At 44.1% G+C, this 288,358-nt stretch overlaps 1 protein-coding gene across 1 annotated transcript; it reads right to left on the bottom strand.

Moving 5' to 3' along the window:
• Nucleotides 1-60,900: 60,900 nt before the first annotated feature.
• On the bottom strand, nucleotides 60,901-281,609 carry ACTR3 (actin related protein 3). Its single transcript, XM_069224689.1, has 12 exons — nucleotides 281,370-281,609; nucleotides 238,354-238,409; nucleotides 203,519-203,643; nucleotides 197,362-197,472; nucleotides 196,656-196,751; nucleotides 156,336-156,443; nucleotides 135,409-135,552; nucleotides 103,853-104,026; nucleotides 103,459-103,551; nucleotides 91,581-91,706; nucleotides 85,092-85,175; nucleotides 60,901-61,817 (listed from the first exon to the last, which is right to left on the bottom strand). Exons 1-12 carry the CDS (start codon nucleotides 281,411-281,413, stop codon nucleotides 61,722-61,724), a joined length of 1,257 nt encoding a protein of 418 aa, XP_069080790.1. The 5' UTR covers nucleotides 281,414-281,609; the 3' UTR covers nucleotides 60,901-61,721.
• Between the last annotated feature and the right edge of the window lie 6,749 nt (nucleotides 281,610-288,358).

The following is a 288,358-nucleotide window of genomic DNA, read 5'->3' as shown; positions in this document are numbered from 1 at the left end:
GAACAGCGCATACAACACTTGCAGGAAACAACATCTAATCCAATCAATGCATGTGCGTGCCCAGTCACATAGAGCCAAAGCCCTCACAATTCAATGATGCGAGTCCAAAAAGGAGCGAAAGGGTGCCCAGATATCTCTAGGGCTAGAGCCCTCGGGGGCCTGCTCCCAGAAGATTGACAACTGCTCCTGACAAAACGCAGCATCACGCAGCCAGTCAGACCTTCACGATGCCCTGCCCCGCCCCCAACACATCGCCACTCTTCTCTTTGCCAGTAAAAGCAGCATACCCACCAGACGCCTCCACACCGGTGGCACCCCATCCAGCAGCCCAAGCAATGCCAGCACAGGAGAAAAAGGCAGATCCAAGCCAGTCATTCCAGCAAGTGCATGCATCACCTCTTCTCACAAAGTGCGCACCTCAGCATAGTTCCACAGCAGGTGCAGAAAACCGGCGTCCGGCGCATGGCAACATTCACAGCGTGCATCAGCACGCAGGCCCATATCACACAAGCCACGAGGGGTATAATATAACCGGTGTAGGAATTTAAAGTGTAAGAGCTGCAGTCTGTAATTAGGCAACAGCATTCTCATGTGCGCACAGCAGCTTCTCCACATAGTCTCAGTAATCGCCTCCCCAACATCCTTCTCCCATTTAGCCTTAGCAGCCACTACCACCACCTTCCGCTGCTCCTGCATGCACCCATACAATCTGGTGATGAGCCTGCGCGGTGAATGCGCCCGCCACAGCAACTCAAGCGCCTGACAGGTCTTAGGCATGGCTGGGAGACAAGGAAAACGCGCACAAAGCGTCGCATTTACATGCAGCAAATAAAGCCTGTGCAGCCCATTATCAGCTCCAGACCGCAACGCCTCCTCCGGGGAAAGCAAGCATTCGTTCACAAACCAGTCCCCCAGCAATGACAACTCAAAGGCAGCAAGAAACTCTCGCAATCGAGCGTCACAAGACATCCTCTCATCTGCAACGTCCAACACAGGCATCGCAGGGGCAAAGGGCGCACCCATCCCCGACCGGCGCACCAAAGCAGCCCAAGCCCCAGAAGTGCACGCCACTGTATCCACCCCCCTAGTGCGAGTCCGAGACATACATCCAAGAACTCTCGTCAATCGAACCGGCCACACCTCGTCGCTCTCAGGCGCAAGATGAGGCAAATACCTTATAAGACAAATCCAAAAATATGCGAAATGGGCCTGCGCACAATAATAATAGAGCTCCAGGTCTGGGGCAGCGAGGCCCCCCATTTCAAACTGCAGCGTCAGCTTCTCCCAGGCAATCCTAGGCTGCCCACACTAACCCCACCAAAGCAGATCTAAGCCTCCTAAAGAAACTCACGGTGAGCACCAACGGAAGATTAACAAAAAGATACAGGAACTTTGGCAGCACAAACAATCTTAGCAATGCCGATGTGCCCAATAAGCGAAAGCGGCAACGAACGCCACACCTCGAGCCTATCTTCCAACCAAGCCACTAACCTGCCATAATTGGCAAGCCACAGAGTCTCTACATCATGGCTTAGCCAAACTCCCAGATAACGGACCGGGCCATCCGCCCATTCAACGGGGTAATGCGACAAGAAACGCGCAGTGCCACTAGTAAGGGGAACCACCACCGATTTAGACCAGTTCACCATGATGCCAGAGAAGCCACCAAAACGAACGACCTCGGTCAGCAGGACATCTAGGTTCACACCTGGCTCCCGCACATACAACGCGATACCATCCGCGTACATCGAAATTAAAATTGGTTGTTGCCGAAACTGCAGCCCTCTGTGGTTGTGATGCTGCCGTAAATAGGCCGCCAACGGTTCCTTGGTGATAGCAAAAAGCAGTGGGGACAAAGGGCATCCCTGACGAGTCCCCCGGGCCCATGGAAAGGGGCCCGAGATGCAGCCATTCAGGCTCAACCTCTCAACTGGATCCGTATACAGCAAACGGACCAATTTTATAAATCGGACACTCATGCCCACCCTGCCCAACAGCGCAAATAAATATGGCCAGGCCAAGGAATCAAATGCCTTTGTTGCGCCCAAAAACACAGCAGCAGCCTCATCGTCTGCCGAAAAGCCACCCAGCACCCCAAAAAATTTCCACAAATTATGCATCGCCGACCGCTCTGGCACGAAACCAGACTGGTCCGGAAGCACCAGACGCAACATCAAGGGCTGCAAGCGTAGCGCCAGCAACTTGGCCAGAATTTTACTGTCCACATTAATCATAGATAGTGGGCGATACGAATCACAACTATAAGGATCCTTCCCCAGCTTAAGGATCGTAACAATCAACGCCTCCCGCAGGGATGCAGGAAGAGACCCAGCCTCCAATGCTTCGGCGTATACCTCCAGCAGGTAAGGAGCCAGAATGTCGGCGTACTCTTTATAAAAGGCAGGGGTTAAGCCGTCCAATCCCGAGGCCTTATCACCCGGCAGCCCACCAATAACTGCCTTAATCTCTTCCACCGAGAAGGGCTCATCAAAGTAAGCTCTATGAGCATCATCGAACCAAAGCAGACTGATCTCTGAAAAATAGGCCTGCACCGCATCCAGATTTTGCACAGTGGGGGCAGAGTATAAATCCGCGAAATATTTCGTAAAGACCTTCATGACACCCTCCGTGCCTATCACCCGCTCACCCCCCTGCCCATCTATTCCAGTAACGTAACTGCTCGCCCAAGGCTTGCGCAGCATATTCGCCAGTGTCCGACCCGCTCTGTCACCCTCACTATAGCTCCGGGCCTTGGCATATTTACCCAAAAAACAGACTTCCCGGTGGGCAGCCTCCTCATATTGAGAGATCGCCGCACGAAAAGCCGCCACTGTCTCGCCAGCCCAGTCGGCCACCAATTTCACCTCCAGCTCCGATACCTGCGACTCCAGCTCGGCTAACTCTCGACACAACGCGCAAAGCACCCCATGCTGCTTGGAAAGAGACACTCCTCGAATGACCACCTTGAAGGCCTCCCAAAGCGTTCCAGCCGAATTAACTGACCCGCGATTCTCAGCGAAGAAATGCAAGATGGCCTCACGAATCTCTTTGCGAAACACCTCATCTCGAAGAGCCCCCTGCGGCAAACGCAGTACTCGGGACCCCAGGTATGGAAAGCTGCAACTTCACATCTTGAGTGCCCAGCCATCGGTTTAAGCGAGACCCACTATTATGTACATAGTTGACACACTTCCCCTCTCTCTGCTTAACCCTCCATAAGTCAACTAGGGCTCCATCGCTCATGACAGTCATTAACGCTGCAGCAGCAGCAGACTGTCGAGGCCTACTTGCACTCTCCCGGTCTTGCTCCGGATCCAAAACCACGTTGAAGTCTCCCCCCCAAATCACAGTCCCACTCCCCATTGAGTCAACCAGGTACCACACTTCACAGAAAAACCCAGGATCATCGACATTCGGGCCATACACCGACACCAGCCGACAGGGCCAATCTAATAGGGTACCACTCAACAAAACATAGAGTCCATCTGGATCTACTATCGCACAGTGAGTTTGCAACTGCAGCCCCTTACGCAACAAAATCGCCACTCCTCTGCCGTATCGCGAGAACCCCGCTCCATGACACTCACCAATCCACCCAGCCTTCAGCCGATGCAACGTGGAAGCGTCCAGATGCGTCTCCTGAAGCATACACACATCTATATGATGACTCTGAATATATGCAGACATGAGCCGCACTTTACGCTGATCATTCAAGCCACGCACATTCCACGTAAGGCAACTAACCACCGCCATCATCTCCAGCCACGTCCCAGCAATGCTTCCATACGTCCCGCAACCGGGCCACTCGTCGCCGCCTGCCATATCTATTCGCCACAAATAGACAATATCAATATCGCCAACCAGCAAAAAAACAACCAACCAGGAAACACACCCACCCCCACCCACCCACGCAGACCCCCCAAACGGGTCAAAGCAGATACCCCCCTCAACCCCCAACGAAGACAATCAGGGGCCCACAACATAGTTAAGGGACTCATCCAGGGGTTGTGAGCTAGCCATCCAACCCATCCGCAGAGCAGACAGGCCAGAGGGGAAAAAGGGCAAAAAATGCAAAGATACTGACATAGAACCTCCTAAATAGGAAATCAAAAACAGTGCAACAGCAGCCTAGGGCAGGAGTCAAGGTCCAGCGGCAACTCGGCGCCAAAGGCAGTCAATCAGTGTCACTAAGGTTCGCCCGCTCCAAGCCAGGATCTCCAGCCCCCTCAGCCGCAAAGCGCCGTGGAAGCATCTTAACAAACTTGGCCGCCAGCTTTGGGTCCGTAAGGAAGTGCAGAGTACCGCCATGCTGTATCCGAAGTTTCGCCAGATAAATAAGCGAAAAACGAGCTGCAGTCAGACTCAAAGAAAGCTTGATCGGCAAAAACGCCTTGCGCGCTGCCTGCACATTCGGAGTATAGTCAGGAAAAAAATGCAACTCTGTGTTCCCATAGAGCACCGGGCGTCGTTCCCGGGCCAGCCGCAGCACACTGTCACAGTAATTTAACAGGCGGAAAATGACAGGGTGCCGCGGGGTCCCGGGGGGGCCGAGGTCCCAGCGATCGAGGAGCCCTTTCCACCACCAGCATTCGAGAAAGCTCACCAGGGAACAAGTCAACAAGCAATTTCTCCATGAAGTCTTCCATTCTGCCCATGTCCGTGGACTCAGGGAGGCCAAGCATCCTGACGTTGTTGCACGAGGACCGCACCTCCAAATCTTCATTCTTATTCCTGATTACCTCCAGCATCCGCTCCATCTGAAGCAAACGTTCTCTCTCACCATGTCTCTGGTCCTCCATCTCAGAGGTGCGAGTCTCAAGTTGCTCAAAGTGGGCATCATGTTTATCCACCCGGGCCCGGATGCGATCCATCTGCTCCGTCAAATGGTCCAGCTTGGCATCAATACCCGCCAAACTGCTCTCAAGGTCCAAAAACATGGACCGAACGGAAGCGTCTGAGGCCCCTTCATCCATCCGCACCTCTCCAGATGACGGCACGGGGTGCCCCCCCTCCGCCTACCGCCATCAAAGAGAGCTTGGCCTGCCGCTGCTCCGCCTTGCCCATAGCACCTTTCACTAGGAGCCCAGCCGCAGACGCACCACCCAACGCCAATTAACAGGCAATTTGTCCAGACAGTGCAGAGCCCAGTCAGGGACCCCCAGAAGAGTTCCCAATAGACAGGCGGCACTCACCAGCTGGGAACTGCGCTCTTCCAAAAGTAGGTAAGTGCCAGAGATCCCCAGTGTAGGAAGTTGGCTCTGTATGTACTATTTCAAAGTAAGAAATAGCATGCACAGAGTCCAAGGGTTCCCGTTAGAGGTAAGATAGTGGCAAAAAGAGATAATTCTAATGCTCTATTTTGTGGTAGTGTGGTCGAGCAGTAGGCTTATCAGAGGGTAGTGTTAAGCATTTGTTGTACACACACAGGCAATAAATGAGGAACACACACTCAAAGACAATTCCAGGCCAATAGGTTTTTATATTGAAAAATATATTTTCTTAGTTTATTTTAAGAACCACAGGTTCAAGATTTACAAACAATACTTTAAATGAAAGGTATTTCACTCAGGTATCTTAGGAACTTTGAATTATCACAATGGCATGTACAGTTCTGGCAAAAATGGCAATAAGCTATTATAAAAGTGGACACAGTGCAAAAATCAACAGTTCCTGGGGGAGGTAAGTAATTGTTAAGTTCACAGGTAAGTAAAACACTTACAGGGTTCAACGTTGGGTCCAAGGTAGCCCACTGTTGGGGGTTCAAGGCAACCCCAAAGTTACCACACCAGCAGCTCAGGGCCGGTCAGGTGCAGAGGTCAAAGTGGTGCCCAAAACACATAGGCTTCAATGGAAATAGGTGTGCCCCGGTTCCAGTCTGCCAGCAGGTAAGTACCTGCGACTTCAGAGGGCAGACCAGGGGGGTTTTGTAGGGCACCGGGGGGGACACAAGCAGGCACAGAAAGTACACCCTCAGCGGCACAGGGGCCTCCGGGTGCAGAGTGCAAACAGGCATCGGGTTTTCAATAGGAATCAATGGGAAGACCCGGGGGTCTCTTCAACGATGCAGGCAGGAACGGGGGGCTCCTCGGGGTAGCCACCAACTGGGCTAGGCAGAGGGTCGCCTGGGGGTCGCTCCTGCACTGGAGTTCGGTTCCTTGGGCTGCAGGTGCAGTGTGTTTCCCAGGTGTCGGGTTCCTTGAAGCAGGCAGTCGCGGTCAGGGTGAGCCTCTGGATTTCCTCTGCAGGCGTCGCTGTGGGGGCTCAGGGGGGTCAACTCTGGCTACTCACAGGCTTGCAGTCGCCGGGGAGTCCTCTCTGTAGAGTTAGTTTTCCGCAGGTCGAGCCAGGGGCGTCGGGTGCAGAGTGGAAAGTCTCACGCTTCCGGCGGGAAATGTGTGGTCTTTAAAAGTTGCTTCTTTGTTGCAAAGTTGCAGGTTTGTTTAACAGGGCCGCTATTCTCGGGAGCTTCTTGGTCCTTTTAGATGCAGGGTAGTCCTCTGAGCCTTCAGAGGTCGCTGGCCCTGTGGGATGCGTTGCAGTTGCAGTTTTTCTTGAAGTGGGGAGACAGGCCGATAGGGCTGGGGCCAAAGTAGTTGGTGTCTCTGTCTTCTTTGCAGGGCTTCAGGTCAGCATTCCTCCTTCGTCTTCAGGTTACAGGAATCTATCTTCCTTGGTTCTGGGGGCCCCGAAATACTCAATTTAGGGGTGTGTTTAGGTCTGGGAGGATAGTAGCCAATGGCTACTAGCTCTGAGGGAGGCTATAACCTCTCTGTGCCTCCTCCCTGTGGGGAGGGGGGCACATCCCTAATCCTATTGGGGTAATCCTCCATCTGCAAGATGGAGGATTTCTAAAAGTCAGAGTCACCTCAGCTCAGGACACCTTAGGGGCTGTCCTGACTGGTGAGTGACTCCTCCTTGTTTTTCTCATTATCTCCTCCAGCCTTGCCGCCAAAAGTGGGGGCAGTGGCCGGAGGGGCGGGCATCTCCACTAGCTGGGATGCCCTGTGGCGCTGTAACAAAAGGGGGGAGCCTTTGAGGCTCACCGCCAGGTTTTACAGTTCCTGCATGGGGGGGTGAGAGGCTTTGTTACTGGCCACAGAGTGACAAAGGCACTCTCCCCATGTGGCCAGCAACATGTCTGGAGTGTGGCAGGATGGCAAAACTAGTCAGCCCACACTGGAAGTCGGGTATGTTTTCAGGGGGCATCTCTAAGATGCCCCCTGTGTGTATTTTTACAATAAAGTGCATACTGGCATCAGTGTGCATTTATTGTGCTGAGAAGTTTGATACCAAACTTCACAGTTTTCAGTGTAGCCATTATGGTGCTGTGGAGTTCGTGTTTGACAGACTCCCAGACTATATACTCTTATGGCTACCCTGCACTTACAATGTCTAAGGTTTTGCTTAGACACTGTAGGGGCATAGTGCTCATGCACCTATGCCCTCACCTGTGATATATGGCACCCTGCCTTAGGGCTGTAAGGCCTGCTAGAGGGGTGACGTACCTATGCCACAGGCAGTGTGAGGTTGGCATGGCACCCTGAGGGGACTGCCATGTCGACGTAGCCATTTTCTCCCCACCAGCACACACAAGCTGGCAAGCAGTGTGTCTGTGCTGAGTGAGGGGTCCCTAGGTGGCATAAGACATGCTGCAGCCCTTAGAGACCTTCCCTGTCATCAGTGCCCTTGGTACCAGAGGTACCAGTTACAAGTGACTTACCTGGATGCCAGGGTTGTGCCAATTGTGGAGACAAAGGTACAGTTTAGGGAAAGAACACTGGTGCTGGGGCCTGGTTAGCAGGCCTCAGCACACTTTCAAATCATAACTTGGCATCAGCAAAGGCAAAACGTCAGGGGGTAACCATGCCAAGGAGGCATTTCCTTACACAACCTCCCCCCCAAACAAAAGAGGATGAAACTAACCTTTCCCAAGAGAGTCTTCATTTTCTAAGTGGAAGAACCTGGAAAGGCCATCTGCATTGGCATGGGCAGTCCTAGGTCTGTGTTCCACTATAAAGTCTATTCCCTGTAGGGAGATGGACCACCTCAACAGTTTTGGATTTTCACCTTTCATTTGCATTAGCCATCTGAGAGGTCTGTGGTCAGTTTGAACTACAAAGAGAGTACCAAAGAGGTATGGTCTCAGCTTCTTCAGGGACCAAACCACAGCAAAGGCCTCCCTCTCAATGGCACTCCAACGCTGCTCCCTGGGAAGTAACCTCCTGCTAATGAAAGCAACAGGCTGGTCAAGGCCATCATCATTTGTTTGGGACAAAACTGCCCCTATCCCATGTTCAGAGGCATCCGTCTGCACAATGAACTGCTTGGAGTGATCTGGAGCTTTGAGAACTGGTGCTGTGCACATAGCTTGTTTCAGGGTGTCAAAGGCCTGTTGGCAGTCTATAGTCCAGTTTACCTTCTTGGGCATTTTCTTAGAGGTAAGTTCTATGAGGGGTGTCACTATGGATCCATATCCCTTCACAAACCTCCTGTAGTAACCAATCAAGCCAAGGAATGCCCTGACTTGAGTCTGGGTTTTTGGAGCTACCCAGTCCAGAATAGTCTGGATCTTGGGTTGGAGTGGCTGAACTTGGCCTCCACCTACAAGGTGTCCCAAGTAAACCACAGTTCCCTGCCCTATCTGACATTTGGATGCCTTGATGGAGAGGCCTGCTGCTTGCAGGGCCTGCAAAACATTCTTCAGGTGGACCAGGTGATCCTGCCAGCTGGAGCTATAGACAGCAATATCGTCAAGATAAGCTGCACTAAAGGACTCTAAGCCAGCAAGGACTTGATTCGCTAACCTTTGGAAGGTGGCAGGGGCATTCTTTAAGCCAAAGGGCATCACAGTGAAGTGATAGTGCCCATCAGGTGTGGAGAATGCTGTCTTTTCTTTTGCTCCTGGTGCCATTTTTATTTGCCAGTACCCTGCTGTCAAGTCAAAGGTACTTAAGTATTTGGCAGCACCTAGTTTGTCAATTAACTCATCTGCCCTTGGAATGGGATGGGCATCTGTCTTGGTGACAGAATTAAGTCCTCTGTAGTCCACACAAAACCTCATCTCTCTCTTGCCATCTTTGGTGTGAGGTTTGGGGACTAAGACCACTGGGCTAGCCCAGGGGCTGTCAGAGTGCTCAATGACTCCCAATTCCAGCATCTTGTGGACTTCCACTTTGATGCTTTCCTTACCTTGGTCAGACTGTCTGAAAATTGTGTTTTTAACAGGCATGCTGTCTCCTGTGTCCACATCATGGGTACACAGGTGTGTCTGACCAGAGGTTAGGGAAAAGAGCTCAGCAAACTGTTGCAGGACTTTCCTACAGTCAGATTGCTGTTGGCCAGAGAGGGTGTCTGAATAGATCACTCCATCTACTGAACCATCTTTAGGGTCAGTGGAGAGGAGATCAGGGAGAGGTTCACTCTCAGCTTCCTGGTCCTCATCTGTAACCATTAACAGGTTTACACCTGCCCTGTCATGAAAGAGTTTGAGGAGGTTCACATGGATCACCCTTTTGGGGGTCCTTCTAGTGCCTAGGTCTACCAGGTAGGTGACCTGACTCTTTCTCTCTAGTACTGGGTAAGGGCCACTCCATCTGTCCTGAAGTGACCTGGGAGTCACAGGCTCCAGAACCCAGACTTTCTGCCCTGGCTGAAACTCAACCATAGCAGCCTTTTGGTCATACCACATCTTCTGGAGTTGTTGGCCGGCCTCAAGGTTTTTACTTGCCTTTTCCATGTACTCTGCCATCCTGGAACGTAGCCCTAGTACATAGTCCACTATATCTTGCTTAGGCTCATGGAGAGGTCTCTCCCAGCCTTCTTTAACAAGAGCTAGTGGTCCCCTTACAGGATGGCCAAACAAAAGTTCAAAGGGGGAAAACCCTACTCCCTTCTGAGGCACTCTGTATGGCAAGAGGAATTTTTTTCAGGGAGCCCCATGATCATGCCCTTCAATGTCGTGTTAAATCTTTCCACAAGACCATTGGTTTGTGGATGGCATGGTGTGGTGAATTTGTAAGTCACCCCACACTCATTCCACATGTGTTTCAGGTATGCTGACATGAAGTTGGTACCTCTGTCAGACACCACCTCCTGAGGAAATCCCATTCTGGTAAAGATACCAATGAGTGCTTTGGCTGCTGCAGGAGCAGTAGTGGACCTAAGGGGAATTGCTTCAGGGTACCTAGTAGTATGATCCACTACTACTAGGATATACTGGTTCCCTGAGGCTGTGGGAGGTTCAAGTGGACCCACTATGTCCACTCTCACTCTTTCAAAGGGGACCCCCACCACTGGAAGTGGAATGAGGGGGGGCTTTGGATGGCCACCTGTCTTACCACTGACTTGACAGGTGGCACAGGAGGCACAAACCTCCTTTACTTTCTGGGACATGTTGGGCCAATAGAAATGGTTGACTAACATCTTCCAAGTCTTGGTTTGTCCCAAATGCCCAGCAAGTGGAATATCATGGGCTAAGGTCAGGATGAACTCTCTAAACTCCTGAGGCACTACTATTCTCCTAGTGGCACCAGGTTTGGGATCTCTCGCCTCAGTGTAAAGGAGTCCATCTTCCCAATAGACCCTATGTGTTCCACTGATTTTTCATTAGGTCTCTTCAGCAGCTTGCTGCCTAAGGCATTCAAGAGAGGGACAGGTTTCTTGCCCCTTACACAGCTGTTCCCTTGTGGGTCCCCCTGGGCTTAAGAGTTCAACCTGATAAGGTATCAACTCCATGGGCTCAGTTCCCTCCGAGGGCAGAACTTCTTCCTGGGAAGAGAGGTTTTTTTTCTTTTGCTGTGTTCAAGTTGGTTCCCCAGTCTTCTTTCCTTTTCTCTTGGAGGGTAGGGCCATTATTCCAGGCTCCAACACCACTTTTTCACCCTGAGCCTTTTACTGTGCCCTTGTCTGGACACACACCAGTTCAGGGATACCCAGCATGGCTGCATGGGTTTTGACAGCCCATGCTGAGGACTCCAGGTCATTTCCAAGCAAACAGTCTACTGGGATATTAGAGGAGACTACCACCTGTTTCAGGCCAGTGACCCCTCCCCATTCTAAAGTTACCATAGCCATGGGATGTACTTTAGTCTGATTGTCAGCGATGGTGACTGGATAAGTTTGTCCAGTCAGGTATTGTCCTGGGGAAACCAGTTTGTCTGTCACCATTGTGACACTGGCACCTGTATCCCTCAGGCCTTCTACACTAGTCCCATTAATCAAGAGTTGCTGCCTTTATTTTTGCATATTAGGGGGCCAGGCAGCAAGTGTGGCTAAGTCCACCCCACCCTCAGAAACTAATGTAGCTTCAGTGTGAACCCCTGATTTGCTCTGGGAACACTGTTGATCCCACTAGGAGACTGGCTATTCCAGTGCTAACTGGAGTAGTAGTAGAAGTGGAACCTTTCTTGGGACAGGCCTTGTCTCCAGTTTGGTGTCCCTGCTGATTACAGCTTCGACAACAGGCCTTTTTGGGATCAACGTTTTTACCCTTGTACCCAAAATTGGATTGTGAAGAGGCTTTGGACCCTCCCTCCTGAACAGGTTTTTGGGTCCCTGTAGAATACTCTTTACTTTTACCCTTGGCTGTCTCAACACTCTTCCCCTGGGGAGTCTTTGTGACCCCTTTCTTTTGGTCACCCCCTGTGGAAGTCTTGGTCACCCTAGTCTTGACCCAATGATCTGCCTTCTTTCCCAATTCTTGGGGAGAAATTGGACCTAGGTCTACCAGATGCTGATGCAGTTTATCATTGAAACAATTACTTAAAAGGTGTTCTTTCATAAACAGATTGTATAGCCCATCAATCATTTACACCACTGCCATTAATCCAACCATCCAGTGTTTTGACTGAGAAGTCAACAAAATCAACCCAGGTCTGGCTTGAGGATTTTTGAGCCCCCCTGAACCTAATCCTGTACTCCTCAGTTGAGAATCCAAAGCCCTCAATCAGGGTAGCCTTCATGAGGTCATAAAATTCTGCATCTTTTCCAGAGAGTGTAAGGAGTCTATACCTACACTTTCCAGTGAACATTTCCCGAAGGAGAGCACCCCAGTGAGATTTGTTTACTTTTCTGGTTGCACAAGCCCTCTCAAAAGCTGTGAACCATTTGGTGATGTCATCACCATCTTCATATTTAGTTACAATCCCTTTGGGGATTTTTAGGATGTCAGGAGTATCTCTGACCCTATTTAAATTACTGCCACCATTGATGGGAGCTAAGCCCATCTCTTGTCTTTGCCTTTCTATGGCTAGGAGCTGTCTCTCCAAAGCCAATCTTTTGGCCATCCTGGCTAACAGGAGGTCAACTTCATTGAGGCTTCCCTCAATGCTTCCAGAGCTGTTGGACTCTCCTGTGTCAGAAGCAGCATCTCTGACTATCACTTGTGGAGTCAGGGTTGGAGAAACCCTGGTCTCCTTAACTAGGACTGGAGGTGGGAAATTTTCCTCCCAATCACTAGTTTCCCCCTCTGTAAGGGTATCTTCAGAGGGGTTGTTGTGGCATTCTGTATATAGAACCTGCTTACGGAACCTAGCAACTGTTACTAAGAGATCCTAGTGATGGTAACCAAGGGATCTGACAGTTGGTGAGGAAGCAGAGAGAGAGAAGGCTTGTGTTGGATGGGGTGTTTCATTTGACTCTTAACTTAAATAAATGACAAAGGATTTCATCATAAATGGTGTCACCCCTCATCATTTCATTGGCGACGAGGTAGAGGAACCAACCTTGTGAAGTGTCAACACCCCAACACCACTGGATTTGTAAGTTGTATGAAACCTTCGATGAACTCTGGTAAAAACATTGTGATGAACCGACTTGTTTGTGTGGCAGAGACTTAATTCTCATTCCAGGGCTGACCAGGCATCGTTTGAATCGGTATAGCACAACTTCTCCAACTTACCTTCAGTGCTGCTGATCTCCATGAAGCTGTGTGGTGGCGCCTAGTTTTTGCCTGGCTGCATCCGGAGGTGTGAATCCGGCTTCGTGGGCCGTTCAGGATACTGTCGACTGCTTTCGGTTGCTCTCGGCGGCTTCTGCTGAGCGCGACCTATGGTGTCTGGACTTTACTTGGTCTGCGGGGCTGCCCGGTCCCACAGCTAAGCGGCATATGCTGCCGTAGCGACTGGAAGCCTAGGTTTGCGAGTCACACTCTCTCCAGCTCGCGCTCATTGCGCCAGTACGGCGGCAGCGTAAAGAAGACTGAGACGTCTACAGGGGAACAGTGACAGCAAATCTTTCCAAAAGAAACGTAACCACGTAATCTGCTCAAGCAGTCCACGCGCCACCATCCAATCGGGCGCGGCACTGCTCATGTTACGGAGCTGCGCAGAGCTGATTTATAAAAGGTTCTTGACAGTTTTTAATGACGTACACTTAGACGCTCGGAGTGTCAGTAGGTGGCGCTATTGCACTGAAGAAGAGATAGAGGCGTGGGAAAGTATCTTCTAGAGCTGGCATTGTAACTTTTATGGATGTGCTCATTTATGTTCTACGTTCTACTTTGAAATCTATATATATATTCTTAAAATTTCTGGTTTTAAATTCATAGAGTGGTATAACATTTTAAAGTTGTATTGAAATATTATTTAATAGTATCATTCACCATGCAGAATGTAACTTGCCCTCCATTCTTCTTATCTTCTCCTGGTGAACCACAGATTCCGTGTAAGAAATGGAAAGGCGTATTTGCACATTATGCAAGAGTTTGTGGCACTTCTTTGAGTGCTGAACGCAAGATGTCACTCTTGTTACACTGTCTAGGGGCGGAGGGCCAGGAGGTTTTTGAAAATCTTCCTGAACTTTCTGTGGATGATGCGAGTGAGCTCAATGACTTTGAGATTTGTATCAAAAAACTAGATTTGCATTATTTACCTAAAGTTTCAACAGTTTTAGAAAGGTATCACTTTGGGAAAATAACTCAACAACCAGGTGAATCTGTAGAGGAATACATGACAGTTCTCAGGAAACTAGCCTCGTCATGTAGTTTTGGGAGTAATAATGAGGAAAGGTTAAGAGACCAGTTTATGTTGGGTTGTAGTATTGAGAAAGCAAGAGAATCTTTATGGAACAAAGATAATCCTTCTCTGAGTGAAGTGATTGTTATTGCTAAAATGCATGAACATAGTTCAGCTTGTGTTGAAGAGATTAGGAGGACTAATCTATTTGAAAAAGAGAGTGATGTACATATTGTCAGTCATAAGAAGAACTCACAAGAGAGGATGAAATCTCAGAGGTTGGTCAAAGAAAGTTCAAAAGTTAATAAGGAGAAAGAAAATTTCCAGGGAAGGTGTTATAGGTGTGGAGAACTTGGTCATTATGCCAACTTTAAAGGCTGTGTTGGGTGGAAAGCTTCTTGCAAAAAATGTGGTAAGAAAGGACATGTTACTTCGTGTTGTAGGAGTGTAGACATAAAGAAAAAGAGGGTTCAAGAAATAAGTTTAGAAGATGATGATTTTCATGAAGAATTTGTTTTACAGGTCAAAAAAAGTAACAGTGGTCCAATAGAGTCTGTACAAATTGAGGGAGTAAATATTCCCATGATATTTGATTCAGGAGCAAAAATTACACTTATTCCAAGAGTTCTATTTGAAAAACATCTCAGAGCTTCGGTGATTCTTTTCAAGCCTGATATTTCACCTAAAGGGTATGGTGGAAAACCTATTAGGTTATTAGGTTACTTTATTGGCTCAATCCAATTCAAAGATAGGGTTACGGTTGGTAAGATCAATGTTTCCATGAGAGGTGATTCTCTTATTAGTTGGTTTCACCAGAAAGATCTAAAGGTGTATCTTGACCCCAATGAATCTCCATCTGTAAGATTGAAAAATGATGTATGCATTGATTCGGTGGGACATAATGGGTGTTCCAATGTTAACAGTCCGAGACCATCATTTGAACAGGAATTTCCAAATCTGTTTCAAAACAATCTTGGATGTATGAGAGGTTATGAACATAAAATTAAGATGAAGAAAGGTGCCATACCTGTGGTCAGCAAAGTAAGAAGTGTACCTTTAATGGTCAAAGAGAAAATGAAAACAGAATTAGATAAGCTTATGCTGAATGGCATTATCAAAGAAGTGGAAGCCACTGAGTGGTTGGCTCCAGTGGTCATGGCTGTTAAGGCCAATGGCGAACCAAGACTTTGCATTGATTTGAGAGAATTGAATAAGTGTATAGTGGTGGATCATTATCCTTTGCCTAACATTAATGAAATGTTATCTTTATTAGGAAGTGCAAATTGTTTCTCTTCTATAGATTTAACATCTGCCTACCACCAGATCACTTTACATGAAGACTCTCAGGATTTGACGGCGTTCATCACCCCTTTTGGCAGTTATAAGTTTATTCGTATGCCAATTGGCCTGGCTTCGGCTGCAGCTGTTTTTCAACGTGCCATGGAAAGAATGCTAGGAGGACTGCAAGGTATCAAAGTATACCAAGATGACATTCTTATATATGGTAGAGATGAGAAAGAACATAATGAAAGAGTACGCTGAGTTCTCCAGAGACTTGAAAAGAGCGGTTTGACCTTAAAGGCGGGAAAATGCAAATTTAATCTTCATGAAATTGATTATCTTGGTCCCAAAATTTCTTCCAAGGGTACTGAACCCAAAAAAGAATTGGTTGATACCATTATTAATTTTTCCAGCCCTTCCTCAAAAGATGAGGTAGTGAGATTTCTTGGCATGGCTGAGTTCTACAGTAAATTTGTGGATCATTTTGCTGATAAGACTGCTTGTATGAGAGAGTTAGTGAGGAAAGGTATCACTTTTGACTTGAGTGAGGAATGTGAAAAGGAGTTTGTCTCATCAAAGCATAGTTTGAAATCTGCTGCTAGCTTAAATAGTTTTGAACCGGGACAGCATACAGTAATAATGTCAGATGCTAGCGTCAAAGGTCTTGGGGCTGTCTTGATACAAATACATGGTGGTGTTGAAAGAACAATACTTTTTTTATCAAGGTCCTTGAAAGGGGCAGAGTTAAACTATTCTCTTATTGAAAAGGAGGCATTGGCTGTATTTTGGGCGGTGAATAAAGTTAGGAAATTTGTTTGGGGTAGCAATTTCATGGTAAGAACGGACCATAAACCATTAAAAGAAATCTTTGAAAAAAAAGGGTTGGATGCTGTTTCTGGTAGAATCAGAAAATGGGTAGTGGCCTTGCAGGAATTTACGTTTGGTGTTTAGTACATACCTGGGATTGAAAACAACTTGGCAGACTGTTGTTCGAGGTTGGTAAATGACGATATGGAGTCTGAAGATACCTCCTTGGATTGTGGAGATGACTTTGATGTGTGCATGATCAGGGATGGTATAATTAAGGAAAGTGACTGGATATTGGAGTTATTAGGTGATGAAGTTGTACAGAAAGTTATTAACAAAGTCAGAGGTGGTTGGGATGGTACTGAGAAGAATGATCAACAGTTATGCGGCTTTTGGAGAGTCAGAGATGAATTATCAACTCATGGTGATTTCTTATTGAGAGGAACGAGGCTTGTTCCTCCAAAGAAGTTGAGAGATGAATTAATTTCCATGGCTCATGAGAGTCATCCTGGTATTTCCAAAACAAAAGAGAGGTTAAGACTCATGTATTGGTGGCCAGGTATGGACTTGTCAATTGAAAGATGTGTTAGGGAGGGTGCGGAGTGTTCCAATGCGGACAAGACTTTAACTTGTAGAACTCAACCCATGAAAGTGAGGGAGCTACCAAAAGAACCTTGGCAAGAAATTTCGTTGGACATTTTGGGTCTGATTAGATATTCGGGCTCTGATAAATATATTATTGTATTAATGGATATGTATTCAAGATGGCCCGAATTCAAAATCACTAACTCTGTTGAGACACGCAATGTAATAAGTTTTCTTAATGATATTTTCGATAGAGAAGGGTTTCCTTCTTTTATTCTGACTGATAATGGTGTACAATTGGTCTCACAAGACATGGAACGCTTCTTGAGTGAAAGAGGCATTAAACATAAGAAAACTTCTCTTTATCATCCTGAAACCAATGGAATGGTAGAGAGGTTAAATAGAGTATTAAAAGAAACTATTCAATTGGCTTTGGCGAATAATAAATGTAGGAAAGAGGAAGTGTCATGTAAAATCAGGATTTATCGGTTGACCCCTCATTCTGTTACAGGCATTTCACCTTTTGAGTTGTTCAGAAGGAGAAAACCAAACACATTGGTGTGTCCTTCATGGGTTAATGAAAAGGTGGTTTCGAAATCTGAAACTGTATGTAATGATAAGTTGAAATGTTTAAAAGAATCAAAAAAAATTGCTGACAGAAAGATTAGATTTGATAAGCGCAGGGCAGTCAAGAAAGTGGTGATTCGAGTAGGTGATCTTGTCAAGGTAAAGAATCCTCGTTTTTGTCTTTCTAAGGAACATTCAAAATTCTCTAGACCACTTGTAGTTAAGAAAGTTCTGGGTAATGCTGTAAGAACTGAGGATCACAAAGTATGGAATGTTGGAAGAGTGGTCAAAGTGAAGTCTGCTTGTGGGGAAGGTAAATCTGTGAGTGATGATGTAGAGGGAAAACATGGTTTTGTTGATGATCATTTTTCACCAAGGAAGTTTTCAAGAATTATCAAGCGACCTAAAATTTTAGATGACTTTGTTTAGTGCTTATGTTTCCTTATTGTAGGTGTTTCCATGTAAAAGTTCTCATTTCTAATCGGATACTCTTCATTTGTTGTTATATTTCATGTCTTCTTTTGTTAATGAAAGGAGGGAGATGTGTGGCATTCTGTATATAGAACCTGCTTACGGAACCTAGCAACTGTTACTAAGAGATCCTAGTGATGGTAACCAAGGGATCTGACAGTTGGTGAGGAAGCAGAGAGAGAGAAGGCTTGTGTTGGATGGGGTGTTTCATTTGACTCTTAACTTAAATAAATGACAAAGGATTTCATAATAAATGGTGTCACCCCTCATCATTTCAGTTGTCTCTAGCAAACTCTGCCAAGAGCTCCTGGAGCTGTACTTTGGTAGGGTTTAATCCAGTTTTTATCATTTTGATTTTGCAGAGTCCCCTTAACTCTGACATCCTAAGATGCAGGCAAGGGGTGAGGTTGAGCTCCACCACCATCTCTTCTGCAGTAGACATTATTTCTCTAAAAGTTGGGATACTTTTTAAGAATCTAAAACTATCTCTAGAACTAAGGGCCATATTTATACTTTTTGACACAAAACTGCGCTAACGCAGTTTTGTGTCAAAAAAATTAGCGCCGGCTAACGCCATTCTGAAGCGCCATGCGGGCGCCGTATTTAATCAATGACGTTAGCCGGCGTTAGCCGCCGGCGCTGCCTGGTGTGCATGGAAAAAAACGACGTACACCAGGCAGCGCCGGCGTAGGGGGATATGGAGCTTGGGCGCCAAAAAATGGGGCAAGTCAGGCTGAGGCAAATTTTTCGCCTCAACCCGATTTGCGCCATTTTTTCTGACTCCCAACCCCCATAGAAATGACTCCTGTCTTAGCAAAGACAGGAGTCATGCCCCCTTGCCCAATGGCCATGCCCAGGGGACTTATGTCCCCTGGGCATGGTCATTGGGCATAGTGGCATGTAGGGGGGCACAAATCAGGCCCCCCTATGCCACAAAAAAAATAAAATTAATACTTACCTGAACTTACCTTATGTTCCCTGGGATGGGTCCCTCCATCCTTGGGTGTCCTCCTGGGGTGGGCAAGGGTGGCAGGGGGTGTCCCTGGGGGCATGGGAGGGCACCTCTGGGCTCCTTCCGAGCCCACAGGTCCCTTAACGCCTGCCTTGTCCAGGCTCTAAAAAACGGCGCAAAAGCGGCTGGACGTCATTTTTTTTGACCCGCCCACTCCCGGATGTGAATTTTGCCCGGGAGTGTAAATACGGCGCACATGCCTCGGAGTCACTTTTTTAGACGGGAACGCCTACCTTGCATATCATTAACGCAAAGTAGGTGTCCACGCTAAAAAATGACGCAAACTTCATGGACTTTGGCGCTAGACGCGTCGAACGCCAAAGTATAAATATGGAGTTAGTTTTGCGTCGGAATTGCGTCAAAAAAACCGACGCAATTCCGGCGCAAACAGAGTATAAATATGCCCCAAAGTACCTTTATTTTTCATATATCTGTGTATTGTGTTTTCTTATGATATTGTGCATATGACACTAGTGGTACTGTAGGAGCGTCACTCGTCTCCTAGTTCAGCCTAAGCTGCTCTGCTAAGCTACCTTTTCTATCAGCCTAAGCTGCTAGACACCCCTCTACACTAATAAGGGATACCTGGGCCTGGTGCAAGGTGTAAGTACCCCTTGGTACCCACTACAAGCCAGTCCAGCCTCCTGCAGCAGCCCATTTTGAGGAAATTGTAAAAGAATGGGACATGGGGGCCAGTATTAGTTCATGGCTGTCCTGTCTCTCTTCCCAATTGTTCCCTCATCCTATTCAGAAAATTGGTTATGGTTCTCAGGTTTCATAGTTTCTGCCATTAGTTCTCCTATATCCGGGCAGTCAATGAACATTTTCCTTAGGGCTGTCCATATTTGGTGCCTGTACAAATTGAACGTGTGCTCATCATGCTCGGTGTTTGCCCAAGCTCGCATCCCAGCAATCATGCTGACAAACACCGTCTCAGTCTGCTCTCCGACAAGAGTACTTAGCAGACTTTTGACATCGCCTATAACTAGGTTTATTCCAGCGGTCTTCTCAAAACATGAGATTAATTTTGTCACCCCATCCAACAATGGGTGGCAATTGTCCTTCTTTATCCATCTTAGCCCATGGGGCATAGATGGTCCCTGAAATGCCCTTCTGCAGTAGTGGGTACATTTTGTCTGTGGGTAACTCCACTGGTTTCTCCCTAACATAGCATTTCCATCTCACTAGACAATCTTGCCTGTAGGGGAAGTTCTACTTGGGACCTCCCCCTCCTTGCAGGATGCAGTTTTCCGCAATGGCCATTCCTTCTGGTTTCAAAGGATCCTTCCTCCGGCCAGGGCCTATTGTACTGGTCTCTTACTCCAGCCCAGCGACCTAGCAGGTCACAAAAGGGTCCAGCCAAGATCACACCTTCCTCTCGGGCCACTATCTCTCGGGGTTAGTTTGCCTGTCCTGCATGTTCAGGAGGAGCAGCAGATGTCTTTGTTGCTGCTCTCCCTCATGCGCATGCAAAGGTGCTATCTTGTCAGCCCCTCTCCAACATTGACGGTCCAGTGAGGCTCAGATCCCAGTCAGAAGCCTCTCCTCTAGGTCTGCCTCACAGTCTTCGGCGAACGGGGCTCCGTACCTACCCCTGCTCTCAGGTGGAGGGTGTGCTTCCTGGTTGCCTCCTTCATTCTGAGCTATGTGCTGGTCTCTTTGGTCAGGAATTGCTCTCAAACTCGCTTTCTGTTGTTTCTTTGGCTACCTAAGGAAACCCTGTAGCTCCCCCTCATCATCAGATTCCAGGGGACTGAGAATCCTTTCCTCACCCCGGCTAGTTGTGTCACTGTCCAAAACCGCTATGAATCTCCCTGTCACTTCAATGTGTTCACTGGAACCAGTGGGAGTGCATGTTCTCTGTGCTGCTGAGGCTCAGTGGGCAGAACGCGACGGACAGGGGTTGAACTTTAGGCAGCTCTAGCACTGGATTGGGGTGGTGCTGGGATTGTCTGGGTCTGCAGGCCTGTTAGACGGTCATGCCTGGACCTAACAGTTTATTACGGTAGGGGACCTGCCAACTTAGTCAACTGGCAGATTATCATCACCTAATGCAGGGATAGCAGGCATCCGGGAACTCTCATGACTACCACTGACATCCACTTTCTCACTCTGAATGTCCACGGCCTCCACATCACCAGTAAACAATATGCTGTCTATTCATATATCAAGTGCCAACGGGCTCAAATCATCTTCCTACAAGAGATCACATCACAACGGGTGAACTCGAACGCCTATGTAGGCGCTGGCAGGGCCTCTTTGGCGCCACCACATATTCAGCATACACACGGGGCACGCTAATCAGGATGCGCCCCGGTGTACCTTTCCGGGAAACCACAGGACCATAGACAGGGAGAGCAGGTATTCACTTCTGAGGGTAACCTGCAATGCCAGCCACTTCTCCTCAGCAGCATTTATACACCCAACACTGACCAAGAGGCTTTCTGGGACACCAGACCCACCAAGCTAGCCCACAAGCCTACTATGCCATGGGTGCTTGGTGGTGACTATAATTGCGTGCTCGATCCATCACTGGATAGATCCAACCCCCACCCGTTCCCCCTACATGCACAGGTAAACCGTTTCAGGAACTGGTTACATCACTAGTCACTCACTGACATGTGTTGATATCAGCATCCAGGGGTCAGACTCTACTCCTTTAACTCCATCCCACAAAACATAATAGTGCGACTAGATCACTGCCTCTGTTCCACATTACTCGTACCCTTACTTCAACACTCAGGACGAATGATATCCGTTCACGATGCACACATTATTTACCTTAAGTGGATCCTCCCCTTCCGCCCACTACCCCCCCTGGAAACTTCCTTGTGACTGCTTGGAATACCCATTATTCCAAGAGCAACAAGCGGAATATATACATCAATACTTCAACATTAACAAGCCTTCTCCCAAAACCTGAAATAGGACACCTTTACAATGGTTACTCGCAGAAAGTGCATCCAGCAGATAGCAGGAGTCCCCAGAACCCATGAGAGGGATATGGCCTGAACTGAACGCTCATTAGTTAAGCTATCCAAAGCGGCGGTCACGAACCTCACACTTACCCTTGCTTAGTAGATGTGAAAACGGCTTACGCTGCTCTCTTGGAACACTTACGACAGTGTAACTTAACAGTTCATGCCGCAAGAGTCCACTGTGAGGGTGACAAAACTGGCAGAGTTGTGGCCTGGCTTTGCTGGCGAGAGGCTGAAACCCAACCCATCACTAAAACAGTCACCCCGACAGATGACACTGCCCACTCACAACCTGAAATTATGTTTCCCTTATTACTACTCCTCCATTTACAGAGCTCTCCCCCAAAGCAGCACCCAACTGCGTTTCAGCATTCCTTCCAGGGATAAACCTCCCACACATCTCGTCCTCCTTGAGGCGTCCCTTGGAGGCAGAGATCATGCCACTTGACGTGAAACAGGCAATTCCCAACTTAGCTCACAACAAGACACCATGGGGCATATTTATACTCTGTTTGCGCCGGAATTGCGTCGTTTTTTTTTACGCAATTCCGACGCAAAACTAACTCCATATTTATACTTTGGCGTTAGATGCGTCTAGCGCCAAAGTCCATGGAGTTTGCGTAATTTTTTAACGTGGACACCTACTTTGCGTTAATGATATGCAAGATAGGCGTTCCCGTCCAAAAAATTGACTCCGAGGCATGTGCGCCGTATTTACACTCCCGGGCAAAAATCACGCCCGGGAGTGGGCGGGTCAAAAAAAATGACATCCAGCCGATTTTGCGTGGTTTTTTAGCGCCTGGTCAGGGCAGGCGTTAAGGGACCTGTGGGCTCGGAAGGAGCCCAGAGGTGCCCTCCCATGCCCCCAGGGACCCCCCCTGTCACCCTTGCCCACCCCAGGAGGACGCCTAAGGATGGAGGGACCCATCCCAGGGAACATAAGGTAAGTTCAGGTAAGTAATTTTTTATTATTTTTTTTGTGGCATAGGGGGGCCTGATTTGTGCCCCCCTACATGCCACTATGCCCAATGACCATGCCCAGGGGACATAAGTCCCCTGGGCATGGCCATTGGGCAAGGGGGCATGACTCCTGTCTTTCCTAAGACAGGAGTCATTTCAATGGGGGTTGGGAGTCGGAAAAAATGGCGCAAATCGGGTTGAGGCAATAATTTTGACTCAGCCTGACTTGCCCCATTTTTTGGCGCCCAAGCTCCATATTCCCCTACGCCGGCGCTGCCTGGTGTACGTCATTTTTTTTGACGCACACCAGGCAGCGCCGCCGGCTAACGCCAGCTAACGTCATTGAATAAATACGGCGCCCGCATGGCGCTTCAGAATGGCGTTAGCCGGCGTTAGATTTTTTGACGCACAACTGCGTTGGCGCAGTTGTGCATCGAAAAGTATAAATATGGCCCTTAATCTCTGGGCATGGGGGTGTGGGGGACTTCCTCCTCTGGGGAAGAACTCGGGAATGCCTGTGAAATTGCTGGACTTCAACAGCTTGTCCTTAGTCCCACCCACCGGGGGAGCATACTCTAGACCTTATCTTTGCTATTACTGCTAAACTGTTCATGCGCTTAGTGCATTTGATTTATTTTTGCAGAATTCACCTTTTTTTACAAGGGCAGTAAATACGGGTACCCTGTCCAGAGCCTGGCATAGACTTGTTAAACCTTCCCTGGGTTCAAACTCATGTGATCTTAATAACTCTGATGACACGAATTGTACCTTCTCAACAAAGAAATCACTGCTATTGCTAGATAAAATTATTCCTCTTTCCTATTAGAGACCACAGCTCCACACCTCTGCCCATGGTATAATGATGCTTTAAGAACAGCTAAACTAACATGCAGGCAACTAGAAAGGAAATGGTATTGTCATTATGCTAGTGAGGATAAGCAAGTGCTGAAAGCTGCCCTCAACTATAAAGAAAAAAAAAGGAGATTAAGAAAGCAAAAGTTGATCCCTTCACAAATTCCATTTTAGGTGCATCAAACAGAACTAAAACAGTGTCTGAAATTGTTCGAGATATGTTGTATCCTCATTGTCTGAAACATGATATAGTCACCTTACAGGAATTATGTGACAATTAGCAATCTTTTTTTAAAATAAGGTATCAAAAATTGTAGAAGATATTGAAGTCTCATCCAATAAGGAGGGATTACCTCTATTTCAAGGTAGAACCTTCTCGTCCGAGGCCTCCCATTTTGACCTAGACAGGCTACATCAGTCACAAAATCCAGAAGTGAGAGGCTTTGACCCAACCTCGGAGGAGAATTTCCTCAGGATTTCTAAGACTACCATGTCTAGTTACAAGTTAGACCCACTTCCAGTTAGAAAATAGAAAAAATGGGCGGACAAGCTCTTTCTGCTATTGAGGTCTCTTTGTAACCAATCATTGACCTCAGGGGTAGTACTCCAAGTCTAGAAAAAGGCCATTGTGCCACCTCTTCTGAATAAAAACATCATCTGAGTAAGTTAGGCCCATTTCTCCCATCCCTTATCCGGTAAGGATTTTGGAACAATACGTTAGTAAAATCATGGCCTATTATTTAGAAGATCATTCCTTGCTTGAGGAAAAACTATTTGGATTCAGGCCTAGCTATGGCACTGTGACAGGTCTAGAGTGCACATTGGATGAACAACGCAGGAGAGTGGATGATGAGCAGACTGTGGTCTTAGTCCTCCTTGATTTGTCTGCGGCATTTGACACAGTTAACCACAACACACTGCTAACCAGGTCATATTTTTTGGGTGTTGGAGGCACCGCATTAAACTGGATACAATCATCTTCGTTGGCAGTGGTGCTACCCCCTTTTCAGTCAGAGTTCAGATGTATTCAACATGGGGTACCACAAGGGTCGGGATTTAGCCCGATTTTTATTTAATTTGTATTTGAAGCCATTGATTTCTCTAATTAAAAAAAAGCATAATATTTCTGTGGTAAATTACGCCAATAACACCCAACTGAGTCTGTCTCTTAATCATCACAATGCGATCACTACTTTACAGAATTGTATGACTAATATTGTAAACAGGATGAAAACGAACTCTCTAAAACTAAATGGGGACAAAACAGAATTTCTTTGTTGCTCCCCAGCTAAGATTCAGCGTTCATTACCCTCTAACTTCTGGCCACTTCCTCATGAAGCTGAACTGTGTGCGTTTGAGGTAGTTCACAACCTTGGTGTAACATTTGATGTCCATCTTACACTTGAGAAACATGTAAGCAAAGTTGCTGGCACCTGTTTTACTCTCCTTGCGTACCCTAAGAAAACTGCTCTATGTTCTACCTACATCCATCAGACCATTATTTGCACAAAGTATTCTACTCAGTAGGCTCAACTGTTGCAATGCCATCCTTCTTGGAGTGCCTGACTTTTTAATTAAGAGACTGCAGAGTACAATGGGCAGCGGCAAAGTTGTTGCTGAATAGGCCTCGAAGATCATGCACCTCCAATGCTCTCAGAGAATTGCACTGGCTCCCAGTAAAACAGATTCATTTTTAAATCAATGTGCATAGCTTTCAAAGCTCTGCAGGGGAAAGGTCCATTACTGCTGGAGCACAGATTGCGATATGTTCCAAGGAAAGCTCTGCGTCTGCTAATCTTCTACAGATACCCAGATTTCGTAGAGCCCGCCTAGGTGGTCACTTCTTCTCCATTACAGCTGCTCAGGTGTGAAATGCACTCCCAATGATTATGAGAGCACATACTGAGCTGCTAAGTTTCAGGAAAGCCCTGAAAACATGGCTCTTCTCAAAACAGTAATCTGTGCTCCTAGGTTGTTTTGCTCCTCTACATAATACAATTGTCACAGTGCCAGGATACCAGTTTATGGTTGCAGTTGCACATTATAAATGTTTATACAATACAAAACAATAAAATTTTAGCTTTGAAAAGCAGATTTTCAGCCTTGGCATTCTAAAAATGTTACAGAAAATCAAAGGTTTCCTGCCGGTAGCTGTCAGGAAAACTGGTTCAGGCTCTGATCACTTCAAGGCTGGATTACTATAATATGCTCTTCATAGGACCACCAGGGGCAGACTTTAAAAGCTCCCAACGGTGCAGAATGCTGCTGCTCACCTGCTACTTAACTCACCAGAATGTTATTTGATGGGCCAGGCCCTTGCCACTCTCCATTGGCTTCCAATAAGGAAAAGAGTGGCGTTTAAGGCTTTGGGCATCTACCATAAAGTTGTGCTAAGAAAGAGTCCCCTGCACTTGCATCCCCGTAACCGCTCACTATTCCCCGAATAGAAGCCTTAGCTCTACAACTGCAGCACTAACATCAATCACAAGAGTGAAGAAAGTATTCATGGGTAGCTGTTCTTTCTGGTTCTTGGACTATGGAATTCTCTGCCACTTGATCTCAGGTAAGAAAACTGTATTTTGTAAAACACTAACGACCTGGCTCTTCCAAAGCATTTTAAATTAGAACTGGAGTTTGTTTATTTTTAGTAAGTGAACCTGAGCACGGGGACACTCCAGATCGGAGTAACCATGCACTCTATAAATTCCTTTAACATAACATATACTTATGACATATTCTTTGCTGCTAAATTTCTTAATTATATATTTTTTAACATGCCTAAAATTATTCTATATAAAGCTTTGAACTAACAACCTTGGTCTGTCATTCTTATTCAAATGTTTAGCATATGCTACTGAATCTAAGAGTAACAGCCCCAGTAGGGGAGCACTAAAGTCCATACTGGGACTACACCACTTCCCGGTCCTAGTTGTTGGCACACAATCTATGAAGGGTATTTAAGGTAGAGACAGTGCTACAGATATGGTAGCAGAGGTGATGCTTCCGATTAGAGCTGACCTGAATTACCTGGTGTAAAGAAATGGCTCCCTGTTGCAGTTACCCCCCACGTTTTGCCTGATACTGATGCTGACTTGACTGAGAAGTGTGCTGGGACCCTGCTAACCAGGCCCCAGCACCAGTGTTCTTTCACCTAAAATGTACCATTGTCTCCACAATTGGCAAACCCTGGCACCCAGGTAAGTCCCTTGTAACTGGTACCCCTGGTACCAAGGGCCCTGGTGCCAGGGAAGGTCTCTAAGGGCTGCAGCATGTCTTATGCCACCTTAGGGACCCCTCACTCAGCACAGACACACTGCTTGCCAGCTTGTGTGTGCTGGTGGGGGGAAAATAACTAAGTCGACATGGCACTCCCCTCAGGGTGCCATGCCAACCTCACACTGCCTGTGGCAGAGGTGAGTCACCACTCTAGCAGGCCTTACAGCCCTAAGGCAGGGTGCACTATACCACAGGTGAGGGCATATGTGCATGAGCACTATGCCCCTACAGTGTCTAAGCAAAACCTTAGACATTGTAAGTGCAGGGTAGCCATAAGAGTATATGGTCTGGGAATCTGTCAAAAACGAACTCCACGGCTCCATAATGGCTACACTGAATACTGGGAAGTTTAGTATCAAACTTCTCAGAATAATAAACCCACACTGATGCCAGTATTGGATTTATTAAAAAATGCACACAGAGGGCATCTTAGAGATGCCCCCTGTATTTTACCCAATTGTTCAGTGCAGGACTGACTGGTCTGTGCCAGCCTGCTGCTGAGAGACGAGTTTCTGACCCCATGTGGTGAGGGCCTTTGTGCTCTCTGAGGACAGAAACAAAAGCCTGCTCTGGGTGGAGATGCTTATCACCTCCCCCTTCAGGAACTGTAACACCTGGCGGTAAACCTCAAAGGCTCTCCCCCTTTGTTACAGCACCCCAGGGCACTCCAGCTAGTGGAGTTGCCCGGCCCCACTTTTGGCGGCAAGGCCGGAGGAGATAATGAGAAAAACAAGGAGGAGTCACTGGCCAGTCAGGACAGCCCCTAAGGTGTCCTGAGCTGAGGTGACTCTGACTTTTAGAAATCCTCCATCTTGCAGATGGAGGATTCCCCCAATAGGGATAGGAATGTGCCCCCCTCCCCTTGGGAGGAGGCACAAAGAGGGTGTACCCACCCTCAGGGCTAGTAGCCATTGGCTACTAACCCCCCAGACCTAAACACGCCCTTAAATTTAGTATTTAAGGGCTCCCCAGAACCTAGGAACTCAGATTCCTGCAACCTAAGAAGAAGAGGACTGCTAAGCTGAAAAACCCTGCAGAGAAGACGGAGACACCAACTGCTTTGGCCCCAGCTCTACCGACCTGTCTCCCCCCCTTCTAAAGACACTGCTCCAGCGACGCTTTCCACAGGGACCAGCGACCTCTGAAGCCTCAGAGGACTGCCCTGCATCTAGAAGGACCAAGAACTCCCGAGGACAGCGGCCCTGTTCACCAAAGACTGCAACTTTGAAACAAAGAAGCAACTTTGAAACAACTTGCGTTTCCCGCCGGAAGCGTGAGACTTGACACTCTGCACCAGACGCCCCCGGCTCGACTTGTGGAGAACAATCACTTCAGGGAGGACTCCCCGGCGACTGCAAGACCGTGAGTAGCCAGAGTTGCCCCCCCCCATGAGCCCCCACAGCGACGCCTGCAGAGGGAATCCCGAGGCTCCCCCTGACCGCGACTGCCTGCTCCTCAGATCCCGACGCCTGATAAAGACTCTGCACCCGCAGCCCCCAGGACCTGAAGGATCCGAACTCCAGTGCAGGAGTGACCCCCAGGAGGCCCTCTCCCTTGCCCAGGTGGCGACTACCCCGAGGAGCCCCCCCCCCCTTGCCTGCATCGCTGAAGAGACCCCTTGGTCTCCCATTGATTCCTATTACAAACCTGACGCTTGTTTGCACACTGCACCCGGCCGCCCCCGTGACGCTGAGGGTGTACTTTCTGTGTGGACTTGTGTCCCCCCCGGTGCCCTACAAAACCCCCCTGGTCTGCCCTCCGAAGACGCAAGTACTTACCTGCTGGCAGACTGGAACCGGGGCACCCCCTTCTCCATTGAAGCCTATGCGTTTTGGGCACCACTTTGACCTCTGCACCTGACCGGCCCTGAGCTGCTGGTGTAGTAACTTTGTGGTTGCTCTGAACCCCCAACGGTGGGCTACCTTGGACCCAAACTTGAACCCCGTAGGTGGTTTACTTACCTGCAAAAACTAACAAACTCTTACTCCCCCTAGGAACTGTGAAAATTGCACTGTCTAGTTTTAAAATAGCTATATGTGATTTATGTGAAAACTGTATATGCTATTTTGCTAATTCAAAGTTCCTAAAGTACCTACCTGCAATACCTTTCATTTGAAGTATTACATGTAAATCTTGAACCTGTGGTTCTTAAAATAAACTAAGCAAAAATCGTTTCGAGCTTCTGTCTGAGGGAAGCGCTGTGATTGAGGTCCACGACCCTCTTACAGCGGCTAGGGCTATTGAAGCTGCCTCTTCCCTGCCTATTACTACTGACATGTGCTCTGATGTGTCTGACAATGCAGCTAAATTGCCCTTAATTCTCCAGAGAGTAGACGAAATTAAGAATCTAGTCTTGCAGCTAACTAAACTGCTACAAGGGAATATGGCCAAACTATCGGGATGCATTTGCCAGAAGACAGAGGCAGAAGGGGCAGGTGGGACTTTGGCAGCTGATTCTGCTACATTTAATACTAAAGCACGTGAGGGGCTAATTAATCACGCCCAGAGAGCTGGATCCCATAGGAGGGTCGCTGAAGGTAGTATACCTTCCTATATTTTGAACCCTAGAAATATACTCACTGGGTGCAATAGTATCCCCCTCGGCGGAGACAAGACAAGGAACAGGGAAGATCCTACTGGAAGCCTCTTTGCCCCATTGAACCGTCAGTCTGCTACAAGGCAAAATCCTACTTCCAATTTTCCGATAAATAGGGATAGCCCTCTGTCAACCAATAGGAAGTTATCTGACAACCATCAAACTAAGGACCCAGCTTGCATTTTTCCTTCTCGAAGAACAAATAGTGCTTTAGGCGGGACTCCTAATAGCATTGGTCCCAGACACAGAGCCAACACTCTTTTCCTAAGCAATGTCCCAAAGTTGCCACCCAGGTCTGTTGAGGACCAAGAGTCTAGACTTAATAAGGTCATTTACTGGATACGCAATCGACAGGGTTGCCTTTCAATTATACGTTCGGACATTCAAAAAACAGAAAGATGGAGTCCCCCTGGGTCAAACCTCGATGTAATCATGATTGTGTTCCACGATAAATTCTTGGCAGACCAACTTATTGACTCTGTTGAACGCAAGGGACAACACAAAGAGCTAAAAGGAGGAGGCATCAGGCTGGCCGCTAATTTAATTGACCCAAAACAGACTCCTGTGTTTGTCCCAATTGCTAATACCAATGAGAGAGGCTCTAGGGAAGAAGGCGTCTTTCTGCATCCGGGGCATGTATGACTGTCTGCCCAGGAAGCCGCCTATCAGGATAATCTAGTGGCACCTTCAATAGACAAATTAGAGAAGTACCTTGCTATCGAGTCGAACTATAAGGATGTTCCATCCCCTAAACATGGGGCTGCATTGGGAACTAATGGGTTATCCATTATGACTTGGAATCTTGCGGGCCTTGCTAGGAAATTGGATGATGTGGACTGGGTTGCCTATATAAAGTCACAAGATGTGTGTCTCTTTCAAGAAACTTGGGCCGAGGGCCAACCAAGCATGGATGGGTTTCTTTCATTTAATATCCCTGCACTGCCTTCAGAGAAAGCAACTGGTCGCGCAAAAGGGGGTCTTTTAATCCTTTTAAATTCAAAGCTCCAATGCGACTATAAGGTTTTAGAATTTGATTGTCCCGACTTGATGGGATTACAAATTTCTTTTAATCAAAATTTTAACATAATCTTAATTAATGTTTACGCCCGTTCTGTTGCACGTGGTACAGAATCACACATTTTAACTTTACTCTTTGACTTTTTAGACACGCTACAAACTAATTCCTATTTAATTATTGCAGGGGATGTAAATTGCACTTTCGAACCCTCAGCGTTTCTTAGTGATTTAACTGCGGATGAGGACGAATTATGGGGTATTGCACAATTGGATGGTGATAGTTATCCTCCACGCTCTCGTGTAGCAACTCAGCTTGCTACACTATGCTTAAAGTTTGGCCTAAGGGCCTGTAATGGTCGAACTCCTTCTGATTTAAACTTGGCACCGACATTCCTACGAGGTTCTGTGGCCAGCGTAATTGATTATTTTCTGGTGGATGTGCGTCTTTGGCCATTGCTGCTAGATATGAGGGTAGATTCAAGATGCGAGAGTGATCACTTTCCATTGTTGCTCACCCTTGCTGGGAATATCTTTGGTAGAACCTTGAATATGCAAACATCAATGGCCCCTCCCCCTATTTTAAACAATGCTTATACAAAGGTGAGGTGGCCAAAAGTCATGTCAAACCCCTATTTGCTATGTAAGATCTACCAAGTGTTCTTAGATAATCTGTCAGCCTATGAAGACTTCGAACCAGAAGCCATTCCACTTCTTGATATTCACGAAGATATGATGGTTAAACTTCAAAGTGTCTTTTATAAAAAGGTAGCCACGGCAAACCGGCAATATGGGGGTTCACCTAAAAGCAGTTGGTTTAATGATGCATGCATGAGGGCTAAGACTGAGTTAAGGAAGGCTATACTGGCCGGGTATACGGGGGCAATCAAACAAGCAAGATTCACGTATAAAAAGATAATCCTACAATCAAAGAAAGCTTGGGAAGATGCTATTTGGCAGGACTTGCTAGATGCTACTAAAACAAACAACAATACGCTTTTTTGGGAACTGCTGACTAAGCACGAGAGAGGGGGTAGGTTTATACAAAGGAACCATATTCAACCTGGTACCTGGGTGGATCATTTCTCTCTCTTGTACGAAGGAACTGCCTCCACTGGGACTGTCGATTGTGAGAAAGTGGGATTATACCCCCCAATTTCACCCAATGCTAACCTTGCCACTTCTCCGTCCAGTGGGAATTTATTTAACTCTGAAAGCTATATTTGCTTTTCTCTAGAAGAAACTGCAGACGCCATTAAATCTCTAAAGATAGGTAAAGCCCCAGGCCCTGATAAAATTCCAGGTGACCTTTTTAAATCAGAGTTACCCATCTGGACCTGGTATATTAATATGCTGTCAAACAAAATCGCAAAAGGAGGACAGATCCCTGAGACGTGGAAGGGTGCTGAAATTATTCCAATATATAAAAAGGGCAACGTAAATCTTCCAATTAACTACAGACCGGTCAGTTTAATTGACAACCTACAAAAAATTTTTGCAAAACAATTGTTAGTTAGACTGTCGAGTTGGGTGACGGAGCAGCAGATCCTATCACCACTTCAGGCAGGGTTCCGCTCTAGAGTTAGCACGGTTGACCAGGCATTTAGGTTGACCGTGCTACACTGGAAATATGTAGTCTTGGCAAAGCAAACACTATATGTCACTTTTGTAGACCTGCGCTCTGCCTTTGACCTGGTACCTAGAGACAAGCTTTGGGGAGTGCTACACAAAAGAGGGGCACCATCTGATATCATTCATTTATTAACACGTATGCATGAAGGCACATACGCTCAAGTAAGATGGGGTAACCAAGGCGAACTAACTAACAAGTTTCCCATTAAAAGAGGTGTTCGTCAGGGATGTGTCCTAGCGCCACTTTTGTTTTCTTTATTCATTAACGAGGTGGTCCAAGAACTCATGACATGCCAGAATGATGCTCCCAGCTTAGGCAATCAGAAAATCCCAATTCTTCTTTTTGCGGATGACTCTCTATTGATCTCAAAGACCCCTATGGGGCTGCAAATTCTTGTGGATAGATTTAAATCATTCTGCTGGAATTTTGGTTTAGAGCTGAACTCGAAGAAAACAAAATTGATGGTGCTTCGCTCTGGCTCTCGTAAGAAGTGTACGATCAGGTTAGATGGAGCTATTTTGGACCAGGTTAGCTCTATCGACTACTTGGGTGTGAGGCTTACAGACTCACTCCTCTGGGACGAACAAGTCGGTAAGAGTGGCGGGCTTTTGCAACATCGGGCAGCATCCATATTACGCCTTTACAGGAATACGATCGCTAAAGTTGTGTCTCCAGCAGTAAAGATCTATGTGGCCAAGGCACAGGGTGCTGCTGTTTATGGTGCAGAGATTTGGGGCATGACAGATAGCAGTAGGATAACTAAAATTGAGAATAGCTTTGCACGGGCTCTATGTGCTTGTCCCACTAGCACCCCATTAACCCCCCTTTTTTTAGATCTAGGGCTTAAACGTATAGCCGATTTGATTATCTTACGGCCCCTACTATATTGGGTGAGGCTTTGGGTAGTTCCTGAACTGGCTATATATAAGTATTCCCTATTAGAATTGTTAAAAACCTCTAACTCCATGTCCATACCATGGATCAAACACGTATCTAGTTGGTTTTGCATGCTAGGACTGAGGAACTTCTGGGAGAATCCCCAGCAACTTGTGAAGCCCCATGTAAAAGTATTGAAGAGAGCTTACTGGTCCCACATATGTAATAATTACATTTCTCAGAAATCAAATGGTCATTTAACTAACTCGTTTATTGATTTTAAATGGTACCCTGAGTTTGAACCATACTTAGATACAATACCTGATTTGTTAGGCAAAAGTTTGTATGCCAGATTTCGATTTGGAACATTACCCCTGAAGGCCTTAACGAGCAGATGGGGACCTAAGTCAAGCTCTGATACCTGTCCTGTATGTGGCATTCCTTCCGAAACAGTAGAACATTTTATGTTTTTTTGTCCCGCCTATTCAATCCCAAGGTATAAATGGATATATAAAATCTGTAGGGAATTGAATTTAAGGAAATGTTTTTTAGCTTTGCGGATCTTAAAAAGCCACAATTCAAATGTGACAATTTACGCAGTAAGTAAGTTCTTAGCAACAGCATGGCGCATACGCACTTTTTATTTACAATGAGTTGAAATTGTTTTAAGACGGGCAAACATGGATCATTCTTTTTTTTAAATTTTTCTATGACATTATGGTTTATATTATTATATTATATTGTATTGTATTGTATTGCTTTGATGGTCTGTTGGCCGAATAAAGCTTATGTGAAACACAAACTAAGAAAATATATTTTTCTATCCAAAAACCTATTGGCCTGGAATTGTCTCTGAGTGTGTGTTCCTCATTTATTGCTTGTGTATGTACAACAAATGCTTAACACTACTCCTTTGATAAGCCTACTGCTCGACCACACTACCACAAAATAGAGCATTAGAATGATCTCTTTTTGCCACTATCTTACCTCTAAGGGGAACCCTTGGACTCTGTGCATACTATTCCTTACTTTGAAATAGTGCATACAGAGCCAACCTCCTACATTGGTGGATCAGCGGTGGGGTACAAGACTTTGCATTTGCTGGACTACTCAGCCAATACCTGATCACATGACTAAATTCCAAAAATTGTCATTAGAAACTGATTTTTTAAATTTGAGCTATTTTTCTAAATTATTAAAAGTCCTGCTAGGGCCTTGTGTTAGTCCCTGTTAGCATTTCTTTTAGAGTTTAAAAGTTTTGTAAAAATTTGAATTAAGTTCTAGAGATAGTTTTAGATTCTTAAAAAGTATTCCAACTTTTAGAAACAATGTCTAATGCAGAAGAGTGTGTGATGGAACTCGACCTCACACCTTACCTCCATCTTAGGATGAGAGAGTTAAGGTCTCTCTACAAATTAAAAAATATAAAAGCTGGCATAAATCCTACCAAATTACAGCTCCAGGAGCTGTTGGCAGAGTTTGCCAAAGCCAACCCCTCTGAGGATGACCTCCCAGAGGAGGAAGCTAGTGATATGGAGGAGAATTCCCCCCCTCCAGTCCTAGTTAGGGAGAACAGGGCCCCTCAAGCCCTGTCTCCAACTGTGATAGTCAGAGATGCTGTTTCCCTCACAGGAGGGTCCAGCACCTCTGGAGTCACTGAGGATAGCCTCAGTGAAGATGACCTCCTGCTAGCCAGGATGGCTAAAAGATTGGCTTCAGAGAGACAGCTCCTAGCCATAGAAAGGGAAAGACAAGAGATGGGTTTTGGTCCCATCCATGTGTCGTAGTTTGGACTCTTGCTCTGAGCAAGACTGCTGGTCTCAGGATGACAGTACTTTCGTTTGTAGGTGACTAAGTCTTTTCCTACAACTAGTTGTAACTGTTGTCCAAACCTTACCGGCTCACTAGCAGTACCTCACCAGAAACACAATAGTAAAAGGTGATTTGTAGCAATCGCTTACGCATGGACTCAAAGTACGATATCTCAGGGTTGTCGTGGTTAAACGGAAATTACCCTTTTCTCACAGATTTATTATGTCTCATACAAACAAAGGCAATAACACAGATGCAGTGAAGTTATAATAGTTTTTATTCAACATAACTGCAATTTGTGATAAGTTGCATGAACTGCAATGATTAGGATAATGAATATACCAAGCAACAGTATTGTGAAGAAGAGAGTGATTGTTATAAAGACCCCCACCATTGTGCAATATATGAAAGAAATATATGTATAAGATGGAAAATGCCCTAATACCCTAATAATAATAGGCCTAACCTCCTACCTAAAGGAGAGCTGGGTTTGCTAAACCTAATCTGCCAAAGCTGTGTCCATGAGAGGAGCTCCCAACCCTCGTTACCTTGGAATGAGGTCTCTATCTCAGACTCCGTAGGGACACGAAGACTGGGTCAGCGTCAAGACGACTGCAGCATCGATATCAGCGATGGTGGCAATGCCCTCTGGTTGGAATCCCTCTGATTATCTGTCTAAAGTGTGATGTATTTATACAAATCTACAAGGTCCCCTGACATAGGTGTAATTCAAAACAATAGATAAGAGGCATGCTTGGGACGGCAATTAATATCAACAATCCCTCGAAAGTATAGAGAGGGAAAATCCCTAAGTGTGAACACCTACTGTTTGTTTGTCTTTCGTGCTTGATCTTGACGCCTTGGTGCAGTGACACTGATAATAAGACTCATAACAAGTGGCCTAACTATAAACAAGGCTGCCATCTTAAAGGAAATAAATAATTAAATGGACTAAGACAGAGCAAGCTAAGTAGGTTAAAAGTCACTAGGTGACGGGGGCACGAGTTTACAAGCCTACGGCTAAGCTAAGTCCTGTTATCCCGTTAAAACAAACTAGGATTCACTACACATGGTGGTAGCAACATAAATAGGGTCAGAGATTCTCCTGACATGTTGAAAATCCCTAAAGGGATTGTAACTAAATATGAAGATGGTGATGACATCACCAAATGGTTCACAGCTTTTGAGAGGGCTTGTGCAACCAGAAAAGTAAACAGATCTCATTGGGGTGCTCTCCTTTGGGAAATGTTCACTGGAAAGTGTAGGGATAGACTCCTCACACACTCTGGAAAAGATGCAGAATCCTATGACCTCATGAAGGCTACCCTGATTGAGGGCTTTGGATTCTCCACTGAGGAGTATAGAATTAGGTTCAGGGGGGCTCAAAAATCCTCGAGCCAGACCTGGGTTGATTTTGTAGACTACTCAGTGAAAACACTGGATGGTTGGGTAACTGGAAATGAAGTGCATGACTATGTTGGGCTTTATAATTTGTTTATGAAAGACCACATTTTATGTAACTGCTTCAATGAAAAGTTGCATCAGTATCTGGTAGACCTAGGTCCAATTTCTCCCCAAGAATTGGGAAAGAAGGCAGACCACTGGGTCACGACTAGGGTAACCAAAACTTCCACTGGGGGTGACCAAAAGAAAGGGGTTACAAAGCCTCCCCAGGAGAAAGTGGGTGACACTAGAAATAAAGAAAAAGAGTCCTCTGTAGGCCCCCAAACACCAGACCAGGTGGGTGGGCCCCGAGACACAACCCAAAACAAAGGTGGGGTAGCAGGGTAAGAACTGGGATGCCACTAAGGCATGGTGCCAAAACTGTAGACAGACAGGGCACCACACCAAGGACACTTCTTGTCCCAAAAACAAACCCCCTAGCAAATTCCCAGGGGTGACCAGTGTAGCCATTGGGGGTGACTCCTCAGATGAGGTCTTCATAGCCTTCAACTGGAAAAAGGGCCCAACAGGTAAGTTGGAGATTCCAGAGGGAAGTAGACACTTCCACCACCTACTGGTGAATGGAATCCCAGCCACTGCCCTGAGAGACACTTGTGCCAGTCACACTATTGTGCATGACAGGCTGGTGTTCTCAAACCAGTACATCCCAGGTGAGATGGCCAGAGTAGGAGTTAGCCCAGACATGGTCACTGATAGGCCTGTGGCTTTTGTGGCCATAGAAGTGGGTGGGACTTTTAGCTGGAGAAGGGTGGTAGTCAGTACAGACCTCCCCTTGATTGTCTCCTTGGAAATGACTACCCAGAGGTTAGTCAGAGCCCAAGTGAGGAACTGGTCCAGTGCCAGTCCTCTCCCAAGGATTCTGGAGGTCCTGCCCCTGCAGTAACTGCACGCAGGCCCCAGAAGAAAAAGAAAAGAAAACAGTGTAGGAAGGGTGGACAACCTTTAGCCAAGGTCCCAGCAAGCCAAGGAGACTCTGCTCCAGTAGGGGAGAACTCCAAAAGTGGCACTGGTAAAGTCCAACCTGACCCACAAGAAGTCCTGGCTAGTCAGGCAACTGTTAAGCCTGAGTGGGTGGCTCCTCAGCTAACAGAAGAAAGAGTGGAAGAAGGGTGTTTACTACAAGGCACCCTGAACCCAAAGAAACCTGTAACGTAGCCCCTTCCCTTGTAGGTGAAGAGCTAAAGGTGTGGTTCTGGGCACTGACAGCTGTCAGTGGCCTCTGCTGGGTGTTGGCCTTTATGGCTGCACTATCCTTGGCATGGTGGTCTGACCCCATGCCAAATAGCAAGTTAGGCACCCTGACCCTGTTGGTCATGGTGGGGTTACTCCAGCTCCGGGTAACCTCTTTGGGTAAGCTAGGGGTGACCCTGGCTAAAATAAGATTAGCAGAGGTGGATACCTCTAACCCCAAAATAGAGAGAATGGGTGGAGACATTAAAGAGACAGACAAGAGGGAATTCAGACTAGGCTCTATCACTGTGGAAGTGGGTCAGTTCCCCAGAGGGAATGACCTGAACAGGAGGATGTAAGGCAGAGTAGGCCCTGCAACAAACCAGCCTATTTCCTCTACTCTTCCTCGCCTGACAGACTAGGAAGACTCTCCCAGCTTTGGCTGAGTCTCCTGGCCTGTGGGCTGGGGGGGCTTGTATAAAGAAATGGCTCCCTGTTGCAGTTACCCCCCAGTTTTTGCCTGATACTGATGCTGACTTGACTGAGAAGTGTGCTGGGACCCTGCTAACCAAGCCCCACCACCAGTGTTCTTTCACCTAAAATGTACCATTGTCTCCACAATTGGCACAACCCTGGCACCCAGGTAAGACCCTTGTAACTGGTACCCCTGGTAACAAGGGCCCTGGTGCCAGGGAAGGTCTCTAAGGGCTGCAGCATGTCTTATGCCACCCTAGGGACCCCTCACTTAGCACAGACACACTGCTTGCCAGCTTGTGTGTGCTGGTGGGGAGAAAATGACTAAGTCGACATGGCACTCCCCTCAGGGTGCCATGCCAACCTCACACTGCCTGTGGCATAGGTGAGTCACCCCTCTAGCAGGCCTTACAGCCCTAAGGCAGGGTGCACTATACCACAGATGAGGGCATATGTGCATGAGCACTATGCCCCTACAGTGTCTAAGCAAAACCTTAGACATTGTAAGTGCAGGGTGGCCATAAGAGTATATGGTCTGGGAGTCTGTCAAAAATGAACTCCACAGCTCCATAATGGCTACACTGAATACTGGGAAGTTTAGTATCAAACTTCTCAGAATAATAAACCCACACTGATGCCAGTGTTGGATTTATTAAAAAATGCACACAGAGGGCATCTTAGAGATGCCCCCTGTATTTTACCCAATTGTTCAGTGCAGGACTGACTGGTCTGTGCCAGCCTGCTGCTAAGAGACGAGTTTCTGACCCCATGTGGTGAGGGCCTTTGTGCTCTCTGAGGACAGAAACAAAAGTCTGCTCTGGGTGGAGATGCTTATCACCTCCCCCTGCAGGAACTGTAACACCTGGCGGTGAGCCTCAAAGGCTCTCCCCCTTTGTTACAGCACACCAGGGCACTCCAGCTAGTGGAGTTGCCCGGCCCTACTTTTGGCGGCAAGGCCGGAGGAGATAGTGAGAAAAACAAGGAGGAGTCACTGGCCAGACAGGACAGCCCCTAAGGTGCCCTGAGCTGAGGTGACTCTGACTTTTAGAAATCCTCCATCTTGCAGATGGAGGATTCCCCCAATAGGGATAGGAATGTGCCCCCCTCCCCTTGGGAGGAGGCACAAAGAGGGTGTACACACCATCAGGGCTAGTAGCCATTGGCTACTAACTCCCCAGACCTAAACACGCCCTTACATTTAGTATTTAAGGGCTCCCCAGAACCTGGGAACTCAGATTCCTGCAACCTAAGAAGAAGAGGACTGCTAAGCTGAACAACCCTGCAGAGAAGACTGACACACCAACTGCTTTGGCCCCAGCTCTACCGGCCTGTCGCCCCCCTTCTAAAGACACTGCTCCAGCAACGCTTTCCACAGGGACCAGCGACCTCTGAAGCCTCAGAGGACTGCCCTGCATCTAGAAGGACCAAGAACTCCCGAGGACAGCGGCCCTGTTCACCAAAGACTGCAACTTTGAAACAAAGAAGCAACTTTAAAACAACTTGCGTTTCCCGCCGGAAGCGTGAGACTTGACACACTGCACCCGACGCCCCCGGCTCGACTTGTGGAGAACAATCACTTCAGGGAGGACTCCCCGGCGACTGCGATACCGTGAGTAGCCAGAGTTGCCCCCCCCTGAGACCCCCACAGCGACGCCTGCAGAGGGAATCCCGAGGCTTCTCCTGACCGCGACTGCCTGCTCCTCAGATCCCGACGCCTGGTAAAGACTCTGCACCCGCAGCCCCCAGGACCTGAAGGATCCGAACTCCAGTGCGGTAGTGACCCCCAGGAGGCCCTCTCCCTTGCCCAGGTGGTGGCTACCCCGAGGAGCCCCCCCCCCCCCCCATCGCTGAAGAGTCCCCTTGGTCTCCCATTGACTCCTATTACAAACCTGACGCTTGTTTGCACACTCCACCCGGCCGCCCCCGTGCCGCTGAGGGTGTACTTTCTTTGTGGACTTGTGTCCCCCCCGGTGCCCTACAAAACACCCCTGGTCTGCCCTCCGAAGACACAGGTACTTACCTGCTGGCAGACTGGAACCGGGGCACCCCCTTCTCCATTGAAGCCTATGCGTTTTAGGCACCACTTTGACCTCTGCACCTGACCGGCCCTGAGCTGCTGGTGTGGTAACTTTGGGGTTGCTCTGAACCCCCAATGGTGGGCTACCTTGGACCCAAACTTGAACCCCGTAGGTGGTTTACTTACCTGCAAAAAACTAACAAACTCTTACTCCCCCTAGGAACTGTGAAAATTGCACTGTCTAGTTTTAAAATAGCTATATGTGATTTATGTGAAAACTGTATATGCTATTTTGCTAATTCAAAGTTCCTAAAGTACCTACCCGCAATACCTTTCATTTGAAGTATTACATGTAAATCTTGAACCTGTGGTTCTTAAAATAAACTAAGAAAATATATTTTTCTATACAAAAACCTATTGGCCTGGAATTGTCTCAGTGTGTGTTCCTCATTTATTGCTTGTGTATGTACAACAAATGCTTAACACTACTCCTTTTATAAGCCTACTTCTCGACCACACTACCACAAAATAGAGCATTAGAATTATCTCTTTTTGCCACTATCTTACCTCTAAGGAGAACCCTTGGACTCTGTGCATACTATTCCTTACTTTGAAATAGTGCATACAGAGCCAACCTCCTACACCTGGCTATAGAACCCAGTACTGTACCTTCATGGTCCAGAAAGTTTGCCCTGAGATCTAAACTGACCCAGCCCCAAACCGATTATGGTTCCAAAGAGACGAGGTGACTGAAGGAGAGCAACATGAGTATCAATCGGGATTGCATGCAAAAATTAAATGGCTGTGGGACAGTGCATGCTGGGGAGTTGTAGTAAATGCATAGAGATGGATTGTAGTGGACGGAATTTGAGAGCAATTATTATGTAGCCTTAATTGTTGGATTTGTCTGAGCAATAGTTATTGTGCTCCTGATTATATTTTTGGGCATTTGAAAGAGGTACCTCAGGTCAGAATACTGAACTGTTGAAGCTGCAGTCTAGGTGAGGTGTACTGTGAGGCACTACCAGTCACATGACACTAGAGATCTTTTTTTGCATGGTTGTTCTACAAATCTCGGTGCGGGTTTGCTTCTTAGAGCATAGGGAGTGGATGCGCAGAGTATAGTGACTTTCGCAGGTCGGGGCCTTACTAGTGTACAAATGTATTTTTGCTGTTGTAGAAACATTTGCATAGCAAGAGCAGGCACATGATGAAAAGATGTAAAACGGGGTTTCAGAACTGGCCAGAGCATTGAATCACTAAGGACCTGTACAGTGTTTGGCTAGTGTATGCTATAGCCACACTGCAATAGGGTGACCTTTGACAGAGACACACTGGACAGACCTTGATCTTGTTGGTGTGCAACGGCCGAGAGATTGAACAAAGGAATGAGCGAGCAATTGTTTGAATGGGGAACAGCTTCTTAAAAAAGGAAAAGGACTTAAATAGAAAGGAAGTTTCCTCCTAAAGGCATTTCAGCCAGGGAAATGGCATCAAAGAATTGTTAACAGGTGCAGGCTGCTTAACCAATGGAATGAATATACATCCAAAGATGGGGAACTCTGATTCCTGTTGAGTGGTACCTTCCATATCTCTTGTATAGAGAACCTGAGGAGAAGGTACAACTTGAAACTACAACCTAGGCCCATGCAATTTGAGGCTTAAAACCTGTGGGACCAAATGGCAAGTAAAAAGAAAACAAATTGAGCTCAAAATATGAAGAAGGGTTGAAGCCCACAGGATAAGGAAAGGCAGAAGAAGTGGAGAGATGACGTTAGAGACTGTTGCCGGCTATCTCCTGTTAGAAAGCACATAGAAAGAAAGGAAAAAACAAAGAAGGAAATTGAATCAGAGAGCAAGGAGTAAGGCACTTTTATAGATGAGCTCCTAAGCCTCAAGCCACCCCAATATAATGTGGCAACTAACACACAGAGTAGGATAATAGGGAGAGAATCAGCTCCTTGACATGAGCAAGGAGGCTGTGAGAGTGGTGCATGTATGGATGGAGAAAGTGGAGGATGAATGTGGAGTTGACATAACAGACAAAAAAGTTGCAGAAGAATACTAGGTGGCGATGTCTGAAAATTGAGGGGGTTGAGGAGCCATTAGAGGGAAATGATTGAAAACTAAAGGGAATGAAGAGAGAACCCTGATAAATGGTACACTCAGATGGAACAAATCGTGCCTATTTCCAAGGTTTTGTGGGATACTTTATACATGTTTGAGGTGGCAGTCCCAAAGTGTCTACGGGAAGAGTGTAACGGGCAATCGATAGGCCTATGCAAGAACCACCTCAAGTGGCAGGGACAAATGCCTCTTCACCATTGTTAAAACAAGTACGATGAGGCAATAAAACACTCAAAAACAAAGGATCCCCAAAGGAGATGAATTGGCTTAAGTTTTTCCGAATCTCACAAGAGCCTAAAGAATCAGTGCATGCTTACTTTGAGAAACTGATGCAGGTACCTCTGGAGCACAGTGGGATGAATGAGCTTCCTGGGAGAAAACATTGGAGGGTTTCTAGTATCCTTTGTGTATGGTCTAAGGCCAGAGATTAGTAACTATATAACCCAGGGGGACCTTTGCTGGCGGAGCGAGCCAGTTAATGAGTTCTCATAGTATGTGAAATACTGAAGTGACAGATTAGAAGCAAAGGGCTTTAAAGGAAGTTTATGATACCCCAAACACAGTTGGGGCAGGATGGAGGAGTTAAGAGATTTAAGGTTCAATTCCAAGGACCGGAGTTAGACTAGTTTAGGAACAGTGATGCAAGGAGTTTGTTTGAATTATAATGGGAATGTCCTAGGAATGAGAAGAGGTAGGAGGAATACGGAAGGAACAAGAATAAGTGCCCTAAAGAAGGTAATGCAGCATCACGTCTACAACAAGGTGGGGCATTTGAAGTGGGAGTGTTGCTACAATGCAGACCAATTGGGCCAGATTCCCAGGGGATGATTCCTGCAGGAAAGGGAAAGCTTCCCCATATACCTTGATCACACATGGCAGCTCCAAAGGTCCCAGAATCCAGAATTTTCCCAAATTCCTTTAATCCAATGTAGATGCAAGGAGGTATTCACCATCCCTTACCAAACCACAAGGTACCCCACAACCCGATAACGACCCAAGATGTTCAAGACTTTCTTAGATTTCAATCAGGGCCAATGACGGTGCCTGGGGGGGTGGGGGAAGAGTGCCTACTTGACAGTTCTGGAAGAAGATCAGAGTGGACCATATATGGATGGAGAGGTAATGGGCACCCTATATGTTTCCTGATAGACACCAGAGACACTTGTTCATCAAATAGAACAGATGAGGTCAATAGCCTACCTGTCTCAGGAAAAGAAATCCAAGTTGTAGCCATCACAAATTAGCAGTGCACAAATCAAATCACCACCCCATACCAGTGAGAACAAGAGATATTAGAGAACAGCATTAGTTTGTAATTTGTGATTTTAGTCCTGTAAACCTGCCAGGATGAGATACTACTCAATTGAGTCATCTATTGCACCCAGGATGGGGTAGGAATTGTAACACAGGCAGCTACCGTGTAGTTTGTTTAGCAGTCTCCACAGCCTGTTGTCAGGTTGTACCCAGTTGTTACAGAGGATTTGCCACTAGATCTGAGAGGCAGGGTTATGGAGGAAGTATGGGACTTTACGGGAATAGAGATCGGGCTGATTAAAGATGCCAAGCACCTTAAGATCACTCTCTGAGCTAACACGGTCTTCCCTCAGACTCGCCCTCACAAAATTTCCCCAGAAGCTATTGCAGGGTTCATCGAAAGCATGATAGAACAGGGAAACTTGAAAAAAGTCATTAGGAGTCCATGTAACTCTCCAATCATGGCATTACAGAAGTCCATCAAGACGTGGGGGATCTTACAAGACCTCTGAAAGATTAACCCAATTGTTCCATGCTATCCTGTGGTACCGAATCGCGCTGTAATCTTAATCCAAATTCTTCCAGAGGCTCAGTTGTTTACAGTCACTGATCTTTGTTAAACTTCCTTCTCTTTAGTCCTGTTACACAAAGAGAGCCAGTTTCTTTTTGTGTTCTGGATCCAAGAGAAGACCCGCATATGCTGTTGCACCCCACAATAGTATACTGAAACTCCCTCTTTTTTATCTGATATTTAAAAAGAATTTAAGAGTCTCTTCAGTGTATTGGACTAGTGTTGAACTGCAAAGTAGCGGATGATCTCTTGATCACCTCAATGACTAAGGAAGCTTGCAAACAAGACAATTGCTTTGCGGAACCATTTGGCAAAAAGGGGGCATAAGGTCTCACTTGAGAAATGACAAAACTGACAGAGCGAGGTCATGTAATTGGGACATCAGATAGAGCAAGGAGTGTCCTAGGAGCGCATAGGCACTGTTCTTAAGATGAAGTTTTCAACCATGCAAAGGAGAGGTGAGGAAGTTTTTGGACATGGTTGGCTACTGTCAGCAATTGATCTGAAACTTCTCCATTGTGGTGAAGCCTTTCATAAGGCGGACACATTGATATCAATAACCTGGTACCAAAAGAGGATGAAGCATGGAACTCTTCCAGGAGCGCAAAAATCTGCTTTGTAGCGCACCCGCTCTAGGAATCTCAGACTGCATGGAAGAATTTGTGCTCATTTGTCACAACAGGGTTGGGTGTGTTTTCTCAGCACTAACACAAAGCCATTGGGAGATTAAATGCCCCATTGGTTATTTCTCAGCTTCTCTTGATCCGGTTGTTGCAGCATAACTTGTTTCAATGCAGCTGCAGTATACAGCCCCAATACACAGCAGACAGAAGGAATTGTGATGGGCTACCCTTTAATTGTATTGGTGCCCCACTCCATTGAAATTCCTATGACCCGCACTACAACTCAGCATTTGACAAATAGCCACCTAACAGGCTATGAGAGAATCATTTTGGCAGTGAAAAATGTTTCCATCCATATTTGCAACACACTAAACCCTGCTTCTCTGTTATCCATCCTAGAGGGGTTGATGAGGGTGAGTTTGACTACAATTGCATCAGTGTCACTGAATTGTGCACAAAGCCAAAACCCACCATACTGGATGTTCCCTCACTGAATCTTACCACTTTCTTTTTGTTGCTGGGTCTTGCCAGCGAGATTGATGCAGCATTCTAAGGCCTGCTTATGTCATGTGTACCTAGAGCGATTGTAGAAGTATCTTACTTGTGCCACGTAGCATCTGCTCAAGTGGCAGAATTAATTGCTCTTATTAGAGCCGCCGTACCTCAGACAGCTTGTGAGTCACAACTTACACACCCATCGAGAATGAGAAGTACATTTGAAATCTGCTAAATGCTCTGTAACTGCCAAGAAAGATCCCTGTGGTGAACGGTGCTGCACCCAAGAGCAGTAATGATTTTGTTACCAGAGGCAACCGTTGTGTAGACGAGATTGCTCAAAACTGCACTCTTGAAATCAGCACCTTCCATTTGGATGAACCACGTAATGCAGAAGGAGAAACTGTATTCAACGTGTTGCCGAATATTGTACACATACTGCCTTAGAGTTGGAAAACGCTAAATGGGAAAGGATGGGTTGTGAAAGAGACGCAAGTGAAATTTAAGTATCCAGAAAAGGAAAACCTGTTCTCCCGACTCCCTCGTTCTTTCATTGGTATGGTATACGGATGGTTCGAATCATGAAGGTAGAGCTGAAATGGTGTCCACCTTTCACACATACTGGCATAAACCCTATTTCTGATCAATGGCAGAGAGTTTTGCTAGAAATACATCATATGCCAGAAGTAGAATGAGGGAAAGAGAGCCACATTGGTAAGTCCGATGGTCCCTTCAACCATCTACAAATTGATTTTGTGGAAATGCCCAGATGTAACCAAGTGATAAATATCCTCATCATTGTGTGTCTGTTCTCTCGATGGGTCAAGGCATATCCCACCAGGAGCTGTGACAGCCTAACAGTCACCAACCTATTGCTGCGGGAGTTGATACAGTGATTCAGGATGCCACTCATCTTGAATCAGATCAAGGAGCCATTTCAAGAGTGAGCTAATGCAGTTACTATGTACAGCTTTTGGGACTGAACAGAGAATCCTTTGTAGCTACAGACCTGAGGCATCAGGTGTTGTTGAAAGCCTGAATGGGATGATCAAAGCTAAAATGGCCAAAGTGTGTGCCTCCACACCACTGAAGTGGGCTGATGCTCTTCTTTTGGTGCTCAGTATCCAAAGCATCCCCTGTAAGAGAGCCAGTTTATCACACCACGAGGTGTTGACAGGGAAAGCCATTGAAGGAATGTAGGCCACTAGTGTTAGGGTTATGCCCACTTCTTAGTGGAAGTGGTCATAAAAAGGGAGTAGTCACCCTGAAGAGGAGTAGCCCATTGGCTACCACCTGGTACTCCCTGTAACACCCCTAAATTCAGTATTTAGGTGGCACCCCTGAACTCTAGAACTCAGATTCCTGATGACCTAAGAAGAGCCAGATACCACAGAATTACATCAGCAGAGAAGAATGCAGACACCAACTGACGGACCCAGCCCTACTGGCCTATCTGCAGCCCTTGAAGATCTGGTGTCAGAAGACCACCCGTCCTGCACCCCAGTGACCTCCAAAGCTCTGGGAGGACTGCCTGCTTTCGATAAAGATCAAGGTCTCCCGAGAACAGCAGATCTGTTCAGGAAGAAACCAACTTTAAAAAGAACTCTGCCCTGAGGAACCGCAAAACCACCTCTGAAACTCACCTCTGCACCTGACGCCCACAGCCAGTGTCCAAGTAGCCGGCTGGTCCTGTGCTAGAGTCCACCATAGGCTGACCCCTGCCAAACTCTGCCTCGAAGCCTGCAGCCTCAAACTGAAGACTCCCCCTGACCTGCCTGGTAAGCTGTTCCCGACACCAAGGGACACCCCTGCACTTGAAGCCCCTGGGCCTTGGGGAGCTGGCCAGACAGTGCCCCAAAGTCCCCTAGCATCAGAACTTACCTAGGCATCAGTGGGTTTTCTTCATTCTGCCTCCTGGCTCAAGCATGCAGCCTTGCTCCAAAACTGATCTCCCCCAATGATTAACACTGGGTGCTCGATGCTGTGCTGGCACTCTGCACCCGGCTGCCGCAGTATCAGTGAGTTCAGTGCTGCCTTGGGCTTACCTTAACTCCAGGAGATCGACCCCTGACACCGCTTTACTCACCTGTGAGCAGTGCATCTTCATTCACCCCCAGTCTCCATTGTTTAACATTGGGCACCCAACGCTGTGCTGGCACTCTGCACCCAGCCAACTACCCATGCCCCTGAGGGTGTAAGTTTGGTGCTGCCTTGTGAGCCCCTTGTGCTTACCTCAACCCCAGGAGATCGGACCCTGACCCCACTTTACACACCTTTGAGCAGCACAGCTTCACTCACCCCCAGTCTCCATTGGTTAACTTAAGGAACCCAACCCCACATTTGACCTCTGCACCTGGCTGCCCTGTGCCACTGTGGGTGCACTATTGGTACTGATTTGAACCTTGCCTGGGGTTGACCTGAAACTCAGAAGACTGGATTTGTAAGACATGCATTAACCTACAGAACTGCATTCTTGTTTTCCTCACATAGGCTAAAATTGAGAGGACTTTGAAAATTGCACTGTCTATTTTTGAAACTGCTAAGTATTTACGCTTGAAAGTCTACTTACCCCATTACAAAGTTCTTGAGTTCGAAACATATATAAAACAAAATGTTATTTTTCTAAATTGGTTTTGGATTTATTCTTTGAAGGTGTGTCTCATTTATTGCCTCTGTGAGTATAAGAATGTGTAGCACTACCCTCTGATAAGCCTAATTGCTCTCCCACACTACCACATAATAGAGCATTAAGTCTATCTACTTTTGCCTCTGCAATACCAACTGTGGTCCCACTGGACTCTCTGCACAGTGGTCTTCATTTCAGTACACTATAGTAAGCCAGGTTCCTACACTGATGCAACCTACGATCCAAAGTTTTGGCATCTCTTCAAAATTTTGATAAAATAAAGATTTTGTAGTCTTACTTCTTTTCCAAACTTCAAAACGAACTCCATTTGGTTGAAGAAAAAATAAATACTTCCAAAATCCAAAACCCGAACATCTGATAATCTTCTGAATGATATCAAACACAGTAAAGTCGCCAATTTCCATGACAACTCCCTCAGGGTTGAAAACCTATTTGCTGGACAACTATCAATTTCAAAACCATTTTCACATCCCAGTTTGTCACGGTCTTGCGTTGGGTGGTCTTTTCAAATGAATACACTTAACTCTATAACTCAAAGGACCCTTCCTATAGATAAGCCGTCCAAAATTCAATGACCCGCTATAATAGCCGATTTATAGCAATTCACTGTCCAGTACGCTAAACCCTGACTGAACAAATCTGCCAAGAAAGTGGCTACCTCAATCTCATCTGCTTCCACAGGACCCTAACCCCATCCCATGCACCAATGTATCCAAACACTCCATGCTCCTTGGTACCTCTTCTTTGTACCATGTGCCTAAGACTCGTTGTGAAGTTCTGGAGCCTTCCTCAAAAGTCTTATGAATCTCCCTGAACTCCTGATATACTCCAAACTAGAAGGTTGAGCATACACGCTTCTACTAGAGGATGTTCTTCTCTGTCTACTCCTTTCAACTTTCCCTTGCAACATTGTTAGTAAATTAATTTCCACTGCCATCTCCAAACCCAATGGGAACCAAATCCGAGTGTTCCAGAAAGGTGTTACTAAAATCAGTTGACAACTCTGCCTCTTTACTTGCAGCAACACACTCTGATTCATAGTGAAAGGTGGGAATGCATACCCCTCATCAGACCTTTCCAACTCCGAGTAAAAGCATCCTCTTCTATTGCATTCGGATCCATACACCAACTGAAATAATCCTCCTTTTGGGCAGTCAACCATGATGCAAAGAGGTCTGCCTCTATCAGACCTAGACTGTAATCTATTTCCATGAAAATCTCCTTCGTCAACATTCATTCGCTGTAATCCTTATTATATTGGGAATTCCAATCTGCTATCACATTTGTTTTCCCTGGTAAATACTTAGCTGTCAAACCTATCTCTAACACCTGAAAGAATTCCCACAATTATTTACAATCCGGCAATTTTTATACCTGCTTCCTCCTAACCTGTTTATGTCGCTGCAGACACGTTGTCCATCTTCAGTTGGACTGAAACCCTATTAAATCTCTTTGGACCTACGAAGGGCAGAGAACATCGCTTTCATTTCCAAAAAAAAAGGTACATGTTCCTGTTTTTCTGATATATTCCATTTCCCTCCTGTTTTTCGACCTAGACACATTGGCCCCATTTTAAAGTGCTTGTATCTGAATCCAAAACAAAATCTGAGTGTTCCAAAAACAGCTTGTCTATTCCATGCTTCCAAATTTTCCAACCATCAGGTTAACTCCTCTCTCAACTCTTGCTGCTTTACTGCATCTTTCAGTGAGATCTCTGCTGCAGGATAGGGTGTTTACGATTGATGTGTTGTACTGTCTTAATGAGTTCCACAGACTTACGACACACGGTTGACGCATCGAACGCTGCAGAGAAGGGCAGAATTCTCTCAAATGATTAAGGCCATAGTGGATTATTGAAGTTCAAAATTGCACCAGTTGAGTACAGCTGTGATCCAATCCAGCCCCCGATTCTCAGCACTGTATTATATACAATTCGCCATTATCACATTTGTTGCACTACCCTGTCAGCACTTATAATGCGCCTTTCTCGCCCTCAAAAGTAAGTACATATTTATGTGAAATTGCATATTTATTCAATCTAAAAAACAAACATTTTTAGGTCTGTAACATTTCTGGATTATCACTCACCAGTATATACAAACTAGCACAAATGACAATTGAATTAACTGTTGCTTTTTATCAATAGTTATCAATATTTCACACTGCTTTATGGATCTTCTAACCTACACTACGTCCTATTAAATCGTTTTGTGTTTGGTGATAGGCATTGGCTTCACATTAGGAATTCGAGTGTGCCCCGTGTCCTTACACAACTTGTTAGTACGAACGGATGCAAATTAGCAGGATTTACATGTTTCCCTTATGTCGATTATTAAACAGCCTATTGGGCATCAAGGTACATTTTACAGATGACAATGTCAGATGTTGGCCAAAAATATAAAACGTTACCACTGCATGTGTTTGTGGTGTAAAAAGGTTGTTAGTAAGACCTTTTGTTATGTCTTTAATCCAACAAGTGGGTGATATAAAATAATGCTGAATCCCACTATGTATTTTACCGTTACTTGACTTGCGCTGTCTTTGACATTATTATATAGTATTATTTACATAACAAATGACAATTAGTGTTTGCTATTCAGCGCTATGTCATAAAAGTTGAGGACATGAAGTGAGAGCTGTCCAGCATTCTGACTTCCAAGAGATCTAAAAGTGCCAGGTATTCAGTCAAACAAACGGGGGAACCAGACAGTTTTCAAACAATCTCCCAAAGTGAGTTACTTCGTACTTGTTGAGCTGAAACTTGATTGTGATTTCATGTTGTTGAACTGCTCCTCAACCATAACCTGTTCTCGTTGTGTCATTTTGTAATTTGAGCTCATTTTAGGCACTACCCCCAGCAAAACTGTCGAGCCAAAAAAGAGCGTTCAGCATGACTTGATCAAACTGGGCATCTGTTACGGATGTCGCACTTCCAATGCTAGCAGCAATAAGAAAAGCCCATCTGGCTGCTTTACATAACACATCCGGAGTAGCTCGTCAATAGTGCTGACCTGGTCCTATAGCACATACCATCCAGAAGAGATGGGCTCTGAAGAGCCTCAAAAAGCGTGACACTCGCACACTTAATGAAGGCCTTGAAAGCCTGATTGCTGAGATATGGTCATTGTAAAAAACAAGCGTGTTAATTCACTTAAAAAACCTTGCCTAATTAACACAGAGCCTGAGAAACCACTCCGTATCCCAGGATGAATTTGTACCATCTATCGACAGAATGTTTTCAGAGAACAACCTTGTATGTGCCACAGAGAATGCAACTAGCTCATCCCACTCGGTAATGTAACCACGAGGAACGTGATTCTCCATGTCACCAGTTTGTGACAGATTTCCAGAGGCTCGGATGGTTTATGAGCAAATCCAACAAGCATTGGCGAAGCCAATAGGTTTCACCCATATTAGCGTTATTGGCTAGGCAATTTTTGTCATGTTAAATACCAGAATGGCTACTGTTCAGCATGGCTACAAGTTAGGGGCATTGAGCGTCATTATGGAGTGTGGGGGGGTGGGGGGATGAGAGTATTGTTGCAGATTGGATTTGCTGGAGTAGAGTGTCAGAGTGGAGTATGGGGAGTAAAGTTTTGTAGTGCAAAGTAGAGTTCAGTGGCAGAGTGTCGTGGTGTAGAGTGGGGTGAGACATGGTGGAGTGGGTTATAGAGGGTTGATGTAGTCTGGTGGATTGGAGTTGGGTGGATTTAAATGGGGTGCGGTAGACTTTATTAACGTGGATTAGAGTGGGGTGGACTGCAGCGGGATTGATTGGATTAGGGTGGGTGGATTGAATTGGAGTGATAGGACGGGTGGGGTGGATTGAACTGATTTAGGGTGGGATGATTTGGACTGGAATGGGGTGGATTTGATTAATCAACTGGAAAGGGGTGGACTGCACTAGAGCGGGGTGGAGTGGACTGAGGTGGGGTAGATTAGACTGGGGTTGGTTGCAGTAGATTAGACTGGAGATGAGTGGGTTGGATTGGAGTGCGTTGGACTGGATGGGGTGGATTGGAGTGGGTTGAATTGGATTGTGGTGGGGTGGTTTAGATTGGAGTTGGGTGGATTGGTGTGGACTGGAGTGGGGTAGGGAGGAATGGATAGGAGTGCGGTAAGATGGAATGGATAGGAGTGGGCTGGATCAGATGGGGCAGGGTGGAGTGGGGTAGATTGGTTTGGATTGCAGTCGGGTGGCTTGGACTGGAATGGGTGGATTTGAGTGGGTGGACTGCGTTGGACTGGAGCTGGGTGGATTGTGGTCGATTAAAGTCAGAAGGATTTGGGTGAAGTGGGGAGGATTGATTTGGTGTGAGGTGGACTAGGGAGGGTGCATTGGAGTGGAGTGGGTGGATTGGATCGGAGTGAGTGCACTGGGCTGTATTGGATTGGTGTGGAGTGGGGTGAGGAGGGATAGATTAGAGTGTGGCAGAATGTTTTGGATTGGAGTGGGGCAAAATGTTTTAGATTGGAGTGGGGCAAAATGTTTTAGATTGGAGTGGGGCAAAATGTTTTAGATTGGAGTGGGGCAAAATGTTTTAGATTGGAGTGGGGCAGAATGTTTTGGATTGGAGTGGGGCAGAATGTTTTGGATTGGAGTGGGGCAGAATGTTTTGGATTGGAGTGGGGCAGAATGTTTTGGATTGGGGCGGGGCAGAATGTTTTGGATTGGGGCGGGGCAGAATGTTTTGGATTGGGGTGGGGCAGAATGTTTTGGATTGGGGCGGGGTAGTTTTGAGTGGGGTAGATTGTATTGAAGTTGGGCAGACTGGTGTGGGGCAGATTTTCAGAAAGGAGTGGGGCATACTGTTTGGGATTAGAGTGCAGCAGATTGTAGCGGGACAAATTGTTTTGCGCTGGAGTGGGGCAGATTGTTTTGGATTGAGATGCTTTGGTTAGGAGTGGGGCAGATTGTTTTGGACCCGAGCGGGGCAGATTGTTTTGGACCCGAGTGGGGCAGATTGTTTTGGACCCGAGTGGGGCAGATTGTTTTGGACCCGAGTGGGGCAGATTGTTTTGGACCCGAGTGGGGCAGACAGATTGGAGTGGGGCAGAATGTTTTGGATTGGGTTGGGGCAGATTGCTTTGGACAAGAGTGGGGCAGATTATTTTGGATAAAAGAGGAGCACGTTGTTCTGGTTAAGAGGGGTAAACTATTTTGGATAAAAGAGGAGCAAGTTGTTCTGGTTAAGAGTGGGGCAGATTGTTTGGGACTGGCGTGGGGCAGATTGCTTTGGATTGGCGTGGGGCAGATTGCTTTGGATTGGCGTGGGGCAGATTGCTTTGGATTGGCGTGGGGCAGATTGCTTTGGATTGGCGTGGGGCAGATTGCTTTGGATTGGCGTGGGGCAGATTGCTTTGGATTGGCGTGGGGCAGATTGCTTTGGATTGGCGTGGGGCAGATTGCTTTGGATTGGCGTGGGGCAGATTGCTTTGGATTGGCGTGGGGCAGATTGCTTTGGATTGGCGTGGGGCAGATTGCTTTGGATTGGCGTGGGGCAGAATAGAGTGGGGAAGATTGTTTTGGACTGGAATGGGGCAGATTGTTTCGGGTTGGAGTGGGACATTGTTTTGGATTAGAGTGGGGCAGATTGTTTCGGGTTGGAGTGGGACATATTGTTTTGGATTAGAGTGGGGCGCAGTCTTTTTGGATTGAGTGGGGAAGATTGTTTTGGATTGAGTGGGGAAGATTGTTTTGGATTGAGTGGGGCAGATTGTTTTAGATTGGACTGCGGCAGTTTGGACTGGGGCAGTTTGGAGTGGACTGGCATGGGGCAGTTTGTTTTGAATTATAGTGGGGCTGACTGTTTTGGATAGGGATGGGGAAGATTGAGGATTGTTTTGGATAGAAGTGGGGCGGATTGGAGAGGTGCCGATTGTTTTGGATTGGAGTGGGGCATATTATTGTGGATTGGAGTGGGACAGACTAGGGTGGGGCACATTGTTTTAGATTGGCATGAGGCACAATGGACTGGGGCACAATGGATTGGGGCAGATTGTTTTGGACTGGAATGGAATGGGGCAATTGTTTTGGATTGGTGTGGGGAATATTGTATTGGGGCCAATTGGGACTGGAGCAGATTGGGATTGGAGTGGGGCAGATAGGGATTGGATTGAAGTGGAGCAGTGTTTTGGATTGAAGTGGGGCAGATTGTTTTGGATTGGCATGGGGCACATTGGATTGGGGCAGATTGTTTTGGACTGGAATAGGGCAGATAGTTTTGGACTGAAATGGGACATTCTTTTAGACTGGAGTGGGACAGGTCCTTTGGGACTGGAATGGGGCAGATTGTTTTGGATTGGTGTGGGGCAGATTGGAGTGGCGAAGATTGTTTCGAATTGGGGCAGACTGTTTTGGTTTGGAGTGGGGAAGAATGTTTTAGACTGGAGCAGACTGTTTTAGATTGTAGAGGGACAGATTGTTCTAGATTGGATTGGGGCCAATGATTTGGATTGGTGTAAGCCATATTGTATTGGGGCCAATTGGGCCTGGAACAGATAGGGATTGGAGTGGGGCAGATTGCTTTCAACTGGAGTGGGGCAAATGGTTTTTGAATTGAGTGGGGAAGATTGTTTTGGATTGAAGTGGGGGAGATTGCTTTGGAGTGAGAGATTGTTTGACACTGGAGTGGGGCAGATTGGGATTGCAGTAGGCCAGAGTGGGGTGAGGGGGGTGAGGGGGGTGGACTGGAGTGGATTGGGGCGAGCTGTTCAGTTTGGAATGGGGTGGATTGGAATGGTCTGGGGTCAACTGGACTGAGTGAAGAGAACTGGGGTGGGGTGGATCGGGTTGTACTGCCCAACTGTGTGTTAAAGCATCATTTCAGAAATTACACATACAAAAGAACCAATGTCGCTTTGCAATATTTAGAACAAGATAGTAATCATCTTTTGAGAACAGCGCCCACGAACAAAAACAAAACAATAGTGTGATGTGAGAAAAGAAGACTCGGCAAAATAAAATAAAAGTTTTAACTATAGAAAATAAAACTTTGCAATTTTGTTTGTCTGGCTGGGCACATTTTTGCCAGTCAAATGCCTTCTGTTTGCAGGGTCCTAGAAGTTAAACAAACTGTAAAAACTTCACACTTGTATAGCGCACTACTCACCCGTTAGGGTCTCAAGGTGCTGTACGCATACTGCTGTGGAACCCCTCCTGACTTTTCCCTGTGAGGCGCCCACTCCTGCACAGCCCCAGGGTGAAGCCAGGCATCCAAGCGCTGTGAGGGCCGTTGTGGAGATTAAGCAAGCTATTGCCCAGAGTTACAGAGTGGGACCCATCAATTAGATTAGGCACCGAGGCGAGAATTATCTGGTCCAAGGGAATTGAGCCCAAGACCCAACGAGGTGGGAAATGAACCCTGGCCCCGGGCCAGATCTCTGCATCATGGTCTGCCGCTCTAACCATTGTGCGACACTTCTCCACTACAAACATAAGTACCTCAATCACGCTGGGAGCAGTGGATGGGCACTGATTAAGTTCAGTTGATAAGTGCTTGGCTCTGATCCACAGGTGGGAACGGAAATTATGTTAGGCCTACCTTGACAAATTTCGAGGCTGTAAATAAGAGTGCCAAGCAAGCCAACAAATGGTAAGCGACAGGTGGGCTCAAACCCCTTGTTAGTTAACAACAGTCTCACGCAAGGGAGACACATATGCTAGCACATGCTTTCACAGGCTCTACCCTCATAACAACATTCTTGCAAGAGAGATGCAGGCGCTAGCACATGCTCTTGCAGGCTCGACCCTAAAAAAAACATTAAGTAATTCCTGAAATATGCTAAAACTCACAGCTTTTTCCAGTTGTCAGGAATTATTTGTAGGAATGTACATAGATAAACACCAACATGGAAACGAGCCCTCTGCACTGGAGTGTGTTTGAATGCTGGGTTGGAAGTGGCGCTCTATGTCATGTTGATTTAACAGTATAAGGAGATAATGTACGCCGAAGGCCTTTGTTACATCCATGTTACATTAATGTGTAAATGTTGCCTTTGCTTATGTTCAATATAGAATTTTCACTGGATGTTGAATTTCTGGGCTAGAATGCGGGAGGGCATTTGAAATGTTAAACTGGATCTGGGAGCATGGAGCCAGCGAGGTGGTCGTTTTTCTCTGGCTCGGCGTTTGTATCCTGTACAAAAAAATATCAACTTTAAGATTAACTTGCCTGCTGTGTGCTAATCTAACAGCCGGTCACCAGTGTGGTTGCCGACTGTATTTAAATTGTGCCGGCAATGGGTAGGAACAGCACAGTGGAGGGGATTACGTTTCCCAGTAAACCACCGACTTTTATGTCTAGAGAGATGGCAGCCATCTTCGCTCTTCAGGTAAAACATCTCTTGTGGTACTTGGCATCGCGGTCAGGCAATCTGTGGTACCCCATTGCAGCAGCTTGATCTCACTACATGGATTTTGGTTTTTAAGTGTCAGTGAGTCTATATCTTTAAGGTTTGGTTCACAGATATTTAGAGAAGTATCCTGAAGTCATCTGCGACTAGGAAACGCATTTTGAAGTACTTTTGTTCAGTTGTCCACTGAAGAATGGGGGTATTATGTTCTGCTGTAGTTCTTTTGACGGAACAGGACCGAGTTAAAAGGACATTTTCAGACATATACAGTTATGACACATGTTGTATAAGGTAGTAAAACTACAGCTTATGGAATCACGGGTTAATATTGGTCCATGTTTTCAGTTTACAGCAATCACATAGAAACTACATTCATCTTCACATCTTCCACAAGAAAGTGCAGTGTAAAGCCTTTATCAAAACAAATATAAAGTCAAAGTTAACTTAGATAAAAGCAAAATCTTTAATCAAAATGTCAAAAATAATACATGCATTGAAGTATTCCAAAGAAATATGAGGAGCGTCTCAATCATCAAGACGATAAATTTGATAATTTTATTAATGAACTTTGCCAACAATTAAATGAAGGAATTGGTAAGAGGCTCTCCAAGAGTGAACACAAAGGTAAAAATGGAAAAACGACTGCGCCACCTGGTATTTAAGGGTGCAAAAAGCTAGAGAAAATGGGTACTCGTGGTTACTCAGCCTCAGCAGCTGTCTAGTAAGTCGCTACTATTTAAATAGCACATCTAAACAAGGGAGCACTGTCGGGCGTGGCAGCCCTGAAATAAATCAATAGGACAGGTAAACTCCCCTATCCCGAAATAAAAATTCAGTATTCACCGGAATGCTAAAACTCTAGTCAGAACAGGTACAAGGTTTGTGATTGGATGGCTTAACATATACTTAACTAATCAAACCCTCAACACTGTGCCATTTGTTAGTTTATGCGCTTTCCTTCTTACAGGAAGCATAAAAGGTTTCTTGCAACACCGACTATTGTTCTTGTCCTCTAGTCCTCATGAAACTGCCGCAAACTTCATGGGCAGTGAAAATCGCTGTCTCAGTTTAGTAGTCAAAGTAGATATTTCACTACACAAGTTATACAACTTCCTTTTATATGAAATTACCAGCGTGGAGCTGCACATGCATGTGTAACCCCCAGGTAGTGTTTTCACTGTCATCAAATTCATTACACACTTAGACAATCTCATGCAAAGGAAGAGCACAGGCACACAGAAATGACATTCTGGATTTTACCAGGAGTACCAGAAGTCCACCCAAAAGTGTAGCCTGTGTCACTTAAGATTACTCTCAACTATCAACAAGTGCTAGTCTTGCCATAACGAGGTAATGGTATTGGTGGTAATGTAAGTTTATAAAGTGGATATAGTTGGTGTGACATCTATCTCCAGCACAGATACTTATTTTGCTTGGAGCGACATGCAAAATAAGTATGAAGGACGTCTAAGGGAACTTGTGACAGTAGCCTCTAACAGGAAAGCATGGCAGAGCCATCAAAAAATAGGATCTGGGAGACATTTCACTGGGGACGGGACATGTAACCCTGCACAACACACATTAGCTATAGCCAGCTGAAGTGTGGTGCAAAGCCTGGAGACAAGGTAGTATGGCCTGATTTGGAGGCTCAGGAGATGTACATTTTCGAGATTGACAAGTCCGCAAAAAATATTCAGAAAACTATAACAGACAGAAGAAAACTGGAAGTCATGTAGGAAATGACCAGAAGTGGTGAAAACCTACGCCTCAAGTATAAATTAAATTTGAATTTGTAGGACAACATTGAAACCGAGTAGAAAGCTTCACAGAAGCCAGTATATTTATGTGCTGTGACCGGAATCTTTTTGGGTACCCAGATTCATAGCAGCAGCCTATTTTAGAGAGGAATAAAATATTGCATACATGTTTAAAAAAAAAAAAAAAAAAAAAAAAAACCTTTAAGATAGTTCAGAGTTCGAACGGTAGACAGTCAAGTCCTTAAAAAGCAGAAACGGCCATCATAGATATGTGGAGGAGACTAACAGGGATCCAGACTTATCTGGGTCTACATAAACAACGCCCAACTTCTTGTGAAAAAATAGGGAACCAAATGGTTTGTAAAGCAGGTCACTGAATCTTAAAAGAATACTTATGAGTTGATCCCAGGAAATGAGCGACCCATGTCATCTCCAGAAGAACCTACCAGTACCACTGTGATGGAGCTCAAATAGCTTTTTTTTCCACTGCCCTTCTCATAACTCAAATGCTCCAGGCAAGCTGCAGTTGGCAGTGCAGCATTAACAATGTCAATCCAGGGCATCGGCTCCATGCTACGGCCTGAAGATTCTAGACCTTCTGTGAAGGAGAGCAGAGTGAGAACACAATTTGATAACTGGGAGCAATGCAGAGCAGATTGCGTTTGGGTTGCCTGAACAGAAAACCAGTGCTGAGGAGATTAGGATACAGCGAGTAACTCAGGGGAACCTCCATTATTCTGCCAGGCTGGTATCTTGATGTATAAAGCGAAAGCTCATTAAGGGGATCCCCAGGTTAAGGTGGGCCCTTGTACTAGATCTGGTCTGAGTAGCAGAGCCACCTCCATTGGAGTGTTCTCCGAATTAATCACACAAACCAAAATGGGGTGGTGAGTCTCCATGTAAGACATGGATTGGTCAGTCCCACATTTCTAAAATTCAGCTGTAATACAAGAACCTAGGCCATGCAAGAAAGAAATATGTAGCCAAGAGCAATTAGTCGGGGTTTATCCATTCTTGAGGGAAAATGTTGGACATCGATAATCTAAGATATTATCTCAAGTAGCATGTATGCTGAACCTTGAACGCTCCTAAGCCCCCCCCCCCCCCCTTTTTTTTTTTAGGTCTGTGGACCCATAGTGAATTATTACTGTAATCCAGCCCCCCCCCCTCCCCCACACAAAATGAGCCATTATAATTCAGGACCTCCTGGCCTAAGCAATTTCTATGATTTAAACCTCAAAAGAATACACAAAAGTATAAACTGAAATATACAACATGCATACACATTGAAAGATTCTTTATATGTGAATACTTCTATAATGTTTCATTTATTTTAATATAATTTAATTTTGTAAAACAGTTGCAGACCCCCGAGTAGGCTTTCAACTCCCATGGGTCCTTCGGACCACAAGGTAATAGCCATGGATCTAAACAACCCAAATTCCTAAAATGCCAGGACTGTATCTAGAGCAAATGAGACTGTGGGAAAAAACACAACCACCACAAATCAGAATAAAAAAATAAAATAAAAAAAATTGAGATAAATACAATAGGTAAAAAGGAAAGGGACAGATGTCAGTGCGCAGGGTTGCGCATATATATGGCTTCACTCTGTCATTCTGGTGGCAGTATGGGGTCACTGTCAATCTCAAGTAATAATGCACTTTCCTACAGTTGTCAAGTGGTTTAAGGAGCTATAATGCACTTGCACTTCAGACCAACGTTCTGGACATTTTTAGAGATGGAAAAGTGTTAAAGCTGTAGATTAGTGTATGTTTAATGGAAATGCAATATTTTCCAAAATAAATATTTACTGATGATTACATCTGTAAAAGACAACATATTATGAGCATAGGGAAACCTAATAAGTCTCGAATTTTTGCCCAATGTTGTATATGTGTGCATGCACACATACGTCATGTCACTATGGTGACCTCCCCATGATAACCTATGCTTGAATGCATCATTATACGTCAGCATGTCATGATGTGGTGGCCAGTTTTTTTTTTTTAATTTGCAGTTCCCTGAAGACAAAATCCCATCTTGGAACGGTAAATGTAAGAAACTAAATGTTATGCAAAAGCACGTTTAGGAAAGGAGCAACCCAATAGCAAATTGCAGGTGACAGGCCTCCTAAAAATAGGCCTCCTGAAATAAAAAAAATAAAAAAAATGAAAAAATAGGACTCCAGTATAGTGCGTGGTAGAGAGCAATGGATGAGCTGTGGTGTCAAATCATCATGAAGTGGTGGTGAGCAAGGACAGGCATGGGAAGCAACAGGCAAGGATTGAGGGTGTTGGAGCAACATGTACAACACAGTGACAAGTTTGAGAGGGGGGTGAAGAAGCACAGGAAGAGGGTGAGAGATCAAGAAAACACTCCAAAGTTGTGTTGAAAGCAAATGAAAAAGTAGTTCTCCTATTGTAAGCAGTGGACAGATGCCAGTCGTCCAAACAAAAGGATCGTTAAGAAGCTATGCTCAAGGGGAGTGACAAACAAAGGAAAAGGAAGGGCGGTAAATGAATTAGAAGTAAGCAAATGAAATTGACAAGAAAGCCAACAAATGGATAGACAAAGGGCAGATAGCAGGTCCACTGTTTGTATTGGTATTTTACACAATTCATCTTTGAAAAGAGTTAGAGCAGTCTCTAGGTAAGACCTACAAAAGTGGAAAACTGATGAAAATATTTTCTCTTTAGAAGTTCTTCATAATCACATACATGTAGTGTATCTAATCCACAGAGAGGTGCGGACAACAAGCAACTTGAGTGAGTGAATATCTGCCTTACTTCAAGAGGTTAGCTCCCTATTTACAGCACACACAGCAGAGTTAAGTAGAATGTTTATAAATATCTTCCACGAGAAAGGAGAAAAATAAATTACTCAAATACTTGTAGAGTTTAAAACTAATTGTAGACAACCTTGACGGATTACTTAGGGTTCCACAAAGACATTACCAGGCTCATGAGGTTGACGGATAAAGGAGTATTTTCTCCACAGAAGCCACAAATACAAAATCACTGCAGCAACAGAGCCGAATACTTTGATGACGTGGGGTCCTGCTGCAAAACCAGGCAGCCAGCGCAGATGAGACAAAATCAGGAAGCATAAGGAATGGTGACCAACCTTTTGCTTCCTCCTTCGTGTCCCAAGTTACCATGACCCTGGGTGTAACCATAAGTAAACACAAGTCCTTTACAATATCTTAAAACATTCCACAAATTGCGCAAATAATCAGTGTTTAAGCAATATTGAAACAAAATTCACACAGATATAAAAAGGTTGTGTCTTTATTGATAAGGTGCTAGGCTTTAAATACACCAATCTTAATAACTGGGTTTGGATTTCATCATAAATGACACAATAAAGTTCTGAATACTGGTCCAACAGTCTTGTCTTTACTCTTTTTTTTCCAGCATCTAATAGAATGAGAATGCGCGAAGTAATCAGAAAGCACTAGCAGGCAGAGGATAAATCAGAATATTTCCTTGATTCACACAGCAAGTGTTAAATTACAATGTGTGAAACTAGGATACTTATATTGGTTGCAATTTGTAATAAACTAGTCACATGAGAAAGAAAGCAGTTATGTGGCAGTTTGAGTTTTATTGTAATTATTAAATATTATAATTGCTATTGGTTGTTTTCTCAAAGGGTCAGTATTTGCTTTCTCGTTGACATTTTTTTCCTCACTGTATATAAAAAAAAGTATGAAATATAAACAAGCTCTTGCATTGTACACCCAAGGATACAATTCAAGATTTATAGAACTGACCATCTACACAAAGTCAACTCCCATCAAATGTTGGATAATCCATTAATATACAAAATATCAGGGCACGGAAATAACTAAAACCCACTTCTTTGTTTTGTTAAACACAGGATCAAATATTCAATCAGAAGGAAAAAAACAACACTTAAATCATTTTGGCTTTCTACTACGTCCTCATGTCGAAACATTAAAATATTCCTGTTGAGTTTCGTTTGGTCTTCAACTTGTGGTCATTCATTTTTTTTTAATGCATCAGCCATCTTCACTAAGATTGCGGCGAACTTATGCTCCCAAACGGTGATTACGCAGGATGCCAGATAGATTTATGACATAACTCCAAACACAGGGTTGTGGCGACAGATACTAGGACCAATCTCTTCATAATCTTTTTTGGTGTGGCATACCTGGTAGAACTCGGGCTAAAAGAGAGAAAAAAAAAACAAGGAAACTGAAACATGTGTTGTTTTTCGTGTATGCTCGCAATTTGAATTTCCAGTTTGTCACTTCCATCAAACTTGATCAAAATGTAAGTATTAGAAGGCATTATTCTTGGCATATCACCACTTAATTTCTCTCTGATAGTTCTTGAAACACCACCAAATTTTGTGGCCACCTCCTGCCACACACTACTGAAGAGCAGTGCACAGTGAGGGGGGGCGGGAGGGGGTTTAGTGGGTTGGTTGGGTGAACATATAGTAATGAAAATTACTTTACGTAAAAAATAAAAATAAAAAAAACTTCACTGAAAAAACAAAAGTTACAGGGATATTATAGTTCTGAAATAGAGTTAAAAAAACAAAGGTTACAGGGGCGCTACAGATAGGCTACCATTTTAAACGTACCAAACCATAGAAATGAACCAAATATAGTTATCTTGAGTAACTATAACTCATGTCCTAAGATAACTATAAATTGCTCCCTCGCCATACTCTGCTAATTACCGCACAAATTCCAGCACTCATGACATCTTTGACAACAGCATCGATAATTTAGCTGTGATATCTGCAGTAAAATTATTGATCACAATATTAATGATGGCATGGGCACAAGTTATAGTTACTTCAGATAACTAACTATAACTGGTACATTTTTATGGTTTGGTATGTTTAAAATGTGAGCCTAGGAGAGGACAAGACCATTCATTTAAAACTTGCAGAGCCTTGCATCTGGAGGCAGTCTCTCCCTCGGCCCCTACCTGCCAGCCCTAAACATCCACACACTGGCCATAGGTTATCCCCTTCACAGGGGCCATAAATTGTCAGGCTGCTTGTTTGCTTCGCTCTAACTTCCTAGTATGCTGCATTCACTTTGATTATAACTTCCTAGCCTACATTTTTTTTTTAAATTAAGCTTAAAGCATATGTGCTGAATTTGTCAAAATTTAGAATGTGTGTGGATGTTTATCTTTATTTTCTAGATTGGGCAGTAGTTACATGTGCTTTATACTTCATCTGCACCGCGTTCACTTCCAATTGTCCTCATTTTTGGAGGGGTTTAATTTCTCTTGCACGCCAGGCCTTTCCTGGACATATTATTTGCAGATCTGCTGCCTGTACTGTATCTGTGTGTGAGGGGAGCTTGCGTGCTACATTCTCTGTGAGGGAAGCTCAAATTGTATCTTGTGTGAGAGAACCTTGCACTTGACCTTCCCTGTGAGGGAAGCTTGCATTGTACCTCAGTGGAAGGGAAGCTTGCTTGGTACCTTCTCTGTGAGGGATGCTTGCATGGTACCTTCTCTGTGAGGGATGCTTGCATGGTACCTTCTCTGTGAGGGAAGCTTGCATTATAATTTCTGTGTGAGGGACGCCTGCATTGTACCTTCTGTGTGAGGGACGCTTGCCTTGTACCTTCTCTGTGAGGGAAGCATGCACTGCTGCTGTGCTGTACCTGCTGTGTGTGAGGGAAACTTGCACTGCTGCTGCCTTTGGCATATCTGCTCTGTGTATGAGGGATGTTTGCACTGCTGCCTGTACTTTATCTGCGGTGTGTGAGGGAAGATTGCACTGTACCTTCTCTCTGAGGGAGCATGCACTGCTGCCGGTGCTGCATCTGTTCCTTGTGTAAGGGAAGATTGCATTGTACATTCTCAGAGGGAAACTTGCACTGCTGCTGTGCTATATCTGCTGTGTGTGAGGGAAGCTTGCATGGTACATTCTCTGGGAGGGAAGCTTGCATTGTACCTTCTGTGTGAGAGAAGCTTGCATTGTATCTTCCATGGGCGGGAAGCTTGCATTGCACCTTCTCTATGATGGAAGCTTGCATTGTACCTTCTCTGTGAGGGAAGCTTGCATTGTACCTTCTGTGCAAGGAAGCTTCTACTAGTTCCTAAATAAACAACCTCTCTATCTTGCTTTCTATATATCCTATGCAGCTCTCACCCACATATATTTACCATGCCACATAATTCCACTACACAAATACTCCACACCACACAATTCTGCGCTGCACAATTCTCCAAGTAAGAAATACAAACCACAAATTTTCACTCCATACCACATCACTCCAAATCAAAACACATAAATAAAAGACAGTGTCATTTACAATGCCAAGAGCTCTAACTCTCACAAAGGCAAGACCTATTGCATTTCAAATGCTTGTTATTTGGTGTAAATCTGTTCTTAGTTTTGAAGATACAGGGAGTGCAGAATTATTAGGCAAATGAGTATTTTGACCACATCATCCTCTTTATGCATGTTGTCTTACTCCAAGCTGTATAGGCTCGAAAGCCTACTACCAATTAAGCATATTAGGTGATGTGCATCTCTGTAATGAGAAGGGGTGTGGTCTAATGACATCAACACCCTATATCAGGTGTGCATAATTATTAGGCAACTTCCTTTCCTTTGGCAAAATGGGTCAAAAGAAGGACTTGACAGGCTCAGAAAAGTCAAAAATAGTGAGATATCTTGCAGAGGGATGCAGCACTCTTAAAATTGCAAAGCTTCTGAAGCGTGATCATCGAACAATCAAGCGTTTCATTCAAAATAGTCAACAGGGTCGCAAGAAGCGTGTGGAAAAACCAAGGCGCAAAATAACTGCCCATGAACTGAGAAAAGTCAAGCGTGCAGCTGCCACGATGCCACTTGCCACCAGTTTGGCCATATTTCAGAGCTGCAACATCACTGGAGTGCCCAAAAGCACAAGGTGTGCAATACTCAGAGACATGGCCAAGGTAAGAAAGGCTGAAAGACGACCACCACTGAACAAGACACACAAGCTGAAACGTCAAGACTGGGCCAAGAAATATCTCAAGACTGATTTTTATAAGGTTTTATGGACTGATGAAATGAGAGTGAGTCTTGATGGGCCAGATGGATGGGCCCGTGGCTGGATTGGTAAAGGGCAGAGAGCTCCAGTCCGACTCAGACGCCAGCAAGGTGGAGGTGGAGTACTGGTTTGGGCTGGTATCATCAAAGATGAGCTTGTGGGGCCTTTTCGGGTTGAGGATGGAGTCAAGCTCAACTCCCAGTCCTACTGCCAGTTCCTGGAAGACACCTTCTTCAAGCAGTGGTACAGGAAGAAGCCTGCATCCTTCAAGAAAAACATGATTTTCATGCAGGACAATGCTCCATCACACGCGTCCAAGTACTCCACAGCGTGGCTGGCAAGAAAGGGTATAAAAGAAGGAAATCTAATGACATGGCCTCCTTGTTCACCTGATCTGAACCCCATTGAGAACATGTGGTCCATCATCAAATGTGAGATTTACAAGGAGGGAAAACAGTACACCTCTCTGAACAGTGTCTGGGAGGCTGTGGTTGCTGCTGCACGCAATGTTGATGGTGAACAGATCAAAACACTGACAGAATCCATGGATGGCAGGCTTTTGAGTGTCCTTGCAAAGAAAGGTGGCTATATTGGTCACTGATTTGTTTTTGTTTTGTTTTTGAATGTCAGAAATGTATATTTGTGAATGTTGAGATGTTATATTGGTTTCACTGGTAATAATAAATAATTGAAATGGGTATATATTTCTTTTTGTTAAGTTGCCTAATAATTATGCACAGTGATAGTCACCTGCACACACAGATATCCCCCTAACATAGCTAAAACTAAAAACAAACTAAAAACTACTTCCAAAAATATTCAGCTTTGATATTAATGAGTTTTTTGGGTTCATTGAGAACATGGTTGTTGTTCAATAATAAAATTAATCCTCAAAAATACAACTTGCCTAATAATTCTGCACTCCCTGTAGTTAAAGAAAACCAAATTTGTATATCTGGTGGAGCCTAAGCACAGATCTCATGGTGAAATCTCACTGCCTCTCAGGACTTCAAACAGAAAGTGTTGGCAGCCGTCTTGGTACCAATGTACATTATAGCACCCACTGAAATGCACTGCATTGAATGGCAATTTTGAGGGTCACAAAAAAGCAGAACATATAAAGGGTGATAACAGATTTTAGTTACAATATAAATCATTTGTTGGCGGTACCATATCATTTGTAAGAATTGTGGTGTTTTCTAAGGTGATTTTACCCTGTGAAAAAGCCTTTATGCTAGGATTTTATGAATGTCTGAGAGAAAACTATTTTCTCATGATTTTCCCAATGGAGGTTTGGGAAGAGGATTCAGAAGCTAAAATGAGAACATATTTTCTGTAAATTCATACTATCTTTCTCAGCCATACAAGAATAAAGTGACATTCTCAGTAAAACATGTATTGCCAATAGAAACAGCCTGACAGTTGATTCCTTTATCTTCTATTGCAGCCTCCCAGAGTGTTCTAAAGAACAACTAGAGTGTTGACTTACTTATGCGTGACACACCTGAAGCCATCTTGATTTAATCAAACTGGTAAAACTTAAAACATTTAATTTAGAAGCTAACAAAATGAGGCGGTTTATTTTGTCACATAAATTATAGTTAGTGTTGTAGAAAGAAAAAAATAGGACATGCTTTAAGTAAGTTCTCAAATAGATTTCTCCTCAATTTCATTAAAACATTCAGAAATGTGGATTGAAACATGCACTTTGAACACTAGCAGCAGACTGCCAGTTAACTCCCTAGTGATCAGCAGCTTACAGTGTTCTAATTAGCAACTAGAGTGCTAACATTCTGACTCTGTGCCAAATGTGTGGCACATATGAAACCCATCTTGATGGGCTCGAATTGGAAAACACAGCATTTTCAACTACAGTAAATAAGGAAAATAAGGAGCTTCATAACAAATAAGTCTCCCAAGATGGCCACCAGACGAGAAAAAGCCCAAATATCACCCAAATGTAGCCCAATGACAGAATTGTGCAAAACACGTATTTCTTTGCTTATTTGCAGTTTTATATAGTGCATACTTGACCCGAAGTTATTGGAGTGCATTACATGAGCATCAGTTACATTAAACAAGGACGTGCTTATTTTGGTTTTAGGCATGGGGAGATTAAGTGATTTGACGAGACTCACAGGATATTGAGCTGATGCCAACTCAAACCTGAATCTCCAGTTGCCAAGTCTGCAGCTCTGACCTTAATACCAGATCTTCTCCCCTAAGAGTACCAAATGTACCAAATAACTAAGTGATCAATTGGATTAAAAAAAAAAAAAAAGACAGCAAATAATTTAAAAGTGCTTTATCGCTGTTTGAGAAATGAGAAAATATGTCCTCATTTTAGTTTTTTAGAGCACTAACGATAATTTCTATGGGATAAGACCCTCATTTAAAAAAATTTTTTTAAAAAGAAATGCTTTAGGTATTACAGTTTTGATTACATAAAAATGACCTTAGGCATGCCACGCTTTTAATAAATATAACATTTTAGCAATCTAGTAGTTCATTAGGATAATGTGGGAAGGCAGAGGTCAGGGGCACAGACTTAGATAATTGAGGACAAGGAGAAGGGTACAGAGGCAACAGGTTGACCATGCTGGGCAGGCAGGTGGCGAAGTGGTAGTACAATGCACCATGAAGGGGAGGGTAAAGGGGTGCAGGGGCAACAAACCAACCATTCAGGACAGGCAAGAGAGGCTGTGACAATTTTAAAGACTGAGGGCAGAAGGAACAGGCAGTGGCAGAACAACCATATATGCCAACAGAACAGATTTAGGCATTAGAATCCCAGTGTTTTTAAGCCCAAAAGGGCTTTAATTTACCTGCCTCCTGCCTAAAATCTCCTCTTTTTCAATGTAAGTCAATTGGAAAAATCAATTCCCCAGGCTTTTTCCCCCCCCAATATCTCCCTCTTACCAAGTTCAAAATGTTGGCAAGAATGGTACAATTGATCACAGAATGGCAGGAGGAATAGGGAAGGGGCATGGACTCAGATAACGGAGCACAGGACAGAGATGAGCAGGGGTACCAAACTGACCTTACAGGGAAAGCATCAGCACAATACACTACACAGGATAAGCAGGATGGCAGCGCAGCACACTGGAACACGGAAAGCAATGAGGAGGTGACAGGGCCATGTGCATGGACAACAGAGAGCAGAGGGGAAGAGGCAAGGGCAGCAAGCTGACTATACAGGACAGACGGGAGGGACAGCTGCAGCATAATGGACCATGACGGTCAGAAGGAAGGGGGCAGTGGCAGCACATCAGACTATGCAGGGCAGAGGGAGAGGGCTGGTGCATGGACTCTGACCAAGGGTAGGTAGGATGTGGATGGGGCAGCAAGCTAACTGTTCAGGGCAAGTGGGAAGGGCAGTGGCAGAACAACGGCATCACAGGGCTGTAATAATGGAACAGGGGCAAGGCCCTGGACAATGGATGGCAAAACCTATCATGCATTGCGATGAGCATCTTACTTAACGGTAAAAAAAAGGCTAGACATTCACTGGGGGGAAGGGGGGGAGGGAGAAGAAAAAGAAAAATCAAGGTTACAGGGTCGTTATAGTTCGAAAATACAATAAAACAAAATCCTGGAAATTCACTAAAAAAACAGGGGTTACAGGGACTATAACTTGCGCCCTCACCATGCACTGCTAATTACCCCAGATATCACATCCCTCATGACATCTTCTTTCACATCATTAATAAGATGACTACTATTTGCAGTAAGATTATGCAACTATGCATGGCGAGGGTCCAGTTAGTTACCTTAGGGCCAGAGTTATAGTTACTTGAAATAACTAACTAAAACTGCAGTATTTCTATGATTTTGTGTGTGTAAAACCTGAACCCAACCATAACTTCCCTGTAGCCTTTGTTTGTTTTTTTGTTGGTGAATTTCCAATTTTTTGTAAAAAAAATTCTATTTCCTAACTAAAACGTCCATTTAACCTTTGTTTTTTTCAGTGTAAATACATGTGTAGGTATAGATACAAACCCACAGATATCAAATACACACACATTTCTCAGTGAGAAAACACTGTTCAGCAAAAACAAATCCGAAATAGTTGTGAAAGTCAGAATTTGTGAAATGCATATGCATTCAATAACTTGCTCCTATACAATGTGTTGCTCTTGGTTGACACCTTTTATTTACTTGGGCCATTGGCCAAGTGATGTAAACAGTACGATGGGTGGTGTGAGTTATTGTATTCATGCCATAGTATAACCGGTGAATTTAAGGGTCTTTCAGGTTTGTATTTGTCGAACCATAAATAAACTTTTCATTTTTTCAGTCAATTTCTGAAGGTTTTTTCTTTTTTTTTTAATGTTCTGTATTCAACTGCAATGTTCCCATTTTGTTCTGTACAAGGCCTTTTGGTCTTGGGCAGCAACAGTGACTGGTGTCACAACATTGCACCCTACCAAAGCTTACGCCCAACCATAATCTTACTCTTTTTAAAAAATATTTATTTGTGAAATTCATAAAAATCACGATTATTATTTCCATGATTTTTCTGAAAATAGTGTCCACTTACAAATACAAAAATGGCAGTTTTGTGATCATCAGTATGCAGCTTTTATTGTGGAAAGTTTATTTTTTCAGTTTTTAACACTATTTTCCACACCTCTGAGTGTCCCCTGGAACTTGCCTGCAGTTGGCTACCTCTCATTTGCCACCCAAATGCTGCAAATTGTTTTTTAACTGTGCCAAAATTGCGATTTTTCAAGATGGCAGGATAAATTATTTTTGACCTCGATCATGATTCAATCTCTCAACAATGTAACTGCTAGAGATCACAAACTTCATAATTCTTGAATTTAGGCAACAATATATGCAACCATATTACCTCCTAAACCCCCTTAGTACATTTGTGTAACCTTAATATCTCAACTTCTGGACGGCTTTACACCAATGCAACAAAAAATGTTTTCTGAGTAAAGTTCTACCATTCAAGTTAACTTTGGCATGAATCCTTTCATCGCATGTTGGAGCGGTGAGCAACACTTCTCAAGGAAGCTAAAATGAAAACACACATTTTAACACCCTCTAGATTTCCACCCCCTTTAAAAGGAACTGCATGAAAATTGGCATGCCAGTCCTTACCAGCATAACCTAAGCTAGTGCCAAATGTTGGTCAGATCCATTCATAAAAACTACACAAAATAAAAATGTCCTTTTAATGGAAACAGTGGCTGAACCATAACTACACAGTATAATATTATACAAACAGATTATACATCTCAAATATACACACAGATATATATGGAAAATGTTACTTACCCAGTGTACATCTGTTCGGGGCATGTAGTGCTGCAGATTCACATGCTATGCATGGCTCTTCCGACATTTACTGTTGGGCTCTGAGTGTTACAAGTTGTTTTTCTACTAAGAAGTGTTTTTGGAGTCACAGGATCGAATGACTCCTCCTCTCAGTTCCATTGCGCATGAGCATCGACTCCATTGTTAGATTGTTTTCCCGCAGAGGGTGAAGAAAGGAGTATAGAAATACAAAGCCATGTCCATGCAAATGTAAATGTATATGCATATGTACAAATGTTAGTAACTTAAACGACTACAGGCTTTCGGGGAGGAGGGAGGATGCGTGTGAATCTGCAGCACTACATGCCATGAACAGATGTAAGTGACATTTTCCGTTCAATGGCATGTGAAGCTGCAGATACACATGCTATGCATAGACTACAAAGCAGTTTGTCCTCCCAAAAAGCGGTTGTAAGGAAATGCCTCCTTGGCATGGTTACCCCCTGACTTTTTGCCTTTGCTGATGCTATGTTTTGAATTGAAAGTGTGCTGAGGCCTGCTAACCAGGCCCCAGCACCAGTGTTCTTTCCCTAACCTGTACTTTTGTATCCACAATTGGCACACCCTGGCATCCAGATAAGTCCCTTGTAAATGGTACCCCTGGTACCAAGGGCCCTGATGCCAAGGAAGGTCTCTAAGGGCTGCAGCATGTCTTATGCCACCCTGGAGACCCCTCACTCAGCACAGACACACTGCTTAATAGCTTGTGTGTGCTGGTGAGAACAAAATGAGTAAGTCGACATGGCACTCCCCTCAGGGTGCCATGCCAGCCTCTCACTGCCTATGCAAGTATAGATAAGTCACCCCTCTAGCAGGCCTTACAGCCATAAGGCAGGGTGCACTATACCATAGGTGAGGGCACCAGTGCATGAGCACTGTGCCCCTACAGTGTCTAAACAAAACCTTAGACATTGTAAGTGCAGGGTAGCCATAAGAGTATATGGTCTGGGAGTCTGTTTTACACGAACTCCACAGCACCATAATGGCTACACTGAAAACTGGGAAGTTTGGTATCAAACTTCTCAGCACAATAAATGCACACTGATGCCAGTGTACATTTTATTGTAAAATACACCCCAGAGGGCACCTTAGAGGTGCCCCCTGAAACCTTAACCGACTATCTGTGTAGGCTGACTGGTTCCAGCAGCCTGCCACAACCAAGACATGTTGCTGGCCCCATGGGGAGAGTGCCTTTGTCACTCTGAGGCCAGTAAAGCCAGCACTGGGTGGAGATGCTAACACCTCCCCCAGGCAGGAGCTGTAACACCAGGCGGTGAGCCTCAAAGGCTCACCCCCTTTGTTCCAGCACCACAGGGCACTCCAGCTAGTGGAGTTGCCCGCACCCTCCGGCCACCACCCCACTTTTGGCGGCAAAGCCAGGGGAAATAATGAGAATAACAAGGAGGAGTCACTGGCCAGTCAGGACAGCCCCTAAGGTGTCCTGAGCTGAAGTGACTAACTTTTAGAAATCCTCCATCTTGCAGATGGAGGATTCCCCAATAGGATTAGGGATGTGACCCCCTCCCCTTGGGAGGAGGCACAAAGAGGGTGTACCCACCCTCAGGGCTAGTAGCCATTGGCTACTAACCCCCCAGACCTAAACACGCCCTTAAATTGAGTATTTAAGGGCTCCCCTGAACCTAAGAATTTAGATTCCTGAAACTACAAGAAGAAGAGGACTGCTGAGCTGAAAAACCCCTGCAGAAGAAGAACAGAAGACACCAACTGCTTTGGCCCCAGTCTTACCGGCCTCTCTCCTGCCTTCCAAAGAAACCTGCTCCAGCGACGCTTTCCAAAGGACCAGCGACCTCTGAATCCTCAGAGGACTGCCCTGCTTCAAGAAAGACAAGAAACTCCCGAGGACAGCGGCACTGCTCCAAAAGAACTGCAACTTTGTTACAGAGGAGCAGATTTAAAGACCCCTGCAAATCCCCGCCAGAAGCGTGAGACTTGCAACACTGCACCCAGCGACCCCGACTCAACTGGTGGAGAACCAACACCTCAGGGATTACCCTCCGGCGACTCCGAGACCGTGAGTAACCAAAGTTGTCCCCCCCCGAGCCCCCACAGCGACGCCTGCATAGGGAATCCCGAGGCTCCCCCTGACCGCGACTGCCTGAACCTAAAGTCCCGACGGCTGGAAAAGACCCTGCACCCGCAGCCCCCAGCACCTGAAGGAACGGACCTTCTGTGCAGGAGTGACCCCCAGGAGGCCCTCTCCCTTGCCCAGGTGGTGGCTACCCCGAGGAGCCCCCGCCTTGCCTGCCTGCACCGCTGAAGAGACCCCTTGGTCTCTCATAGAAAACCATTGGAAACCCGACGCGTGTTTACACACTGCACCCGGCCGCCCCCGCGCTGCTGAGGGTGTACTTTTTGTGCTGACTCGTGTTCCCCCCCCGGTGCCCTACAAAACCCCCCCTGGTCTGCCCTCCGAAGACGCGGGTACTTACCTGCAGGCAGACTGGAACCGGGGCACACCCTTCTCTCCATTGAAGCCTATGTGTTTTGGGCACCTCTTTGACCTCTGCACCTGACCGGCCCTGAGCTGCTGGTGTGGTAACTTTGGGGTTGCTCTGAACCCCCAACGGTGGGCTACCTTGGACCCAAAACTGAGACCTGTAAGTGATTTACTTACCTGCTAAAAATAACAATACTTTACCTCCCCCAGGAACTGTGAAAATTGCACTGTGTCCACTTTTAAAACAGCTTATTGTGTTTTATATAAAAAGTATATATGCTACTGTGATTATTCAAAGTTCCTAAAGTACTTACCTGCAATACCTTTCAAATGAGATATTACATGTAGAATTTGAACCTGTGGTTCTTAAAATAAACTAAGAAAATATATTTTTCTATAACAAAACCTATTGGCTGGATTTGTCTCGGAGTGTGTGTTCCTCATTTATTGCCTGTGTGTATGTACAACAAATGCTTAACACTACTCCTTGGATAAGCCTACTGCTCGACCACACTACCACAAAATAGAGCATTAGTATTATCTCTTTTGGCCACTATCTTACCTCTAAGGGGAACCCTTGGACTCTGTGCATGCTATTCCTTACTTTGAAATAGCACATACAGAGCCTACTTCCTACAGCGGTGCCTAGCCTGTAGGAGTTTAAGTTGTTTGAAATAATGTCTTTAAGACAGCCTGGCCTACAGTGGCTTGTTGTTGTGAGAAAATATCAACACAGTAGTGTTTTGTAAATGTATGGGGAGTTGACCATGTATCTGCTTTACATATATCAACCGTCGGTATATTGCCTAAAAATGCCTTAGGCGCACCTTTCTTTCTTGTAGAATGTGCTTTAGGAGTGATTCAAAGTTGTCTTTTTGCTTTGATATAGCATGTATGTATTCACCTAACAATCCATCTTGCTAAACCTTGTTTTGATATAGGATTTCCTGTATGTGGCTGTTGGAAAGCTACGAAAAGTTGCTTTGTTTTTCTAAAATCTTTAGTTCTGTCTATATAGTACATAAGAGCTCTTAAGATCTAGGGTATGACGAGCTCTTTCAGCCACAGAGTCTGGCTGTGGAAAGAAGACTGGCAATTACACTGTTTGGTTGATGTGAAATAGAGATCCAACTTTAGGTAGAAATTTTGAATTTGTTCTAAGTACAACTTTATGTATGTGTACTTGGAAAAAAAGGTTATTCAATATTGAATGCTTGTATTTCACTAACTCTCCTTAAAGAAGTAACAGCTACAAGGAAGGCGACCTTCCATGTTAAAAATTGATTTTGACAAGCGTGCATGGGCTCAAAAGGTGGTCCCATGAGTCTGGTAAGCACGATATTTAAATTTCATGGTGGAACAGGTGGTGTTCTAGGGGGAATGATGCATTTTAATCCATACATGAAGGCTTTAATAACAGGAACTCTGAATAGAGAAGTATGCTGAATAGTTTGTAAGTATGCAGATATTGCCATAAGATGTATCTTGATGGATGAGAAAGTCAAATTTGATTTCTGCACATGAAGTAAACAGCATACAATATCCTGTATAGATGCTGTAAGTGGATCAGTGTTTTTAGATGGACAGTAGTAGACAAATCTTTTCCACTTGGTTTGCGTGGCATTGCCTAGTAGTAGGTTTACATGCTTGTTTGATTACTTTCATACATTCTGGAGGAAGTTTTAGGTAACCAAATTATATGACTTCGGGAGCCAAATCGCTAGATTGAGAGCACTGGGGTTTGGATGCCTGATTTGACCTTTGTTTTGTGTTACCAAATCTGGTCTGTTTGGTAGTTTGGAATGAGGTACTACAGACAGATCTAGGAGTGTTGTGTGCCAATGCTGGTGTGCCCATGTTGGCGCTTTTGAGTATCATGGTGAGTGACGTTTGACGTAGTTAGCTGACCAGTAAGGGAAGGAGTGGGAGCAGGGTAAAAGTGTAAGCAAATATCCCTGACCAATTGATCCATAGAGCATTGCCCTTGGGTAGGGGATTTGGGTGTCTGGATGCAAAGTTTTGTCATTTCACATTTTCACTGGTTGCGAAAAGATCTATGTCTGGTGTTCCCCACTTTTGAAAGTACTTTTCAAGTACTTGGGAGTGAATCTGCCATTCGTGTGTTTGTTTGTGGTTTCTGCAGAGGAGATTTGCCAACTGATTGTCTATCCCTAGAATATATTGCGCTAGTAAATTAATTTGATTGTGAATTGCCCATTTCCAAATTGTTTGGGCTAGAAGGGACAGCTGAGATGAATGTGTCCCGGCCCGTTTGTTGAGGTAATACACGGTTGTCATGTCTGTTTTTATGACAACATTCTTCTGTTTGAGAAGAGGTTGAAAAACGTTTAGGGCAAGAAACACAGCTAATAATTCTAAGTGGTTGATGTGTAGCTGTTTCTGTTTGACATACCATTGCCCTTGAATGGTCTGATTGGTTAAGTGAGCTCCCCAACCAATCATTGATGCATCTGTTGTAATTATGGTCTGAGGCATAGGGTCTTGAAATGACCACCCCTTCATTAGATTACTGAGATTCCACCATTGAAGGGACATGTGTTTGGCGGTCTATCAACAGTAGATATTGAAGTTGACCGTGTGCTTGTGACCATTGTTGTGAAAGGCACTGCTGTAAGGGCCTGATATTTAGTCTTGCATGTAGGACTATCACTATGCAAGATGCCATAATTTCTAGAATCTTTATGATAAATCTTACAGTGTATTGTTGATTTGGCTTTATGAGTGGTATTACATTTTGGAAAGCTTGTATCCTTTGTATATTTGGATAAGCTAGGGCTAGTTGATTATTTAGGATAGCACCTACTTATGGTTGTACTTGTACTGGTTGAAGGTGTGACTTTTGGTAGTTTAGTGAGAAACCTACGGTGTGCAGTGTTTCTATCACATAACAAGTGTTTTTGGCATTGTGTAAGATTGCTTGATTTTATTAGCCAATAGTCTAGATATGGAAAGACATGGATGTGTTGTCTTCTTATGTAGGCCGCTACTATAGCTAGACACTTTGTGAACACTCTTGGAGCTGTTATGCCAAATGGCAACACCTTGAACTGGTAGTGTTTTCCTTCTATGGCAAACATGAGGTATTTTCTGTGAGCTGGATGGATCGGTATGTAGAAAAACACATCTTTGAGATCTAGAGCAGTCATGTAATCTTGTTTTTGCAGTGGAATAACATCTTGCAGAGTTATCATGTGAAAATGCTCTGACAGGATTAATAGATTGAGAGGCCTGAGGTCTAATATGGGCCTGAGGGTGCAGTCTTTTTTTGGAATTAGGAAGTATAGTGAGTATACTCCTATTCCTTGTTGAGAATGTGGAAGTAGTTCTATTTCTTGTTTTAATAGTAGAGATTGTACCTCTTGTTCTAACAGAACTGTATGTTTGGGGGACAATATGTGATATCGTGGTGGGATGTTTGGAGGGGTGGAGATTAATTCTAGGCAATAGCCATTGCGAATAATTGATATTACCCAATTGTCTGTGCTAATGTTTTGCCAATGAGAGTGGAATTGCTGTAGTCTTGCCCCCCACAGGAGATGTGTGGAGTGGAAGGGAGTCACTGTTTAGGTTGTGTTGTTGTCTGTTTAGAGGTTTGGAATTTACCTCGATTTCTGATACTTGGTTTGTTGTCCTGGTTTTGTTTGGGAGGTGAAAGCCTAGGAGGATTGGGGCTTAAAACCTCCTCGAAACTGTGGTCTGCAAAAGCAACCTCTATATGGGGTGGTGTATAGAGCGCCCATCGCTTTCACAGTATCTGAGTCCTTCGTCAGTTTTTCAATATTTGTGTCTACCTATGGGTCAAAGAGGTGCTTTTTAATCGAAAGGCATATTAAGAACTGCCTGTTGAATTTCTGGTTTAAACCCAGAAGAGCGCAGACATGCATGTCTTCTTATTGTGATGGCAGTGTTTACATTCCTTGCAGCTGTATCAGCAGCATCGAGGGCAGTCGCTTGTCCCTCTTTTACTACCTGCTGTTCCTTTTTCTGGTGCTCCTTTGGGAGATGCTGTATAATATCTTGCATTTCATTCCAATGGGCCCTATCATACTTGGCTAGAAGTGCCTAAGTATTTGCAATTCTCCACTGATTTGCTGCCTGAGTAGCAACTCTTTTTCCTGCTGTGTCAAATTGTATACTCTCCTTATCAGGAGGCGGTGCGTCTCCTGAAGACTGGCTATTTGCCCTCTTTCTTGTTGCACTGACTACCACTGAGCCTGGCTGGACCTGGTGAGTGATGTACAGAAGGTGCAGGCTTATACTTCTTATTAATTCCAGGGGTGATAATCCTAGCTTTTACAGCCTCGCTAAAGATTTGGTCTGCGTGTTTAACCATTCCTTGTAACATTGGGAGACACTGGTACCTGGAATGTGTAGAAGATAGTGTATTCAATAAAAAAGCTTCTTCTAAAGGCTCAGAGTGCATGGGTACACCATGATAAGCTGCTGCCCTAGATATTACTTGGGTGCATGTAGTGGTGTCTTCTGGAGAAGGTTTTGATGGGTAAATGTCTGGGTCATTGTCCGGGATGGGATCAGGGTCATATAGATCCCATGGGTCTGCCGTACCTCCCTGTGAATATAAAGAATGTGTTGGAGAAGGCAGTGGTGGTGGGCTATTCTGAAGTAAAAAAGAGCTGTGGAGATTAAGGAGGAGAAGTATGGAGAGGTAGTGGCTTCTCCTTATGTTTTTGCACCTTTGCTGGTGGCTGTACAGAGTCTAGTTCCGCTTGGAAAAATAGCTTACTTTTGGTTTTTAGAGGGGGTGCAGTGATGATTCTTCCTGTCTCCTTATAAATATGTATTCTGGACTGTCTCCCATCCATAACCTGTAAAATTGGTTCAATCTCAGGCTCTTCCTCAGAAGTCTTATGGGATTCCATTATTGGTCTTAATTTTTTGTAAAGTCTTTGTTCCTCTGTATAGGAGGATCTTTTCGGCTCCGAAGTGTGTAGTTTTTTCGGTCACGAAAAAGTAGTCGAAGGTCTCGGCTCTGAAGCCGTTTGCCTTGTTTTCGACTCAGATGAATGGGCTTTTTTTTTTTTTTTTTTACTGGGGTCCGAAACAGTGCCTTTAACTGATTTGCCTGACTCTGAAGTGGATGGAGGAGTGGCCTTTTTCGGCACCCACCCCAAAAGACAGTCGGCAACAGTCTTTTTTTCAGGCCGAACCATGGCATTCTGGCAGTGGTGTACCCAAGGACCTGAAATATTTTTTGTGCAGAGGTGTAGGGGCAGACGTACTCACATGCTGGCCAGCTATGATGGGTCTGTCATCTTCCGATTCCTGTTCGGAGTCTGTCTCAGATGGAGACTGCTGTCTGCGCCTGCTCTTCTTCCATGACGTCGATATGTTCGCTGCTTTTCAATGCCATTTTGAGTCTTCAGGCGCTGCGATCTCGGAGGGTCTTCTCTGATCAAAAACATCGACAGGCCTCACAATCTTTCTCCTGATGGTCTGGAGAAAGGCACAAGTTACAAACCAAGTGTTGGTCTTTATAGGGGTACTTCGCATGGCACCGAGGGCAGAATCGGAATGGAGTCCGATCCATCAGGCTTTCCACGCGGTAGGCCCGAACAGGCCCGAGTCGGGCGCATGTGCCCCGAAGGACGGAAAGTAAAGGTTCCGACGGTACTACCGGTTCGATGCTAGATGGGAAACGTGATCAAAACAATACAGACAAATACGTTTTTCTGTGGTTTTCCAAACTGAAATCTCAGAGCGAGAGGAAACACGTCCGAAACCGACCGCAGAAATAAAACAAACAATGGAGTCGATGCCCATGCGCAATGGAACCGAGGCAGAGGAGTCACTCGATCTCGTGATTTGAAAACACTTCTTCGAAGAAAAACAACTTGTAACACTTTGAGCCCAACACTAGATGTCGTAAGAGCCATGCATAGCATGTGAATCTGCAGCTACACATGCCATTGAACATATATATATATATATATATATGGAAAATGTCACTTACCCAGTGTACATATGTTCGTGGCATTAGTCACTGCAGATTCACATGCTGTGCACATCCCGCCATCTGGTGTTGGGCTCGGAGTGTTACAAGTTGTTTTTCTTCGAAGAAGTCTTTTCGACTCACGAGACCGAGGGACTTCTCCCATTTCGACTCCATTGCACATGGGCGTCGACTCCATCTTAGATTGTTTTCCGCAGAGGGTGAGGTAGGAGTTGTGTATGCTAGTAATAGTGCCCCATGCAATGGAGTGAATACGTATGTACATAATGAAGTTTAAAGTAATATATTTACAAATTTACAAATGTTAAAGATCAACTTCTAAACGGCTACAGGCTCCCGGGGAGGCGGGTGTGCGCATTTGAATCTGCAGCGACTAATGCAACGAACAGATGTAAAATGGGTAAGTGACATTTTCCGTTCGATGGCATGTGTAGCTGCAGATACACATGCTGTGCATAGACTAGTAAGCAGTTATCTCCCCAAAAGCGGTGGTTCAGCCTGTAGGAGTTGAAGTTGTTTGAAACAATGTTCGTAGTACAGCTTGACCTACTGTGGCTTGTTGTGAAGTTAACACATCTACACAGTAGTGTTTGGTAAATGTATGAGGCGTAGACCATGTTGCTGCTTTACATATTTCGTTCATTGGAATATTTCCTAGAAAGGCCATGGTAGCACCTTTCTTTCTGGTTGAGTGTGCCTTTGGTGTAATAGGCAGCTCTCTCTTTGCTTTAAGATAGCAGGTTTGAATACACTTAACTATCCATCTAGCAATGCCTTGTTTTGAAATTGGATTTCCTGTATGAGGTTTTTGAAAGGCAATAAATAGTTGTTTTGTTTTTCGAATTAGTTTTGTTCTGTCAATGTAGTACATTAGCGCTCTTTTGATGTCTAATGTATCGAGTGCTCTTTCAGCTACAGAATCTGGCTGTGGGAAGAACACTGGTAATTCTACCGTTTGATTCAAGTGGAACTGTGAGATAACTTTTGGTAAAAACTTTGGATTTGTCCGTAGAACTACTTTATTCTTGTGTATTTGAATAAATGGTTCTTGTACGGTAAATGCTTGAATTTCACTCACCCTTCTTAGAGATGTGATGGCAATCAAAAATGCAACTTTCCACGTTAAGTATTGCATTTCACAAGAGTGCATGGGCTCAAAAGGCGGACCCATGAGTCGTGTTAAGACAATGTTGAGGTTCCATGAAGGAACTGGTGGTGTTCTTGGTGGTATAATTCTCTTTAGGCCTTCCATAAACGCTTTTATGACTGGTATCCTAAATAATGAAGTTGAGTGCGTAATTTGCAGGTAAGCTGAAATTGCAGTAAGATGTATCTTTATGGAAGAGAAAGCTAGTTTTGACTTTTGCAAATGTAGTAAGTATCCTACTATATCTTTTGCAGATGCGTGTAAGGGTTGAATTTGATTATTATGGCAGTAATAAACCAACCTTTTCCACTTATTTGCATAGCAGTGTCTAGTGGTAGGCTTCCTAGCTTGTCTTATGACCTCCATACATTCTTGTGTGAGGTCTAAGTGTCCGAATTCTAGGATTTCAGGAGCCAAATTGCTAGATTCAGCGATGCTGGATTTGGATGTCTGATCTGTTGTTTGTGTTGTGTTAACAGATCTGGTCTGTTTGGTAGTTTGACATGAGGTACTACTGAAAGTTCTAGTAGTGTTGTGTACCAAGGTTGTCTTGCCCATGTCGGTGCTATTAGTATGAGTTTGAGTTTGTTTTGACTCAACTTGTTTACTAGATATGGAAGGAGTGGGAGTGGGGGAAAAGCGTATGCAAATATCCCTGACCAGTTCATCCATAGCGCATTGCCCTGAGACTGATGTTGTGGGTACCGGGATGCGAAGTTTTGGCATTTTGAGTTTTCCTTTGTTGCAAATAGATCTATTTGTGGTGTTCCCCAAATTTGGAAGGAAGTGTTTAGTATTTGGGGGTGAATCTCCCATTCGTGGATCTGTTGGTGATCCCGAGAGAGATTGTCTGCTAACTGATTCTGAATTCCTGGAATAAATTGTGCTATTAGGCGAATGTGGTTGTGAATCGTCCAATGCCATATTTTCTGTGTCAGGAGACACAACTGTGTCGAGTGTGTCCCTCCGTGTTTGTTTAGGTAATACATTGTTGTCATGTTGTCTGTTTTGACAAGAATGTATTTGTGGGTTATTATGGGTTGAAATGCTTTCAGCGCTAGAAATACTGCTAACAGTTCTAAGTGATTTATGTGAAACTGTCTTTGCTGTATGTCCCATAGTCCTTGGATGCTGTGTTGATTGAGGTGTGCTCCCCACCCTGTCATGGAAGCATCTGTCGTTATCACGTATTGTGGCACTGGGTCTTGGAAAGGCCGCCCTCGGTTTAAATTTACACTGTTCCACCATTGAAGCGAGATGTATGTTTGGCGGTCTATCAACACCAGATCTAGAAGCTGACCCTGTGCTTGTGACCATTGTGATGCTAGGCACTGTTGTAAGGGCCGCATGTGCAACCTTGCATTTGGGACAATGGCTATGCATGAAGACATCATGCTTAGGAGTTTCATTACCATTTTGACTTGTATTCTTTGTTTTGGATACATGGCCTGTATTACATTGTGAAATGTTTGAACTCTTTGTGGACTTGGAGTGGCAATCCCTTTTGCTGTGTTGATTGTCGCTCCTAAGTATTGCTGTGCTTGACATGGCAGAAGGTGTGACTTTGCGTAGTTGATTGAGAAACCTAGTTTGTGTAGGATTTCTATGACATATTTTGTGTGTTGTGAGCACTGTCTTAGCGTGTTGGTTTTGATTAACCAATCGTCCAGGTACGGGAACACATGTATTTGCTGCCTTCTGATATGTGCAGCTACTACTGCCAGGCATTTTGTAAAAACTCTTGGCGCAGTTGTTATTCCGAATGGCAACACTTTGAATTGGTAATGTATCCCTTGGAATACAAACCTTAGGTACTTTCTGTGTGAAGGATGTATTGGTATATGGAAATATGCATCCTTTAGGTCTAGTGTTGTCATGTAGTCTTGTTGTTTGAGCAGTGGGATTACGTCTTGTAAAGTAACCGTGTGAAAGTGGTCTGATTTGATGTAGGTATTTAATGTTCTGAGATCTAGTATAGGTCTCAGACTTTTGTCTTTTTTGGGTATCAGAAAGTACAGGGAGTAAACTCCTGTGTTTAATTGTGGTCTTGGTACTAATTCTATTGCTTCTTTCTGTAGCAATGCCTGAACTTCTAGTCCTAGAAGATCTATATGTTGTTTTGACATACTGTGTGTTTTCGGTGGGACGTTTGGAGGGATTTGAGATATTCTATGCAATAACCATGCTGGATAATTGCTAAGACCCAAGTGTCTGTTGTTATTTCCTCCCAATGTGTGTAAAACTTGGTTAGTCTCCCCCCCACAGGAGTTATGTGTTGGGGATTTGTGACCTTGAAGTCACTGTTTGTTTGGAGGAGTTTTGGGACTTTGGAACTTTCCTCTATTTCTTTGAAATTGTCCTCCTCTATATTGTCCCCGAAAACCTCCCCTCTGATACTGGCTCTGGTAAGTGGGCTTTGTGTGTGAGGTTGTGGCTTCTGTGGTCTGCCCTCGAAACCCCCATCGAAATTGTGTCTTTCGAAATGTGCCTCTGCTCTGCGGGGAGTAGAGTGCGCCCATGGCTTTGGCTGTGTCAGTCTTACGTTTTTCTATTGCAGTGTCCACCTCCGGCCCAAACAACTGCTGTCCGTTGAATGGCATATTCAGCACAGCTTGCTGTATCTCTGGTTTAAATCCTGATGTACGCAGCCATGCATGTCTCCTTATTGTTACTGCTGTGTTGACAGTTCTAGCAGCTGTGTCTGCAGCATCCATTGCTGACCGTATATGATTATTGGAGATACTCTGTCCCTCTTCTACCACTTGCTGCGCTCTTTTTTGGAACTCTTTTGGTAAATGTTCATTAAAGTGTTGCATCTCATCCCAATGGGACCTATCATATCTGGCTAACAAAGCTTGCGAATTTGCAATACGCCACTGGTTTGCTGCCTGTGCCGCCACCCTTTTGCCTGCAGCATCAAATTTTCTACTTTCATTATCTGGAGGTGGTGCATCTCCTGAAGTATGAGAGTTGGCTCTTTTGCGCGCTGCTCCCACTACAACAGAGTCTGGTGTTAGCTGTTGTGTGATGTACACTGGGTCTGTTGGTGGCGGTTTATATTTTTTTATCTACTCTTGGAGTAATGGCTCTCCCTTTGACAGGCTCCTCAAACACTTGTTTGGAGTGTTTTAGCATTCCGGGTTACATCGGAAGACTTTGATATTGACTGTGTGTAGATGACAGTGTATTAAAAAGAAAGTCGTCTTCAATGGGTTCTGAATGAAGGCTGACATTGTGAAATGCCGCTGCTCTCAATACCACTTGAGCGTAGCCTGTACTATCCTCTGGTGGCGATGGTCTCGCTGGATAGCATTCAGGACTATTATCTGACACTGGTGCGTCATAAAGGTCCCATGCGTCAGGGTCATTTTGACTCATTTGCGTATGAGTTGGGGATTGCATCATTGGTGGAGTGGCTACCGGTGATGGTTGCCGAGAGTGATGTGGGGATGGTGGTGGTGTTACTTGTTTAGCCACCTTTGCGTGTGGCTGTTTGTCCTTGTCTTGGAAGGCAAGTTTACGTTTCATTTTGATTGGAGGAAAAGTGCTGATTTTCCCCGTATCTTTTTGAATAAAGAGCCGCCTTTGTGTGTGATCTGGCTCTATTGTCTCTAATTCTTGTCCAAATCTGTGTGTCTTCATTTGTGAGGACAGTCCTTGTTCCTCTGAATAGGAACTTTTTTTCGGTTCCGAGGCCAGATGTTTCGGTACCGAAACCTTTTCGGCTGCTTTTTTTGGCTCGGACGAAACCTTTACTTTCGGCGTCGTGCCCTCTCGGTGCCGACCCATTTCAGTGCCGCTGTCCCGATGCCGAATCTTCTCGGAGCCACTCTCTCGGGCCCGAGATTGCTGTGTGCCGGTATCTCGACCGGAGTCGGATGACTTCGACACCAGCTCGCCCTTTTTCGGTGCCGATGGACGGTCACCTATTTTTCGGGTTAAGCCATGGCCTGTTGGCGGTGGCGTCCCCTGGGCTTTAGCGGTCTTCTCGTGAGTTCTTTGTTTCGACGTCTTACTCACGGTTTTCGGCGTTTCTTCGGGATCGATCTCCTCAGAGTCCGAATCCTGGGTGGAGAATGTTTCTTGCTCCTCCTCGAAACGCCCTTGTCCTGTCGGCGCCGACGCCATTTGCAGTCTTCTTGCTCTTCGGTCCCTGAGTGTCTTCCTGGACTGAAACGCTCAACAGGCTTCACAAGTATCCTCCTTGTGTTCTGGTGACAAACACAAGTTACAGACCAGGTGTTGATCTGTATATGGATACTTGTTATGGCATTTTGGACAGAAGCGGAATGGGGTCCGTTCCATCAGCCTTGAAGAGACACGTGGCCGGGCCGACCAGGCCCCGACGGGGATCGGAAAAAAAAACGAAGGGCCACCGGAGCTCTTCTTAATTCGGTGTCGATCTGTTGTAACTAACCCGATACAGAACGCAAACAATACCGCCGATTTTTCAGAGATTCTGACTAACTTTCCGACCCGAAACACGGAGCGAAAAGGAACACGTCCGAACCCGATGGCGGAAAAAAACCAATCTAAGATGGATTCGACGCCCATGCGCAATGGAGTCGAAATGGGAGGAGTCCCTCGGTCTTGTGACTCGAAAAGACTTCTTCGAAGAAAAACAACTTGTAACACTCCGAGCCCAACACCAGATGGCGGGATGTGCACAGCATGTGTATCTGTAGCTACACATGCCATCGAACATATATATATATACACATACATACATACACACACACACGCGCCACACACGCACACAGTACATATTTGGGGGGGGGGGGGGGGGGGGGAGGGGGACTTTTCTTACACAACATACAGATGTTAAAAAATACATATTTCTGAAAGAACCGTGAAATATGGTTAATATTTCACTGTTGGATGTTATATATGGGTTTAATTGTCATAGTGACAGGCCAAAAACCCTCTGCCAATCCCCATCATCAGGACCACTCAAATTATACAGACACATTAACTAAAGTAAGCATCTAAAAACATAATGCAGCAGTTCCTCTGGAAGTCTTATTCTCTCTTCCATTTGATCTAGAAATAATTTTAGTCAAATCTGCAAACCATGCTGCAAATGACATATCTGTCATTATGTGGTAAAAGCTGCAGCTGTAAAGCAAATAAATCCACAGGCCCTCCGTACAGTGCGTTGTTTTATCAGTCCTCTATTCGTGAAAGTTAAACCTAAAACCTAAACATATATTTTACATTCAGAGTCTTTCTCTCAGCTGCTCCTCGAAGTAAATATCTGGTTCAAGTAAACCATCCCAATATAAAAATGCAATATAAAAATACATAACTGGCAACATGTAATATGATCCTATCTTGAAATCTTAGTTCTGGTGACATTTAAAAACCAATCCCCCATCGGCCACGTGGCTTATGATGTAGACCATATTACGTGGTCAAGAGTTATGTGCGATATATGATATTAAGTAATCAGGGTGTATTTGGACCATTTGTGTGCCCAATGTGGCAATAGATTAGCATGAACTTACGGTGGAAGCCAGCATTGATCCGCCAAACCAGACTGCATATCTCTGCATATGGTGTGTAATTACTTGCACATCAATAGGTTTAGGCTGAAAAATATGAATGAAAGCTTACAAAAACATATCACAAAACACAAGCGTTTCAAACTGTTATACAAATATTGGTTATCAAAGCATTTTTCCATCAAAGCATCTACTTTCAAAATCGTTATGAAATGTCATCAAGATTAAATCAAATGAAAAATATTTTACTATGTCTTCAAAAGTGCTTCTGTACACAGTGATATTCTTCATCTCTTCCGTTTCTTGTGGTTTCTGAAATGTGGGTGTTGTGCACCTGTGTTTTTCTTTACGCTCCTTTCTAAAAGTCTTAATAGTTAACCCTTGTATTAAGTTCCCTAGCAACAGTCAACCCAAGATATCTAGTCTACGTTTTTAAATGCATCCTTAAATCTAGAGATCCAGCCAACCAACACGGGCAGCTTCCTCCCTGATACGAGATACAGAAGCAATAGCCACCGTCAGTGGGGGCAGTGAAATTGTAGACAGAACTATTAAATCCATTGAGTGTGAGAAGGATGGACCATTTCACTGTTTTTATCTGTCACAGAAAGTCTGGGCCATGCAAGGGTTTTCTAGAGTCTTATCGAGTCCAGCGCCTGGATACCCTCACAAATGACAAGCAGCACTGTACAAATGCACTTTACATTACGACACTGGACATTTATTTGTGGCCATAGCTAAGAAACAAAGAACTGAAACTATTCAAGTACTGCCACCTTCCTGCTAATCAGAAACAGAACAGGTATTCCTGCGATCTATATCTGGAAGGACTGCAACACCACTTTCACCCAGCGAAGTAGCAACCAACTTGCCATTTTGGTGCACTCGTATGTCAGAGTTGCACAAAATAATACCTTTTTCTGTATGGGTCATGCACAACTTAAATCAATTTACCACCGCAAGAAGGCAGATGTCACAAAAGATGTCGCAGTGCTCTAACCGTCGAGGTTATGTTACAATAAATGCCCATAGCGTGTGGGAACCCGAAAACATAAACCACTTACAAATTTTCAAATCAGGTGTAAAGAAAATCAGCATAACCAGTGCTAGAGAGCACCTTCCTTTTCCCAGTATAATAAATATTTCTAAAGTAAACCCTCACACAAAACTACACAGCAACGCCTCAAAACTAAAATCTGATGCCTAACCTTTTTAACGATGAAGGAAAAGGGGAAGGCACGACAGGCTTGGTAATGGAAGAGTTAAAAAAAAAAACACTCTGTGCCTTTAAGAGAATTTGAGACTTCCAATCGCATGGTTCTTTCTTATGGTAGTTGTCTCTCAGGATCCGTTTTTGAACAGAGAAGCAGAATGTTTTTTTAACACACCCTCCTGACCCTTATCCCTCACAGCCATGACAACAGCTAGGGAAAGAAGAAGGGTTTTTAACAACTTAAAAAATGTCACTGCAACGCAGAATAATGGATATAAGTTGAGTACCCATTTCATATGCATCACACCCTTGTGTCAAAGTCACGATCAAGATGTATGAACAGTTTTACAAATGGCCACCCTACAAATTTCCCCCAATGGAGTATTTGGCAACCGGATGTAGTAACTGCTTCCCCGTCCCACAACCCCCCGGCTGAAAAAGCCAAAACCTTCAAAGGGAGAACCTTATTTGACAACGGGTAACAAAGATGATCGCAATTATTCCCTGATAAATTGACTATTTCAAGGTAGCATAGCTTGTATGAACTGGAGCAACACTTAACAAAAACCTCATTCAACGTCAAAACTGATTTAATTTGTGTGTAGTTTATCAAAGTGTTGGACACACCTTCCGGTTGAGTAGGTGGTTTACTAATAAGACTGGCGCAGTAATAGTTTAATTAAAGTGGAAATCTGAAGCCACCTTGGGTTAAAAAAAAAAAAAAAGGGATTTCTTATTAGTACCCTCCTGAGGGGAAATGTATGTAGGTTTTGACAGCAGAAAAATACACTAACTAACTTTGGGCAGAAGTTATAAGAAAGCATTTTTCCAGGTTAGATGCCGCAATGAAGCTTGGTGGATGGCTTGAAAGAGATGACCCATTAATTTGGAAGATACTATATTGAGCTGCTGTGGTGGGGAGGGGTCATTATTGGAGAAATTATCTTTATTTAGGCCTTCAAGAAAGTCTTTACTGTACGTCTGAAGTCAAGCGGATACGGGATTCTTCTGTTAGGCAGTTATACTCGCCAAATGGACTTCACTACCGCTTAAACTTCTTTCTGACATAAGATCGTATCAAATTTATTTTGTTTGCACCACAAATAAAACCTCATCTTGAAAGCACAAGAACACCTGTTGCAGATCTCATGGTGTCCTTCAAAATGTCCATGCAAGAGGGGAGTAAATTTAGGTTTCCATATCATCTGAATTCAGGAACCCTGGTGACAAATGAAACTAAGTCTGGTATGGATGAAACAACTGTTTGGCTATTGAGAAGTTTCGGAGAGTGTTCTCTAGCAATGGTTATGCTGATATTTGCACTCAGTTTATTATCAAGTGTATACTACAAAAGCTCATGGTCCCCACAAGCAGAACAAAGTTATTCTGTTTATGACTATCAATGAAGATGAAAATGGATACTTGCCACACACCTACTGAAGGCCTGTTTTAATCTATGCTCAAAGCAGGATAGAAATTCCTTACAATAAAGCTAGCTTTTCTAAGTACCATCACCTCAAAATGTATAGTAAGAAATTGCTCATGGTACAGGAGCCATAACTTCAAAATATATCAATACTGCCAGCCTTTTTAAAGAAGCTTATGGTGCAGGCAGAAAAAGCACTCCACATACAAAATGGAAGGAGCCTAGTGCTGTATTGCATTTAGGAAGCATTGAGACAAATGTTTAATAAATGCTTTCAAGAAAGAAAATCATTACAACTGTGTGACAGAACACAAGCAGAGACTTTAGTATAAGATTGCCTAGGTATCATCCTAATTTTTTTTTGTTGGAATAATTGTTTAAAAGGAAAAGTGTGAAATCAATCACAGCCTCATTATGCTTTTCAAAATAATTTAATACCAAATATTTTTTAGGGCAGCTGGTTCATGATCTCATTCCCCTTTGCCCTTTGAGGTAAAACACTGCAGTCATTTTATCTTACCTGAACTACACTCCTTTTGATGTGTATGTGAAAGGCTTTCAACACTAGGAAAATAAGTCTAGCAATCTAGCTTATTTATGAGCTGCAGCACCTTTGAACACTGATCTTTAATATCCGCATGTGTGTACCTCAACTCAGGGGAAGGACATCTTTTGAATTAGTCCTCGAGGGGAGACTGCTGCTTAAAGGGCTTGCCTACAGTAAATTTTCCACTTTACACCATTTCATCTCCCTCTGAACGTCTTCATAACAAGCAACAGATCCTCACAGTTCTCCTTGATAGTGAGCAGTGGCTCTACAGACATCCTTGGATTGGACTTAAGTGAAATCAGGTGAAGAGGATTAACGGAAAGCATAAGCCATCATAGTTATCATTTTCATCACTGTTCTCGATGTCCGAGACTGTCGCTTCTGGTAGAGGCAAATTTGCTCAGTCAGTTCTAGAAGTCTCTTTTAAACCTGGAACGATTATGCCTTCACTAAGTTCCCCCGCCCACCGAATACCGTTTCTCCCACTGGAATCGGGGATGATAATTCCAAGATCAAGGAATAACCCTAGTTGTGGAATGCTTGCAGTGCTATATGTAAACTGCCCTGTCATTTGCTTCCCTTCCCTTGCCTTCTCAAGTGAGCTGCTACCACTGCAATAAATTCTGTACACACCCTCAGTGCTCACTTTATCCCAAATGGAAGGACTCTGAACTAGTAATACAAATTGTTTACTCCAAACCAGGAGGCATTTCCTTGCTTGCAGCTAGACCGAATATGAATGTGAGCTTTTGCTCTCTTTTTGTACTGATCTGGGAGTTCAATCAAGTTCTATATCTTCTCTCACTGATCCACTGATGCCAGATCAGAAGGGCATTGGAGCGTGCTATGCATCGGTTTTGGCTGCGGAGGGCTCCATTTCCTTCGACATGTCTATCTTTTTACTTTCTTTTTCTGGTGGTGAATCCATGGATGTCAGGCACTGGCCCTTTTTCTGGACGCAGCTACAAAGATAGATATATACAGGATCCTGTGTGGAGTTTGTATATTTTTCTCAACTCTGGGAATGACTGCTGTAGAATAAATTGGCTCTTTACAGGCCTCCTTTCCCTGATGTGCAATGCTAGATAGCATCAATACTGTTTCCAACTATTCCTCTTAGAATTGTACACCATATGTGTCAGCTGCCCTCTTTATCACAGCATTGTATGCAGATACCCTTTGAGACTATTACCCCAAAATGCTTAGAATCAAGGCCTTTCTTCAGGTGAAGCTGTGTTCTTTTCTTGCCCAGATGTGTTTAGCTTTGTTTACTCATATTATTCTGCCTCCTTATAGAGGTGCTATTGCTTCTACTCTTCTGAGTTTCAGGGTGTGTTGGTGGTTCTGCAGTCCTATTCTTCTCTTTCCTAGCTGGGACTTTTGAAGGTTTTGTTGGACTCCTTTTTTGCATTATGGATGCCATTTCAGGCAACAATTGACCCTTTCTTCCACAAGCTGTTCAGCATTGTGTATCCAGTGAGTCTTTTTCGGGTTCAAACTCTTTCCCTTTGAACTCCTTTTCCTTCCACCGATCTTGAACCCCTTTCAGAGACGAGTCAGAGTTTAAAAACTTGTGCCTACAACTGCTTTTATCTTGCCTTCGACTGACAGTCTTTGGTGTTGTAGGCTGTGAGTTAAACAATTATCAGCTCATTCTAAGGAAAGGACAACATATGCACTCACCAGAAACTGATGTGATTAGAATTATTAACTCAAAACAGGAGACCATGAGAGGGGCCCTAGTGGTCCCAGTGTGGGACCTTTAGCCTTTGAGTTTGCACCACAATGTTCCCTACAGGTCAGCAAGCCATTTGACACCCTCTGTTACCGAAGCTGGTCTTCTGACCAGCTTCATAGCCTAACTCCCTTCCATCCCCAAAGGGAGAGGCAATTATAAAGTTGCTATGACTCCAAGGTCTCAAGATATACATGCTATAAGAAACTGTCAAACAATAATTCACTTCAAACCAGAGCAGTAAAACATCTTCCTGATGTTCTCCTACAGAAGGCTACTACTTCACTCGTTTGCAGGTTAGCAGTGTGTATCTTTGCTAGATCAGCAGGACTGAGGCCAGTAAAGGTTTGTGCCTTCAGAAAAAGGGTGATATGTGGATTGTGAGATTGCATTTTACATAATAGAGCTCACGGTCTGTTATCACTATGGGCACTTATGTGAAACATTATACGTATCTTACTATCTCCCAACTATCCAAACTAGAACTATATAGTGTGTCTGTTTCATTGTTTTCGGTTAATCCCATTTTTATGAAACTCATAGCTGTGGTTGAACATTGAAAACTTGACTGAAATAGTAATAACTCTGCACTGTATTCAGACTCAAACTCACACTACCTCCTTTTAGCTAAATGTCTTGGTTAGCAGGGACCACCTACAGTCTCACCTCTAATAATGCAAGAAAATATGAGACTATAAATAATGGAAGAAAGAGCTCAACAGTCTCCAAATGGCAATTTAGAGAAGACCTCCTAAGCCAGAGGTGCTCGACCTACTGATGCATGTGCAAACAATTTTCTTTTTCTTGCTATCAAACTAGAAGAGGAATGAAGACTAAGCTACAAGCTGCCTGGGGTCGTTGTGGTCTTAAATGACTACACTTTTTAAGAGGTACCAGAGCACAGTAATGCCTTCTATCTCCTAAATTGCAATTTCCTCATCAAAGCAAAGAGGTAGAAAAACACAGTGTCATTATGGTCAAAAGTGCAAAATCATCCACCACCAAACCATCATTTAGGCATAAACTGGAAATGTAATCATGACAACACCACCACCAAACTTTAGGGATGCAGTGGAAGTAAACTACACCGGAGGAATACATATGACATAGAACACACATGGTGGCTATTAACAGTCTGTACAGTGGAAAATTAAACTATAATTATTTTAGGTATACCTTAAATCTGTTTTTGAGAGTTCTCAATACCACATAGATCTGTTGAAGAGCAGCTGTAATAAATGTTCTATCACATGCACAATTACACTTTGTCAATGGCAAAGATTTCAACGAAAGCCAGAAACAAACATTTTGGTCATAAATTACAATATGTTATTTAGGGATACCTAGCTATTCCTACGTAAATATACAGCAACATACATTTATATTTAATATGTACTAGATTTTAAGAAAGTCTTCAAGTGCCACATGTTTGAATTGCATATTTACAAGGTGTGTTTTGCAAGATAGCTAGACCAACTAAAAAATGTACATCAACAAATGACTAAGCTGTTATTTTTCTTGGTTAGGGTTTTAATATAAAACAGTGTTCCTGAAGATAAAAACGCTACCTTAAGTTTGCCTCCGCTGAGCTCCTCACTCAGTTTCAATCTGGCATCTACTGTCCTTTTCAAATCTCGTTGCAAACGACGACCAAAGTCCCTGAACATGGTTGAACCTCCAGAAAGAACAATGTTCTGTATAACAAATGAAAACACAGTATTTGCTCATATTTATTAAAGTACTTGCATAATTTACAACTGAAGTAAACAGACCATTGTTTTATGTAAATATTAAAAGATTTAAAAGAGAAATTACATAAAATACATACTATTATACATATAAAGAACTTACATCAACCCCCCCCAATACAAAGAGAAATTAAATAAAAATGGGCAAGGCTATCAAGTTTAAATTACAGCGGCAATTATAAGGAGCAGATGCAGGGGTTCTATGAGGTCGACTGCGCTTTAGTGCAAATACAAGTTTAATTTGAAACAGTGAAGATTTGAGCCAGTGTAAATTTTAATAAATCAGAAATACTCTGGAAAAATTACTTTCCTACAACAATCACTTTGCAGTTTTCACCACTAAAGATTTACATGCTCTGAACACTCCTGCCATCTGGTGCTGTATTCAAAAGGCTGGGATTTGCTTTTTTTCCAAAGTTCTTTTCGATTCCAGGTGACTCCTGATACCTTATCTAAACTCACAAGCACCAGGATACAGACTGCATTTTAGAGTGTGGTCCCCTCCAAACCTTGAAGGTATATAGTGCCCGTGAACTGGGGTAACGTATAAAGAACATTTAAAAACATAGAATGTCGCAAGTGCTACACAAACTTGTGTCCAGTAGTTTTTGGAAGGGGGGGGGTGGTAAGAGATAGGGTCTACATAAATCTAGAGCAGCGCTTCGTAAACGTTTTAGAAGTGTGGCCCAATTTTTAGAACAAACTTTCATGACCCAGCTAGCTTTAACGGACATGAAGCAGGCTATATTTTTTGATGTAGCCAAACTACTGTGTGGTAGCATACAGTCATTTACAGGTAGCACATTTTCCATTGAACTAGCCACTTCATTTGAACATACATGCAGTTTTGTTGATAAAACTACATTGCCTACCAATGTGTGTAAATCTGGTTTCAGTGAATATTTATCATTTGTGCATCACCACGTAAACTGTATTGATTTGTTTTGCTCCTTTTAAATTATTTGTTCCAAAGACACTTCATAATTACAAACAAATGTGATACGGTTCATTTTTGCTTTCCTGTATGCTGAACGTGCACAGTTCATTTAGAGGTATTTACATTTTGTTGTTGTTACCAAAAAAAAAAAAATGCCTTTTCTTTCACACTCTTTGTACCGAACCAAGATTGTCACATAATGAAAATGTCACTTACCCAGTGTACATCTGTTCGTGGCATCAGTCGCTGTAGATTCGCATGTTTTGCATAGCTCGCCATCTGGTGTTGGGCCGGAGTGTTACAAGTTGTTTTTCTTCGAAGAAGTCTTTCGAGTCACGGGACCGAGTGACTCCTCCTTTTGTCTCCATTGCGCATGGGCGTCGACTCCATCTTCGATTGTTTTTCCCCGCAGAGGGTGAGGTAGGAGTTGAATTGTAGTAATAGTGCCCATGCAATGGAGTGACTAAGTATGTACCTATTTAAGGTTGAGATGATACATATACAAATAGTTGAAGGTAACTTCCAAACTGCTACAGGCTCCCGGGGAGGCGGGTGTGCACATGCGAATCTACAGCGACTGATGCCACGAACAGATGTACACTGGGTAAGTGACATTTTCAGTTCGATGGCATCTGTCGCTGTAGATACGCATGTTTTGCATAGACTAGTAAGCAGTTATCTCCCCAAAAGCGGTGGCTCAGCCTGTAGGAGTGGAAGTAGTTTGAAATAATGTTCTTAATACGGCTTGACCTACTGTGGCTTGTTGTGCGGATAACACGTCTACACAGTAGTGCTTGGTGAATGTGTGAGGCGTAGACCATGTGGCTGCCTTACATATTTCTTGCATTGGGATGTTTCCTAGAAAGGCCATGGTAGCACCTTTCTTTCTGGTTGAGTGTGCCCTTGGTGTAATGGGCAGCTGTCGTTTAGCTTTAAGGTAGCTGATTTGGATGCATTTAACTATCCATCTGGCTATACCTTGTTTTGATATTGGGTTTCCTGCATGAGGTTTTTGAAATGCAATAAATAGTTGTTTAGTCTTTCTGATGTTCTTTGTTCTGTCAATGTAATACATTAATGCTCTTTTGACATCTAATGTATGTAGTGCCCTTTCAGCTACGGTATCTGGTTGTGGAAAGAACACTGGAAGTTCCACTGTTTGATTTAGATGGAACGGTGAAATAACCTTTGGCAAAAATTTAGGATTAGTCCTTAGGACGACTTTATTCTTGTGTAGTTGTATAAAAGGTTCTTGTATTGTAAACGCCTGAATCTCGCTTACTCTTCTTAGGGAAGTAATGGCGATGAGAAATGCAACCTTCCAGGTTAGGAACTGTATTTCGCAAGAGTGCATGGGTTCAAAAGGTGGACCCATAAGTCTAGTTAGGACAACATTTAGGTTCCATGAAGGAACAGGTGGTGTTCTTGGTGGTATAATTCTCCTAAGGCCCTCCATGAATGCTTTAATGACTGGTATCTTATATAGGGAAGTTGAATAGGTAGTCTGCAGGTATGCAGATATTGCTGCAAGGTGTATTTTAATGGAAGAGAAAGCCAGGTTAGATTTTTGTAAGTGAAGCAAGTAACCCACTACATGTTCTGGAGTTGTGTGTAATGGTTGTATTTGATTAATATGGCAGTAGCAAACAAACCTCTTCCATTTACTTGCATAGCAGTGCCTGGTGGATGGCCTTCTGGCTTGCTTTATGACTTCCATACATTCTTGGGTAAGTTGTAAGTGCCCGAATTCTAGGATTTCAGGAGCCAGATTGCTAGATTCAGCGATGCTGGATCTGGGTGTCTGATCTTTTGGTTGTGTTGTGTCAACAGATCTGGCCTGTTGGGCAATTTGATGTAGGGTACTACTGATAGGTCTAGCAGCGTTGTGTACCAGGGTTGCCTTGCCCAAGTTGGTGCTATTAATATGAGTTTGAGTTTGTTTTGACTGAGTTTGTTTACCAGGCAAGGAAGGAGAGGGAGAGGAGGAAAAGCGTAAGCAAATATCCCTGACCAGTTCATCCATAGGGCATTGCCTTGGGACTGTTTGTGTGGGTATCTGGATGCGAAGTTTTGGCATTTTGCGTTCTCCTTCGTCGCAAACAAGTCTATTTGAGGTGTTCCCCAGAGTTTGAAATAGGTGTTCAGAATTTGGGGGTGAATTTCCCATTCGTGGACCTGTTGGTGATCTCGAGAGAGATTGTCTGCGAGTTGATTTTGGATCCCTGGAATAAATTGTGCTATTAGGCGAATTTGGTTGTGAATTGCCCAACGCCAAATTTTTTGTGCTAGCAGGCTTAACTGCGTGGAGTGCGTCCCCCCTTGCTTGTTTAGATAATACATTGTTGTCATGTTGTCTGTCTTGACGAGAATGTATTTGTGAACTATTATTGGTTGGAAAGCTTTTAGTGCTTGAAAAACTGCTAGAAGTTCTAGGTGATTTATATGCAGTTTTGTTTGATGTACGTTCTATTGTCCTTGTATGCTGTGTTGATCGAGGTGTGCTCCCCACCCTGTCATGGAAGCATCTGTTATTACGTATTGTGGCACTGGGTCTTGGAAAGGCCGCCCTTTGTTTAAATTTATGTTGTTCCACCACAGAAGCGAGAGGTAAGTTTGGCGGTCTATTAACACCAGATCTAGAAGATGACCCTGTGCTTGAGACCACTGTGATGTTAGGCACTGTTGTAAGGGCCTCATGTGCAGTCTTGCGTTTGGGACAATGGCTATGCATGAAGACATCATGCCTAGGAGTTGTAATATCATCTTTGCTTGTATCTTTTGTGTTGGATACATGCGTTGTATGATGGTGTTGAAATTTTGAATTCTTTGGGGACTTGGAGTGGCTACTCCTTTTGTTGTGTCTATTATGGCTCCTAGGTATTGTTGTACCTTGCACGGCAGAATGTTGGATTTCGTGAAGTTGACGGTGAACCCTAGTTTGAAGAGGGTTTGTATGATCGGATTTGTGTGATTTGAGCACTCTATTAACGAATGGGCCTTGATTAGCCAGTCGTCTAGATATGGGAACACATGTATTTGCTGCCTTCTGATGTGTGCAGCGACTACTGCTAGACATTTGGTAAAGACTCTTGGTGCGGTTGTTAATCCGAAAGGCAGTACCTTGAATTGGTAATGCATTCCTTTGAATACAAACCTTAGGTATTTCCTGTGCGATGGGTGTATTGCTATATGGAAATACGCGTCCTTGAGGTCTAAAGTTGTCATGTAGTCGTGTAGTTTTAGCAATGGTAATACTTCTTGTAGTGTGACCATGTGAAAGTGGTCTGATTTGATGAATGTGTTCACTATTCTGAGGTCTAGGATTGGTCTCAGCGTTTTGTCCTTCTTTGGTATCAGAAAGTACAGTGAGTAAACTCCTGTGTTTATTTGTGTGTTTGGCACTAATTCGATTGCATTCTTTTGCAATAGTGCCTGCACTTCTATCTCCAGGAGATTGGAATGATGTTTTGTCACATTTTGTGCTTTTGGTGGTATGTTTGGAGGGAATTGTAGAAATTCTATGCAATAACCATGTTGGATAATTGCTAGAACCCAAGTGTCTGTAGTGATTTTCTCCCATGCTTTGTAATAATGACTTATTCTTCCCCCCACTGGTGTTGTGTGGAGGGGGTGAGTGACATGTGAGTCACTGCTTAGTAGTAGGGGTTTTGGGGCTTTGAAATTTTCCTCTATTCCTAGGGAATTGCCCTCCTCTATATTGTCCCCGAAAACCTCCTCTGTACTGTCCCTGGTAACTGGACGGTGTTGCCTGTGAGGTGCTGGCTTGTGTGCTCTGACCCCGAAACCCCCCTCTAAAGGGTGTTTTACGGAATGTGCTGTAATTCCCTCTGCTCTGCGGGGAGTAGAGTGCGCCCATGGCTTTAGCAGTGTCCGTGTCTTTTTTGAGTTTCTCAATCGCTGTGTCCACTTCTGGACCGAACAGTTCTTTTTCGTTAAAAGGCATATTGAGAACTGCTTGCTGAATCTCTGGTTTAAATCCAGACGTTCGGAGCCATGCATGCCTTCTGATAGTTACAGATGTATTAATTGTCCGTGCAGCTGTATCTGCAGCGTCCATGGAGGAGCGGATTTGGTTGTTGGAAATGGTCTGTCCCTCCTCAACCACTTGTTTTGCCCTATTTTGTAGGTCCTTGGGCAGATGGTCAATGAGATGTTGCATCTCATCCCAATGGGCTCTGTCATAGCGCGCAAGTAGTGCCTGGGAGTTAGTGATGCGCCACTGGTTTGCAGCTTGTGCTGCGACTCTCTTACCAGCTGCATCGAACTTGCGGCTTTCTTTATCTGGGGGTGGTGCATCTCCAGATGTGTGGGAGTTGGCCCTTTTCCTAGCTGCTCCTACAACGACAGAGTCTGGTGGCAGCTGTGTAGTGATGAAAGCCGGGTCTGTAGGAGGCACCTTATACTTTTTTTCCCACTCTTGGTGTGATTGCCCTACTTTTGACCGGCTCCTTAAAGATTTCTTTTGCTTGCCGGAGCATACCAGGGAGCATAGGCAGGCTTTGGTAGGAGCTGTGGGTGGAGGAGAGTGTGTTGAATAAAAAGTCATCCTCGACCTGTTCTGAGTGGAGGCTTACATTGTGAAATTGTGCTGCTCTAGCCACCACTTGAGAATACGCAGTGCTGTCCTCTGGTGGAGATGGCTTCGTAGGGTATGCCTCCGGACTGTTATCTGACACTGGGGCGTCGTATAAGTCCCATGCGTCTTGATCTTGGTCACCCTGGCTCATGGTGGTGTGAGCTGGGGAATGTGATGGAGTTTGTGCTGGTGAGACGTTAATCATAGGTGGAGGAGAGGGTGGTGGGGTAACTTTTTTCACCACTTTTGTTTGTGGTGTTTGTTCAGTTTGGAACTCCAATCTTCTCTTTCTTCTAATAGGGGGAAGGGTGCTTATTTTTCCTGTCCCCTGCTGTATGAAAATACGCTTTTGCGTATGGTCTACATCAGTTGAGTGTAGCTCTTCCTCAAACCTATGCTTTTGCATTTGGGAGGTTAGCGAGTGCTCTTCTGTATAAGAGCCTGAAACTGGGTCGGTTGCAGTTTGTTTTGCCACCGAAACCCTGTCTGCATCTTTTTTCGGCTCCGAGGTGACTTTTTTCTTTTTCGGGGCCGAAACCTCTCGGCGTCGATCTTCTTCGGTGCCGTTGTCTCTGCGTCGAGCCGTGTCTACACCGGTATCTCGGTGTCGATGCTTGTCTCCAGCACTTTCTCGGTCCCGAGAAGGCTGCGTGCCGGTGTCTCGACCGGAGTCGGACGATCTCGGCACTGTTTGGGCCTTTTTCGGTGCTGACGGTCGGTCACCGAATTTATGGGTCGAGCCATGGCCTGGTGGCAGTGGCGTCCCCTGGGCCTTGTAAATCTTCTTCTGAGTGGTTTTCGACGTCTTACTCACGGTTTGTGTATCGTCGAATCCTTCGGAGTCCGATTCTTGGATCGAAAAGGTTTCCTCCTCTTCTTGTTCCCCGAACTCCCGGTGGGCTGTCGGCGTGGACGCCATCTGAAGTCTTCTGGCTCGACGGTCTCGGAGTGTTTTTCGGGACCGGAACGCACGACAGGCCTCGCAGGTGTCTTCACTGTGCTCAGGTGACAGGCACAGGTTGCAGACCAAGTGTTGGTCTGTATAGGGGTATTTATTGTGGCATTTGGGACAGAAACGGAACGGGGTCCGTTCCATTGGCGTTCTTCTGCACGCGGTCGGGCCGACCAGGCCCCGACGGGGGATCGAAAAAATTACCCCAAAGGGCACCGGAGCTCTTCGATCTTAGACGCGGTGTTGAATCGAACTACGCCGATCCCGAACGCAACAATACCGACGAAAATCTTCCGAAATTAGCTATCTTTCCGTTCCGAAACTCGGAGCGACAGGAACACGTCCGAACCCGATGGCGGAAAAAAAACAATCGAAGATGGAGTCGACGCCCATGCGCAATGGAGACAAAAGGAGGAGTCACTCGGTCCCGTGACTCGAAAGACTTCTTCGAAGAAAAACAACTTGTAACACACCGGCCCAACACCAGATGGCGAGCTATGCAAAACATGCGTATCTACAGCGACAGATGCCATCGAACTTCACTTTACTTTTCCTTCTCTAGCTGCAAAGTTAGAGGAGTTTGTAAACCCTAATCCCCCATTTAAAAAAATAAGCAGCAATTTATCAAAAGATATAGCCTGACATTTGACCCTCTGCTTTTAAAAGGCAGCAAACGATACAAGATAATTGCATGATTTAAAGGCATCTTTAATTACTGATTGTAATTTTGCGACCTAAGGTTTAGGGAACGTTGATCTATAGTACAGCAAGCTACAAACTGATTGTTAGAGGTAAGAAACTTTATCCGTTTACAGCAGGTGCAGCTGTAAATCGAATGCTATGCACAAACTGAAAAAAGGACCCATTTCCTGAAACAGTGGCATTAGAACAGGAGTGGGAGACGTGTTAAACAAGGTTTTAAGAACAGTTGTACCAACTTGTGGCTCTGGTGATGATTGAAAGCTCATCTGGTAATGTTTAGTGAATAAGTGGATAGTTGACCAAGTAGTGGCTTTGCAAATGTATGCAAAAGAAATGTTTACTAGGGCAGCCAAGGTGGCTCCCATTTTATGTGTGGAGTGAGCCCTGGGTACGGCCAGCCTGAACACAGCAGGTTTGAATGGATTTTACAATCCTACCTGGCCATCCCAGTCTTGACTAGGTTTCAAAGGAATGACAGTGTGAAAGCAACAAACAATTATTTTGTCTTCCTAAGGGACTTGGAACGACCTAAAGTGGAAATCAGAGCTTTTGCAACATTTTAAGCATGAAAACCCCTCTATGCTGCAGACTTGGCTTCAGAAAGAGTGACAGCAGGTCAATAGGCTGGTTAACATGGGACAGAGAGACTACTTTATGAGAAAGAGTGCTTTGGTTCTGAGAAAAAACAATAAGATACTTGTGAACTTGAATAAAGGGTTCTTTCACAGACAATGGTTGTGAACCAGTGACTGTGCTAGGAAGTGATGGCAACGAGGACAGCACAATTACAAGACAAATACTCTACTGGACACAAATGCGAGAAGCTCAGAGTGGGCCCATAAGTCTAGTTAGGGTAATATAAAGGTTCCATGAAGGCACAGGTGATAACTTAGGGGGAATTACCCTTTTTAACCCTTCCATAAATGCTGGTATTTTGCAAGTAGATTTGGCAACGCTTGTTTTGTAGTTGTGCTGCAACTGTTGTTAAATGCACCTGGAAAGAAGAGTAGAAAAAGCCTGTCTTTTGAGCTTGTAACAAATGATGTTTGTGAGGCGGATGTATGTTCAAACTATTACAATGAACGAATTCCCTCCATTTAGTAGTGTCACATGCTTGTTTTGCATGTTTCCTACCTTCCTTCAAAACGTGCATGCACTCATCTGGGGGGTGGGGGGGGGGGGGGGATGGTGGGGGAGCAACTATCCTACTTCAAACAACTCAGGTGCCAAATCAAAAGATTCAGCCAATTTGCATTTGAAGGCACCAGATGCCCCCTGTACTGCAGGAGTAGAGCTAAACGTGGCAGCAGCTTCTGAAGGGGGTGAATGTACATAGAAGAAACTAAAAAAAACATGCAGGTCTTACACAGGTTGGTGGAACGAGAATGAGTCATATGAAGTCTCCTGATTTCACAACGAATCAGCAGTAGTGCTGGCAAATATCCCTAACCACAGAGTACTATCCACGGACAGAGGGTAAGGATACCTGAAAGTGAAGTTTGGCATTTGGTGTTTTTGACTGTTGGTGTGCCCAGTTAGAAGTAGTTACTCAGCACCTTTGGATTGCTCTTACCCCCATGTGTTTACTGATGATATCCCCAAAGCTGCTCTCAAAACCTCAAAGACATTCTGACAGCAAATGTAATGGGCTGAAAATGTCCTAATATCAAGTTTTGTGCAATGCAGAACAGTAGTTGTGACTGCGCCCCTCACTGTTTCTCCGTGTAATACATTACTGTCATGTTGTCTTTTCGAATTTGAAAGACCTTCAGGAGGCAGATAAACATGAAGACTAGCTGAATGACCTCGAGGTTCAAGGAGAGTTTAACAGGAGACGTTCCTACACAGTCCACTGACCTTGAATGTTGAGGTTTAGCAGGTGAGCACCCCCAACTCATCAGGGAAGTATCGGTTACTGCTCACTGGTAGCTGTGGGTTGAGAAATGATGTGCCAAGTAATGAGCTCTTTGGACTCCACCTCTGCAGTTTGTTTCAAACACAGGCCTTAACAAACACTAGATTCTCCTGGTGCAGTCACTTTTGACTACTGCTTGGACAGACAACTCGTAAGAAGGTGGTTTCTTGCATTGGGTACTAAGGTGGTTCAAAAGAACCATTCCTTGCATCATCATCACCACTCTTACTGTCAAATATAGTAATGATAATAGGGAGCAGCCTTTGGAAAGCCATTCCTATCCGAACTTGGGTAGGCTTAGTCCATCAATGTTCATTGTGAATCCTAAATAATGGAGAAACAATAGAGTCTGTGGAGTGCAAGGAAGGGATTATGCTTGGCTGCTTCAATTTAACAGCCAGTCAACCAAGTATTGTAAGACACATGTGAGTGCACAAGATATACTCCCACAACACAATTGGTAAACACTCTTGGAGCTGTTATATGCTGCCTCGACATTTAAATTCACTTACCACAAAGCTTATGTACTTGCAGTGAGTCAGATGAATGGGAATGTGTAAATGAGCCCTTGAGATTGAAGGCCTCCGTGTAGTTTTCTAGTTGAAAAAGAGGGATGACATCCTGAAAAGTGGTCACCCTAATTGATTGTATGTGGCCTAGCGATTAAATGCTCTGTGATTGAGAATGGGCCGCGGAGTCTGGTCTTTCTTTGGAATGGGAATATAAAGCTAGTGCCCCCCCCCCCCTTGACCTCTTCCAGCAGATGAAGGCAATCCCCACTTTCAAGGATGCCCTTATTAGTTGCAGTAAAACTAATTTTTGCCTGTGGTGTTGCACCAGTGTTTAATCAGCTTTTGTTATTCTATTCACTACTATATCTGGCTAGTAATGCCACAGATTTTGAGATATACCAATCTGTAGCAAGTCCCAAGACGAACCTTCATGCTGCACCAATTATTACTTTATGAGTCTAGAGGACGTGGTCTCCCGTGCTCTACACGAGAGCTTTGAGTGCTCTGTGCACTACCAGGTAAGTCCCATGAGGCATGTCTATTACTCAAAAGGGTGTCTTGTGGTGCAGGTGTAAATCTTTTGCACACTAGAGAGATAACTAACCTAGTTTCCACATGGTACGTAAAACATTTTGCAGAACATTTCTGTCTAGCTTTTAGCACGGGAACTGAGTAGATCGCTCACTTTTGAACTGGGGCTCAGTCGTTCTGATCCTGCCCAGCCTCTTTCTGAGAAGAATCTGGGTGCCAAGGCTGTACTAGACATCTGTGCAGTCTCAGCATGGAATGGTTTTCAGCCACCTACGGAACTCTAACTTTGGTGCTGAATTGCCATTTGCATAAAGTAAGATGTTTAAGTGTTCCTGTTTAGCTTTAGGAGGGGAAAAACGTTTTTTTTTCCCACAGCTGATGAAAGATCTGACAGAAATAGCTGAAATAACAGCAGTGCCTGTATGCAGTTTCTCAGTAAGAACAGCTTCTGTCTTATTTTACTCACACCAAATTGCCTGGATGAAGCATCTTTACAAAGTAGAAAAGTCCACTCAGGATCACCCTATGTAAATGTTTATGCCAGAGGGTGGCCTGAACTATCAGACTAAATGCTGCACTGAAGTCGACAAAACAGGTTTAAAATGCACCTCATCATCATCATCGACCCCATAGCCAAGAATCATAGGGCAAATAAGCGATGGATCACAGCCAGCCCTAGACAAAATCTAACTTGTTTTTGAGGAGCAAATGCATTTTCTGAGATCATGTTTCCAAAAAAACTAAGGATGAGAGTACAGACTTTACAACGCAACCCAATCAATAGACTAATTAATCCGTTAGAGGCAAGGGGATTACAGTTACCCTTTTGCAGCATTTTACTTTTACTTTCTAACCAATAAGGTGTTTCCCAGGACCTCACAACAATTCAAACAATGGGAGTAGTAACATAGCCCACGATTCAGGAAATCTCTTCAGTAAAGTACTGAGCACACAGAGCCAGGTGCGCAACTGGATTTTACTGACACGGTTAAGGTTCAGTTATAAACCACAAAACTGCACTATGGAATTGTTCAACACAAATTCATTTAACAAGAAACAGTTCAGTTTTGTGTCTCAGATTGTGGCTTACCTTAACCAGCTTTTTTTATCTGTAAATCAGGGATGGAGTTAAAATGTTTACCTGTAGGCCAAATTCCCTGAAACTACATATCAATAACTTTCTTTTCAGCATAGTTTTCATGCGTGTTTGACATCGATTTTTCCACAATTTAGAACAGCAGAAAACTTTTAATTATCTGTTTTTTTCTTTGTAGTTCACTTCCCCTTGTTTCTACTCTGAACTCCCAATAAAAGTTAAACGAGGAAGAAAGGACATCTGAAGACCATGATACTAATTTTGTATTTGCACTTTATAAAAGGCCCAGCTGCAAATAATTGTCTTTGAAAGACTACTTATTTTATTACATTTTCTTATTCGACTTTTTTTGGGGGGAAAGCCACATTTTTTTCTATTTTCATTATCCACTAAAAGCTTTCTTTCAGTCACAGGTTTTTAAAACATCATTACAAGTTAATTGCTCACGAATTTTACCTTATAAAGAGGACGTCGTACATCAATTGGGCAGTTCTGGATAACCTCATCTACGACTTCTGAAATGGGTTGTGTAAAATCAGGATTGGCAAACTAAAAATAAAAAATAAAAATTAAAGACAATGGAGTCATTTTGGAGGACAATTTGATTACATAGTTACATTATGAATTTAAACAGGATTTTACTGTTAATCCCTTTTCAAAATGAAAAAATATGGTAAAAAATAAAATAACTTTACAAGGAAAAACGTTTGATGAATTACTCTGAAGGGGCGACTAAACTTTTTACATATTGATCGAAAACAGGTCAAGTATTATCTATTTGTTTGATGCATCTGTCTTATCCTTAGGGTAACTTTGCTCAAACAGAAACTATAAATTACTGCACATTTACCTCAGGATGAAAGAAAATCTCTGGTCCCAGAAATCGCTCATAGCCAACATCAATACTGAACTCTTTCTTCGAAATGGCGTTTACTCCAGTAAACTGCTTTATCCACTTGGTGCCATCAGTATCATATTTGCTAAATTCTTTGACTAAATCGGGACACACATAACTAAAACGTTCCTAAAAATAAAAAATAAAAGATAATGGCTGTTATACCAACAAAGAACGATTTAACATTTAATACAGTATACTTTGTATCCTCCACCAGTCAGTTACCTTTGATTGATTGATTGATTATGGGTGATAGCAAACCTCATTTAAATATTGTGTACACATTTATTCAATCATCTATTTGGCCCATGAAGAACAATTTTATTTACTTTCCTTCCCCCCCCCCCCGACCTACTAACGCTACTGCAGCATTCAAGTTAGATCATATTCATCACAACATGAGCGTCCCTAATCCATCCAAAAGGGCATCCAGATGAAAGTGGCCTAATGGAAGCCTTTGATGCCACTAAAGGAGCAGCTCTTTGGACTGCCATCTTGGAAAACAGAAGGGCTGTTCGCAGCCTTTGCACACACATATTGGCAATCTCCTTCATATATAAACTCCTTCATAAATATAAACACCTGAATTTGTAGCAAACAGCACAAGACCATACGGTGCATCGTCCCTCACCGTCACATTGGTCAACAGAGAAAGGTTAGCGTGCGTCAAGCCATGTAAAGCAGGCTGCAGGGGAATGGATGTACGGGTGGAGGTATGGGGTCAAGCAATTATTGGGCCCAATGCCTCCAGAAGCCATGCTCTCGGCCCCACAGCCAAGCTCAGTCGTCAGAGGAGCCTGGTTTCTTTTTTAAAGTCACTTCACTGGGATCTGTCAGCCTCTGTGAGGTTTGGCCCTTTGGGTGAGTGCACCCCATCTTTCCAGGCCAACAGAGGTGTACACCAAGGTGGCATACTCGCTCCCATTTTATTTTTACATCAATCACCTTGAAAGGATGTTGATATCTGTTGGCGCAGATGTACAGACTGTGAGGAGAAATGCTTTCCCTGCTTTACTTTATACAGATGACGCCGTTCTCCATGCTAGGACAGCAAATGGCCTAAAAACCTTAGCCTCTTGCTTTGTGTCATTTATAAAGGTGCTTGGTCTGGAGACCACTTTCACAAAAACATTCACTATGATGTGTGGTCCCAGAAAAACGAAAAACCGGCACGTTATGAATTGGTGTAAAGAAGCTAGATAGGATAAATGAATTTCCATATTTGGGCTTGGATTCTGATACTACCTGCACATGGTCTTCCTGTTTAGGAACAGGGTGGCTCACTTTTCCCAGACCACTTGTCTCTGGTACCGAAAAAAAAAAAAAAAAAAAAAAGAAGAAAACGGTCGTCCAATGGTGGGAATTTATATGAGGAAATGCCGTCCAACCTTATCTTACGGTATGGGGATATGGGGCTTCTGTGATACTGGGGCTGTTCAAGTTCCCCCCTCCCACCTTCAACCCCACAATTTTCCCTGCACCAAGAACATGGTATGGAGTACTGTAAGGATCCTATTAATGTAGGCCCCTTGGTCCTTTGGTGCTTAGCATGGGAAAATGCGGAAGATAAGTTTAATCAGGCAGTCATTAGAGACTGCCTTTCTTGCTACCATGGTTTGAATATTCCTTGCCTAAAGTACATTAGAGATACCTCAGTGGCTTTGGGTTGTAAATATTTGCGTGGCCTGATGTCATTATCAAAATAGAACAAATCCAGGCCCAGAACAGCTTCTTGTAAGCATAGGCAGGCAGCTAGCGAGAGTACAGTGGTGGTGAAACCAGCCGTGAGCGGTTACTGCATAATTCAGATGACTGCTGGTATCATGCCTTGCTTTTTGTTCAAGATGTGTATGAGTGAACATTGACTTGTTTCGTTTAGGTACGAATCGGTGGTTATGTTTCCCTTAATGGCAATACTCATCCGCTAAAGTCCACATCTGCCCATGTGACAATCACCTCAATCGTTATTGCACTTTGTGTTTTATGTAAGTATTACGCTCCTTTTACTAGGTGTTATCCTTTGCCCTTGTTGCCAAGTATACGATCTCAAGATGTAGAGTTCCGTTGTTATTTCTACAGCAACTCAATGATTATGATACCTGCCACTCCGTGGGCTGCTTTTTAAAATGTTTTGTAGCCCAGAGGAAAAGGATGTTATTTAAATCTATGGATAATTGTTTGCTAATGCATTTTATGATCTGGTAATGTATTACATTTGTTTTTAGAGATTACCCGAATGAAGTGTCCCTGATGTGAAAATTGTTTCTAAGTCAAGGCAATATTGATGTATGTGTCTTTTTTACCATATTTATTCACTGTGTAATTTATTGTGCTTTGTATACTTTGCTATGCTCTTTTCTTTTATGATCTTCATGGAAGGATAGAATAAAGATTATTGACTTGACAATATGAATAAGAAGTAGGATTACCTTACTGATAACATTGTGTGGTACTTCTTAGGTTTATATTACACTGTTCCGCTTCAAAATAAAATTGGTTCAATCAATCAATCACTGCATTTGTAAAGCGCGCTACATACCCGCGAGGGTCTCAAGGCGCTGGGGAGGGGGGACAGGGGGGTTTTCTACTGGTCGAAGAGCCAGGTCTTGAGGAGTCTTCTGAAGGCCAGCAGGTCTTGGGTCTGTCGTAGGATGGTGGGGAGAGTGTTCCAGGTCTTGGCGGCGAGGTAGGAGAAGGATCTGCTGCCAGCAGTGGTTTTTCAGATGCGGGGGGACTGTGGCGAGGGCGAAGTTGGCTGAGCGGAGGCTTCGGGTAGGGGTGTGGAAGCGGAGTCTGTTGTTGAGGTAGGTGGGTCCGGTGTTGTGCAGTGCTTTGTGTGTGTGCCGGTGTTGTGCAGTGCTTTGTGTGTGTGGATCAGGAGCTTGAAGGTGATCCTTTTGTTGACGGGGAGCCAGTGCAGGCCTCTCAGGTGGAGTGTGATGTGGCTGCGTCGGGGGACATAGAGGATGAGTCGGGCCGAGGCGTTCTGGATGAGTTGGAGTCGTCTCAGGAGCTTGTTTGTAGTTCCTGTGTAGGGGGCGTTCCCGTAGTCGAGTCTGTTGGTGATGAGGGCCTGGGTAACAGTTTTTCTCGTGTCGAGGGGGATCCATTTGAAGATCCTGCAGAGCATACGGAGGGTGTTGAAGCAGGACGCGGAGACGGTGTTGACTTGCCTGGTCATGGAGAGAGTGGAGTCTAGGATGACCCCCAGGTTGCGAGCGTGGTCCGTGGGTTCCAGGGCTGTGCCTAGTGACGTGGGCCACCAAGAGTCATCCCAGGCTGATGGGGTGGGTCCGAGAATGAGGACCTCCGTCTTGTCTGAGTTCAGCTTCAGTCTGCTGTCCTTCATCCAGTCGGCTACGGCCTTCATTCCTCGGTGGAGGTTAGCTTTGGTGGTGTGGCGATCTTCGGTGAGGGATATGATCAGCTGGGTGGTGTAGGAGATGATGTTGAGGTTGTGTTGTCGTGCGACGTGGGCGAGGGGGGCCATGTAGATATTGAACAGTGTCGGGCTGAGGAAGGATCCCTGTGGGACGCCGCAGATGATCTCGGTGGTTTTGGAGCGAAAGGGTGGGAGGCGGATGCTCTGGGTTCTGCCGGAGAGGAAGGATGTGGTCCAGGCCAGGGCCTTCTCTTGGATACCGGCGTCATGGAGGCATGCTGATAGGGTGCAGTGGCAGACCGTGTCAAAGCCTGCTGATAGGTCCAGGAGGATGAGGGCAGCTGTTTCTCCTTTGTCCAATAGGGTCCGTATGTCATCAGTGGCGGCGATGAGGGAGGTCTCGGTGCTGTGGTTAAGCGAAAACCAGATTGGGAAGGGTCCAGGATGTTGTTGACTTCGAGGTAGCGGGTCAGCTGTTTGTTGACAATCTTCTCGGTCACTTTTGCCGGGAAAGGGAGCAGGGAGATGAGCTGGAAGTTCTTGAGGTCCTTGGGGTCCGCCTTGGGCTTCTTCAGAAGGGCGTTGATCTCGGCGTGCTTCCAGCTTTCTGGAAAGGTTGCTGTCTCGAAGGAACAGTTGATTGTTTTTCCGGCGGTGGGGCGCGATGGCTGCGCTGGCTTTGTTGAAGACGTGGTGAGGGAAGGTGTCCGATGGGGATCCGGAGTGGATGGAGTTCATGGTTTTGATGGTGTCTTCGTCGCTGACGCTGGACCAGACGGTCAGGCGACTGGTGCGAGTGGTAGTCGCAGGGGTGGTGGACTGTGGTGGGTGCGGGGGGGAGGGGGGGCGGGGGGGTCGGGGTTGAAGCTGTCATGGATGTCGGTGATCTTGCAGTGGAAGAAGGTGGCCAGGGAGTTGCACAGGTCTTGAGATGGCGGAATGTCGTTGGTGATGGAGCTGGGGTAGGAGGGTTCTTTCACGATGCTGAAGAGCTCTTTGGTGTTGTGTGCGTTGTTGTCTAGGCGGTCCTTGAAGGCGGTCTTCTGGGTGGTCCTGATGAGTTGGTGATGTATGTGGGTGGCGCTCTTGAGGGCTGTGTGGTTGTCTGGTGTTCGGTCGTGGAGCCATTCCTTCTCCAGCTTCCGACAGGTGTGCTTGGAGATCCGGAGGTCCTCGGTGAACCAGGCGGCTTTCTTGTTGGTGTGGTTGGTTGTAGAGGTCTTGAGAGGGGCGAGGGTGTTGACGCAGTCGTTGATCCACTGTGTGAGGTTGGTTGCGGCGGTGTCTGGGTCAGTGGGTGGTCTCAGGGCGAGGGCGGTAGTCAGTTGGTCCTTGGTGACCTTGCCCCAGCAGCGGCGTGGTAGCTGTTGGGTGCGGTGGGTTTTCTGAAGGTGACGTGGAAGCATCTGTGGTCGGTCCAGTGTAGTTCGGTGGTGTGGTTGAAGGAGACATGGGGGCATGCCGAGAAGATGGGGTTGAGTGTGTGTTCAGTGGCGTGAGTAGATGAGCTGTTTGAGTCCGAGGTTGTCGATCAGGGCGGTGGAGTCGGCGTTGTTGTTGTTCTCGAGGTGGAAGTTCAGGTCCCCGAGGAGGATGTAGTCCGTGGAAGCGAGGGCGTGGGTGCTGATGAGATCGGCAATGGTGTCACTGAACTGTGGGCGGGAGGTCTGTAGATGAGAGTTCCTCTGAGGGTGGTGTTGGGGTCGGTGTGGATCTGGAGGTGCATGTGCTCGGCGGTGGTGAGGGTGTCATCGTTGTTCGTTGAGATTTTGATGGAGTCTTTGTGGATGATGGCGATTCCTCCTCCCACTCCGTTGGTGCGGTCTCTGCGGGAGATCTTGTAGCCCTGTGGGATGGCTATGGCGATGTCTGGTGCTGAGGTGGCGTTCAGCCAGGTGTCCGTCAGGAAGGCGACGTCGGGGCGGTGGAGTCTAGGAGGTCCCAAAGTTCGATGGCGTGCTTGCGAGCGGAGCGGGTGTTGAGGAGGATGCAGCGGAGGTGGTTGGGTTCTCTGGCTGGTGGTGTGGAGGGTTGGATGCTGGTGAATCTGCAGTTTCGGCAGGTGAAAGGCCCCTGGGTGCGCTTCGGGGTGGCCTGGTAGCAGGGGTGGTCTCGTCTGGTGTTGAGTGCGTGGAGGGTGCTTGCGTCGTAGTGCAGTCTGGCGTTGCGGGGAGTGCGGGTTCCAGGGGTTCTGGTGCTGGGTGCGGTCCAGACGCGGACGGGCTTGCCTTAGGCGCACCTTCGGTGCGCCAGCGGCGCGTCTGCTGCGCGCCCGCTTCGCGGACTCCATTTGAGGGCAGAGGGAGGGAGGAGAAGCTGGGAGGTGGGAGCGGGGCAGCCAATGGGAGTGAAGGGGGCGGGGCAGCAGGGGCTCAGCGGCGAGGGAAAAACCCGGGGAAAAACCCAGGGGAAGAACGGCGGGAAAAGACGGCGGGAGAGGGACAACAGAGCACAGTGGTACAGAAAGCAAAACACAGGGGCACAGAAAAAAGGGAGCAAGTAGTCAGGCGGCAAAAGCGGCAACGGAGGTTCAACCCACAGGGGGCTGCGTGGCAGATGGGGGGGGAGCGACCTGCCTGGTGACAGGGTCAAAGGTCGGTTAACTTTAGAGTCCAGAGCTCTATTCCCAGGAGGGCGCAAATGCCTATGCAAGTACTTGAAAATGAAGAATGCCTGTGTATAAGCGGAGCCTCACACCAACAGGCAAGTATAAAAGAGGCTTGATTTACTCAGGTGCATCGCCCAAGACGTTTCCCGTCCCCACAGCAACTGCTGGTTGCTGCTGGACTCCTCGCACATCGTTCCGCATACGTAGGAGTCAATGCTTAAACATAACTTAACAGTGTACTCTAACATCACAATGTATTTACTTCTGTCGCATTACAATAACCTCCCCTTTCTGAGCCAAATAAAACTAAGAAAACTGTCCTTGCAATAAATTCCTTACAAAATCACGACATTACTTAGGCCATCTACTAACACGAGATCCCGCAGGTCTCCTGACATCACTCATGAACTTGACCATCTGATGCTGTTAAATATGGACACTGATCAACCGAATCACTGACACCAGCATCAAAACTTTGCCAGTCTGTATTTCATCCATAGGAATGGCAATGGAACGGCTTCTCTTACGTGTGTTGGCTTGTTGCTGTGTAAACTTTATAAATGGTCTTTTATTCCACTACCCTTTACCTACGATTAATGCAGCACTCTTACTGGCTGTACATACCTGCACAGGCAAAGAAAATTTGGACAGATCAGATAGTGTCTTATCGAAATAATTTTTCATTTCAGCTTGCATCAAAACCACATTTGAAGCTACATCCCTGTTTAACATCACATAGCTGTTCTTATTCACTAGTTCTTACAGGTTGGAAATACAGTTGTGAGCACTTCTCTCTCTCCCCCTTAGCAAATAAATGGGAGTGTCCACAGTTGTACAATTTGGAGACGTATTATATATAATTCGATACTTTTGTTGGATGAAATAACATACATCCAAACCTGATGCCAAGGCAGTCTACCTTAAAGTGTTTAATGTTATGACATGACAAACTCATATACATTCTGAAACAAAACTAATACCATTGTCAGTAACAATAACTTTCAGTGATCCCTCTAGTAAAAAAATATTTGTTCGATAAATTTTATGGCTGCATCAGTACTGGGTGATTCAACAAATGAATAGTACATCCACTTACAAAAGTAAGCTTCTTTGGTGGCCAGGGGAAAATTTAGGCTGTATACCAGATGTAGATATGGTGTAACCTAAGTACTCAAGCTCGTTGGTGGCAAATCTGCGCTTGTCTCGCCTGATTGTCATACCCCTGTGTAATAAAACAGACAGCACTTTCTTCTGAATTTGACTGTGCTCCTGTTGACTCAGCGAAGACTAAAATGCCATCCTGATATGCCTGTATTCCACTGTTTTCCCCAAACGGACTGCCCATTAGCTTCTGAAAGACACTGGCAGCTGATGTGAAACCAAATGGTAGCAGACAATATTTAAAGACACCCTACAGCGTGACTAAAGACGTCAGCTCCTGAGAGTCCGTGGTCAACGCAACCTGGTGGTAGGCAGATCTGAAGTCTATGATGAAAAACCACTTTGCCCCTCCAAGGATGGCTAAGTACTCATGTGTCTTAGCAAAGGGTGGCAGTCTGACAATTTTCATACTGAGTACATAGGACGACACACAATCTGATTTTCCTAGTTTTTTCCCCCCCAGAGTTACTACTACAGGTGCTACTCACTATTGTTTTAATGTGAGGTGCAAAAAGATGCCCATTAAAAATGGATCAGAGGCATTTGAAGTTCCCAGGGTTTTAGTGTGGTCTTAACCTTGCTTCCTTCACTCTTCAATAATAGTATCCATGGCTCAACTGCTGAACATGATATTCCCTATAGCTTTCCACCTGTCTAGAAACGTCACTTTCTAGTCCGATTTGGATATTGGTAAAATACATCTAGAAACACATTTGCATTCTTCCAACATCTGTACTAATGGGCGCAAATGGTCATTCAATAAACATCAAGCAAAGTAAGAGCTGCTGTGACACTGTGCAGAACACTTAAATAGAACAGAAAATCTAAAGACCCATCATCACATGTATAAAGCAACATGCAGTCATCTGACAGCTAAAGAATACAAGTGAGACGGAATCCAATGTTTTTTTCTGCTACATAAAGGAAGGCAGAACAGATCCAGTCTAGGGTATGGCTGATGTCCCTGACAACTCTTTCAATTTTGAGAAGGTATTGTGATCTACTGTGCCATGTTCTACAGGTCAAACAGTATCAAGGAAGCTAGTTATACATTGTAATTCTTGCTAATTTGAATTCTGTTCCATTCCATGGCCTTAACCACACTGGTAATTTGAATGTTGTAGTTTTGTTACATGTATTCTTACAGCTGTTATGTAAGTGGGATCTAATGATTTGGTGGGATGTTGTGGGGAAACAGACAGAATGGTTGTTTGCACTAAAATATGATGCTGTTAGGTTTTCCAAAGAGGTGACTGCATGCTCCAGGTGGGCAGGACTAGAACCCCTTCATGATGGACAAGTTAATGAAATTAGTCACAGAAGCTCAAAGCCATGGAAAGAATGGATTTGTACACTGGCAGGGCATAGTTCCAAGGGCAAACTTGAGAATCAGAGCATTCAAGCTCATTTTATAATCCATTTATCCATCAGTTGAAGGCAGTAAAGTAACAACGCAACTGAAAAAAGTGATGCGTTTATTGTAATTTATGATTCAAGAAAACAGATGCAGTTCTTTCGTATGTTCTAGGATGGCACAGGGTTTATTACTTAGTTTTTAAGTATTGAACACTTCTTAGAAGATATTCAGGATTGCCTTAATTCACTTTTAGGACTTGCTGATGCTTTTGGGCTAGGAAGGCTATTTAAACTCTCTGTAAAACATTATGGTACCCCCCCCCTCCTGGATTTCCTTAAAGGATTCACATTCCCAGTTTCCGTATTGTATTGTCAACTCTGCCAATTCCTTGTTAAGCCATTCACTGCTGCCTTTAGACACCACTTTGTTTTCTTAAATCTGAGGAAGACCAGCAAGTCCACTGTTAAGGTGATGCTACAATGTTTATTTTTTTGTTTTTTTACGATGGACTTCAGTCATGACAAGGTTGGGGTGTGTGTGTGTGTGTGTGGGGGGGGGGGGGGGGGGGTGGGGGGAGGACTTAACACTCCCAGAGGTATGGGCAGCCATACAACATCTATCGAGAGAGAAAACACCAGTAACGGACGGGCTCACGGTAGAGTTCTACGCAAAATTCATAGAGCAAGTAGCGCCTAAATAGATTGCCATATACAATGAGGCCAGACAGCTACAAACCCTTCCGTCAAGAACCAGGGAGGCTGTAATGGCCCCCTTGTTAAAACCGGGAAAAATCTCACACGACATGAAGGCCTACCACCTACTGTCCATTCTCAACACGGATTATAAAATTCTAAGTAGAATATTAGCCTCCCGGCTGCTAACCTATATTCCACAATTGATCCACAGAGACCAAACTGGCTTTATCCCGCATTGTAACAGAGCCCAAAATATCCGTCTGTTATTGCTGATACTAGAGAAATCCCAGGCCATAGCACCACAGTATTAACTATTGACATCGAAAAAGCACTTGCCAGCTTAGAATGGAACTTCCTGGAGTAGGTGCCAGTAAGGTTTGGTCTGGGCAATGGATCCTTACGCTGGGTCAAACTATTATACGCAGAGGCACAAGCAAGAGTTAAAACGGGTACATACAATTCGCTGAGTTTTGTAATAGAGCGTGGCACGCGGCCGGGTTGGCTATTGTCACCGCTACTGTTTGTTCTGGCAGTCGAGCCCTTGGGAATCCGAGCTCGCCTGGGAAATGATCATAGGGGCCCAAAGATAGTGGCAGAGCTGCAACAAATTGCATTGTATGCGAATGACATTCTGATATTCTTACGGAATAGGGAGAGGGACCTGGTGGGAACGCAATTATTACTGCGCTCCTTTGGAGAGATGTCAGGCCTTCAGGTCGACTGGGAGAAGACATGCTTATCTCTGGCCCTCCCAGACACCCCCCTTCCAGCGGTCCAGGACAACATCCCCTGGGAACCTCGTCAGATTACATATCTAGCAGTAAGAGTATACCATGATCACTCTGAAATGCTGCCAAGGTAATATCGGCAGAGCACTGGGTTCCCTAAAACAGGCTACGGATTTTTGGAAAATGCTGCCACTATCTGTCATGGGAAGAGTGGCCCTGCTAAAGATGGTAGCACTGCTGCAACTACTCTATTACTTTGGTACCCTGCTCAGTTTCCACAAATTGCAGGTGGAATTTGACTTTAGACTGCAATTCTTCTTGGCACATGGGGCCATTCTAACCGCAATAAGGCAACAATGGGGACCGGGGGGGAGCTGAACTTCCTTCACAACCGGGTTGCACATATATGGCGACAGCAGCAGGCACACGGAAAACAGTCACTTGTCTCCATCGTAGGATACACTGTAACCAGCTACCGCCCCTAACACGCTTACAACAGAAATGGGAAGCAGATATTGACAGACCCTTTACAAATGCAGGTTGGTAAGTCTTAATGGAAAGGGTGCCCAAAATCTCACGCAGTGCCAGGTTTAAATTAATACACTTCTACGTCTAACAGGACATACCTCACTCCATGCAGGCTGAATAAGATGTTCAGAACATCATAAGTCAAATGTCCTAGATGCCAGGAGGAAGGGGCTAGATTCCTATATATGTTCTGGAATTGTCCGCTACTCACTAGATATTGGCAAGATGTAATAGACACCCTTTCCAAATTAGCAGAAAAGGAGATCCCCAGGGACCCCACTTACTGCCTCTTGAGTGACTTCCCACATACGATCAAGAATAAGGTTACAAGCAGTTTTCTCGACTTGGGGTTCGTACTAGCCAAAAGGGAAATAACCCATAACTGTAAAGCCACACAGAGCCCACAAGCACTAGCATGGCGTAAAGAACTCCCAAAGTGGGCAGATTATGAACTAGCAGTACTGGCTCTAGATGCGCAGAAGCGAGGTTGCCCCACGGAGAGGGCCAGGGGGTGGTCAATCTTAGTGGAAGAACTCAGGCACTTGATGACACCATCGACTATCTCGCCTTCGGGTACCCCCCTGATTGGAGGCAATGAGGAAAGGAGAAGGAAAAACTGGGTGTAGGGAGTTGCCTCTGTATGCACTATTTCAAAGTAAGGAATAGTATGCACAGAGTCCAAGGGTTCCCCTTAGAGGTAAGATAGTGGCAAAAAGAGATAATACTAATGCTCTATTTTGTGGTAGTGTGGTCGAGCAGTAGGCTTATCACAGGAGTAGTGTTAAGCATCTGTTGTACACACACAAGCAATAAATGAGGAACACACACTCAAAGACAATTCCAGGCCAATAGGTTTTTGTATAGAAAAATAAATTTTCTTAGTTTATTTTAAGAACTACAGGTTAAAATTTTACATGTAATACTTCAAATGAAAGGTATTGCAGGTAGATACTTTAGGAACATTGAATAATAAAAATAGCATATACAGTTTTCACATAAATGACATATAGCTATTTTAAAACTAGACAGTGCAATTTTCACAGTTCCTAGGGGGAGTAAGAGTTTGTTAGTTTTTGCAGGTAAGTAAACCGGGGTTCAAGTTTGGGTCCAAGGTAGTCCACCGTTGGGGGTTCAGAGCAACCCCAAAGTTACCACACCAGCAGCTCAGGGCCGGTCAGGTGCAGAGGCGGTCAGGTGCAGAGGTCAAAGTGGTGCCCAAAACGCATAGGCTTCAATGGAGAAGGGGGTGCCCCGGTTCCAGTCTGCCAGCAGGTAAGTACCCGTGTCTTCGGAGGGCAGACAAGGGGGGTTTTGTAGGGCACCGGGGGGGGACACAAGTTAGCACAGAAAAGTACACCCTCAGCAGCACGGGGTGGCCGGGTGCAGTGTGCAAACACGCGTCGGGTTTCCAATAGAAATCAATGGGAGACCAAGGGGTCTCTTCAGTGAAGCAGGCAGGCAAGGGGGGGGCTCCTCGGGGTAGCCACCACCTGGGCAAGGGAGAGGGCCTCCTGGGGGTCACTCCTGCACTGGAGTTCGGATCCTTCAGGTCCTGGGGGCTGCGGGTGCAGAGTCTTTACCAGGCGTCGGGATCTGGGAAGCAGGCAGTCGCGGTCAGGGGGAGCCTCGGGATTCCCTCTGCAAGCGTCGCTGTGAGGGCTCAGGGGGGACAACTCTGGCTACTCACTGTCTCGCAGTCGCCGGGGAGTCCTCCCTGAAGTGTCGTTTCTCCACAAGTCGAGCCAGGGGCATCGGGTGCAGAGTAGAAAGTCTCACGCTTTGGCGGGAAACGCAGTTGTTTTAAAGTTGCTCCTTTGAAACAAAGTTGCAGTCTTGGATGAACAGAGCAGCTGTCCTCTGGAGTTTCTTGGTCCTTCTAGAGCAGGGCAGTCCTCTGAGGATTCGGAGGTCGCTGGTCCCTGGGGAAAGCGTCGCTGGAGCAGTGTCTTTAGAAGTGGGGAGACAGGCCGGTAGAGCTGGGGCCAAAGCAGTTGGTGTCTCCATCTTCTCTGCAGGGTTTTTCAGCTCAGCAGTCCTCTTCTTCTTAGGTTTAAGGAATCTGAGTTCCTAGGTTCTGGGGAGCCCCTAAATACTGAATTTAGGGGTGTGTTTAGGTCTGGGAGGGCAGTAGCCAATGGCTACTGTCCTTGAGGGTGGCTACACCCTCTTTGTGCCTCCTCCCTGAGGGGAGGGGGGCACATCCCTATTCCTATTGGGGGAATCCTCCATCTGCAAGATGGAGGATTTCTAAAAGTCAGAGTCACCTCCGCTCAGGACACCTTAGGGGCTGTCCTGACTGGCCAGTGACGACTCCTTGTTTTTCTCATTATCTCTCCTGGACTTGCCGCCAAAAGTGGGGGCTGTGTCCAGGGGGCGGGCATCTCCACTAGCTGGAGTGCCCTGGTGCATTGTAACACGAAGCTTGAGCCTTTGAAGCTCACTGCTAGGTGTTAGAGTTCCTGCAGGGGGGAGGTGTGAAGCACCTCCACCCAGAGCAGGCTTTGTTTCTGTCCTCAGAGAGCACAAAGGCTCTCACCGCATGGGGTCAGAAACTCGTCTCTCAGCAGCAGGCTGGCATAGACCAGTCAGTCCTGCACTGAACAATTGGGTAAAATACATGGGGCATCTCTAAGATGCACTCTGTGTGCATTTTTTAATAAATCCACCACTGGCATCAGTGTGGGTTTATTATTCTGAGAAGTTTGATACTAAACTTCTCAGTATTCGGTGTAGCCATTATGGAGCTGTGGAGTTCGTTTTTGACAGACTCCCAGACCATATACTCTTATGGCTACCCTGCACTTACAATGTCTAAGGTTTTGCTTAGACACTGTAGGGGCATAGTGCTCATGCACATATGCCCTCACCTGTGGTATAGTGCACCCTGCCTTAGGGCTGTAAGGCCTGCTAGAGGGGTGACTTACCTATGCCACAGGCAGTGTGAGGTTGGCATGGCACCCTGAGGGGAGTGCCATGTCGACTTAGTAATTTTCGTCCCACCAGCACACACAAGCTGGCAAGCAGTGTGTCTGGGCTGAGTGAGGGGTCCCTAGGGTGGCATAAGTTATGCTGCAGCCTTTAGAGACCTTCCCTGGCATCAGGGCCCTTGGTACCAGGGGTACCAGTTACAAGGGACTTACCTGGGTGCCAGGGTCGTGCCAATTGTGGAGACAACAGTACATTTTAGGTGAAAGAACACTGGTGCTGGGGCCTGGTTAGCAGAGTCCCAGCACACTTCTCAGTCAAGTCAGCATCAGTATCATGCAAAAAGTGGGGGGGAACTGCAACAGGGAGCCATTTCTTTACACTGGGGTGTAGCAGAATAAGCATGAGGAGCAAGTAGAGGGCAAGGCTTGGGGCTGGATGCGTGGCCGTGTACTGTCAAAGGTTACACTGCACAGTTAAGAGGGGGTGGGTGGGTATAAGACATGGGAGAAGGTATAAGGATCAGGGAACTTAGGGCGGGAAATACAATGAGATGTACACTGTGAATTTAACGCTGAATGCTAACCATGTTGATAAATGTGAGTATCCAATGTTTAGTAAAAGCAATAAAAATATGTTTAAAAAAAAAAAAAAAAAAAGACCTGCCTACACAACTAATGTTACTGGTGGGAGTCTCGGAAATCTCAATCTCCGGAAACATTTCAACTATATTTGTGTCAACTCTCACCATTATAAATCAACTTGAAAAATCTAAGGTGTATTACTAGGCTGGTTTGGAAAAAACTAAAGCCCCTCTATATGTTTAGAATTAAAAAATATATATTCTTTGAAACTGCTTCTGCACAGGCTGTTTGTGATGTTTTTCAGTGAACATTATCTACTGATGAAGCCTATTTAAAAACATGGATACTAGGACACTTTCAAACCACACTCTGATCCAGCCATACTACTACTACTAGGCATTTGACCTACACCCTTGAAGGCTCTGACTGGACGATCTTGAACTAGGACAGGCACATCAAAATAACTTTCCGCTTTATAGTGGAAGAAACCGGAGGCCCATGCAATAACATTTTGGTTTAATTGACTCTGGCACATACCGGAGCACATCTCTCATACATTAATGCTAACCGAAAGAAACTTTCCAGAAATATGGCTCCCTCTGACTATGTGTCTAGGTTAGAATTACTGTGCATTGTACCACCTCGATTGCAAGCTTTGCAGCTTTAAGACTGAAGGCATGGGTCAGAAGATGAGGATCTCCTCCCCCGACGACCACCGTTGCAATTTCTGACATCCCTCACCGCCTCAAGGTAACCTTCCCCTGACATGAGAATAGCATACAGGATACTGTACAACGGGAAATGGAAACTAGTGCTGTAACATGAACTCAGGGCTACTTACTTCAAGCGTCATCTGCCTTGTTATATGTACTCCAGGCACTATTCTACTTCCCAGTGGAGACATCTTTTGTTACATTATGCTACCTGCAGTACTTTATGCGGTTTGAACATTTCAGTAAAAAGAACTACGTTTTAAAAAAAACAAAAAACACGTGGATCAGACTGTTTCAGTGTGCACTTTCAGGCTAATTGAAAGGAAAACTGCAGTTTTACTTTATGCACATTTCTAAATGACTATGTAATGGGGACACAAGCAATTCTTTAATAGCTACAGAACTTTCTAAATCAAGAAGCAATAAAATTATATCCCAAAAGAATACCCCCCTCATCATTAAAAGTATACTCATCTTAAAGAAAGAAAAAAGAACGTTTGTAGTTTCACTTTTAATCTACGCCTTTTCAGATAATCACTTCTCCAAAAGGAGGCATGCTCACAAAAATCCACATAACTAATCTTTGGTTAGACTGAACATGTTTCAACATATTTTGCAAGTGGTATTACAATACAAAAAAAATGCCCAATGGTAGATTTCTGGTAATAAGAACACTACTGGTGAATTCGAATTATCCAGTCTCATGCTTGTTCGAAATGATGAACAAACTCCTACAAGTGATTCACTTTGTGAGCTAGCTATGTTTAATTTTAAAAAGATTTTTATTAACATTTTGTTGCCTTGTTCAACTACCCATTGTACAATGCAAATGGCTACAGCTAGCTCTCAAGTGAACAGCCCAGCCCCAAAGAACCCTTCCTCCCACCCTTAGCCATTGTAATACCCCTCTAACCCGCATCAACATACCCAGATCAAATGAACATTTGAGTTATCATAATGTCCAAGGGCTCGTTGCCTGCTGTGACCATGGCTGAACTACATAAGTCTTTGTGCCAACTTCAGACTGCTGCTTAACAGTCATCCATCTTAAAAGGCTCTAGTAGTTTCATGGCTCGCAGTCTCTTTGGGCAAAATAGGCCCTTGAAGTCTCTACTGAAGAGTCCAGCAGACTGACCCATTGTTTAATAAAAGCTTTCCCTTCACCTTGTGCCACTCTTGACAGTTTCTCCATGCGAAGGACCCACCAGAGACTTTCGATCCATTTGTACTCAGAAGGCAAAACCTGCTGTTCCCCAAAGACTTAGGATGGTTTGTTTACCCACAAGGTTGAGGTGGGAAACTAGTTTTCCTGGCGTGAGACAGAGTGGATAATTATCTGCGATGGGGCGCGCTGTAGGAAGCTGGCTCTTTTAATAGTATACCAAAATGAGGTATACTGTGCAGAGAGTCCAGGTATTCCCTTATGAGCGGACAGGGGCTTGCTCTAGCAATTCAAAAGTGCTCTTTTAGAAGATAGTGTGGTTGAGCAGCCTTAGGTTTATCAGAGAGGAGTGTTAGACATTCACCATAGGCACACAGTCAGTAAATGATACACACGACTCAATAAGGAGATCCACACCAATTTATAAAAATAACAGGTATCTTTCAGAATCAATATGATCAGGTAGGAAAATGTCACTTACCCAGTGTACATCTGTTCGTGGCATTAGTCGCTGCAGATTCACATGCTGTGCATAGTCCGCCGTCTGGTGTTGGGTCGGAGTGTTACAAGTTGTTTTTCTTCGAAGAAGTCTCTTCGAGTCACGAGACCGAGGGACTCCTCCCACTTCGGTTCCATTGCGCATGGGCGTCGACTCCATCTTAGATTGTTTTCCCCGCAGAGGGTGAGGTAGGAGTTGTGTACGCTAATAATAGTGCCCATGCAATGAAATAAATACGTATGTACAAAATGAATGTTTAATGTAATATATTTACAAATGTACAAATGTTCAAGATCTACTTCTAAACGGCTACAGGCTCCCGGGGAGGAGGGTGGGTGCATGTGAATCTGCAGCGACTAATGCCACGAACAGATGTACACTGGTTAAGTGACATTTTCCGTTCGGTGGCATGTGTAGCTGCAGATACACATGCTGTGCATAGACTAGTAAGCATTTATCTCCCCAAAAGCGGTGGTTCAGCCTGTAGGAGTGGAAGTAGTTTGAAATAAAGTTCTTAGTACGGTTTGACCTACTGTGGCCTGTTGTGCAGATAACACATCTACACAGTAGTGTTTAGTAAATGTATGAGGCGTAGACCATGTTGCTGCCTTACATATTTCGGTCATTGGAATATTTCCTAGAAAGGCCATAGTAGCACCTTCCTTTCTGGTTGAGTGTGCCTTTGGTGTAATAGGCAGTTCTCTCTTTGCTTTAAGATAGCAGGTTTGGATGCACTTTACTATCCATCTGGCGATACCTTGTTTTGAAATTGGATTTCCTTTATGAGGTTTTTGGAAGGCAATAAATAGTTGTTTTGTCTTCCTAATTTGTTTTGTCCTGTCAATGTAGTACATTAGCGCTCTCTTGATGTCTAATGTATGTAGTGCTCTTTCAGCTATTGAATCTGGCTGTGGGAAGAACACTGGTAATTCCACTGTTTGGTTTAAGTGGAACGGTGAGATAACCTTTGGTAAGAATTTTGGATTTGTTCTTAGAACAACCTTATTTTTGTGTATTTGAATAAATGGTTCTTGTATGGTAAACGCCTGTATTTCACTTACTCTTCTTAGAGATGTGATGGCAATGAGAAATGCAACTTTCCACGTTAAGTATTGCATTTCACAAGAATGCATGGGTTCGAAAGGTGGACCCATGAGCCTTGTTAAGACAATGTTGAGGTTCCATGAAGGAAAAGGTGGTGTCCTTGGTGGTATAATTCTCTTTAGGCCCTCCATAAACGCTTTAATGACAGGTATTCTAAATAGGGAAGTTGAATGAGTAATCTGCAGGTAAGCAGATATTGCTGCGAGATGTATTTTTATGGAAGAGAAAGCTAGATTTGATTTTTGTAAATGTAGTAAATATCCTACTACATCTTTTGGAGATGCATGCAATGGTTGGACTTCATTATTATGGCAGTAACAAACAAATCTTTTCAATTTACTTGCATAGCAGTGTCTAGTGGATGGTCTTCTAGCTTGTTTTATGACCTCCATACACTCTTGTGTGAGGTTTAAGTGTCCAAATTCTAGGATTTCAGGAGCCAAATTGCTAGATTCAGCGATGCTGGGTTTGGATGCCTGATCTGTTGTTTGTGTTGTGTTAACAGATCTGGCCTGTTGGGTAGTTTGACATGAGGTACTACTGACAGATCTAGTAGTGTGGTATACCAAGGTTGTCTTGCCCATGTTGGTGCTATTAGTATGAGTTTGAGTTTGTTTTGACTCAATCTGTTTACTAGATATGGAAGGAGAGGGAGAGGGGGAAAAGCGTACGCAAATATGCCTGACCAATTCCTCCATAGAGCATTGCCTTGAGATTGCCGGTGTGGGTACCTGGATGCGAAGTTTTGGCATTTTGAGTTCTCTTTTGTTGCAAATAGATCTATTTGAGGTGTTCCCCAAATTTGGAAGTAAGTGTTCAGGATTTGGGGGTGAATTTCCCATTCGTGGACCTGTTGGTGATCCCGAAAGAGATTGTCTGCTAGCTGGTTCTGGATCCCTGGAATAAGCTGTGCTATTAGGCGAATGTGGTTGTGAATTGCCCAATGCCATATTTTTTGTGTTAGGAGACACAACTGTGTCGAGTGTGTTCCCCCCGTTTGTTTAAATAATACATTGTCGTCATGTTGTCTGTTTTGACAAGAATGTATTTGTGGGTTATCATTGGTTGGAATGCTTTCAACGCTAGAAATACTGCTAACAATTCTAGGTGATTTATATGAAACTTTCTTTGATGTACGTCCCATTGTCCTTGGATGCTGTGTTGATTGAGGTGTGCTCCCCACCCTGTCATGGAAGCATCTGTTATCACGTATTGTGGCACTGGGTCTTGGAAAGGACGCCCTTTGTTTAAATTTGTACTGTTCCACCATAGAAGCGAGATGTATGTTTGGCGGTCTATCAACACCAGATCCAGAAGTTGACCCTGTGCATGTGACCATTGTGATGCTAGGCACTGTTGTAAGGGCCGCATGTGCAATCTTGCGTTTGGGACAATGGCTATGCATGAGGACATCATGCCTAGGAGTTTTAATACCATCTTTGCGTGTATCTTTTGTGTTGGATACATAGCTTGTATCACCTTGTGAAAATTTTGAACCCTTTGTGGACTTGGAGTGGCCTATCCCTTTTGTTGTGTTGATTGTCGCTCCTAAGTATTGCTGTGTTTGACACGGCAAAAGGTGTGACTTTGCATAGTTGATGGAGAAACCCAGTTTGTAAAGGGTTTGTATAACATAATCTGTGTGGTGTGAATACTTTGTTAGCGAGGTGGTTTTGATTAACCAATCATCTAGATACGGGAACACGTGTATTTGCTGCCTCCTGATATGTGCAGCTACTACTGCTAGACATTTTGTAAAGACTCTTGGTGCTGTTGTTATTCCAAATGGCAACACTTTGAATTGGTAATGTATTCCTTTGAATACGAACCTTAGGTATTTCCTGTGCGAGGGATGTATCGGTATATGGAAATACGCGTCTTTTAGATCTAACGTTGTCATCTAGTCTTGCTGTTTTAGTAGTGGTATTACGTCTTGTAACGTGACCATGTGAAAGTGGTCTGATTTGATGTAGGTGTTTAGTGTTCTGAGATCTAATATTGGTCTCAGACTTTTGTCCTTTTTCGGTATTAGAAAGTACAGTGAGTAAACTCCTGTGTTCTTTTGTGTTTTTGGTACTAATTCTATTGCGTCTTTTTGCAGTAATGCTTGAACTTCTAGTCCTAGAAGGTCTATATGCTGTTTTGACATATTGTGTGTTTTCGGTGAGACGTTTGGAGGGAGTTAGAGAAATTCTATGCAATAACCATGTTGGATAATTGCTAAGACCCAAGTGTCTGTTGTTATTTCCTCCCATGATTTGTGGAACTGGCTTAGTCTTCCCCCCACTGGTGTTGTGTGAAGGGGTTGTGTGACCTGTGAGTCACTGCTTATTTTGAGGGGTTTTGGGACCTTGAAACTTTCCCCGGTTTCTTGGGAATTGGCCCCCTCTGTATTGGCCTCGAAAGCCACCCCTTTGATATTGTCCCTGGTAGGTAGGTGGTCTTGTTTGTGAGGTGTGGCTTCTGTGGCTTGACCTCGAAACCCTCCTCTGAAAGTTGTTTTGCGAAATGTGCCAAATGTGCCTCTGCCCTGCGGGGAATAGAGTGCGCCCATGGCTTTGGCTGTGTCAGTGTCCTTCTTTAATTTTTCAATTGCAGTGTCCACTTCTGGGCCAAACAATTGCTGTTCATTGAACGGCATATTGAGCACTGCCTGTTGTATCTCAGGTTTGAAGCCAGATGTGCGCAGCCATGCGTGCCTCCTTATTGTCACAGCAGTATTTATTGTTCTTGCAGCTGTATCTGCTGCATCCATAGAAGAACGTATTTGGTTGTTGGAGATATTTTGCCCCTCTTCAACCACTTGTTTCGCTCGTTTCTGGAATTCTTTGGGGAGGTGCTCGATGAGATGCTGCATCTCGTCCCAATGGGCCCTGTCGTATCGCGCTAGGAGTGCTTGAGAGTTGGCGATGCGCCACTGATTTGCAGCTTGTGCTCCAACCCTTTTCCCAGCTGCATCAAACCTGCGGCTCTCCTTGACCGGAGGTGGTGCGTCGACTGATGTATGCGAGTTGGCTCTTTTACGAGCTGCTCCTACGACTACTGAATCTGGTGTGAGTTGTGATGTAATAAAAGCAGGGTCTGTGGGCGGTGCCTTGTATTTTTTCTCCACCCTTGGAGTTATTGCTCTGCTTTTAACAGGCTCCTTGAAAATCTGTTTAGCGTACCTTAGCATTCCCGGGAGCATGGGAAGGCTTTGATAATGGCTGTGGGTGGAGGACAGGGTGTTAAAGAGGAAGTCATCCTCAATAGGCTCCGAATGTAGAGATACATTATGAAATTCGGCTGCCCTAGCTACCACCTGTGCATATGCTGTACTGTCCTCAGGTGGTGAGGGTTTAGTTGGGTACGACTCTGGACTATTGTCCGATACTGGAGCATCATAGAGGTCCCATGCTTCCTGATCATCCTGGCTCATGGTGGTATGAGCTGGTGATTGTGGTGGAGTCTGTGCCGGTGATACATGAGTTGACTGTGGTGGAGAGGGTGGTGGAGTTACCCTCTTTACCACCTTTGCTTGTGGTGGCTTGTCTTGTTGCTGGAAGTCAAGTTTCCTTTTCCTTCTGATTGGGGGAAGAGTGCTGATTTTCCCTGTACCCCTTTGGATAAAGATCCGCTTTTGCGTGTGATCTACCTTTGTAGTTTGTAATTCCTCCTCAAATCTGTGTCTTTTTAGTTGGGAGGACAGTGATTGTTCCTCTGAGTAGGAACTGGTTTTTGGTTCGGTTGCCGGGTGTTTTGGCACCGAAACCGTGTCTTTAGTTGTTTTCAGCTCCGACGAGATCTTTCTCTTTTTCGGTGTCTTGGCCTCTCGGTGCCGACCATCTTCGGTGCCGCTATCTGTGCCGAGCAGCTTCGGTGCCGCTCTCTCTGTGTCGAGTAGCTTCGGTGCCGCTATCTCGGTGTCGAGCCTTTTCTGCACCACTCTCGGTCCCGAGAGTGTTGCGTGCCTGTGTCTCGACCTGAGTCGGACGACTTCGGCACCAGCTCGCCCTTTTTCGGTGCCGATGGACGGTCACCTACTTTATGTTTTGGCACCGAAACCGTGTCTTTAGTTGTTTTCGGCTCCGACGAGATCTTTCTCTTTTTCAGTGTCTTGGCCTCTCGGTGCCGACCATCTTCGGTGCCGCTATCTCTGTGCCGAGCAGCTTCGGTGCCGCTGTGTCGAGTAGCTTCGGTGCCGCTGTCTCTGTGTCGAGCCTTTTCTGCACCACTCTCTCGGTCCCGAGAGTGTTGCATGCCTGTGTCTCGACCTGAGTCGGACGACTTCGGCACCAGCTCGCCCTTTTTCGGTGCCGATGGACGGTCACCTACTTTATGGGTTATGCCATGGCCTGTTGGCAGTGGCGTCCCCTGGGCTTTGTCTGTTTTTTCGTGTGATCTTTCTTTCGATGTCTTACTCACGGTTGGTTGCTCGTCGACGTCGAATTCTTCGGAATCCGATTCGCGGATGGAGAAAGTTTCTTCTTCTTCCTCCTCCTCCTCGAACCCTTGTTGTCCTGTCGGCGTGGAAGCCATCTGCAACCTCCTGGCTCTTCGGTCCCTGAGCGTTTTTCTCGACCGAAACGCGCGACAGGCCTCACACGACTCTTCCTTGTGCTCGGGGGACAGGCACAAGTTACAGACCAAATGTTGGTCTGTATAAGGATATTTACTGTGGCATTTAGGACAGAATCGGAACGGGGTCCGTTCCATCAGTCTCGATGTTGCACGCGGTTGGGCCGACCAGGCCCCGACTGGGGATCGAAAATACCCCGAACGGTTACCGGAGCTCTTTAAGGCTCGGTGTCGATTTGCCCTAACTATCCCGATACCGAACGAAACAATACCGACAAATTTTCCGTTGATTCTGACTAACTTTCCGACCCGAAATACGGAGCGAAAAGGAACACGTCCGAACCCGATGGCGGAAAAAAAACAATCTAAGATGGAGTCGACGCCCATGCGCAATGGAACCGAAGTGGGAGGAGTCCCTCGGTCTCGTGACTCGAAGAGACTTCTTCGAAGAAAAACAACTTGTAACACTCCGACCCAACACCAGACGGCGGACTATGCACAGCATGTGTATCTGCAGCTACACATGCCACCGAACTGTATGTTTCGTAATAGAAATTATCACAATTTGGACACGTCGACAGTTAGTGCAATATTCTGAAGCTGCAATGTTACCCTATGGGAGAGAAAACATTTACGGCAAACAAGTACTCCACAGCAACTTACAGGACCAACTTCCAACATTAGGGGAGTAAAGGGCAGGGTTGAGTATAGGGAGTGTCCTGTCCAGTCAAAAAGATGCTGCTGGTAGGGACTGGGGGACCAGTCCTGGTAAACCAACAAGGGCGTTCAGTTCTTGCAATGTTTGGTCCTATTCTCCTTGGTCTGGGGCGGCCTGGTGCAGAAGTGTCTTGGACTCCCGTGTTTCGTCTCTGGAGGCACTCGCGGTAGAGGGTGCCTGCATGAAAAGTCTGCAGGTGAGGACTGGGGGTCCAGTCCAATTGAACCAACAAGTGGGCTCTGGGACGTAGGTACACCTTTGGGCTTCTTCTTCTTCTCCCACGTGCAGAGGCGTGGTACAGGGCGGGCCTGCAGAATGAGGCTGCATGCATCGCAGAGAAGTCCAAAGTGGGTTAACTCACGGTGAGCGAACTCAAGGCGGGCTATGTCCTTGGAAGGCCTGGAAACCACGCGGAAACCGCCGGCCCACTTCAGCTCTGGCTAGGAGGCATGACTGCAGTCCGCTGTTTGGGTTTGGTGGTCCGGAGTCCTCTCTGTTTCTTGGTGTGCCTGCAAGATGCACAAGAGTTCCTGGTTCTGGGTCAAAGGCTGGCAGTCCTCCCCAACTTTTGGAGGCAGAAACAGAAAATCACTGTCCTTGTCACCAAGGTCGAAGTCAGCAGCAGGATTGGCGCGCAGTTCGTCACTGGCCTTCCGTTCTTGTGTCTTTCAGGTCGGCAGGATCTGATTTTCTGGAGCCTGGAGCTCCCCTAAACATTGAATCTAGGCTTGTTAGGGGAGTGTATGGTAGTAGCCAATGGGAAACTTATCATTGGGGTCACTATGCCTTCTATATCACCACATCCTGTGGAAGTGGACATAACCCTGTCCCAGAGTTTCTAGTTCTGCCATCACCAAGATGGCAGATTTCAATTTCGTGCCAACATCAGGCAGCTCAGCTTAGGGGTGGAACTGACCTGAGGGTGGACAAGCCTCTGACTACTAATTTTCCTGCCTGTCCAGGTGCCAAATGGGCCCTGGGTCAGGGGTCGGAATCTCCTCTGATGGAAGCCGATCTGCATACCAAGAGCGGTGCTCTCTAAAGCCCCATGCCTTGGAATGCATATATGCAGCTCACCCTTTTGGAAGGGTTGCGTTAACACCCCTGCCAGAGCAGGCTTTGTTCCTGAATGCCCGAGAGCGTAGGCTCTCAACCCTTGAGGGTCAAAAACATGTCTGTTGGTGGCAGGCTGGTTTAGACTAGTCGGTCACACCAGCAGTTGGTAGTTTTTTTAGGGGTCACCTCTAGGGGGGACCTCTGGGTGCACGTATTAATAAACCCATCAATGGAATCAGTGAGGGTTTATTAATATGAGATGTTTGATACCAAACATCCCTAGTTTCAGTGAAGCCCTCATGTAGCTAGGGAACTTGTGCTGACCAGTGTCCAGCACATGTACTTAAAACGGCTTCCCTGATCACCTGCTATGTCTAAGTATCAACCAAGACATAGCAGGGTCATATCTGCTCTTGCCGATATGTAGACGTGTAATAGAATGCCCCCTGCCTGAGGACTTGAAGACCTGCTGTTGGGGTGTCTTACATATATTGCAAGCAGTGCTAGTGGGCATGGCACACAGGCTGTGTGCCACGTCTGGCTTTCACTTTTAGCTGCACCAAGACATGCAGCCTGCAATGGCAGTCTGCATGAGTTATGGGAGGCTTCCCTAAGGGTGCCACAATACATGCTGCAACCCTTGGACACCCTCTTTTGTACTCATGCCCTAGGTACCTGGGGTACCTCCTACTAGGAGGTTACAGGGGTGCCAAAGGTATTACCAATTGGGGAACAATTGCACAGTTTTAGGGAAAGTGATCTGGTACTAGAGACCTGGTTAGCAGGAACCCAGTGCAGTCTGTCGAAATTGCCTTAATACCAGGCAAAAAGTGATGGTGGCACTTTCCTACACACCCCAAAAGAATGACCTCTGGACATCTAGTCAGATCAGACCTAGTGATTTGTCCTATCATTGTCAACAGCAAGTTCTAAAAGGGTTGTATTTTGGAGTAAGACCATAATATGTGGGTGAGGGACCCCTCAGCTGCACACCCCCTCCAACAGAGAGGGCTGCCTTCCTTCATCATTTTATCTAAAAAATGTTGGGGTATAATACAACCAATAGGGTCTCTCCCTCCATCCGGAGTGTGACGCACAATTATTAGCTTGGTTTAGGATTTCCAGCAAATGGTCTTTGTCTAGGGTGATGCCCAAGTCCTTGTCCAGGCCCGCTGAAAGGCCAGTTTGGAAAGGATGTCATGCAGTGTTAGGCATATTCTACATAACAGAAATGGCATGTTTGTCATCTGTGCATGTGAGAGATATTTTTCAAAGGGAGTGAGGGATCTCAATGTCTTGCACCCCTCTTCTGGCCAGTTGCTATATAAGGATCTATCTAGGGCAGGAGAAAAATCACAATTACAGCAGAGAGGCGCAAATGGGTAAGTTTAAGTAGTGAGACCACATCTGATCCCCACCTTATTCGAAACCTCCAGCTTTGCTCTCATGACTGGTGAGAGAGATAGCTGAATTGGATCCCGGGGGTTAGCCATTATGCGCTATGCCAGTGGTTCCAATCTTAGGGCAGAATGGATGGGGAAGAGAGGGCATCACTGCCAAATACCTCGGCTGAGGCCCACCCAGTTGAAGAGTAAACCATTAACTGGAATTTTGACCAGTGAGGTCTGATAGCCCACCAGGAGCCAAACTGGTCTCCCATCCCTACTTCTCTGAGGACATCATTCATGAAGTGATCGTACCCAATGCTTTTGCCGCATCTAGGTTGACAATAAGATTGCCTAGCTCCAATATCGAGAAGGGTAAAGGCCAAATTCTCATTCTCGCCAGATTGGCGCACTTGGATGTAGCCCAAATGATTCAGGTGCATCAACATCTACATCAAAGACTGGAGTCACAGGGTGCCTATTTTGGTAAGTATTTTAGCGTCTGTGCTGAAGAGGGAGATGGGGCGATACAATCCAAATTCATTTGGGTTTTGGCTAGGCTTATGGTGGACTCACTGTTGAGGTGACTCCGCCTTCCTCAATTATCTCACTAAATACTTTGGGGAGCATGGGAGTTCTATGGGACCAAAGCACTTGTAGAAAACCACTGCTAGCTCTCAGGGTCAGGCACTTTTGGAGGGTCGTAATTTAGATATGGCTGTACAGATTTCCTCCTTCTCTATGATCCATGGGCGGCTGTGGGGCTTGTGTGGGCCCCGGGTGCAAGTAAGGGCATGGACAGGCCCTGTGGTGACTGGACCGCTGAACAAGTGAAAGAACGCGGGGACCGGCTGCGCTGAAGGCAAGATGGCAGTGCACTACAAAATCAGTGAGCTGCCCTTGAGAACACATTAGCTCAGAAGTGGCCCAGAACCCCTGAAACATTGTCTCATGGCTACATGCTGAGAGGCTACAGTGTGCCCGAAAGCATCTATAAATTGGGGAAGTGCCTTGTTGGACAGCAGCCTACACCTGTGCCAGAGGCACTATGGTGACACGCTAGGTTAATGCAATGCGCCACCCTCAAGGAAAGACCGCAAGCTAACCTAGCGCGTAAGTGGCCCGCACTGCGACATTTAGCCTCACAGCCATCTGGCAGCGAGCAACAAAGACACATTCCGCACACCAACAGCCAATAGCCATGGAGGGCAGGTGAGCCTGCTGGGCGGCAGCCACCTACATCTTGCTAGAAAGGAGCTCTACTCCACAGACAAGGTTGGCTTGAGGTGGCAGTTGGAGGGAGCGGGATGGCCAAGGAGATCTGGTCGCAGTTAGCTTACGAGCTAAAGTGCCACACCAGCCGCATGGGGATGTAGTAGGGAAACTTCCAGATGGATGCCAGCCTTTTCCCTTCTTTGGCACCTCAGAGCAAGCAGTGAGGCCAATCTGGGAGAGTCTACTACATACAGAGTGGAATGCTGCGACTGAAGACTTCTGCCCACACAGCTGGGGAGGAAGAGAAAGGAGGCATCTCGCCCGCCAAGCAGAGAGCAAACATTGCCTCCAGTCAGATGGGGTATCCTACCCAATGCCTGCGGGGGGAAACTATCCTATATCAGGGAGGGACCAGAGTGTAACACTAAGATCCTACGAACGCTGAACTAATGCTACTGCTTCGCCTGAAGACCTGCTTGGCCCCATGACTCTGCTAATGTCTGATGCATCACTATTAGAAACACACAATGGATTAGTATATGGGCAGAACTCTTCTACAATCCACCTGGTGTGCATGTGACTCTGCCTCTCTGCCAGTAAAACAAGAGGGGATCCTAGACCGAGCCCTCTTGGGCATAAATGAATGGCTTGGAGGGAAACATGTTGCAAACCTCCGAGAAATCTCGTCACAACAGGTCACTTAAATAAGGAAGGTTGGTCAGGTAAACGCAAAGAGATGGCTGAAAGATAGCCCTTACAGCGCCCAGGTCTGAGCCCCACTGAGCCAAAGACGGAATAAATAATAAGACTTGGGAAAGAGAAACCTAGAGTGGAATCAATACTTCTGGATACACACTATGCCACAGATCTGCCCCTGTGGCAGGCATATATCATCTTAGTGGAGGGACGCCTGGCTGCCAGAATAACATCACAGACTTTGCGAGTAAGGTCGAACATTGTAAGATGAGACTCAATCTCCAAGAATGGAGGTGGAGGGTGTGCAGGTTCCGGTGCCAGGCCCTAGCCTGTTGCTGTGACAGAAGATCTTTCGAAGAGACAGCTTGACCAGAGGACCGAAACTCTGGGCCAGTGGCTCGGGTCACCACTCCTAGTGCCCAATACCTAGCCACAAGAATAATCTGTGCTTGGTCATTCCTGATCATCTTGAGAACCCTGGGAAGAAGAGGTGCTGGCAGATAGGCAGTACAGGAGGCCAGAGCTCCACTCGAGATGAGGTGTTATTGAGTGAGAGGTACCTTGGAAACTCCAGCGAGCTCAATTGTTGACATTGCGCATTAAAAGCAGTGGGTAAAAGATCTAACTAAGGCTCTCCCCACTCTTGAAAGAGAACTTGCACCAGCTCTGGAACGAGATGCCATTTGTGATCCTCTAGGCATCTAGTGTGGCGTTTGCTCGCCCTGGCATTCAGAGAGCATACTAGGTGATGAACCACCACAGATATGCCCTGGTATTACAGCCATGTCCAGGGATGTTGAGCATCCTGACAAAGGGTCCACAACCCAAACCCGCACGGCTTGCTGTAGTACTACATGGTGGTGGTGTCCTCCGTGAACACATGGCTAGCCTTCCCTTGATGGAGGGTAGAAATGCCTTTAGTGCCGAGCAAATTGCCCGAAGCACCAACAAGTTTATGCGGGGCCCAACTCCCCTGATCTCCACCTTCCTCAGCTGGCCATCCCAGCCCAAGAGAAACACATCTGTCACTAAAGTCAGTTCTGGCTGGGGAAGGGAGAGGGGTCTAGCGTTGACCCAACTGCCATTGCAAATTTGTTGCAGTTCCCTCCAAAATCTTGACTGTTGGAAATATTGTCCCGATGAAGCGCCAATGGGTCTTCAAGTCCCACTGCAGAGACTGAAAATGCTGGTGGGCATGCTTCACTAGCAGGATGAAGGAGGCTAGGAGGCTCAACAGTCTCAGTCTCGTCTAAACCCAGGATAAAGGCTTAAACAAATCATCGAGTTGGGGGAAAACTGGAACCCCAGACTTCTGCAGGTGTGCTGCAAACCCTGCCATCACTTTGGTGAGTACCCGAGGGGCGCTGGTGAGGCCAAAGGGCAACATGGTGAACTGAAAGGGCTTCTGGCAGACTGTGACCCACAGGTAAAGTCTGTGGCAAGGCATGTACAAAACCACCACCCAGTCTCCCAGATCCAGGGCAGACAGAACTTGAGCGAGCGTGAGCATTTCAAATTTCTCATGTTAGATAAGGCGCAGGTCGAGTACAGGACAAAGGCCTCTGTCTTTCTCGGGCACCAGAAAGTAATGGGAATAGTAATCATGACTTACTTCTGATGCGGACACCATCTCTATAGCTCCATTGCCAAGAGATCAGATATTTCCTGGATGAGTTAGAAAAGGCGGTCCTTTATCAACAGGTCTTAAGTGGGTCGCATGGGCGGAAGAGTACCACAAAAGGTATGGAGTAGTTCCTTTGTACAATTTGTCGAACCCAACGGTCTGAGGTTATTGACCCCCTGTGGAGAAGGTGATGGCGTATTCTTCCCCTAATGGATGCTTGTGCTGGTAGGAGGGTAAAGTAAAGAGGATTGTAGGATATAGCTGCCAGAAGTGGTGGACTAGCTCAACCTCCGGCTACCTGTCCCATGTGATGTTTGGGAACTGCACCCTCAGCCACGAAAAGGCATTTAAGCTTGCTAGCCGTGGCAGGTGGGAGGGTACTTGAGGCGGTTGGAAACCCCTTCCTCAGCTACGAAAGTGGCAAAAGGCAGACTGGCGGTGATGAGGGACCAAAGAGAAGCCAAAGGACCTTGCCGCAGCCCTGGAGTCCTTAAAGTGCTCTAGCACCGTGTCTGCCTTCTCTCCAAAGAGAAAGGAGCCACAAGTGATGCTTGGATGGACATCACCAGAAAAAACTGTTGTCCTCAGCTAGGCGTGGCGCAGAAGGTCCACTGACAAAGATATCGCTCTGCCCAAGGAGTCAGTCATTTCCAGACCACCATGAATGACTAACTTTGCCACATCTCTTTCAGTGACAATAAATAACCTGAGAGAATATGGCTCGGGCCTCCTGAAGACCACATGCAGCACTTGCGCAAACGAGTCCGTTAGTATGAGAGTAATGACTCAAAAGGCATGTTGTGTTTACCGCCCACAGTGCTCGGCGGGAATAGAACATTCTGTTTCCAAAGGTTTCCAAGCTTCTTGGATTCCCTATCCTGTGGAGTGGAAGGGAACACGTCAGGGTTGATTCTGGAAGTGGGGGCTTGGACCACTAAGCTTGCTGGGGTGCTGAGTTGGGAAATTGGGGTCCCCTAGAACAGTAGCAGCAGGCCACAGGAGCCCCTGTGATAGGGGGTGGCACTGTCAATGGACTCCGGCTCATGCGCGGGTGCCAGAGGTGGTCTCTGTCCCATTGGCCACGCCACTCTGGATCCAGTACTGGATCCAAAGGGCCCGAATGGTACCAAGAGCATACCTGGTGGCTGGAATCTAGTAGGGCTCCCTCCAGAACCCATGGGGCCTTAAGATGCTTCAGAGAGGTCGGGCTGCCCAAAAACTAGGTGCATCTCCTCACCGAATTCTCAAAGTTGGGCGGAGGTTGCTCAGGCTCCCGGAAAATAAGGGAAGCGCAGTTGGGGCTCCGCAGAGCCATGGAGCCTAGAGTGCCAATGCTCCCTTGAGGATTTGGACGGACGCAGAGAAGACAAATATCTTTTCCACTTCTAGATTTCTTTTTATGTGACTTATCTAACGTGTTTTGTCCCAGGATCTTCCACACGACTGGTATCTCGACGGTCATGGGGTCGTTGGGCAGCAAGGAGCCTGAGGGAGCACTCCCTCCGCATCATGGGGTGCATGGCAATACCCCCATGCCTCCAAGTAATGGCTTGCTCGAGGCACCATAGACATACCAAGTGGGAGTCTGTCACAACCAAAAGATAGAGCCAGAGACAAGGTTTCAGTGAATCAGAACATAACTGGATGGATACAAAATGCTAGCATAATTTCTGCCATCTTTGTTCATATCTACTACCCACTGGTATTAAATTATACCTCAAACGCAATCTTTGTTAGTACGGCCCACAGAAATTTTTTGTTTCAGGACCTATGAGTAGCAACAGCCGCCACAGAGGGCATAAGAAAGAGTCAACATATTCCATTCAAATTGGAAACGCTATACAGCCATAAATTGATGATACAAGGAGATGGGACATAACTAATCAAAATAAGTTGCTTTTCAGGACCAGTTAAAAGCTATGTGCAAATGAAGGCCTCAGACTGGGCTCTGAAATAGATTGTTCGGGCCACTTTGCTTCACCCATCCATTCCAATTCTCAGAAGAGCAGCAACAATGTGCAAGGCTGCTGGTATGAGGGAAAACCCCATTTCTACAAGCAGGCTGAGGAATAGAAAAGTACATTTTGGGTGACTGCTTCAACCTCATCAGATAAAGGATAATGAAGCATGTCATGCTAAGAGGAAAACATATAGTATAACGCAAGCTAAATAAAGAAGCCTGGTTATTGATTTACCCCGATTATGACCCACATGCCACTATATTACGCGTACAGCAACGGAGGCGACACCTACATTGAATTAACACATAGATAAGTCTGAAGAATAAGATAGAGTAGAATTAGTGTTAAATCTAGTGACTGAATAAGGTTTGGGGTGAATGAGGGAATACGGGTTGTCCAGGGTGAGATTTATGGTAAAGAATCAGTTTAGGAATCGGACTAGGCTTATGGCAAGGCTTAAGGCCAGAGGTACTGTAAGGAGGTTGTTACTTTGTGAGCATCTATTTCTATTGTAGAGTGCTGCAGTGTCACGTGCTATGTACACTCCTGCCATCTAGTGTTGGGCTCCGACTCATCAATTATGTAGTTAAGTCAATGTAGTGATAGGGTAAGGTAGTGTACCACAATGTAGTAAAGTCAACCATAAGGTTTACAGGAAGGAAAAACATTCAGTCAACTAGTCCAAATCTGATGTCAGAAAGGAGCCAAGACACTTCTCTTAATATTTCACTTAACAAACGTGGTATATTTGCATTCTCACCAATGTATTCTGCATTATTTTATCAACAGCCAGTACAACTGCATGACGTTACTATGGTGCTTTCGTTTCAACTATTAACAAGCTGCGCTTTACCTTTACAGCTTTAGCGGTTTCCAATGATTGTTCTGGAGGGATCCCCACTTCTCGGTCTCGTAGTAGTTGTTGAATGAAGTATGTAATATCTCGACCAGCAATTGGAATGTGTTTGATGCAGCTTCCTATCACGTAACCTTCAGCCTAGAAATACATGTCAGGTTGTCATTAGAATTCCTTTATCCAAGAATACAAAGAAAGGTAACGTACTAATAATTCTTTATTATTGTACTACTATACAGATCAGAATTTAGCATTCCCAATGGTACTAACCTTTTCAGGTTTCACATACAGACAGCTTCAACTGTCTTATCTAAGATATACTATGTACAATATAATGCATGCATTCTCACCCCTCCCGTTCAAATTTAGGGGCCTCTAGAGTTTGCCTGAAAAAAAAAAAATATATATATATATATATACATCAAATTGTCTACTGTAAACAGGGTGGATGGTTTGATGCACCTACACAGACCACCCAAAATCCACTAGGCTTTCTGTGTAAGGCTTCTGTGTCAGAACACCTTGCCAAACAAACTCAAATTCAGGCCAACATTGGAATTTGTCTTAACATTTTAGGGGAATGTATTGCTCTCTTCCCCAAAGCCTGCTTTCATTCTGACAAGGGACAGGCAGATGAACACAACTACAAGACTGCTCAAATTTAACAGATCTGCTCACGTCATCAATCCAACTTGACTGGAGTGAGCACAGCATTGATGGGTGTAAGTCCTCTAGAGTAGGCATTGCAGGGGCCAAGGACAGACAGAACCCCGAAGTGGATAGATTTATGGTGGCGCAGTACACGATAAAGCATCCTAATCTAACAATATTGCATCATTACAGAACACAAAACCATAAGGTGATGCTGCATAGTACAGCACGTCATAACACCATACCATTACAAAAGACAATGTAACCTAATGCAGTATAGCAAAACAGAACACAACATAAGACACCCTAACATAACAGGCAATAGCAATACTTGACGCAAAGTAAGACACTCAAGCATAAAACAGCATATCACAACATAAATCCTAACATAGGGGACAAAGTAACATACCATATCATAATATGACAATGCAGGACACAGCACAACATATAACAGCATAGTACTGCATAATGCAATACACCCTGGCATAGGACAGCGCAGCACTGAACAACTCAGCACAGCACATCCTAACACAAGACAGCATTACATAGTATAGAAAATAACATCATAACTATCATGTGTAAGACCAGGGATCTGTGCACCACATGAGACACAAGTTTGAATCATTAGGGGATTTTCATTTTTATCTTGTAAAGTTTGAAGAGCAAATGCCAATGATTTAGTTAGTAACCAGTTATCCATGTCTAGAGAAAGGGCCAGTATCGTGCAGAAACTTTTGGCAGCCCCTGCCTTTATTACTGGCTCCACATTTGATGCTTGTATTAAGCATTTACAGGTCCCCAATGTGGACAGACTAATTGACAACTTTTTGTTTAATGTTGCTACTTTAGATGAATAATGTAAGCAGTGTGTCTAGCTGGAGTTATCCCAGGGGAAGTACAGCAACTCTACCTACCAGATAAGGCGTTACTGAAGGTAAGTACCTTGTACATCGGATACAGACTTCCAGCTGCTGATTCCTTATCTTAGAATAGATACCAAAGTAATCTCTCCTCGTAGGTGGATCTGCAGACTATTTTTAACTAAGTTGTCTTGGAGGACCAAACGGGCATTTTGCCTATCTCGCTGGACTGGACTGTTGAGGCAGTAGTGTTTGGCGAACGTGTGCACTGATGCCCACGTAGCTGCCTGACAGATGTTAAGGACTGGAACTCCTCTAGCCAAGGCAGTAGATGCCGCTGTAGCTCTGGTGGAATGAACTCTTAAGCCCTTAGGTGGCTGTTTCTTGGCCAGTGTGTTGCAGATCTTAATGCAGAGAATGATCTATTGAGAGAAGATTTTGTTTTTGCCACTGCAAATCTAACAGAGTTGATCGTCCACTGGGAATTCTTTTGTGAGAGACTCCACCTGGATTTAAAAAAAAAAAAAAAAACATCTAGCAGATTTCATCGCAACATGGAAGGCAGTTTTGAGAGGTAGGGGCTGTAAAGGGTAGCTGTGCATCGGCTCCAAAAAAGGAACACAACAGGAAGGTGAGAATGTAAAGTTTCTTACCTGTCCTTGTAGTTTGCAGCTTGAAGACTTTTCGGGATTCCAATGTTGTGCATTATTCCGCCATCTGGTTGGGTCCAGAATTATCTCCAAAAACGTTTGTCCCTTCTTGTTTTTTGTGTTTGTTGCTGGGCATCAATGTATCTCCATTTGGTGTCCCCTGTGATGTTGGTGCACTTCCTCCGGAAGCCAGGAGTCCCCACATTTGGTCACCATCTTCAGATTCCCACCCCACCCCCCTCTCCCCCCACCCCGCAAAAAAAATCAACTTGTCGAGGTGGGTGGGTGTGAATCCAGAAAATTCTTCAAGTTGCAAAACTACACCAGCAGGTAAGAAACTTTACTTTTTGCAGCATGACTTTTCTGGATTCACATGCTATGCATTGACTCTATAGCAGTTTGTTATTATTGAGATAGTTGGGATGAAGATAAAAATTGATTTCTAAACAGATGTTGAAAAACATTTTGACCAACTTATGTTTCCTTTTTCATTTGTACACCTATACAATAGTGTCTAGTGAAAGCGTGAACGGATTACCATGTTGCAACCATACAAATGTCTTGTAAGGGTGTATTAGCCAGAAGAGCGATAGTTGCTATTTTTTTCCTTGTTGAGTGAGCTCCTGGAGCTGCTTGCAATAGTTTCCTTGCATTCTTGTGACAACTCAACTAATCATGCTATCCACCTTGCAACTAAATTCTTGTTAACTGGTCTTCCTAGAAGACAGTTTGCAAAGAAAACAAAGTTGTTTCGTTTTCCTAAATGTCTTACTCTTTTCAATATAAAACACAACTGCCTATCTTGCATGTAGTGTGTGCATCCTTTCCTCTTGATTCTTTGGATTTTGAAAGAAACTTGGTATTTGTATACTTTTATTTAAGTGGAATTGTGAAATCACATTGGGTAAGAATGGAGGGTCAGTTCTGAGCACAATCCGGTCCTTGTGTATTTGAAAATATGGCTCTTGTAAAGTGAGCGCTTGCAATTTGCTTACCCTGCATAAGGAAGCTATAGCCCCTAAAAAAAGCAGTCTTTCGAGTGACTGTTTGTGATATGCTTTATGTAAGGTTCAAAAGGACTCTTCATTAACTGTGCGAGAATCACATTTAGTTCCAAGTAGGAGCAGGTATCCTCTTTGACGGTGCAATTTTTATTGCCCCTTCTAAAAACCTTTTCACTACTGGTATTGTGAAAACACGTCTCCTTATGTGTCCTCTTGTGTAAGCAACTATAGCTGTTAAATGTACATTTAAAGAAGCATAGTTTAAATTGCATTCCAAGAGATGTGTTAAATATTTTAAAACCATCTTTTCTTTTGTATTCTTCTCTAGAAGTCCTTGTTCATAACACCATAGTGCATATCTCTCATTTAGCATAGCATTTTCTGGTTGTAGGTTTTGTTTTTGCTTCTCTAAGGACAACCATTGTTTCTTCTGGCAGTTTTAGATGCCCAAACTCTAAGTCCTCAGGAGCCATGCTGCCAGATTCAAAGATTCTGGTTCTGGGTGTAGAACCCTTCCTTCTTCCATTGATAACTGAGCTGGTCCTAATGGTAGCTTTATTATTTTTCTTGTGCAAATCCGACAGGTTTGTCTTGCTCAGTGTAGTACAATTAGAATACCATTTTGCTGATTATGCATTTTATGATCACCATGTGTAGCAATGGTATTGGAGGGGAAAAGGGTACACCAATCTCCCTAACCAATTAATCGACAGTGCATTCCCCAGTGATTGGTGGTATAGCTGTCTGGAGATGAAGGTTTGGCATTTGGAATTCAAAGGTGTTGCGAACAGATCTATTTCTGGGGTTCCCCATACCAGAAAGATCCTCTGTTGAACTGACTGGCTGAGTACCCATTTGTGAGAGCAAGAAACTTGTCTGCTCAAACTGTCCGCCTCAAGGTTGTTCTTCCCCGGTAGATGTATTGCCCATCTCCAAATTTCTTGTGCTAACTTGGACAGAGGTAGAAACTGAGCCCCTCCCCCTTGATTTGTTGACATAGAACATGGTTGTTGTATTGTCCGTTTGGATTAAAATGGTCTTTCCCCGAAGCCCATTATGAAATGCTTTTAAGGCTAGGAACATCGTTTTTAGTTCCAAAAGGTGGATATGTTGAGCCGCTTCCTGTTCCTTCCACACTCCTCGTACTCGGAGATCACCCAGGTGTTACCCCATTCCATATGCGAAGCGTCTGTTGTAATGGTCAATGTGAGTTGATTGTAGGAATGTTCTTCCTTGAGTTATCGGTGCTCTGCTTCACCATCCTCTCTCTTCCTCCACCTTCTGCGTGACAAACACTATCTCTTCCCAACCTCTTGTTGCCTGTGGCTATTGATTTTGCAGCCATTCCTGTAATGGTGGTATGTGAAGTCTTGCATGTGGGACCAAAGGGATACAGGAAGCCATCATTACCAGTAACATCCCCACTGTCAGAGCTAGCCCCTTCTGGTAGTGCTGCGTTTCTCTCAATAGGGTCTTGACTCCCCTCACTGGGGTAAACCTTCCCGTGGATAGAGTCTATTCTAGCTCCTAAAAACATTTTCCTGCTCTCGTTCCACAGACGATTTTTCCATATTGGAGAATACTGAGGTGAATAGTGTTTTCATCACTTGTTGAATGTGTTCTCTGCATCTTGTATAAGAGTCTGGTTTTATTAGCTAGTTGTCCAGATATGTGAATTTGTTAATGTCCTTCCTTCTCAGATACACTGCCACCCCTGCAAGGGGGAATTCTAGCACTCTGAATTGGTAATGATTTTTGTCTATCAAAAACCCCAAGATATTTCTTCGGTTTTGCATTCATTGGAAAATGCACACATACATTCTCAAGTCTATTGCTGCCATAAAATCTACGATTTTATTAGTTGTGGTATAACTTCTTGTAATGTTGTCTTCTTTAATTTTTGTGTCTTTATGAATTGGCCTATAAATCTCAGGTCTAGAATAGGTCGTAGAGATCCACTTACTTTTGGGATGAGGAAATACGTTGAATTTGAAGTTTGCGGATTGCTAATCTTTCTCCAGCAACTCTACCTCCATGAGTAGTCGGACTGTTTCTTCCATTTAAAGAGCTCTCACCTTTGGTCTTCTTGGTGGCGGTGTTCTCAAAAGTACTATGCAATATACGTATTGAATTGGATTTAGAATCAAGTTGTCTGATGTGATCTTTTTCCACTCCTTAAGAAAGGTTTTTATTCGTTCTCATACCAGTGCGTTGTGTAAAAGAGGATGTTCCTTGTTTTTCTTCAACAGAGATGTTGTTTGAGGGCGTGTTTATAGTTCCAGTTAGTCACTTATTTGAGGGTATTGTCCCTCCTCTTTGTGGAAGCCCTCTTCGATGTGCTCTGCCTCGAAAAGGCTGCCCATACCGATTGCATTGCCACCCCTGATGCGGAAGTGTTGATTGGCTGCCTCCTTGAAATGATTGGTGCGAAGTGCTCGATTGAAAGCTACCTCTTCTCGACAGTCTATTTAGGGGAGCTGTTCCTGTGTGTTCCCTCTTAACCGCACCGCTCCCATGGATCTGGCAGTTTCATTATCCTCCTTTAGATGATATAGAATTTCAACAACTGCACTTCCAAACAGCTGTTCGCCGCTGCATGGGGCATTTAGAAGGTTCGCTTGTACCTCTGGTTTGAACCCAGATATTCTAAGCCTCACGTGGTGATGTAATGCAATGGCTCTCATCATTTGTCTGCTGGATGTGTCTGCCGCGTGCAGTGCAGACTTTAGGCGGGTGTTGGCAATGTTCTTACCCTCTTCCACCAAGTGTGCTGCTCTCTTCTGGTATTGTTTAGGTAAACGTTTCATCAACTCCATTTAATTCCAGTTTTGGTATGCATAGCGGTTTAGCAGAGCGTTTGAATTTGCGATGCACCATTGATTGGAGGCTCTTTCAAATTTTTGGCCCATTAGGTCCAGCCGTTTGCTCTCCTTGTCTGGAGGAGGACCTGAGGTTGATGGAATGTTTGCCCTTTTCCTGGCTGTAGCTGTAATAATAGAATCAGCTGGCACTGAACCCCTTATATACGTTGGATCCTTGGATAACGACTTTTTTTTCTGCCTTTGGAGTGATAGCTCTGCATGAGCCTGGCTCTTTGAATGCCTCTCTGCTTTGGCCTAACACACTTGGTAGCATGGGCAGAAATTGATTTCTGGACTGAATGGGTAAAAAATGGTCTCCATAAGAAACATGCCTGTGGTTTCTCTTCCACCAGTTGTACCCCATAGTTATCCACTGCTATTTTTATCACCTGATTGTATATTCCTACGTAATCTGGTGGTAATGGTTTGTAAGGGTAACTTTCCACTCCTTCCTTGGATGACTCAGTTTTCTAAATCCTGCCAGTGAGCCGGCGAGTATTCAGACCCCTCAGATCCTTGGTACATACAAGAAAGTTGCTCTTCTTCCTCCTTATAATAGATTTTATCTTCTTCCTCTGGTTGTGGCTCTGGTGTTGTCAGTGACTCGATTTCTTCAACACCTAATTCTCCCCATTTCTTTGTCGACAGTACCATTGTAATTCAAAACTCCTGCAGGCTTTCGTCAAATTCCTAGCATTTCTGAAACAATCACCATTTCGGCCTCAAGCTCTCTTCTTTTTCTCTAACTCAGCTCCCCTAAGTTGGGTGTTGAGATTGCCAGCTGACATCCTCTTCAACATCAAAGATTGAGCGATCAATCGAAAAAACATCGAGCTTTGCTGCTCTGGTCGTGATCTCTTGTTTTTGGGCATTGAGGCCTTTTTCCTCGGTCTTTCGATGGCTCAGATTTTTCAGAGTTTTCCCACCTGCAGTATCCCAATCACGGGTTACAAGGGTATCCTTAATTTGGGTCGTGGCTGCACCCTAAGCTCCCTTTAAGGCTCTTGAGTCTGTTTTGTGCAGCTCAGGCCTTTTTTTTGTTTGTTTTTTTGAGGTAGATGGTTCTCTTACCTCGTGTTTTCACAAGTCCTTTACCCCCTGGGTTTCTTCATCGAAGATTTCTAAGTGGACCTCCGCTGCTTCTACATTGAAGATTTCTAAGTCTACCTCTGCTGCTTCTCCCTCTGCTCCTTCAGCAACGTTTTACTCCTCGTCACTCGCCAGTCCCAAATCTCAAAGTGAAGGGGGGCATGCTGACTCAGCACAGATTGATGTACACACCTCTGCCTCTCTCATACTCTTAGCTGTGAATGCGGCACATGCATTGCCGTCTTTGCTTCAATGGTCCACTGGTAAGCACAGATTACAGACCGGATGATTGCCCTTTCGCGAGTACTTGTGGTGGCAATTCTTACAGAATTGAAAGGCGTGTTCTCCATCAAGCTGTCCAGGGAGCAACCTGCATGGGCATTCTCCAAAAACCCTCGAAAAATGTCTCTGCCTTCTTCTCTGGTGAAGATGCCGACCAAATGTGGGAACTTCCAGAGAGACGTGACTGGGGACACCAAATGGAGGTACGTCGACATCCAACATGTCAAAAACCAAAGAAGGAACAAAACAGATTTTGGAGACAATTTCGAACCTAACCACTAAATGGCAGAATAATGTACAGCATGTAAATTCAGAAAAGGTTCACGCTGCAAAACTAAATTCAAATCTAATTGGATCATAATGTGTGGGATGAAAATATGCTGCAAAACTTTAAGGAATCCAGTTACAAAAGGTGACAAACAGGGAAGGTTTATTCAGCAACCCTACAGAGGCAGAAATGGAGTACAGATATCCTTTAACTGTGCTCAAAGGAAAGCCTTGCCGGGGCTATGATATAATGAATAGAAGAACTTCAGATAAAGGTTGAGACAGATGATCAACCGATTTAGATGAACACCAAGCCAGAAACTTGTCCCATTAACAGACCAAAATAGTTTTAGTAGAAGAATGCCTGGCTGCCAGAATGACATCACATACTTTAGGAGGGAGATCAAACACCCTCAACTGTCGCTGCTCTATCCATGCATGAAGATGGAGACTGGACTGTTTAAGTGCAGTACCCTGCCCTGTTGCTGGGACAGAAGATGCTCCTTAATGGGGAGTCTGACTGGAGGAAAGTTGCTCATGCTCCGGAGTTATGATACCACAGCCTCTGTGCCAAGCACAAAGCCACTAAGATGACTAGGGCCCAGTCGTCCTTTGTCTTCCTGAGAACTCTGGACAGGAGCGGTATTGGCGAAAAAACTTACTGGAGTCCTGAACTCCAGTAGAGATGGAAAGCTTCTCTAAACCAGAGCCGCCAGAGAAACCCCAGCATGCAGAACTGCTGACATTGCGTGTGCTCTGCAGTGGCAAACGGAGCTAACCAAGGCTCTCCCCAATTTTGAAAGAGATCTTTCACCATCTCCAGATGGAGACGCCATTATTGATCTGCTAGGCATTGATGGCCGAGTTTGTTCGCTCTGGCGATTGAGAGCCCGCAAGATGCTGAACAACAAGTAATATGCTCTGATGTTCTAACCACATCAAAAGACGCAGAGCCTCTTGAAACAGGGTCCACGACACCATTCCGCCCAGCAATACCACACAGCAGTCGTGTTGGATGTGAACACTTGAACTAGCCTTCTTTTGATAGAAGGAAGAAACACTTAATGCCAGTCGGTTCACTCTCAGCTCCAAGAGACTGATGTGGAGCCGAGACTCAGCTGGGGACTAGAGGACTCTGATCTCCACCTCTTCTAGATTGTCGCCCAAACCCAGAATTTACATCTGTCACCACTCTGAGCTCTGGGTGGGGAAGAGAAAGAGGCCTGCTGTTGGCCAAATCGAGGTCCCTTAGCCACCATTGCAGGTCTTTAACAGTTCTCTTCCGATATCTGGACCAGGTTGGTGAGATTTCCCTGATGTTATGCTCACTGAGTCTTCAAGTCCCACTGCAGAGCCCGCAAAGGCCAACTGGCATGTTTTACTGAGAGGATGCAAGAGGCGATGAGACTCAACAGCCTCGGAGTCAGTCTCACCAACATTCAGGATAGAGGCTGAAACATCAGAAGCCTTGCTCAAATTTCCTCAACTTGCTATTCCGAAGGATAAGCCCAAAATTGCACTGTATGCAGAACAGCTCAGTTTAAAAGGAGCATCTGAGACGGAATCTGGTGTGACTTCGGCACGTTGATAGTGAACCCCAGCAAGTGCAAGAGATCCGCCGTAGTCTCGAGTTGGGAAAAGACTGCCTGGTGCAAGCTTGCCTCTAACAGCCAATCGTCAAGATAGGGAGAAGAATGGAACCCCAGACTTCTGTGGATGTGCTGCAACTACCGCCATCACCTTGGTGAACACCAGAGGGGCACTAGTAAGGCCAAAGGACAGCACACCAAACTGAGAATACTTCTGGCCCACCGTGAACAGCAGGTGGCATCTGTAGGCAGGGCAGACAATGAGAATGTGGACGTAGGTGCCGTGCAAGTACAAGCTACCATCCTGTCTCCAGGGTAGGGGGCAGATAAGACATGAGCCGGCAAGCAAATGGATTGCTCCAAAATTCAGATTCACTCTGACACCTGAGGAATATTCTCAGGCAAGGAATCTGCAGCTAACATTCTCTATCAGATAGAAATGATTCATTATAAAAAGCAGGAGAAGGAATAGAAAAGATCAAAACACCAGGATAACCTCACCCAACTCCAAAGACTCAGCTGTAATCATCAATCTCCCATCAAAGCTATAGCCTCTTACTACAACATCATCAATGAAGCAACCAACAGAACAAAAAGCCCCTTTCAGGGCTGTCACACACGGCACCAATCCTCTCCGATAACTCACTCCCTGCTTCATTTGAAAAAAGGTACTGCCTTCAACCTCTTACTCAAGAGAATAAACAAAATCAGATCCAACATAGTTATCACTTCCATGGCCCCGGCTCCTGCAGGAATCTTCCATCGCCGCAGCATCAAATGAATTGCCTTGAAACCTGTCTTGTACATGGATCTTTCCAGCATTTTGAACTCTCTAAAGACAAATTTATATAAAAAGCACACAGTTCCTTCAAACATCAACTCACTACAAGGAGAGATCCTTACGCCTCTTACCCCACATAGTAATGCTTCCCTTATCCCAGGAACATTTCCAGATGCTCATAAGGTAGCCTGATTCTTCCCCTTCCAAAATAAACACTCCCTGGAAGCAGAAGACTTCGCTTAACTGCCACAATATTATCCATCATCCCATCATAGGGAAAAATCAGACACAAAGCAGTTGCCACTCAGCCCTAGGAACATATCAGCAAGAATAATCTTTATACAGAACTACTACTTAGGTGTCACACCTTACTGCAGCACTGAACCTACAACAAATCAAGTAGTCAATGAGGCCCTTCCTCATAAAAACAAAACAAAAACAAACCGGACCAACCCCGCTTCCTGCCTCTGCGGTGCTTGAAATCAACACCCTAAAAACATGCATGGGACTTTCCGCCACTAACTTGAAATGGTTCACGTTTTACCTCAGGAACAGATGCCAGTTCACAACAATTGTTTGCATGGATCACAGATGCTTAAGTCACTTACAGAGTATGTCTGGGCTCCAATCTTTGCCCCATCATCTTTAACCTCTACACATAATCCCTCAAATTCATTCTTGAAGACAGTAACCTCAAGTTCCACTGATATGCAGGACATTGCCAATTCTACCTACATATTTGCAATTCTACCTAAAAATATCCTGAAGTAATGACAGAGTCACAAATCCTAAATTATCCAATCTGATTAGAACCCCATAAAGAATTCATTCTTCCTGTTTGCTAACTGTCAGGCAACCACAGATTCATGTCTCTCAAAAGCAACCTATCCGGCTTCACCCTGTAGCTGTCAGACCACACAATCTGTGGAAATCATTGTCAACTGAGACCTTTCGGTCAAAACCAAGCCAGTTTGTTTCCAACTCTCCCTTTTGAAGAAAGTGTAGCTGTTTCTCCTGGGTTCAGGAAAATTTACAAGCTCTCGTTCGCTCCAAGTTAGAAACAGGCAACACCCGGTTCAGCAGCGTCATTGATACCACACTAGCTCCACTGAAAGGCATCAATACTTGCAATAGCACAGCTCATAAGAGTTTGAAGAAATTCAACATAACCTCCACATTACAAGACCTACACAGGCTGACTCTTCCACTCCAAATCATCTTGAAGACCTGTTGCTTTACTTACAAAGCCTTCAACAACAAGACCTTAGGTTACCTGGTAAACAAACTTGCTACGTCTGAAGGACAACACCAAATCAGGTGTCTGGATGTCACCAGACCTGAAATGAAACACTGCAATAAAGAAAACAAAGCAATCCTCTGTTCTTGCTCCCAGGATCTGGGCTAGAATCCATATAGATTGGCAACACCTATCCTACAGAAAAAGCTTAAAACACACCTATTAAAGAAGCATTATCTGTTCCTGACAGTTGGCCTTTGAACATCACCCAATGACTTATTTTCCCTGGAGCCATGGCCTTGTTCAGTGCCCCACTGCGCTCATGCTAAGTTTGTACTCCACCAATATCAATGGGTTTACAATATATAAACTCCCTGAAGAGCACCACGAAAACGAGGACTCTAATATAAAAGAAATTAACAATTGCTGGATCAACAGGATTGCTTTTTGTATGTCATTTAACCAGACTCTTTAAAAAAAAATCTTTGGTATTATATTTAAAATTACAATACCTTAAAACGGATGTCATCATGATCAAATTGTGTGTGTGTGCGTGCGTGTGTGTCTAGTGAAAATATGAGACCAAAAACTTTACTTGGAACAAGTGTAATAATAAACACTCATGTAATACCACTATGCAAATGTCAAAATTCTCATCTCCTGATACAGTGTAACTGATGCGTGAAAAATATTCCTACTGAATCAGCTGACAAACGAAAACAATTCTAGTTGTGCAAACAAAGCTTAGTTATTTCTAACTCACTGCAGGAATTTAACACCTTGTACTCTAAATACGGTTACACACTGTAGTTTATAACCAGTGTACATGGAACCTGCCATTGCATAAACCAAACATGCAGATCTGCAGGATATAATTCGCTGTTTATTACCACTGCTGAAGGAGGAGAACAGGGGCATGATCAGCTTCACCTTTTCTGAGTCAGGAACCCTCAGCCCACATTCATCAAAGGTAAAAATTAGCATATTACACTCTACACATATTACATGTAAACCCTCTATACCGACATCTGGCACATCTGTCATATACTGGGAGATGATCTTTATTTGATCTCCGGGATCAAAGCTTGCATACTTAGAACTATATTCTATTTCAGATTTATTCTGGCCTTCTTCAGTATAACGTGGCAAAAGGATTGAAAGATACTCTGTACACTAGAAAGAGAAAACCGCATAGTCTGCACTTTCATTACTATATACATTCATGTCAGTATCCTTAATGCCTTATACATCTGCCAACCCAGAGCTCACACAGGAAAATGCCATTTAACATTGCGGGAGGTGGTTTGGGGGTGAGGGGGCTGGTGAAAAGTAGAGTTAGTACTATTGTTCTCATGAACCCCTACCCTTCCACAACTCGGTACAATGATGGGGGGTATGGAACACCAGAGGACAATGTCACGTAATCTAGTTTTCTAGTAATTCTCCATGATTTAGCTAAGTCACAATTTACACATGCAACATTCTCAAACGAAATCAGTTTTAACACTTGTGAATCGAAAACCACACTGTAATTGCAAAACTGTGTTGTGAATGGACACCAATTCTAATTACTTATCTGTACTGTATGCAAAAATGTGAGAGAAACGTTTAGCATATTTATTTAAAACTGTTAAGTGCGCCTTCACATAGCAGTCCTAGTTTGGCTTTAATATAATAAAACTCCCCAGGATTCTTACTCCGGATTACTTGCATGTTTTTGTTATATAGCTTGGTCTTCTCTCCTTTTTTTGAATATTCTGTAAAACATACTCTTTCTGGACATATATTCTTTCATTGACACCTACATTTCTACAACCAGTAGTATTCTCAGATTGAGCTAGGGCCTAACCCCGCTCTGAATCAGTTTGTTAACATGGCTACACTACCTATTATAATTTACATGTTCATTTTTATTCTTTAGCTGTATTTTGTGATTTGTTATATTTAAAAAAAGCTGCAGGGCAGTACCTTGCCAGATGACACTTTTGATAGGGAGTTTCCAAAGCTCCCTTCTCATTGATTTATCCTCAAATATCACGCAGATAACACATCAAAAGCTCCCTTTTATCGATCTGGCCTACATCCGTAAACCTTAGAAACAAATTGTACAGGATAAGCCTCTTGAGCAGGGAGCCAACTAAAGGCTTAACTCTTTTTCATGCAACTGAAGAATTGTCACTACCCTCTAGAAAGGCACTGCATAAACTTATCCATCCTCTGTTGAACAAACACCGAAAAGGGTACCTAACCAGTTCCGGATTATCCTTAAGGCATCTAATCCTATCTAGTGTGCCCTTCTGCAGTACCTGTACTCTAAAGGGTGTGCAGAAATCAAATTGCAACTTCTCTTGCTGGGATCACTTCCAGCAAAACAAATTTTATGATTTAAAATTCTCCCAAAAAGTGTTTCTCCTGAGAAATCATGTTCTGACCGTGGGAACTACTAGCCTTTTGTTTGGAAACAAAACAATGTAACAGTTGTGAAGTTATGAAGTCCAAAGAAAATTTTGCACACTCCTAATGAAGACATTAGAACAGAGTTTAGGGGCCGTATAGTAGAAGTTCCCTGTGTGCACAACGGGCATTTGCGCCCACTTTGGGTGGTCCCGGCCCACTTTGCTATTACAGAAGGAGCCACAAACGCTTGTGCGGCCCCTTCTGTAATAGAGATAGCGCTGGCGCTATATGTGTGCCAGCGCTATCATTGGAGGGCTTCCCTCGTTTCAACGGGGGCATGGCCCCATGCAAATGAGGGGATCACTTTGCCTCTGCGCTTGCGCCATATGACAGATATGGGCGCAGAGGCAAACATACCTTTAGAAGGCACGTTGAAAGTGTGCCACAAAAAGGTGGCACACTTAGTGTGCCTTCTAAAGGCAGCCCTCTGTGGGGAGGAGAAAAGGGGTTCTATGGACCTTTCAGACATCCCCTTGCAGGAGTGTGCCGTCACTCACTAATCCCTCTTAAAAGTGCAGGCGGAGTGCCGTCTGCACAGAGAAAGATGGATCAGCTTTGAAACAGCTGCTCTGTATTACTCTTAAATATGCTGTCCCGAGGGCAGCACGAGGTTGAGGCTGCCCTTGAGCCAGCACATTCAATATGTTATGGTGCAATCTCGGTTTGCGCCGGCTGCACCTTTTGAAAGGTGTCTCTGGCACAAACAAGGAGAGAGCGCCGTATTCTATGACAGGGCTCCTGGTCAGCAAGCAATCAGATAATGATGGAAGAACTTGTGTGACTGAGGAAGCCATTCAGGCCCAGGTGCTACACTTCTGGCTCAATGCCCCTTAAAACAGCTCTAGAGGGAGTACCTCCTACAAAGAAAAAAAACTGTCCTTGATTTTAATTCCTTCAGTTTTCAATTTATTTTTAATAAATAAGTCTGGCAGATGGTACAATTCTTTGGCACATCGATCCAGTACACCACAGTGCAAGCACACCGTATGAATGTTACTGCCCTACTTCTTTATAATAAGCAATAGGAAGCAATGCCACCTTTTTTTAGAGCAATGTTCCGCCATTATGGAAGTGTAAAAGTCTTAATTTTATCAGTGATAACAGAAACATTAGCTCCTAGGCAGAGCCCAACGTTTTCAGCGATGGTCCGGATAACAAGTGAATGTGGAAAGCTTGAAAATCCTACAGGGCAGAAAAGGAAAAAAAAATCTAATTTTGTCCTCATAAGGAAGCAGATGTAAGCATCAGTACAGCTCTTGATAACGATTCCTGCCTATATGGCATGCAGTAGAAATCCGAACCATTATGACTTCTTAGGCGAAGAATTCAGAGAACATTCACTTAATGGTTGGCCCCTTGCCTTTTACAATGTGGTGAATGTGCTGCCAAATAAACAGACTACTGCAGCACAGGTTTGCAGACACGTTAGTGCTATTTCTGTGCAAAGTGCTGCTGAAGACTCTCAGCCTGCCAACGGGGAATGATTAAGCTTGGGTACCTATTAAAGATCCAATGCTGGATCTAAGTAAAGGGATCTTTTTGTAAGATCACGCCCCAAACTGATAACAGATGCCGATTGTTCCTTGATCTCAAGTGTACTAGGCCCTGCTGACCAGGTCCCACTGCATGTGCTCTGACCCTTCAAAATATACGTAAAATTGGATAGCACCTGACTGGCATACTTAATTTACTTAAAAGTCCGTAGTATATGATACTACAAGTACCTATGGCTGGTAAGTTAAATGTCACCAGTGGAGTGCAGCCCTTAATGTGTCAACACCGAAGTGACAAAGTGAAATCATAGTTGAAGGTCTGCCACTGCCACTTACTCAGCCAGCTTGTAAACTGCTAACTCAACACGACAGAACTCTTTTGCCAAGTTCAAACCTTCCTTCTTAATATTTATAATTCTCCAACCATCCACCAAGGAAGGCCTCAAAAGCTTTTAAGACAGAGTGCTAAATATTAAAATGAAGTAAATTTTTATGTTTTACATGTCCTAACAGTGAAAACTCACAAATGTCGTTTTCACTGTAGAGCGGCTGTCAGTCCCACTGGCTGACATGGGGGTTACACTAGCCCAACCACTAAGTGCTAACTTCCACTTGGGACCACAAAATACAGTACTTAGCGGTGTCCAGGTATTTGTTACATTAAAACAGACTGACTGCTGAAGTCAGATTTTTGCCCCAAAGATTTAGTACCTGTTTCTGAAAAATTGCAGCAGTTGTCACCTGAAACTACCGGCTGTCTTCCTGCCAGGAGGTGTGAAGCGCTCCCAGAAACTGGGAACAAAAGGACTAAGGAGAAAAGAAGTGTGACCTCCTTCAACAGTATGGCCGGAGGATTGCAGCCATAGATCGCCCAGCTTCAATGAATAAGTTACGTCTGATAGGTAAGTGTGAGTCACACTGCAGCCTGCCTTTTCATTTCTGCAGGCAGAGAGGCTGGCATCTCTTCTGTAGGGGAAAAACCAGTTGCAGAATCAGTTTTCCAGGATGGGTTGCTCATTATGCTGGACACACCTCAGGGGTATGCACCCATACCTCTGACCAGGGAAAAAGGGTCCAGACATCTTGGATTTAGTGCCAATCACCCAAAAGTGTAGAATAGTGGGGTGGTCCTGTGGGAATAGTAGTGCCATTGACTAGGGAGTGTCTCCCCCACCTCCACAAACTCAAAATTGGTATAAAAGCGGCAGCCATTGCTACTAGGCTCCAAACAATAGTGGACTCAGAAAGAACAGAAGGACAGCACCTGCTGAAAATGTGGACTTCAGAATAAAAGGCTGTACCAAGGAAGACCACATCTTCTGTGGACTTCAGAAGAAGGAGGACTGCTTCCTGCTGCTGATCTTCGGGAGAGCGACTCCCCCAATGGTTGGACTTGCACCCACTCATGCCAAGCACCAGTGAGAAGACTTCAAGAGGTAGTTGGTTTGCCTCCTGTTAAGCTTCAGGGGCACAGAAGCTAAACAAGTCTGCCCCTGAAAAGTGTCCAGCTGACCGGTTTGCACTGATCTTGCCCAGGGTTCTGCCGGTGTAGCCCATGAGATTCAGTACTAGTCGACAAATAGGTACCCCACAGGTCCTAGACCCTCAGTTGGTGCTAGAGTACTTTTTTCTCTCCAGAGAACTGCAACTTGTGAGCCTAAGCTAAAAAGAAAAAAAAATGTTAATTGAGCACAGAGTCCAAAGCTCAAAGATAACCACCACTTGCTGGTTCATAGGTAGCCTCAAACACCTTAGAAAATCAAGACTCTTCCCCAGACAGCTGGACTTGACTTTGTCCATTGACAAAGTCAACACTGGACTCGACGAGAAAAAGAACCAGAAAAGTTTCTAAGTGCAAAGGTAAAACTTTGACCAGGACCAACCTGGCCTCTGTGTCTGACCAGTGCTCCATCACGGTCGGCCTGAAACTTTGACTTTGTCCCGGACCCTCAAGACAGAGGCTCAGACTACCACTAAGAGTAAAAGCACTGATTTTCAAAATGCATTAGGAGTGAATTATAGTGGGTTATGACAACCTTGCAAAAATCATAACTGGTTCCCTTCATCAGAAAGAAACCTAACTGGAACTGATACAGATTAGTGTTACTAATACTTGGTGAGGACTCATTACCACTCCCACTAATAATCCACTTTCGTAAACTGTAGAGATAAAAAAAGGTTTCTCATCTGAAGAAACAGATTACTGAGAGAGTAAATCACAGTCTGGAAACAGGTTCCAGCAAGGTGTAGCTGGGTACAGATCCCACAAGTGACATCACAGGCTTTGAAAGGGTCAACCACAAAGAACACACTCAAACAGGCCCTGTAAGGAAATTGATATGTGAAAAAAACCCACAAAGAATCAACGATTAGATAACTTACGCATAAATAAATAAAATAAATAAATCACAAAGAAAAAAGTGGACAAATATCTTTGGGCTACCATCACTATAAAGGCACACTGCAGTGGACTGTGCAGTAAGGATCTTCATTGATGGGCTTGGCACACACTAGGGTGTACACAATTAACAAATATAATTAGCTCTTTCCAAGGCATGCACTACCTCAGTGAGATACTCGACTTTTATGTGAATGTATTGGGCTCCCTCAGAGCTAGATTGCAGGGTGCTTCTATACAGCTCCTGGCAGCAAAGCTCCTTCTGCACTGTTGAGTGTTTCTGGGGAGGCAGAACCTTGCCTTCCTTTCAAACGTCCCACAGAATGTTTTTGAGTCTATGCACCTCTAGCTGCAGTATGATGCTGAGGCAGGGACAAAAATGCACTTTCTTTTGCAGAAGGTCACTCCCATGTTGCACTGAGAGATCACCCACTTCACTTTGCCTGGCTGATAACTTTGGAAAGCATAATACATCAAGGATTGGCAAAACCAATAGGTCTCGCCTAAAAATAAAAAAAAAATAAAAAAAAAGTTTCTGGCTTTGAGAATGTTGTAATCCCTGAATCTCTCCAATTAATAGCCAATGCGTTTCGTCAGGTTGTCGGTTATCTCAGCCTGCCGGAGCTTCTGGCAAGGATGTTCTAAGGAGAAAAGAGAAACTAGGAAGCAAGATATATGGAGTCTTGTCCTCAACGTAAACAGAGTAAAAAAGGTTACTTACCAATACTACACTTTTGACGGGTGCTTTAGCGTTTGACTGAAGACTTTGAAGAAACTTATATTGAAGCGAGATTGACAAGACATTATCGAAGACATAAATGTGGGAGCCCCGAAGAAGTCCTTGAACAGGACGAAACATGTTAGCTATTCATTGGGGATAGTCAGAGATAACTAAAAATAAAAAAAATCCATTAATAAAAGTGGAGACTCTTCTGAGGACTTTTTTTTATTAAAAGATTGATTAAGAGGTTTATATATGGGCATGAGATTTCATGTAGAGGACTTTATGAGTTTATTCATTCAAAATAAATGATCAGATGTATTTTACACGTTGCGCTTGGGTTTTTATTAGATTATAAGGTAAGGAGGTTTGTCCCACTAGAGGGGTGAAGAGGACGGACCCCTTTCCCAGTGCAGCCATAATGAGTAGTTGACTTCCCTACAGTGACAGGCGCTGTGAGATTTGAGCCTCAGTCCTTTATAAATCATTGGCTTTCAGAATACGTTTATACCATGTTGTACACCAGTGTGGCTGCACATTATACATGGTTGGCACTCACTGTGTACAAGCGCTGCATTCCATGTTAATTTAATTGCAACTTACAAGGCAGACTGTTCTCGGAGGACGAACAAGTAAATGTACTACAAGATTATTTTTTTATTAACTGTGCCACAGTCTGCATCAGTGCGTTCTAGAGGCACAAAAAAAAGCAACTAGAGACACAAATGCAGTATAAACTAGAAAGAGGGTCCGGGGGAGGAGTGGGATGGTTGATGAAACAGGAGAGCAGGGAGAAGCACAGGACAAGATGAAAGACAGGAGTAGTGGTGGTGGTGGGCAGAAGATGTGGCCTTATGGTGCGTCCTGTCGACTTTGAACTGGAGACCAGGGTTCGAGTTTTAATTGTACCACAGTCTGCATCAGTGTGTTCTAGGAGAACAAAAAATAACAACTAGGGACACGAATGCAGTATAAACAAGAAAGGGAGAAAGAGGAGGGGTTGAAGAAACAGGAGAGCAGGGAGAAGTACAGAACAAGATGAAGGATAGGGGCAGCAGCAGAGGGCAGAAGATACGGCCTTATGGTGTGCCCTGTCGATTTTTGAACTGGAGACTAGGGTTCGAGTCCCAGCATCAACCAAACGAATAGTGATTCTGGGCATATCCTTAAAAAAAACAAATGAAGACAGCCATGTGTAATGTGATAGACTGTGAATGTAAAGTACTTCCCTGGGGCAGATTCCTGTTATAATTACATTTGAGACCGGAAGTCTGATGTTGCTCAACATCCTGTGATTCTGCGACCATCCTTACAAATGTGTGTGACTTTGTACAATGTAAATGCTGCTAAATATAAAGCACTCCATTGTCCTTAGGACCGAGTTCCTACTCTATAGTAACAAGGCAGATTTAAGTGAAAAAGAGCTATGGTGCGGCCAGAGTTGACCACGCCATTGCGTTAAAAAAAAAAAAAAATTAAGTTATGTAACACAGCAGCCCACGCTCTTAAATGTTTTTTTATTTTTTATTTTTATTTTTTTTTAAAGAGATGGGGGAGGGCTTTAGCATTAAACAAAATGATGGAAGGGTGTGGGAGGATGGAGGAAATACCAGATTGGGGAGGTGGGTAAGAGGTGGGTGGTTGGATTAAATTTGATTAACTTGTGCTTGATACCTGCTCCACAGAGATGAGCGGAATTGAAGGCTGGCCAGCGCTGGCCAATTAGGAGGCAACAAAGAAGAGTGAAACAGAACCCAACAAATGTTAAGTAATGGGCAGGCTGCAAGCCCTTTACAGAAAACAACTGTCTCGCAAGCGCAGGCTTTCGCAGGTACGATCCTAAAAATGCCAGCACAAGCATCTGCAGCTCTCTATTACTAAATGTGCACCAAGTACCCAGAGACGGGCACAAAGTCCAGCTGAGCTCCAGGACACATCAGATAATACATCCACTAGCACCAACATATTGCAAAAAGAATTCAAAGCACAAGTACCAGTGTTCATTAGGCAGAAGAAACCAAAACTAAATGAGGTAAGAAAGGGCTCTAAAGTTAAATATATTGCATAAGTGAGATAGGATAACATTACGCCTTGCAGGTTTATTTTAAGAGTGTGTATGAAGAGCTTTTGAACTTGCACACAAGAGGAGGGGTGTTTACAAAAGCAGGGAATAAAAAAATGGCAAGATTAGAGAGCTATCAGATATCAGGAAAGACAGATTCTGAAAGAACACAGATGTACAGTAAGCACATCATTTTTCTCTATAAACAAGTAATGCACTCTCAGTTTACAGATATTGTTCTGCACCTGGTTTAAAGTTATAACATAACATTAGCAGAACACTAGGATACCATAACTGTATGGCAGAGCATAACCTAAGTTTTTACTTAAGTGAATTGTGTTTAGCACTAATGGCAATTGTAGTTTTAGATCTAAATGCCAACAGTGTTTCACCCTTAAGGGTGCAGCTATGTACTTGTAATGACCTGGTTTCACAAGTAAAACAAGACTCATAAGTATTTTTCAGCAATTCTAACCTTCTTAAACAGGCAAGTTAAAAGTTGGCTAAGCTGTATAAACTTACTACAGGAATGACATGGGTGACACCATCTCCACTGTCTATAACTGTGCCAGTGAGCGTCCGTTCTCCCACCTGTCTTGATGTCCAGGAGGCAGCTAAGGCAAGGACGGCCTGAAGGAAAAAACACAAGAACACAGCTAAGAGTCAAAATGTTATGTTTCCAAATACTTTTTCATGTTTTTACCAGCCAGACAACTAAACACTTCAAATAGTTAAATATTCTTCTATCATGCCTGAAGAGGACATATTAGAACCAGATTTTCAACTGCACATAATTCTTGTTAGTTAAATGCTAGTTAATTAGACCAACATTCTACAACATATGCCTGGCTTATTTCTTGCTAATTTAGGAAACGCCATACAGACCCACAATGGTATAAGTACCCACAGATGCTACAAACAGGACTACTGTGGCAAAAGCTTCATTAATTGGGGCACTACTCTATCACTTTGGTCTGCTTTAAGAGCCCTATATATGAACACGTGGGTTAGGCTCAAACTAGGCAGGGAGAACCAATTGTCGATTAAGATGCGAAACAACAGGACTCAGGCAGGAATGGAGAGGAGTACTTCCAACACTATTCTTTAACTTGGATACTCTTCTGATATGGGAAGGCGCCCACCCGCAAAATGCCTCATCCTAAAATGAATACAAGGTTCTTTTGGAGCGAACTAAGCTTGGACCACAGAAGTCACCAACAGTTCTAGGCAGATATAACAATTATAATGGCCTGAAAACTTATCTACACCAAATATAGGGGGTTATTACAACTTTGGAGGAGGTGTTAATCCGTCCCAAAAGTGACGGATATACCACCAGCCGTATTACGAGTCCATTATATCCTATGGAACTCGTAATACGGCTGGTGGTATATCTGTCACTTTACTGTCACTTTTGGGACGGATTAACACCTCCTCCAAAGTTGTAATAACCCCCATAGTATTATTTGTCAAAGTTGAGGGATCCTTGAGTCATGGTACAATTTTCTTTAACTGGGAAGACATGAAATAGTTAATAGTTACTGCCATTTGGGAATTTGGTTTAATGAAAAAGGAGATTGTAAGCATGCATTTCTATGCTGAAAGATTAAACTACTAAACTGATAACTGATCTTAAATCCTATAGTTAAATGTACTTCATCTGAGTGTGTATTTATTGTTTTGCATTTTTAACTCTTAAACATGATGTCCATAGTATCAGAATTACTTTAATTTGGATTTATGCTATAATATAAAATATATGTTTATACTGTTGACCAGGTATCTTTATTAAGATATTTTCCAGACAACTGACCTAATTTGTTTTTGTACAGATTTCTGTGAAAGTTACTAGTGTCAGAATCTGCTGCAGTCTATAGAGGAATTTTATTATGAACTAAACATTTGAGGAATTTGCTTTTCACTCTACAAATGAAATTTTTCATTTTATTTTTGGCAGGGATTTCCCTTTTGACAAACAGGCTGTAAATTGTTTTTCTCACACTAAGCATGCCTCAATATTAATCAGCATACCTACTTATGAATAAGTGGTAAAGTCACTGGTTTGCAGAAAGTTCATTTTATGAGCAATTAATGTTCCAATAATTATAGTTTCAAAATGTAAGTACATTGTTTGTAAGAATGTGTTTTAATAAGTTTTCACTAAACCCAATGAAGATAGATACTAAACTTAAGCTGCAATTGACACACACCTCGTCGAAAAGCTACAGTGACCATAATATGGGTTCACCTTCTACTGACATGTTTTATTCAATTGCAAATGGTAGTAGATAAACTAGCTTTTTATGTACTTCTATTCTAGTTCATTTCATCCACTAATAAATCAATACATCTCTGCACGACATTGAGAGTCACTATATGTTCCTTCAAGACAGTTGGGCTAATGTGGTTATAAGAGAATTATCATCATTAAGTTACCATTGCGACTGAAGAAACACAAATTACTCCAGGAGGTCTACCACCAGCTATCTTGTTCTTATATATATCAACTTCATTTCACACAGGTTTCATTCCATTTCAGCCATTCTACTTCACAGTTTATAAACTCAATAATTTGTGTTTTTGCCAACTTCCCTAGAACAAATGGGTCAACAATGCAGCCATTTCAGAACAATTGCTATGGTATTCGCGAATAGCTTTGAGAGCAACAGAACATCAAACGAAATGTAGAGTGATGAGGGTAAAAAGTTTGGTATAGCAAATGGGGTTTCTAAATGAAAAGAGAACAGTGGCAAAGTTGGGAATAAGGTATCATTACTACAAGAGAAAATAATTTGTCTGCAATCTTGGGGACAGTCTGATAATGCCAAAGTCCAAGGAACTAATCTCTTGAAATCTGTCTATTTCAAGATCTGCTGACTACTGGTCTGTGTTACTCTTCTTATTCGACTTACACTACGACCCAGCTTCTGCCAGCAACCTTAATATTTGCTACAAAACAACTTGAGCGGTGCAGGAAAAATCAAATGTGGATTTCGTTAGAAGCTACAGGAAAAAAAAAAATCTGTTTTTGAGGTACAAATTTATAGGATGCAATGAAAGCCTATACTGTACAAGCCATTTTAGGCTCTTAGATTTGCAAATGTTAACTTTTTGACTATACATCGATTTCGTTTTTTTGCCAACTCACTTGTGGAACAATCCACATATGTGTTTAAAAGCTATTCAAGATTGCCTACGCTTCAGCAAATTCAGCTGCTTTTTTAACTATCAGTGAAGGAAACAAACTAGATTCAGATGGACATAAAGCTTCTGTACCAAGCAGCTATTCTGACGCATAAGTGCTTCATTATACCATAGCAATTTAACAGACTGAATATATACCACAGCATTTGGTCCGCTTGCCAATGTTTGAATTACTACAGCAATGTTTTGTGAACAACAGAGTTTGAAAAAGCAGAACAGTAAAGGTTTATTGACCATGAAAGAATCAGTAGCACCTTTGTACCAGTTGGAGTGCAATCAAGAACGGTACAAGTCTATTTCCCTCTATATACAGCTAACTCAAAATTAATTCAACCCATCTTGCTTAAGCAGCTTTTTTTTTTTTAACTGAACTTTGGTCATAAAGGCCTGTTGTATTCTGAAATCCATTTGCCCTGTTGCTGTATTACTAAAGCTCTTCTTTCATCTAGTGTATAAGTTCCTTTCAGCGTGCATGCCAATGTGAAAATGTATACTTACAGAAAGCATGGCAAGCGTAAATATTTAGCTGATGTGAAAATACATTATCTCCTGAAGTATACCCCTCTGGTAAGTATGTGACCTCCTCTTCCTCCCCAGACTGCATAAAAAAGCCTCTAAATGCCAGGGCCTGTAACTCAATGGCTCTATAAGTTATCCAACAAAAGCCTAAAAAGCTGCTTTTATCTGTGTCTTTGCTGGTCATTTTATACTTTTGCTCCAAAACTAAATGTATGCTGAGCTGCAGCAGAGGAACAATGGCACAATGTTGTGTGGGCTTTCTAATAACACCAACGTATCCTAGCTGTTTTCTTTTGCTTGCTGGTCAACATATTAGTTATTTGTTACATTTAAAGGCGTATCCCGGAGTGATCTGATTTTCCAGATTTGATTTTACAGAGCACACAGTTACCCAATGAGGGTCTCATGGCGTTACGCCATAGAGGCAGTGAAAGGCCATTCCTCAATTAAGAGCTACACCTTCAAGTTCTTGCGAAAGACAGCGAGTGGAGCAGTTTCTAAGAGAAGGTGGAAGCGAGTTCCATAGCTGGTACCCAAAACTGAGGAAGACCAGCCACCCATGCAAGTCAAGCAAAATTTGGGAGCCGTACACAATGCCAGGTGCTGAGATTGCAAGGAGTGAGCCGGCGAATGAGGTAGAATTAACTCCTGAATACGACTCGCATTCTGGCTTTAAAGACATAACATAATGCCTTAAAGTGGATGCCCTTCGAGATTGTAAACCAGTGAAACTCTCACAAGAGATGGGGTGGTCAAAGCAAATTTCGGAAGGCAGAACAGAAGGCGTGCCGCTACATTCCGAACGATCTGGAGTCAGTGAATGAATGCTACCATAATCTAATCTGGACAAAGTTAAGGCTTGGATTACTTTTTTCTGAGCAGGCAGAGGGATAATCTAGATAATTTTCTTCAGCCATTTAGGTAGAGCAAAACAGGAGGACCTCACCTTCACCACTTGACACATCGAGAGATTTTCATCCAGAAGGAGGAGAAGGATCACCAATTTATCTGATTGCAATAACGTCCACTGTTTGAGAAGAACACGGAGCTACCCCCTTCCAGGGTGCTGCGAACGAAGTGGACCTTCGTGGCACAACGTAATGGAACTGGTAGCACCGCTTCCCTTTTTTATTGGTAAGGGATTCCTCTTGGTGGTTCCTCTTTGTCCTTCACAGTGAGAAGACTGACATTTTGCCCATTACCCTGTAGCTTCTAGCATCCCTCTTTACAAATCAAAAACTATCACAATAGAAAGCATCTGTAAATTAAACACTTCTTTTGAGGGTGCACACTTAAACGTGCACTTTTAAGACTTCCACTGTGAGTACAGTCCCATTTTTAATGTCTGTAGCATAATGTTCACCTGTTTCAGAAACAGGAATGTGCCATAGAAGGGCACGTTCCATATTTTTGCTTGTAGAACTCCAAAAGGAGCTGTTGTCAAAGGCTTCAAGACTAATCTCATGGTATGGGGTCTTGCAGATGATACTGGCTAATAACATATACATCTTAATTGAAATGCTGACAGTTACGTGAACAATCTGTTGGGCAACATTCTCAGGAACTGCACAAAAGGGAATTCGACCTCATCGCCCAGTTGGCCTCATGTTGCTAGGGTCACTGTGGAGTTCGTGATTTCATGTAGTAGGACTGAACCTATTTCCCCAGTATTCAAGCTCTTGGGCAGTCAGTTGTAAGCCCAAGGATTCGGAGGCATTTTTGTGCTATTACAATGTCATTTCAGGCCTCTGGGTATCCTCGGAAAAATAAAGGATTGCATATTTCTGGTTTGTACTTTTTTCGATTTGTGAGATTACTGGAAACTATTTATCTGCTTTACAGCATGCATTAGCATGGGCCTGCTGACATCAGCCAGTGCTCTGGCTGACTGAATGGCACATGGCAAGATTACTACACGTTTACCACACAGAAGGAATCCATCATATAACCATGTGCAATGTTAACAACAAAAACTTTATTCAGTTGCTTTTAAACAATAAGAGCGCAGATAAAAATAGAATACATTTGTTAAATGAACATTAACAGTCACAAATTAAATTAATTAATTTCTAGTTTGTCTTATTGTAGAGTTAAGCAAACGTACATATATTTATTTTTTAAGAACAACCCACAGAAAAACAAACACTAGGGCTAGGCAGCATGCGCATAAATTTGAGTTGAATTGGATGCTGGTTTGCACTGATTAATTCCATACAGTTAAAAAACTGGCAAAATATATTAACATTTAAAAGGCTCATATTTACAAAAAAAGAAAGTTGGTCAGTGTCTGGGTCAAAACCTCAAAAGGGTAAACTAAAATAGATGTGTAATCATACTGATCGAGCAAAAAGCATAGATGACTCCTGATTGTGCCTAGACTGAATTCAGTCAACAGCAATACTTCCCGTGCATTTTTGACCTGAGACAGACAAGGTTCGATTCCATCACACATTTGAATAATCAGTCTCTCGGAGAGAAGGTTTTCCCATTTCCTTAAATTTCTCAATTAGCAGCAGAGTGAGTAATAAATAAGTTTGACACTTTAGCCTTCACCCTTGCTAATCCAGTTGGGTGTGTGGAACAAATCCCATCTGCCAAAGGCTTCCTCTGTGTGTATTACGCATCTCAGCCATGGGATGCTAGGTCTTTGGCTGCATGGTAAGTAGTCGGTAATAACCTCTCGATTCAGTAAGGTGTACTGATTTCCCTATAATGAAATCCAAAGGAGTGGGGCAAGCTAGATATAATCTTCAACATAGGTATGTCTTAGCTCATTATGCATAAAATAATCGTGACAAGACACAGCAAGATCTAATAGGCACCGGCAAAAACGGTTTTCGTCCTGCTGAAGATAGCAGTCCCGGTGACCTGATATAGCTGCCCCATCGGTCATAACTGGCATACATTTGATATATACTTCAAGAATCGAATGCACAGGTTTGCTCCCCAATTTCACTTCAAAATCAAATACAGCCCCAACAGAATGATTACATCTAATTAATCTGTTAAAGATGCATGGTAATCAGGTGCTTCTGGAGTCAAACATCACCCCCAGAAATGGGAAGTTATTTACCCTCGTAAGGATCTTCCCCTTGACAGACATGGGGCTGATTTGCACCCATCTCACCCACACATGAGTTTTAGGTAAGCTGGTCTTGATGTCCAAACCATCTTCAAACTGTACAAAATTACCATTGAGACCTGAGGCCCTTTAGGGTTCGCACGATCAAAAGAGCCTTATTTGCATGTAGCACTGTCAGAACAGCCATAAATCTCTTTGGGCAAATCCCTGCTATCAACAATTAAACATTAATTTAGGCCACTGATAAAGAATAGAAGTAGAATGGTGGCAAGTATGCAAACCTTAATGTACCACTCGAGCTAAGCCAAGCCCATTCTAATTTGTATCGAGGCAGTCCTGTGACCCCCACAATGTGAGGCGCATTAAAAATCCCCCAAGGTTTTAGACAGCCCTGGCTAAAGCAAAAGACCCCATAACTTCTATTGATTAACTCAAAAAATGCTACTCCGATCCAAGAACTAAAAGGCTGCCAGGTCCCCTTTTCGCGTTTGTGTACATCTATAATTGATTGCAGGTTCAAACGCTGTTCTTGGGTTCCCAGACCATCCTTGAAACCATATAGTACGAGGCTGATCACACTATGTTGCCTTGGGCCATTACTCGACCCTATAAAGGATAATACACCCGACAATCTGACCACCGAGTCGAACAATTAAATCAGCATACAGCGGGGGTCTTATCTTCTTTTAGATTGGGATGATGAGTCATACTGTTTAAATCTTCTTGCAGATGTGTGCCCATCATTCAGTTGCTCTTCCTTGGCTTCTTGGGAATGCTGCTGTTGAATGACCATTAGAAAGAGGTGAGGTGCAATAGCTTGTGTTGGGATTCTTTTTAGAGGGTTTTTAGCAAGCCTTTGCAATACTTAACTCACATTTTTTAGGCTGGCTGATTCATCTAAAGTAGATTTTTTGAGAGAGTTTCACAGCTGACATTTTTCAAAGCTGGCAAAGGCATTAATATAGAGACCAACATGACTCTTGAGACCCCATACATATTGAGAAAGGAGACTTGCATAGACCCAAGAATTATTTAAAATGATTGGCACTCTTCTTCCAGTAACATTTCATTGAACTTCGACTACAGCCAGGATCTCAAGATAGTGAACTTACCTTGCCACAGTTTCTCAAGTTTAAATACTTATGGGGTCTAAGTGACAACCTGTAGATTTTGAGTGAAATGAGAATTAAGTTGAAGTAAAGACTTTCACACCCTATTTTACTTCACTACATAGCTTTGTCCCTAACTGCAACTCGGTCAGCCTTCACGACTAAACTATCCGCGAACATAAAGTTCAATCTTACTAACTCCCCAGTTCCAAGGGTTTTAGTATTGGATGTACCATAAACTTCGGAGCAAAGTTCACTGTTATCAGAAACATGTTACAGAAACAATCCGTCGCACTGTAGGGAACAGACTTTGCAGAGTAACATTTTAAATGTAGTTTATTTTTCATAGTTTTAAACAGTCAAAACAAAGATCCAAAAATGTCATGTCAGTTATCAAAATATGACGGATTTGAATATGAGGTGCAGGTAATGTTTTTATGAAATAATGTTACTGAAATTGTTCTACATCTGTGACCAGACCTCGAAACTTCAAAGTAATCTGAACATTGCATAGATTAGCCATTTTGAGGGATTGCCCAACAACATACAGGGGTTGTAAGTCAAGTCATCAGGAACTATTACAACCCTCACGTCCGGAGTCACTCCATTAGGAGTACATTTAAAAAGTTTGGAGATATATTTGTAATGCTGTTTTTGTTAGTGTATATAATAAGAGATCTATATAAATGTACCTAGTGACAGTTGCCAGTAGGTAGTTATAATTAGGACCTAATTCCCCTAGACGAAGTGCTTTTTGTTTCGCTTATAACTACGTTTCCGTTTTGCAAATTAGTTTTGAAAATTTCTTCAAGATTTGTCACACACTTCAACTGCTGTCTTGAACGTATCGGGGTGATTTGTCGAGTGGAGGCTGAGAAAAAGAGGGGCCCAAAACGTGTTTTCCCCAAGTAATTTCCTATAGGGATTGTGAATACGACTACAGCCCAAAACGCTCAACGGAACTAAACCAAATATGCCAAATATGCCAAAAAGGTAGTTCTTAATCCAGAAACATCTCCTTTTGTTATTTGGTGTACATCTGTTCAGTAGTTTTTTTCAGATATTAAAAGAAAGAAAAAAAAAAAATACTTATCTAGGGACGTCGATCCTCCATGAATCAGAAAGTCCCATGCCAGTATCTGATTGGCTGCCAATACTTCAACCAGGAAGTGTTGGCAGCCATTTTGGGGCAGGGTATTACTACCTTGATCTCCCTAGGCCTGATGTTGCCTGCCACAATATTCGAAGAGGATCTGCAAAGTGAAGGGGCAAAAAAAAAAAAAAAGAACACCCGCACTTGTTTATAACTTCTGCCCCGGGGTCATATTAGAATACTAACAATAGAGGGGGGGGGGGGAGTGCAAGCCCCCCCCCACCCCCATGGCTGATTCAAGCCCCAGCGATCACCACCTCATCATGACTGGCCAGCAGTAAGTGAGAGCGGGGTTGCAAGGCCCCACCTCTGCAGGCAGATTACAACCCCAGGAACCACCCCCGCCCCAGGGCAAGGCCTGTTTTTTACACTGGGAGGGAAGGGGGGAGGTATGGGGGGCAGGGACCCCTCCACATGGCCCCCTTCCCAGGTGATTTTTGGTCCTTTGGATCACCACTCCCCCCGGGGAAGGCCCTGCAATTACAAAAGAAGGGGCAACGCGGCCCCATCCTGAAGACAATAGTGCTGGGACCACCACCAACCCCAGGGGTATGAGGAGTGCACCCTCAGGATACAGTAGTCAGGAAAACTGCTCCCACCCACTGGAAGCGGACTTTTGAAAACAGATGAACTGCTCCTGCACGCAGGGAGCAGCATTTTTTTGTTTCTCCCTGCATAAGGGAGCAATGCCAACTCCCGCTGGAGGTGGGGAGCTGACAGGGGTCATGGGGACATTGAGGCTCCCTCCAGCAGTGCCCAAAAGAACACACTGGGTGCCCTGGGAGGGGCCGGGGTACCCAGCTAGAAGTGGCCGGTGGACAAATCAACCAGGGGAGGAAGAAACATGAACCCCCTTTCAATAATTGGCCAAGCTGTGGGGGATGGGGTCCCTGAGCCAAAATCTGCCCAGGGAGGGGAGCTGTGCGCCCTCCTCCCATTTTATTAATGGGCTGGACCCCAAAGGCAGCTACTGCCCCAGGGAGAAGGGCTGCATGCCCCCCTCCTGGGTCACATACATATGGTGGGTGGGCCACCGGGCCTGGCTGTAGGCCAGACCATGCAGCCGACCCACCTCGGTGCACAGCCAAAGCCATGCATGGAGTGGGGGTTGGGTGCTCTAGGGGGGTGGGGGGGTGGCCCAGGGTCTGGGCACAGACCAATGCGTGTAAGCAGTTGGAGTAACGCAAGGTAATTAACTCGACTTAAAAAAAAATTACTAAAAAGTTACAGGGACGTTATAGCTAGGGAAAGGAAATTAAAAAAAAACTTAGAAATTCACTAAAGAAAAACGTTACATGGATTTTATAGTTATGTTCAAATTTTACAAGCACTAAACCATAGAACTTCAACATTTAGTTATCTCAAGCAACTACAACTCGTACCCTAAGGTAACTGTAATTCGTGTCCTCCCCATGCATTGCTGCTTACCCCTCCCATATTACATCAGTAACGAAATTTTGTATCACATCATTCATAATGTGACTGCAACATTTGAAAATTCTTGAGATAGGAAGAACACAGTCGCCACATGGTAGATATAGTGAGGTCAGGGTTGCCATAGAAAATGCCTTTTTTGTTTTGCTAGTAACTTTGGTGTCATTTGAAGCATCTCTATGAAACTTTACAGAAACATTCTCCTTTATGCCTAGTTTGTGCATGGAAAGTTTTGGTTGATCCGCCAAGAGAGGTAAGAACAAGGAAGGTGTCCCAAAACACAAAATCTCCATGCATTTTCCTTAGACTTTTCAGGTAGCACTACTGCAGAAAAACTGTTGAACGGATTTACACGAAAATTGGCAAGATGCTAGATCTTGGTCCAGAAACAGAAAACTTGTTTTTTTGTGATTTGGTGTAAACATGTTCAGTAGGTTTGGAGATGGAAAGATCCAAAAATATTTGGATGTCTAGATGGTTGTGTTTGAGGGAGTCTTGTTCGAGTCCCTCAAAACCAATTAAAAAAAAATAGTGGCCTATTGTACACTCGGGTCATCTTGTTCCCAGGGGAGCAAGGATCCCGCTAGAGCAAGGCTCTGAATCTCCTGCTTCTTTACCAACTGATCTTCTTTAACCAATATTCCTCTTCACCGCGCATCTAAAACAAACAACAATATCAACAAACTCTATCCTCAAAACCTTATAAACTTTTAGATATAAAACAATGGTTAATACTACCACAAGTGCTCAACACTTTCCTATAAAATGTATTTTTTACACTGTAAATGACGCATCCATCTTCTTCCATTTTCTTGTTAGGGTAGAGGCGGGTGGGATAATGTTAGCCTCTTGGTCGTTAATGAAATCTTGATTCTCCGTTCATTACACTTTGAGAATCACCATTTCATGACCGAAGGATACCATTTTGCATGTTTAAAGCTCTTCAACACCACATTTGCCATATGCATTACTGGCCTAAAGTAATGATCTGCAAATGTACCTGTGTTCAACTAGTCAGCAGCTTTTAAAATACTCTCCAATCTCCCACCGGAAAGAAAGGCTTTATTAGTCATCACACCTCTTACCGTGTGAGCCTTAAACTGCTGAATATCAATACCCGCTTTCTCCAAAGCTCATTTAATCCATTGTGTTATAGTAGCATTACTCACAGCTCCATATGTTTTCAGTCATGGCCCTAACTGGCGCCTCTAGGGATGCTGCAGTACTGACTTGTAAAATGTTGTTACACGCCTGTTGACGAGATGGCAGAATATTCTGAGGCCAGATTCATGTACCGTTTGCCATATCCAAGTACTGGTGGCATGGCCATGTGGGGGCTTGATTAGAATACAATACTAGTTAATAAGACAGTGCTATAAACACTATGGTGTGTTGTTCTGCTATCCAAAGAACTAGCGTTATATAAACAACGCCACAAAAACATGCAGTATGGGGATATTGCCCAAGAAATTTGTTTTTCAAATAGCAAGGTGAATGTATGTTTGTTTTCATTTCATTTTTTACTTTCAGGCCGCCATCCCTTTACTGATCTCTAGTAGCATGGAGCACTACATTACCCAGACTTCGAGAGCAGAAGCCACATTGGGAGGGGCTTGGGTAAAAAAAAAAAAAAAAAAAAAAAAATGGCCTCACCCACAACAGCATGCTCACTATTCTTTTGCCTGGCCAGTTCTGGTGGCAGTTACTGCTACTGCATCAGTTTAGGGGCATGGTCCTTGGTCAGGTAACAGGACGAGATCGTGAGCCATAGCTAGAATCCAGTTCACAACTGATGACCTGACAAAAGGTTCAGATTTGAACTGAATCTCAGGGGTAAGAGCGTGTCGTGCTACCTGCAAAAGAATGTTCCAGAAGTGTAATTTTTGGAACCTATGAGAAAAAAAAAAATTGAGAGGTAGGTCCCCCATGGTGTGTGTGTGTGTGTGTGTGTGTGTGTGTGTGTAAGAGCGTGTCGTGCTACCTGCAAAAGAATGTTCCAGAAGTGTAATTTTTGGAACCTATGAGAAAAAAAAAAATTGAGAGGTAGGTCCCCCATGGGGGGGGTGGGTGGGTGGGTGTGTGTGTGTGTGTGTGTGTGTGTGTGTGTGTGTGTGTGTGTGTGTGTGTGTGTGTGTGTGTGTGTGTGTGTGTGTGTGTGTGTGTGTGTGTGTGTGTGTGTGTGTGTGCGCTCTTCAGCTGCACATCCAAGACTTGGCTCTCACACAACAGTGCAACAAACTGTCCTTCAGAGTAGGGATGAAGGCCTTCCCAGTGAGAAAGAAGTCTGTAATAGTAAGCTCTCCTGTTGTGAAGTCTGTTTGTGGCTAGTAACATTATTTTGCAGACACTTCTTGGCGAACTTCCCTCAGGGATGCTACGAAATGGGAATTCGGGTGAATAACTTAGCAATTTATGGAGTAGAGAGAGGGTCTGAGAGGGGGAACTCTAGAAAGGATTAATCACAAATCTGTCATTCTTTCATTGCAGGTCTCCCTCCCTCAAGTTCCTTCCCCAACACCCTTTTCATCACCTGTACACTCAAATAATCTATGCCATTACGGCAGTAAGACTTGGTGGTGCCTGGCGGTCGAACAATCTAACATTGTCCAAGCTCAGAGGGATCATCGAGTTGACAGTTTTGCATACTAAATCTAAAATTGATTCTCCCCATCTTTCCTATATTTCATCGTTCTGTTTTCGTGTTCAGTTAAACATTCAATTACACACTTTTTCACATCCTGTGAATTTTGGATAAAATAAAGAATCAGTTATCACTTTAGTTTGTTCCCATATTTCAAAGTATACTCCATCTGGCCCATTCATTTCATTACTTACCTCTAAAGTCTTTATATCTGAAACGCTTCTGCAGGATATCAAACGAGCATAGAGCCAACTTAAAGTCTTTTCAAATCCTGATACCTATTTCCAGGGCATGACTCAAACTAAGTAACAGCAAATTCACATCCCACAAATCTTCATACCTTGCTCCAAGAGGCTTTTTTAACCTCATGCTTTTCTTAACTTCACCCCATAGTTTCTCTCCCCACTGTTCTTTTATCCACATGAACATGTCCAGCTGAATAGAACAATTCAAACTTCTTCAACTTAGCCCTTTCTCAAATGTTTCTACAAGGAAATTTGCCACTTTCCCTACAAGTGCCTCCACAGGGATCCATATGCCTCTACATGCACCAACTAGACTATTTGCTCTAAACTCCTTTATACCTTCTTCTTGTACCAGTTGTACAAGACTCTTTGAACAATTCAACAGCACTGCTCGAAAGTCCCTTGAAAGTGTCAGATCTCCTGCCACCTTCCCGAAAAAGAGGGTATAATATCCTGTCTAGAACCAATGGATGTTCCTCTCCTATGCCCTTCTTCAGTAAGCAATACAATGCCAGAAAAACAGGAACCTCGCTTTCCAAATCCATTAAAGCTGGAAACCATAATTGACTCTAAATGGCGTCACAAACACAATTTCCCACTTCTCTATCGTCACCTTCAGTAGAACTCTCTGAATCATGGCAAAAGATCCCATTGCCTCCCATTTCTATTGAAAACCTTCACACTGCACAAGCCCCTGGATCTGGAATCCAACTGAAATACTTCTCTAATTGGCAAGTCAGCCTGCTTGCAAAAAGACACACTTTCAGCGGACCACAGACAGTGTCTATCTTCCTGACATACCACGGATTGAAGCTTCCAGTCTCTGAAATCCTTTATGTTCCTCAAATTCAATCATTCAATTGACCTGGTAAATACTCTGCCTTGACCACAATCTTGTGTTCCTACTAAAACTCTTTTGCTAAATCTGACAGGCCACGGGATCTGCTCCCTCTTAACGACTGATATAAGCTACAGCTGAGATGTCTATTTTCATCGTCACTGTCTGCCCTTCTAAAATCTCTTTGAAACTCCTCAAGGCATATATAGTGATTTGTGTTTTGACCCCTGACTTCCTGTCGCACCACTTTGCACTTGGCTTAGCTGTCCACCGTCACATTAGTGTTCACCAGTTACAGACTCCATTTTGTATTCAGCTTAGCCTTAGCTTCACTGCCACGTTAAAAGTGCCAGTAGTTTTCCGTACAAAACATGTTATGCAACGTGTTTTCTATTCTACATGTTCTTTTCTCACCGAAGGGCTAGGACATAACGTGGAGGAGTCAGTTAGCAAGATAAGGATGTACTAGACTCATGTTTATGGTACAGCAGGTAACGGTATTGTTTTGGGAAAGACATCTGAATTTTTATTAATAATTTGCTTTGCATTGTGTAAGAATATATACACATATCCATATAGGTGTTTGTATCATTGCATGTATATATTTGCTGTTTATAGATTGAAGATTCTTTGTACATGGTCTAACTTCATTGTAGCACATTTTAAAGGTAGACTTTTGGCTACTCAGGCCTTCCTTCACGACCCTTTACGAAAAGGTATAATAAATGTCTTCTTCAGATTAAGAGGTGCATTCCAGAGAATCTTTTCGAATCCTCAGTGTGTATTTTGGCTCAGTCAGCAGTAAAGCAAAACAACATACAAGCCTGCTGTCAGTTCCAAACAGTTCATATGTTTCTTCACCTCTTCTCCTGACCACAAGCTCTCTGCCTGTCTCTCTCCAAAACATGCTCCCCAGCCTCTCAAGCTGGAATAGGTTTCCAGCACAAAATCTGGTGCGCAACCAAATACTGCCCGTCTATTCCAAGTATCCATGCTATTAACATATATGTATTTACTATTACTCCTCTCTCCTTCAAATAGGCTATCACTACTCATCACCTTCATTAAGCACCAAGGAGCAGGAGACAAACCAAAAGGAAGAAACAGGAACAGATATAACTTCTTCCTCCAACAGAACTGCAAAAATCTCTGACTGTTCTATATTGGAATGATTAAGTAAGCATCCTTCAAATCTAACTTCACTAAACAATAGTCTTTCAATAACATCTCTCTCACAAACAATGGGTCCCGTCAATATTGAAGTGTCTGTATATCAAATATCTGTTCAACTCACTTAGATTTATAACTGGCCTCCATCCTTTGCCTCTTTTTACCCAAAAATAGAGCACTTATAAGCTCTCTCATACATTCTTCTAATTGTTTTATTGTTTCTTTCTGCAACATTGCCTCCATTTCAGAATCTACCACCAAAGCTTCCTCCTCTGTCATACATAACTCTGTTCTCACACATGCTGTGGCTGATCCACAAACTATTTTGTAACCCTGAACTGTTTTTAAGACGCAATGGTTATCCCTTTCCCACTTTATCACAAAAATCTTCAAATGACCTCCTACCAGTCCTTGGGAAAAATCAAACAGTCCCCATGCACACCTTGGGATCCTTGATAATTTTGACCTAGTCTTGAACCTCTTCCTGAGCGACAACCTCTACCTCTGAGTGCAATCCGGACTGAGGCCTGATATCCTCTACCATAACTTTTGTACTGGCTGTTATAGTAGGACCTTTGTGTTCCCTGGCCTGTGAAGAGTCTCCTTTTACTGACCCTACCTAAAACACCTCTTCCAAAAACCTTCCTCATATTTACCTCAGCCTTGTCTAATGCTGTGAATGTTGCCACATTTTCCCAGACTTTTAACTAAGTCTTCACCAAATAACAATCCTTTAGCATCTTCAGTGGGTTCCCCATCTGACATGCCACCCACCTTTGCGTTGATTTTCATTAGAAAAGCCTTTTTCCTTTCAGCCATCAATCTGGCATTCGCATTGCTAAGTAGAATAACTGACCTCCGGTACCATCCTTGTAACAGCTCTAAATCTACCTCTGCGTCACTTAATATATGCCGCTTCTGCCATATCAAAAATCCTACCTAATGGACCTAGGATGTCCAAAACCTTTTCTGGACATTGTTTCAGAGAATTTTCCAGTCCTTTCGTGGGTCTCTGCCCAACCTAAATAAAAACTGATCTCTGGATCCAAATTAGGTGTCACACACAACTTTTCATCAATTACTGGCCTTGAACATTAAACCTTCAATACCTTTCTCACCTCTCGGTCTAGGAGTTCTCAGCCATTGCTTAATGAATTTGTCACTATGTTTCACAGGACACCACTCACCACGCAGTGTGCTTAATCTTAAAAGGAGAAAACATCTCTTCCACTAACGGATTACTGAAAACTTCCTTAGATGTAGTATACCAATTTTCCTCCTACTCCGTGTCAAATTGATGATTCTGAATTGTGTCCAAGATATATTCATCCAAATCTTTGTCATCGGACAATGGCAGCATATCCAAGTTACTGAACTCATTATTGTGTGTGCCACTAGGGACACTTACTCTCGAGCATGTTGTGACGGACATCTTTTTTTCTCATGGAGTTTAGTCCATCCTTCCCTTTTTTTTTTTTATTTTATTATTATATTTATATTTTTTAACTTATTGTACTCTTCTATATGCTTCATTTTCCTCAGCCTCTTGCCACCTTTCTGTCTCATTTCCTAGTCCTCTGATAAGAAGAAAAACTCCTTGCACAATTCTATTTCTGATTCGGATTCCACCTTTCTCTTCTTCTCTTTTAGAATACCATATAGCATCTCCTTCACCTGTATCCTCATTTCTAACTGAATGAGCTTTTTAATACATTTCCTCATTCACTTTAGGCCCAGACAAGTCAATACTACTTCCCTGTTCAGCATCCATAATAACCACTTTACCAATAAACCTAATGCCCAAAACCTACTAACTCTACAACACCTTACAAAATACTAACTTTAAAATACTAAACCAACAACTTTCCTCTTATACACCTAATCAAACACACTACCGCCTTTCTCTGTAACAAATGCTCATCTCGTTACCTCAGCTGGCTGAGAGAGTAGCCACCGTTTCTTCCAACAGTATTTTTATTGTTTGGTTACACATACACATTGGATTTTTCTGTATTTCGCCCCATCCAAGATGGCCATTGCAATCTTGCGAAATCATGGGCAACCAATCAGTGTTAGTCTCAGGCAGGCCAGTGCGCATGCGGTCAAACAGCTGATCAGACATACCACTGAGCCGTTGGCAGCCCGCGTGCTTGTAGACACAGAGTGAGTGAGGCAAGTGCAGCACTCGTGCTGGTCAACGCCGCCAGCACCAGAGCCTACACGGGCTACAACTGACGAATGTAAGCCCCCTCCCAACAACAAATCAGAGGGAAGTTCTACAAGTTATTAAATTGCCTGCGCTTGCACAGCCCCGATGTCGACCACAAAGGTAACAAATCCTTTTCATCGTTATCAGATAAACTGGTCAAAAAACGTATTTTTTTTTTCAAATTCTGTTACTAAAATTCCTTTCCTTTAAAACCCTGCTTCTATAAATTAAAAGCCTCTAAAACCATACCAAATCACAGTAATAATATTTAAACTATACACTGGCTCAAAACTTAAAATGAATAAACAATAATATAAGAAGTACTTAGCCCGCCAAGAACAGCATTTAAAAGAGGAGTGTTCTGTGAAGGGACTATTTATGGACTACCTTGCCCTGATTCTACATTGGAATGGTTTTGTTTGAAGATTCTTTAAAGGTGCTGTAGGAGTGGCAATTAAAAGATTCATAAGGGTAGCCTTCGGTCTTGAAATTAAATGTCAGACTTAATTCTCATATGGCTGGGAACGATAGTGTGAATTTACAGAAAGCATGCTCTCATTTTAGCTTCTGAAGCTCTTTCCATAACCTGTATGGGAAAATCATGAGAAAACAGTTTTCTTTCAAGCATGATTCATGAAATCCCAGGAGAAGGTTTTTTTCTCAGGGTAAAATCACTTTAGAACACACACCACTTCCTAAAATTAGCGTGTTACCATCAAATTATTTATATTGTAACAAACATTTGTTATAACCCTTTTTTTATGCGTTTGACATGTTAATTCCCATAGAAGATTTGAACATGACTACAGGTCGTACAGCTGGATGGAATAACACCAAATTTGGCAGAAAAGTAGCTTTTGGTTCGCAGAGAACGCTTTTTGTTATGTGGTGTAAATCTGTTCAACCAGGAAGTGTTGGCAGCCATCTTGGGACTCTGCTTCAACAGAGCCCCAGAAAAAGAATGCAAAAAGAAAATGGTTCAGGGGAAAAATAAATACATTAAAAAAAATATATATCAATATATATCACAAATGTGTGGTAAAAAAAAAAACACACACACCACCAAGTGCGGTCTCCAGCGTGATTTTTTTTTTTTTATAAAGCCCATGGGTGGGTCAGGTCCTGGGGTGTATATATAAAAAAAAATTAAAGGGGGGGGGGGGGGGGGGGGGGTGATGGTGTAGTGTGGTCAGTTTTACGTATATTTTGCGCATTAGCTTCAGGCCTTAGGCCTCTGTACACTTTGCCCTAAATATATTTTATTCATTTGCTAACAGCTTAGAGCCTCTGTGCACTTTACTCTAAATGCTTTCTATTAGGCTTCGTACTGTTATTTTACAGAATAGCCAGTTCTACGGTGTTGTTTTTTATTCATATCACACTGTTTTGCCTACTTCAGCACTGGAGTTCTTCATAACATATTCACTCTGTGCTTTAGTCAAGGATACAGTCTGGTACATTGCCGATAGACGTGGTAGGAGTCTAGACTTGCCATTCCTGCGCAGGAACATTCTGTGATCACGATGACATGTTAGTTATAAAATCACTTCCTTGTCCCAATACATGCAAGAGGGAGATTCCGACCAGGGAACCACAACTAGACGCTGACTGCCTCGTTGCAGACGCTGAACCAGATCACAGGCCTTTGCTCAGGTATGAGTGTGTCCGTCTCCCTAGTGATACAGAAAGGCAAGCTAGAAGCTTAACATGCTGTGCTCTAAATAGAACAAGCAGAGGGAGAGTAGAAACGGTTAGGAATTATGATAGCTTTATTTCTATGTTTTACTCTCCTGGTCAACTATGTTGTATTGTTCTGGTTATTGCGGCTCACGCCTTAATATCTAAAATACAGTCGTTTTATTAAAACATTATATAAAACTTATACTGTCTTTGTCATTTGTATATGAGACCATATTGTGAATGAGAGAGTTGGTTTGGATCTGAGTGACCACGACTTCCCTGAGAAGTTCCAAAGATGTCATGCGCTCGGCTGCCCAATCATTTCTTCCCCGTGGGAGAAATGAGGCACTGCTAGTTAGCCGGAGCAACAACCGGATTTAGGGTGACAGAGTTCCTTACACGTGGGTCGGACTCAGTCCCCCACACCGTTATCGATCCTGCTGCCTAGAAATCCAGTAGTCTCATTTAGGATAATGAGAGCCCACGCGACATGGCGCCGCCAACGTTTGGTCTGGCTCTAATGTTTGGGTCCGACGGACTCTCTCGGTCTCGTATATATTTTGACTCCTCGGTTCCGTATACGGAGACGTCCGTGGGGCTGAGGGTTTCCGCCACCACAGGTTGGGTACATCCTAATACTTTGTGGTTGGTTGTTCAAGCTTGAACTTTGAAAGGAAATACCCCGATATTGGTGTGCCTTCTCTGTCCTAGAGCTATTATTGTTATACTAATGGCGAATCCAGCTGTAGTAAATATACTGCTTAATATGCGATTTCCGCTCACGGGTCATCTAATAGCACATGGACTGACGGTCCAGGGGGGTCCGGTCACTTTTGTGGTGGACGCCCATGCAGCCTATAGAACAGAACTTTTTTATTCTTGGGTCGTATTTCCAGCAGCTGAAGGGGGTACAAATACTTTTCACGAATACACAGTTGCGAATGCCCCTGGACAATACAGGGCTTACGCTTATTTAGAAATACCTTTATCTTATCAAGAACACCATAATTGGCTTGATGGCGCCCTCCCACATTCAGTAACACCAGTACGGTTAGGTCCGTTGAGTAATGATGGTCCGACCTGGCCTTTATTGGCTACATATACACCATATCCTGGAGTGGCAAATGTGGCAGTGGCTGAAGTGCGTCGTTTATATGTGGAATTAACTGAAATGTACAGACGATTAGTTCAGTTTGTGATGCAGACATTAAATACTAATGCAGCGCGTGCTGCTCCAGCTCATCCACATGCGGTGGTGGCGGGAATAAATCCGGCCACTGTACACTCTGTAATGGGCAAGGTACCGGCTAAACGTGAGGAGACTCCATTTTGACTGGCGCAAAAAATTAATACGCTGGAAGCAGTATTTCCCCATACGGGACCTCAGGATAAGCATAGAATTTTGACGATGTGTTTGCCGTATGGGATGGTTCCTACGGTGGATCTTTGTAATACTTGGGGCACGGTGTTTGCCGCTCTCTATACTACAGCACACGGTACACCGACTTTGGCTAATTTGCCGGAGGTGCTTAAACAAATTCAGGATGAATATGGGGCTGCCCCTGCCTTGGATTTAGGCATGCAATTGATGGGAAATTTTGACGCGGTTTCTTCTATTATTTTGAGTAATCTCAAGGGGGAGGCTGTAGCACTAGCAGTGCGAATGCGTCTTCGGGACGTTCCGCAGATTAATCAGGAGCGGGAGCTTCCGAGAATAATAGCTGAAACATATTCTAGTATTGGTCGTGATAGCCTAGGGGCTCGACCGCAGAAACCACAATTGCAGGGTAAAAATAATAAGGATAATTCTAAGCAACAGCAACCTGAGGGTGCGAAAAAGCGCTGGGATAAGAAACAGCAAACACCTAAGAAAGATGGTGGGCAGTCTCCGCAACCGACCCCACAAAATAAGTATAATCTCAGGAATAGGGATACTTTGAAGACGCCTGATAGATATCAATATACTGATACGCGCCAATCTCGTTCCTTTCAGGACTCCTTGGAGAAAAGAAGTGAGAGAGGTGGGCGGTCAGAGCGGAGGACGGAGTACGTGAAACCGAGACAGGATTCACAACGCTCAGCGGAGGTTTCTATTAAACAAGAAGAGAAACCGCTGCAACAAACACAGCAGTTTAAAAAGAAGAAAGTGGCAGCAGTCTCAGTTAGACATGCCGCTCAAGAAAAGAGTTCTCTTGACGAACAAGACATGGGCGTTAGCGCTGTTAGACAGCGCGGCAGAGGTCACAATAGTTCGCCGGAGTCTTCTAGAGCATCTGGAGGCGAAAGCAACTGATGACTTCATACAAGTCGAGACGGCGGATATGCGAGTCTCTGATCCTGATCAAGTATATCTTGTGACTCTACGATTAGAAGGGGACATTGACCGCATTATACACGCCATCTTTTGGGACCATGTGGTGAAATCATATGATGTCCTGTTGGCCGAACAAGATTGGCCACCTGACTTTGTGCGCGACTGTCCGGTTGGGGAGGAGGTTATTGCGCCTTCCTTTTCACCACTTGTTCCGAGAGAACTAGCGGAGTCCTATAGTAAATCATGGGCTCTAGCACAAGCCCCCGCCCTATATAGAAATAATGTGGGGTGAGATAAACAATCACCTTATCATGTCATTCCCATTAAAGGCGAACCTCAGCCACAGCCGCAATATCCTATTAAATTTGAAGCAAGGGCATCGGTTCGGGAAATTCTTACACAATTGGAGTACCAAGGTGTGATTGAGCCTTGTGTCTCGCCGATGAATAATCCCTTATTTCCGGTTGCTAAACCGGACCATTCCTATAGGATAGTGGTGGATTACAGACATTTGAATAGTCATACACGCACATATGCAATACAGAATTCACATAGCGCTGCGCTTATGAATAATATAGTGCGTAAAAAATACAAAACAACCTTGGATATCTCGAATGGATTTTTCTGCCAGAATATAGCACCCGAAAGTCGGGACTATACCAGTTTCAGTGCGTTTGGCTCTCAGAAAAAGTTTTGTCGTTTACCTCAGGGGTATAAGAATAGCCCAGGACTGTTTTCGGCTCGTGTGACTGAACTTCTGCACGAGTTGGACCCTGAGGCGTTATCATATGTTGATGACATTTATTTGACGGACGATGAGATTCTACAACATCTCAGTCGCGTATCGCGCATTGTTGTGGGTTTTGCTGATATTGGTTATAAGTTTAATTTTAAGAAATCGAAGATTGCCTTCCTCAGTGTTATTTTCCTGGGATATGAGTTATCGAGTGAGGGCAAGAGCCTGGCGCCACATTTTTTGGAGAAATGTGCTTTACTGCAGCCTCCTAATACGGTTCGGAAGCTCCAGTCTTTGTTGGGGTTTCTGAATTTTGGCAGAACTTACATTCCCGATTATGCTACACGTATAAAACCCTTATATGAACTGATTCGCCCGAATGTTTCAAGTAGATTTTGGACGATTGAGCATACACACATACTGCGAGAGTTGCAGAATGATCTCTTAGCGGTTAAACATTTACACACACGGGACAATAAAACTCATTTGGTCATCAGGGTGATTCCTGGGGCTGATGGACTTACGTATGTCACCTTTAATGAAGGGGAGACAGTCCCGATAGCATACAAGTCCCACTTGTATTCTGCTGCAGAACAATGTTTTGCACAGACTGAGAAAATTCTCACTGCAGTACAGATGGCTGTTATTAAAGAAAGACCGCTGGCCCAGGGTCAACGCATTGTTGTCGTTTCCCCGGTTCCGGCCTTAGAGGCTGTTACTAAAGCGAGTGTTCCTAATTCGAAGGCTCTACACCCGCGATGGATACAATGGGCTACGTCTTTGACAGCCCCTGATGTAGATTATGTATTTGACCCTAAACTGCAGACTCAAGAATTTCTTCAATACGAAATAGAATACCCTGTTCCTGCTGGTACATTGCCTATTGACCAATATGAAGTGGTCATGTATACTGATGGCTCTGCGCAACCGGCGGTTGGGACTAAACAACAATATTCTGCTGCATGTGCGGTGGTGAGCGGCACTATGGAGGGGGAAGTGTTCTGCCCCCGACATACTTATACTAAAACCTTGGGAGATTGCACGGCACAGCTGGCTGAGCTCAAAGCTCTATTGTTAGCGTTGGAGCACGCGGATCCGGCACTTTTAACCTTGCTGGTCTGTGACTCCTACTACTGTGTGCAGTCTTTCAACGAATATTTACACTATTGGAAGATGAATGGGTTCAGAGATTCTAAAGGCAACACCATTAAGCATAAAATGTTGTGGGGTAAGGTTGCAGATCTAAAGGAAACGCTTCCTAATGTCCATGTTGTGCATACACTTGGACACCAGCACGTTGGAATACACGTTGCTGGGAATACTTTGGCTGATGAAGCCGCGAAATCGGCAGTGGCTGTCGCCACAGTAGCCGCAGTGACTCGTTCGAGTTCAAAACCAGACACAGAAATTTCAGCTGCCATAAAGGCTACGGCTGATGGCACGCCTTTTCCTAAAGGATTTCCTTCGAAATATAGTTACTGCTTGAATGGTGCGCTACATGCTACTGTTACAATTCCAGGCATTGGTGTACTTGAAATTCCCAATAAAATTGAGAGACCTCGATTAATTTCTGCAGCGCATGAAGGGGTGGCATCTGCGCATGCTGGTGTGGCTGCCACGATTTCACTTTTACAGGCCCGTTATTGGTGGCCTGGTCTCTATAAGGAGACAAAGCAGTATGTCCTTTGTTGTGACGTCTGTCAACAAATTAAAGCATCGTCGGCTAGACGCCCGCAGCAGACTCCTCTTCTGATATCAAATAGACCATTACAGTGTGTGTACTTGGACCATTGTGGTCCACTGACACCAGATAGTGCATACAAGTACATATTGGTTGCTGTAGATTCGTGCTCCAGATTTGTGTGGGTCTGGCCACAGCGCTCGGCTGACGCTCGGACTGTTATTAAAGATTTGCGTATCTTTGTCGATACATTTGCAGTTGCGGCTTTTCATTCGGACCAGGGCCCTGCTTTTGCCTCTAAGGCATTCAGGGACACCATGGCTTCGTTGGGGGGTCCAACTCCAATTCTCCTCTCCATTTCATCCCGAGGGAAATTCTGTCGTGGAGCGTTTAAATCGTGATTTAAAGCAATCCTTAACAGCCAGGGTTATAGGTACGGGTCGTAGTTGGCTAGCCCACCTGTATGGAGTACAGAGAGCACTTAATAACTTGCCTAGAAGGTCACTGGGGGTCGTACTTCATATGAGTGCCTGTTCGGAACACGAATGTATGTTCCTGATCTAGATGGTCCTGGTGTGGAGGCGGCAGATACGCCCTTTGACATAAATGATCGTGTCACTGTTTTGCAGGATTTACAACAATTTTGTGAAGATAACTCTTCTGCGAGTGCTGCCTCCTCTGGAATTAAGGATGAGCCAGTAACACCTACTGGTTGGATACCCAGGATTGGGGATCTAGTGCGTGAAAAGGTCGCAGTAAAGAAAGAATTTGGTCCTTCTTATCGAGCACCTGTCCCGGTGTTGGGGGGTGAGCGGCACGAGAACTGTGATTTTGCCGCCGCTGCAAGGGGCCAAAGGAAATCGTTTTGTTTCCATTGATAATGTCAAGTTACAACATGTGGCCGATTCTGCACAGCAGACCAAGAGGGACACCCAGTAGTTCCGGCATCCCTCTCACTACTGGGGAAGAAGTCCCGCTGCAGGTGATTAGCACCGACCATGTTTCCTCTCCGAGCTTGGGGAGGGTGGAAGATGATCTTGCGATTGTTCCACAGTCAACGATTGATATCGATTCTTTTTCTCAAGTTGCTGTACGTTCTACTGATGTTTCTGAACATGTGATTTATAGCGTACCTAGGAGAGAACCTCCATCAGCTTCCTTGTTCACTGTTGCACCTTTTGCAAGAACTGCCTCTGGCTGCTTCAACGACGCGGATGCGGCTGTATCCAGCTCTTCGTCTTCGCTGTCTTCGATCCGGGGTCCACGTAAGCTACTAAGTTGGCTTAAATGTACATATTTTGTTGTTCCTTGGAACTATTTGTGGCTTTTTATGGCTGTACTAACTATTTTTTTATGGTTGGGATTTGTGGTTACCTTTTTTCTGGTAATACATGGTGATTTTCTTCCTGATCGATCAGACATTGAGCACGTGGAGACTGTGTTGAGACCACATTTTCGTCTCATATGGTTCGAAGAGACATATCCAATGTGAACATTTCTGCGATACCAATTCCGGATGGAATTGTGTGGGATAAAGTAATGTTTGATATATATGGTCCCACTGAATTGATTCAAATACCGTATGTTCTTAAGTTATCAATGAATGATATTGTTATTCCAGGCATTGTTTCTGATGACTGGGATGTGAAGACAGTAGATGCTATGCTAAAAGAGTTGCAATATTATACTGTCTATGACGATGAAGATGCTTACCAATTTAAAGATAATCATGGTGATATGTTTTGCTACACCCATTATGGACACCACTTCATTCACAAAGCGAGTAGCCCTAAGTCCATCTTTAATTATGTACAATGGGAACATTGCTCGACTCCTCCACCAGGGAGTTCGAAAACGTATGATAAATTTGCATATTTTTCAGGGCATGATCAGCGTAACGCTAAGTCTTACTATTTTAAAGTGACACCGTATTCTAATAAGCAAATTTTGTTGACCGATACTAAATTACTGTATTCTAATTCGTTTGTATCTAAACTTTCGGTCGAAGGATATGAATACTGGTTGAAGACTGTTGACTTGAAAAGTGTTTGGGGTACGAAAAATTGGCAGATGCAAGGCAGAGATACATTATTTTGGGCATGCATTATCCCTGTGCAAATGATTTTCCTCAATGACACAGTACAACAGACTAGTTGTTTGGGCTTGGCGTCGATTAGAGAATTGACTTTGCCTAGCATACCTGTCCCTTCTAAATTAAATAACTGGCAGCACTATGTGAATGCTACTTTTAGTGAATTTACGCATTGGGTCCAGAATGGTACGCTTAACGCTTCATCGTTACATCCGGGCGGGTGGTTATTGTGGCCTGTAGACACTAATCAGTGTCATCAACGTTTTGTTACCTCTTCTGGGGGGTTCAGGACTAGTAGGGCAGACCCTCGTTACATTTCACCAGAACATGCAGATATAATAACTACATACAGTGTGGGGAAACTTTGTCAACAATGGTTGAAGTACTCCACGCTGGGTGCAGTTAAGTCACACCTCAAGTTACTGTCTAATGGTACTGATTTACAAGATTTCTTGTCCGGTCCCAAGGTGCCCCGGAGAAAAAGGTTCTTATACGAAGTGTATAATGAGTTTTGGAAACTTTCCCAGCAGGAGGCTGCAGCCCGGTTAAGACAGATTGATCAAGAAAATCTGCTGCAGACTTTGTCTGTTGTTGATAATGGCATGCATACCCTTTCTGACCGTGTTTACACGATTGACAGCATTGTCTCTTCTGCTATTGACATTATAAAATCAGACATGTCTTCTTTATATCATGGGCAGAGTCAGACACAATCTATCATGCAGCTGGGTTGGACTCTTCAGACCTTGAAGGCGGGTCGCGTTCCATGGCAGCACATTCGTGCCAGAGAGATCTTTATCTCTTAATTTGACTCATCAACAACAACTGATGGCTAAAAAGGAAGCGACATATGTTATGTTAAATATTGAAAAATTAGAGAAACTGCCTTTCACGGTAGCTGAGATTCCGTCAGCTGAATGGTTGATCCATGGGGTTATTAATTTGCCTATCTCTACTTTGCAATTTACTTCGTGTTTGAAGCACATTCCGGTGGGTAGATATGAACTATTGGGAGACAGTTACATACACGAGGTGTGGGACCTTCCCTTTCAGTACAGATGTGTTAATGGTTTGAAGGAGGTTTTTCTTAGAGGCAGCGAATGCGAAGCTTCTGTCAGCCATTCAATGGTTTGTAAACAGCTGTCCTTGCACGGGGCGTGTAACGCTTCGATTGCTAACTTAGCTTGTTATCTGAAGGGAGTTCCAGTCCCGGTTATTAAAAACACTTTCCAGGTGCTTTCTAACGGCAGTTACATTGTTCTTAACAGCGAACGCTGCTGTGGCATGCGGGCCGGAATAGTTTACGTCGTTGTCGTCAACAAGGCCGTTACGTGCTGCGGGAATGTGTTGTTTCCCCCTACTGAATTTAGGGAGGTAGCGGACATCTGGCCTCATATTGCTACTTCCAAGGTTGATTGACAAGTTGAGTCGGCTGAAAGCTTTATTGTTTCAAAAGCATGTGGCCCTTACATCTGCTAGCGAGACCTACGCACTTCAAGTGGCAAGGTCATCGGCGGAGATACAGTCCCTTTTGAATACTAACTTTCCGAGTCACTTCGGTGAACTTGTGGGACGTATATTTAATGCATCTAGCACTGCTGGTATTGCTCATTTTTTCAAAGCCGTTGGTGTTGGTTTCGTTCACACCTTCTCTTCCGTATTCGGTTTGATACTTTCGGCTATACACTCTATTTTCGGAAGCATTTTTGGGGGTTTCCCAATTACTTTGGCTTTATTGGCTGGAGTTTTGCTATTGTTGCTATTTTTTCGCAATGGCTGTCCCGCCGCAACGAGATCCTGTATTGCTGCTCCCGTCAGCGCAGCTGTGTCGTGAACGCATGATGCAGTGTTTTGGAGCAACACTCCTGGCTTATTTGGAGTGTGACTGGTCTTTGTCGTTCCGACCGGTTTTGGATTGTGTGCAACCCGTGTTTCGATGCCTTTGGTGCTCGTTTGAACATGCACTGGCTTTCTGTCTCTCACTGCAGCGCTCTCCAGTGGTTGATCTTGATCTGTTGATGTTCCCGATTAGGGCTCATTCCCAGACTGGTGCACTACGGTTGCGTTTGCTTCGTGAAGCGGATTATGAGATTCCCTTCCTGGAGGAAGATGGTTTTGTCTCTTTCCTTGGCACTACACGGGGTGCCGCCCTGAATGGTTTTGGGGCTTTGGAACACACCTGCTCCATGGTACTTTGTGGCGTGGATCTTCCGATATTGACATATCTCGAAGTGGAGGAGCTTCTACGTTCTATTGCTTCTGTCTGACAATTGGATTTTTTTCTCTCTCTCCCGACTAAATTGACACTACATTGCAATTCGCTCTATGGTCACATGTTTCCTAAATTTATGACTTTGTTGTCTTCTCATCTTGTCGAAATGTTGGGTTTAAATTTAGGTCATGTTTTTTTTTTATGTTGTTAGAACCACTTGCTACCGACAAGGGGAGGGTGTAGTGTGGTCAGTTTTACGTATATTTTGCGCATTAGCTTCAGGCCTTAGGCCTCTGTACACTTTGCCCTAAATATATTTTATTCATTTGCTAACAGCTTAGAGCCTCTGTGCACTTTACTCTAAATGCTTTCTATTAGGCTTCGTACTGTTATTTTACAGAATAGCCAGTTCTACGGTGTTGTTTTTTATTCATATCACACTGTTTTGCCTACTTCAGCACTGGAGTTCTTCATAACATATTCACTCTGTGCTTTAGTCAAGGATACAGTCTGGTACATTGCCGATAGACGTGGTAGGAGTCTAGACTTGCCATTCCTGCGCAGGAACATTTTGTGATCACGATGACATGTTAGTTATAAAATCACTTCCTTGTCCCAATACATGCAAGAGGGAGATTCCGACCAGGGAACCACAACTAGACGCTGACTGCCTCGTTGCAGACGCTGAACCAGATCACAGGCCTTTGCTCAGGTATGAGTGTGTCCGTCTCCCTAGTGATACAGAAAGGCAAGCTAGAAGCTTAACATGCTGTGCTCTAAATAGAACAAGCAGAGGGAGAGTAGAAACGGTTAGGAATTATGGTAGCTTTATTTCTATGTTTTACTCTCCTGGTTACTATATCAATCCTACTATGTTGTATTGTTCTGGTTATTGCGACTCACGCCTTAATATCTAAAACAGTCGTTTTATTAAAACATTATATAAAACTTATACTGTCTTTGTCATTTGTATATGAGACCATATTGTGAATGAGAGAGTTGGTTTGGATCTGAGTGACCACGACTTCCCTGAGAAGTTCCAAAGATGTCATGCGCTCGGCTGCCCAATCATTTCTTCCCCGTGGGAGAAATGAGGCACTGCTAGTTAGCCGGAGCAACAACCGGATTTAGGGTGACAGAGTTCCTTACACGTGGGTCGGACTCAGTCCCCCACACCGTTATCGATCCTGCTGCCTAGAAATCCAGTAGTCTCATTTAGGATAATGAAAGCCCACGCGACAATGGATGGGGCGGACACACAAGGCCTCCCCCGGGGCTTATTTATGCCCCGGGAACTGCCACCTCCCTGATTTTTATTTCAATATTGTGGGGGGGGGTCATGTGGCACCCTACGACCTCCCCAGGCTGTTTGGAGTATATGAGGGGCCGTGGCCCCAATTTCCCCTTCCCTCGGTAACCTCCACCTCCCCTGGGCTTTAATTCCATAGTATGCAGGGGGACCATACAGCACCCCACACCCTGGGGGGCCACAACCTCCTTGGGGCAAAATGCCTTAAAGTAGGGGGGAATCCCACGGATCCACCCCACCACACAGCCCCAGTGACAACCACTGGGGCTAAATTGAAATAATGAAGGGGGTCCATCGCAGACCGCCAGCCGCGGGGACTACCACCTCCCTGGGGCAAATTAAAATGTTAGAAAGGGGGGCGGTGCGCCCCCCCTCGAGAAGCCAATAATGGCCCTGGGGACCGCCACCCGACAGGGCCGGCTCCTGCTATGCCCCGGGGTGCCCACCACTGGGACATAGCTGTTCGCTGTGACTTGGCATGAGCTTTACCAACTCCCGCAAAGTCAAAGCAAACACTCCGATTCCAGCAAGCGAGAGCCATCGGCAGAGGTTTTTGTTTCCTTGCCACCAGACATGCAGGCAGGGAAATCGGGAAAGCGATGGTTCTCACAGACAGGGAGCTTCACGTTTAGCAGCTCCACCCACAGGAGGCAGGGAGCCGGCTGGGACCACAGGGGCTTTGAGGCCCCTCCCTGTGGTCCCATAGAACACTGGGTGCAATAGAGGGCACGGCACCCAGGAGAGATGGCCAGGCCCCATGGGATGGGGTCCCTGGGGCCAAAATCAGCCCGGAGAGAGGGGGTCCCCTCCTCAAAAAAAGAAATATCGTAAAGCTGGGTCATGTGGCAGAAATCTTCCAGCAGAGCCCTCTCCTCCATTTAATGAAGACCAGGCCCCGTGGCATAGGTTGTCCGGGGCTGATATGAGCCCAGGGAGGGGGGCAGCATAGGCCTATCTCCCCCACACTAGCAATTCACCCATCGAGGTAGCACTTACTAACTAATCAGTAGAAAGTGCTCCAGTTGGATAAACTAGCAGGTGAGCTTCTGTTCTGGCCATGATGCTCATTTTACAGAAATTAAAACTCAACAGGAAGCATTTACAAATATAAACCTAGCAGGTGCCCCCGTTGAAGCTCCACTTCAGGAAAGGGCAAATGATCCTAACTTTGGATTGGCGAAGGCAAAGGAAGTGTGTTTACTCTGCGATTCCATATTGAAAAACGATCCGAAGTCCTTTGTGGAGGGGAGTGCATCTTTTATTTATTGGAGTGTAATGAGACACTCACATCCACTCTCACACCCATTTAGACCCTCTCACACCCAGACTAACACTCACAGCCACTCTCAAACCCAGAGACACCCGCCACACCTATTTCTCACACCACGAGACAGGATCTGCGCCCAACTCCCGCTGCACACAGCCAAAGGCTGTGTACAGCGCAGGGTTGGGTGGTTAGGGGGTTGGCCACAGGGAATTGCCACAGGCCAGGCCCTGTGGCCAACCCCGCCGCACACAGCAGAATGCTGTGTGTGACCGTAGCTGCAGTAACGTATAGTAATGAAAATTACTTTACGTTAAACCCTAGAAATTCGCTGAAAAAAAGTAAAGGTTACAGGGACGTTATAGTTAGGTTCTGAATTTACTCGCACAGAACCAGAGACATTCAGCAGTTATAGTTAAAGATTTTTTTTATCAAGTAGCTATAACATGCAGCCTATGATAACTAACTTGCACCCTCCCCCTGCACTGCTAATTACCCCAGATGTTACAGCAGCGCTCATGACAGCTTTCATAATGTCAATAAAAATATCAATGAAACATTATAAGTCTAATTATTGAAGAAAAAAACTGTGCATGAGGGCGCAAGTTTTAGTTACTTTGGGCTGAGAGTTACAGTTACTTGAAATAACTAACTATAACTGTTGAGTTTATCTGGTTTTGTGTGAGTAAATTGAAGACCGAACTAGAACATCCTTCTAACCTTTGTTTTTTTTAAGTGAATATATATAAAGTGCTGTATCTCTATCTCTAATCTCTACATATGGAAAATGTCACTTACCCAGTGTACATCTGTTCGTGGCATGAGACGCTGCAGATTCACATGCTGTGCATATCCCGCCATCTAGTGTTGGGCTCGGAGTGTTACAAGTTGTTTTTCTTCGAAGAAGTCTTTTCGAGTCACGAGATCGAGAGACTCCTCCCATTTCGGCTCCATCGCGCTTGGGCGTCGACTCCATCTTAGATTGTTTTCCCCGCAGAGGGTGAGGTAGGAGTTGTATATGCTAGTAATAGTGTAGTAAGTAGCTTACAATGTCTTTAGCGGACGCGTGTAATGGTTGAATTTGATTATTATGACAGAAATAAACAAATTGTTTCCATTTATTTGCATAGCAATGTCTTGTAGTAGGTTTTCTAGCCTGTTTGATGACCTCCATACATTCTTGTGTAAGGTCTAGGTGTCCGAATTCTAAGACTTCAGGAGCCAGATCGCTAGATTGAGCGATGCTGGATTCGGGTGTCTGATCTGCTGTTTGTGTTGAGTTAACACATCTGGTCTGCATTGCCCTTGGAGTGAGGCTGTGGGTACCTGGATGCGAAGTTTTGGCATTTTGAGTTTTCTTTTGTTGCAAATAGGTCTATTTGCGGTGTTCCCCAGTTTTGGAAGTAGGTTTGTAGTGCCAATGCAATGGAGTAAGTATGTGTGTACATAATGTGACTAAAAGTGTTATATTTACAAATTTACAAATGTACAAGTTTAATTTTAATCAACTTATAACGGCTACAGGCTCCCGGGGAGGTGGGAGGGCGCATGTGAATCTGCAGCGTCTCATGCCACAAACAGATGTACACTGGGTAAGTGACCTTTTCCGTTACATGGCATGTGTAGCTGCAGATACACATGCTGTGCATAGACTAGTAAGCAGTTATCTCCCCAAAAGCGGTGGTTTAGCCTGTAGGAATTGAAGTTGTTTGAAACAATGTTCTTAGTACTGCTTGACCTACTGTGGCTTGTTGTGTTGTTAACACATCCACGCAGTAATGTTTAGTGAATGTATGAGGCGTAGACCATGTGGCTGCCTTACAGATTTCTGTCATTGGTATATTTCCTAGAAAGCCCATTGTGGCGCCTTTCTTTCTAGTGGAGTGTGCCTTTGGTGTAATAGGCAGTTCTCTCTTAGCTTTAACATAAGAGGTTTGAATACATTTAACTATCCTTCTGGCAATGCCTTGTTTGGATATTGGATTCCCTGTATGAGGTTTTTGGTAAGCTACAAAATTGTTTTGTTTTGCGAAACTGCTTGGTTCTATCAATGTAGTACATTAGAGCTCTTTTTATGTCTAATGTATGTAATGCTCTTTCAGCTAAAGAGTCTGGTTGTGGAAAAAACACTGGGAGTTCCACAGTTTGGTTTAAGTGGAACGGTGATATAACTTTTGGCAACAATTTGGGATTTGTGCGTAGAACCACTTTATGCTTGTGTATTTGTATAAAGGGTTCCTGTATGGTAAAGGCTTGTATTTCACTTACTCTTCTGAGAGATGTGATAGCTATTAGGAAGGCTACTTTCCAAGTTAAGTATTGCATTTCACAAGAGTGCATGGGTTCGAATGGTGGACCCATGAGTCGCGTTAATACAATATTGAGGTTCCACGAAGGAACTGGTGGTGTTCTTGGTGGAATGATCCTTTTTAGACCCTCTATAAATGCTTTTATGACCGGGATTCTAAATAGTGAAGTTGAATGTGTAATTTACAGATAAGCAGAAATTGCTGTGAGATGTATTTTAATGGATGAAAAAGCTAACTTAGATTTTTGTAAGTGTAGTAAGTAGCTTACAATGTCTTTAGCGGACGCGTGTAATGGTTGAATTTGATTATTATGACAGAAATAAACAAATTGTTTCCATTTATTTGCATAGCAATGTCTTGTAGTAGGTTTTTTAGCCTGTTTGATGACCTCCATACATTCTTGTGTAAGGTCTAGGTGTCCGAATTCTAAGACTTCAGGAGCCAGATCGCTAGATTGAGCGATGCTGGATTCGGGTGTCTGATCTGCTGTTTGTGTTGAGTTAACAGATCTGGTCTGTTTGGTAGTTTGATATGAGGCACTACTGACAGGTCTAGTAGTGCTGTGTACCAAGGTTGTCGTGCCCAAGTTGGTGCTATTAGTATTAGTTTGAGTTTGTTTTGACTCAACTTGTTTACTAAATACGGAAGGAGTGGGAGAGGGGGAAAAGCGTAAGCAAATATCCCTGACGAATGCATCCATAACGCATTGCCCTTGGAGTGAGGCTGTGGGTACCTGGATGCAAAGTTTTGGCATTTTGAGTTTTCTTTTGTTGCAAATAGGTCTATTTGCGGTGTTCCCCAGTTTTGGAAGTAGGTTTGTAGTATCTGGGGATGAATCTCCCATTCGTGGATCTGTTGGTGATCTCGACTGAGATTGTCGGCCAACTGGTTTTGAATTCCTGGGATGTATTGCGCTATTAGGCAAATGTGATTGTGAATCGCCCAATGCCAAATCTTCTGTGCTAAGAGAGACAGTTGTGATGAGTGTGTGCCTCCCCGTTTAAGTAATACATTGTTCTCATGTTGTCTGTCTTGACAAGAATGTGTTTGTGGGTTATTAGCGGTTGAAATGCTTTCAACGCTAGAAACACTGCTAGTAGTTCTAACTGATTTATATGAAGTTGTTTCTGCTGAGTGTCCCATTGTCCCTGGATGCTGTGTTGGTTGAGGAGTGCTCCCCACCCTACCATGGAAGCATCTGTTGTGATCACGTATTGAGGCACTGGGTCCTGGAAAGGCCGCCCTTGATTTAAATTTACATGATTCCACCATTGTAGCGAGGTGTGTTTGGCGGTCTATCAACACCAGATCTAGAAGCTGACCCTGTGCTTGTGACCATTGTGATGCTAGGCACTGTTGTAAGGGCCGCATGTGCAACCTTGCATTTGGGACAATGGCTATACATGAAGACATCATGCCTAGTAGTTACGTTACCATTTTGACTTGTATCCTTTGTTTTGGATACATGGCCTGTATTACATTGTGAAATGTTTGAACTCTTTGTGGACTTGGAGTGGCAATCCCTTTTGCTGTGTTGATTGTTGCTCCTAAGTATTGCTGTGTTTGACACAGCAGAAGGTGTGACTTTGCATAGTTGATTGAGAAACCTAGTTTGTGTAGGATTTCTATGACATATTTTGTGCGTTGTGAACACCGTTTTAGCGTGTTGGTTTTGATTAACCAATCGTCCAGGTACGGGAACACATGTATTTGCTGCCTTCTGATATGTGCAGCTACTACTGCCAGGCATTTTGTAAAAACTCTTGGCGCAGTTGTTATTCCGAATGGCAACACTTTGAATTGGTAATGTATCCCTTGGAATACAAACCTTAGGTACTTTCTGTGTGAAGGATGTATTGGTATATGGAAATATGCATCCTTTAGGTCTAGTGTTGTCATGTAGTCTTGTTTGAGCAGTGGGATTACGTCTTGTAAAGTAACCATGTGAAAGTGGTCTGATTTGATGTAGGTATTTAATGTTCTGAGATCTAGTATAGGTCTCAGACTTTTGTCTTTTTTGGGTATCAGAAAGTACAGTGAGTTATCTCCTGTGTTTAATTGTTGTGTTGGTACTAATTCTATTGCTTCTTTTTGTAGCAATGCCTGAACTTCTAGTCCTAGAAGATCTATATGTTGTTTTGACATACTGTGTGTTTTCGGTGGGACGTTTGGAGGGAATTCGAGAAATTCTATGCAATAACCATGCTGGATAATTGCTAAGACCCAAGTGTCTGTAGTTATTTCCTCCCAATGTGTGTAAAACTTGGTTAGTCTCCCTCCCACAGGTGTTGTGTGTTGGGGATTTGTGACCTTGAAGTCACTGTTTGTTTGGAGGAGTTTTGGGACTTTGGAACTTTCCTCTGTTTCTTTGAAACTGTCCTCCTCTATATTGTCCCCGAAAACCTCCCCGCTGATACTGGCTCTGGTAAGTGGACTTTGTTTGTGAGGTTGTGGCTTCTGTGGTCTGCCCTCGAAACCCCCCTCGAAATTGTGTCTTTCGAAATGTGGCAAGGTTTTGGGGCAAGTGATTGCTTGTGGTCGATGAGTTGCCTCTAGATGTAGATGGCTTTCCTCTTCCCTTGTTACTGTTGCCTCTATAGGAACCTCTAAAATAACCTTGGGTTTATTGAGATGTGAACTTTGTTGGAGTGGAAGACTATTCCTGACATGATGCTCGAAAGCCCCTTGCAAATCCTGTGCGACAAAAAGTACCCCTATGTGTGCTGGCTTGGAGTGCTCCCATAGCTTTGGCAGTTTGATGGTCTATTTATTTTTAAGACCCAAATAAATGCTCTTTATCAAAAGGCATGTTTAAAACTGCCTGTTGGACCTCTGTTTTAAGGCCTGAGTTTCTGAGCCAGGCATGTCGCCTAATCATGACGCTGGTGTTAACACTGCATGCTGCTTTATCAGTAGCATTGAGTGCACATCTAATGAAACTGTTCGAAATTTTTTGTCCCTGCACCGGTGAAGGGGTGGTGGTTAGAGATTGTCCAGGATCTCTGAAAGTCTAAGATTTTCGGTTCTGAAGTCATTTCTGCCTGTGATATTGTCAGTGGCGAAGCTGTGGATGGATGTTTTTTCTTTTTCAGTACCGAAGTTGTCTGCACCGAAGCACCATGCATCTTCGGTCGTGTTGGAGCCTTAGTAGAGGTGCTGTAGGTCGATGCTGAAGATTTTTGTCTGTTTTTCAGTGCAGAGCCGGCAGGCAGGGCATCGTGAGTTTCTCGGCTCCAACCCTGGCTGGATGGCAGTGGCAGACCTTATGATGATGTTTTGGTCAACGGTGAAGTGGTCTTTTTACTCACTGTTTGCGCCGACTGCAACAATTGACTCTCGATGTCAGATTGTACATCAGAGTCTGAGTCTTGAATGTAGAAGGTCTCCTCCTGCTCCAACTCTTCTTGTGCATGCTCGGCGCTGAAGAGGTCCGGTGTGTTACCTGGGAGTTAGAGACGCCATTTCCATCCAACAAGCTCTTTGATTTCGAAGTGTCCTTTTTCATCAAAAGGAATGACACTCTTTGCAGGTCTGCTTGTTGTGGTCGGGAAGAAAAGACACAAATTACACACCAGGTGGTGGTCGGTGTGTGGAAATTTTGAGTGGCACCGAGGGCAAAACTGAAATGGAGTCTGTTCCATTAGGGCTGCATAGTTAGATGCCACATGGAAGATGTAGACCTAAAGAGGGCCCGAGAGGGCTGCGTCTGCCTCGAAGGGCAGAAATTCGATTCTGGATGTGAAATGGAACCCAAAGATAAAGTACGGAAGAATACACAATCAAAACAATACAGTCGATGATAAAAAGACGGAACGAATACCATTTTGGACTGTATCGAGCTCAGAACTTAGAGTGAGAAGAACACATGGGCAAATCCGACAGCAGAGAGAAACAATCTAACAAAGAAATCGATGCCCAGGCGCAGTATTACCGAGAGGATGAGTCACTCGATCCAGTGATTCCAAAAGCTTCTTTGAAGAAAAACAAGTTGTACTACTCCAAACCAAACACTATCTGGCGAGCTTATGCACAGCATGTGTATTCACAGCTATACGTGCCACTGAACATACCCGTATCTACATAGAGGCAGCCATATTTACATCATCTGAGAAGCACATTTATCTTGTGGTGAAGTACTTATCTTTTAAATTTAGTTTCAAAAACTGCAATTAACATACATATATACAACCACATCACTTTTTAAAAAGTTTTTGTAGCAGGCATATGCCCCTGGATAAATGCAAAGGTATGTGTACTAGGGCAGCAATTTTGACGTGGTCTGATATACACATGTATTTTGTGGTGTTATACACATTTTACCCTTAAGTAAATGTATCTTCTATTTTGAGAAAGGCTGAATGGACAAGGACACGTATGCCAACCTAGTCAGTAGCAGTTTGTCAAGTTGGAGTATACGTTTACACTGTAGTGTTGCAAGTGTAGTCGCCATGTGGGGAAGATTAGAAATTGTGTCTAGCAACTTGTCTGTAAATGCTGCATTGCTAGGTTGTGGAATGTAGAGAAGGGGAAGGTAACGTGAAAAGCCTGAGGTCGGGCTGAATCAAAGACAGCCTTACACCCATATAAAATAAACACCCCCAGTTTTGGTAAGATTTGTTGTTTCTTTAAGTATAACAGCTAAGCCACATTCTGTTTTACCTCTGCAATTTTGGGTAACAGTTGGCTATTCTGGTGGGACAGCTTCTTGCAATACCATGATTCAGTTATGAACATTATGAAAAGTGGGTCAGGTTCTGTGTCTATCAATAGGTTAAAAAAAGTGGTACTTACTTTTTTAATTAACAAATCAGTTATCAGTAGGAAGAGTGGATGAAAGATTTGAGTGAATGGTGCTGTATGCTTGTGGAATGAGCAATTGGTGTAGTTGTTGCATGGAGAGTGTGGGGGAAGAGATGGATTTAAATGTGTTATTTATGCTGGTATCCATAAAAGAGTGGATATATGTTGTGAGAGCATTTTGGCAGTGACCTGAGGTGCAAGACTTGTGTGATGGACTGCTGAGTTGTGTATGGTGAGGGAGAAGTGGGTGGCAATGTGTTTAAGTAGATCATCTGTGTAGTGAGAGAGTGGGAAAATACTTTTTTTCAGTGACAGTTGTAGGGTGAGTAGGGGGTGAATGTAACTTATTGGAGGAGGGGAGTGTTGAAAGTGTGGTCACTGGTCGTGAATGACAAAAAGAGGCTGGGAGAGTTGTAAAGCAGTCCAATAGATGGTTGAAGAAAGGGTTCAGTGGGGTGGCAAGGGCAATGCTAGGAGTAGGCAAAGGGTAGTGAAAGGGTTTTGTTCAGAAAGGGTGGGGGTGTGATAAATAAAGTTTGAGTTTTTTTGTTTCATTGTACGTAGGAAAAATATGTATGTGTGTTTTAGTAGAGAATAGTGGTTAGTGTATGAGTGTAATACTAGAAGGGTATGTAGGAAAGCATTATAAATCGGACAAGAGCTTGGTGAGTGTAGAGTGGGTTGACCTCATTTGTTGGTGAAGAGTGGTGTTTGTTGTCAGCTTGTGTGCATGGCTGTGTTTGCAGCTGTTTTGTGGTGTGTGGTTATGATGTGAAAGGGCAGCATCTCTGACCCTCCGCCCTAACCAACTTTAACAAGCCTGAACAGGTAATTTCCCTTGTCCTCTCCGCCCTTAGGTGAGATGCTCTGGGCTTGTAAAAGCTGGTTCATTGGTCACCAATGGTTTTTCAGCTGCATTTGAGAAAGGGTGCACTTTCCCTGTGTGTGCTATGGCACACCTTTAAGAAGGTGCGCCGGGTGAAAACAGGGAAAGTGCATCATATTATAAAGAATGTGCTGCCCTTAAGGCAACTGCAAACTTGCACTGCCCCCATGGCAGCGCATTAAAGAGAAATAAAGAGCAGTTGTTTAAAACCTAGTCAGTGTTTCTCTGTACAGGTGGCAACCCGCCTGCACTTTCAAGCAGGATCAGAGATCCCCTTTGTCGGTAGGTGGACTGAGTGACCATACCCGCCTGTAGGAGGATGCTTTTGGGGGGCTGGGGTGGGTGAGTCTATGGGACCTCCTTTCATTCCATGAGAGGACTGCCCTCAGTGGACGCACTGACAGTTTGCTACCTTTTTGTGGCACACATTCAGTGCACCTCCTAAGGGCATGTTTGCCTCTGTGCCCATGCCAGTAATTCAACCAGGTACAGAGGCAAAGTAGTGCCCCCATGCAAATAACGTAATGTACTCTTATGATAGCGCTGGTGCAACATGTGTGCCAACACTATCCGTATTATAGATGGGACCGCACATGTGTCTGCAGTCCCTACTATAATACTAAAGTGCCATAACAGCACACCAAGGGGGAGGCAAATGCCTGTTGCGCCCCCCAAGGTGCTTTCTGTAATACGGGCACTGGAGGAGGGGTGTGGCCAGCTTTCTAGTCCACAGGCTGTTTCTGACAGAGAAATGGAGGAAGAAGAGGAAAACCGGGTCTAGCAGCATGGACACCTTGGTCAAGGGTGACAATTTACAATTACCACAAGCAGAGCTTGTCACCAGAAATACTGTAATATAGCTCTAAAAATGCACTTTGTTTATAGTCTAAAGAGTACACAGGTTTTGGGCTGATACGATCAACTCGAGTAGTAAGCAGGAGACAGAGAGGAAAAAGCAAGGCAGCAGGGGGGGGAGGGGTAGCAAACAGAGGTAAGCAAAGGCTGTAAAGGGGAAAAACACAACAAAGAGGATCACAGCCAGTAAATGGAGTATTTATTGGAGAGTGATGGGGAGCTGTTTGACATCACACCCTGAGAAGGGTGTAGAGGGAGAGACAAAAATAGGGTGCAGAGCAGAAGATAAAAAGAGGGAAACAGAAGCTGTAAAGGGGGGAAATTAAGGCACATTTACAGACTTTGGGGGAAAACTAAGGCAAATTTACAGACTTTGGCAAGTAAAAAAAGAAAAAAAAAAAAAAAAGATTGCACAGCTAACAAGATCAGAGTCCCAGTGGCCCAGAGAGTATTTACAAGTAATCACAGAGTAACAGATACGGGATAAGTAAGAGAGTTAGTTTCTCTTATCTATTACTCAGGGCAGCTTGGAATGCAGTCTTACCATGCTCATCTAGTATGTTAAGGAGAAAAGTGACAGAAACCTCCAATCCTTGTTTCTACATCCTACTGTACAACAAATACTGGGAGCAGAGAAGAGTGATATTCTGTTATGCTTGTTTTAAAAATTAGATCCAAAAATGTTGCTTTCCCATCAAAGCCAAAAAAGACCAGTATATCGCCATACTTCAGCTACTTGTGGTGTGAGACTGTTAGATGCAAGTTTGAAATATTCACCTCTACACACTAACAATATTTAGGCTACACGCATTAAACATTTAACACTATAAGCCTAAGTAAAACAAAATGAATTGTATAGGGTTTGTTAAGACTAGTGAAGGTAAGGACAAGGTCACTGCAATTCAAGGAACATTTTTCAAATCGAACTTCATTTAAAAAAAATAAAAAAAATTGAACCAAGGTCTACTTCAAACAATTGGAAGAGTGTTGCAGTAAAGAATAATCTAACCAGGCATGCTTGAGCACTGATTAATTCATTTTGTATAACCCAACCATAAAATAAATGGAAAAAGTGATTATACTTAATACTATTTCTGTACCTGAACAGCGATGTACAAACCAGGAACATTGAAGGATTCAAACATAATTTCAGCAGTGTATTCCCTGTTTTCTGGTGTATTTAAAGGCGGCTCAGTCTATGGTATTAAAAGAAAAAATGTTATTAAATAAATATATAATTTTAATTTCCAGTGAGAATTTTTATCAAATGTGTTACATGATATCAATGAAATGTGATACATGTTAATGCTCGAATAAAAAGTCACTGGTTAGGAACAGTTTATGCATAAAGCCCAGCATGGGTGGCATGTTAGAACAGAATGAATAGTGCCCACAACTAATGCATTGACCGTAATAGGGAAAATACAAAAATGTACTTGCTTTTCATGGAAAATTGCAGGGGAATATATGGTGAAGGGCAGAAGCAATATTACAGAGCAAAAAAATGGTAATGAGGCATACAGAAAAGAATGCAAGATGAGTGGCAGCAAGGCTCCTCTTATGACGAACAGGCTTTCGGAAACCAACCCAGTTATCTGAAAACTTAGCCTGACGGACAACGAAGGAAAAGGTATTCAAAGATAGCTAAACTGCTACAATATGCGCCTCTGAGAAAAACATCTGTTCAAACTGTTTCAATCACTTGCTAAGGAACAATAACTAAATCAGTTAGATGTAAAGGTGCCAACACTATCATTCTGAACCACTATCCAAAAGTTAGTTGAATAAAAGGGAAGTAGTACCTACCAGGAGAAAATAATGATCTTCTGGCTCTGCTCTTAAATATTTAAAGATAACCTGTTCCATAAATCTTTCCATCAAGTCCCAATCTTCGACAATACCATGACGGATAGGCCACTGAAAAAATAAAACACAATTACCATTTGAAAGGTTTGCAAAGAAAACAGCGTTTATACCATAGGTTAAAGGGAAATTTAAATTAAAACAACGTATCAGATAAAAACAAACCACTAAAGAGGGCATGAGTAAACTCCTCATTGTTACATGCTACTCTTGATTTTTTTTCTGGTTAGGTTTCAAAATAATTTTTAGAATGTAGAACTTCTACAATGCAGCCAAAAAGACTGCTTGTATTACAATGTATCATTTATTGGAGATTGTGTAAACCTAGGATAAGTAAACCTGGAAACTAAAGCTTCCTATTTGAAGGTGTGACCCTCGTTTAAGACGTATGTTTTTACTTGAATGCCTTCGGTTATTAAGTGTTAAAGTGGGACGGGTAGAACTCAAGAATCCCGCTACCACCTTTACTGTAATATGGCTGGAAATTCTGCAGACCACTTTTTACTAGTTTGAATACATTATACTGTTACATAACCAAGGAAAGTCTGTGCTGTGATGTCATTACCACACAACTGTCAGAACAAAAGTGAACATATAAAAGTGTCATCTACTTTTAAAGCTAACATGCCTAAAATATTTCATATGATGTATTGAAATAATGTATAGTAACAATATGTACTTTTCCCCCATTGTCTGCTTAATTTTATGGTTTAGTTTAAAAACCACACATATATATATATATATATATACATATATATATATATATATAAGTCCCAAAATACTGGACACTTCCAGTCAATTGTATAAAAGTTTTACTGTCACACAGAGTCTTCCTCCCAACGCGTTTCAGCCGTAGCCTTCTTCATGAATTGACTGAAAGTGTCCTGACCTTTCTTGTGGTTACAAGAAATTGTTTGAATATATATGCGTGTGTATATATCTATATAAAAATACATCTATATAAGTACATACACAAGCATATTGCATGTGTGTATTTCACTGAATAAAAGGTTGTTATACATGTTAGTTTTTGATCAGAAAAAAAAAAAAAAGCTCCGACATGCACACATTATGCAGCACAAACCACAATGTACACTATACTTCGCACACCACCATGTTTTTTTTATTTGTAGAAAACCCTTGTTTAAAAAAACATTAGCAAAAGAGTCTGCTGAACATGGCAAAGGGCATGAAAATGTACCACTTCATTAGTCAATTCAACTTTTTATTGCACCAATTTATCTTTGTCCTCCCTGGACAGATCTACTCAAAATTTGGCAATAATCAACTGATAACTTAATCTGCTAAATGTCTAACAAACTTTGTGCAGGTTCGAATGGTGCCAAATTCAGTTAGCAAATAAACATTTTGACCCCTCTCTTTAAATCAAGCCATAATTTTGGGCTGCACAAACTGAGAAAGCCAGGAGTATGCTTAACATGCCAGTCTGCCATATTTCGTGCAGATCTTCCAAGCAATGCAATAGTTATTAGCAAATCAAAAAAATATTTCACCCCCAATAACTTTGCTCTCCATTACTGAATGTGCAAGAAACCTGAAATAACCGCTCTGGGGGTGTTAAATTTTAACTGCCTGCACATTATATGGAGATTAAAAAAGCACAAGTTCTAAGCGAATTACATGTTATTGGCCCACCCCTTTAAGTTTGCTGCCATTTAATGGACTGGCACAAAACTTGAGAAACTTACAGAAAAACGATCCTTCAAAACTTCTGTCAAATTTTGTGCAGGTTTATCAGAAATTGACAATGTTGTTGGCAAATAAACAGTTTTGGTCCGCCCTTTTTAACTAGCCAGCCTTTGGTGGATCTGAACAAATTTGAAAATGTGAGGAGCAGGCTAAAAGTCAATTCTCTGCCAAACTATTGCAGATTTATTAAATAGTGCCAAATTTATTAGTAAATCAAAAATAGTTTGAACCACCCCACTGAGTCTAATGTGGAAAACAAGATTTGGGTGTAACTTGCTAACAGCCTCCTACATCTGATGCAGTTTCAAAACAGATATGAAAACTTCTGAGGAAATGTAAATATTACTGCCCCTCTATCTTTGTTCCACCCCCTAAAACCCACACTTTATGGATTGACACAAATGATTACCTTCCCACAGAAATGGAATCCATTGAGGGTTCAGCCATATTTTGTGCAGATTCACTATACAGCAAATGCATTATTGGCAAATGAGTTTTTGAACCTCCTATTTTTTCCAGACCTCATGACACGCCATAACCCGGTTGATGAAGCTGCATGAATTTGATAATACCAGGAGTGATCTGCAAACGATTTCACAGAATCTTCCCCAATGCCTCGGATTGGTGTGCTAGATGTAGCCTCTTGCAGCTCTCCCTCAGCTACTTTCACCATCACTAAACTCTGCAATCCAAGGGTTTCACACCTTTTCTCATAAATTGCTCTAGACCTCTGGCGAGCAACACAGCTCCTCTGCCCAACTAAGCTCACTAGGACCTATTTCCAGTTTACCACAGCATACAACACCTCACATATACATCTACACCTCTACTCTGGACTACGTGCTAGTCTCAGCACTTTTTCTATGTGCTACATTTACTTGCAACTCCTACTATTTGGGATGCTCTGGTATGCTCTGAAAATGAAGAAATGGTAGACACTGCAAAACAGAGAAATGCTACCTGAAAATATATGCCGTTTGTAGACCTGAGATTAAAATAACCATAAAGCACTTAATACAGGACCATTGGTCTGTTTATATACTAAAGCAACATGACTTTATATTACAGAACTTTAAATAATTGTTTTGTACCTTACAGAAAATCAAAAAGCTGTGTCCAAAAATAAATTGTCTACAAAAATTAATAGTCCTAAAATTAGAAGTATATTAAACTGCTTTTCAACTAACAAAATATACAGTATCACCTAACCTTTCAAGCCCATCCTGTAACTCTCCCAATGCCAATATTTTAAAAACCAATGAAGGAATTTACAGCAAACCAGCAAAGACACACTTTATAAGTAAAGTTCTAACATCATGCGGTTTGGTATAAATCAGTTTAGTAATTCTGCTGTGGGTGAAAGCAACATTTCCTATGAGAGCTAAAATGGGCAAACCTCTTTCTGCCCCTCTGCCTTCCACCCTCTCACCCTTTTTAGGTCACAGCCTACCAGACAGCACAGCTGTACAGTTTGCTAAAGTCCTCTTTTAGACTTTCAGAAAGTTAACCTAGGAATGCATTCCACTCGTTGATTACCACTGACTTGGTGCGTTGGCACTCACTTTCTGGCTTTCAACATACTAGTGTTATTTGCTTTAGGCTCTCCCGGTTCTGTTCGTCCCTCCTTTGCCCTAAAAGGTGTTTTCTGTATCCTTCCACAAACTCACTTTCTGTTAATAGGCATTTAAATCTTTTTCTTTTCTTGTCACATTTGCTGTACATTCAAAGACAGAGGTCAAATGCCAGGGGACATTATCCAAGGGCCCTTATTTTATTTATTTTTTTACTTTTCTTTCTCTGGCTTCAAATTGAGAGGATTTATGTGACAATCTTGTTGGAAACTGGTGGTAGGAAAGAGTATTTTTTCTAGCACATGACAATGTTTAAACAAACTAAGTATTTCAGAATATATCTGAATTATGGGCGTACAAATGAAGCACATTTTGTGTTATTTCTGAAGTGTGTCGGAAACAAGTATTTTAATAAGATCAAAACACATCATTAAACTAAGTGATGCAATTCCCATACATTTTTGTCTGTGCACTGTATAGTTTTATTTGTAAAATTGTCTGTCTGTGCAAATATAAGGGTCATTTCAATTGAAAATGCGCTGCCTGTAGTGGCAGTGGGCTACCACATCAGGAACACTTCACTCTACTCCACGGCACTCTGCACCACTCCACTCTCCACCACTTAACTCTACGCCTCTCTACACGACCTTGTACCACTCTACACAAATTTACTTTACCCTGCTGCACTCCATGCCACTCTACACCATTCCAGTCTAGGGTACACCAATCTACTCCGCACAACTCAACTCTGTGCCACTGCACTCTACTGTAACACTCAACTCTATGCCCCTGCACTTGATGCCAATACACTGAACGCCACTCTTATCTACTCTGCACCACACTTTATGCCACATGTTACTCTACACCATTACACTCTATGCCACTCTACGTCACTGTACTTTACCCTGCTCCACTCTACACCACTCCAGTCTATGCTACACCAATCTACTCTGCACAACTCCACCCTGTGCCACTGTACTCTGCGCCATTGAACTCAATGCCAAAACACACTACGCCAATGCACTTAACTCTGTAACACTCAACTCTATGCCCCTGCATTCTAGGTCAATCCACTGCAAGCCACTCCAATCTACTCTGCACCACTTTACGCCATTACACACTGTGCCACTCCATGCAACTGCACCCTACCCAACTCCACACCACTCTATTCTACTCTTAGCCACTGCACTCTATACCATTTCACTTTATGCCACTTGACTCACCTCTCCACCCTATGCCACTCGAATTTACTCTGCACTCCATGCCACTCGACTCTATGCCTCTGCACTCCTCACCACTCTACTATGCAGCACTATATCTATCTATGCCACTGCATTCTAGGATGGTGCGTCGTACACCGCTGAATTCATAACCATTGCACTCAATACCATGGCACTATATGCCACTGTGCTCTACAACAATACACCAGTCCACTCTACGCCACTCCAGTGTATGCTACTCTACAAGACTCCACACTATGCCACTCCAATGCACAACAATCTCTGCCACTACACTCTACAACACAACTCTATGCCATTCCACTCTATGACACTCCAGGCCACTGTCCTCTATGTCACTAACTTTTAGCCATGCTGAACAGTAGCCACACCAGTGAATAAAATGGATATAACACTTTGGCAAAGCATAGGAAAGACATATTGGCTTTGCCAATGTTTGTTTAACTTGTTTTGTGCACAAAAAATGGAACTGCATACTTTAGAAGTCAAAACCTAAGCGAGTGCCAAATTTGATGCACATCCATCCATGACTACCAAAGTTCTCATGAAATCCGAGAAATGTTTTTCAATGAAAAGTGCAACTCGTGCATAACTACACAGTTGACACTGGCATTACAGATAGTACGCAGACAAGACACTAATCAGATCTGTCCCACACAGCACTGATGTGGACATCTCTGTAGTGAACCTCCCAAAGGAATTCCAGTGAGTCGGTTGCATGTGAGACGTTTGGTCACAGTGTCAGTGGAGATCCCCAACTGGAAATCTGCCACCATATCAAAGTTCTGAAAAAATATACAGGTGGACTGACAGTAGAACTATGTAAGGTGCTCTGCTAGCTGGGTTAACAGGAAGCATATATGGATTTTGGCCTGGGAGAGCAACCAAACACAAGACTTTTGTTTTAATACCAGAAGGTAAAGTGCACTGACACAGCATGCATTCTGCATTAACATATCGGTGGCCTGCTAGATGGCTGATGGTGTGCCCACAGGAGGCAGGACCTTTGCAAGTTTTAATTTTGGGTAGCTTTCAGACAAAACGCATTTTAATAGTGTACTGATGCCTTGAGGAAAAAGGAGCAATGGACTTTCAGCAGAAAAGTAGTCACCAAAGCTAAAATTTTAGTGAAGAAATGGTACTGAACCAAAGATGGCTAGACAATATTACAGTTCTGGGTAACCTTCTCAGCACCATGCAGGATACGTTAGCGTACTTTGACTGAGATGCTCATGCATAAGAGTCGAGGCTGCCCTAAAAATTGGAAGATATAGTGGCATGCCTAAAGTTTTATGAACTTTGAATGCCTAGCTGACATTAGGTCAATCCCTCCTCCAAATCCTACATACAATGCTGGAGTTTTGATCAGATTCATAAGATACAATGACTACGTTATTGGCCTACTGGCCTCTGATATTCTCCACCTGTGAACTGCAAATGCTTTATCTTACAAGCTACTGTTATCATATGTTGTTGTAAACACAAGACAAACAAGGTTTAACAATAAATAATAATATGAGTAAAGTAGGAAACTGTAAACTCAAATTAAGCTGACATGGTTACCAATTTATTCTAAATTACCTTTGTTGCATATGTTGGTTTGTCTATCGCTTCATCGCCAATAAAGAAGTCTAAGTCGTCCACACCTTTCATCAGCCTTCTTTGTGCCTGGTCGCCAACCTTTGCTGACTCCTTAATAGCAATACCTTCAAAAGGCACAAAACGTACAATTACATCAAACAAGTATTAATTGTATCTCACGATTCTGGCACAGTGAACCATTATTGTGTCTGGCTTAAATAATGCCTGATGACTGTGCACGAAATCAGCAACATGGAAGGATAGCCAGAGGTCTAATTTAAAGATGAGATAAGATCACTTCTTTAATTGGAGAGGTCCTCGAATTTAGCTACTAGTAAAAATAAAAAAGCAGACTCTATTGAGGGTTGTTGCACCTGGGCCAGAAAGGCTGTTCATCAGCTGGAAAACTTCTAATTTATTTATTCATTCTTTACACTGTAAACACATCCCTGGGATGCAACAGGGCACTTTCCAACACAACAAAGTACAAAAATGTATAGGCCAAACAGCATGACTGTAGAGTAAGACAGTGATGAGGACTATCATACTGAAAAGGAAATATTTTACAATTATTTAACATCTGAGATAATAAATGAGCCAAAGTGACTAATAGCTAAAGAGGAGTGGAATTCCAAATCTGCAGCACATATTTTTCTGCGTAAAACAGATTTTGTTTCCCAGCAGATGCTTCAAACATGTTGGAAACAGTAAATAGTCTACTTCTGCCTGAACTTTCCAAAAGAGTGAAAGTGAGCAGAAATATTGGAAAGGTCAATAGAATTATAGGGGCCAAGGAAGTAGAGCAACAGTTGCATCTGATTATATAAACTAGAAAACTAAGTACCACCAAATTATAGGCTGGACTTAAGAGTGGACATTCGAATATTAATCCTCTGAACTGACGCCAACCAGTTCAAGCTACTCAGTCAACCAGAGACTCCTAGAAATGTAGTAGGGACTTGTGGGTCAGTAGGTGTACACATATTCAAACAGGTGTCTGAGGAAAAACCTATAAAGGTGTAGAAACCCTGTCATTAGTTTTAAGATTAGCTACTGACAGTTCTGTGCAAGTGTTAGATCAGTGAACAAGAGCGACAACACCTTGACCCAAGGACTTACAAATGTAGCTGAGAGGAGAAGTAAACAAGCAGGACAGTGATCCAACATCTTTAAAATAGCCCTCTTTCTAAACTTCCAGGGATGTTCTAGAGACATGCCACTTGTACAATCTTATGTAATTTTCACATCATTTTTTACTTTTGTATAAGAAACTTCATTGATTTAATTTCACCTTTGTTTCAGGATTTCTGTCTTGTACACTGACCTGTATGGGGGCTAGTGAATGAGGTCTGGATGCAGCAGGGGCATTCCACATAAGCATTCAGTGCTTTGGTGAGTGTGAGATCAGAACCAATCATGAAAGTAAATATTTACCATCTTTAGCATGTCAGACTGATGACAATCAGTGGGGTTTACAATTAATATACTATGCAGGTCTATCCTGAAGTGACAGAAGCCCAACTTCTGGGGACTTAGTTTAACAACCAACTGGAGAATATTATATCCTGCTCTACCAGGAGCAACAAAGGCTAAACCTTGGGAGATTAGCTGAAGCCCAATGAGAAGCCCATGAGAGAGGGAGTCATCAGTGATTCTATGGAAGAATCACATTTAAGTTACCGAACAGAAGAAAGTAGTTAGCACTGTTGGTCAATGAAGGAAGAAGGTGTGGGGGTGAAACAGACAGGGGTCCTGGCACTAGCAATAATCCTTTTGTACATCTAAACACAGAGGATGTTAAAAGACTATGCTCAAACCTTCCAACCCTTAGGTAAGGTAGATCCTCTGATGAGAACACGATCCAGCACACAATAGAAAAAAGTGAATGTACCATTTGTTAAGGGTCCCTGTATTGTCAGTTGGGCAAGTTCAGAAGCCACAGCAGGCCAAACACTCTGTCTTTGAAACATCTTCTTTGGTTTCATACCATTGGAAGAGGGAGCATTCCCAAAACAAAACCAATAGATACAGAAACAGACAGAATTACTACTTTATTCTCTGAAGTGACTTTAAAGTAGGTTTGCAAAAACTTTTTAAGACCAGACTTTAGTTTTAGTCTCACGGTTTTAAGGCAACACAAAAATTATCTTTTAGAATACTGTGGGCCATAAGAGAAGAATTAAATTAGACTAACAGTGTCTACAACTTAGACTAAGCATTTATAGCTCCTAAGAAACGTTTTGGTTGACTCTCTGCTTAGCGTTTATTTTGGTAAGTAAGGCTGATGTCGATTTTTTTATCCTATATGACTAATTTATTATGCCGTCTATTCTATTGTCTATCAATGGAGATCCCACAATGTGAACAGAATGGTTACCTACTTTTAGTCCTGGTTTTGCATCATAGGCGTCTTCACTGACGTTTAACAAAGCACTTCACTCTTTGGCTTTCTATTTTGGTAACAGGGATAAAAATTGCCTTCAGAAGAGACCCAGCCTAGAAGTTTGCACCGCTCTGTAACTTTGATATACACTTTTCTAAGTTTGTTATTGCAGATCCCTGTCTATTTTGCAAAACTGTGCAGAAATACAGTAGACTGGAATAAGACTCATAGTGAACATCAGTGACTTGTTTGAAGCATTGCAACCATCATTACTTATTTTTTCACAGTGGAATCCTTGAATAAGAAATATCAAAGTGGTTTTCTGCTGTGCCAGTTAGACAACAAGATAAATGAAACTAGTGAACATTTTTTTCAGAAAAGCCACAGACAAAAAAGAAATACCCCTTTAGAAAACAAATGGTAAACACTTAGTGTTCCCCAAAACAGCCCTAGAAAGACGAATCACAGAAAGAACAGTAGCAATAGTAAAATGAAGACTATGCCAAAGCAAAGACGCCACTTCAGATAGAAGCGCAAAGGTTGAGAGGGTACACCTTGAAACAAAACACGTACCGCCAACTAGACGTCAATGTGCTGAAAGCTTTGTCCCGCTACCACCATGAAAATCTGAATGAACACACCTCCAACCCAGAAGAGAACAGGCACAGCTGCTTGCCTTTCTTGGAGTTGAACAAAGCACTTTCAAACAAACTTGTTTTCTCAAGCGAATAGACCTGCCTTCAATTACACCCAGACAAGCTACCACCAATTTGCTTAGGCGAGGGGGCTAAATGCCTGCTACGTGGCAAAGAGGGACAAGGGGTGCATACAAGGATGGACAGCATGCATGGGTAGTTGAGGTAATGTGGAAGGGTCTGTAGCTCTGTAATCCTAATAGTGGCATCCTGCCATTAAAGATCATACAGAATGCCATTATTCTTTATACTCACAGCAAAATAGGATTATGAGCATTTTTGTGATAATGATACACTGACTGAGTTTCTAGTTCAAGCGAGGAAGGTTTCAATTAACCCAATACCTCATAAATGAACTGAAATACTCCGTGGACTACCTGAAGGTTATCAAATTCAACATTCATTACTATTAATTTGCTGTTTAGAAAATGAGCTGCTTTTATATCGTCAATAAGCAAGCTATTCGGTTATATCTATCGGTTCTTTTAAAAACCTAAAGCAATTTAACTTCCTAATGGTTTATTTTTAGCATGCTGCACATGTCCATGATTAATTCAATCTGTTCACAACAGTGCCATGGCTACGCTTCTATCATATAAAAGACTGTTTGAATTAGAATACTGTAATAAAAGAAGAAAGAAGATAGGTGCAAAAGGGCGAAAAGAGAACAAGTTTCCAAAACACTTTACGTTCAGGGTCTTCAAGTAACTCTTTAATGCAGCAGTCATCCTGTGCCCTAACTGTTGAAGAACCAATTGGCAGCACTTTCAGTCATGTTGGCAATTAATCTGTAACCCCCATCTACAAAATCGCCTCCCATTCTAGGTCTGCACTTGGAACTAATGTGGGTCATGGTCAGTGTTCACCTTGAGTTCCTAGCAGCAGACAACTTAAATACCTTTAATGCTGCCACAGTCACAGATGTAACTAAATCAATTTCTTACCATGTGTGGGAAATAGGCCAATAAAAGAGTCATGCTATTGTTGAGTTCTTATCAGCAGATTCTGGGACTTTAGATCAGGAGAGCAGATATGCCATTCGGGCCATTCACCCTAACACAACTATAGGAAGTAGTTGCATGCATTATATTGGCCTTTTGCATTTTAGATTAATGTCTCTCTTGGTTGTGCTCCCTTAGGAACTATGCATAAATACTGTAAATCCAAGGATGATTACCAGCTACTTGTGAAGTACCCTGTTCGTGAACAGCTTATGGTGTCACTCATGCATCTCAGGAACACCAAGATCGAGTTTTCTTCCCCTGTATTCAGTATATAATCAATCAATGGAAGGTTCCAGAAAGGTGTTAAAAATGCCAACAATAACCATAGCAGCTTCCTTGTGTTGGATGTGGCACATGCAAGTGAACTAAAGGATCAAGACAGTGTAGCTTTACCAAGTCTGTCATTGGTTTCATGCCTCAGTTATGAACATTAGAACTAATAATCGGTTCCAGCTTTTAAAGGTAAGTAACAATTGTTGAATGTCTTGGTGGTTGGTTGTTATTTCTTAAACGCTACAATTTAAACTAATATGGAACCATATATCAGGGCCCCTTCCCAAATTCATCCCCCCACCACAATGACCTACCTCTATCACCCTTTACTGCATGGATGCTGAACACAATACATCATATGTTATGAATAGTAGTCAAGGTTACTTGAAACAGAGAAATTTGCTACAAAACTGCACAAATCTGACACTCTGGTTTTCTGCAGAAGACCAGCAATAGTCCAGCTTCAAAGTTGAAGATCAATAGTCACAGTTATACTCTCTTCCTACCTTTGGAAGTATGGGTACTTACTATAGCAAATATGTCCGAAGGGGGGACTGTGTAGAGCACTGTACATCACCATGTGGGATACCTTTGATTGTGCAACTGAGGCTTTGTGTGACAACTGTGCAGTCCAGTTAGGAGAGCAGTGATCTTCAAAGAAGGAAATGGACCACCCAGTCTCCATCATCATTTATGGCATGTCCATCTAGAGCTGGCAAAACATTCAAAGAAAAACTGCATGTTCCTTGAGTTAATTATTGTGCTGCTTGCTGGACATCTAGAGTCAGATCTGGGGTTGGTTCGGAATGCAACAGGATACTGTAAATTCTTCAGCAAAAAGGGATTCTTCAAGAAGCATCTTGCTGACTTCCAATCCAAGATACAAAAGCTTCCATTTGTGAGCCCACACAATTTTACAGTGTGCCCTATAGACTCACCATAGTCTGGGTTGCCCACTTTAGGATAAGTAACACATTGAGACTTGAACAGGTGAAGCAGGTTTCCCTGTCAATATGTCATGTGGGCTTCTCGATATATACTTTGGGACAATATCTAGCTTTAGTTCCTCATAGGCACCCCAAGATTTGCCAGTTGCAATGTAATGAAGCCCCATAGTTGATCACCTGGGCAGGGAAAAATGTTTGTGCACTGAGAATTAGCTTTTGGGCTAATCAAAGTAATTCTCCAGGGACTGGTGTTGCTAGGTGGTCCATTGGCTGGGTACTGATAATACTGCCCTTGATGGTAATCTCTGTAGGGTGGGTTGCCCCGTTGATGGAGTCAGTTTGCAAATTCTAGTGGTAATCATCCATAGGCTTCTCCTTCACACTTCCTGTTGTCGGTTGGGTGCTGAAAGGAGGGCTAAGATGGTGTCAAGTAAAGGTTTATCAGAAGCAACAGAATAAGGGTGGTCTAGCAAAAACATTTTTCCCACATTTTGGTTGCTTTGGGATTTTACATCAGTAAATAAGGAATAGCAGCATGGAGTTTGCAGGGCAATCCATTGGAGGAAGTCTTGTCTAGCCATGAATTCAGTTAGCAAAATGTCCACATCTATTTGTTGCAAATTAAGTTAAAACTGTCTCCCATTAGCTGGACCCCAACGATTTGCCTCTGTGGCTTCCAAGATATTCGTAATTATGATTGCTGGCTCTAATGCCTCTGGTCTGCTGCTATCCATGTTTACAACCTGCGTCCTTTTTATTTTCCTGATGAATGATCCAACGTTGACAAGATTGAGGCATGTGCACCAACGTTATTGACGGCTCTTATGTTGACTAGCAATAGTTTCTACCTTAGTTGGTAAAAAAGTCTAATCACTTTGAATCTTAGATGCTGGGAGAAGCTGTTAGGCAAGCTGGACAAGCATTTCAGGTCAGTCTCCATAACTAATTGATGCTGGTCTAGTGATTATGCAATTATTCCCAGCTGTAGGAAGGCATGCTTTCTGATTATGAGACATTATGGGCAGGAAGCCAGAATGACGAGTGTTTGCAATACAGTCCATAGCAACAAGTACGGGAAAAAACAACGGATCGTCGTCCGTGCCATGGTCACTAGAAAAACTGTGTAGATACATGGAGCCCATGGTCAGTGTGGTTGCAAGAGACAGTCACCACTGCAAGATATGCAGAGATCACTGGATTTTGAATCATGCCTTCAAAGTCTTATAACGTACATAGAACCAGGTCAGCAATTGACCGATCAGTCAAGCCCCGAAGGGAACTAAAGTTGAATATGTCACAACTGTCATCACAGCCATACAGAGTGTGAGCTACTGTTATGTTCTAAAGTCGAAAGAGTCCCACTTGGTGCAAAACAGATGTAATACTTGTGCTTAATGCAGTGCCTTCTTTTTTTGCGAGGAGCTGTGGATTTCTCAGATGCTCCAGGAGTGGCATACGCTGGCTGGTTTGCTGATGGACTGCTCGCCGCTGCTGTTTGGCTCAATTGAAGTAGATCAATGACCTAGAAGACGACCAATGCTAGAGATTGCAGGTCTGCGGCAGAGTATCTTGTAGGCCTTAGAAGAACTGCCTGAAGATAGAAGACCTGTCTATTTTGATTTACTTTGATTACCCTTGTTGCTAGTACAAGGAGGAACAAACAGAGTTGCATCCTTCTTGGAGCAGGTGAAAGTAATTGCTCTAGTGGCTATGGGTGGCAGCCTTTCTGTTAAACTGATAGAACCAACTTGCCACTTAGTTGTAGATTAGAGGCTGCCTCAAGCAGATTTCCAGGGGTTAATAACTAAGATCAAGGCTGGGTAGATAGTACAAGTTCCAGGCATGAGAAACTGCAGATTGCTGTATTTTGCAAGAAAACAGCATTTTTAAATGTAAAAATGATTAAAAAAACATTACAAGCCTCTGCTTAATTCTGATGCCCAGCTGCAGCCCTCCCCCCATTTCGTTGAGTGGCCAGGTAACTCCAGTTTGCTCCTGTATAGATTTGCTGTTTGTGTTTAATCTCTGGATTTGCTGCATCTGGGCTACATGCGATTCTGAAGTTGGGAATTTAGCGGCCACTGAATGTAGTTAATGGAATAGTGGTTGCACAATAAGTTAAGCTACTGGCTTGCTGAGCCCCCCCCAAGCCCTGCCCCACCACTAACATATCCAGCCACCCAAACAGGGGTGCAGGCATAGTGACGAGGGTCAGTCTGGTGGCACACAGGAATAACACATCCACAATCAGCCAAAGTCTTGTAAAGCTCAAAATGGAGAGTTGAAAATCAAAATGTGTATTCAATGACTCATTAGTTCACAGAGGCAACTAAGCTGGCAGAGGAAGGCAAGTACAGGGGTGCAGGGAGTAATGTCCTACTGGTAGTACCATTATCTGTTTAATCGTATCTCCTCCTAGATGCGCCCTCAAGGCTTCACGCCTCAATTGATTGAGAAAGAGGGCGAGCACAAGCACAGCAAAAATGTATGAGCTCAAAAAGAAAACTCCCGCCTCCGGAATCAAGTTATGCTGTGTAACACTCTGTAGTGCCACAGCAAATCTATATGGTAACGTAAAATGAAGGTGCCACCTTTGAAAAGTTATGACTTAAATGAGAAAACATAATGAAACAATGTTGGGCTAATATGTATGTTCCATACTTCTCTCAAGCTTCAAAAGTTACACACAAGAGGAAGCCTAATGTGTTTGCAATGTGCTTATTATGACGAGACACCTTATAGCTAAAGCATTTTGTTGTATAAATCATGTTCTCAGAGGGTTTGTGGGAGGGAAGAGTAAACTATATTTGAACAGAAATGATGAGATATGAAGCTTGTTATGCAGGCTCAGAGAGTCAACAGAGTTTTATAAAAAATAAAATCATGGGTGTACGTCCTGGGCACAGAGAGCCTTTACAGTTTGTCTCTGATGTAGCAGGATATAAGTGTCATCCTTTTGTTTCCTTGAGAAGAGAGCAAATCAGACAGTCTGGCCAATACAGGCCCCTTCAGAACTCTGTCATTCTTCTACCAGAATAGAAGAAAGATTATCCCACTAGTGAGGTGGATTCTACAGGTCTCTTTGAGGGGCAAGGAAGGATTGTAGATTAATTTACCTAAGAAGTATTACCTTTGTTAAAAAGAATAAACTACTATGGCAGTGAAGCATCTTTGGCTCCTGAAGTGGGTAGTAGTATAGGCCTGCTAAATTACATTCCGTCAAGCACTACAGCAGATTCAAAATGGGATATTCAGGAACAAGGGAAGGCTCTTTATAAATACTCATATGATTTGCTTTTTTACTCCACCCTATGAAATTGCTTACCTCATTCAGAACTTTAAATACGTGAGGACATCCAACCAAAAAAAGGGAATAATCAAACTGGGATTTCACTAGGATAATACATTAGCTCCTTGTAATGTATTTTAGAATATATTAAGTGCTTCATACCGCTAATGTGACAGCAAAGCATGCAGATTTTGATCTGGCAAATGACTGTGCTTTCTAAATGCATGGTTGATAGGCTGTTGGATGTTGTTTGGACTACTGCGGATGTACTTTGTGAAGCAGATTGAAAAGGGGATGCTGAGGCAAGCACCTCTACAAAGACAGGTGTTGCAGAGGGTTAGTTAGAATAAATGCATACCTACTTTTTGTCATCTGTAGCTTACGATTACCAGGATGCTGACAAGAACTCAGCTAATTACTGGGTGCCCCCTGCAGATCTTGTTATATTAAAACATGCTAAAGGAAGACACTCCGGTTTTTAACAAATTGCTGCTGCCTAAACAATGCAACAGCAGCTGGGCGCCTAGACTTCTGGTATCATATAGAACTTCCAGGGAAAAGCTGAGGCAATGATCATGTCACAAGAGAATTCTGAAAAGCAATGATTTATCTTCAGTAAAGCTATTCCTGATAGAGCCTTTACCTAACTGTAGATTCCTCACTTTAGAATATTCCCTAGGCACCTTACTGGATCCAGAGATTTCTGCGTGCTGCTAGGTGGCACAGTACTGCCCAGGAAGTGACTGAGAAGAGCCACATTTAAGTACGACCCATGGACGAGGAGGTCAGTTTCTTAACTTTTCTCTTTCTGTGTCCTCTCCATAGAGCATGAAAAATTGTTGATCAAAGTATCCTGGGCACTAATTTGGGACTTTTTTTTTTTTTTTACATTTTAGAAAGTCTCCACTCCACATAGCATGGAGGGTTCGAGGACAGTGAGAAATCTGCGATTAGAGCATCCACAAGAGTGAGCATTATCGAGGGTAAGCAATTTGTTCTTCTGATGGGCAATTCTACTCACAGATTATTCACCTTAGAGCAGACAGCAAAGCAGTACCTTCCCAAGGTGGAGGTTCTGTAGAGTGTACTCGGACTTGCATAATCGAGTAGGCAAACAATAATCCCCGCTAGACCTCGCTGTCAAGGAAGTACTGCTTTTGAGCATATGTTCCAGCACCTAAGTCGCAGCCTGGAAGATGTAAAGAACAGGCACTCTAGCAGCTTCAGCCCTAGTGAAATGGGTTCCACGACCTTTTAGGGGTTGCTTCTTGGCCAGTACATAGCAGATCCTAATGCAGAGGACCATCCACCTTGACAAGGTCTCCTTCTGCACAGCCTTCGAGAGGATGGAGGGGGAGGAAGGAACACTGGTAGAAATATAGACTGTCCAACAGGGGAGTCGCAACTTTAGGCAAGAAGCCAGCCTGAGTACTCAGCACCAATTTATCTGGGAAAAATGTGGATTAGGGTGATTACATTTAAATTGATTGCAGTTTACTCACGCAATTAGCTGACATAATCCCAATGAGGAAGACAGCCTTCAAGGTCAGGAAATACAGCAAGCAGCCCATGGAATGTATAGAAGGGAGCACATATAAGAAATGTCAAGACAAAATTAAGGTCCCACTCTGGTATCACAAACACCGTGGGAGGTAAACTGTATAAAACCTTTAAAGAACCACATGACAACAGGTGATATGCACAAGGAAGGTTGACTTGGCAAAAGTAGGAAGGCCGAAAGTGCAGACAAACTTTTATAGTGCCAATGCAAGATCTTACTGGGCTCAAAACAACACAAATAAAAAGGAGAATTAACAGCTTCACATGTGAGGGATCTGTATGTCAGGCACCGCACCATGTTACAAATTTGTTCCCTTGCACGGCATAAATTGGTTTTGCAAGGAGTCTAGCGATGAGGATGACATCCACCACTTCAGGTGGCAAAACAAACATTAAATTGCTGCTGCTCAACCTCCAACCCTGGAGGGGTTGGTTTAGTGTTCAGCGCACCGCGCTCTCTGGCCAAAAGGTCCTCCCAAAGTGGCAGCCTTATCAAAGGACAAATGCTCATGCTGTGGTGGTCTTGGCACTACACTCTCCTGGCCCAATCTGGTGGAAGAGACACTGTGCCACCTCAGAATGTAGAGGTCACTCGTGGTCTGCCACATGACGTCTGATTAGTCAGTCTACCCTAGCACTCAGGGCCCCCACACCCCAACCCAGAATTGATTTGCTACTGCAAAGACGACCTGATAATGCAACCATCTGTGCAAGGCTGCAGCACGGAACCCCAAGACTCCAGTCTGACCCGCTTGTTGCAGTACCAGATGGCAATGGTGTTGACCACGATAAAGTGCACCTGCCACCCCTTGATGGAAGGCCTTCAGAGACAGACAAATGACCTGCAGTTGAAGATTGATATGGTGCCTGCCTTCCACTGGAGACCAGTCTTCTGATCTCCACCGCACCCAGGTGACCCTACCACAACCCAGAAGTAATGTGCCCATCATCACTGTCTGCTGTAGGGGAGGAGGTGAGAATGGAAAGCAACGGGACAAAGAAGTTGAACAGCCACTGTAAGTCTTATGCACCCTCCTCCTTGATGTGGTTGACGTCAGAAAGGTGGCTATGCTGCTGGGCCGATTGGGACTTCAATTCCATGGTAGGAACTGCATGTATCACCTAACTATGATTGACAATGAGGATTTCTGACGCTAAGGACCAAGAAGCCTCAGAACTACCCCCACATGGATCGAGCCCAAAATATCAGGATCATAAACCAAAGGTCCTTGGCTCATTGCTAATAAGGGAAAGCCCTGAACTCCATCATATCCATGACTGCCCCAGAGAAAAGGAGACTAAGAAGAATTTGTTAGGATTTTGGTTTTGATGATTCTGAAACAAAATAGTGTCAGTGTTCATGACTGACTGGGGCAAGCTCGCTTTCAGCAGTCAGTCATCAAGGTACGGGAATACAGCAATATCCATCCTCCAAAGATCACTTCAATGAACACCAGAGGTGCGCTACTGAGGCCTAAGGACAGTACAGTAAACTGAAAATGGTCAGACCCAACTTGAACTGCAGGTAACACCTGTGGGACTGGACACCATCCAGATATCTGGGTCAAATGCAGAACAGATTTGAGCCACTATTAACATCTTGAATTTGTCCTTCCAAACTAAAGCAATAAGAGAATTGAGATCCAAGAGGGATCTGAAAACTCAGTTTTTTGAAAGCAAAATTAAATATTGAGTCCAGTATCTTCCCTCTGGCACCTTTGGGGAGCAACAGGTGCACCTCCAGTAGAAAGATGGCCAGGTACCCCTCTGAAATCTGCTCCATGTGGGAGGGATATCAGGCAAGGAGGAAACAAAAGATACAGAATAGCAGTTTTGAGCAATTGGTGTGACAAATTTGTAGGACGTAATGTATCAATCACCCAGGAGGAAATGTTTGATCCTATCTCAGCCACTGAAGGCAGAAATGTTAAGAGACTTGTGCTCTTGCTGACCTACATACTATCTGCTGGATCTGTGTCGGCAGCTCCGAAAGGACTGGGTTGCCAGCTGCATCACTGGTTTTGAAGGCTGCCTCGGTTGATAAACTAGCTACCTTGAGTAGCCTATACATTTTTTTAAGTGGTGCAGACATTGTAAGAGACAACAGCCCCAAGGAATGCACTGTAGTTCTACTAACTTTAAAGCATTACAAAGCATTTTCAGCACCGGATTCCCTGAATGTGGCACACCTGGGCGCATGGTGAAGTGTAGCCTAAGTGGCCCTGTCAGCCGTCACCATGAACAGACCCAGTGCTGCAGCCGCCTCCTGCTGCAGCGGAACCTGATATCACAGACGCTGCCTTCCGGTCCCCCTACATAGGCCAGGTGAGTCCCCAGCCTACGCTTGCTGCACATGGCAGCACCCTCCCCGCTCCATATTCCAGGCGTGCTGGCATGCGCTGCATTTTACCTTATTGGCAAGGCCCTCATCAATCCGGTCCTGGAGGAGGCTATAACAGCTAGAGAGAAGGCATTGCGGCAGCCTCAGCGGAGGGGCACTTCTGAAGGTGTCCTGGAGCAGCAGCTGGGTGTACTGAAATCCCACCGTGCGGGCGTCCCAGCCCCGTTGACATTGTACCTGCCCGTGCTGGCAGTGACCTTGCAGGTTGAGCCCCCTGGTGGATGGAGCTCATGGTCGGCCGCTGCTGACTGCGAGAGGATGTTCGCGGCAGCCTGTGCGTTGGGTGGGCTGCTGGGGCCCTTCACTAATGCCAGTGCCCCTTTCCTGCCCAACGGTGGGACACAAGGTGAGCAGACAGGATGCAACTCTTATTTATGACTGGCCCCTGAGGGGATGCAGGGGATGCCTTGGTGGCATCCCGGACCTTGGGACTCCGCTTGGACCCACGGCCCTTGGCCTTTGTCCTTGCTGGGCGGCACCCGTATCCCCTCTGGCATCTTTGAGGGCACTCATGGCCTGACATTCCCTGGAATTACTGTGGATCTGCCCCCGAGCCCTGGCTGTCTGGGGGCTGGTGTCATTGGTATACCGTGGGTGCTTTGACCTTTTCTGTGTCGCTGACCAACTACTGCCACAACACTCCTGCTGGTTGCCTGTTGCATCAGCTCTAAACCCACGGTCCCTGCTTGTTCTGATTAACGTGGCGTTTCACGTGGTCTGTTGGTGGTCGGCGCCCCAGCCTCTGACATCGCTTTGCACATCTGCATATCGGGTGGTGGGACTTGGGAGCTTGGCCAGCGGCCCGTTTCCCATCTGCACTCTTGCAACATTGGCAGCGGAGGGGTGTCCTCCGTCACAAGTACATTCTGCGGCTGGATGGCATACCCGTAATGGGTAGTACGGATCCCCTACAGCACATCCTCAATTTTGATAAAACCAGATCTGGAGGACCCTGCCAACAAGGACATGCCCACGACCTTGTCCCAGGACATAGCTGCCATGATGGTGGAGCTCAAGGCAGGGTTCCCTGCAATGGAGGGGAGATTCAAAACTATAGATGGCTGCATTAAACTAGGCGAGTGCCTGGATCGCCAGGGGGTTCGATTGGGCACAACGGAGGAGAGGATCTCCAGTCTTGAGGATGGCAGCGCCCCCATGCAGAAACGAATGAAGAAGATGGAGACAGTACTCTTCCTGGCTCAAGAGAGGGGCCCGCTCCAACACCAGGGGCCTCCATTTCCATCTATCCGAATTTCACACCAATAGTCCAGGAGGCCTGACTGAGGTACTCTGATGTCAAAAACACTCTAAAAAAGATAGGGCAGCGGTATGCTATGCTCTATCCAGCCTGCCTTCGGGTGCTATATAAAGGGAAGGTGCAGCTCTTCGACACCCCTTGAAATGTGTCGGCATTCTGCAAAAAAAAAAAAAAAAAACTCAATTAACTCTCATTCTCTCAGCATGCTGGCTCTGATACCAGGAGCCACTCTCCTTCACCAATCTCACTGTGACTTTGATCCTGCCTTTTCTGTTGCATGAGTGCCTGGCCCATGAAGTGCTTATACAACCCTCTTTCTGGAGGTCCCACTGACTTTGAATAACCTGCTGTGTCACCCAAAAAATGGGCTTGCTGTTTTACAATTATTACATATGCTTGCTCTTATTCTTAGGGCCGCTGTCTGCCATGATGGCGTCACACCTCACTGGCAATTGCCACGGTTGTAACTTTGGGATTGTTGTATGTTTTGTTTCATTGGAATGCACTAAATGTTGAGAAATCTAGTATGGGAGGGCATTTGGGGGAACATGTGTTCTAATATTCTTTGTTGATCATGCAAGTTAAGATGTTTGCTTAATACAACACACTACAAAGTCCTCCCCCGTCTTCCATTGCCCATTCATGCCACATCATTTATTATCTCCATGCTCATTGTTCCTTTCTGATCATGGACTGTGGAGTCACTTTCATGTCCTGGAATATATGAGGAATCTATAACCCACTGAAGGGGAAACAAGTGTTCTCTTATTTGACGAGACAATGTGGGGGTAGCCTTCTACAAGAAAAGCACCTGATCCCTTGTAGCGACCCTCCTTTTGCTAAGGCTTGGGGCACACATCGCTATTTCTCATGTTGTAGTTCATATTCCAGGGACACTTCCATTCTAAAACAAACGTATTCCCTTCCTTTTTCAAATCATGCCATTCTGACCCTGAGGGCCGGTATGTCCTTGTGCGGTGCGTTCTGGCTGATCAACCTGTGCTACTATTAAATGTCTACGCTCCTAACGTGGATGATCCTGTTTTGCCCAGGGACTGGCTGCTAAGTTGAAGCGATTTGAAACGACTCATCTGATATTAGGAAGTGATTTCAATATGCCATGTTGCTTGCAGTTCGACTCCACTAGTGCCAAACACAGCGATAAACCCCGGGCTAGAGCCATTCTCCAGAATCTCATTGATACCTATGCATTGCAAGATACCTGGTGATACAGACCACCTAGAGCCTCAGGCTTTACATTCAACTTGGCTCCCAATCGGAATGTACTAGGTTGGACTATTGGTTCCTTTCGCTCAGCACTTATTTATGGGTCACACATATAGATGCCCTCCCCCAAGACTCTTTCGGATTATGTTCTTATTCTTTGGCAGCTGCGGATCCCTTCCGATTGTGACGCAGAGCGCTCCTGGAGGTTTCAAGAAGAAGCCCTTTAGGATCTGGTGTTTCAGGGGGAAAATACTCAAAGCGGTGAATGAGTATTTTGAGCTTAATACTGGCTCGATTGCACAGAGGTGACTTTGTGGGAAGGCTTCAAGGCTCATATTCGTTGAGTGTGCATTTCCAAACATGTTGACATCTCCCAGGATATTAGAGCCCACCTCCAGCATATTGAGTCCAGTCTGCACGACAGACGATGCCGCGCTCAGGCCAGGGACCCTGAACTGCACTGTTACTCTGTATTGCTCAAAGAGTTTCAAGACTTTGCAGATAGAGAGCAGACTTCGCTGGGTAAAAATGCTAGGCTCGTAGGTGTAGGGAAGGGGAGGCTGCACCCTTGCACCGCTCCTTCGCCCCAATCTAATCCAGGGCTACATCACTGAACTGTGGGCAGCAGACAAGAAACGAATCTTGGAGAGCGAGGGTGTACAGATGTAACTTATACAATTCTACAAGGATTTGTACCCCCCGCCACACCCAATCTGGTTTTGTCCCACACTAATCGACTTCCCTCAACCTCTGCACCATCTTTGCAGTATTACATTGGATATCCTCTACTATCCCCTCAGCAGTAGCCCTTTTGGATGCCTTCGACTCTCTGGAGTGACCTTTCCTTAGGGTGGTCCTGGGCTGACTTGGCATCCCTCCACAATTCATCTCCTTAATTATATTATATGCCAACCCCGTGGCTGGTATACGAGTCAATGAATCGCTTACGGATAAGTATTTGGATACTGCGAGGCACCAAATAGGGCGGCCCCTTAGGCCCCCTCCTGTTCATTTGAGCAATGGACCCTTTGGTTCACCATCTACAAGACTTCCATTACCGCAGGGGACTCCAACTTACACATGGCCCCCTCCTCTCATACGCAGACACCCTACTTTTGGTTTGCCATCCCACAGCCAACCTTGCCATGCTTAAGCAGGAAATTGTCCACCATGGCCACTTTTCGGGACTTCAGATTAACTGGTCCAAATCTGAATTATTACCCTTGACAGAAGCCTCGCAACCAGTTCCTGCAGAATTTCCATGCCGGTGGGTCACAGATGATACCAAATGTTTAGGCATCCGCCTACACAGGAACTGATACCAAATACTACAACTTAATTATGGTCCGGCAATGGCCTGGCTGGAGCTGCAGGTGTCGCAATGGATAACACTTCCTTTGTCCATGGCAGGACGGGTGGCCATTATAAAAATGTCCTTACCCCCTTGATGCTTGGCTTCTTCCGCATTCAGCGTGGTCATCTGCTGTGTCTGATTTGGGCCGGGGGGTAGGCCATTGGTTTGATTGGACACCCTGGTGCTTCCCTTAGAGCGTGAGTCCCCGACTTCCAACGTTACGGTTTGATAGCTCAGTGTCCATACTCCTTCCATTTGTTTCATCGGGATGCTTGCATCCCATACCTCAAACTTGAGGGATCAGCTGGCTGCGCTCACGTTCCCAAATTCTTAAAAAGGGTATTCCACTTGACCCTTGTGTCATACAAACGGTATCCACAACGTGTTGGGTGTAGCGTCAGCGGCTTAGAACGCTGGGTGGCGGACCCCCTCTACTCTCCTGCTATCCCTCTTCATAATAACCCCCAGCTCCCACTTACGCACGATGTGTTGGAGCAGTGTACGCTTTATCGCTATAACCTCGCCAGAATGGGGGACATCATTCCAGATGGCCAGGTTTTTCACCCTCCTGGAGACCAGCAGGTACAGAGTGTCACCCATATGGATCTTTTCATCTTTAAGAGATTGCATGCTACCTTTCATTTCCTACATATCTGTTAGCCCCGGAGGACTTCCATCCATTTATGCATGTAATTTTTTGATGTGGAACCAATTGGTTTCCAGACTGTACCAATTATGTCTCGTTATGAGGCCTGACACCACGACCCAGGTGCGGGAGGCTTGGGCAGAGGAGCTGGGATCCCTCATAAATGATAAAATTAGGTCATATTGCTGTTCACAAATATGAGGCACATCAATTAACTACAGACACAAATTACTGCACTTTACATTTCTCAATTTTTGCTATCTATCCCCTGTGGCCATTGCGAGGTTTGATCCTGCCAAGACAGATCACTGTCCCAAATGCAATCAACCGGGTGCTGACTTTGCACATTCCTCCAGAAACTGCCCGGTCCTTCCCAACTATTGGAAGGCTGTTTATATGCATCTCTCTGCTATATTGCATATAGGCCTAGAGCCTAGTACCCTTCAGGCACTTTGGGGGTATAATCGGGACCTCCCTCTGCAAGTGCGTCAACTGGCGTCTATGGCCTTCCTGTTGGCTAAGACGGAGAGTGCACTAACTTAGAGGGACTGCAGGGTGTCTACACTCGCTAACTGCCTTTAAAGCATGACGTTCAGGAATAAAGTCAGTGAACACTATGCCCTCCTGCAGCCCTCCATTTCCTGACCCACTGATATATAGTAACCCTTCCGGGATTATTTTACTATTCATGACTAGTCCCCTTCAGACTAGTTTGTGTCCTGCAGCCCCCTTCCATAAGCTCTATCTAAGATTACACTTTTACCCCAACTATGGGCATAGTTGCATATTGCTCATTTTAGTCTCATTTTGCATAAGTGATGATGTGAGGCGGTGGCTCTGGGAATCTTGTGAACAGCAGAGATGTGACTTATATCAATCAGTGACTGTTGTATGTTATTCTCTAAACATCAATAAAAATAAAGTTTTAAAAAAATGCATTAGATAGAGTTCATCTTTTGCCAAAGAGGCAAAGCCTTCACAGCACCAGAGAACTCAGTAAGTCTCATCCATCTGGGTCAATAAAATACCACACTGAAAACAACTGCCCTGCCAAGGCAAGCTATAGAATCGAAATCTACATAGATAACATACTTGGCTCCATCTTGTCCATTAAGTATCAATAAGCCGGAGGCCTTCATATCTTCCAGGACTGCGTGCAGTTGGCCATGTCCCAGGGGGTTTAATGGGACAATAGGCAGACTGCAAAAACAGATTGGCTGAAGAAAACATGAATTGCCAAATTACACTCCAAATGACTGCCACAAATCCACTGCAGAACAGCTGAAACACAGGCTCTTAAGGGTTCCTGCATGTGAGTCTAGTCACACTCAAAGGAGAGGAGCAACAGAGAATTCCACTGCATAGGAAACTACTTTAAAACCATACAACTCAAGCCAAGGGCCCATATAGACACAAAACCGAGCGGGCTTAGAGAAGACCCTTGAGCTACCCATCAAAGTAAAGGCTTAATAACAGAGGTGGAAGGAGCGACGCAGACCACCTACCCTGTTATCCAGAGAAGAGCAGTGAGGAATGTTTTGGGATTCATGTTATGGCTTCCCGGAGTGGCACTTTTGGTAAGAAAATCCGGGTCACCAGGTACCAGACTGCAACTTCTGGCCACCTGCCTGTTCACAAGTGGGCAATAAACATGTTTATGACCAGTAGCCATCAGAGTATCTGTAAGAGCAACACAAAGGAAATAAAAGCTCAGATTTTCTGGCCCAGAGTGTAGAATTTCTGTCAAACATTTGTTTTAACCTCAATGGAGGGCAGCTATATCGATAGCATCTCGGCTGCCCTCCGAATCGCAATAGCCAATCAGGCACTGTCCTTCATTGGTGGTCCATGTGGTGAGACAAATTCAGTCTTTAGGGAGGCCTCATGCCCACTGGCATTTTATAAACAGACGTATGAGGCATCCTCTGTGTAATGAGTGGGAAGGAAAATGTCACTTACCCAGTGTACATCTGTTCGTGGCATTAGTCGCTGCAGATTCACATGCTGTGCATAGTCCGCCGTCTGGTGTTGGGTCGGAGTGTTACAAGTTGTTTTTCTTCGAAGAAGTCTTTTCGAGTCACGAGACCGAGGGACTCCTCCCACTTTGGTTCCATTGCGCATGGGCGTCGACTCCATCTCAGATTGTTTTCCCCGCAGAGGGTGAGATAGGAGTTGTGTATGCTAATAATAGTGCCCATGCAATGGAATAAATACGTATGTACAAAATTAAGGTTTAATGTAATATATTTACAAATGTACAAATGTTCAAGATCTACTTCTAAATGGCTACAGGCTCCCGGGGAGGAGGGTGGGCGCATGTGAATCTGCAGCGACTAATGCCACGAACAGATGTACACTGGGTAAGTGACATTTTCCGTTCGGTGGCATGTGTAGCTGCAGATACACATGCTGTGCATAGACTAGTAAGCAGTTATCTCCTCAAAAGCGGTGGTTCAGCCTGTAGGAGTGGAAGTAGTTTGAAATAAAGTTCTTAGTATGGCTTGACCTACTGTGGCCTGTTGTGCAGATAACACATCTACACAGTAGTGTTTAGTAAATGTATGAGGCGTAGACCATGTTGCTGCCTTACATATTTCGGTCATTGGAATATTTCCTAGAAAGGCCATAGTAGCACCTTTCTTTCTGGTTGAGTGTGCCTTTGGTGTAATAGGCAGTTCTCTCTTTGCTTTAAGATAGCAGGTTTGGATGCACTTTACTATCCATCTGGCGATACCTTGTTTTGAAATTGGATTTCCTGTATGAGGTTTTTGGAAGGCAATAAATAGTTGTTTTGTCTTCCTAATTTCTTTTGTCCTGTCAATGTAGTACATTAGCGCTCTCTTGATGTCTAATGTATGTAGTGCTCTTTCAGCTATTGAATCTGGCTGTGGGAAGAACACTGGTAATTCCACTGTTTGGTTTAAGTGGAACGGTGAGATAACCTTTGGTAAGAATTTTGGATTTGTTCTTAGAACGACCTTATTTTTGTGTATTTGAATAAATGGTTCTTGTATGGTAAGCGCCTGTATTTCACTTACTCTTCTTAGAGATGTGATGGCAATGAGAAATGCAACTTTCCACGTTAAGTATTGCATTTCACAAGAATGCATGGGTTCGAAAGGTGGACCCATGAGCCTTGTCAAGACAATGTTGAGGTTCCATGAAGGAACAGGTGGTGTCCTTGGTGGTATAATTCTCTTTAGGCCCTCCATAAACGCTTTAATGACAGGTATTCTAAATAGGGAAGTTGAATGAGTAATCTGCAGGTAAGCAGATATTGCTGCGAGATGTATTTTTATGGAAGAGAAAGCTAGATTTGATTTTTGTAAATGTAGTAAATATCCTACTACATCTTTTGGAGATGCATGCAATGGTAGGACTTGATTATTATGGCAGTAACAAACAAATCTTTTCCATTTACTTGCATAGCAGTGTCTAGTGGATGGTCTTCTAGCTTGTTTTATGACCTCCATACACTCTTGTGTGAGGTTTAAGTGTCCACATTCTAGGATTTCAGGAGCCAAATTGCTAGATTCAGCGATGCTGGGTTTGGATGCCTGATCTGTTGTTTGTGTTGTGTTAACAGATCTGGCCTGTTGGGTAGTTTGACATGAGGTACTACTGACAGGTCCAGTAGTGTGGTATACCAAGGTTGTCTTGCCCATGTTGGTGCTATTAGTATGAGTTTGAGTTTGTTTTGACTCAATCTGTTTACTAGATATGGAAGGAGAGGGGGAAAAGCGTACGCAAATATCCCTGACCAATTCATCCATAGAGCATTGCCTTGAGATTGCCGGTGTGGGTACCTGGATGCGAAGTTTTGGCATTTTGCGTTTTCTTTTGTTGCAAATAGATCTATTTGAGGTGTTCCCCAAATTTGGAAGTAAGTGTTCAGGATTTGGGGGTGAATTTCCCATTCGTGGACCTGTTGGTGATCCCGAGAGAGATGGTCTGCTAGCTGGTTCTGTATCCCTGGAATAAACTGTGCTATTAGGCGAATGTGGTTGTGAATTGCCCAATGCCATATTTTTTGTGTTAGGAGACACAACTGTGTAGAGTGTGTTCCCCCCTGTTTGTTTAAATAATACATTGTCGTCATATTGTCTGTTTTGACAAGAATGAATTTGTGGGTTATCATTGGTTGGAATGCTTTCAACGCTAGAAATACTGCTAACAATTCTAGGTGATTTATATGAAACTTTCTTTGATGTACGTCCCATTGTCCTTGGATGCTGTGTTGATTGGGGTGTGCTCCCCACCCTGTCATGGAAGCATCTGTTATCACGTATTGTGGCACTGGGTCTTGGAAAGGCCGCCCTTTGTTTAAATTTGTACTGTTCCACCATAGAAGCGAGATGTATGTTTGGCGGTCTATCAACACCAGATCTAGAAGTTGACCCTGTGCATGTGACCATTGTGATGCTAGGCACTGTTGTAAGGGCCGCATGTGCAATCTTGCGTTTGGGACAATGGCTATGCATGAGGACATCATGCCTAGGAGTTTTAATACCATCTTTGCGTGTATCTTTTGTGTTGGATACATAGCTTGTATCACCTTGTGAAAATTTTGAACCCTTTGTGGACTTGGAGTGGCTATCCCTTTTGTTGTGTTGATTGTCGCTCCTAAGTATTGCTGTGTTTGACACGGCAAAAGGTGTGACTTTGCATAGTTGATGGAGAAACCCAGTTTGTAAAGGGTTTGTATAACATAATCTGTGTGGTGTGAACACTTTGTTAGCGAGTTGGTTTTGATTAACCAATCGTCTAGGTACGGGAACACGTGTATTTGCTGCCTCCTGATATGTGCAGCTACTACTGCTAGACATTTTGTAAAGACTCTTGGTGCTGTTGTTATTCCGAATGGCAGCACTTTGAATTGGTAATGTATTCCTTTGAATACGAACCTTAGGTATTTCCTGTGCGAGGGATGTATCGGTATATGGAAATACGCGTCTTTTAGATCTAACGTTGTCATCTAGTCTTGCTGTTTTAGTAGTGGTATTACGTCTTGTAACGTGACCATGTGAAAGTGGTCTGATTTGATGTAGGTGTTTAGTGTTCTGAGATCTAATATTGGTCTCAGACTTTTGTCCTTTTTCGGTATTAGAAAGTACAGTGAGTAAACTCCTGTGTTCTTTTGTGTTTTTGGTACTAATTCTATTGCGTCTTTTTGCAGTAATGCTTGAACTTCTAGTCCTAGAAGGTCTATATGCTGTTTTGACATATTGTGTTTTCGGTGGGACATTTGGAGGGAGTTGGAGAAATTCTATGCAATAACCATGTTGGATAATTGCTAAGACCCAAGTGTCTGTTGTTATTTCCTCCCATGATTTGTGGAACTGGCTTAGTCTTCCCCCCACTGGTGTTGTGTGAAGGGGTTGGGTGACCTGTGAGTCACTGTTTATTTTGAGGGGTTTTGGGACCTTGAAACTTTCCCCGGTTTCTTGGGAATTGGCCCCCTCTGTATTGGCCTCGAAAGCCACCCCTTTGATATTATCCCTGGTAGGTAGGTGGTCTTGTTTGTGAGGTGCTGGCTTCTGTGGCTTGACCTCGAAACCCTCCTCTGAAAGTTGTTTTGCGAAATGTGCCAAATGTGCCTCTGCCCTGCGGGGAATAGAGTGCGCCCATGGCTTTGGCTGTGTCAGTGTCCTTCTTTAATTTTTCAATTGCAGTGTCCACTTCTGGGCCAAACAATTGCTGTTCATTGAACGGCATATTGAGCACTGCCTGTTGTATCTCAGGTTTGAAGCCAGACGTGCGCAGCCATGCGTGCCTCCTTATGGTCACAGCAGTATTTATTGTTCTTGCAGCTGTATCTGCTGCATCCATAGAAGAACGTATTTGGTTGTTGGAGATATTTTGCCCCTCTTCAACCACTTGTTTCGCTCGTTTCTGGAATTCTTTGGGGAGAAGCTCGATGAGATGCTGCATCTCGTCCCAATGGGCCCTGTCGTATCGCGCTAGGAGTGCTTGCGATTTGGCAATGCGCCACTGATTTGCAGCTTGTGCTGCAACCCTTTTCCCAGCTGCATCAAACTTGCGGCTCTCCTTGTCCGGAGGTGGTGCGTCGACTGATGTCTGCGAGTTGGCTCTTTTACGAGCTGCTCCTACGACTACTGAATCTGGTGTCAGTTGTGATGTAATAAAAGCAGGCTCTGTAGGCGGTGCCTTGTTTTTTTTCTCCACCCTTGGAGTTATTGCTCTGCTTTTAACAGGCTCCTTGAAAATCTGTTTAGCGTGCCTTAGCATTCCCGGGAGCATGGGAAGGCTTTGATAATGGCTGTGGGTGGAGGACAGGGTGTTAAAGAGGAAGTCATCCTCAATAGGCTCCGAATGTAGAGATACATTATGAAATTCGGCTGCCCTAGCTACCACCTGTGCATATGCTGTACTGTCCTCAGGTGGTGAGGGTTTAGTTGGGTACGACTCTGGACTATTGTCAGATACTGGAGCATCATAGAGGTCCCATGCTGCCTGATCATCCTGGCTCATGGTGGTATGAGCTGGTGATTGTGGTGGAGTCTGTGCCGGTGAGACATGAGTTGACTGTGGTGGAGAGGGTGGTGGAGTTACCCTCTTTACCACCTTTGCTTGTGGTGGCTTGTCTTGTTGCTGGAAGTCAAGTTTCCTTTTCCTTCTGATTGGGGGAAGAGTGCTGATTTTCCCTGTACCCCTTTGGATAAAGATCCGCTTTTGCGTGTGATCTACCTCTGTAGTTTGTAATTCCTCCTCAAATCGGTGTCTTTTTAGTTGGGAGGACAATGATTGTTCCTCTGAGTAGGAACTGGTTTTTGGTTCGGTTGCCGGGTGTTTTGGCACCGAAACCGTGTCTTTAGTTGTTTTCGGCTCCGACGAGATCTCTCTTTTTCGGTGTCTTGGCCTCTCGGTGCCGACCATCTTCGGTGCCGCTATCTCTGTGCCGAGCAGCTTCGGTGCCGCTGTCTCTGTGTCGAGTAGCTTCGGTGCCGCTGTCTCTGTGTCGAGTAGCTTCGGTGCCGCTGTCTCTGTGTCGAGCCTTTTCTGCACCACTCTCTCGGTCCAGAGAGTGTTGCGTGCCTGTGTCTCGACCCGAGTCGGACGACTTCGGCACCAGCTCGCCCTTTTTCGGTGCCGATGGACGGTCACCTACTTTATGGGTTATGCCATGGCCTGTTGGCAGTGGCGTCCCCTGGGCTTTGTCTGTTTTCTCGTGTGATCTTTCTTTCGACGTCTTACTCACGGTTGGTTGCTCGTCGACGTCGAATTCTTCGGAATCCGAATCGTGGATGGAGAAAGTTTCTTCTTCTTCCTCCTCCTCGAACCCTTGTTGTCCTGTCGGCGTGGAAGCCATCTGCAACCTCCGGGCTCTTCGGTCCCTGAGCGTTTTTCTCGACCGAAACGCGCAACAGGCCTCACACGACTCTTCCTTGTGCTCGGGGGACAGGCACAAGTTACAGACCAAATGTTGGTCTGTATAAGGATATTTACTGTGGCATTTAGGACAGAATCGGAACGGGGTCCGTTCCATCAGTCTCGATGTCGCACGCGGTCGGGCCAACCAGGCCCCGACGGGGGATCGAAAATACCCCGAAGGGGTACCGGAGCTCTATAAGGCTCTGTGTCGATTTGCCCTAACTATCCCGATACCGAACTAAACAATACCGACAAATTTTCCGTTGATTCGGACTAACTTTCCGACCCGAAACACGGAGCGAAAAGGAACACGTCCGAACCCGATGGCGGAAAAAAAACAATCTAAGATGGAGTCGACGCCCATGCGCAATGGAACCAAAGTGGGAGGAGTCCCTCGGTCTCGTGACTCGAAAAGACTTCTTCGAAGAAAAACAACTTGTAACACTCCGACCCAACACCAGACGGCGGACTATGCACAGCATGTGTATCTGCAGCTACACATGCCACCGAACGCATGCTTTCCATCCGCATCATCATCGCCACTGTGGAACGCAGCCTGCAGAGTCTTTGTTGATAGCTGTCATGTGGAGCGGTAGAGCCAAAGGATTGTAGTCTGGCTCCATGACTGCCAGATGAACAAGTTACTTATTTTCAGTAACACCTTCTCTGGTAGAAACAATATCTAGTTGCAGATTCCTTACCATTGGATTCTTCCCATGCATCAGATGGACCTGGAAGATTTTCGTAAGCAATCCCCAAGCGTGCCGTTAGGTGGCGTCGATCGGCTTGGCGTCCGTTGTCTGCACCGGATATGACATCACTGATCCTATATAGGTGCCACCTCGGCGCACTGAAGTCAGTTTCTTTTCACAACTTCACACAGCAGAAGCAGAGAGCCATAAAGAAACTGACTACTGGTGCGTCAAAACTAAGGTGCTTAAGGGGGATTCCCTGCACCCAATCAGGTCGCAGAGCAGTAAGGATAGGTGGGTCGGTAAGAAAGTTGCAATTACATATTTTCTTTACCAAATAAGGCGCTACCGAAGGTAAATAACTTGCTCATCTGATAGACACTTCTAGTTGCAGATCCCTTACCTCTGAATAGATACCCAAGCAATACCATACCGGGAGGTGGGTCTGCGAACCAAGATCATACTAAAAAGTCTTGCTGGATGTAACAGGCAAAGTACCCGCCCCTATGGACCCAAATGTCTAGGCAGTAGGGTTTGGTACCCGTATACAAGGATCACCGTGTTGCCGCCTGACATGTCAAGAGCAGTAACCCTGCCTGCTAATGCAGTGGTCGCAGCTGTAGCTTGGGTAGGAGCACACAAACCCTCAGGGGGTTGCTTTTAGGCCAGTGAATAGCAGATATTAATGCAGAGTAAAACCCATCTGGATATGGTCTGCTACTGCACAGCCCAACTTTTTCTTCGCACTCAAATAACCTACAAAGAGTTGGACATCAAGCTGTAATTCTTTTACAACGCCAATGCTCTTTTTGGGTTCTGGCGGTGGAGTCTCGCCTCTCCCTTACAAGGATGTAGGGGTGCATACTAAGTAGGCAAGGTGATGGATTGGCCCACATGAAAGGGTGTACCCACTCTTCACAAAAAGGAGGCCCTAGTGCAAAGCACCACTTTGCCAGACTAGATGAAAAGGTAGGGCAGCTAAGATGACAATGCCTGCAGCTCATTCACCCTCCGGGCAGATGTAGGAGCCACAAGGAAGGCTTTTTTCAAAGTGAGATGCCATTTGAGGACAACTGGGGAGTGCTCATCAGAAAAGTCAAAACCAAACTCAGATCCATTAGGGCATAATGAATGGGGATGGAAGAAAGATATCTATAAGACCTTGGAGAAACCTATGTACAATAAGACATTTAAACAAAAAAGGTTGATCAGGGAACCTCAAAAAAGCAGATACAGCACACAGATAACCTTTGAGAGTGCCCATAGCAGGGCCCTGCTGGGCAAGCGAAAGGATTCTATATGACCTGTGCTTCAAATTTCTTCCAACAACAGGCGTATACTGTGTTGGTGAAGGGACAGCTGGCTGCTATGGCTGCAAAGATTAGGTTATAGACTTCGGGAGGAAGATCAAAAGCTGTCAAGTGTCACCGCTCAATCTTCACACAAGAAGGTGGAGAGTGCACATGTTTGGCTGTAGATCCTACCCTACTGCTGCGACAGAAGATCATCCAAAAGGGGCAGTCTGATCGGAGGATCGATGGGCATGCTCAGGAGCTTGTGATACCTGACTCTTTGTGCTCAGTCTGAAGCCACCAGGATTATTCGGGCCAGTCGTTCTTGATCTTCTTGAGAACTCTGGGCAGAAGAGGTATAGGCAAAAAGGCGTACAGGAGGCCTGACTTCCACTCGAGATGAAAAGCGTCTGAGCGACTGCCGTCTTAGAAAATCCAACACACAAAACTGCAGACACTGTGCATTCTTTGCAGAGACAAGCAGATCTAACCAAGGCTCTCCCCACTGCTAACAGAGACCTTTTGCCACCTCGAGGTGGAGACGCCATTCATGATGTGCTATGCATTTTCAACTGAGTTTGTCTGCTCTACTGTACAAAGAGCCAGCCAAGCGTTGAACAACCAGGGACATGCCCTGCTGTTCCAGCTGCGACCAGAGGCACAAAGCCTCGTAACAAAGGGTCCACAACCACATGCCGCCCTGCTTGTTGCAGGACCACGTGGCGGTGGTGGTTTTGTTCACGAACACCTGCACCATTTTTCCCTTGATAGAGGGAAGAAATGCTTTCAATGCTACCCCGAACATATGGAGCTCCAACAGGTTGATGTGGAGTCCAGATTCTGCTGGAGACCAGATGCCTCAGATCTCCCCCTCGCCCAAATGGCCACCCCATCCCAGGAGCGACGCATCTGTTACTACTGACAGATCTGGTCGGGGAAGGGAGACAGATCTGCCTCTGACCCAATTGCGGGCCGTGCACCACCACTGTAGATTTTGGGCAGTTCCCTCTGAGATCTGGACCTTGTCAAAGAGATTCCACTGATGCAGCACACACTGGAAACTACAGGTCTCACTACAGAGCCCGCATATGCCATCTGGCATGTGTCACCAGCAGGATGCAGGAGGTCATGAGGACCAGCAGCCTCAGTCACGCTCATTGAAATCAAGGATAGGGGCTGGAATATCTATAGCGGAGTCTGAATAAGCCCGTAACTGCACTGGGTCCAGAGCAGTTCCGATGAAAGGGAGCATCTGAGAGGGAGTCCGGTGTAACTCTGGCACATTTATAGTGAACTCCAGCTAATGCAGGAGCTCTACCATAGTCTGAAAGTGGAAGAGGACAGTCTGGGGAGAGCCTACCTTCAACAGCCAGACTTCGAGAAAGGGGACAACTGAAACCCCTGATTTTTAAGCCACAATCACCACCATCATCTTGGTGAACACCTGAGGGGCAGTGGTAAGGACAAACAGGAGCAGGGTGAACTGTAAGTGCTTGTGGCCTACCGTGAACTGCAAGTAATGTCTGTGGGCAAGCAGGACGGGGAAATGAAAATAAGCATCCTGCAAGTCCAATGCTACCATCCAGTCTCCTGGGTCCAGGCATATAGGGCCAGAGCCAAAGTGAGCATCGTGAACTTCTACTTTTTGAGGAAAAGATTGAGGGACCGAAGGTCTATGATATGGTGGAGGCTCTTGTCCTTTTTGGGGACCAGAAAGTAGCAGGAATAGCAACCATGACCTACATCTGGCACAGAAACACACTCTATGGCTCCATTGGCCAAGAGAGACTTAAATTCTTCATGGAGAAGGAACAAGTGATCCTCAGTTATCCGATCGTAGGATGGTGGCCTGAATGATGGGGTAGTCTCAAAGGGGAGGAAGTAACCTCTTCGGACTATCTGCAAAACCCACCTGTCTGAAGTGACAGATTGCCAGTGGAGCAGGTATTGGTTAATCTTGCCGCCAACTGGCGGGGACGAGTCAGACTAAGAAGGCTTAGAGGCTGCTGCAGAAAAAGGGCGGAGGACTGAACACACCGCTGTCCACCTGATCCACGAGGTCCGTTGATCCTGTGCCCTCAGCCACACAGAGGCTGGGCAGCACATGCAGAACAGTGGTTGGTCAGAAATGGACGCGGTTGGCGGCTCCTTCCATAGCCAAAAAAGGGGGGGGGGGGGGGAACCCCATAATGTAGGGGATGAAGGGCTGCCGCGACGCCCAAGGACCTGGCCGAAGCACGAGAATACGTGAAGTGCTGAAGCACAGTCTTCTTAGTATCTGAAAAGACAGGTGCCATCAAAGGGCATGTCCATCAAGGTAACTTGGACATCCTCTGAAAAGCCAGACTTCCTCAGCAAGGCATGGAGCCTCAGGGCCACTGTCAATGAAACTGCTTTGCCCAGTGAGTTGGTCATGTTCAGTCTGCAACTTTGCTGCATCTCTCATCGACAGCAGCCAGAGAGTACAGCCTGGGCCTCCTTCAGGACCTGTGGCAGCAATTGCGCAACCGTGTCCCACAGCACCTGTGAATAACAGCCCAAAAAGCATGCTGTGTTCTCAGGCTGCAAAGCAAGACTGGTGGTAGAAAACATTTTCTTTCCAGGTGAGTCCAACCTTCTTGGGGATGGGTTTCTAAAGGGTCCAGCGACCCCTCACATTCATCCCAGAGGCCTAGCCCATAGTAAAACGGCTCTGGATCAGAGCTAGGAGGCAAGCGTCCTGAGGCATCAGAGTCATACGACACCCATTCGGCTCTGTGTCTAAGTCAGGGATCACAAAGGGGATGGCGCCGGGAGTGTCGGGACTGGCTTCAGTGAAGGTCAGGGAGGTACGACCAGTGCTGGTCCAGACACAGACCTGGATCCCTGGGTGCCCCCTTGGTGCCAATGCTCCCGGCACGGAACCCAAAGGGGTCCCTTCCAACTCCATGGGGCCCCAAAGGCACTCCAGCAGTGTTGGGCTGCCCAAAAATGAGGTACATGACCTTGTAAGTCTGAGTTGGGCAGGGGTTTCTCCGGAACCTCGGGGAGGTGCAGAGTTGGCCTAAGCATATGTTCCGCTGAATGGAGCCCACAGCATCGGATGAGGAGAAATCAAAAGAACGCTTTGACTTCTTGGACTTCTTCTTATGCCTCAACTTACCCTATGGCCCTGAGGACTTGTAGTGGGACGATGAAGGACTCCGCAATTAATCCCGGGACCTTCATCTCGACGGAGATCTCAACTTGCCAAGAAGAGTGTTGGGCCGCCATCAGCTTCAGGGATCACTCCCTCAAAGACTTCGGATGGATGGCCTGAAGCACAGCTTCAGATTGTGGTCACGCTCCAGGCACCACAGGCAAACGAGGTGCTCATCTGTCATGGACATTGCACGATGACAGGAGCCTCAGGGCTTGAAGCTGGCCTTTCTGGACAACATTCTCAGAGCACCAGGAGGAGTGAAAAATGCTAGACAAAAAGTGACTAGGGATAGCTCTTTTAGGATTAGTGCTTTCTGGTGCAGAAAGAGAAGAACTGACGTCAGAGCATCAGGGTGGCACCTATAAAGGAACCCAATGTCATAACCAGGGTGTACGATGCGACAATGGAAACAGAGTTGATCAATGCCACCTAACAGCATAAAAGGATACTGCTCAGGAAAATCTTCCAGGCCCAGTCTGACGCCTGGAAAAAAACCTCAAAGAATCTGCAACTAGAAGTCTCTATCGGATGTGCTTTGTAATTTTGTAGTGTGACAATCAAGCTTGGGGCGGACGTCAATTCGGGATCTGGCATAAGCATCAGAACCCAATCATCTTCCTACAGCATCTGCACCAGCATGGACTGTGAGCCAGTGTGGAAGTCTGTACCAAAGTCAGTACGGGCCAAGAAGTGGGTCCCAAGGGATCAGATGTCACTAGGGGAGGACACGATGATGGTAAGCCAACTGGAGACCCCGTAGTCCCATGTGGTCTGACCGATGGCCAGAAGGAGTCAGAAGCACACTGGATATATGCAGCATGGCCTTTTTGAATACCTCTGCAGGGTGAACAACAACTCCGGAAACTCAAGTGCTTGGAGATGAGCTGAGGGACCAGCTCAATAAAGGGCAACCTCAACTGAGTGATACTTGCATCTTGACACCCTTGCTCCTTCAAGTCTGGTGGATGGGGTTCAAATCCTGATTTGCTTTTTTATGGATGCATTTGGACTTGACTTACCAAAGACTAAGCAGGAAGTGGAATAGTCACAGGAGGGACACCCAGATTGTGACAGAATCTGGGCCCATGACTTTGAACACAAGCAGAACCTGTATGAAGGCAGTGACTTCTTTTTGCGCTCATCATGCATCGACTCCCAGACTTAAATTGCCTACGGATGAATGAAATTGCATTTTTCACATGACTTAAAAGCCCAGGTGCCAGAGACAATTCATGATGATCCATGACCTATGTATGGTGTCACGACGTGGCTTAAATTCAGCCATCTTCAGATGGAACATGGTCTCTAACATACTGTTTGAAGTTTAAAAGTTGTCAGAAAAGATACAAATTCTGGGACAGAACTCTTGATCAGCATTGAAAAGCACGGAAAGAAAGGAACTGATGTCTATATACAGGGATGGCATTTATATGCCGGTCAGCCCAGTCACTTCTGGAGCAGTATGGAGGTAACGTGGATGCACATGATGCAATCATTTATGCACAAGTCAGCACTGTTAAGCAAAATCTCGGGATCCAGTCTGGCACCTGGGGAATATTCTAAGATGAGGAATCTGCCTTTAGAAATATCCTTCAGAAAAGGAAGAACTTCTAACAGCAACAAATGGGAAAATTCATAACTGCAAGAAACTTACAAAACAACTGAGTTAATCTTGAGGTGCACAGCTTGGGAAGCCTTGAATTTTAAAAACATCGCCTGCACCAAACGCTTACAGACTTTCAGCATGGACAAAAATAATTAAAAACAAATATTTCAGAACACCTGATTCACAGGAAAAAACATATGTAAAGGTGTTTTTTTCCAGTAAACCACAATCTCTGCTTCTTGGCAGAGTCTTTTGAAAAACCCAGCTCAATCTCAGCATCGTGTCTTGACCAACAAAGGACTACCTCATTGACTTTCATGAGTCCTGGAATTAAGTTGTTGTGTAACATTCAAACAATGAAGTCTTCTGAAGGTCTCAATCTGTATCTAGCTAGAAGCACTACTGCAGTATTACTGATTACATTTTATATTTAGCAGCTTAACCTAATATACTGTTACATTTAATAGATTGTCCTGTATCTGGACATTAATTTCCTTAGATCACAATCTATATTAAATTATCGTTATACCTTGAATTCACCCACAACTTCTTTCAGAGTAAAAGCCTTGGCCTCAGCCCACCTATTATAAAGAAAGCCAATATTATTGCAGAAAAAATGCCTTTCCTCACTTTTGTTACTAACTTTGTACTATTCTTTTGGAAGCTTTGGGAGCATACTGAAACACACCTCTTCCAACTATACCTATATTCTACTACGGATAATTATGTTAACATTCTCTGCTGTATTTACAGAGTGCCTAGCTATGAAGGCATAAAGCTATAAGAAAATTAAAATGTATGAACACCAAAGCTTGCAGAGTAAGTCACCAAATTTCCTGTATATGTATTTGGAAGACTGCTAGAAGGTGTCAGATTAATTTCTGTGTTCTAGAAAGCATACCTTACACAGGGATATAGAGATGACATTATACAATCTATTATGTGTGCATATCTAAAACGTTACTCAACAATATAACTGACACATTAGGACAGCTTAAGGTCTGACGGGCTACAGATTTGGGGACGAAAGGTAAGGCAGAACAGGAGGAAGCGCTCAAATACCCTAGGGAAGCAGCTATAAGAATGGGGTTCAGGTTAGTACCAATAAACATTATCCACAGAACATTCTACTGAAGAATTCAAATGGTTACATTTGGTAGGACAGACTAATCTGTACTTCAAGGATGTGGACCTGTGGAATATTTTGCCGTATCCTATGAGAATGTGTTCATTTCAAAACCTTTTTGGGAAGGGATCCGGTGCAGTCTGTCACAAGTGATGAAACTTTCTCTAAGTGATGAGGCATAACTTCTTTTATTATGTGGAACTATGGCTATACTTCCAGAAACACACAACTACTATATGACGTAGGCCTGATGGTACTAGGACTCAATACTGCCCGCAAGTTGGCAGCCGTAGATCTTCCTAGGATACATCCTAGGAAGTATAGAGTGGAGCATGGCTGCAGGAAAAATGAGTTTATGGGCAAGACGTAGATGCTAGAGGAAATTTGGGGCAGTCGTGGGGCAACCAAAGACCTCAACTGAACCTTCGGTCTTTGTATGTGTAGTTTGAGTCTTGGCCTTGCTAGTCAGAAGCACTAAATTGGGGAGGATGTAATGGTCTTATTTTGAAATCTGTCTTTTATAATGCGCTTTTATCTTCCACTATGCACCACTGTTAGCAACATTCTGTAAACATTTACTACTTTGAGAATAAAAACGATTAAATTAATCTATTTAGCTAATGAGAGAACCAGCAAGTGATCTACAAGACAGGCCACTGACCAATAGAAAATCACCTCAGTGAAGAGAAACAATTAATATGTTTGGTATTTTTAACTTGAGATGTTACATGGCTCGAATGGTATCAAGGTATTAATACAGTAAATGATTCCTTATATTGCTGAAAGTATTGTATATTCACATAGTATAATAGGTGAGAGTTTTAAAATCCACTTTAAATCAAACTGCAGACCAATTTGAACTAATTACACAATTCTTTAAGGATTCATGGTTAGCGGGTACAATAAGACAATGAAACAGATGTTAGTAGGTACATTCTAATCACTAAAATTCCTTTTCTGTCAGTTAGCCTTCTCTCGACCAAACGTTCGGTGACAGAACGAAAATGGTGAATGTATTTATTTAGTACTTTAATGAAGTTTGCAACTCCATCACAAGCTAATACCCCAATTACGGCTTAACACATTATGTTAATTAAAATTCTAAATACTGTCTCATTTTACTAAGCAGTTATTTCAAAACCATAATTAAAAATACGATATATGTACTTTGCTATGACAGCATGCTTTTTTCTACCTATATTTTGTTGACCATCAGCATGTACAAACTAGATGTTCAAATATAAAAAAAAAAAAGATGGCTCAGCATTTTTATATGAAAAAAACATCCACTTTAAACATGGTCTTACCAGCGACGAATGACTCATCCAATCACTTGTGACTTATTTAAGAGGTATAGGCCCTCATTACGAGCCTGGCGGTCTGTGACCGCCAGGCTCGCGGTTGGCGGGAGCACCGCCGACAGCCTGGCGGTGCCCCTTAGGGCATTCTGACTGCGGCGCTTTGGCCGCGGTCAGTGCAGGAAAACCGGCGGTCTCCCGCCGGTTTTCCGCTGCCCGTCAGAATCCTCCAAGGCGGCGCAGCATGCTGCGCCGCCTTGGGGATTCTGACACCCCCTACCGCCATCCTGTTCCTGGCGGTTCGCCCGCCAGGAACAGGATGGCGGTAGGGGGTGTCGCGGGGCCCCCGTAAGAGGGCCCCGCTTGTATTTCACTGTCTGCATAGCAGACAGTGAAATACGCGACGGGTGCAGTAGCACCCGTCGCACCTTCCCACTCCGCCGGCTCGATTACGAGCCGGCTTCATGGTGGGAAGGTCGTTTTCCCCTGGGCTGGCGGGCGGCCTTTTGAAGGCCGCCCGCCAGCCCAGGGGAAAACTCAAAATACCCGCCGCGGTCTTGCGACCGCGGTACGGTATTTTGGCGGCTCCCGCCAGGCGCGCGGTCACCGCGTCCGGCGGGAGTCGTAATGACCCCCATAGTCTTTGAATTATAAAACAAAAGCACATGACAAGCACAAGAAAGTTTCACATTTTTACAATGCATGCTGGATTAATAATTACAAATTAAAAGTAAAAATAAATAACTGAATGTGTGGATGTTTTTGTGATTTCCATTGTTCTGCTCATTGATCATACCTCCTCCCAGAGACCAATGCACCACACAATACTTATTAACATCAGAAATGTTCTAACATATAAAAGTATGTTTAATGACCAGTGCATCTCAAGCCAAACCCAATGTTCTAAATCAGTGGTTCCCAACATTTTAACTTCTGTGGACCCCCACTTTATTATTATTAGAACCCGGGGACCCCCACTGAATCATTATTGGAATCCGGGGACCCCCCCACTAAGTCAACTCTGAAAGCTGGGGACCTAATCTATTAATATCATTTAATTTTCTAAGCAGTCGCGGACCCTCGGAGGAGGCTTCGCAGACCCCCAGGGGTCCACGGACCACAGGTTGGAAACCACTGTTCTAAATTATAACAAGGCACTATATAAAGCTAAAAGAACTATACACCAATTAAGATGTTTATCAAATACATACATGATGGGATGATAAACTGCGGTTCTGTGTTTCCAGCATATCCCAGTTTTGTATACCTAAAATGAAAAAAAATTAAAAAGAGATTATATTTAGCTAACAATTAACACTTGCCAAGAGCAAAGGCTTCGATGGTAACACGGGGTGAGGGCAAGGAGCGACGCGTAAACATAAGCATGCTGCTTTCTAACCAATCTAAACAGACCAAAGTAACATCGTGACAGAGTAATGAGGATTCAAACAGTGCTACCGACAGGTCTATTTTTAAAAAGGAATCCAAGTCACACGATGCTAAGCAACAGCAGTATTGTTAGTATTCACTTCTTAAATCACAGTGGAGGAGGCTGTTCACAAAATGTCAAGCAGTCTCTTTGTAAGAAAAAAAAGCCGACTGCACAAACTAGTTCTTTTCTTTTATCAACGCGTTTTTTGCAGCTAGGTTTAGTTGTATAACTGTTAAAGTGTAGTGCTCCAAACTGGGGACACCACTTAATATGACTGTTTGCGACAGGCAGAAGAGGCTGTAGAAGGAAGCATTTGAAAATGCCCTAGAAGATGGAGGCTCTACAAATCGCTTTGCCAGCAAAAAATAAATATTTTTCCCTTCGCTTTAGCATACATGAACTGATGCAACCGAATAAGAGCACGGATAATGCAAATGTGAAAAATAGAAACATCTAATAAGAACAGAAATATTCATTGGGTTTATGTAAAGCCACAAATGTTTCCTGAAAGAAGCAAAACTGAAGATAAGTGGGGGGAATCCCCAATAAATAAGCTTTTTGTGTGCCTTGGGATAGCCATATTTAACCCTACAAAAAGTGTGTACAGTTTTAGAATGCGATTCGGGGTCAAAATGATGAATGGTGATACATACGTGTGGATAATAATGGAAGAACACTACTACTCCTTGAATTCTACCAATTAGCATGTTAAAAGAGAGAGAGAGAGAGAGAGAGAGAGAGAGAGAGAGAGCTAGAGAGACAGAGAGACATATGGACCGATACAGAGAGCTAGTGATAGAGTTGGCAATAGAGATGGATAGAGAGAGAGAGATACATTGTGATAAACAGATGAGCGAGAGAGATATATGCCCTGGTAAGTTAAAACAATGATTCACCGCGGACAGCAGCATTTCATAATGAGCTGGTTTAGAAAATGCAGCCACGTAGGATGAGAAGCACTGTAGATGAAATGAGCAGGCAAACAAGCAGCTTGTTTACCTGAAGAGCTGTAGTATCCTCTTAAGAAACATTAAAATAAAAAAGGTGAGGAATAGAAATGAAAAGGGTACTATAAAAAGGAGAAACCTGAAAAGTAAGGAACAAGCAAACCATCCCAGACATTATATAAGGCAATCTCATTTTCAGGTGGGTGTACACGTGGGCAGAAAATGCCATCATTTACAGGGCAAGAGAGCCAATGCCTGAGGTGGACTGAACCATTACCCCACACAGTACATTGTCATGGATGGAAGTAGAGTTAAAAGGACACTGAGGCTGACCAAAGGAAAAACAAAGCTGACCAAAATGTCCTCTAAGTATCTATATGGATTTATGGATTTATATATATGGATGTATTATTTAATGATCATTTTACTAGAAGAATGTGACAGACATCTAAGAAGAGATTCTAACAAGAATAATTACAGTACAAATATCCTTCTATAGAGTTAATACCAACACCAAAATCCTTTCCTACAAAGGCAATGTGGCATTTCATCTAACAAAATACAGATTGGTATGATTTAATGGAGAGAAATAACAATCAATCCATAAACTTCCAAACACACTAAAACATCTTATCCCACGGCAAGCAAGAGGACATTTGATAATTTTAGGTTTTGATTTTCCATTTGGGCCATGAGAGCTTGTCTAACTCCCAAAATCGTCCCACTTTAAAATGGTGAGGGCTGCACTTTTTGGACTTGTGGAAATTTGAAAACGAAACATCTGGGTGAGTCCAGAGTGGTGTGCTTCACATGCACCCCGCACCATTTTCTTACCTACAATGCCCTGCAAACCCTCAACTTTGCTGGAAATCACACATTTTTATGATGGAACCTTCCGGAATCTACAGGAATCCACAAGATTCCTACCACTCAGCATTGTTGCATCTATAAAAACCTGCCCCACTTGTCAGCCTAAAAACATTTTTTTTTTCCAAACTGCTCTTTTGGACCCGCTTTGGTTCCCCCTCATTTTTTACATGTATTTGGCTCTTCCCTGTCACAGGCACTTGGCTCACCCACTTAAGTGAGATCATTTTTACCAGGAGACTGAAGGGAACATTGGGTGCTAAGAAATTCGTGCTGGTGCGGAGACCCCACACAGAAATGTTGAAAAAATGTCATTTTTTTAGCTAAAATGTGAGGTCTGCTGAGGATTCTGGATAAGAAAACACTAGAGGATCCACCCAAGTCACACCTCCCTGGATTCCCGTGGGTGTCTCGTTTTCAGAAATGCTTAGGTTTGGTAGGTTTCCCTAGATGGCTGCTGAGCCCAGGATCAAAAACACAGGTGCCCTACCCCCGCAAAAACTGGTGGTTTTGTATTTGATCATTTTGATGTGTCCACATTATGTTTTGGGGCATTTCCTATCGCGGGCACTAGGCCTACCCACTCAAGTGAGGTACCATTTTTATCGGGAGATTTGAGGGAACGCTGGGTGGAAGGAAATTTGTGGCTCCTCTCAGATTCCATAACTTTGCAGCACCGAAATCTGAGGAAAAGGTGTTTTGGGGCCACATTTTGAAGTTTGCAAAGTATTCTGGGTAACAGAACCTAATGAGACCCACAAGTCACTCCATCTTGGATTCCCTTAGGTGTCTAGTTTTAAAAAATGCACAGGTTTGGTAGGTTTCTCTAGGTGCCGGCTGAGCTAAAAGCCAAAATCCACAGCTAGGCACTTTGCAAATAATACGTCAGATTTCAATGTAAAAAATGTGATGTGTCCATGTTGCGTTTCCTGTCGCAGGCACTAGGCCTACACACACAAGTGGATAGGAGACTTGGAGGGGAAGACAGAATAGATGAACAAGTGTTATTGCCCCTTGTCTTTCTCTACATTTTTCCTTCCAAATGTAAGACAGTGTGGAAAAAAAGACTTCTATTTTAGAAATGCACTGTAATTCACATGCTAATATGGGGACCCCGGAATTCAGAGATGTCCTGGAATTCAGAGATGTGCAATTAACCACTACTTCGCAACACCTTTTCTTGTGCCCATTTTGGAAATACAAAGGTTTTTTCTTGATACCTATTTTTCAATCTTTATATTTCAGCAAATGAATTGCTGTATACCCGATATAGAATTAATACCCATTGCAAGGTGCAGCTCATTTATTGGCCCTGGGTACCTAGGGTTCTTGATGAACCTACAAGCCCCAGATATCCCCGCAACCAGAAGAGTCCAGCAGATGTAACTGCATATTGCTTTAAAAAAAATCTGACATCGCAGGAAAAAGTTACAAAGTAAAAACGTGGAGAAAAATGGTGGGGTTTATTTTCACCTCAATTCAATATTTTTTTTATTTCTGCTGTTATTTTCTGTAGGAAAACCTTGTAGGATCAACACAAATTACCCCTCGTTGAATTTAGACTTTTGCCTACTTTTCCAAAATGTGTAGCCTTCTGGGATCCAGCATTAGTTTCACACCCATTTCTGTCACTAAAAAAAAAAAAAGGGGGTATGTCCCTGTAAAATGCCAAACTTGTGTTGAAAAGGTGGTTTTCTGATTCAAGACTGCCTGTTCCTGAAAGCTGGGAAGATTGTGATTTTAGCACCACAAATCCTTTGTTGATGCCATTTTCAGGGGGGGGGGGGGGGGGTACAAGTCTTCGTCTGTCACCTTTTTTCTTTTAAAACAAACTTTTTGCTGTATTTTGGCTAATTTATTGGTCTCCTTCAGGGGAACCCACAAACTCTGGGTACCTCTAGAATCCCCAAGATGTTGGAAAAAAGGACACAAATTTGGCATGGGCAGCGTATGTGGACAAAAAGTTATGAGGGCCTAAGCGCGAACTGCCCCAAATAGTTTTAAAAAAAAAAAGAAGGCCTGGCACCTGAGGGGGGGAAAAGGCCTGGCACCTGAGGGGTTAAGGGGCCCCGAAAGTTCAAGATCAGGCCATTGGATAAGTAAACAAAACAATTTCTAGTGGAGAAGCACTTTTTTCTGTGTGAGCACCTAACTTCTCAATCAAAATGTACTGCTGGCTACCAACATGAGGATACAGCCAAAGCCACTTTCTGTATTACTCCTGAAAGCTCTTTTGTAGGTTGATCACATTATTTCTGGCACAGCTGCGCTGCCAAACCAGACCTTAAAAGCATTCCACATATGAATAACAGATAGTAAACACCTTTAAAGAGCTAACGATGCATACCTCAAATACAAGCAAAAGACCCCCAAAATGTTAGGCTTTTCCTCCATTAAATGTTTTATTCATTTGAAACCAAACTGTCACCTGGGCCATCTCTAAACAGCTTTCTTTGCGTTCTCCCGAGTTTGAAAACATTTTGTTTCCTTAAGACGTTGTTGTTTAAACACAATGTCTATGTGAAATTGGAAAAAGAGGGGGTGCAGGGGGATTTGCGCACCAAAGACTCACTAAAAAGGAAACCACTCCTGCAGCAGTCTAAAACATATCCAGGGCCACATTTGTTCTTTCACATGTCAAAAGTCATTAACTTAGGATCAACTTGTGCATTTTGACAGGAAATGTTCTAAAGAATCACCGTTACCTTTAAGCCAGCAGAGATTTAGGTGTGTGGAGTATGAACACATAGCATGTTTTTATGTAGAAGGAGGTTAAGAGGAGGAACAAGGTATATACCCTACAATGGGTTGGTTTTAGTAGAACAATACATGAGGTAACAAGTAAACATCTGAAGCTGTTACATGTTGTCCAACACTGTTAAAGAACAACCCTTAACACACCATCACTTGGTAGCCATATGCCAGGTATCACATTATGATGTCTTTGTGGGTTCAACTTTAATTTGAGGTGGTCATATGATGCGAAATGCCTCAAGATAGGAAGGCTGGCTAACAGAAATGACCAATTGGGGAGAGGCTCAATATAAAGCGGTCAGAACAGCATACATTTTAGGACATCCTCGTTCATCACTCCTCCTTCCCATTCCAACTTCGAATCCATCATCCGTGCTGCTCAAATACCATTCCTACTTCTCATCCCTGCTTATCATCCATCAAACCAACTTATCCCGACTTCGTATCCATCAGCCCTACTTCGCTGATGGTAAGAAGCTGGGTTCTGGTTGCAGTACTTCCCCCACTTTTTGATGCAACTTTGACAAAAGTGCACCGTGTCCCTGCTAACCAGGCCCTAGTGCCACTGTTATTTCCCCAAAACAAAACACCTGGTCACTTGAAACCAGGCCCATTAGCATCTTAGTAAGTTCCTATTAAATGGTACCACTGGTATCTAGGGCATGGGTACTGAAGAGGGCCCCCTAAGAGCTGCAGCAGAACTTGTGCCACTCTAAGGGACCCAGCACCGACCTTACGCAGACTGCCATTGCAGGCTGCGTGACAAGGTGCTCCCAAAAATTGAAAACATGACATGGCAGTCCCCTAAAACACTGCCTGTAATATGTGAAAGTCACCCCTACAACAGGCCTTACAGCCCAAAGGCAGGGAGGATTAAATTACATGTGTGGGCATATCTGAAGGAGCAGACATGCCCCTGCTATGTCTGTCAATTCTTAAACATAGCAAGTGTGCAGTCAAGTCATTTTAAATACATGTGCTGGACACTGGTCAATACGAGTTCCCCAGCTACATCATGGCTTCACTGAAATTAGGGATGTTTGGTATCAAACATCTCATATTAATAAGCTCTCACTGATTCCAGTGACGGATTTATTAATACATGCACCCAGAGGGCACCTTAGAGGTGTCCCCCTATCAACCGCTGGAGTGCTCACTGACTAGTTCTGGCCTGTCTGCCACCAACAGATGAGAATCTGACGCCCAAGGGTGAGAGCCTTCGCTCTCTGGAGGTCAGAAACATAAGCCTGTCCATGTTGCGGTTTGGAACACCCCCTCCCCACAGGATGGCCCACAGCCTGAGGAAAAGTGGAACAGTGTTCCCACATGCCTGAGGACCTCAAGGGTAGAAACCCCCTGTGGGTTCATCCACACTGGTCTTCCAGCTGCAACAACTTTCCAACCGGACCGTTACCCAATAAAGTGAATGGGACACAACGCCATAACACCTCTGCACCTGGATGCACCAGAGCCTCATGAGGTGACCTACTTGTCAGCCCTAGTATGCATTACTCATCCCTACTGCACATCCCTACTTAATCTTCATCCCCACTTCTCATCCTTCAACCCCACTTCTCATCCTTCATTCATCATCCCTTATGGTCATTCCCCATCCCCAATTCATACCCAACACAGTTTTAATGTTGTGAAACACCTATTCAATGTTGATTGGCTGGCAACAGCCAATCAGACGAAAGAGGGATGCATTCTATTGGTCTAGCCACTAAAAAAAAAAAAAAAAAACAGCCTTCTCACTGCACATACTGGTTTAGAGGAGAGGAAATACAATTGGTGTTTGAGTCCAGTGAATTCAAGGCTGTATATTTAATTTTATTTAAGAGCTTTTCTGTTTACACAGGCCTCTGTGGAAAGCTCCAGCAGTTGGAAAACCTTTTCTGGTTTTAGTATTATATGCAACTACTCTGTCCAGGTCTTGCTCTACCGAATTTCCTATACAAGTGAAGCCCGGCCTGAAATCTGGAAACGGTAAGGCAATCAAAAAAGCTTTCAGACTTAAAAGGCAGCCTCATACTAAAACATTTTCTTTGTTACAAATAAAACTGAAACCAGGAAAAATTTTCAATCAACTCTTTTAGGCTTACTCCAAGAGATGCTATTAAACATTTTCTTTGTTGCATAATAAACTGAAAACAGAAAAAGGTTTTTATGACCTATATACCCCGTCTCCAAGTGCTAATTTATGGCCCAGGAAGAGGCTCCTTATCTTTCCCAAATCACCAGAACGTTATGGTGTAGTAAGGTTACTTTAAATATGCAGATTGTTGGTTAAGTGTTTTAAGAATGTTTACTACGTCACGCCTGGGTCAGGGTCCCTGGGTTGGTTGGTTGGTGTTCCGGGTCAGTTACTCTATGGGGCCTGGCCAGTGAGGATAGGTGGTTTACTGCTACATTAACGATACCCTACAAGCAAGATTCTGTGTGCATTCAGATCAGTTATACAACACCTGTGTAAACCAATAAGCACTTACTTAAATAAAATGAAAAACCGTACACCCTTAGATTCACTGGAAGCAATGAGAAGGCTGTTTTTTTTCCAGTGGCTAGACCAAAAGAACGTAGACCTCTCACAATTCGGAGTGGCTGCTGCCAACCAATCAGTGTGAAGGTGTGTTTAACAACATTTAAAGTGTGTTGGCATGAGGGATGAGAAGTCGGAATGAAGTATGAGAAGTAGGGATGATAGGTGATGGATGGGAAGTAGGGCTGAAATGCAGGGATAACGGATGATGCATGAGGAGTAAGGGAGATGGCTGAGAATTAGAGATGAGAAACAGGGATGATGGATGAGAAGTAGGGATGATGGATGAGAAGTAGGGATGATGGATGAGAAGTAGGGATGATGGATGAGAAATAGGGGTTAGAAGTGAGGAATGTGATATCTTAAGGTGGATACTGTAGATCACAGGCATTCGGGGGGGGGGGGGGGGGGGGAAATTACGATGATTTGGCCCTGAGGACAACTCACTATTTCAAGAACTGGCTTAACATAGTGATAAGGCCTCTGTGAATGCCCTTCACAGCAACTTCAAAGAAACTGTTTGTATATGAGAATGCCCTTTATCTCCCCTTGAGTTCAGTGGTGTGATGCAGATAGAGTGTGCTCTGTCAGAAGGAGACACTATGGATATTAATACGCGATGACTGTTAATCTGTTATCTTTTCAATTCTCCTACTCCCCTCCCATCCTTCTTGGACCCTTAAGTGGAATTTTATGTGTCACTGAACAGGGAGGAAACATGACTCATCTAGACCATGAAGGTATTCCAATATGAGCTGTGTGATGCATTATGCAATTACTTGTGAATAAGCATTTTCCTGATTTGAAGCACTGTCCTACTGATTTTTTGCTTGAGTGTAATATGGAGTGTGTTCTGCAAACGTCTGCATATTTGAACTTTTGTCATAATATGAAACCGATGAGTATGGATGTTTATGTAAAACTTAATAAAAACAAAATTAAAAACCTACTTTCTGCAGTGTGAATTACAGGTTGTGCAGAAAGTACAGGCGATACCACCTACTTTATTGGCTCTGAATGTATCAAAGTTGTAAAGGATAAAAAGGCTAAGGTTGGCAGATCCAGGATTTGAATTCTTGAGTGTTACCTGGAGATACAGGGACGTACTTAACCTCCCAAGCCTTATTTTAAGGCATTCAGTAACTTATACAGACTAGCTAGTTTCAAGGTATCAGCTATTCATGCCAGCTAAACAATAAACAAGTCACTTCTTCTTTCAGACGTATCTCACAGTCTGAGTTTACATTTTAAATTTCAGAAAAAGTGTGAAGACAGTTTCTGTCCATATATTGTGTAGATTAATTACTCTACCATTTATCTAAATGCTCCAATACAGATATTAGTTCCGAAACAAGTTCTCCTATCAGTTTTTTATAAAATAGCACCTTTGTTGCTTGCACTAGACATGGCTTCCTGATTTTACCTCAGAGAAGGAATTTCTTCCCAACAGCAACAACTCAGCAGGTTTCTCCTTCTTGCATTTAAATTTATTCAACACAGCCACTGCTACTTAACGATTGTCTTCATGTACAATTCATAACCAATGACTGCTCCTCTCCTGAAACCTAAACAGTATCACTTAAGTGAAAAATTCCAGACACTGAACCAGCCTTTTGCTGCAACAACAAAAATAAATTGTGATACTAAGCAAAAAGTTACAATCCTCACCTATCAACAAGGAAACTGTTGCACTTTTAACTCCCCTTTGTCGATACTTTATAAGGCAGTTTGAGTAAAAATATACATGTAGTCAGAAACCCCGTTCAGTGTTTCAAAAAAACTGTATGCAACATTTCCTTACAGAATAGAAAACTTTTTCAGGGGAACTGGAATAAACTGGTGAATAAAACGATTATAGCCTATCTTTCTGGTGGACAAATCACCCAAAATCCACTGCTTTAGTACTCTTCAGCAACAATGACAGTTTTTGAAGACAACTAGCTTTTCTTGCACTAATGAATGTAAAACAGTAGCCAATGCAGCACCCGAGTTTCCACCAGCAACAATTTTTCCTTTACTTTTAGGGATATTGGGACCCCTAAAAAAGCCTGGAGAAAGAAAAACAAAAATCAGGGTTATAAGTGGGTACCTATACATTCTATAGAAAGGGAGTATTTCTCATGGTTATCTGTCAGAATGTTTTGCCCCCGTTAGAAATTGGGTCTAGTTGGCAGAGGTATGCATCCTGTCCAAGTAGGAACCACATTCCTTGCCACAGCAAGCCAATAACACGTCATAAATTAGCCTGCGTTCACCCTCTGGTAGCTTGGCGCACAGCAGGCAGGCCCAACTTAGAAGGCAATGTGTGAACTACTCGTGCAACACAGACACAATAACTTCATGAAATACACCACAGAAAAAGACTTCCCACGGATGTTGAAAAATAAAGCTGGTTTATCTGGTTACTTTTAAGTTCAGCCCAACACAGAGCCAATGCATAAATAGCGAAGTACTAGCTTTGTAGACTTAAAAATAGCAGGGTTAATGATCTAACATAATATATCAAAGGAATGGTGGCGGGGACTCCTCGGCATGGGTGTACTACATCCTGATGGGCTCTGGTTCTATCCTTGTTGTGCTCCTCTCAGGGAGCGGTGGGTGGCTAGGCTGGGCAGAGACGTTGAAGTTGAAGGTGAAGGCAGGTGGCAAAGGAAAGCAGAGCTGCTTCCGGTAGGTCACAGATGTGATCAGGAAAGTTTAGTAAAAGTCACTTGGTTGGAAACTGAAGGTGAGCGGCAAAGGAAAGCAGGACTGCTCCGGGCAGGTTACAGATGCCAGCGGCGATTTTTAGCAGAAGCTGTCGGAGTTGCAGTTCAAGGCGACAGACAAAGAAAAGCGGGGTCAATCCGGGCAGGTTTCAGATGCGAACAGCAAAGCACCCTTGAAGGAACAGGCCTCACAGTAATGAAAAAAAATAACTTTGGGGAGTTTTTTATTACCAGGACATGAGAACTTAAAAGGAATATGGTCCACCTTTTGCATACATGGCACCTTGCCTTAATGGCTATCTACGGCTTACCTTATGGGTGACATATGTAAGGAAAGGGGAATTCTGGGCTTGGCAAGAAATTTCAAATGCCAGGTCAGCATGGCAGATAGATTGTACTTGTACACACAGATATGTTAACAGGGCTACTTAGGTGGGTGTCACAATCAGTGCTACAGGCCCACTAGTAGATTTAATTTACAGGCCCTGGGTATATGGTATACCACTCTACAGGGGACCTGCGTGTAAATTAAATAGGCCAATTGTGGATAGACTAATGTTACCATGTTTTAGGGGAGAAGCACATACACTTTCGCACTGATCAGCAGTGGGAAGGAGATCAGAGCCCTAAGGACAACAAAAAGATACAGAAACAATGCATGAGGTAAGAAGAAAAATTCTGGGGTAAGACCACCCTAAAGATGCCAGGTCTAACAGCCCCCTTGTCATTTATTTAGCAGCTGTAACATTTTGAAAGGGAATGGCGTACAACACGGCCAAAGACCCTGCGCAGAGTTGGGTTGGTTGAATGCAGGGGGTTGGCCAAAGGGGTTGACCGCAGGGCCTGGCCACAGGCCAAGCCCTTTGGCCAACACCCGACCGAGTGCCCTGAGCAGCGTGGGGTTGGCCACAGGGGCTTGGCCACAGGCAAAGCCCTGTAGCCAACTCCCTGCTGCGCACGGCTGGAGGACGTGCGCGGTGGGGGTTAGATTAATGTGAACAAAAAAAAACCTAGAGAGTCACTAAAAACATTTTTTTTTAAAACAAGGTTAAAGTAACATTATAGGTAGGTGAAATGTTCAGTTTTAAACTAACAACCACTGAAATTCAGAAGTTATAGCTACTGGTATCTCAAGTGACTGTAACTTGTCCCCAAGGTAACTGCAACTCACCCACTTGCTATGTACTGCTAATTACCCTACATATTACATTACTAATGACATCTCCTTTGACATCATTGATAATATCACTGTGCACAGCGAGGCACAAGTTATAGTTACCTCTGGTATTTTAAAGGAATAATGTATCCCTCCCAGTGGCGGTCACCACTGGGTAGTTTGTGTCGCTAATAATTTTGGCCCCATTTGACAAATCTCTATGAAAAAGAGGTGCCATGTTGGGTCTCAGTGCTTGTTGACATATGAACAAGCACTGAGCCTCAATGGAATATCAGGGGGGAATGGAATGTGGGTGGTTGACTGTAGCAGCAGTGGCAGTTGAAGGGGAAGTCCGGTGAAGAAAGGTTGTTCTAATATGTCTTCCTGCTTACTTCAATAAAACTTACTTTGGAAAGTGCTTCCTTGTATGCTACTTTTGATTAGTTTGTGCATGGAAAGTTTTGAGGTGATCAGTCAAGCAGGGGCGGAGATAAATTCACCCCCATTACACAGCAGTTCCCCTGCCTGCACCGGTTTGGCTTAGGAAACCGGTGTTTGCTCCTCCTTAGCGGGAGCATTTTTGCATCTCCCGCCATGTGGAAGCAAACAAAGTTTGCTCACAGCGGGCGGATGCTTCGAAAATGCATCCATCAGCTAGGAGCAGACTTTTGACATTTCCCAATCCGTACTGATGCGGGTAGGGAAATAAATCAAGCAATTGATCCAGTCTGGAGAGCTCACCATAAGTAGCTACTTGCTGCGGTGTGGATGGGAGCAATGCCGGCTCCTGCAGCACGCAGGGAGCCAGCTAGGGCCATCGGGGCCCTGGGACTCAAACCTGTGGTCCCCAACAAGTAAATGCTGGCATACTTTAATTCGATAAATATTTTTACAATTCCTTTACATTTTTATTTTTTTTATTTTTTAAACCAATAAAGGGGCGAAATATAATGACAGCTTTCACACCGGCCTGAGTAAATGACTCGCTTATTATCGATCATGCATCTAGAATCAGCCTACTGTAATTAATACGCACAATCTCTCTCCTATTTGTCACATCCTTGGTCATAAAAAAAAACTCATTTATATTTCTGCTGCCCAACAGTGTGCCTTTCATGATGGAAATACACACCAAACCATGTGCTTCGACTGTTACACAACGTTAGTTTAATATGGGTATGTATGCTTTACCACATACGATCTTTGTAAAAGGTTAGGGAACACAAAGAAGATTCAATAAACTATTTTTATTTGAATGCAGATAATACACGCGTCATTTCTGAGTAACAGGATATTTTATGTTTTGAAAGGCTGTGTTACTTGTGCTTACATTTCACGGATCTCACAACCTAATGGGTGAGGAATGTGTCCCGCAAAGAACATTAAGTTGTAGAGCACTGCAAGCTATGACAAGTATGCATCTCACAAGCATTCTATAGCTTGAGGAAAACAATCCAGGACATAGTTAACTTGTCACAACAAGTCTAATGTTGCAATGATTGCAGTCAAAGCTTTTTACGTTTGAAACGTTATCGCTATAACCAACCTTTTATTAGCATATGGAATGACCAGAAGGTTGTCCAAAAAGGAGGCTGGTTTCACCGATTATCTACTTCTTAAATCAGCCAACAATTTCATAGCTTAAAAAGCATGAATTAGTAAGTGGTAATACTTGTAGGCCTGTCGGAATTCAGCACAAAGCACATTTTTTTCCCAGGTCTCGACTAGACAGTCAGTAAGTTTTGACGGTCCGTTAATTTAGTAACCGGTTTTTATTTAGCGCAGTTTAGCTTTCCCGTACTTCTGCCGTTTCTTCGCGGTCTGAAATTGTGGGTGTCATAACGCAATTGAATTATATTTATTTTACATGGAAGGCGGCACCGGCCTTGTTGGGATTCGACCTGTGAGATTCGTAACACCACGTATCAGAGGGAGTGCTTAATTCACTAAGCAAGCTTGGTAGCTGTATGTCACAACGTAGTATTAGAAGCCAATGTACTTACTACAGCACACATCCTAGAACGTATTCACGCCACCTGGGGTTTGTCCAACTCTAGGCCCGTGAGGCCCTTCCGCAGCACTACTTTTTCTTCAAAGTGCTGGATGAAATAACGGAACACGACTGGACTTGCCTCAATGGAGAAATGACCATGGCATTTGGCTCTAAAGAAAGGCGTTTTGCCTGCATATTGACGACCCCAATAACGCGGCCTGTATTCCATTTTTATGTGGAGGATATTTAGCAGGCAGATATAAGGGTTTTAAGGGGGTCCTGAAGTTATGGCTTCAACGGTTCTACATTCCCGTACTTCACCCGAGCCCCCACTGTAAACAATTATAACAGGTAGAAGTCTGCCGTCCATCATTTTATAGCCCCTTTGCCGATCCCTACAATAATAGATACCATAACGATACAGAGAAACGCTAGCATTGGAGAGAACTATCCAGGGAAACACGCTAACACATGCGAGTGGCACATCCAACCCAGAGGAAGAGACTAAGTACACCTGAACTTCCCCAAGCACACACTGATCTAAATGTAATTCCGCACCTGAAGAAACGTGCATCCTCAGAAAGCGCATGCAGTAGGAGGACGCAGCAATAGCAGAGCGCACCAATCAGCTTATACAGTGACAGACAAACTTCACACTTTAGGCATTACACACCAAACAGATGTCAAAAGGCAGGTCACTCACTCAGAATAAACGCAGTGGTAAAGGATGTCTTTAAGACTCTACTCGTCTTTATTCTGAAAAAAACTCCAGCTCCACTCACACTGTATTAAACTGACAAGATATTCCAGGCCTGCCATTACAAACGAACATTACATACCGAGCTTCCTTAAAAAAATATATATATAAAAAGTGAATGGCTGTAGAATCTGGCAAACATACTTCTCTAATTCTGCATAAAAACACCTAGAACCTCGATTCTCAGAAACGAAATCTCTCGTGATGAAACAAACCCATCAAATGTGATCTGACCTACCAACCATCTGGTAAGTGTACTCTAATGGGAGGGGGCATTCCTATTATTAAATCCATTACTTTCTCAAACGTGACGTTAATGTTTAAGACAATCTACGATTTTTTTTTACTGCATCTCTTCCATCACATCTTCATTCCAGTTATCAGTAGTTTGTGAACTCATTTGCCTTTTAAAAAAAAAAAAAAAAACGCATTCCAAATGATACATTATTTCAAAGGCACATATATGTTCAACTCTGGTTTCATTACTTTGCATCACTCCATGTAATTGTAACGTTTGTACTACCTCTCCCATTACTCATGAACAAGCAATTTTGCTCAGCATGCTCCCATAAACCACACAGTTTACTAACTCTAAAAGAAAGCATGTTACAACTTTCTGTAATCCATTCAAATCTGCCTGGATTAAATCTCTATTTTTTAGGTGATCTGCAGGCTTTTATTCCAATACATCCTCAACAAACAGTGAGTATAAGACATGCCTGGTCTTTAGATTGTTCTGCCCCTGGCCATGTACTCAGGTTTTAACTATTGGCTGGGTACAGACACTGAACAAGTTTTTTTTTTTTTTTAAATAAATGTATTTCCCTTTTTGAAAACAAAAATTCACACTTTAGTAACAAGTACTACAGAAATACAGGAATATGTTCAGTTACCAGATAGTATATTTTAGTCAACATACACTGCTTTCCACATGCCATAAGTCAGGACCCTTTTCAGAAAGCCAGGGGGCAAGCAGAAGCTTCTGAGCACAACAGTGGGGGTTGAGGCCTTTTACTCCTGATGTCCCGGGGGCCCAACCTACTATGGATCCTGAGCAACTGTGCCAAGTACCTCTTCAGCACCTGACTCAGTAGTAGCATGGCCGAGCAGTCAAAGGCTCCCTCAGGGGAGAGGTAGGTACAGGGGATAAACACAGGCTCACAACTCCAAATACATGCAACAGCAGCAATAAATTGTCTGCCCAAAAACTCGATTTTATGAAAAATAAATAAAAGAGAAGCATTTTATTTGACCACTAACATAAAGGTAAATATATGATATTAACAAGAAACTACAGTCACCCACTCCTCCCACCGGGGTCAGGCCATTAGTGTTCCGTAGGCAGTTTCCAGTTTCCCACTTCCTCCTTGCTCCTGCTATCATGGTTATTCAAGAAAAATCAATCGGCGTGCACTCACTCCATACTTGCACCACCTAACTTATGCAAGCATAATAATAAAACACTTCTGTGGTATATATAACCCACTCCAGTACCAGTAGTCAATAGTGTCATTATTGGGTCTCGTTTGCCCCAGGGTAGGATCTCCTTATTAAGAGACATGGTGGGACCTCTGCAGTGAGTAAAAGTTACAATGGCCTCATAACCCTCCTAAAATCTTTTTATTATCAAGCACTGGGTCATGGGCAAAGTTAAAAACATGCTGGATGCACTAGGGACACGCTAATCAGTCCTTCATATCTTGTGCTTTACAGTCGGTGGCTTTCTTCATGACCAGTTCTATATTACATCCCTACTATACCTGCGGAGATATTTTCCCCTGCAATATGGCGAATTCAAAAACTCCTTCAAATGTGGGGCATCCAAATGTAGTGCCCTACCACACACAAACATCTAGGGTACGTACCACTAGTAGTCCAAGTCTTAAGTGTCAACTCCTACTCTATGGTAAATTCAAAAGTGTTCCACCTTCCAAGAACAATCTGAAAAGTTATCCGGTGCTAACTTGGCTTGAATTTAATCTTACTTGCACCTGCATGATCAGAGCGTCCAGAGTTCCTGAGTGTACTCCCTCCCCCTGCCCCTTCGGATGCCCAAGCGGAAACGGCTGGTTCAGCCGAGTTTACTTCATGTGGCTCACTCGGGCTGCACTCGGCGATCAGAGTTCCTCACAAGCAGTCACATTCTCACTGAGACTAGAGGTTCCTCATGGAACTTCTTTGCAGAGAAAGTCTTTCAGTCCATCCCTTGATGTAGAGAAGATGATGCATAGTTCCTAATGCTGGTCCATCGTCCAAATATAGGGGTGTGGGTGATCCCACAACAGCCTCATTCCTCCACGCAGGTAACACTTCTTGCTAGTTCCAGTGACCCCACCTCCACCTCTGGCATAAGGGAATCACTGTAAATCTGCTATACACAGGGACCGACCATACTAGCATAGCAGGTGCCTGCTCTTCAAAGTGCTATGGCTACAGTCCACCTCACACGGCAATCAGTCCATGACAGACTCTCTTTGCTTTTGGGGGTGGGGGGTTGAGGTTGCTGAATCATCGTTGTACAAAGGCTCCAGCCCAATCGGTATAGCAAGAGTAGTTCACTTTGTGGCAGCCCTCCTTTCGCATACGAGCGTCACATACTTCGTCCAGTACACAGGCGATCACCCGATCAGTGCAGTAGACGTTCCTTTTACCTTGCTCAAGGAGTCTACTCAACCGGATTCCCCACTGGACCTCACTCCCTCCAAAGCTTTACTCTTCCTCAAAGGAAACACTGATCTTGCAAATAGTTAGGTGCTGGTGCTCCGTGGCAGGTGTTCTTGGATTCCCTCAGGGATGTCCCCTCACCCAACACGGAGGCCAATAGGTCTTGGCCCCTTAGTCCTGTTCACAGAGAAAAGTCTTGCAGAGCTTCTCCTCCTCGCACAGAACGACTGACTGCTTGACAGTTTATTTTTGGGGTCTCAAGTTCCCTTCTTCTAGCCCATTTCCAGAAGCCAAATGTGACGCAGAGTCTGGGCAGAACCTCTTCACACGCAGGGGTGCATTCCCCATTACCACGCAGAGGACTTTTACATCCCAAGATCTCAGAACATAAAACCATTAAACAGAGTGTACTGTTCAGGAGGAAGGGTATGCCATATTCATTTTATATAGAATCAAAGCAGAATCTAATACTGGATAAGGGATTTGCATGATAGAAGTCCCAAGTTAAGCAGCATCAACTTGTGTCATCCTTAGAGCAGTGTATATGAAGGAAGCAAATACATATCTAAACATTAGCCTAAGCACAAAATCAGAGCACCTATGATGTTTTGCGGGGAAGGATAAACATCGTTGTGTCCCATTCCATCTGATTTATCCGTTTCCCTGCCCTGTATTCAGTGTATGGTCGTCACTTCACCTGGCCCATTTATGAACGCGAGCCCACCAGTTCACCAACATCATTGAGTATTGGAACTTCGAACATGGAGCTATTGCTCTACATGGATGTACCTCTACAGAGTCAAAGCATGTTAAGAGTTTGACTACATCGGACCTGGTCATAAGGCCCGGCAGATTATACTTTGCACTGAGTTCTGCAAAAAATATGCAAAAGCCAAAGTCTAATAAATGCTTAATCTACTATGGCAACTGTGAACGAGGCCTTGCGGTTCAAAGTTACCAACAGCTTACTCCAGCTGTGGTTACTCCAGCATCGACCAGAGGGTTCTCAGGGTCGTACACAAATATTGGTTTAGTTCTCTGCAAACATCTGCTCCAGCTGTACCTGGCATCTTCCAGCAATAATGGTCCCCTCCGTGGGCAATGTCTTCTACCCAGGAAGCATTCATCCAAAGGACCTCCCCTATACATAGAGCTAGTTAACCATCATAATCATCCCAAGGGCACAAGTGGACAGCCAGCACTGAGGCGGCAGCGAGGTGATCCCAGTAGATTTCAAGCCAATTAAGAGATCTGTGCATAAATAATACTTCCCACTTCAGTAAGGACCACGGACCACCAGCCCCATTTATAATTAAGGATGAGAAAATAAACACAACTTTGCCCTATTCGCTGTTATCAATCCTGCGTGGAAGAGCGCAGAGTAGAACACGACTGGGTTACCATATTCTATTTTAACATCCATCTGTGTATACATGAGAAGGTCTGACAAACAGAATCTCGCGTTCCCCTGAGTAAGTCGAGATACATTTAAAAACGCCTGAATACCACAAGATGGAACAAAGCCAATGCAAGTGGCTCTCATGATCTGCACATAGAGCAGGGAAAACAACAATGAAAATATTAGAAGAAAAAAAAACTGATTTGAAAATCATGTCTGAATCAAAAAAATATGGAAAACCTTCCCTTCCCGCCAGACGAACAAAAACTAGCTAGATTGCACATTTGGATACCGGTAATTTAAGATCATCAAGCGAAAGTCAACGGAAATACCTCCTATATTAAACATAAACAAGACTCAGCATATATTGTGTATTTATGACTACACTGCAAATCTTCTAAGAATGGTGCTGTCAAAGCTGAAACTGAAGGGAAAGCAACCGGAAAACTATTCCGAGTAACATAAACAAAGGAAAGATCAAACCTGTGAAGCCTAATGGGTTGTTGTGTCTAATGGAGTAACGTTCAACCGTAGTATTCTGTCTTTAGGAGGACTACACTACCACGAGCGGTGGAGCGTCACTGCTGCATGCAGAGGAACATTTTTTTTCTGTTGCTCAAACAAGGAGTTCTTAAACTAAATGTACTCTGCATAATTTCAGCATTCAGGGTCGAACTGACTGCAGTCAGACGTGGTCACTGACAAGATTAGTTACTTAGTTGGAAAAAGGCTGCAGTGGCACTTATTGTAATTTCAAAGCAGGCCCCAGGAAATGGTAGGTCGAGGGCTTTCTGACAAGTTTTATAAAATAATGTAGATGTTTTGTAAGAAAAGCAATTGAGTGGTTTCAGTAATTTTTTGGAGGTAGCTACTACATTCGTGGGTAAAAACTAATTGTGCATGTTTTTATTTATAATGTGGAGGCATAAAAGTGATGCGTGGAATTATTTTTTACTACAGCTACTGGCCATACCCATGGACCACAATTCAGTCCATTCTTTGTTCAACATGCCACCTCAAATCTGAACCAGTCACATGCCAATCAGCCTTCTGCTCTTTTGGGGTAGGACCAAGATTGATTTACATGTGGCTAGGCTCTGGAATGCAGCCCAAGAGACAGTCAGTGGCTGAGATGAACCTTGTATCCCCTCTGCATGCATATATATACAGAATTTTGAATATTATGGGTTTACAGGTGCTCCTCCATATGTGGGGATTCTGTTTTGTTCACTGGGAAAGCAGATTGTTAGGAGTCATGGTCTTATGCAGAATACTGCACAGCTTTAGAACCAAAAGTCACCAGGCGTGTGTGGACGTTTCAAGAGGGTAGGGGTGCAGGCAATCAAAAAGCAACATCAGGATGAAACCTGATGTAGACAAAAGCAAGGGTAAAGAGGAACGAGTGGGCAGAAGACTCATTACCCTGTCAATGAAGAGGTGTGACAGTAGTAGGACGAAAAGTACCTGTTCCTCAATGGCACCACACAGCTCTTTTTCCTACAGCAACCATGCAGGGATGGGGTTTATTGGGGGAATAGCAACCATTAAAGGAGTCAACTGAAGATGCTAGACCGATACGGTTCTTGCCAGGGGTGTGGCCTGGGCACAGCCTTCATTCCAGTCACCAAATGGGGAAACAATACACAAACTCTTGGGCTGTTTCATGTCATTGCATGCCACTCACAGAAAGCTGGACATGGTAAAGGGAGGAGAAACAGTACTGCACTGTTTGCAGAGGGGTACAAGACAAGTCCTTGAGGAGCTGTGTTTCTTTTTACAGGAGGAAATCTATTTAGAGTACACAACTGGATTTACTAAGGAAAATCTACACTTCCACCTTGTCTACAAGAACTCAGACTGCTCAATCCAAGGCAACTGGGATTTCAGAGACCCTATAAGCGTTCGATCCTTCACACTGAGGCCTCAGACATCACAGAAGTTTAAACACAAGGGAAATGCAATGGGGAGTAAGATAGGCGGATATACGCAAACCCTTACTTAAAGCCCTCTGGAACCACTTTTAAATTAATTTATTAAGGACAGGCGTGTGGATAGGTCTGACTGCAAACACATGGGGAGGTTACACTCTTTGCCTGGGTTCTCTGGCTTGCCACGCAATTCTCCAATTTCAACCCTGTGTTGTAGCAGATTGCTTACTCTGTTCAACAACCTGGCAACTATATTTTGTCCTCAACTCTCCTGCTCCCTTCTTTCTATAGCTTCCTATTTCTATTATTGTCTTCCCAGCAGCCTAGGATAAAATGCTAACAAACCGTACCAACCCATCAGCTGAGAAGCATTTTAGTAAGAGTTCCATTAGAACGCTTCCCTCATTTTCCTGTCACAAGCACTTTCAGGCAGCATATGGTACTATGTAAAATCAACATAAGATGACCTAATTAAACCCTTTCCTGTTGCCGCATCCCTAAGTATAACCTTTTCGTAGCTCCTTTAACTTTGTTTCCTGGTAGTCTTTACTGCACACACCCCCCCCCAAGCTAATCTCTCCTTCCAGGAATTAAAATTAACTGTAAACACGGCTAAAGCCACGGGTAACATATAGGACTGAGTGCTGTCTTTAAAAATGCAACTATTCTTTTAATGATCTCAACAACTCTGTAAATTGCAGGCCTATACAAGAGTTCTACACTTTATTATCCTTTACACCATGCTCAGATAAAGGCATCCATTATGAGATGATGCAGAGTAGTTGGTGTCAAAGCCCTTCAATCAGGGAAGTCCCTTTTTACATTCTCAGGACTTCATCGAGCCTATGCCCAGATGCACCCCCACTTTGCAGCAAAAACTAAGACCACTACCTACAGCAGAAAGCCTTGTGGTGAGCCAAGCAACATTTTTCCCTATTCACCCTACTAGGAACAGTCAAAAGGGAGCAGGAACATTTTCTTTTAGAATTTAGACACAACTTTATGGGTTGAAAAAATACGGTTCTCATTCTCTGAAATTAGGATATACTGGAGGATCAAGAAGGAATAGTGAAGCCTTAGATTTCAAGCTCAAACACAAGACACCCTAGCTCGGTGCCAAGAAAAGTTGTGATGCATTTTTAAGTTTAGCATGTAGACAGCTTTTAGCAGTTTGTGAAAGACCTCTCCTTAGATTTCACTGGAGGACAGGTTTAGATGTTTGCAAAAGACGTCTTGTGGGCCATAACAAAAACTTACAGTAGGGTTTGGACAATCCCACTGCTTACCCTTGCTTGACTTTCTCATCACTCATTTTCTTGCTTCTCACTCAATAGCTTTTCTTGGTCTTCTTCTGTTGGCCCCTTGCCTGCAGCATAATTTCTTTACCATCCTTTAGATTATATGCTGCTCGCAATCAGAAACTAATTTTATTTTCCTATCAGCATTTCATTCCTCTCTGCACCGTTTTATTTTAACACTACATAGACCACTCAAATACCCACCCTCACCCCACGTGCTCAAAGCCATTCCCCCTCCTCCCCACTCAGTATATTGTTTTTTGGAAACCTACTTTTTTTTTTAGTTGTATTTATTCCACTCAGTCTTCAGCTCGTCAGCTGCTCTTACCACCTGCTCCTCCATTGCACCTTCTCTTCTCACCGTCGTTAAAATAATTGTAAACGATTTTTGGAGGGCCCCCCTAGCTGCCATTTGCTGTCGAGACACTGTGCCAAAAAACTAAATAAATAAAAGCAGCAGCCCTGTTCCATAGACACGCCTGTGTGATGACAAATATGTCACCAAGCACACGCCATAGCACATACTAAATGGAGTAACACCAGCATCAAGGCGCATATTTTTTGACAATGTTCCATAGCATAGCCAAAAGGAAGCGCCAGAGCAAATCAAAAAGGCGAGAGCTATTGGCATTGTTAATACAGGTTTTATTATGAAAGTTTTTTTGCACTTAAAAAGCCAGTCATTCATAATGCACTTAAAAAGCAAGTCATTCATAAGGCAAGAGAACATTTGATAAGGAGGTGGCATACATCCTAAGTGCACACATTTCTTTTAATTGCTGGACTGGCTGATTCGATATGTTGTTATGACTGGACAGAGAGCACAGTGGTCACCAATTATATTACCTCTTTGCAGTGCCTGGGATGGTGATCTGTAGTGGTCAGTTTGTTCATAACTGCTAAATTCCATTAAGCAGGCACATTCTTTTCTGAAATGCTACAAAGTAAATGGCTACAGTTTGTTAAAGTGATTTTATGGTGTACTGAAGGGTCTCTTGATTATGGGATACAGGGACACTCTGTATTAGATTCCTTGACTCTGCTTATGTAAGCTAGAATTGCATTTAAATGTGTTAATGTTTAGTACCTAACTGGAACCTTGTCCATATTCTTAAAACATACAAGGCTCCTTGTATTCCCAACAGAGCTTTACACTTGGCAGATATACTTTGGCACATTGTCTTCAGGTTATTTGGGCTGGCGAGTAAGGCACTTCAAATCCTGACCATGAGATCTTACAACAGCCTCTTAACCTTTCATTTTTAGGTCTCGCCTGACAACGCACATGTACTGTTGTTGCGAGGGGTACTGTATACAGTAAAGGACTTGGAGGCCGCCCATTACTTACTATTGCTTTGCTATATTTTCACTGACCTAAGTTGTCTTAGTTAGGCAGCACAGGTCATTCGTCAGTTCCATTCCTTCAAATGGAACATTGACCAAGCACAGGTTAATTAGACCTAAATAATGCTTGTCTGCTGCTCACACTGTAATTCAGGACCTATTTTGTTCACTGTCGACACTTGGTTTCTTACTTGCTGTTTGTTGCTTGCATCCCATTCTTTGCTGCTACCACCTCCCATGTTGTTGCCTATTTTCTATTTGACGGGCAACATTGAATCCTTCCTTGGGAGGGGTGGGGGGGCTGATATTAAAAAGGGGTTGTTCCGGGACGAAATAAGTATTGTAGCACTTCGCAGCCTACTCTTCGGCAGGCTAGACTGAAAGCTGACAATATTCTGTACATAATTCTTCACAATTTCTCCACTATTCATACGCATTTGTAACACACGACATTGGACAGTGGCATCCAAAACACGCTTTCTGGAGCGGAACACCATCCTGGCAGTACTTTTGTCAGTTCTTTCCATTAGTGACATTGGGGACTAGGAAACGCAGGAGACAGTGTGAAGTTACTCCATGTGTATTGCTGTTTTTGGTCTCTGGGAGCTTCATGGCTTAGAAACTTAAACACATACTGCTAGTACTGTGGGGATTTTTCTTGAACTGTTCCTTATTTCTGGTTGTTACAGATCTGTAGGGATTCACAGCTCTTTTCAAGACTTTACCTTTGGGTTTGTCAAAATGTTCTCTTCCACCAACCCCCTCCCCCGCTTTTTTTCCCCCTATATTGCACAATAGTGTGCCTTTTTGAAAAAAAACAAGCTATAACAGGCAATGCCGACCATGTCATAGCGCTTTATAGGTAGGACCTGCGACAGCGCATGCATTTCTGAGAAATAATGTTTACAGTAAAGCCTGCCCATTGCTTACCATTCATTACCACTAGCAAAGTAAACTCCCACCTCGGTCATGTACTGGGAGCTTACAGTGTACTTATAAAGTAAATAAATAAATATCTCCTGCACATTATCCTGTGCACTGTTTGCATTTTGGACCACCCAAGTTGGCACAGCAACAAAGAAGCAATAGAAATGAAAACGTGACAGTATTTTTTTAATGAATAAATTGTTAAATAGTATACTGTTGATTTTATTTTAACGCCATCGACAACATTCTCTTGGTGTTAAACAAACCATTTCCCTGATTATTTTTTTTTAAATGGCATATTTCTACAGTCTCTGATGAAACTGCTCACTATTTCTAAATCACTGGAAAATAATGCACTAAACATGCTGAAGTGAACAGTGCGCAAGACAGTGAAATATGTATATAATCAAAGGTATTGGCTGCCCATGTAATTTTACATGCACTTTAAAGACTACAAACTCTTACATTCGTACGGCATCCGTATTCGATCATTATAATCAGTATGCCGAGTAAAACTGGTACGTATATGTTGGGGCAACCTAACGAAGACCGCCTGTAAGAAAACCCCAGCCTCAAATACACGCGCTGCGAGGCCAATAAACATGAGCTATATAACAACCTCACAGAAACAAGAGCGAGTCATGTAGCCTCGCCATTTAAATGACAAGTTACCGCACCGCCTACTGCTGCATATGTTTGTGTCAGCTTGCGACGAAGTCACACTGGGCAAAAAGCTAGCAGATGAATATTAACTTGTTTTGTGAACAATATATGATTTATACTATATGAATTGCTTCGCTGATATATGACTGATATCTAGACGCGTATTTAATATCTGCATACAATAATGTGTTTTATTTAGCTACTGCAGATGCAGACATCGTTTCTGAGCGGTGTTACTATCACCTCTTTAATGTGCTCGGTTTCAGAAGTTGAATGGTCGAATTTGCATTGCCGAGATTCCAACGTGTGACCTTAGGGGGGTCACATATACGCCAGCGACGAATTAGTATCTTAGTATCTTACGAATCCTCTGGTTTCCATAAGTAAATATGTATGTTGTACTCATCAAGCAAATGATTCAATATGTTTACAGCAAGCAGGGCATATACATTGTATAGTTTATTTGATGCTATTTTACCCTTCCCGCACTTTGTGAAGGTATGTCTGGTAACATGTTATACGAATACCAATTGAGCTTGGCTTATTCCAGTCATCTACTGTTGATCGTCAAACACAGAAGAGTGAAACGGGCAGGATGACTGAAATAATTACCACAGCACTTACCCCGGGGCTCGGAATTCCAAGGGTCGGTGGGGAGGTGGAGGCACTAAAAGTTACTTTTTAAAAGCGCCATCGTGCAGCAGCGAAGTTCTTCATAGAGTTTTTTTACACGTTCGGAGATGTTGCAGAGCAGCTACTGCCCGACATGGCTGAAAGTAAAACAAGCATTAGCAAAGCGAATAGGTCACGCCTATGCGAGCTCTACTGATCTTGTCAATATTTTTCAGCTGTTTTGGACAGCAGCGCGGATGCTGTGCCGCACGGCTAAACGTAAAAAAATAAATAAAAGCGCTGTGATTCAACTGTCACAGCGCAGTGTTTGCCTTTACTTTCAGCCATGTTGCACAGCAGACGTGCTCGGCAACATGTGTAATCAAACACTGACAAAGACAATAGACCTTGCATAAGCGAGACCTATTGGCTTTGCCAATGCTTGTTTAACATCTTGTCAAACAGAAGCACAAATTATGCATTTCCTTTCTTTAATGTACACCACTGTACATATGTTAGGCACCTGTTCCATGATTACAAGTAGAAAAAATGATCGTCATAGATCTATTAAGATTGTAGTGAGTGGTCCATGAAAGAAAAGACAAGAATTACAGCATAGCTCGTACGTCTTTGGAGCATGTGAGAAAATGGATCACTACACCACCATGTATGCAACATAATAAATGACACTGACAACAGGTATCAGCAGTGAGTTCACCTACAGCGGACACCCATCCTGAGAAAGCTACAGACGTTTTTACTGGTATCAGGACCCAATATACATAAACTTTTCAGATTATAGTAAAGCAGGTCACCACTCTATTACCAACATGCTCCTCCTGACAAGGCAAAAAAATGAAGGTCATTCTTTGTACTTGCTCAGGATTTCAACTGTCCCTTGTTTAAAAAACGTCCCGTCATGCGAGGCCCCACAATACTGGCTCTTGGTGAACTGAGGAGTTCACCTTTAGTTTTAAGATGCACTATCTGGGGTTCTTGTAGCTGTACATAAAGCTTTAGATGCGCCCCGTAATTCTCCAAAACCTCAGGGTGACCTCACAATAACTAGAGAGCTGTTATTATATTTTCAATACATGTACTGGAAAGCCAACAGGGCCCATCTATCTGATCTGTTGACTTTGCCTATCTTTTATAGTCTTGCTTTACAGCATCGCAGCTGCTGTGCAGTGTGGCTATAAAAAAAAAAAAAAAAAAAAAAAAAAAAAAAAATGAAAAAGCGATAACTGTTGAAGTGGCTGCTACGGCAATTTATAGGCACACATGCATTCAAAATGCAAGCACATGCCTACAAAATGGTGGGTGTTTTTTTCTTTCCTTCACCAATCGGAGATAGATTCAATTATTTTAAAAAGGATGACTGGTTGCTTGAGGAGGTGCGACAGGTAAGAGACGTAACCCAGAAGGCGAGGGGAGAAGCAACAAGAGTGGCAAACAGTAATCTGGACAAGGGGTTGAGAAGCACTCAAAGGCTAGATACCACAACAGGGTTGCAAGGTAGGGGAAGGGTAATTGGAGAGAGGAAAGCACATATAGGTTAGAGAGCAATGTGGAGGGGGGAGTACAGCACAGAGGAGAAAGCTGAAAAATATGCATGCTCTCATGAAGTATTTAAACAAAAAGCAAAAAGTTGTTCCCTAAAAGCAAGCAGTGGAAACACTGAAGCCAGTCAGTTAAAGATAATAAAGAGGCTATGCTCCATTAGGAACAAAAACCATAACTGACAAGCTGGGAAATGAATAAGAATCAGGTAAAAGTGAGTGACAGTAAAGCCAGCCAATAGCATTCAATGGACAGACGGCAAACCCTCACATGTTCTTGGTAAGCACACAATATGTATTTAGCAAACACACAGCTTACGCAATATGGAGTGCTCCACCTAAAGATCAATGCGAACTGCAAAAGGAGGTTCAGCCTAACCCACTAGCCCTCTATATACAATTTTTGCCAGTACTCTGTTCAATCATGAAGTCAAAGGTACATTTGTGTGACAAAACTGTCCCATCCAATCTGGCAGAGGAACAAAAGTAGGTTGCTGTCCCCTCTATGTCACCCTGTGGGAGATGCGGCCAGCTACATTTACACAAGAACTATGAAGAATATATTAACTAACTCAATTGTTCCAGTATTTCACGAACGATATCTGTGCCAGGTGACTGTCTGAAACATAAGGTGATATAGGCCCACCACGTTCATCAATACAGCTGGTCATGAAAAATACTTCAGAGGTGAGTTTTTAGGACTGAGAGGAAAGCAAAAAGTAGAAAAGCAAAAATGAAAAAATAATATACCAAAAAAAGAAAACCAAATAAATAAATAAAAATGGATTCGTCTCTCTTTGGAGCATGCATCATATAACAAGACAATTTATTTTTCGTACGGAGAACATCTTTCTCCAAACATGTCAGCAATCGTTTTTAACAGTTCGATGGAGGACTTTTACTCTGATTTCTTCCAAAGGACCCCTTTCTTTGCAAGAGGAGATATACTCCTAAGCAGAGACCTCAACATCTCTCTCAGTCCGAGGTGTGATTGATAAAAACCTTGGCAGAGGGAAGCTCCTGTTCCTCCGGCCTTGGCCAAATGCCTACTCGACCTTTCTTTGGTCGATGCTTGACATTACCACCACCCATGCGAACCAGACTACAAATTTTACTCTAATGTCCACAAGACATATTTGTGTATTGATTACTTCCTAGTCTCTCGGTGCCTACTCTCTCGCCTAGTTGACACCACAACAGACATCAAGGTTATCTCAGTTCACACAGTGCAGCTGGATATGGGGCCCTCAACTCCCATTTCTGAAATCCTGGGTAATCAACGAGATCTTCCAGATCGCATAAAAGACATTATCAAACACTGGCTCACAAAGGAGAATACTTGCAGTGTGCCCCAGGCGACCTGATCGAACTCAGCAAAAGCGTTTTTTAGAGGGAGGCTCCTTTCTCACACAGCAGCATTCGAAGGGTGGCCAAGCTCTGCAAACATGAACTCGAAATCCAGCTGAAACAAGCATGATCTAGACAAAGCAGGGGCTTGCGTAGACCCTGGGAGATCGTGGAACAATTATAATGAAGGAGGCGGTCAAGAAACTCCTATGAATTCGGAGATAAGGCAGACCGGCTCCTGTCCCACAAAATACGCATACGTTCCAAATGTAACCACATTAAGGAAATTCAGGATGGGTATGGAGACTACTACAGTGAGACAGCAGACATCTTGGTCTCTTGTGACTACTATTCAATTCTCTACCAAGGTCAAAACCTCAACAAGCACCATGAAGACAGCTACCTCTGAGACTTTGATCCTCCTGAAAGAGAGAAGGATTTAGGCTCGTTATGATTTTAGCCCTGACAAGGTTAGGGTAGCAATTAGCAATCTTCCCGCCCGCAAGGCCCCTGGCCCGAATGGGTTTCCAACCACTTTTTATGAAACTTATGCTTCGCTGCTGGTCAACTCTATGGCGAACATCTTACATTATTTCTTCTTTAAAAAAAATATATATATATTATTTTCAAACTGTGCTCATCATACAGGCCATAAAAACATGCTTGTTACATCTTCTATAACACAGCAGTTGTACCAACTAGCACAGTCAGCTTTAGACACTTAACCTAGCCGGTAAGGGCACTTTTATGGCCAGCATATACATTTCACACAATATCTGTTCAGGGGTTGTACCCCCTACCCCATCAAATACCTCTATATATCGGTCATGCTACCCACACCTTCTCCCTCTTCCTCTGGCAGCGGCAGCTTTGATAGATTACATTTTCTGCTTGTTGGCATCATTTCTAGTCTGACTTCCAGTCTAAGTGGGTCAGAACTCCCCCAATCCCCTGCAGTGTTTTACTTGGCCACTCCTGCCGCCAATCGCAACCACGTTTTCTGGTGTGTAGTCCAGGTCTCCTCTCCGGACACTGATAATAGGTGCCATTTTGCATCTAATGTCAGCTCAGTTGACATAACTTGGGACATAGTTTCTACCACCGCCTTCCAAAATACCTAGATTATCAGGCACTCCCAGACAATATCATAGAAGGTGTCTTCCAGCCCACACCCACTGAGGCACGTCGACGTGGGCACCCTGCCTATCTTGGCCAGCCAAGTCCTAGAGTAATAGGATCTGTGTAGTATTTTAAGCTAGACTAATCTGAACCATGTACATATTGCTATTTCATGTGGGCTTTGAATTGCTTCAGACCATTCCTCGTCTCCAAGATCGCCCAAATCTCCCATCCATGCTTTTCTCAAATTCATAAGTAGGTCAGAGGAATTAAAGACCAGCTTACGATAGTTAACAGTGATCGCTTTGTGCAGAATATATTCAGTTAGGAGGCGATCATTCAGCAGCGAGGTCTCCGGGAGCTGCTCCTGCACCAAAATATGTTGCCTCAGAGCATGTCCCAGCTGTATGTATCTACAGTATTCTGAGTCCGCCAACTCAAATTCTTGACTAAGGGATTCAAATGTAATCAATGCCTTATCCCTCCAAAACGTCTCCCAGATATTCAATACCCAATGTTTCCCAGCACCCAAAACCTTTCACTCCCCCCCCACCTCACTGAGATAATCACTGTTTTATAAGGGCGTCCTGCTTGCAACTCTATCGTTCCAATCCATTTGTTTATTTGCCTCCCTCCATACTCAAACTACCGTCCGACTGTGTTCTGGTATTCCTATCGCCCTTTCCTTCAGATAAAGGACAGCTTTGTAGCCTCTACGACCCACTGTATCCCTGTCCACTCTATATGCCGGTTCCTGGATATCAGAAAAAGCCCAGTCATTGATCACCATCAACTGAGTTGCCCAGTAGTACTTACTTATGTCTGGAATCACAAGTCCCTCATCGTATACCCGACTCTGAAGTTTGGCTAAGGCAATACACAGAGCCTCTCCCTGCCATATTAAGGATCGGACAATGTAGTAAATTTTCTGAAAGACTCTGGGGGACCTTGTATTAGGTGTTTTGTAGCATGTATAGTAGGCGTGGCAGCGTCACATTATACAATGTTGCTCAGCTCATCAGGGACAATGGAAACGCGCTCCAGTAGGCAACATCATTTTTCAGCCTCTCCAACTGGTCTTCAATTATTTCTTAAGGTCTGGAACAGTTTCCAACACAATGTTAGAATCTCATCTTACATTCCTTTTGAAGCCTCATAAATCCTCGACATGCTGCTCCTCTTACCACCCAACCGCACTCATGAACTGTGATGTTAAAATCATCACATCCATCCCCGTAGCACGACTACTACATTTGGAAAACTTAAAGCCTGATTGTTGTGGTGCTATATCTGTAAGAGACAGGCCAACAACAATACCCGCTTAGTTGTTGCGCTCATTGAAGCTGCAGAGCGGTGCCGTCAACCGATGAGACTCCTCTCCTTGACGCTGAGAAGGGTCAACAGGATGGACTGAGCATACCCATCGATGGTCTTAGACAAAACTCGTATAGGTCCCAAGATAAAAACCCTCATACAAGCTAATTTTAAGAAGCCTGCTGCAAGCAAAGATCAATGCTTCTTTTTCACCTACTATAACCCTTACTAGGGTGTCACGCCAAAGGTGCCCCTCTCGTCAACTCCCCTAAATAGGAACATAAATTAGTCTTATTCACGGATGACATATTATGCTTCATCCCTGACCCAGAGTCCTCCATTCGTGCGTTGATGAGGGAACTTAATCTATGTGCACAGGGATCTGGATTCAAGATTAACTTTTCTAAATCCTGGGGCATGGGTGTCGGGGACCCACAAGACAGTCTCCGGGGGCCCATCCCGAGGGAGGGTTTCCAAAGGGCGGCTTCATATCTTGGGGTCCCGCTCATGTCACATACAAATGCCATGTAGGACTGCAATATCCCTCCTTTGCTTACCACTCTCTTCAAAGACTTGTGCAGGTGGGGCAAACTAGTGACCTCTTGGCGGAGCCAGCTCCTCTAACTTAAAATTAACTTTATGTCCGACTGCTTATTGTCCTCCAGACCCTTCCCATAACAAACCCCAATTTGACGCAAATACCCAACAAGATCCTTAGTTTTGTCTGGGGAGGCAAGTCACCACTGGTGGCTCGGGCAATTCTATTCTGAGCCACAGCAGGAGGAGAAGGACATGGGATTCCCTGATGTTACTACTTACATCATGACTGCACAGCTTCATCCCTCCTTAGATTGGAACCATGATACCAACAAAAAAACCTGGCTCCCGGTTGAACAGGCCCTTTCCTTGACCCCCCTGGGTAGCCTTTCATGGCTCCCCTGACCAACTGGGGCTAGTGACCCCTGTCTCCCCCCACCTCTCCCACGGATATCCACACTATTAACTTACTGGTGAAAGGTTTGTGGGAGACACAAATATCAGTCTTACCCCTCTAGCCTATAGCAAAGCTTTCCTCCAGGTATGGTTCACCCCGGTTCCATTTGTTGGGATCGCAGGAGATCTTCCAAGCTGAGAAACTTATATGATGATGGGGACCTGAAAACCAGTGAGGACCCAGTGGAGAAATTTACCATGACTAGACGGGACACATAAAATTGGGGAAGTATTACACTGGCCCAGACGACCCCCCTGCTCATCTGGTTATGCAAAGAGGTGGCGTCTACAGAACCTTTCATGTGCCAGGCACAGACACATGTCATGGCTATATCGATATATGCTCAATCTCACCCCGCCAAAGAAACATGCATGTGTGAAGCAACAGAAAAGGGAATTTGCCACAGCTATCACAGATAACATTTGGGGAGTGATATGGCAAAAGGCCCCCAAGTTCTTTATCTGTCTCTGTTACATAGAGAACTCTTACAAAATCCTCACGCCGTGATATTTGACACCAGTATGCTTGTATAAAATGTTTGGGAGCTCAGAGTTATGGTGGTAGGGCTGCAGGGAGCGGGGCACATTCCTACACACATGGTGAGAATGCCAGAGTGTACAGACATTTTGGAACAAGGTCCTACATACAATACACTCCATTACTAACATCACATTACCCCACAAACCAGTGGTAGTCCAGGAGCAGATAGGCTCTTCCCCACGACAACCGCGCAGGGGCGGCTTCCCCTCCCACATACTTTCAGAAGCACAGCTGTGCCTAGCACAAATGTGGAAGCAGCCTCAAGCACCTACACTAAACCAGTTTATAGACTTGACCAACTTCAGGTCACTAAACTACATCAACACACAACCAAAAGCCCCTTAAGTATGGCGTTAGCAATCAAGATACATAAAAATAAGTTCAGATAAATTACAGCAATAATTAAACTACATAACGCTCTGGGCATCATGGATTAATAATTACTTAATTGTGATAATTCATTTGGAGACTGTATTGGTCAACTAGGAGGCACTTCACACTAATTATAGGAGCAAAGAAGAGGCACAGTAGGAAGGTTTTACAGTGGTTTCCACTCCTTCCCTCAGGAACATCCCAGTACCAATCATCAACAAAGATGGTGCCACTGGCAGCACTGATTGCTGAGCAAATTATTTCTATTTAAAATGTATGCGTATGGTAGCCAACATTAACTAAGCGTCACTCATGTTAAACTGCAATCCAAACTCTTCCCACCCCTTCCTCCCCCCTCAATCCAGTGAAAGCTTGCTGTCATACTCACAAACTGATCTCCAATGACAATACCTTCTTTTCACCCCACTTCAGACGTGTGCAGGCCCAAGCTATCAAAAGCCACTCTCCTCAAAGCAAGATTGTTACTTGCTTCAGAAAAATGCTCCAATCTTCTTGACACTTTTTAATCAGAATCGTACCTTTCCTTTTGCTATGTAGTCTACATTAATTGAGCTTTTTGAAAGCTGCTATACCTTTGTCTATATCTATGAAAGAAAGAAGTAGTGAGTGAAGCTTGTTGGGCAAAACGATTGCTACTTCTTACAGTGTACCCTTTAATACCCTAAGAGGTCACATCGGTGTACCAGGCCCATTCCCAAGTCGGAAGTCTCAGGGTACACTCCAAGAGAGACCGTACTTGCTAGGCAAGATCACCAAAGCATTTTGGCGTGCTGGTTCAGGAAGACACTTAAGTGGAAGCACCCAGAGTGCTAAGAGGTTTGTGTAGGTTTCTTTTTTTAAAGTTTTATATAGCACTAACAAGACCCGTCAGGGTAAAACAGCACGGTACAGGGAGGGGATACACAAATAAGAATAGATGCACATAGTAAATACAGTACATGTAACGTAAGGTTAAGCATACAAAATGAGTAATATATATATTTTTTTTTAAACACACAAGAGGAAAGTCTATAGAAAGTAACAGAATGTTGAAGGGCTCACTGTGCTAGACCAGGTCCTCAAAAGGAGCAACAGAGCAGAAGTTGCACAATGCAGAAAGATGACTCAGCAGTAGCTAGGAAAAGTGTGAGTCGGCAGATACAGCCTTAAGACTGACTGATTTGCAAACTTCAAAAGTACACTAATACCCAGGAAGCAGGCGTCTTGACACTGGGACCTTTAACTCAATGGCTAAATTGAACGAATACATGAGTTTTTACTGATTGCAGAAAGAGGATGGGAGTAGAACACAGATTAATGAACAAGGAGGTTCATGCCCAGACTGTCAGAGGAGGAAATTACAGCCTGCAAGTCTTGCACACTAAACATGAGGCACCAAGAATAGAATTACAACGTAGCATGCATGCTGGACAGTACCAAGAAAAAAAAATACATTTAGTGGTGCTCATAGCTTGATGACAGAGAGATCTGAAAAGGCGAATCTTGGAAAACCGAAGAGAGTTGAGAGTTTTTAGATGCAAAGAAATGAAAGAGCAATTGCTCTATCCCAATTGGGATGACATTGGAAGAGTGAGTTAAAGACTGAGTCATCTGAGGTCAACTTGGTGTCCTATGGTTGGTGATGTTGTGACGTTAGCGTTGTGGAAGTAGCAAGCAGGGTGGGGTGCGGCAGAGCTGAGAGAGCAGCCCGAGAGCACACCCGGATTGCCGGATCTCTGGAACGAAGCGAGAGTCTGTGCCGGCAGCTCTTGAACAGCCCCTGAACACAGACTATTACCAAAACATGGGTCGAATCAGCCAAGTTGCTGAAACGGCTGGCCTCACTGGCCCTCAGGATTTTAAGGGTGTGGTAACCAACGTGTCGTGGCAACATGAGACAGGGGAAAAAGCTGTGAAAAGCAGCGAGTGGTGAGTGGCAAATGGAGAGTCATTTTTGCTAGGGAATCGAAAGCCTGCTGCCTTTTGAGACTCACCTGCCTGCCGCTCCGCTCGTTTGTCAGTCACTCACTCATCTGTTGACCTCTGCCATCCTGTTGCTCTCTGCCACATGCCACCCTGCACCTCTCGCCAACTATTCTTTAACTATTACTTCTAACGAACCTTAACCAAGCCCCCGGCGGTCGGCTGCCCTACCTATCCGCCTTTCTGTCCCACAGCTTTCTCGCCAGTACAATTGAGCGAGGGAAGGAGAAGTGGAAACCTTCCTAGGTTCTGGCCTGCAAGTTTATAAGTCCATTTATAAGCCTGCCCATTGTCAAACCATTCTCTGTATTCCATTGACTAATTTGTATCCGACCTTGCCTTGTACCTAGGATCCAGGAGGGCACGTAGCTTACTTTCGGAACTGCAAGTGTGGTTGCCATAGCTGGTCGCTGAGAAGAGAGTGCCACAGGTGCTCGCAGAGGCAGCCCATATAGTCTGGGTGCGGCTTGTAGTGTACCTGGCATGCCCCACTTGCATCAGCACTTCAACGCTCCACAGGTGGACGAAGGGCGACTATCTGCATCTTCTGCAGAAACCCGACTTGGCATCTAAGACTCAGGAGGCCAAGCAGGCTAATAGTTGCTACGCAATCCAGCAATGAACCTCAAGTGAGGCGACCATAGCGAGTTGCAGCAAAAAGTGTGCCACAGGTCCCCATGGAGATGGTCAATATAGTCTGGGTGCAGCTTGCAGTGCACCTGGAGTGCCCCATTTGAATCAGTACATTAATACTTCAACGAAGGGCGACTATACAATCCTCTTCCCCCATAGTGGCCCTACTAGGGGGCAACCACTTATGTGAGCTAGCAAACAGCTTATTGTTGCACTGTGATTCAGCAAAGAACTGCAAGTGGGGCGGCCATAGCAGGTCGCTGCAAAGAGCGTGCCACAGTTCCCCACTAAGGCTGGACAGAGTTGGGTTGCAGCTTGCAGTGTACCTGGTGCGCCCTACTTGCATTCACATTACAACACTCTGGTAAAGGACGACCATACAATCAGCTTCTGCTACAGAGGACCTACTACAACCTAAGACTTGCCGAAAATGAAAGTGTGCCAGTGGAGCAAAGCTCACATATTCGCAGCAGACCCATCATTAGAGCAACCTGTATTTGAATCTGTAGCAGGCGCTACTTCAGAAAAAGAGCACGAGCACCTAGAGTAGGAATAGGATTCAGAAATCTGCACCCAACCTCATGCAATGGGCCTACTATGGGATTAGATGCCCCCTCGATCATGTATACTCACCAAGCGCAGCAATAAAGCCTAAAAGGGAGAGCATAACTGAGCAAGATCTTGGAAACCTCCCAGGACGATTCCTTGCTTCGCTGAAAACTCAAACTGAAAACCTCCTTGAAAGCTCTATGGCTTGTACTCCAGAATCTGGCCAGAGCTACGGTCCGGGTAAAATGCCACATATAGGTGAGCATGAATCGATCTCAACCAGCCCCGGTAGTCTTTTAGTCGTCATCAGTTACTCCTGTAGGTATCAGTCTAAAGCAAGATACAATAGTGAGTGCAGTTCTATGCCAGGCACCAAAAATGGGACTCGAGATTGATCTAATTCAGTCAACAAACTCGAACTTGGCCACTATCAGAAGTGGATTAAGCAACTTGGAAAGAGTATGGGCAAGCACAGGATGACCAACCCTGTGCATGCTCACCACTGATTGACAAACTGAGCACCCTACCTGAGATATTAAGGTCTATAACTCAAAGCGTTAAAAAAAAAAAACACACACAACCGGGGGGGGGGGGGGGGGGTATCTGTGGCCTGACCAGAAAGAGAGGATATCCAATAGCACTCAGTCTGCCGATACATCCAACACTTTCATCAGATCTCCATTTACAGCAGTACCTCATGTACCACCTCTAGCTGAAATAGGGCTCAAATCAGGGGGGACTGCCTGCCCCACCGACCGAACTATCAGATAGTAATGCCCGTGTAATCATTCTTCAGATAAGGAACCGCCTTCCCAGGGACAAAGGAGATAGGACATAGTCAGCTGGACTCCAAGCCTAGTAGGACCTTGTGACACAGCATATTCCTACAACTTGACAAAAAGAGCAAAAAAGAAACTGCAAAAGCACACTAAAAAGCAGCGCCCTAATGCACGGAAGTCTAACATCACAAAGAATAGCCATAATGTAACATCAAAGTCAGAAGACGACGCTTCACAGTACTTCCCCATATTTACACATATTAAATGGATTACCCAGAACTAGTAAGCCCCAAGCGGCAAGTACAAACACTGCACTAGAAGTCTCTGACCTCGGAGACAGGTCGACATCCATTGGTCAGGAGGAAAAGGATATTTGCAACCATATTAGTTCCACAGTCTTTAACACCACACGGGGAAGCCTAAAAAAAGACAAAAAACGCCCTCAGACCAGCCTACTACAGTAGCTGTAAAGACTAATAGACACACGAAAGAGCATGTTTGTGAAACCATGTCTGCTCAACAGGAAAATATAATTTTCCTGCATAAGCCAGCACCTAAAGAGGACATAGGCTCCAATAGTCCTACAGCGAGTCAGATGGAGGTAGTGACAACGGTTGACATGTTAATGCCAGTTTACCATGGAGACTCAGCTTCCCGTTACAACCAAGAGAACTACCTTGAGAAGACAAGCTTGACAATAGGAAAAATAGAACGGGCAAGACGAATGACCAATACACTCAGACTATTGCAACCCCTGAGGGTTCCAGCAACGACCCATACAAGGGCTTATTCAATTCAATGCCACATAACTACATCAAGCACAAGTCAACAATGTGCCTCTATGGCAGGCAGGCGTTATAATACATCAATTGGCAAGGAAAATCAGCATCCAGGCACTCCTAAAAGCCTCTCAGTAAGCAAAAACTTCCCCCACCATTTGAATGGACAAACTAACAAAGCACTAAGCGCAGATATCTATTGGGCAGCCACCTAGGAGCTCAACTTGAATCCAGAATTCTGCCTGGCGAGAATGGAGATCTACTCAATTGGGATCAGTGCCAAATATGAATGGAAGTAGGAACATCCAACTGCTGGACCAGTGGAACAATTGAGGCCACGGGGAAAGATCCTTTAACAACCCTACATGTCCACAGCAGTATCCAGTTGGGCTGCATGTTCTACTGACTGAATTCTGCGAAACAGTCTCTTTTCCTGCACATATGGAATCCTGCCATCTCTCAGACCTGTGTGAGCAGATCAGAGTTTGGCCCGCCACATACAAGTGCTTAATATGAACAACTGCTCAAACGAGCAACAGATCGTATCTGATCAAGACCTCAGCCACAAAGGAGGGCCTTTTAGCAATTATTCGGACCCTTGATCGGCCCTCTGATGCAGCTCACAGACTACCTTGGGAACAAGCCAGTCTTTCCTTACATAGCTCGGAGAATTTACTGCGGAGAAACACAGAAAGCGAGTCAGGATAAACGAAACTCAATCATGGTAGGACTAGCGATAAACACTAACCCGCCTTTTATCCTGCACTACATTCGAAGCAGAGATCAGAATATACTAAGTAGAGGGAATCTACTGCGTCTGTTTGAATGCATTCCAGCAATAAAGACAATTAACTCTGAAAAATTACCAGAGGTAAAGTTTGCAATGATACCAGGGAAAGGCTTGACAGAATCTACAATAACTACCTGGCAAGGTCCGGAACAGGGTGATGCCATTCTGAGGACCGGGAGATTGAACTTTCAAAAAACTTCAGCCATTTAAATACCAAGATGTCTTGCTCCCGCAAGCAAAGTCCAGCTCACAGAGACCATGTTTAAAAGGAGCATGGGGCCCTGTGCATGATTGGCTAGCCAATGCTACATAAACTACAAGCTAGCTGGAAATTCAAACTGCCCAGAATCAAAGGAAGGTAATTTAGCAAAAAAGAGTAACAAACTTGACACTCGAATGAGCAGACCATGGCTCAACAGCGGACTTATAAGATGCATTCCTAGTCAGTACATTGATACAAGAAAACTCATGGGAACCCCAAGAAAATCTAAGATCAGAATAACTTCATGGAACGTGGCCGGACATAAATCAGTGCTGAACAGCAAATCCGCAATATAATTCTTGGAAAGCAACATCTTCTGTTTGCAGGAAACGTTTTTGCTTCCATAATATATCTAAAACATCGAAACTGCATGCAACAGATACTCTCTGTCACAGCTTTCAATCCCTCCTTAGAATACCCCTCACATGAGGTCCTTCTAACTGACGATTTTTACTTGGAGGCCTGTGTTCAATGGTAGTGACCAGCAGAGACTGCAAAGTACATGAAGCATTGAACTTTCTGTTGAACAGCTCTCAACTGGTTTTGCCAGCTCAGGCACTAAATCTTGTTATTTGAAGAAAAGCACTTTTTGCAAACTGCATGTTCATTTTGAAACATTTCGCCATCAATTCCATCAAATTTGAGATACACAACAGGTCAGAAAGCGACCACAACCCATTATTAGTAACACCTTACCTTGTGCGTCACACTGTGTTGCTCCGTTCCCCTCCTCGTTTATGGACACAGGCTCCCAGCCTGCCCTGTATCCAATCCTAACTCTGCTTTCATGCTGCTGGTAGCATGAGAGCAGCGTTAGGACTGGACGGTGAGCCCAGCCAAGGCGCTCCGTGGAAGAGTGAAAGTCTCCATCTACTGTCTCCAACCCTGCAATGCAGTGCCTGCATTGGTGGGTTGGAGAGAGGCCGGTGTGCATATGTGTTTGGCCAGCCCAAGATGACTGGCTAAACATACATGCACACTGAGGGGGGAGTGCTGTGCTCTCTCCCTCAGTCTCCTCACAGCTCCATACCCGCCTATTTTACTATATAACCATACTAAACAGTTTATTATAATTTTATAGTAAAAGTTTTGCAGCTGCTTCATCAGGCACCGGCTCCCAGCCTGCCTTGCGTCCAATCCTAACGCTGCTTTCACCAAGGAAGGAGCCACTGGAATAATTTCACAAAAACAAAAATACTACAGCATGTAATATATTTTCATTGGCAGATAGTTTCCAAGTGGCAAGCTCCATTTCAGCTCAACTTGAAGATTAAATTATCCAGGAGCACGGTGTTGTTATGGGACATATTTCTAAAGCTAGACATATTGCTGTCCTTCGGACCTAGCTTCAGCCATAGTGCAATAATCAGAACCCAGTAAGGAACACAAAGTGTTTGTCGATAAAGAACATGCATTGGACTAAATGTACTACCTTGCAATGAAAACAGACCATTGCTGCTCCTCATTACAGCATGGCCTATGGCTCTAAAAATCCCATCAGTGCTCAAACCGCCGGACTCTTATGTCACCTGCTAAACACTGCAATGATGCTGGTGCAGCAAGATTTAGCAACTTCAGTGTTCACAATTGATTTTTTTTTTTATCAAAGAAACGAAGCCCTGCGTCAAAGACAGAAACCTTCACCAAATGGGTACCTTATAACAGTAGGGTTTCTTCCCTTTAAATGTGGTGAGATAGGCCAACATAATGTATATTGAGGGAGATTAATGACAACCTCTGTTCGTAATAAAATCCCAAAGAGTATTTTAAGTATTCTATAGCCCTAATGGTTAAAATAAGATCATTTCATTAGCAAATTAAAAAAAAAATAAAGAGATCACCATCTATCCTGGGCACATCAGCATTTTGGTCAACTCAATCTTGAAAAATAAGTGGGATAAGCAGAAAAACTGAGGTGTTGACAGAGCCCTGGCAAAACTTTTGTAAGACTGATTTATGTTTGTATATCTATTATCAAAATATGAATCAGGAATTTTGCCTGAGTAAGGTCTCAGTAGCTTCCATAAGATCCTGGAGCATATTTCCCAAAAAAAGGGGGCTCACAAATATTGTTTAACACAGTAAAGGCAGCCTGTAGATCATTGAAATCCAAGTTAGAAATTCAGTATTCAGATCTACATACATTGTAAGTGAAAGCTGAGCGGATTTCATTCTACAGTTCAAACAAAAAAAAAAAAACATTACAAAAAGGTACGATTAACTGAGCTACTCCCCTACCATAAGGCAAACTGGGTGCTCTGATGTATTAACAAATGTAATTTGGTTTCAGTTTCTCAAAAGAGGGTGGCTACAAAACAGATTTACTATCCAAGATTAATAATAGTGCTGCATGACTGAGCCACAAATGTAACACCGGGCAGATGCAATTAATCAGTATGTATCTCCCGCTATAGCACTCCGACTGAGAAGCGCTACTGGTTCCTGTTTCGAGCACTGCTAAGAAGTGCTGATCCTATCGAGTAAGAGTAGAACTAATTTCGAAGTGCTGCACTATTTATCACTAGTACGAGATGTCTGCTGAGCAGAGCTGTCAATTTTAAATAACTGTGTTGCTGAAATGTGTTAATAAGAATGTTGAATGAATGTCAGCCATGTTCAGATGCGTCAATACTATTACAGTGTTGACATTATTATTGTCCAAAGCACGTATGACCATGGAAGCCTACTACTCGCCCGCCATCATGAAATAACTGTGTACACTGTCCCTCATTCAGTGCTGTACTGCACAGTAATATTTCTAAATTTTCAGCACGGATGCGCATCAATGTCCAGATGAGCTTCAAATGTTTCATATTTAGATCACAATTCAAGTATCTACAGTTATAATAAAGCGTCAGGATGTAACCTATTGTGTGTTGAAATAAACAGCGTTTCAAAATATACAATGTCGTTAAAAGCTTCACACATACCAACTCTTCCTCAAGAACAAAATTCCTAAGCAGCATAAATAAACAGAATATAAAAAAATGTGTAATATGTGAAACTGGGTTATTGAAAACACGCTTATTTCAGATAAGCGTTAGATGATTTGAAAGTGACATTCAGCTAACAGATCATGTGGTGTGGTAGTAGCAGATTCTTCAGGAGCAAACATACAAGACAAGCAATGCTATATTTGTGAGATGTTTTGACTTTATGCAGGCACAAATAATAGCCAAAAATAAGATAATTTGGTGTCTGCGGTGCACTGGAGAAAACTGCATGCAGTGAGTAATTCCTTGAGACACTGTTTTATCAATGATAAACTTTCCAAACGATAAGTCAACTTTCCGTGACACGACGAGACTGTGCGCTACTTTGATAACAGAATGTATCTTTTATGCAGACACGCACGACGTTAAATAGCGTGCGACTGGGCTTTGCTATTTAGTCGACATCACTAACTGCTGAAAGGAACAATTGTGCGTAAACAATTAAAACAGTGTAAATCGACTGCTACTAGCATCCGCAAAACAAAGATATTGATTATGTTAAGTAACAAGAAAGGGGTTTCCGAAGAGCTGTGATGCTTTCTCTTCGAACTTCTGCTTCCTGTGAACTGTCGCTGACACCATTTTATATATAAAGTTTTCAAAGCACACATTTCCTTAGGAGTAAATTACCTTTAAAAGGAACAACTTTCTTGCGTTCCAGCATCTTCCCAGAATGCAGAGTAGTACCCACAAAGTCACTGGCTACCACCTTACTAGAGGACAAATCAGGTACCTTATTTCTTAACTCTATTAACGACGCACATAAAATACCCGAAGGTAATTGGAAACAAACGGCCTGAAAAAGTTAGTCTCTTCCTTTTAAAAAACTAACATGCTTCAGTCAAAAAATTCGAAACAGATAGTGTTCAGAGGATACGCAAAAACACATGATTTCTTTGATAAACTGGCAGCCCCTCCTACGTACAGGCTCAACAATTAGATCTTGCGCAACGACTCGTGCAAATGACACGCTTCAACAAGAAATCATCTTCGTAATCCACCATCAACGTGAACTTCTAAAACGCTTGAATTCAACTCGATCTAATCTTCCGGTAGGTGGCAAATTGTAGCTTTCATAGAAAAAAAATGCTTAGGTCTGCCACAGGAAAAAATGCCTTATAAGGTATAAATCACTAAAGCAGGAAGAGGCGCCTCTGACAAAACTAGGAAGTTACCCTGCGCTTGCTCACATGCTATTTTCCATTTAGAGAAGTGAGGACGCAAAAAAAAAAAAAAAACACGTTTTAAAGAACGTGCATATAAGTCAGAAGAAGTATTTAACTGTAAAAAGCCACAGAGATATTCGCGTAGAACCAAATGTTTCACGTCGTTGATCTGTTCATTCACTGGCAGTCATGGAGCGTGCCTTGTTGGATGTGTAGGCATGTGTCTCCTGTTGCAGTCAAGTTGAGGACATACAAGCCACGACAGCCATGCAGATTGTGGCATAAAAGTCAAAGCGGGCGGGGTCCACCTGGCTCGAATTCGACGTCTTAATGTGCTTGGTCACCGAAAGGGGCAGGGCACCGCCTATCTACTCCATCTCTGAACAAACACCTTATTATGCATCACCACGCTGAGCAACGCCTGATGCAAGATTCCAACCTGCATAAGTTGGCACACCCTGCCGAGCACGGGGATGGCGATGACAGTCCTTCGCTCCCATGGCATTCCACACCTGAGGAGCAAGGGCTCAACAGGGGTACAGCGGCTCGCTTGCAATGGGACAGGGGAAATTGCAATGGCATCTCAATGAGGAGGAGAAAGATTAGGGTGGGGGCGTGTGGGGGTTCAGGAAGGAAAATTGCAGGCGTCAGAGAGTCACCGAAGGCAAAGTAAGTGACAGCAGTGTCAGCCTAAGAGTCATCGATGGCACCAAAACACGGGTGTCATTAGGGTACGTTGGGTTTTCGGACATCGGTGAAAGCACGGGAAGTATGCTTGGGGCAGAGGCAGACGTGCATACAAGGCTGCACCAGAAAACACTACGAGTGTCATTTCATAGGATCTTGGTCCTCCTTAACTACTTCATCGGCATTCGAAGAAAATTGTATTTTAATGCTAATCAGGAACACATCAACATTGTAATTTCTGCTCTGAAGGTTCTGACAGCTGGTGTTTGTACAGTACTGCTTGCCAGGTCCTACAGCCTACACACCACCCCTTTCCTTCCCGGAATATCGGCAGCCAAAGCCCCCGCCCCTCCGGACACTGTACCCCTCTTACCCTGTTCCACAGTCCACCACGCAGGCCGGTAGCCGCCCCGCCATCGTCCACCTCGGTATATGTGCGGGAGGGAAAGGGGGAAAAAAAAAAGCGCGCACGGAAGGTGCTATCTAACCATCCAACAGGCAGACTGCGGCCCAGCCCTGCTCAGCTCCCCTCTCCTTCTCCCCGGCAGTTGGACTTCCCACTTCCGCACAGGAAGACACGCACAGCCGGGGTTCACCCAAGATGGCCGACTAAGCGTTCCAGCCGAGGAGACGCACCCTGCGACGTGACGTTTCACGCAATGATTGACAGCGACCCGTGAGCGCAAGGTGGAGCTCACACGTTGTAACCTTGCGAATGCCGCCTCCTTTCTATATCAGCTTTTGGTCTGGCCGATTAATATTCTTTTTACGACAGGGGTCTTCATTTTCAAGGTGTCTATAAGAAACGTATTTCACAATGATTTCGTTTCTGTGGAGACTTATTACCATTCATGGTACAAGGAAAAGCCAAATACGTTTTGAGTCACTTTTTCTGAGTAACCCCTTAACTGCAAGATCTCCCCCCTTTTCACAACTGTTCACCCGTTTTTTTTGGCTATTTTGGGTATTTAGCGCTCAGGCCCCCCATCACGTTTTTTTCCACACATGTTATCTATATCAAATCTGCGTCTTCCCCGCCCCCCCAACATTCTGGGGATTTTTTATAACTGGAAAAATTTCAAATAGGATAACTTCATAGTTTTTGCGAATCAGCAAAAAAGTACAGATTGATATCACATAGAGATCTCTGTTTAATACACGGTCATCATTCTTAGTGCGTCAGACCTTATTAAGTAAACTTACAAGGGAAACGCATATAGGCCAATGGACCTTTTGACTGCGCTTCGAGTAGTTCCTACCATGTATCCCGTACCAATACAGATCAATAACAGTAATGATCAATGACATAAATAATCAGTAGGAGTCAGTAATTTCCACACACCATGACCTTGCGGTCATGAATAACCAGACTTTTAAATTTCACTATATTAACAATGCTAATGTCACGTAACCTGGTCTCAAAATCAAATGATAAACATACAGAAACAATACTGGCTTACCAAAGCAGTGACAGAATCACAATCTAATCAAAGCTTGGGCCACTACACCTTCTAAAGTTATAGCACAAATTAATAGCAAGAATAACTGCACAAAGGAAATAGCGTACATTTAGGTCCAGTAAAGAAAAGACATCAGCTGTTATTATATGTAGCGAACTTCATCAGTGAGAACCCTAACTAATATCAGATTAGAATAGCATGTTTGGACTTCTTGCAAAACACTTTTAGTCACACAAATTTGGGAAAACATCTAATTATGGCTCTGTCAAAATAGCGGTTAGTACCTAGGGACAAAGCAAATAGACATAACAATCAGTAACATCGTCTTATACCTTGCCTCAGTATGGTTCAGCAAGCTGTGACAGTCTTCATCAACGGGACATCAGTTGGGTCAGCAAGGCATCAGAATTCAGCATCAAAGTTCAGGAAAGCAAAGTTTCTTCATGCAGTTCGGAAAATAATAATAACCAAACACTCAAGGTAGTTAAGATGAATATCGCGGAGTGGCCTCTCTCCTTGGTGCAGTCCGGCTAAGTTAGATTTCCCACGTCCTTATTAGTCAAAGAATCACATGTTTGCATTTAGTCTAATTAAAATAAAACCCCAAATGTAAAGTTTTACGACTACCCTGTTCTCATGTTGATGATTGGCTCCTCTTCTCCTGTTCTCGTCATTGCGCTCATCACATATCAATATTGTTGCAGCCCATACTCCAGTCAGTGCATCCATTGTCTTCTCCTGGGAAGGTCACTCTTACACATACTACATTATACAATGTTTCTCTAGCTAGCACATCATCTTCTAGCAAGCAGTTTCTCATGAGAACTAACTTCAGCTACAAGCACATAGTCAGTACAATGGAAAATCACAATTTAATTCTCTAAACAGCCATTTTATCAGTCGTCTAAGAAATGCACCTTGACATGAGGCCATGCAGCTAGGCCAAGACCTCGCTAAGTTAAGGCCTACAAATTAATAAAGCTAGTACATAATGGATGACCTTTAATGTGACATATTACTACATTAGTCAAACATAAGCTCAACAATTTACATTAATAAACTATTAATAAGTACACTTTGTGAGCATTTGCGGCCACTCAAGTGGGCGCTACTTCAAATGTGTGCATTATTTTTCTCTACATTAATTCATTTTCTATTTAAATCCACCACTCAAAATACATGAATAACCATTAGTAAAATTCAGCGTTAACAATCCCTCCTTACTCACTGTCATCACACTAAATCTTCCCGCACAAATTTTCTGCTTCAGCTAAAATTTGTCATCTCTATCCCTTTAAATCTTCGTTCCCTTTTTGAATTTCCTCTAAACAAATTTTCCCTCCTTATTTCTTTCCTCCGCTGATCATTTTTCATTTTCTTCAACTTAATCATCCTGCACAATTTACACATTCCCCATGCTCTAATAATGCAAATCACAATAATCAATATCCCTTGTATTAATTTCAATATCATCAATTTCTCAATGTTGCTGAGCCAATTTCCCACTGAAGCAAATCCTTTGCCAATTTTCTCCCAAACCCCTGGTTCCTTCAACTCTTTCAAATCAGCACTCTCATTTGTCAGATTAGTAAGTAAGATCCTAATTTCTACTCTATTATCAGGAGTATAAGAGCAGCAATGTCTCAAATTAAGAATTTTGCAAACTCTGCCGTCTTTTGCTAAAAGAATGTCTAACGCAAGTCGGTTCTGAAGAGTCATAGCTCTTTCCGTGGCCAATTCTGTATCTATCAGGATCATGGCTCCTGAAAAATTTGTCAGCATGTTATCGGCAATAGCAGACAACTTTTGAATCCTTATAGAATTCAGAACAACTCCTACTGAAGGAATTATTGCTCCAAATATATCTCCACTATACCAGAAGGAGACTCCCTCTTTTCTCTACTGTGATGTAATTTAGTCAATTTCGGTAATCTTTTCAAGTTATCAAGTTGGAATATCTTTGGGAAAACTATCCCCAAATACCATGTGCCCTACCATCCTCTTGGAAGACGGTAACAAAGCATTAGGTCCACAAATGTAATATATACCAGGAATCGCTGGATCTTGTCCATTCAACATTAATGTTAATTTACTCTGAAACAAAAACACATGCCTACATTCACTCGTTCCCACAAACAAAGTGTCAGTACTAGATCTAGGTCTATATACACAAAGCTTCCCTATGTGTTGCGAATCTGAAGCAAATTTCTGTTGTGTTTTTATTTCACTAAAAGCATAATCATTTCTAAAAGTCCTTTTCTCTAAACTCTTTCCTAACTTCTCTTTTAATGCCTTTCTTCTGTCATCTGTCTGAGATAAGAAGCTTTTTCTAAAGGTGCAAGCAAGCAGGTCACATTATCTTTGTGCACAAATGCTGTCCCAAAAGCTAATGTAGGCTCAAAGAAACCCCTCACTAATACTATGTCGTTGTCCTTAGCTGCTCTACTCAGATACCTAATTATGGGGACAAACAAAAACACAACATCATGGTTTGAGTAGAAATAGTGGATGTACTTCTGGTTATAGAATCTTGTTAGTAACAGACTACAACTTATCCCATAAGTGAGAGGCAAACTATGATAGGTAAATCCTTCGACTGATGAAGGAATCTGCGTGCACACAAAATAATTAATCGCATCTATCGTCTCAACGTACTCACTCAATAAGCAATAGAAGACATTAGAAGAAAGTTCCCCTTGTACATTGCCTACGTGCAAATACTTATCATCTAACCTAAACTTCTCTATCACTGTTAATGCAGTAGTTGTCTCTAAAGCAGAAGTATGGTTGGCTTTACTCTGGTCAAGAACAGTCAATTTGTCCATTTACTACAGATAGGGTAACACAATCACTTCAGAAACTTTATGGATTTTTCACTTACAGCGTTTTGCTCTAGCAGCTACTCCTTCTTTCTCAGTTTCCTTGATACACAAGCAAAATTCAACCTGCAAATTTTACTCTCAACTGTTCAGTGGGTCTGTCCTGATGCACATAGGACTTGCCAGATCTCAGTCGAAAAATTCTTTCACTTACTTGGACTCAGACTCTGGCTTGTCGACCACGCCTGATTGACCTATTAAACCAGACAAATTACAACAAAAACCAAGGGGCATATTTATACTCTGTGCCGAATGTGTGTCAAAAATTTTGAACCACATTCTGCCCAAACCATGCAGCATATTTAAACTTTGACGCCCAAGCCCGTGAATGCCAAAATTCTGCAGTGTGCGTCATTTTCTGGATGCCGGAAACCGCATTGCGTTAATTACATGCAAGCTAGGTGTTCCCGTCCCAAAAATGACTTAAACACCCGTACGCCTTATTTATGCTACTGCGCTAAAATGACACATGGACGGGAGTCGGAAAATGCCGCACAACCCAATTTGCGTAAAAAAATTACGCCTGGGTCAGGGCAGGTGCTAAAATGGGGCAAACACACCTGTACTTAATGAAAACACACAGAAGCAACAGCAGAGCTCCAAAAGGAAGACATGGAGGTGCTTTTCATCTAGCATGCACGCAGAGCACAGGACCAACAACAGCAGCTTCCACAACACCAGCAGGGACTCCAAAGGCAGCGCAGTAGGTAGGAGAGGATATTCCGCACCAGGACAACCCTTCTGGGACTCCGCCAACAAGACATCATTCAGAGGTACAGGCTTAACTGGTAAGCCATTCAGCAGCTGCTGCGCAACACCCAGCTTTCACCAGAAACCAAGCTGCTAGCTGTATTCCAATTGTTGGCAAGTGGCTCCTTTCAAACTACTGGCACCCTGGTTGCTGCGATCTCACAGCCATCATTCTCTGCCTTCCTACCCAAGGTACAGGTGGATGCCATCATCTCCCTCACACCCGCCACATCACACAGCTTCCCCAACACACAGCAGAAGCAGCAGGAGACAAAACAGGGGTTTTACCAAATTAATGGCTTCCCACACGTCCTTGGCGCCATTGACTGCACACATGTCTGCATTGTGCCACCTGCTGCAACCGAACATCTATACCTCAACAGGAAGCACATACACTCCATCAATGTGCAGGCCATTGTCGATCACCGGGGTTTGATCACCAACATCGTGGCAAAGTATCCTGGGAGTGTACATGATTCATTCATCTTGTGTCAATGCACCATCAATCAATCCTTCCAGGATGGAATATATGGAAATGGCCTACTTGTTGTAAAGTACAGAAACCCAGTTATATAAACACTGCACAGCAACCCTCTAGGACACACAACACATACACCACGACATTGACACATGGACAGGAACACACTGAGGTTGTGACACCGCTAGGCATGTTTGATGTCCTCACCCAATGGGAGACACACCTAGGGACAAATGACAGTTCCAGATAACAACAGATGCCACTCCACAGACACAAGGGAACATTTTGAAACAACACAATGACAAAGACATGGCCCCAACTGGCAGTACATTTGGGAAGATTAATCTTTCAATATAACATCAATAACACTCAATCCAACACCCTCCAAACCAATACGTACTGTGTAAGGGGTGTTGTAAGGAAATGCCTCCTTGGCATGGTTACCCCCTGACTTTTTGCCTTTGCTGATGCTATGTTTTGAATTGAAAGTGTGCTGAGGCCTGCTAACCAGGCCCCAGCACCAGTGTTCTTTCCCTAACCTGTACTTTTGTATCCACAATTGGCACACCCTTGCATCCAGATAAGTCCCTTGTAAATGGTACCCCTGGTACCAAGGGCCCTGATGCCAAGGAAGGTCTCTAAGGGCAGCAGCATGTCTTATGCCACCCTGAAGACCCCTCACTCAGCACAGACACACTGATTGCCAGCTTGTGTGTGCTGGGGAGAACAAAATGAGTAAGTCGACATGGCACTCCCCTCAGGGTGCCATGCCAGCCTCTCACTGCCTATGCAAGTATAGATAAGTCACCCCTCTAGCAGGCCTTACAGCCCTAAGGCAGGGTGCACTATACCATAGGTGAGGGCACCAGTGCATGAGCACTGTGCCCCTACAGTGTCTAAGCCAAACCTTAGACATTGTAAGTGCAGGGTAGACATAAGAGTATATGGTCTGGGAGTCTGTTTTACACGAACTCCACAGCACCATAATGGCTACACTGAAAACTGAGAAGTTTGGTATCAAACTTCTCAGCACAATAAATTCACACTGATGCCAGTGTACATTTTATTGTAAAATACACCACAGAGGGCACCTTAGAGGTGCCCCCTGAAACCTTAACCGACTATCTGTATAGGCTGACTGGTTCCAGCAGCCTGCCACAACCGAGGCATGTTGCTGGCCCCATGGGGAGAGTGCCTTTGTCAATCTGAGGCCAGTAACAAAGCCTGCACTGGGTGGAGATGCTAACACCTCCCCCAGGCAGGAGCTGTCACACCTGGCGGTGAGCCTCAAAGGCTCACCCCTTTGTGCCAGCACCGCAGGACACTCCAGCTAGTGGAGTTGCCCGCCCCCTCCGGCCACGGCCACCACTTTTGGCGGCAAGGCCGGAGAAAATAATGAGAAAAACAAGGAGGAGTCACTGACCAGTCAGGACAGCCCCTAAGGTGTCCTGAGCTGAGGTGACTCTAACTTTTAGAAATCCTCCATCTTGCAGATGGAGGATTCCCCCAATAGGATTAGGGATGTCACCCCCTCTCCTTGGGAGGAGGCACAAAGAGGGTGTACTCACCCTCAGGGCTAGTAGCCATTGGCTACTAACCCCGCAGACCTAAACACGCCCTTAAATTTAGTATTTAAGGGCTCCCCTGAACCTAAGAATTTAGATTCCTGAAACTACAAGAAGAAGAGGACTGCTGAGCTGAAAAACCCCTGCAGAGGAAGAACAGAAGACACCAACTGCTTTAGCCCCAGACTTACCGGCCTGTCTCCTGCCTTCCAAAGAAACCTGCTCCAGCG

Source organism: Pleurodeles waltl, chromosome 3_1 (genome assembly GCF_031143425.1).
Source record: "Pleurodeles waltl isolate 20211129_DDA chromosome 3_1, aPleWal1.hap1.20221129, whole genome shotgun sequence".
NCBI lineage: Eukaryota > Metazoa > Chordata > Amphibia > Caudata > Salamandridae > Pleurodeles > Pleurodeles waltl.
Note: the sequence above shows the minus strand (reverse complement) of the source record. Positions and strands in the feature narration are given on the sequence as shown.

What these genes read in the sequence shown, in the direction of transcription:
- ACTR3 (XM_069224689.1), bottom strand. Translation starts at nt 281,413, where the DNA reads ATGGCGGGGCGGCTACCGGCCTGCGTGGTGGACTGTGGAACAGG. An exon ending in GTGGTGGACTGTGGAACAGG is followed by an intron (nt 238,410 to 281,369) that starts GTAAGAGGGGTA and finishes TTTTCATTTTAG; the next exon opens with GTATACAAAACTGGGATATG. An exon ending in AACCAACATATGCAACAAAG is followed by an intron (nt 197,473 to 203,518) that starts GTAATTTAGAAT and finishes TTATTTTTTCAG; the next exon opens with TGGCCTATCCGTCATGGTAT.